Source organism: Semicossyphus pulcher, unplaced genomic scaffold (assembly GCF_022749685.1).
Source record: "Semicossyphus pulcher isolate SPU_LCO1_2020_fin unplaced genomic scaffold, fSemPul1.0.p SCAF_9, whole genome shotgun sequence".
Classification (NCBI taxonomy): domain Eukaryota; kingdom Metazoa; phylum Chordata; class Actinopteri; order Labriformes; family Labridae; genus Semicossyphus; species Semicossyphus pulcher.
In genome coordinates this window covers 21,082,850-21,360,417 of record NW_027211770.1, presented here as the reverse complement: position 1 = coordinate 21,360,417, position 277,568 = coordinate 21,082,850, and the positions used below count along the sequence as shown (strand labels likewise).

Sequence of the window (277,568 nt, the reverse complement as noted above, 5' to 3'; positions counted from 1 at the left end):
AAAAAAATAAAAAAATAAAAAAAAGGCTGATGCCGATATGCGTCAAAATGCCGAATATCGGCGTCGATAATCGGTCTATCCCTAATTTTGATTAAAACTATTTTTGTAGCAACTTATAAAAATACAATGCAACTAAACATGAGAATCACATTTAAAAAAAGTATTCAACTAAAGATGAAATGATTTTGCAGTACAGTTAAAAGAACATCACAAAAGTTAAGGCCTGTAAAGGCCAAAGCATGGATTCATTTCTCTGCATCGGAACTTGTTACTCATATTTGCAAGTGTTTGAACGCAAAATTTTGTCTTTTTCTACAAAGCCCCAACAACTATACGTTTTGTCTCATTTGATTACAGTAAATAGTTAGTTATCCAAGGTGTAATATTCTTAGAATACTCCAATGTTCAATAATTTAGACTGTGTGGCAGGTTGGGGCTGAAAATAGCTATAAAATTACACGCTAGATTGTAAAATTTGTCCGATTACAAGCATGTACAATGAGAAAATAAATGGGCCAAGGATGGAGTCCTGTGGAACACCATCAGCAGTTATATCATTAAAGACTTAAGTTTGGTAGTTTTTTCTATGACTATTTTGTAATTATTTTAGTATCACTAAGGAAGCTGTTTAACTTTTTTGCATCACACGTGTTTCTCTTAAATTTTACCCTTAGAAAAAAAACTCAATTCTTCATAATTGATGGTTTGAGATTGTTTTACATAAGGTCTTAAATGAATGCCCAAAGCTTATTAGATACACCAACACTGAACATATTCTCCCTTTGCGAATGTCAGTGTGTGATTTTTTTTTATTGACAAAGAGGTGTTAATTCAACTGAATTATTTCTTTGTGTATTTAGAGCCTGTTTAGTATTTATATTATGCTTGAATACATTATATCATATAGGTTTTTTTATCTTTAACACCCTAACTACAAACAAGAAAAAGACACATCTAGAATTACTGCGACGTAGAGCCAAATCAACACCTTGATGACTTGGCTCTCGAATTTAATTACAATAGATTGTACAGGTGTGCAAACAGAGAGTTCTTGTCAAAGTCAAATTATGCATTGGCGCACTGACTTTTAACACTCTTGAATATATTTTATGGATAAGTTCAGTTTTTTTTCAAAGTGGTATCTTAAGAAACATTACAGAGACGTGTATAATTGTCTATCAAATTCTGCTGCAGAGAGAAATCATTCAGCAGGAAGCAGAGAGGGGTTTGTGGTGGTCTTAGATTTGGAGAGATTTGAGTAGATAAAAGACGGAAGAGTTGAAAGAGTCGAGAGTAGGCGGCCTGTGGTGGGTTTTGAATGAGAAGAAAAAGACAAATGTTGGAGGGAAGAAGCACAAAGCGTATACGCTGAGTTGTGGTGGGCCTTGATTTAGTTAAGGTGCAGATTCTTATCCCAAGCCTCCCCCTGTGCCTCTCACACCCCCTCTCTTCCTCCCCTGTTCCACGAAAGACGGATCTCTCCACGCTTGAAAAGAGAAAAGAAAAGAGACCACAGCACCAGCAGCACACCTAGACTGTGGTTTAAGGTACATGTTTCTCTCTTCTCTCTCCCTGTCTCACTCCCTTATCTCTCTCTCTTTTCTCTCTTTCCTTTTTTTCCTCTAAAGTGTAAACAGTACGTCATGATTGAGCCCCTCAAAGACCCAAGTTATCAGATCTTTTTTTTTTATTATTTAAAAGATCAAAACCAAATATTCAAAATAAATGTAATTTCAAATCGGATTAAGTTGCTCAAGAAAACCTCCCATGATTCAGGTAAAAGTGTCTGGTCTTATAACCTTGAGACGCATTAAAGGCCAAAAGTGAGTGAAGAGAGGAAAATTGGGGCATTAACTGTCAAGTTTTTATGTAATATTTTTAAATAGGAATAAATCTTACATCAAAATCAGTGCAAATAACTGACATGTGATTTAAATATATATATTTTACCTTTAAACAAAAACATGATACTGTATAAATAGGAGAACAAACACGATGAGCGTTGACCCCCGGCTCTGTATAGTCTGCAGCATTCGTACTTGTTTGAGTCCAACAGGATGTACGCTTGCCACCTATTTAAATACTTTGTGGAGCTAATTGAATTCCATTGTATATTTAAAATTTGCAACATAGCATATGCATTAAGGCTTATGATTATTATTATTGTGGTATATAAATAGTCAGGTGGCACCCTTGTGACGAAGGTGTTATGGCACCAATCGTGACCGCAATGCACCCGGGTTAACGTCCGACACGGGACCTACATGCTACAGTTCATTCCTTATTCTCTCCTCTCCTTTTCTGTTATCTCTCTACTGTCATTTGTCCAATAATTTTAAAAAAAATGACCTTTAAAATTCTCCAAATGTAAAAGGTTTAAAAGTGCAGGAGAAACCAAGAAAAACCAAAGAGCTTCTGGTTTCCTACTTAACTCAACGTTTGCACTGAGAGAACAAAGACACAGTCACCAACATTAAACATAAGTGTTTGAGGTGACGTGTGTCAAAAATATGTTTATTAATGAAATGTATAAGAAATGTGTTCATACTGTATGTTTCATACACATGTATTTCAAACATGTGATCTGACATTTGACTGGATTTAAATTAGATAACGAAGAGGTTGTAAAAAAGAAAAAGTCAAAGTGAAGATCGAACACAGAGTGAACTCGGTGTTAAACAGACGTTCAAAGTAAACACACCTGTGGAGCTGTAACCCAGAAACCAAGGCGATCGTATCTGCAGTCAGGATGGAGCTTCAACAACAAGCAGAGATGGAGGGGGGGGGGGGGGGGGGGAGGAGGGTGAGGGTCAAACACACAGTGAGGAGGTGAATGTGGAAAAAGGGAAACACAGGAGGCGGGATGACAGTTAAACTTATTGACTGAAGGGAGGTTTCATTCTTTAAGTTCTTGTTTGCTGCTGCATCTGGACTGAATTTATTACAGTCTTAATACGTACTCTGAGTCCTTCGTGAAATACTCACAGATAGACTGAAGTTTTCACGGTTGAATCTCCAACTGAAAAAAACAGACACACACATTAATGTTTACTGTATGTTGCTTACATTTTCATGTTGTGTTCGAATGTCCTGGGGAAATCAATACAGAAATATAAGCATTGATAAAGTGTCTGTGTAAATGAACTTGTATTCATTTATAAGTAGTGAATGTGTGTGTGTGTGTAGCGGTGGTTTAATTTGTACTAGAGCGTCATGTCATGACTTGTACATTTCAAAAGAGCAAGAAGCAAGAAGGAAGAAACCTCATACAACCAGAAACTTCAGTACGGTTACGTTTATTAACAAAAAATTAATAAAAAAAAAAAACATTTTTAGTTGAGAATTATAATTTAAATGTTTTAGTATTTGTCTCAGTTATATTTCAAAGATGTGTGTTTTCATAAATACATTGTGTTTTGTATCTGTAATCAGATTCATGTAAAAACTCACTGAGACATTCCGGCTTAACTTGACCCGCTGATCTCACACAGGTTTATGCTTTAAAAATTATGTAATGCATAATAACAAATGTACACTATATACATAACATGTATACAGCTGTCGCATGTGTCTGTATTTTGAAGCATACATCGCCAAAAAACAGGCAGTTTACTTACAACTGTTGCTGAGTGCCGGGTGTCTTTCCGTGTTCAGAGATGTGGAGTCGGTGCCAATGTAGAATATTTATCAAACAAACCCTCCTTTAAAGTGCCGTTGCACCTCCCTCACTGCCGATTGGTCTGTGAACAAAGCAGAGAGCCGATGATCAAACCCAGAGTCAGGATAATGACCTCTGATTGGTTGTTTCACAGGAAGAGGGCACAAGGTCGCCTAAGACCTTAAAATCTGCTGATGTGTTCAGGATATTAAGAAATCATTTAAAAAGAAGCCATTTGGTCAGTGTAATGGTGCCATATTTTTATTGTTCTCATGATTTCCATTTGTAATTTTGGTGTTCGAGTCTGATCAACAGATAAACAAATAAACAACTGATCTTAATTGGCTGCAGTTATAAATTGAGTTGCTCCCTGATAACAGAGGAACCAAATTTTGTGAAGGTCTCACCGGGCTCATTATCTATCTTTGGCTCGTTCTAAATAGCACACGGGCGGCTTACGGCCTAATTCGTTATAATTGCTGGGTTAATTTTCCCCTGGTCATATAATTGTACTGATTTACATAATTAGTGTTTTTGAATTCAAACCCTGAACTGATGGACCGATCTTCAAAAAAACACACCAACATTATCTAAAAGAGAAATGCGCAGGTTAAGCGCTGAAAGCTGTGAGGGAGCACCGTACAGTGCTGGGGAAAGAGTCTCTAGTGTACGGAGAGAACTGATCATGTTCTTTTAACATACAGATGATGAAATATGTATATCAGTCGCTTTAAACTGTCAATACATTTTTTATCGTCCTCTATAAGGTCACATCTCCACAACAGTCCCGTTTTCCCCACACTGACGTACCCACACTGTAGACTTAACGGTTCATAAACATTGTTTAAACTCGTTAACAACAACATGGTAATTTTTGAGTTTTGACATGTAATCGTGTGAACATCAGGAGCTCTCACATCAGTGGACTTTGCAGTCTTGAAGTTCACAGATGAATAGACATAGAAGTTGTATCAAGCAGAGCAATTTGTCTCACGTCTGACAAAACAAAAAGACGAACAACTTCATTCTCGTCAAAAACGTACTATTCTTACTAGTGTAAATATTACGAACATCACCAACCAAAGAAATTTACATGGGAACTAAAACGTCCAAAATACTCTCCAAATTCTCCCTTGATAAACCTTCAACTTACGGCGCTCTATTGATGATATATCAAACTGCTATTTGTCAAACATTCAGGTGTACTACACAAGAAATATAGCGTACCATGTTTGAACCTTTTGTGGCAAAACTAGCTTGAATGAAATTTATTTAAAGGCCCAGTGGTTCAAACTAAATCCTCGTCCTCACGAGTTTGTGAATTAAAGCCATACGGTGCGTTCAGGTGAGAGAGATGAAAAGCTCTCACTAATGTTTTAATCTAATAATATTCTTGTTTTCACTTCTCATTTATGATGAATTTGTGTTCATCGATAATTCACAAGCTGATCAGAATATAATATATACACCGATACATTTTAGGGTGAAAATGATGACTGGAGTAACTGTTCTAAGACCGTATCGCAACAACGTGCTATATTTGCGTCCCACCAAAATAGGCAATCTTACAATACACTATCAACTCATTGTGAGTACAGAATTATTCAACGTTTTATGGTTTAGTTTAATACAAAAACTTTTGTTGCCTTAATCTAACCACAGACGGAGCGTGGACGCGAATCCTTGACCCGGGTGTGAAAGACCTGCAAATTAAATGTTCACCATCAACTACGACCAAGTTTCGTGAATCCAGCGTGCTATAAAAATGCAGTGTTTCATTCCAGAATTAAGACACTAAACCAGACAGCAAATTCTTTGTCACCTAAACTAAGTAAGTTTATACTTAACTATTATCTTAATTTCTATGAGGCCGTGTTGGAATTAAACAGGCAAACGAGGACTTTATCCAACAAATCCATCAATAGAAAGTGCAGCTTTCACATTTGTCCCTGACTGAGAAGTCATTTTAAACAAATCTGCGCAAACTTAGTCTTGCGTTGCTGATCCTGGTCTCCCCTTCACCTTGATCCTGCTGTATTTAAAACACTTCTTTGTGTGTGTGTCTGTTCTATGGTCTGTTGATATGAAGTAAATCAACTGCCAGTCCTTCAGTAATAAATTCAGACTGCAGCCTGCATGATAAAGTGACTTTTGTAATAAATATCGGGTACATGTACAGCTGTGCGGGAGGCAAACACCTGCTCGTGTTTATCTGCACTCCTAACCTGCAGTAGAGTCTCTTCTGCACTCAATACAACAGTAATACAACACCTGTGGCTCCCTGACTTTTCTTACTGTTGTCTGAGTTTGTGTCTAACAGCTTGTTGTGTTTCTTTCTGAAGTAATACACACAAGTTAAGATTTTGTTATAATGCTGCTGTACAGTTAGTACGGAAGTTAAACGATGACGAGAAATATCCGCCATAAATTGTACACTTTAATTTATCTGTACTAAAACTGATCGTCAGGTTTGAATGTCTGTCAAAGTAAAGGAACAAACGTAAAACTGGAGTCCGTGTGAGTTTACTTTTGTTTCTTATCACCAAAATTTGATCACCACTTAAGAATAACTCAGTCACTAATGAAGATGTGCAAAATTAACACAACATCTGTTACAGCGTGGGCTTCAGCGCATCAGACGTAGGAAGAACATGCTCTAAAATCCAGACAGCTCGAAGCTGTGAAGATTTTTTGGTAATTTTTATGGTACCTAATGGAAGCATTAAGTTTTAGGCATCAAAACAAAATAAAAGCCCGTCTTTATATAATATTAAGTTGATTTGCCCGAGGCCAGCCGGTCCCAAGCTAACTAATGACAGCTACATTGAGCAGGTGAGGGACTGGAGCTGCAGAAACACTCTACCAAGGTGGTTTAGAGACACGAACCACAACAAGGACAAAACAAACATCTCACACTCGTCTCATGTGTCGCTCTGAGGTTTGCCTGCCTGCGTCTGTACTGCCTTCATGAAGGGCTCGCACCTGCTTCTGTTCCCTCTGAGCGACGAATGAAACAACAATGAAACCTTCAGTTTAGAATCAAACTCTTTAAGTTACGGCAACAACACAGAAGCATTTACATCTCCGGCCTCGTGGTTCAGTGAAAGACATGCTGTACATTTGTTGCAAAAAATAGGACCAAATTTGACTCGTTTTCTCTCGCAGTTGTTTTTTTAACTGTGATTTTAGTGGAAAACACCTGAAAGTGAGGACTCCCTCATTAGTCACACACCTAAGGATGCCTTTTGACCACATCGTATCATTACTGAAAGAGAAAAAGACAAAAAGTGTGGGCCACAAGCAAAAACGAGAAGTGATTCACATGTTTCCCCAACCTCCATTCTCTCCTACAGAGGGTTTCCCTCGACATGCAGCCTCTATTTTACATCTCCGACTTGTTTTTGAGTGAGTTTTAAACCATTATCTACGAGACAAATGTTGCACTTTTGTACTAAAGTAAGAACACAGAACGATGGAGGAAGTGTGACGTCGTGCAGGGACTGAAAGGTGACATGTTTGTACTGTATGTGTCGGAGTGTGCGACGGCTCTGATGTTTCAGAAACAAACAAAATGTCAGTGGAAAAGAGGTTAAAATCAGAAACTATTGACATTCTGCTCAATGGGGAACTTCATTCAAGCTTCTTTGAAACCTCGCAGTTGTGAAACAGTCCATCCCACTCACATTTCTCCTCCATCATGTGTACACATCGATGATTAAGTTACTGTATGTTTTTGAGCTGCTGCATAATCGTTTCATCAGAATGGAAAATACAGACACTTCCTATATTTTTCCACTGAGCTCAGATGCAAAGACAAGCAGGATTGCATGTATTAATAGACTGTTAATGACAAGTCACAACATGTTATTTCCAAGAAATGCAAAGTGAGCTGAATTATTTTCTTCAGCGGAAAATTGCAACATGATTCAGAGCAGCGGATTTTAAGACGTTATTGTAAAGTTGTTTATACGATGGAAAAACTGCTGCACAGACCTACAGCGCCTACACACATGTACGCAGCAGTTACATTAGATTAGCTTATCGTACCCGAGGGGAAATTTGCCCCGGCGCAATACTACAAAAGAGACACACAGCCTTTTGTTTTTCGGCCATTTTTGCCTTTATTGATAGGAAGTGTTGGGAGAAGAGTGGGGGACGACATGCCGAGGACAGGAGTGCTCAACCCGCTGAGCTAAACCAGCACCCCATGAGAGGGGGTCTTAATGATCTTATGTGCTTCTCTAATCACTGTCCGATCATAGACCGCTGTTCCTTTGGCCTGATCACTTTTTACGAAGTTGTTCATTTTTAATTTGAGCTTATTTGTTCGGGTTACCAAGCTGCCTGTCAACGCTTTCTAATACAGAATGTAAACATGATCAGCACTCACACCAAACAGTCTGCGTAGAGAGTAAAGTCTCCGAGCCACACAGTTAACCAGTATGGGCTAACCATGCCCGGATATCTGCGAGAACACACCTGCTCCATAGCACAGTTGTTAATGATAACAGGGTCATGGGGTCAAATATGAGTTCTTTGGTCTTGTTGAAAATAAGGTGGTCCTCATAAGTGGTAACCTCCTGTAGCTGAAGCCACGACAATCCTCTAAATAATCCTTTCGACCATTATATCCATCCCGTCAGATGCAGACCTCTCTGCTGAGATATAAGCCGCCCGTGGAAGGCGGGGGTCGTTGAACACGGTCACTGAAACAAACACCGATTAAAAAACAAACCCTGCTGTCATCAACACATCCTGTCTTAATGAAATGTGACCCCCCTGCAGTAAAAATCAATTTTCAATTTCAAACCATCTTCAAATGTTTCCTGAATGATTCACTACAGAACACTCAGCCTGAGTTTATGTACATTTAACTCCGCATTATGCTTTATGGTCTGCGGTACGTCAAGGAAATGTTCAGCGACAGAACTCTTAAGGTAATGTATCGGCAAAAGATTGGACTTAATGACAGATTTATCTCAGTAGTTATTGGTTAAGATGCATCACAAAGATGTGATGTGCTAAGTTGAATTCAAGCTTGGGTAAGTATTAAATTAAACCAAAACATTTGTCTGATCAGACTTGTGTTTGTGTTACTCCTTTGTCTTAACATCGAACAGTGGTTGTTTGAGCTGCAGCTTACAGAAAAGATAGATCATATTGCTTTTATTTTACTGATATTAAGATTTGATTCATGATGAATGAGAATGATAAAGTTTGCCTGACGCTGTAATCCTTTTTTTTTTAACGGCAAAACTCAGTGATGTGACTTTTGTTGGAGCTAAACCAAACAGACGTGTTTCTCCACCTTATGAGCTCGCAGCCTTAGATCCCCAAGTCGTGCTTGTTTCTAAGTAGAGGCTTGAAACTAAAAGCGATCGTGCTTGTGCCGTCAGGGCCCCTCGACTTTGGAACGACCTGCCTGAGGAGATAAGGCTTGCAGAATCATCTTTTAAATCACTTCTTAAAACTCACTTTTATAGACTTGCTTTTATGTAATGACAAGTGTGATGTTTGTGTTTACTTGTTATGTTTTATTTCTTCCTATTTCATTTAATTTCCTTCACTGATTTTAATTCCTTTTACCCTTTGTGCTCTGGTTCCTCTCTGCTATGTTTTTAACATGTTAACATCTATTGCTTTACCTTCAGATGGACTCACTTTGTGTTATCTGTGCTCATGATTGCGCTTTTGTCAAAGCATGTTGTAAACTAAATGACATTATTATTATTATTTACATCTGGATAAAAAGAATTGAAGGCCAAAGTATCGCTGCAAGAGACATTTTATCTTTAACCCAAAAATTGCAGCACCTGTGATTTGTATATTGCGATTTTAACAACAGGGTTCAAACTTAGTTGTTGTCAAAATTGATAACAGTTATAGACGACTGCTTCTTTCGTGCTACACAAGGAGAGTAAGCTTCCCGTCAGCAGCCTATTAGTGACGATAGCTTGTTTTAAAATGCACCAGATTCTGTAACATAAAAACTGCGTCACTACATCAATCCAGTGCCTTTAACATTAAGTGATTAAGAGTTATACATGCCATTATACATGTGTGTGGTCAGCTTTCTTTAAAAAGAAATCGCCTTATATTACAAGCGCACCCTGTGGCGCATATACAGGACAAACACACATTATAAGAGCAGCAACACAGCTACAAACAGAACACCGTTCAGTGTCTGACATACACAGGTGCACACATCCACTACCATGTACCAGTTTAACCTGCTTCACTTCCTGGTTCAACAACCATGAACCTTCCTCTTGTTTAGCAGTTTAACTTTAAAGCTGCAAAGTTCACACACATTAGCATCACTGCAGGTGCATTAAAACCAGAGTCAAAATGCATCGTTGCAACGTCAACCAGCTCGGTGATCACAACGAACCACATGCTTAAACTCCAGTGATCACATGTAACTACAGGCAGCTGAAACCTGCGAGGAGCTGGAGTTATAAGAGGGGAGTTTACAGGACGGGAAATCACCTGGCAGCTGATGGACTTACACTTAAAGATTGTGGATGGTTGAGGTGCAGCTGGAGCTCAGGCGACTGTTTGGAGCTCTGTTCCCCTGCTGCTCTGAATACTCATTGATTCAGGTCTTTTGCAGCCAACAAATGCTGCAGATTTGTAGTTTACGTTACACATTTGGCTTATTATATTTCTATTCTGTACATCCTTACTCTCTGAAGTGCTGAAATGAAGTTCTCAGAGCTGAATGTTTTGCATTAATGGTGTTATAACCCGATGGAAATACAAGAGGGAGGACGCACGCTGTTGCATACATTTCAGTTTCACTTTGGAATGATTGTGTGTGTGTTTGTATGCATGTTCATTGGTATAAGACAGACACTGAGAAACAGGACTGAGTAATAGCCATGAAAAGGGAATCCTACTGTCTCATATGAAAACACCTCCAGTGCAACACAGGCATCACATTTTCATAACAGAGTCAGCCTGGTAGTCGCCTACAGAAAGACATAAAATACACATTGAGCCTCTTAATATGAATGTTGACTTGCTTCTTATCACTCTGAGCGGGAGAGAAGAACACATTAGTCTTTCTCATATGATCCATAAGTCTCTCTGTAATGCATGGTTCTTACTTTTTATATTTATATTCTGCACCCAACCAGACTGGAGTGTAAAGATGATGCTGGGCGACGTGTGCAGAACGCTTTGTCGTTAATATTATCCTAAATTTAAGCACAATGAAGCAGAACAGCAGCTTAAATGGGGAGTTTACTACGGCCAAAGATGGTTATGTGTTACTGACCAAGTCAGTCCGCTGAAGTCGATAAAGCTGCACGTCTGTTTAAGGACCAAGGTGACGGTAAAAGCCCCCAAAACAAGCAAGTCATGAGGATCACTGCTGTTCAAATCTGTTACCGCGTCACCAGGTAAGATTAGTCTGCTGATGTATGTTCAATCATTAACGACTGACCTGCAACTGAATACAGAATATGAACACTTTATATAGGTTGGTTATTAAAACGCAACACGACAAATGCATTTTGTCTTAGGCCAATGTGTAAGAGATATTACTAAGCAACACAGCTGATAATTATTTCAAAATTAAAATAGAGAATTTAAAATCTCTTGTTAAATTTCAAACCAAACATGTCGAACGACAAGCCAACACAATACAAATGTTTCCTTCAACTTAAACCTTACCATCTGATTGCAGGAAACCTTTACCAAAGTATTAAGTACAATTTTAAATAGCTACAAACACGATGTCCTCTGCACTGCCACAGCAATATTTTCTAATACAAACCTTCTTAGATGATTTCTTGTGAAGTGATTTATGTTAAACTATATCTAGAAGTAGTGGTTAGAACAAAGACGGAAGAGTAAACTGATCTCTCCTGTGACCATTAATATTGTAAAATGTACTTGGATTAGTTTAAAGCAAGTTTAAAGCAGATTAAGTTGAACTTTATCCAGTCAATTCAAAATACTTTAAGCGCCCCTCAAAATAACACAAAAACATAAAAGGCATCCAAACGTACAAACAACCTCAACGTAAAGAGAACAGTTCAAACACACATGGTTAACGGTCGTAACCAACCCATAGCTGACCAACACCGCAGAGGCAACGTTCAAGATGTGCAACTAAATAGACGTAAAGGTAGGTAGATAAACTGACCGTCTCTTGTTCTGTGTCTCTTCAAGACTCATCTGCGAGCTATATTACACGGGAGGGGGTATACCTGTAACTCTAACTTACACAGTGGGAGTATACTGTAATATGTAGCTCTGCAGCACCGCTCATTTAGCCATATTGTTGTGTCCTGAATATTGTTTGACATCATATTTATATTTACTGTTTATGGTCCTAAAGATGGAAAAATGATGTCACTCATATAGTACATTTATAAGACGCTTTTGTTCAACTGATTCTTGCACTAGTAGATAGTTGGGTTTGAGTTTCCACAGTGTGTGACGTTATTTTAAAAAAACATTTTATAATGCCTAATTATTTACAGGTTATATTTTAGATCGCCTCACTAACCAGTCGCAGTGTGTCACAGTAAACTCTGGAGCTGCAGCGTCTCTTTACTTTTTTTCAACTGTTTAAAAGAAGTTTTATGTTACAACAAATGAAGACACCTGAAAAAAGCGCCCACTGTCTACCAGCCCTTTGTGCGTTGTGGGATATTTGGGTGAAGAATGATCATTGCACTTAAAATATGTGGACTGCGACAGGCACGTATGCACTTATGTCACAGTATAAAACAGCAAATCTTGAGGCAGACTTGAGAGCACATCGAAGCTATTTGTATTGATGGTTAAACTGAACACATAACAAGCAAGACCGGGAGCCTTACCGTGACCGTAAAGGCTCCGTTTTGCTGTAGTGTAGATCTGCCTTATGTCACATAAAAATATGTTTTATAGACACTATTGGTGCCTCAAAATCCATGAAGAAAATAAGTCATGAGGATTGTTCTCTGCAAGTCGGCTCAAGTTAGAAACAAACCACATTTATGCACAGATATTTTACATTTCAATGATCGCTGTGTGCTCTGAATAATGCTCATGACAAACACTTAAAGTGGAATTCGTCCAAATAGAGAGATTTAGTGCGGCAGTGAGAGTCATGTTCACGTTTCTGAAAACCTGTTATTATTCTAAAAAGGGGTTTAAAATCTGAAACAACCATTTGTCATGTGAGGTCAGTTTGCAGGCCTCAAAGCTGCAACACTTCAGCCGCTAACAATTGTATCCCACTTGTGCAAAGGAAACAACCACTGCCAACAACATGTTGCGTCTCCATTGCACAACATTTGAGCTTATTTTATGTTACGCTTTAAGAAACTTGAGTAACGGAAGACTCTATTTAGGTCTTTCTGATTTTAGATGTTGAAATCGTAGTTGTCATCAGGTACGTCAGCGCAATGAGCACTAAAATAGAGACGGAGGGTCGAATCCAAAGATGAAGACAAAAGGTAAGATAAAAGACAAGACACAGCGTAAGTTATATACTAAAGCACAGTAAGAGTTGAGGGTTTAAAATGTAATATGATTGAGTTATAAGGAGGCAACTGTACCAGTGTCTCCAGAGCTGGGATTGGTACCGTGTCGGAATGCTTCTGATGTTTAACAAACCCAACATGATTTCATTCTTAGAGGCATCGAGCCGGCAAATATACTCATACATACGATTTCTTGGAAAGTATTGACTCGTTCAGCCACTAACATTTCACTTGCACTACACCGTCTAGGCCGCTTCAGTGGGTCAATGACATTATACAGTGTCGTTATTATTATCTAAGGTCAAGAAACAGATCAAATCATTCAGCATGTTTTGCTTTTTTTCTGTGTTAAATATCACAGAGCATTCAGCCAGAGCGTCGCATCATGTTCTGGCTGATCTTTTCCTTCATTTGAGATAACTGTTCTCAGTCACTGAAGCACAATCTGAACTGTGGACAGACGACAGCAGGCCAAGGCCAAGAGCGATCAGTGAGCTGAATTTTAAAAACATGGCCTCGGATGAGACCATGTTTTGAATACTCCAGCCTTGCCCCTCGATGCCCCTTTCATTCTGTCTACGAGAGAGGATCTCCGGCAGCGTCTGGGAGATCTGTCAGCTTTTGGAGACAAACATGTCGCTATGCTGAATTAAGTTACTTTCTTCTGAAAGAAAACCCCTTAAATCAGCTTTTAAATACAACAATACATACAGTGTGTTAGGAGTACTCACATGTGGTGTTTTCAGTGCTGCGAGGAGTACTTCTCTGACATTTGGTCGGCTGTAGGCACTGCAGGTGTCTCTGTCATACTCACTCACACACACACACACACACACACACACACACAGGAAGTCAGACATCTCTGTGATCCCATCCTTTCTGTTATGCACTAAGTGGATTAAAAAGAGGTTTACACACACACACACACACACACACACACACACACACACATTCATTTCATCATCACACACCATTTAGCAGTCTTTTAAAGAACACTTGTGTTATGAAATACGAGAATGTCTTAACCTTTAAAGACGCCCGACACGTTTTCACTATTACACAAATATAAATAAGATAGAAAGATCTATAGGTAGATTACTTTATTAATCCCTGAGGGGAAATTGGATTGTTACAGCAGATTATGACACTCAACATTACAATGAAAGACCAAGAGAAGACAGGACACAAGTACAAGACGACAAACTAAAACAAGAGCAGCAGGGAGCAGAGTCTAAGTATATTTAAGTATTTATGTATGACTGTAATTTGTATGTATGTATGTGTGTCACTGGTGGTCTTGTGTTGCTCTGTGTAACAGGTGTTTACTGTGCGTTTCACTGAACTGGTGTAAGCAGATGCGCTGTCCTGCACCAGTTGTGGGGAGTTGAGAGCTTCGGGACCGAAGCTGGCTCTTTATAAAGCATGAAGGATGATGTTCTGCTAAACAGGGTTAAAGTTACAACCTTTTATATTTACTTTGATACTACTAATGTTCACATTTTGACTTAAAATGGCACGTCAGAGTTATTTTGTTTTTGCAGGGTCCGTCTTCCCTGCTGTGTTTTAGACTCATCTTAACGCATCCAAGATTCACAGGAAACGACGCATAGTTAGCGTTTACCGTTTGTGATTTTTAGTCACTGACGGTCCTCCCACTTCTTTTATACGAGGGTGGATTAAGCGTTGCTTTATCTTTATTGTGTAGTGACTGAGGGGAAAAAAGACACAAGATTTCCACAGAGTATTTTAATCTTTTAATATACAAGCAACAGAAATAAAGACAAAGTGTACATAAATGTCGGTCAGATGCACAGAAAAACTAAATATAGGCAGATCAGTATAAAGCATAAAGCTGGACTGTATTACAGGCTGACAAAGCTGTATTCAACGATAGCCTTAACTTTTAATATGCTGCATTAATGTAAAAAAATAGGTACAGACTGTTGCAGGCCTCTATCTTATTTGCATTCAGTTCACTGGTTATATTTGGTAAAAAAGCTCAAAGTGCCCACATCATTACATTTGATTTCTATTTTCATCAAGAACATTCAAAAGCCCATTTAAATTCATACCATATTCACACTGGGGTTCTCTTTCACTCGATTCTCTCCTCCTTTATCTCTATCTACCCCTCTCTTTCCCGACGTCTCACGCCCCCTCTCTCTCTCTCTCGTCTTTCTTTTTGTCTATCTCTCCTTTCTTCGATCTGCCTTTCATGTCACTCCATTAGCAGGGGTTGCCGAGGGAGAGCCAATGGCTTCTCTTTCCGGCGTCCTTGCTGCGGTTTGGCTGCAGCTGTTGGGCTGTGATAAAGAGAGGAAAGAGGAGAAGTTTTCACACTAATTACGACACAATAATGAAGGACTCTGTAAAAGGCAGAGTGAAAAATGAAGGTCAAACAGTCATTAATATAAAGTGAATAGAGTCTTTTAGAAAGCATCTGTAAAGTGAGCAGAGATTACTGGAGAGCGGATGAAGTAATTTTTAGACTAGATAGAGGGAAGTTAAGAACGTTTACCGGTTACACTGGCAGTACTGTTGGGGCTTCATAGGCTGGTGGCCATTCTGCTTTCTCAGACGCATTCTCTAAAGCAGGAAGAAAATCACATTTTTCTCTACTTCAGTAACACGTCCTCCCTTATCCCGCTTAATAATTTGAATCATCAAACAAAGATGCCCTGGATAATTATCTTCACGTACCTTCCTTTTCTTGATCCTCTGGCACGAAACAATGATGATGACCAACAGGAGAATCACAACCAGGCTGCCCACTCCGACTGCAACCCACACCCACCAGCTGTGCCCGAACAGCAGTGGAACCTCAGATGAGGGGCTAGGAACACCTGATTGAGCCATAAAAACAGGCCGATGCAGAAAATTAGCATCACTTGAATACTGAAACATCCAGAAAAGAATAACTTCCTCCAACAGGTGCTTAAAGTCAGACGGTTTTCACAGAAGAACAGAAGCAGTACGCACAGTCGATGCAGGTTGGCTGAGTGACTTCCTTTGGTTTTTTAGTGGGCGCAGCTGCTACAGTAGCACGTTCTGAAAGCACAAACACAACATGTCTTGCTTTCACCAGTGGCCACACAAGTAGCTGTCCTGAAAACCATATGCACACAGTTTATTAGAAGTGTCCTACCTTCAACTCTGATGACTAGGCTCTCAGTGTAGGACACCGAGTCGTGCGTGAACAAACACTTCCAGGTCCCTTCATCTGAGAGGGCTACCGGTTCGAGCTTGACTGTCTCTAACCCTGTTTGACTTCCATCTGGTTTTTTCAACTGCACGGTGGAGCCGGTCTTCAGACCTGTTACCCGACACTGGAGCAAAGCCGTACTGCCCAGCTGGAGGACACCAGAGGGGCTGGCTGAGACTGACACACAGAGGGACAACAGATGGAGGAGGGAATACAGTGAGAATCATAAAGAGAGAGGAAGGTGGTTCTGGACAAAGACTATTAGGATGTTACACACGCTTATCACATGATAGAAAGCAAAATGAAAGAATATCATGGGGCTTATTGATTGACAAGACCGGAAAATCTGAAATTAGGGAAGTTTAAATGATGATGTTTATACATCTTTAATGTTTCTGAGAGGTACTGCTCATCTCCTATATAGTATTATATATAATATTGATATTTGTGAACTTAAAAAGGGATGGCTTAGACACCTTATATTTTAAACAGGAGGTTACAGTCATGTTCAAATTTGAGGTAAGGGTGTTTTAAAGATGTCTATCAAAATTATTAGAAATACAATCCAGTGCTTTTTGAGCATGAGCCATATTATGGACTGCAATCAGGATAATTCAGCGTTTGCTGTGTCTCTTGTCTCGAGTGAAATCCTTGATAAACCCTTTAAAACTTATTTTGTGTAGATTTATATTTAAAGAGGGGGTATTATGCTGTTTCACATTTTAAGACATATATATATAATGTTACAATGTTGGATGTCCAGACTAAACGTGGGTGAAGTTTCAAATCTGTAGGTAAAAGTATGTTGGAGTAATCCCTCAGCTCAGTCTGCAGTGAAGACCAGGTTTCACACAGGTTTTTCTACACGCTGCACTTTGTGATGTCACAAAGCTTCAGAAAGCTGGCCAATCAGAAGAAAGTGGACTTGTGGGGGCGGGGTTTCTTCAAGGGACAGAGCTGTCTGAGTCGTGTCAGGCAGAGGCTGCATGAGGGCCTGCACAGAGTTTTTTATTCTGTAAATTATGCTAAGCTACTCCACGGGTATCACAGAGTGAAATATGAAGCTTGAAATTAGCTATTTTTTTCCATTAAAAAAAGACAAAAGGTTGTTTTTTACTTTAACCATTAAAATAATGGCTGAAGAATGTTAAACTGTTAAAAGTTACATGTCTTCTTTAACTGTACTTCTCATTCCACATTTATTTTTTAAATACTTTCACTTTCATTGATCTCATGACTCTTTGTACATGTGCAACACAATAAAATGCATATCATCCAAACACGCACTTCCTTTCTCTCTGACTAATGATCCTTCTTTTTCATAATGATGTGAACCCCCCTCACTCACAACATGCATTTGAAAACACTTTTTGGGGGGGTTGTCTTCTTACCTGAGACAACAAGAAGTGTATATTGTTTGGTTTTCCTATCGGCCTCGCAAGTGAAAATTCCAGCATCTTCTTCCTTCACTCCAGACACCTGCAGATCCGCCCCGTCCACCCTTGACCTCTGCACAATGTCACCTTTACCTAATGCACAAAATATAAATACTGTAAACATCAAAAGGGAAGTTTGTAAAACAATGAATAATGCTTTTATACTTATTTCTTATACCTTTGCGATTCATCCCAGAGCTGGAGATGTGAATAATCATGTCATTTCCATGACGCCAGAGAACACTGGAAAAGGTGCCGGACTCAAACTTAAACGTGACGCTCCCCCCTGGTTTTGTCTGGATCACTTCACCTGCAGCAGAGACTGCACCGAACACTGAAGAGAGAGGATCACTTTACTAAGAAACATCCACAGGAGAATACAACAAACTCTGTGTTAAGACAAGGACAACACTGATGATACTGGAATAAACTCTGATTAGAAACTCATGAAGTGCAAATGGAGTAAAAAGTGCAATTTGTCAAGTTCAATATAGAGACATTATTAACATCAGGGATGAGTAACACAGCTACAGCTTTACTACCAGGTTATAGCAGTGTTGTAAACATAATGGTTATTCATTAACCATTTATTTTAAAAGACTTTTTACAATAGTTATTTAGACGTCTATTTACTCACCAAAACCAAACCACACGACAGTCTTCATTCTGAACGTTGGAGCTAAAGAAAGAAAATAATCACACACACAGAGATTAAAGAAAAACAGATTGAATGCAGTTGTTTATCATGTGAACATTTCTAGCTTGGATAACCACACACAGCTTCTGTTTGAGAAGAACATGTAATCCCTAACCACCGAGCTCGCTCTCAACTTCCTTCTTCTCTCTACGTCTTGTATCAAAAAGTTGCTTCGAAGACTTGCTTATAAAAAGTGAAGTGAATGTCACTGTGAACCTTCCAGCATATGGTCAGGCTCTTTCGGTTTTAATTAAAGCGCTTAATAATGTATGTTAGGTTGCCTTTCTGAACACATCTTCCAAATGATCTGATCGCACATCAGAAATAAGAAGCTTGAAAAAAAAAAAAAGCAATAATTTAGTTGTGCAACTAATTAAGAATCTTGTTCAGAAACTCCGCCAAGCTGTTCGTCACTCTTATTCTGTATGCTTTAATATATTTCATGATTTTAAAAGGTTCAAGAATTAACCTCAGCAAGCTAAAAATATTTGACTGAATATTTTACAAATGTAAGACAGACAGGACGGTAACAGCCTAACTACATCATAGTTAATACTTTAGATAACTGTATTAAACTTAATTTAAAAAGTCTAATTTGACACATACACATTTTTTCCCACATCACAGACTGCAATGAATAATAAATTAAGATCGCAGTGAATCATTCACCCTTAGAATTAGATCGAGCTTGACACAAGGGCCTTTAGACGCGGTGAAGCACATTGTTCTCCCTCAGGTCTGAGCCGTGATCTGGGCCTCCACCTTCAACTGCTTCTAAAGCAGTTTGTTATAATCGCAGCAAGAGAAAGAGGGATAATAGCACTACAAAAGTTTTAATATATGTATATTTAATGTTCAAAGTGCATTACCGAACAGAAATGTTTTCCGAATAGTCCTATTTTATCCAATCATGTGATTTTGCAATATAAAACTTGATTTCAGAATATAGATTGAGATTTTACCTGAATTACAAGCTTTGCAGCGTCGTTATTGAAGGCCGAAAAACGTCCTCGTCCTCTCCGTGCTTCACCTCATTGAAAACAACAGTGCAAAGGTGGTAAAAGTGTAGAAGGCGGAAGACTTCAATAAAAAAAAAAAAAAGCTGCACTTTGGAAAAATTGTAGGCCAATGCAAACCCAAGCTCTTTGTGGGTTTGCACGTCACGCCTGCACTCTTGCAGTGTAGGCCTGGGATTCTGTACACAGCGCAGTTCTTACGAGAACCTTAGAGAAGTGGCAAAGAGTCACGACTATTTTCTGTCATAATAAACCACTAATTTGCAGGATTGTGCAGACTAGGCACTTATTATTCATCATGATGTGGAAATCAAAAGACAAAAAGAAAGTAGTGATAGTGAGCTGAAAACTGACGACAGGCAGAATGACAGAAAGACAATTCTTTATTCGTCACAGCAGAAGTAACAAAGGATTTGTTTGCAAAATAAAAACAAATTGAAACAAAAGATCACCCAGATATCACCCTCACCAAACCTTTAAGAAGAAACAAGTGGATTTGGTGTTTTTACTCTTTTTTTATTTCCTTTTTGAAACACACATTGAGCTGTTTTTTATTTATTTGTTTGATTTACTGACATTTCCTCTCACCGGGGATGTTGAACTGTTATACTTCCTCACAGAAACGGGTAGAGGAGGAGGTGTTTTGCCGAGGTAAACAGGTGACACCCAAGTGCAACCATCCGATAAAAGAAGAGGGGGCAGGAAGCGAGATTTTGATGGGGAGAGGCAGTGACTACTGGCAGTGGAAATCAATAGTCAGGAAATGGATTAACAGTGGTAGTTAAGCAACGTTTTAATAAGGAGTGAGAGGACTAAGAAACCCTCTAATGTTTGAGGCCTGTTCTCTGGAGCAGGTAAACTGAGTTATCAGCTCCTATGAACAGGCCCTATGGTTGGTAATCATTCGATCAAAAGAAAGATCTCCCGCCACCCAAACACCGTATCTGTACATCTGCACCCATTTATTTAACTGTGTATGCTGTATGTGCAATTTGAAAGACTTATTTACACTTTCGTCTGTCGTGAAGCGTGCCAGAGCGTTTGTAAGAGCTTGGTGGAGTGCGACTATGAATGCTGTCATGTGTGTTTGTGTGAGCGTCCACATTTCTCCTCCATCACCCCGAGTGTGACGCTCCCGTGTCTCATTCAGCCACTCTCCGGTAGAAGTAGAGGTATCCCAGGTCTTTGGGAGGTTTCTCAGAAGCGCAGACCTTCTGATCGTTGAAGATGACCCACCTGTGAAACAGAGAGATCGATCAGTTCACAGAGAGCTGCTTGATAACAGACAACAGCTTTTCTTAATCACCAGATCTTATTTAGAATAGTTTATCCACTTGTGAAAAATGACACCTAGTTTTCCCAAATGTTGGAAACTATAATGGTCACATTTGAGCAATCTGAGGTGATGCAAGTTCCAAAATGGTACAAATTTATATTTTAAAATATGAAATAAATCAGACATTTTCTTCCTAAGAGGGTCTAAAACTATTTCAAAACTTATGTCTAAACAGGTTAAAACTTTTCACTGTGTTCACTCCAGCAACAATCATTGTTCAGAGCAGACCTGGTGTATGGTGCCCCCTGCTGAGGCTCCATGCAACCAGCTACCTCACCACATTAAAATAAGGTTTTTGATGACATGTCATGAATAAATTAACTACTGATTAGAGAACTTAAAGCATATGATTTTTCTGTATCATCTGTATGAAACTGCAGAGATATACATAAATAGTTATTTCTGACTCAATAAGATACGTTGAAGCTAAAAGTGCAAAAAGAGACACTCACTGCTGATCCTTCTTGATGTGGCAGACGTAGTGGCCGCACATTGTGCTCGTCCCCATGTGACTGATGAACGCAAACAGCTCATACTCTGAATAAAGGAGAAACCACAAGTTAGTTTAGAACTAAAACATATATGTAAATCATTCAATATGAATCATATTAGGGTGGCTCAAAGCACATTAGACTAAAAAAAAAGGATATTAAAGGGCCAGTTTGCTGATTTTCAACCTCAGTCCTATCATGCTATTACGGGGAGCTAATACCATTATGGTAGAAAAAATTCGCTATGTGCTTTTGGAGGACGCTATCCGCTTCTCCAATGGGCCCTGGAAAACCTCTGCCAGACTACGTAAAACGTGATATCTCGCGGATGAAAACGGTAAAACGGTAGTACACCAGCGTCTCTCGCTGGGCCATTCCTTTCAGAGGGAGGGGCGCAATGCACCCTGGGTGTTGTAGGAATGTAGAATGGGTGAAACCATGACCTGTTCATACAACTTTCTCCACAGCTATGGCGCCAATTTCAAATATTATAGCTTCTGTTGATTACAGAGAACATGAGCGTTGACTGACAGTGGCTTTTGTAAGGGGTGAATTGCATTTCATTTTTCTAATCACATCCCTGCATGTCATGTGTGGGGACAAACTCAGAGGGAGTAATCATTTTGAATGCCTCCTCCAGACTTACTGCCTGGTCCGTCTCTGACGCGGGGCCCCGGCGGAGGATCCCTGCCACCCTCGCTCTCTGCGGCTGAGCGACCGCCTTCAGACACATCCATTGACTCCAGGTCATCCAGGTGGGAGAAGATCCAGTCCACTGCCCGGTCCAGGACATTACTCTGCGAAAAAAACACCAGACTTTATCAGACAATATCAACAAATGGAGCTTTTTTCCAAATTCAAGACTACTTTTGTTTCTCAGTACAATATATTATTAAGCTCTAAGGCCAGACAGCTGGTGCCATTCTTCAGATGCAGGCTATCAGATTATAGGAGCATTGAAAAATCATTAGAAGGATGGCAATCATTTTTGACAAAGCATTAGTGACAGCTGTGTTTATTTTTAATTAGTTTATGAACTTCTGATAAATAATTTAAAACACTTTAAAGTTCACTTCTATAAAGAGACGTGTTTGATAATGTCACAACAATATAACTGCCAACAGCAGTCGTCACCAGGGTCTGTTTCTGCACATAAAAGAAGTGTTTTCTCTGCCTCAACATGAGACTGATGCTGTAGCTAATAATGAAACAACAGCGTAGATAAAAGCTTTGCCTACCTTGATCATCTGAGGTGGAAGTTTGAGGGTTCACCTGCAGCTCTTTGCCTAACTAGTTTAGTTTAGTTTATTGTTTAGTTTGTCAGGGACCATGTACAACATACATTCATCTCAGTTAAGAAAGGAGATGCATTGCACCAGATTTAGCTGACTGGCTAATTTCCATCTGCAGTCCCCGACATGTCAAGTGACCCGGCAACAAGTCGCAAAAAAAAAACAACCTAGATCTTACATCTGCTTTCATTCATCAGCAGTTCTTTCACCTGTGACACATACACGTACTCTTGGACATGTAGGTAAAACTGTGGTAGCTTATGTGAATGCTGAATTAATAACCACAAAAATCCTGCTGATACAGTAAATTAATTCTAAAACATCTCTTGCCCGAGCTTCTGAGACAGCTTGACTGAATAAAACTTCTCATTTTCTTTAAGGCACTAAGGCGCTAGCTGGTCTCCAAGAATCTCAAAAACTTGGCAACATTAGTGTCTGAATAAAAAAGGAGCAGCTGTGCCTGTGTTGGCACAGATCTACTTGAGGACAAGTGGCAAGTGAAATTAGTCATATTCCCATGTCTTACAGGACCGAAATTGATTCTCACCGTTGCTCGAAGTGCTTTGGTTGCCTGGTCTCGACTGAAGCCCATGGAGACGATGGTCGCAAGGTGCTCCTCAGAGAGGCTCTCCGTGGGCGTGGTCCCAGCGCCAGAGCTGCAGCCCGGCAACACCAGGGGGGCAGAGAAGTCTGCAGCCAATCAGAAAGAGAGGAGAAGATGAAGAGTGAGTAAAGCTGTTAGACTGATGAATGGTTTCGTATTCTGGTAAATTCCCACAGTTCTGCACACCTGGGTCATCCATATGGCTCATGATCCAATTCATGGCAGCATCGATTCCAGTGTTCCCAGTGTAGTACACCGCTTTCCTGCAGGCCTCTAGTGGGAATCCCATCTCACATAACTGGGACACCGTGGAGTCATCGAGGACTGGAGCTGAGAGAGAGGAGAAAGTGGAATTACTTTGTGGAATTTGCATTTCACTTTCGTTTCTTTAATATTAAGAAAAGTTTAAATAAAATAATAAAAGGGCAAAATAAAGAAAATAAAATATATAGCAACGTTAACGCATATGTCCCAAGTCACATATAATCCAAATCACTTCACGTGATGCACAAGTAAAAATAAACTGGCAACGGAAGGACGCGGGAAAACAGAAAAGGCAGAAAGAAAGAAAAGGAGGAAAAAAGTTTGGGCAAATAAGAGCGTCTCAGGGGAAGAAGGAAAAGAGCAGAAAGACAGACAGACTAACACAGCAGTGGGGAGTAGAGTGAGTCGTCCTCATCGTTGCCATGGGAACCCAGGATACCTTTAACCTCCACATCTGGGGTCATGAGTGGGGGCGGGGCCACCTCTGGTAGAAGCTCCTCCCCCGGCTGCTGGCCGGTTGCACGCAGCGCGCTCAGGTCCAGAGTGTCGGGAACGTCGATGCTCACGTCTGAAAAGAGGAAATTACACAGCGTTTAAAACCGCTTTTCATTAGGAGTCACCCACCAGCAACCATAGTGCAAGTGTTTGTTTATTACGACTTCTTTTGTTGACAGTAAAAATGTGGACATAGATGATACAAGCTGCAAATGTTTACATGTTTGTAGAGAAATGTTATTTCCCCTTTCCTCTTTACTTAACTATTTCTGTTTTCAATATGATGACATATGAGAATACACTATCGAAAATGACATACACATGAACCTCAGTAACTGAAGATGTGACAGCATAACTTCTATTGCGAGTTGGACCTTGAAAAAATAGTGGCACCATTGCTTAAAACATCAGAAGTCTACCAGCAGCTCCATGAGAGAAAATGTAAGTTAAACGCTACACAAATGTCCTCTGACGAGCTGTTAACTATTAAATGTGTTAATATGAGCAGTGTTAGTCCTCAGGCTGCGAGGGCCTCCCCAATGTTGCTGGCTGGTGAATCCTGCAGCCAATTACAGTCCATCTGGAGCAGCACTTCTCAGACTCTTGGCCACTTCTCGCTGTCTGATTACGCCCAGAATGTGTGTGCTTTGCGAGTCATTTTGTAAAGATTTTGTCCATTGCACTTTTGTATGATGCTGCTGGGTTAACGTTAGACAGGTAGTGATTCTACTGTACAGTTTTAGTAAATGACTTAATATACTTCTACCTTTAACTCCATGAAAGCCCCATAGATGGGATTTGTGCTGGTTGGGTTGTCATTAGGTTTACTTCATTACTCTCTTCTAAACAGAACCAACTTGGGTTTGTAGCAAATGCAAAAGCAACAGTCTGGAGACAAACAATGATTTGATTCTCCCTGGAAATGTGGAAATGTTCTCCTCTCCCACAAAATACCAAAAAGTATTCCAATAAAAAAAGTGGAGGAAAAGCAGATTGTCGCCATAAATGGTTTCCTGAACCTCTGCTTTTAACTTTCATGTGCCACTGGAAATAAATGTGATTCATCCTGCCCATTAGAAAATGATAACAGGAAGAAATTGCAGCAGAGTTTGTGAATTACTGTCTCGACATTCAACTTTAAGTGTGTACGTGTAAATTGGAAGAATACCCGTGCCACTTACCAAATTATTTTGCGTGAAAGATGCTCATTTTAATTTGACTATTAGAGGTTTAACAGTAGCGTTAGACGTCAGTACTGTTGCTTTGATTACCTGCAGTAACAGAAACTTTGCTTGCAGCAAAGGAATGAAAAAACTGCATAATTGACAGTGAGCTTCTACATAATGAATTGCTGTATCAGCAGTTTTAATACAAAATGCTTGACTATTCTATGGCCTACAGTCTCACAGGAAAACAAACTTTTGTGTACAGCAAAAAAGATATTTACGATTCATCACAAACATATAATAATATCTTTGCTCACCCAGTTTCTTGGGCACCCAGTCGAGGCCAAAGGTGAACTTCTTGATCTGGATGACCAGGTGGTCGGGGAAAGAGGCAAAGCGGGTCGTTCTGACAAATGAGACAGAAGCTGATATTAATAAACACAGACTTGTTTCAATAAAAAGTTTTCAGTATTTGCGTCTCTTCTTACTTGGTAGCAGTAGTCTTCGCCTGCACAGCTGAGCTCCAGAAGTCTGTGAGGATCTCTGGTTCACTGAGGGCCGCCATGCAAGCTGTGAAGGGGATTTGTGCACGCACTGTAGGGGTTGATGAGTCCCCCTCCTCACGCCGACGCTCTGCCTCCTGGAGCTCCTCTGTTGGTGAAATTAGCACAAAATTGAGAAACAAAAACTTGTTAACATATTTGCAACATAAAACCAAAAAACTGTTCTATAAGTATTATTACTGAAAGGGAATAAAAAAAAGGATGAAAGGAAATGCATTTATGTCTACAGGTTGAAAATCAAAGGATCATGTCTGGCACGAGATTGAATGTGACATTGTATCCCATCAGCCCTTCACCTGTGTTGGTCGCCTGGTCCATCGGCACAGGCAGCTGGACGATGTAATCCACCCGCTGTGTGTACTTGGCTTTCTGTGATTGCTGACACACGATCCTCTCCTCTACCAGGAACCTGAAGGCTTCAGATGGGTTTGTCCCAGAGCGACAGTTCCTCTGTGGATGAAAAGGAATATTTATAGAAAGAGAAAAGGTGGGGACCAGAAAACAAGAGCAGAGTGAGCGTGTAACATTACCTCCACCATGTTTATGAAGTGCAATAAAAACTCCTGAGCATCCTGTTGTCGATTGGTTGAGAACTCTGGGTGGCCCCGCCCAACAAGTGCTTTGAACATTCTTGGTGCTATGCCGACTTGGTCTCCCTGCAAACAAAGCACGAGCATGGATTGTCTGATTTGATCTGTTAAACCTAAGACTTGTAAGTCTGCTGTAACTGATGGTTTCTTCTTACCCTGGGTTCAGATGCTCCATTCTCATCTCCAGGGTCTGGCGCTGGTTTGGAATACTCTCCTGACAACAGACCATAGCCAAGCTTGGCTCTGAGATAAATAAACAAAGCTGACATCACTGCCCATCCAACAATAAACCAGAGTGTCACACAGGAGGAGGATTTGGAAAGAGTCCCCGATATATTTTTGGCTTTCAAATAACATGACAGAGAAGGATTTCCTATCTATAGTGGGAATGAAAAAGGTTTTTGTACAGCAACAAATGCAGAAACAGTTAAGAATAAGGCCACATGCACATAAAATCTAAAGTGGAAACATAAGATCATGGTGTAGAACAAAGAGTGTCCTGTTACTGCATAGGACTTACAAATGAGCATTGTAGAAGACACCAGACTAAGGTTTCCCTTTTGTTTTCCCCGGTTTTATAACACTAGAGCTCTTCGATCCGGGAAGAGAACACACATTAAATATAGAAATCACAATCAAACATGGAGCTACCTTGAGAGCAGTCCGTACTCTGCTTTATGGCTGAAAGCTTAGAATGCTTCTGTGTATTTATGTGTCTTTCATCTCTTGTGACTCATGCATGATGACTGCTTTTTGAATGCTTGTGTGTAGAATTTCAAGTATTTTAACACCAATCTTGCTTTCTTGCCGTATAAGTCAGGTATGTTTCCTGGCATCTAACAGTAATACAATAGGGTCATAGAATATAAACAGAGATTATGAGAGGGCACTTACACTTGGGTTTTGAAATCCTGGGTGGGGTCGCTTGGAGCGTCATCAATGATCTTGTCGATGTTAGACACGTACCTGAAAAGCATAAGACAATTATATCAAACAACAACAATTTTTAATCAAGAAACTTTTGGTAAATGTTGGACAATATGAAAAGCGTCACTTTCCCCTCTACTTTTTTATAATCACCTTGATAGCTAACCAGCTAATGAAGAATTAAACACTGTCTTTTATCACAGGAAGCAACACAATCAACATTGCAACAGGGAGGAGCAGGAGGATGAGAGCTATGAGTAAAAAAAGGCCACTGACTTGCTCTGGAAGTCCGGAACGGTGAAGAGCACTTGCATGACAGAGTTGAGGTAGCAGCTGTTGCCAAGGTTCTTCATGCCAGTCAGGCCAGAGCCAAACATGGGCCGGAGGGTGGTCCCCGACTCCTGGATCACCTCCCACTCCCCCACACGCTGGTTCACAGCAATCTCTAGTTCTGTCATCGTTCGCTCAGTCTGAGAGCAGGGAGGTGAAGGGGATAAGAGTAAGAAAATTAGATTCTATTGGGCTAGACTTCATAAATGGAGGCAAGTTTTGAGAACGATAAGAAATAATTTGCCTAAAGGACATAGTAATGACGGCAAGCAGACACAGACAAGACTAGAAAACATATCATCACAGCTCTAAGTGTTTCACTTAGTCTTCTGCTCCACTCTAGCACATTTCCTTCGCCCCCTGTCTGTGCAACATCATTATGTGAGTGCAGCAGTACATTAGCAATGCAAGAAACAACATTACTGTACGCAGCGAGAGGTACAGTGATCTGAGACTTTGACAACTGTTTAGTCTGCACTCAGCATTAGAGAAGACGCAGGTGGCAAAGAAATTAATGGCAGCAGGGAAGCAGAGGAGAAACAGGTGTTGAAGATAAAATCACAAACTGTTGAAAGTAGGTATATATAATGATATCCTGTATATATAGCTCACTTACAGAGATATATCTGCATTTTTATACTCAGTAATAATACTATAACAATCTTTAAAGAAAATACTGCATTAATATTGATTTAAACAAGGATTAAAAGTGTCCTGGTAAATACAAAAAAACATAACAAGAGGGAAATCCGGCTAACAAAATACATTTCCTGTTGTATTAGTTTTTAAGAATCACTGGTTCTAACACTGCAGCTGAATTTTAGACTCCTTTGAAATATCATGTAATCAATGACCGCTCTCTGAGGCAGAGGCCTCCATAACCGTCTGGATGTCTGCCAATAGGAACAAAAATCCAATATGTCTGACTAGATTTATAACACTTCAATCATAAAGCAGAGGGTTGAGAAATATCTCTGTCTACACGGATATGATCTTTAGAGGAACATCGTAAATCAGTAAGGAAAATGGGCAGGTTTGATATTAAACATTTTCAATGAGAGAAAAATGATACACATTGTGTTTCGACTAAAAACAATTTAAAGCAGAACTTGCCTTCTCCATGGTCATCATGTTGATTCCAAAGTGAGCTAGGTGCTCTGGTAACTTGGAATCCAGTACCATGTCATCCTCGTCGTAGGAATAGACATCTAGACAAACAACACAGTGAGAGCAGTTAAGGGCAATGAGGCAATGAGCTTCTGACAAATGCACATGCAGTATATTGACCAACTATTTTTAATATCTAAGATCCTTCATAGTGCACATATTATGCCCTCTGAGTCCAATCCAAGTCTTTTATATTAGTAGTAAGTTAACAAAAATAAAAACATGTTTGTTTTTTTATGAAAGCTGGAAAAAAGGTCTATAGGGAAATATCAGAAATGCTACTTCTGTCTTGGCCGATTGGAGCAGCGTTTGAGTGTTTGATTGACAACAGGCAGCAGGGGATTGAGAGACAAAATCAACAACTTTGCGCTGTGGCTAACAAGACATGGGCTGAAGAGAAAGGACTGGACCAGCATCTTAATGAAGCGAGGTGATATTTGCAGGTAATTTTAGACGCAGTTAATGTGATGCAACTGACGAGCTTATTAGCTGATGCAGCCTTCTAACTGGTGGTAGCAGTTTGTTTTTTCCTTATATTTGATTGGTGGCTCATTCAACAAACTAAGGCGCAGGACAACACATGTGCTTATATTTGTATGTTTGATGAAAAGGAGACTTTAGCATACAAGCTAATGACGGATGTTGAACAGAGTCCGTGGCTCTTATGTTATGTAGCAGGCTCATTCTGGCTCTTAGCCAATGTTACCATCTGCCCATGATAGAAATGTGACGTCACTGCTTTAAGACGGTTTTTAAAAAATATGCTCTTTGATTGCCTGTATGGAAAGTTCTCCTTCTACCCTGCCATGAAAGATACAATTTCAATTCAGACAATAGCAATTTTAACGTAGCAAACTCTTTGTGCCACCTGCTTACCTGCGCCATCAGGAGTGATGGTCCCGAGTTTGACAGCAAGTGGATATCCTGTCTCCTGGAAGTGGAGAAGGGCGTGGTTGTTCCCCCCAGAGCCATCAAAGTATCTGCGACCACACAGGACTTTGCCGTCTGTCAGGTTCATCCAAATGTTCTCTTGGAGGTCACACACGTCACATCGCCAGCCACTAGGATGAAAAAAAGACAAGAAACACAAAATATGAACAGCTGTTGATATATCTTTTATGAGTGGACACACAACTGAGTTAATTTGCCATGGACATTAGATTTGTGCACCTCTGCAACTTTTGTTTTATGTAGAAACAGTTATTATACTTGCAGTGTTGCAAATGATTTAATGAAAGGGACAGGTATCCGCATATGTCTCACCTTGGAGGGATCTTGACTCCGTTGTCAAGCTGTTTAAGATCAGCTGCATGCCTTGACTCCTGTCTCACTTCTCCATCCCACTGTTGAACTTGTAAGGTATGAGACACTGAGTCGGCTGACATGATACCCGCCATTGACAGGGACACCTTGATGGACAGCAAATTAATTAACAGCAACAAATTAGACCTGATTAACAGCTCATGACAAAACTTCTCAATGGCTTAATTACTGAAGGTAACAAAATCTATGATCCATAAATCTGTGAGAATCCCTATTTGCATTTGCTCTAATATCCAAGGAAAATATATTATACATATATATATACAATACATTTTATGAGGATTAACGTGTAAATGATCTGCAAAGATTTCCCATGTTTGCAGCAAGCATATTTGTTGAGTCTTTATTTTGCTATGTATGTACTAATGAGAGTAATCAATACATTTCTAAAGCTGTTTTTTATATTATGACATTGTGAAATTTGGTACTGTAAAACTGTACTGGCGTCTAACGTAGTTGAGAATTATATGTGAATTATAAAAAGCATGAAAACGTTTCTCTTAAATAAAAAAACAAAACACATTTAGATATCTCACCCGCTCTTTCACAACATCAGGCATGTCAGCGAGGTCATCTGATGTCACTTCCTGTCTGTCAGGTAAAATGACAACCTTGACGTCCTCCTCATACTGATCCTGCTCCACATCAAAACCTCCTTCAATCCCTGGATGAACCAAAAACAAGAGGGGGGGGGTAGACACAGGTCAGCTGAAAAAAAAAGGACACCATGGTCTGTTTTTAAATTAATACTTCCTCATGCACTCACCAATAGCCAATCTGGTGGGCTTCTTCTTGGGGGGGTGTCCAGATCCAGAGTTATTGTCATCTTCCTTTATAGAGAAAAACATAGGATATCAATAGGGGTTGAGATTAGTTCAAATGACATGTTCAGAGAGGGGGCTAATAGTGTCAAACAGAATTTAGATGTGAAAAGAACTATTAAGAATTAAGTGTCCACCTTGGCCTTACGAGTCCGGGTGATGTGAAAGTAAGCCCTCTGGCCACTCCGAGCATGATGCCTGTCCACATACTGACTCCCAAATCCCAGGAAACTGTTCATGCACACATACAGGCCTCCTTCGCTCTCCTGTGATGAAGCAAAGGCAATATTAAATATTACAACAAATCCTTTTCTCTCTTTCCATCTTCACACGCCATTGGGAAGTTTGAGGTAGAGGCAATGTGATGTCTAAACCATGTCACATCATCTGTTATGTTCTAGCCAACTAGCACTCCAGTCTTCCTGCTAACAGTTGCTATTCAGCTCAATGTTGTTTAATGTAGATAATATAAAAACAATGAACTTCAGCATCATAGAAGATGTATTGTGGGCTAAGTTGTGTAAAAAACATAAACAGCTCTGCCACAGTTTGACCAGAAAACGAATAAGTTAGCTTCCTTGTTAGTTTGACAGCATACCCAACATAGCTAGCTAACAGGCTAGAGCAGCTAAGTTTCCATTACAGTGCATTATTAGCCTAGCTTGAAGCTAGCTTGCTGGTTAGTTAAAACATTTAGGAAGCCGGTGTGTTAAAGTAGAGCAACCTGGCGAAACGTTTCATTAGACAACAGCAGAGACTGTAAGGGAATAAGAAAAGAAACAACACTGTTTGTTGGTTGACGTTTTGATTTGTAATAAAAAGATGGCTCACCGGCGAGGAAAATGACAAGGCGCATTCGTCTTTGTGGACTCGGTCCCCGGGCTTCGGAACCCGAATTGTGGACAAAACCGACATCAAAACCTCACCAACATCTGCCATGACAAGTTAGCTAGTTCCGCCTTTCAGTGGGACACTTGCTCAGCTGAGTTTGGACCCCCAGCCTCTTAATTCCCCGGCTCGGAAGAGTGTCTGTTGTCTAGCCCGTCTTCTGCTGTCTGTGTTTGGCTGAATGAATCATGAGATGCTGCCTTGTGTTGAGGGAAGGCCGAACGAACTCAGTCGCCCGCACGCCGAGGGGCTGCGGCTCGTTACCGTAATCTCCAGGATATCGGCACCTTCCCTAATTTTGTCATGCAGTAAATTTACATTAGTATCGCATCTACCCGAGATAAATTAGAGTTTAAAGAATGTCCTCATGTGGGGAATCAATTTACTGATATATTGGCATTTGCATGTTCACAACGCAATGGATAATGATCGATTTCAGTAGAACCTGTTTTATTTGGTACTTACGGTAAAGACCGTTGAAGTCAACCAACGGCTTCCTCTCGTGGCCGTGTAAATGTATTGCAACTTGACTGACTGAAAAACAATCCGTACAACATACTCTTACATTAATTAGCTTCAAAAGTCAACTAGTTCAAGTCACATTGTTTAAAATAAACGTAATTACCTGTCGTTTACGAGGAGCAATATATCATAGGAAATGAAAGCCCCTACCTCAAAAGGGAGGAAACTCTTTTTCGTTCCCCAAATATTTCCATAGTCCCTCCTCTTCTCCCAACTCCGTCTCCTCCGCTGAGTTTGTTTCTCGGACCATGGCGCTGCTCCCCAGCCATTTCACTGTATACGTGGCGTTTAATTTCCTTTTTGTAACATTACCTAATTTTACCCTTGCAGTCTCAGGTAGCGGTGGTTCTAACGTCTTGTCACTTCTGCAGCCGTATGATTTTTTGTATTACAGTGGAATACGTTCATATTTTGATGAGGAGTGGGTGAAGGCTGCGGAGCTGCTGGAGAAATCCCTCCTCACCAAGGAATCACTGTTAAGAGTCCGCAGGCAGTGTCATGAAGACTGTGTGTCAGCTGGGAAAGAGGCTCTCAATAAACTGGGTAAGTTATGATTGATCAAGTACAGTTTGAATTCTGGAAAATAGTGGGTGGTGTTACATTGACTTAAGTGTGTCACGTGTCTCATTTGGCCTTGTTCAGTAATTCCTTATATATATGAACAATAAATGAATTAAATTCACTTTTCAAAGATCAAACAGTTCACATACACTCATGCATGTTATTCCTTATACCCCACTATAGCCAATGCATGTGGTTCCTAACATGTTTCCATTGTGACCCCTTTAAATGAAGTCATGTTTACTAATGTACCCTTACATTGATGCATTATTGTGTGCATCACTTGTCAGCACATCAGTTCTACCAATGTGTGATATTTTCCTTTTCAAATTGAGGTGACAGAGGTGAAGTAATCTTGCTTTGTGTTTCCAAAGCAAAGAAAAGGGCAAAAACTACATTGTGTGCAATTAAAGGGGTCTATTTAGAAGTTTAAACCCCAATTTGTATACAGACACATGAAATATCTGTACATCTGTTACTAGCATTGGGACAGTCAGCCAAACTCACTCTGCTTTGGATCAGATATAATTGCTGGTTGGAAACTTGATTACTATGAAGTCACTGGCAGCTTCCTTAAATCTCAGCTTCTGAGTGTTGGGCTGAAATATGAGAATGACCTAACAAACAGTAGTAGAAAATCCCAAATATGAGTTAAGGATGTTAACTTTATACATTTTTACTGTATCTATAAACTCTTATTGTCTATGTACAGCTTGTACAGTAGATGTCAGACATTAAAGGCTCAGTATATACTCCATATGTTTATGATGCACAAGGAATATCTATTATTTAGACATTATGCTTATAATATATTTCACTCCTTAAAAGTTATTCATGATGTTTTTGGTGTTAGACTCTGAAAAGGGGAGTCTGTGGGACCTCTGGGCCTTGGATTGGTTGCAGCAGAGAGCTGAATGTTTGAGGTTCTGTATCGGACGCTCAGTATCACCTGCAGGACAGCTCCCTGTTTCTACCGACATTGAGTATGAATTCAGCAGCCGTAACCCTTACAACTTTCTGCAGGTCACATATTACAAGGTAAGCTATTCTTCGGGCATCCATTAAAATCTAAGAGACATTAATGATTTCTCATCTCTGCTGATAGTCTTACATATCATCTTATTTCAAAGAATTTAGGGGCGAACGCCTCTGACTGTCTATAACAAATTTCCCTCTCTTTACACGTCAGCTGGAAAAGTTGCAGAAGGCGGCATCGGCAGCTCATACCTACTTTGTGGCCAACCCCAGTCACCTGGAGATGAGGAACAACATCGAGAAGTACAGACGGATGGACGGAGTGACTGAGGAGGCCTTCCAGGACAGAGAGTTTGAGAATGAGAAACAATGGGTGAGGAGAGGGAGATGTAGTTAGAGATGGTATTTTTACAGTCGTTGCTGCAGGAGGTAACTGCAACCTTTAAATTTCCATACCTAGAAGTCTTGTTATTTAATCTCCAGAACCTGATCTAGTGGGCTTGTTCATATATATCACTAATACTAAATGTTCACTATGTTTTACACAATTGTAGCCATTTATTTGGGTAAACAGGAGCTCCTCCGCTTAAGGCCCAATATTATTTATTCACAACTTCATGTGAGGGCAGAGGAGAAATATTTTGGACATGTGTGTGGAAAGACAGCAACTGCCTGAGGGACTGAATTCCTCTCGCTCACCTTCACTTTCTCTTAACCCAACACATGATCAAAGCTTGATTTAACTCATTAACGGCCTCTGTCTGAGCCACTTATTTTAATCTATTTAGATACAAGTCATAACATGAGATGGTCTGTTTTAAATAGGCCTATGTACTGGCATGTGCTCTTTCAAGATAAGTTGTCTAAACCCACACTTCTGTTTCGTTTAGTAAAAGCCAGTCTAGCCGCATCTTCTTCTTAAAATGTCTTCTTTTTCTCTGTTTACACACGCAGGTCCTGTATGATTCTGCAATCCAGTATGAGGCCTCCTCTGACTGGGTGCAGGCAGCAGAGAAATGGAAAGTATGTGTAAATGAAACTCTGCGGCAGATGGAGGAGTGCAGGGTGCAGTGTGAGGCGGCCTCGCAGCGGCTGCCAGAGAACAGGGGAGTGGACAGTGCTGACGGTGCGTTTGAAAAGGCTGCAGGTAAGAAAAGAAAAGACTGAAGCTTGACTTTTCTGCAGAATAAAAAGCACCAGGTGTCACTATGTTTCTTTTCCTTCTAGCTCTCTCTCTCTCCCTGCTTTCATGCCGGCAGTCCTGCGTGACTCAGATAGCCACAAGACCCGGCAGGATTTCTGCTCAGGAGGACTTCCTGCCCTCACAGCTGGAGCATCTGCATATTGCACAGTTTAAAGGTAAGGTGGTCCAACTGAACATCAGTGTTATGATACAGTGTATTTGTATTTTCCACTTATTTTTCTTTAGCTCAGTAATATTCCACTTTAAATTTTACACGCTTAAGTGCCACTTGTCCATTTTCTTCATCTCTGTATCACCACAGCTGGTGATATTAGCGGAGCAGTGCAGACTCTTCGCTCTCTTCTCCTGTTCTACCCCTCTGACAAGGACTCCTTAGACAACCTGCAGCTCTACTTTGAGACACTAGGAGGAGACACAGAGTCACAGGGCACACAGCCTGCTCAGGTACCACTTTACAGCCATTTCATTTAAATCACAAATATGGTGGTTAAAGTCTCAGTTCCTTTTATGTTTATAACTTAATCCAGAAACAAAAGAAGGGAATCACTGTCTTCTGCTATAGCTGACAACATGTTTTTGTCTGTATTTGTCCCGCAGGAGATTTCCACGTACATCAGTCGCTCTTTGCAGGAGAAAAAGCTGCTGTATTTTGGTATGGAGAACCTTGACTTCAGTTACACAGACCCAGTAAGTACTGTAGCAAAAAAACACACAATCCACAAAATTTCATCCAGAAATGTAATGATTGCTCTGCACTCAGGATCTTTGGACTCCAGAAGATGTTGTGCCTGAATCATTAAGAGAAGTCTGGAGGTGAGAAAGATGAAAGAAACAAATTCTGTGGCAATAGTTTTAGCGAAAGTTAAAGTGAAGACAGCTCAGTTTTGTTTGTGTTTCACTTTCAGAGCTGAAAAAGAGAAAATAAATGAGAAAATAAAAGAGGGAGAGCAACAGGAGGAAGTGGATGACAGTGGATTTTTTGCAGGTAAGATCAGATCCCTCTATTGATGCAGTTAAGAATTCAAAGGTTTCCTCTCTTATCTTTTCTTATTTGTCCTCTCTCCAGGTGGTTCAGTGCCTCAGGTGGGCGTGACCATCACCATGGACGACCAGGTTCTGAACGGGACCAATCGTGTTGTACTCGATGGAGTCATGACTGAGAAAGAGTGTGACAAGATTCTGCAGTTAGCAGCAGTAAGTTTGGACTTTTTAGAGTCGGGGGGCTTTCTCAGTTAGATCCCCACTCTCATCTATAATGTCATCTTATCTCCCATAGTCTGCAGCATCGGCAGGAGATGGTTACCGTGGACGTCGGTCTCCGCACACGCCTCATGAGACGTTTGAGGGCCTGACTGTCCTCAGGGCTGTAAAGGTGGGTGAACAGGAGATGAAGGAAGCAGAAATAAGAGGATGTCTCAAGCTGCAACTACTAATTTAATTGCCAAATATTTTGTTAATTGGTCCATTGATCCTCTGATTACAGCCTCCTAAATGTGAATTGTTTCATTTTTTTCAAACCTCTCAATGACAGTGAAGTTATCTTGGGCTTTAGGAAACAGAGATTTACATTTTTTTTTACCATTTACTGACATTTTTGATCAAATAACAAATTGATTAATCAGAAAAATGTCAAACAAATTAATAGTAAAACAAAGTGTTAACCCTAGTTGTGCTAACCATTAACTTGTCATAATATTTTGCATGCAATTTTGATCTCCTGTTAAAAAAATAAATTTTGAAGTTAGGAATCAATGAAGGTTTTTTTTTTTACATAATCTTCTCGTCTTTGACAGTTGGCTCAGGATGGCCTGCTAAACCAATCAGATGCCAAGTTGTTACACGAGCTTGGCGAGAGAGCGAGAACGCTGCTTCACTCCTACTTCAGGAGCCCCTCGGGACTCTTCGTCTCGTTCACGCACCTGGTCTGCCGCAGTGCTGTCGCAGGTAATGCAATCATTATTCAAATGTCTCTTGAGGGAGATAATTACTACTTCATGTAAGAAATGCAAACGGGCTGATCAGGAGGAAAAACAACTACAGACTCCTATACTGGGAACTTTAAATGTGTCCTTCTGAGAAGTAGCGTTTGTTTGATTGTCTATGCCCTCAGGTGACCAGGAGGGCAGGCTGGACCTGTCTCATCCTGTCCATGTTGACAACTGTCTCCTCGAGCCAGAGACCAAGCATTGCTGGAGAGAGCCACCAGCATTCATACACAGAGACCTCAGGTACACAGTAATAAACAGAATTAGACAGGGAAAGCGGGGAAAACAAAGCACCCAAGCAGACAAGTTGTATGAGGAAGTCATGTTTATCAATATAAACAAATCAAATACTTAACTTTCTTTGTCTGAGCAGAAGAATTTAGATTTTTTTGCATTGATGTAGAAAATAATGGCTGTCCTTCCTCTCACAGTGGCCTTCTCTACCTGAATGACAACTTTGATGGTGGAGAGTTGTTCTTCACTAACAGGGATGCCAAGACAGTAACAGTGAGTAACTTTTAAGCCTTCGAGCCATGTGTTATCGAAGGTCACTTCATTTGAACCTATTTAAGAATATTTATTGGACCTAGTGACCTTTACCCTCCCTCTCTGTGTCTCCAGGCTCGAGTAAAACCCAGCTGCGGTCGACTGGTAGGCTTCTCCTCAGGTCCAGTGAATCCACACGGTGTTACTGCAGTGACCAGAGGCCGGCGGTGCGCCCTTGCTCTCTGGTTCACAAAGGAGAAGCTCTACAGGGACATGGTAGGTACTATGATGAGGCAAAATGCTAACCTCCTCTTTGGGTCTGACCTGCATCCTGTAATTGTTGATGTCGTGACACCGGTGTTGTATAACAAGGCCAGCTGGAGTGCAATGCAAATCTGGTGGTTGTTGTCAAGTTTAGGCATGACAGTGCTCGGCCTGATCGTGCCGTATTAGTTTCCTTACATTTAGCATATACCTGCTTGGAAAAAGATGAATCATTCAGCGTCATACGTATTTTTACTGCTGTGACCCCACTTGTAAAAAAAAAAAAAACAGGAGGTGCCAGAGGCTCCTCTCAAGAGTGGCTGTTTATTAGTTTAGCCAAAAATGTGTCTGAAAAGTTTAAAGAGCCTCCCCAGTTCGATGCTGGCTGCCGTTTAGCATCATGCATTACATCTCATCTTCACAGTGAGACAGTGTAGCCTTTAAAGGATGAAACACATTCTTCCTCCTGTTGACATTGTTTGCATATTTTGATTGTTTTACATTTAGTCAATTATGTATTGTTTTTAGTTAATGAAGACATAAGACATTTGATTCCTTTTGTGTTGTTAATATATTTGTGTATGTATTTAGGCTTTTATTTTGAATCGGTAGTTTGCACTGGATGACGTGTATATCTGGGCGGGTAGGATAGGATGGGCGGGCACCGGGATGGTGAATGTTTTTTTTACGAGGACAAGCAAGGACACGCGAGAGAAAGTATTGTTTGATTGGAAGTAAAAATTGTTCATGAAATATAAAAGAAAACATATCTTTGCATGGACCTGCGTAGATCCACTCTCCCCTTGCCACAGTGGCTGGTTTGATTTTGAGTTTGGTTGGTTGACAAGGCCAAATCGCCACTATACCATTAAACACACCCTATTGTAGTTCAGTAGAGGTTTTGCTGCCACAGTCTGTCTACAGGTGTTCTAGTACGATCACTTGCTAATGCTAGCTAATGTTGGTAAAGTTCACATGAATATTGTTACTAACAGACATTACTGAGACAGTTTGCTGACTTCATCTGGCTTGTACCTGTGCTACTGTGAACTATGTAACTAGAAGCTACATAGTCTCACTTTTATACAGGATTACCACTTTGTGTTGGCAGAGAAGCCTACCATAGTAAAAAGAAAATTAAAATAACTTGCTTCTAAATACTTGCCCAGAAAGTAAAAGGCTAGAAATTACAATGACTCTTAACAGAAACTAAATGTAACTGGTCACGTACAACCCTGCTTGTCATCTGCTTGTCATGTCTAAGTGGCCGCTGGAAATCAAAAGTTTAACCGTCGTCGCTATGATTTTGTTTCTGTCCCTCAGGAGCGAGAGGAGGCAGAGGCCATGTGGGCTGCGGACGGACAGAGCGTGGTGAAAAAGGACGAGGAGAAGACTGAGGGCAGGAACGCTCGCAGCCAAGCACCGAAGGAGAGAGGCAAAGGAGGGAGAGGCAGGGTGACGGGGGGGAGAGATGAGCTGTGAGAGAACAACTGACTGAAACAACCAAACTGGACTACATTCTCGTCTGTGTTGATCAGTACGCCATCCCATAACAGGACCATTACACCCACCAACCATGAACACTTCACTGTTGACTTTTCATTTTGTACCCACGCATTCATGTTGCTGCCTTTTTATGTAAAGCTGCTTGCACGTGTGTGTGTGTATATACGCTATTTATACTGTATATGATGAAGGTAAGTAAGGGAACACTGTCATTTCCTCTCTGATGTCAATCTGTACGCATGTTTGAGCAGCTTTACTGACAGATATCACTTCCTTTTAAAATGAAGAGATTAAAAGAAAAAAATAAATGTGGCTCTTTACGAATGCTGCACGAGTACTTTACACCCAACAAGTGAGGGAATAAAAGAGCATTAGAGATAAACTGAGGACAAAAAGAAGTGTAATCTATGAAGTGATCACCTCACACCCTTCGTGGCTGCCTGCTGATTAAAAAAATTGCGAGTTAATACTTTTCTTAGTCTATTCCTGTCTTTTAAGAGTAGAAGCATGTGATAAAGTATACGATTAGACGGCAACACAGCAGTAGGAAACCATTAAAGTAGTTACATTAGCACAGTACATGAGAAACTAGAGTTCAAGGCAAAAAAGGGAACAGAGAGAGAGAGAGAGAGAGAGAGGTGCACAGGGGGGAAAAAAGGGATAGAAATAGAGAGATTACTGTTAATCCCTCATAAATGAGTGCATTTGTTTATGAAGCTTAAAAAATCTCCCATTTAGAATATGGAATATTAATCCAGAGAGAGATCATTTAATCATTCACGTCGAGCACAGTGACACTCGTCCATCTTATCCTTCCCATTACAACCAGTGCCTCCTTTCCACCCCCCTTGCTCTGCTTCCGTGCAGTGCATTAGGTACCGAGTCAAGTACTGTTTATGGCCCATATTAACACTCTCACTCCCCCCTCTGTGTTATAATCCCCCTGCCGCCGCTGCAGAATTGGGTCGGCAGGCCCGTTTAATGGAGCCTCGGTTTTAACCTTTTCCCTCCCTCCCTCACACGCTGTGAAACCACGCTGCACCCTAAAAGTCTGCATTAATCTGCTCTAAAGTAGGTGTTATGTCTATATAATGCATCATAGATATGCTCGCACTAAGCACCCTGTCGTTCCAATTACACACTTGGGAGAAAAGTATGTAATTTATAGATGTGTGATGTCATCGGTCCATATTTTATATCATTAGCAGAAATTATGTAAGGCATAAAGCGTAGTTATAAAACTGAAATCACAGCATCCTGTTGTCATTACAGCTGAGTGCTGTGTGCAGAGAGTCGTCGACATGATCACGCATCCCTTTTGTTGCACTTCTACTCATTAATTATCCCATAATTTGTGGCCTAAACCATTCAGACAGTGTCTGCTGATGATTCCTGTATGATAACCTTTTGATGTAAGATTCAGCAGGAGGATCAGAATGTATTATCTATTCTACACGCATGTCACAAGAGTTGTTTTTGACATGGTTTATCATTTAATCCAGTCACCCGACCCCGTTCCACACTTCCCACTTACACCCACTTTACCCCGTTTATTCAGAACAAGGTTAAAGGCTCGGTGACCCCTGCCAGGCCTTATACACTACAAAACAATGAGTCTCCTTACAATGACAATAATATGCCAGAACTTCCTGTTATCATGTAAGCTACACATGGTGAGATAAAAGACTTTATACTTCATGTCTTCAGTACAGAAATATAACTCTTTCTCTCTCTGCCTTTATCCTGGACCGTTTCTGTTTGCCTGCCAGCAAATCCTTTCTCTCTCGTTTAGGTTTCCTCTCAGTTTTTACGCTCCATCTCCTCTCACAGCCTGCAGAATTCCATTTCTCCAAATCCAGGGTCAGTTCAGCCGGCTGTGTCTCTGTCGTCACCGTGCTTAAGTGAGCAAAGGTCAACACTTTTAAACTACAGGACTCAGTTTATCCACACTGAAGCAGAAAATAAACCCACGGAGTAGGCCACATGCACTAATACACAGCATGAACTTTTTGCAGTGTGTTTGAGTCCATACTGTAAGAGTCACAATTATATCCTGGTATCAGAAACCTCATATTATGTACCTGCCTGGATATGCTACCTAGAGCTCTCCGATAGAAACCAGGATACTGGAGCATGGAAACAGCTTATCCAGGCATGTATACAGGGATGAGATTAACCAGGTTCCTCAGCTTCAATGTAAACACATCCTGAATAGGTACTAATCAACATGTAAACACACTTAATGATGCTTTTAAATCTTCTTAATCTTTTTTTTTTAAAGGTTTTCACAAAAAGATTTAATTTGCACAGGGCGGTCAAAAGACAACACCAGCTACAGCAGCATCCTGGACTCGAGTGAGAAGTCAGATCCTGTTTAATCTCATTTAAATGTGTTTTCTTATCTTATCATAGCGTAATTTACTCCAACAAACCAAAGAACTACAAATATATCAACAAAATAATATATGCAACATGTATGAGTCTTATTGTAAACTGTATGTACTTTTAAGTACCCCTGGATCCACATTATGAACATATTTACAGCTTGCTCCAGCAGCTTCGTTCACAGCAAACTCTTATCATGTATTCTGGACACAATGCACATTATACAGACGGTAGTATATACTTAGATGCAGACTCCTCACTGTTAAAGGATCAAAGTGAACATTTTAAGGAGGAAAAGGATGGTTTCTTCTTTTAATAACTCTTGTGTTCCATTAAAGGCAACTAAAATGTCTACATCTTACTTAACACTGCAGTAGGTGATTAAAGTGGCCAGCATACAGAGATGTGGACTTGAGTCATGGTGACTTGGACTTGAGTCGACTCGAGTCGCTGTTCTGATGATTTGTGACTTGATTTGACAAAAAATAAATGACTTGAGACTCGACTTGGATAACTTGCGTGTGTTTATAAGTTTGAAAGTTAGCCGTTTAATATAAAATGATAAAATTGTCAAGTTTCCGTCTTACTATCAAGTATTTACGCGGTGCAAACTGGGAATCATGATTGGACGACTCAAAAAGCTCCCTGGTATGTGATTGTCATGACTGGATGACGTGTTTTCCCCAAAGAGAAGCCTCATCAGTCATACTCATTCCTACTCAATACCGTCTCAGACCAGACCATCATCAAGACTTGACTTGACATAACCTGTGACTTGACCTGACTTGACTTGACATAACCTGTGACTTGATTTGACTTGACATAACCTGTGACTTGACTTGACATAACCTGTGACCTGACTTGTCTTGACATAACCTGTGACCTGACTTGACATAACCTGTGACTTGATTTGACTTGACATAACCTGTGACTTGACTTGACATAACCTGTGACCTGACTTGTCTTGACATAACCTGTGACTTGACTTGACATGACATAACCTGTGACTTGACTTGTCTTGACATAACCTGTGACCTGACTTGTCTTGACATAACCTGTGACTTGACTTGACATGACATAACCTGTGACTTGATTTGACTTGACATAACCTGTGACTTGACTTGACATGACATAACCTGTGACCTGACTTGTCTTGACATAACCTGTGACTTGACTTGACATGACATAACCTGCGACTTGATTTAACTTGACATAACCTGTGACCTGACTTGTCTTGACATAACCTGTGACTTGACTTGACATGACATAACCTGTGACTTGACTTGTCTTGACATAACCTGTGACTTGATTTAACTTGACATAACCTGCGACTTGATTTAACTTGACATAACCTGTGACTTGACTTGACTTGACATAGCCTGTGACTTGACTTGACATAACCTGTGACTTGACTTGACATGACATAACCTGTGACTTGACTTGACTTGACATAACCTGTGACTTGACTTGACTTGACATAGCCTGTGACTTGACTTGACATAACCTGTGACTTGACTTGACATGACATAACCTGTGACTTGACTTGACTTGACATAACCTGTGACTTGACTTGACATGACATAACCTGTGACTTGACTTGACTTGACATAACCTGTGACTTGACTTGACTTGACATAGCCTGTGACTTGACTTGACATAACCTGTGACTTGACTGTGACTTGACTTGACTTGACATAACCTGTGACTTGACTTGACATGACATAACCTGTGACTTGACTTGACTTGACATAGCCTGTGACTTGACTTGACATAACCTGTGACTTGACTGTGACTTGACTTGACTTGACATAACCTGTGACTTGACTTGACTTGACATAACCTGTGACTTGATTTAACTTGACATAACCTGTGACCTGACTTGACTTGACATAGCCTGTGACTTGATTTAACTTGACATAACCTGTGACTTGACTTGACTTGACATAGCCTGTGACTTGACTTGACTTGACAAGAAAAAATTACTTGAGACTTACTTGTGACTTGGACCAAATGACTTGAGACTTACTTGAGACTTGGACCAAATGACTTGAGACTTACCTGTGACTTGAGCCAAAACGTCTTGGCCAGAACACTGCCAGTATACTAAAAGGGCCAGACATTAGCCTGAGAATGCTAACTCATGCTAGTAATGGCAGCTGTGCTGTCTCCTAACTACAGGTGATTGACTTTGTTTTGCAATGTGTAACAGCAGTGAGGTGACCACTGTGACGGGTCAACAGTTAAATGAGGAACCTTCTGTTTCAAAACAAACCCCCCTTTTGTACCAGGGAGGTATTTAGGCCAAACAGGGAGACCCTTTGGCATAAAAAGTCCAAAGAGAGAAAACATCAGAAAAAAAGAGGACAGATTAGCCCAATAGATACTTTAGTACACTGTGAAGATAAATCCATGCCCGTAGGTGTTTGTAAAGTAAGACTGAACCAGAAAGACCTCTCTCCTGTATCCTGCACTTACTCTTGTTATCACCACCGTACCCTGATCTCTGCTCTGCCATTCTCCCTCTCTGCCCATAAACCTTCTAATATTAGCCTCACCTCGGGTTTACAAAACACAAACCCTCCTGCCAGTCTGAGACCTTTTTAAGACCACCTCAGCACCATAAAAAGCCATGTTCCCAGGTCCTCTATTTATCTTCTTCCCCCTCCCCTCCATGATTTCCATCTCTTAGTTTTTGATTCGGATTCATCCCGGCTCATGTCTTGTGACCCCCCTATCCACGCTCTGCACCTTGTTTGGTTTCCCCTACAGTCTTCTCTCCCTATTTTGTCTCTTTTACCCCCACCGCGCACCACTTCCCCCCCATCCCTCTTCTGTCTGTCCATCCCAGGGTTTATCCCCTCATCACTGATCTCCCTTCATCCCTCCAATCCTCATCTGTTCCTCATAGGAGCAGCGGAGAGAGTGAGTGACGGAGGACTGGCCCGCTGTGTGTGATACCAAAAGTGAATGAGCGGGAGGAAGTGTAGTGACAGGCGGGCTGAACTTATGAGAACGAGCAGAGGGAGACCGCTGGTGGAAGACTGATTCAAGCTCTGCAAAACACCCTGAGAGAGAGAGAGACTCCTAGTTGGTGAGTGGATTGTTGTGTGTTGAATATTGCGTTTGTGGTGGTTGTAAAGTCACGCTGCTCAGATGATGAATCAGATTAGTCAGACAGAAACTGGGTTCGAGGCAACATCTTTTATAATTCAGCTAAATCCTGGAGCTTTAAAGATTCTGACTGTCATGATGACATTTCCTTAAACTTACAAACCTAAAAATGTTCATTACTAAACTATAAAGTTGCAGAGTTTTCATATATCATATACCTGCAATATTATAAATGTTTTGATGTTAAGGTTTAGGTCCCCATTAAAATAGAACTGACACACATTTAGAGCACACACACGCTTTTATCTTTTGTTCATGGCACACACGACAGAGGGATTTACATGGGATCAGCATACAGTGCTGGTTTTGTCATGTGGATTGATAATCTGACAAAAAACAATTCCTTTTGTTGTCTGATTCTTAATACTGTCAGACATAATCTGCATGAAAAAATACTATGTTAAGTTGCTTATGTGGATGTGTCATGCATGGTGCAAAATGTAGACATTTTATTTTGAAATTCCTGACTGACTGCACTTTAAAAAGGAAAACAATAGGGTTTGTTAGTTCACACTTGGCCCAGATGGACAAAATCCTCTATTACATTGTATGTAATTTTATAATAATACATGTTTTTATATAGTAAACTTCAGGAAAGTCTTTAATGTGGGATAAAATTACAAGAAGGTATATCTGTCTTTTACTAATAAAGGGCTTTAATAACCTTATAAAAGGTACAATATGCAAGAATCACAGAAATATTCAATATAACAATTAATCTATCTTTGTAACTTCTTCACGACACTTCCAGGACATCAACGTTTAATCTTTCAAATATAATCAATGTGTCAAAATCTGTTGGTAGACAAATGTATTCCCTCGCACGGTGTATCAGTCGTCATGTTGCCCAACTCTGAGCAAACACAGCATGTTGGTTTAAGTGTGTAAGTGTAACTAGCAAACAGGAAGTATAAGTAGCTACTAAACAAAAGGTGTCACTCTGCTGTCGTATCAATCGAATAAACAAGAGTCACATTTGAAGAGTTTAAGATGCAGCACAGGCGTGCGGCAGACTCAAGTTCACCTGCGAGGCCTCGTCCCACCAAAAACGCTTCATCGCCTCCCATCCTCACATCTCTCTGCGTCCCGTTCCACCTCCTCCTCCATTTGCCCCCCCCTCCCTCCTTCTCATCCCACTACCTGCCCCCCTGCTCTCTCCCTCCCTCCCCCCTCTCCCCATCCCCTTTCTCTCCATCTCTTATCCAGATGCAAAGAGCAGTCAGTAATCGGATGAGAGCAGATTTGATTCAAAAGGCTTCCCTTAAAATCTCAGCCAGTAGGATTTAAAACTCACTCTCCTGCCTCGCCTCTTACCCTCCACCATCCCTCCCCCCCTCCTCTCCCTCCCCTCCCTCTTCTCTCTCTCTCTCTCTCTCTTTGTGTTAATGCACTTCACCATCCAGCAAACCCCAAGCAGTCATTTAATCACATGGAACAATGGCAGGGTCGCAGGAACAGAATGGCAAAAGGGTAAAAGCATTCATTACAACACTCATTATCAAAGCAGTTTCCCATCTGGAACAAAGGCCTAAAATCCACCGTGAACAAATTCAGGGGGAGTGTAGACATCAGCTGTTTAAGGCAGGGCACTCGCACTGTAGCTGCTGAGGTGTTTACCTACTATAAAGGCCATAAATCTGCACTTTAATTTAATTTTTAAACACATATCTGCTCGTCTTGAAGCTTCACAAATGGATAAAGCAGAGAGCCCAGTGGAAAGCAATAAAGCAAATCTCTTTCTTTTTTAAAGAGTCACTCCTTCCTTCACTCCCTTCCTCTCCTTTTCACTAAAAACAAATTAGAGGCAAATCCATTTGGTCATGTGTTTTGACAGGGACGCTCATTCAAATAGTGGAAGAGAGAGAGGGCGAGAGATTGCTGCAGGGACACATGCGATAAGATCAGCGCACTTATTCCCCATCCATCGCTTTTTCAAGGTAAGATGAAGGAAATAGCATCATGACAATAGGAAAAACAGTGATATTTGCATGGGTGGGGGGTGTTGTTGTTGAAGTTTGCTCTGTTGTGCTGCTTTACTATGAAGTGTGTCGCTTTGAAGTACACTTTCACTGTAACACCAGCTTCAGATGGGGCCTTGATTACATTTGTCACACTGTATGAGTTTGTCCATTAGGTGATTGCTGCTAAACATTCCTCGTTTAATCACAATATTACCAAATTCAATAGCCATCAACGTTAAGTGAGGGCGCGCCGGAGTGTAAAAGGGCACAAGCAGTCTGACACTGTTGTGAATTTTGAGCGCTCATACACACTGATGACATTATGACAGGACTTACTGGTTTGTGTGTACATTCAGGGTGAGGATGTGTGTGCTGAACAAGTGTCACATCGTCTGAAGAGCAAATAGTTTTGCTGTTAATGTGATCCTTGAATATTCATACAGTCTTGTGTGTGTTTTTTTAGTGTGTATGTGTGCGCAAGCGGACATGGACGCATGTGTAGGTGTGTTCTGTGGGTTTCTGTGTTTGCTCCTGCCTGTTTATGAAAGTTTGCAAAGTAGACGGGGGCCAGGCGAGGTTTGACTTGCAAAATAGCACTTACTTGGAGGCTAGAGCCGGGGAGGGTTAAAAGTCGCTCAGGTAGGTTCAGGTAAAATTCCATCAGGGGAAGCTTTTACCGGGAAAAAGACAGAGGAATCACGTATTGTCTTTGATAACCAAATTCTGTTGTTGTCTTTGTCTTCTTCATTTCAGGATTATCATCGTTCCTTCCTCTCCCTGTCTCCATTGGTGACAGTGCCTAAGAACCATCGCCATGGGTGAAATGGAGCAATTGCGAAAGGAGGCGGACAGTCTCAAAGACCAGATCACTGTGAGTTGGCAATTAACCGAGAAAACTATTAATCTGTCAGCAGTATTTATCATTGACATCATTATGTGGCTTGTTTTTACTCTACCCAAATATCCCTATACGATTCATAACCGCATCTTAAATCAACACAGGCAGTAACCCCACTGACTCACCTGTGTTTGTGTTTCCTCTGCAGGCGGCTCGTAAGGCCGTGCAGGACACGACTCTGCAAGAAGCAGCAGCCGGGGTCACCGTGGTGGGCCGCGTCCAGATGAAGACCAGGAAAACACTGAGAGGTCACCTTGCCAAGATCTACGCGATGCACTGGGGCGCTGACTCCACGTAAATACACAGCATGTTATTGTGCACAAATTGATAGAACACCTGCTGTTTGATTTCGCAGCCTGCCAAGTTGTGTTTGTTTATATTAAATCAAGCTCAATTAGAGTAGAGAAAATGCAACAGGGAATTCTGCTTGGATTATGAAGATCAGGATGAATTTAAAGGAACATGGCTTAAGTTTGTGATGTTTATCTTTCAGCTTATATTGACAGCTCACATGTCTCCTTCTTCTCATTGTTTGACCACCAGGCTGTGTGTCAGCGCCTCACAAGATGGAAAACTCATAGTGTGGGACAGCATTACAACCAACAAGGTAGGAAGCTGCAAACTGTAATGCCCCAATTTCCCACCAGGGATTAATAAAGTATTTCTGATTCTGATTCTGAAAGGACAAAGGAGAGGTCGATACAGAAATGATAAATTAGGGCGAAATGTAAATCAGGTTAAGCCCTGAATTTGCTTCCTTAGCCGAAACTGAGCCGGGTGCTAACTGGACCAAAACTGCAGATTTCTCCAAAATATGAGTAAATAAGCCATAAAGTTTAAAAAGACATCTTTAACTGTTATTTTTTAATTTTAAGTTCTTAAACTGCTTTAATCTGCTTCTTCAGGAATGTGTGGGTTGATGAGATTAGATTGACCCAGTTTTGATTGATTGGTTTACAGCGTAAACTACAAACTAGACTAAAACATAAATCTCTGATGTTATATGATGATATTTCTAACTTTGGAAGAAAATCGTGTGCTCATGTATCAGGTCCCCATCGCTTACCTTATCTAAAAAAGATGATTAAGAAAACTACTTTTAAGGCCTTGAGGTTTTTTTGTGGCTTATTTTTAGTATAGTGATTAAACACAAAACATGTGTCTGCAGGTCAATGCCATCCCTCTCAAGTCCTCGTGGGTCATGACTTGTGCCTATGCACCTTCGGGGAACCTAGTGGCTTGCGGCGGTCTGGACAACATGTGCTCCATCTACAACCTCAAGGGCAAGGATGGGAACGTCAAGGTCATGCGTGAGCTGGCCGCACACACAGGTACGGACAACACAGCCTGGGAATAAAATCTCTTAAAGCCACTGATTCTCTTGTGTTGAGTCCTCCTCAGGGAAACTGTGTCTCGAGGTTCCCTTTCAGTCGATTCACTCGGTCCTCACCTTCAGGGAACAGAAGTTATAGTCATAACATTTAATTACTTACATGTTTTGTTTGGTTTGTTTGCCCAGGTTACCTGTCCTGCTGTCGTTTCCTCAGCGACAGTGAGATCATCACCAGCTCTGGAGACTGCACTTGGTAAGAATACCTGAACTGAATAGTAAAATCCATTTCTCCCTTCTGTAATTAAAACTTAAATATTGTCTTTTTTCCGTCTCTTTATAGCGTACTATGGGACATTGAGACCGGGACTCAAAAGACCGTCTTTGCAGGACACCAGGGAGACTGCATGTCCCTGGCTGTGGCCCCAGACTTCAAGTTTTTCATCTCAGGTGCGTGCGACTTCACGGCCAAGCTGTGGGACATCAGGGAGGGCACATGCAGACAGACCTTTGGAGGCCATGAGAGCGACATCAACGCAATCGGGGTGAGGATCAGGCCGACCTCTGAGAGCTCTGTCTTTTTTGACTCCTCGTTTCTAATCACTTCTCTTCCTTCCAGTTCTTCCCCAATGGTAACGCAGTGATAACCGGGTCGGACGACGCCACCTGCAAGCTGTACGACCTGAGAGCCGACCAGGAGCTCATCACCTACCAGGACTCCAGCATCATGTGCGGGGTGACCTCGCTGGCCCCGTCCCTGTCTGGGCGCCTGCTGCTTGCCGGCTATGACGACTTCAACGTCAACATCTGGGACGCACTTAAAGCTGAGAGAGTCGGTAAGAAAAAGGCAGAAAGACGGTTTTTTTTAGAATTTATTTAACCTTTATTTAACAAGGAAGTCCCTTGAGATCAAATCTCTTTTCCGAGGAAGACCTGGCCAAGACAGCATACCAGTTACAGTTCCAATAAAGATAAAAGAATAACAAACAGGAACTTCAATCATCAAATACTCAAGGAAAGGACTCCAAGTTCCAAGTCCTAGTGAATTAAGAAATTTAATTTAAGGGTCTAAAACCTCCTGAGAGTGCTTCCTCTTCTTTGTTCCGCTGACATCATGTCTTTTCCCTCTTTCCCGTGGTTCAGGTGTGCTGGCTGGTCACGACAACAGAGTGAGCTGTATCGGAGTGTCCTCAGACGGCATGGCGTGTTGCACTGGATCCTGGGACAGCTTCCTCAAGATATGGAATTGAGGCTGTTCCTCACCAGTGAGCAGAAAGAGAGCAGTTAACAACCGCAGGGGAGAAACATGTGGAGAAGATAAAAACAACAGAAATTGGAGTTTGAGGGAGGGATGAGGGATGAGGAGTCGCATAGGGTGAGAAGAGTGTTTTTTAATTGTGCCAAGTCCATTCAAATGTTGGAGAGGGGTTGTAATGTGAAGATTTTCTCCTCTCTCTGTCACATCGGCCTCTCACTTCATGGGGGAATTTGTGGGTGGGACAAAGGGTTGGGGGCTCGGAAATGATCATTCCTCTAAATAGTTTATTACATTGCGGTTCAGATAATATGCACATTATTGCAGCAATTCAGAGAGCACCCAATGAGAACAGTTGCCAAATGGAAATGGTAGCACACTGGATGAGATAGAATTGAATTTGTGTCAGCCTGTGTCGGCTCACAGTAGCTATACTAATATGCTGTGTTTTATATCAAAGCATAAGTTACGTCGTATGAAATAATGAGCATTTTTGTTTCAGACTGTTGTTTGTTCTTAGTTTTTGCTAGATTCCCTAGATGCTTACATTTACTTACTTTTCATTTTCTAATCTTAATTACAATGGAGTTATAGTTTGCAGATGTCTACAGTAGTGTTTGAGTTGTTTTGTATGTGATTGATGGACAATATTTATCAGGATTTGGGGTCTCATCATTTGGCCTAACCCCCCTCCTGCCAGTAGCTAGACCTGGAAAGTGCTTTGGGTAAACAGTTGAACTGACAGATGGGATAATAAAAAGGTTTTCACGGTTCACTAAGCACTTAGAAAAAAAAGATGACCCATTTGTCTCAGGACAGGAGGACCTTCTGTATGAGTGTTATACGGATGATTATGTCTATTGTGTGCATATGAGTGATACATCTGAATCTGTATAGGACCGCTTACCTTTTCCTCTGCTTGGTACAAGTTACACTTGAAGGACAGTTTATGTACATACACAAACACACACACACATATCTGAGTTCTGAATAGAATTTGGACTGCCTCTTTTCCATCACTGGATACACACTGTGCATAGTAAACAATACGACCTTTCTTAAAGACTGTCTAATAAACACAGGATTCTGCATAACAAGTCTTTAGTGTTCATTTCTAACATGCTGACTTCAGTTACACTTTTGTTTCGATACAATGCTGAATTCTCACTAGTAAAGGTGAGAATTGATACAGTTAACATTGCTTAAAGTCGAGCTGAAACGGCATTTCGAGAGTATCTAGCTTCCATATTGTGACGTATTTCCGAGTGAAACAGGACGTGCAGGCGGGACATATCATTGGAGGGATTTGATTTGATCGTTGAGAAGTGGGCGTAGACAGACGTTCTCCACAGCGCAGTAGCTAGCTAACTGACCGAGCGTTCTTGGGGCTCTGCGGCTAAATGTTGCAGATTGATTGGTTGAAATTGTTTGGTGCTAACTTACGTAAGCACGCGTGAAATTTGATTGGATTTTGATTTAATACAAAGAAATTGATTTTCTGTATTTTTTTTGGCCTATATTGTCAAATAGATGCACAATATTACCGGGGACGTGATCTAAAAGGATTAAAATGACATTTTTCATTTCACCTCGACTTTAAAGCTGCTGTGAAGAACTATCAGTTAGGGTTGATTTTGGCGCCCCCTGGGGACAAATCCGTACCTCTCATCTCTTTGCTGGTTTTGTCCTGTACATGCTTAAGTGGTTTTTAAAAAATCTCATCCTGCTTTCTTTAACAGTCATATGTATCACTCACTTTAAATGTTTGGCCTAGAAAATGTAAACAAAGGCAGCATGCAGTTAATCGCTTCATCTGACACCTAACCCCCGCCAGCAGTTCTTCCAGGCCCTAAAAATAAGTATACAGAAATCACCAATGTTGTCACTGATGGTCTGGTTTGCTTTTGTAGGTCATTTAGAGTAATCAGAATTAATTTCAGTCTGTAACCTCACCAGTGAAAAAAATCCTCACAGGAGCTTTAAGCACTATTTTTTCCATAAAATGTCATATTTCCAAATAAAGGTTTCAGTACTTTTGGTTTAAGAAGGAATTTTGGCATTTGGATAAAAGCATTCACACACGTGGCGTCTGTGGATTAATGTCATGCTTTATTTACAGGCTCCCTCTAGTGTTCAATACTGAAGCTTCAGGAACAAAGACGAGGTGTTAACAATAGTGTTAAAAACCAGGAATTGTGAAATTCAAAATGACCGTTGCATGAAATAAGATATTTTCATAAACAAATGTTTAGTGTTGAGCCTTTATTCTGTGCAGACATTACGTTTAGACATATTACAATATGTTTAAGAAAATTAAGTTATAAAAAGGGTGCCTCAGAAAAACAAACAAGGAAGGTACACGTACAGAAAAACTAGTTTACAACAGACACAAAAGGATTAAACGCTCAGGAATACATGTAAATAATTTTATTTATATTTACAAGCAGACAAAACAGGATAGAAAACTGCTTAAAGTGGAAGGTAAAGTCATATATACAGAACAAACTGATTAAGAAAGCTGTACACATAAAAGCCTGTTTTAAGAGATATAAAAAGAAAAAGAGGCCGGATTCTGTACACGCTGCTGCAGTGACTCATCTGTTCTCCTTATCCAGAGACACTGCCAGCACTCTGCGGTCCACCTGTCCAAGCCTCTGCTTATCTGGGGTGGACACCTTCAGCTTCATCTGGAAAGAGAAGAGAACAAATTACCTCAGCTGCTGATTTGCATTCAGTGTTGCAATTCCATTTTAGACAACAGAATTAATCAAAAGCACCCAAGAAAGAGACAATAAAGGTGTTAATTAAGCTGGAAGGTAGTTATCGCTTGTAGTGTGTGAATGCTATTATGCAGTACCTGTTGATCCCTGGGTGAGTTGGTCCCTTTAAGGATCTGCAGCGGGGAGCGCCCTTCAGTACCTTGAAAAGAAAAGAAATGTCAAGCAACAACATCTTATTACAGATGATGTGAGCCACAAACTTTCTACATACCGTTCTGCTTTAGTTTTCCAGACTGCCTCTTGTTCTCATTGGTGACTTTCTTCACAGCGACACGGACAGCAAGAGGAGAGGAGCCACCCTTTCCACCCTGCACTCCTCTAGGTCTTAGCCCAGTGGCGCCAAAGCCTTTTCCCAACCACTGCGGCTTGAACACGGCCTGACTCGGGCTCTTTGGGTCAAAGGTGGGGCAGCGGATGCCGGTGCTGGGCTGTGGCTGTTCGGGGGGGAGGACAGTTGGTGGCTCTGATGGAGAAGATGCAGGAGGCAAAGAGGATTCCTGAACAACTTCTTTTGTTTCCTCAGAAGATGGCTTTTGCTCTGCTGGCTGCTCGGTCTGTTCAGAGGACACCTGAGCTGGGGAATCTTCTGTACCAGTGGGTAGGGAAGGCTCAACAGGGGACTCTGGTTCAACAGTAATAGAAGGAAGGGCATAAGAATGATCCACACCATCCCCGAGTGGCTCCACTTCCTTGTTAGGCACTGGAGAAGAAGAACTGTCACGGTGCACCTCGGCGAAGATCTGGGATGAGGTTGCTCCCTCATGGCAGGTTATCAGGCTCATGCTCAGTCTCTTGTGAAGAGGAGACTCTTTTGCTTCTTCAGCCTCCTCCAGGCTAATGTCTGCCTCAGTTTCTACTTCCAACTCCACCTGGGGCTTGTCAAGGTGCACAAAGGGGCTGGAGACACCCTCACTTTGGAGAGGGGGCATTTCTGGGGTGGCCAGAAGGTTAGCGTGTTCAGCCAGGGAGCTGAAGATGAGGGAGGGCCTAGGAGTGAGGAGGGGCTCATTGGAAGCCAGCTCTTCACTCTCTACCTCATCCTCCTCCTCTTCGACAGAATCACTGAAGCATTTCTGAGGGGCTATGCCTTCAGTCTCATTCTGGAAAAGCATGCCCAGGCGGCGAGCAAGGGAACCAACTGTCACTGTAGGTGCAAATGGAAGAACATTATGTTACACTGCATTTTGCAGAAGAGAAAAGCAAAGCTGAAAAATATCCTTTAACAAATAGTTACCTCTCATGACTTCTCTGACAGGGGTGCGAGAAATGCCGACAGAAGGAGAGCGGGGATCAGTGAATGCCAGCGGGCACTCACTTTTCACCTCAGCAATAGCTTTGGACACAGGCCCACAGACCTAGGAAAAATATTCAGTGTGGTTAGCCTGTGTTTAAATGTTTACCTTCAACCGCTTACATAATGTAGGGTAATTTTTTAGCCAGGTAACCTACCTGAATGGGTGTACGGTCAAATCCTGTTGTAGGAGAGCGTGGATCCAGATGAAGGACTCTGTTTTTGATGGCTGGTTCTGGTTTTATTGGTGCAGACACCGCAAGCTTGCTCTCACCGGATCCCATGGTGCTAGTTTAATGTTAACGGACTTGCAGGAAAACAAAAAGTGAACAAGATGCAGTTTTCTATCAAAGAAAATAATAAATAAACAATAAAAGCAACACAGAACACAAACAGTATCCAGTAATATTGTCATTTAGACATAAAACGCCACACAAAACATTTCCACACAATGAAAAACGTGACCACCTGGTTGCTCTCCAGTTAGTTACTATCGCACAGCGTTATATAGCTACAATTACCTATAAACAAAGCATTAAAAAGCTATGAACTAAACACACTTTGGGGAATATTAGTGGATTTTTTTCATATCTTACTTATAACTGTATATGTGTATTTCTATTTGTAAATGTAATGAACTCGTACTACACTGATAAATAACATGATTTCAAAGTTGATTTCTAGTGTAACATGTTTACAATTAAATGTTGTAATTATGTGTAAACGTAGGTTGCTATCTAACGACTAAAAAAACTCTATATTAACAGCTAGATGAAAAGTAAGGAAGTGGCTAGCAAGGTAACAACAAGCTAGCTTAGCCAAGGTCAGTTAGCATGAGGTTTATATTGTTAAAATAAGGTGAAGTGGTAAGGTTGTGATAGTAACAGTTGACCGTACTGAGTTTGAAAGCGCCCACACGACTTCAACTAAATCGACTAAGGTTAACATATTCACATATTGTATCTGGCTTACCTTAAAGAAGACGAAGACACGGTCCGGCACGCTGCTAAATCTCTTTTCACTTATTCCACACTTGAGATAAACAGGGGAAACACACGACTTTTAATACATTTAAATGGCGGGGTTGCGTGCATGTTATTTTTGAATGAACCAATCAGCGTGCGCGTCTTCCCTGTCTCCTCAGCGCTGATTGGCTTACAGAAATGCCGTCTTGAACGGGGCGTGGCGTCCTGCTGATAACGCGTTTGAAAGTTTAAATACATGCTTTGTTTTGTCACGGGGAGAAAAATGAAACGTTACGTTTGCGCAATCCTCCTGAAATATGCCACTCCCAAAGCAAACAGACACATTTAAATGGGATTTCATGAAGTGACATTTTTTAGGGACATCAGGAGGAGCAAAGCAAGTGTGTCGTATGACATTATTTGTAAAGACGCAATTCTTTTGTTTGACAAAAATCGACATACATATGGACGCTAGTACGTGGTAATGTTATAACGTTCCGCTGCACTGCATTTATTTATGATCATGATAAACTTTAAAAAGCTGATAAACATTGGAACAGGTTATTTTTTAAGTCAAACTCTACAGCAGTAATTAAAACATAATTCTGTTTTCTCACATCACTGCCTAAAAACTAGATTATTTTTGATTTACATTCTAAGCGCAAGCGTTTCCAACTTCACACTGCCATCTGTTATTTGTCAAACTGTTTAGTTCTCCGTTGTTTTTTAATTCACTGGAGCCAATCCATTTTGTTCATTCATTCTGAAAAGAAAAACAAACAGATGTTTGGAATCAAAGCTTTATTGCTGAATATTATATTAAACATTGCAGTCAGGATTTAACTAGCCTGAAAACAATTATAGTGCAACAATTATGTTACAATACACAATATGGCATATAGCATTATTTTACAATGAAGCAAATTGTTTTACAAGGGCAATATGAAAAAGAGCAGGAGAGGGAGGAGCCCAGAGAAACCGTTCTCAATGATATTACAATTATATGATCTTATCGTCCAATTAATATCACCCACCCAAACCAAAAACACACATTCACACACACAGACTGTACATACACAACTTATCATAACAGTAACAGTCCCGCTGGTTGTCAGTTCATTATCCTGGCTGATAAATGATTACTAAAAAATTAAATAAAGTATATAAAAAAAAGAAAAACAAGCCGCTGTAGCACGTCTGATTAGCGTTTGTACTATGGAGTGGCCTGATCCTTCTCTTGGGGGCACTTTTGATACAAAGCAGTACTCTTTTTCAAAGCAACATTGTACCTTATATCTACACATTTGCAGTAAATATACAGTTCAACACATAACCTGCTGTTAAGCAAGACTGTGAGGGCATTGAGTGTCATGATAAAAATCATCGTCCACTGATAACAGAATGTATTTACTCTTCATCATTTACCTTCTTCATTTAGAACACATTAAAAATCAAAGTGGCATTTCATTTGCTCAGTTCTCCACATCAACAGAGTCGTAGGAAAGGTGAGAAAGGTCAAACATGTAGAATACAGGAACAGGATCACTGTATTACTGCTGGCTGCATCTCCCAGGTACAAACTAATACTGCAACATTTGATAGAGGTCTTTTGAGGGAACATAACCACAAGATGATGTCTCAAGGATGGTTGATAATTCACAGTGTCTTCCTCCTCCATTTCTCTGCAACACTCTGCTTCCTCTCCGCATCATTCAGTCACCTAAACATTTTCCTCCCAGCGAAACGCACTCACACTCAATGAGCTCCCCCCTGGCTGGCCCTCATTCAGTCCCACCTTCTACCTCTCTCTGGCAGAAGTGAGCAAGCAATGTGTCCAAGTCCCGGTGGTCAGCAGCAGTGTACAGAGAGCTCTCTCCCATCATGCTGAGAGCCATGCGCAGGGTGGACCAGATGTTGTCAGACATCATGGTGGCTGCGGCACCTCCGGGCCCCCTCGCAGCCCTCGCTCCGTCACCGGCCGCCTGACGCTGTAGAGATAGAGCCTCCAGGAAGTGCTCCACTGCCTCTCTGATGAAGGAGAAAGGGAGCAGAACAAGACAGATGAAGAAAAATGAATTTAAGCTAGAGTATCTGATATTAATCTAAATATTTTAATACATTCTGCTCTATTTCTTTGAATCCAATATGATGTTTGAGTATTATAATATACAAGAATCAAATCCAATAACCAAATAAAGAGATTTTTCTTTCTGGGAGGGGTTTACTACTAGATACCACACCTCTAAGTATAATGCAATACGATTAAAGAGCACCACATACTGCAGCCTCCAACAAGACCATACATTTAAATAATGACCTCTTAAAAATAGAATTCCATTTAAGAACATTGCTTTTAGGCAAGTGTATTAATTCAGCTGACAACTGAGTGTATTGTATAAAACTGCTGGTGCCACCTAGTGAAAGTGAAAGCAATAGCATTGCAAATCTGCATCATGATGTTGAAATTTCGGCAAAGGTAAGACCTGTTAAATAAAGTCAATCACAAAAAAAACGGTTTCTCTTTCTTTAACAATGCAGCACGCGGAAAAGGAAGTCTTGACGGGAAGTTGTTTATCACTTTCCGCCTGGCATGTTCCCCAGAGGCTATATCGTCTCAGACTAAAGCCGATGGGATCCGAGATAGATATGGTTCTAATCTCTATTTAGGTAGAGGTAGGTAGGTAGGGACGTGGATTTTAGGGATGGCAAGTGTTCTGGTTTCCGTTTGTACTACGCTTGTATCAGCAGCTATCTGACAACGATTTACCTTCGTATTAATCTCTATAAACAGACATCTGCATACTAACAGCTTACAATCCGTTCTAGATGTAAAATTCAGCTAGAGAGGTCTCGATCTGACCTCCGTTTAACAAACAAGCATTTTAAAAGTAGTTTTCTTCTCCTCTTGAGGACAGACCTGACAAAGCTTCATTTTTACTTTTTACAAATCTGCATCATGATGTTGAAATTTCGGCAAAGGTAAGACCCGTTAATAACAAGTCAATCACAAGAAAAGAGGTTTCTTTTTCTGTAAACAATGCAACACGCGGTACAGGAAGTCCTGACTGGAAGTAGTTTATTGCTAACCGCTGGCTACACGCCTGGCATGTTCACCGTTGTCCCCAGAGGCTATATCGTCGTCAGACTATAGCCGATGGGATCCGAGATTGGTATGGTTCTTATATTAGATACAAGCAAGAAAGAACAGTTTAGTCAAATTAAAGTTAAAAGAGTACAAATATAATATAGTGGTATTTAATAAGAAAATAATATAAGACAAATATAATAATTAAGTTGCATTGGGCACTGTTAATCATTTTTGAATAAATTCATGTTACATTTGTCTGGGACCATTCTGCAGTGTTTGCTGGTCCACAGTAATTCTTTAATCATTACACACACGTTTGTTCACAGTTAAATCATAGCAGATAAGTGTTATACTTTATCCAATGTTTATGTCTTGGCCTGTATAGAGTAAGCAGACTGTAAGCTGTTATGGTTGACATGGTAACTACAATCAAAAACATTGCCTTGAAAGCAAAAATCTGGGTTAAAATTACCCTATTTTATGAACAAATTGCCTATAAGCCAAAGGATTCCTCCCTTACCTGTGTGCTCCTAAATTGACACAGCTGATTCCCAAGTTGTAGCGGCTGCGGACGAAACCAGGCTGCAGTTCCAGCGCTCTCCTGTAGGCGGCCACTGCCTCCTCTGAGCGACTTCCATTGGCGAGTGTGGCACCCAACTTATTCCACAGCAGGTAGTCCTGATGGACAGCGAAACAGTGAAAAAAAGGACAACTCAGACACAGAGTATGCAGAGCGAAGACAGACTGTGGGATCTCAGCTCTTTGCTTCTACACCAACCTGTGGAGTGACAGAGAGAGCAGCGCTGAAGCAGTCGACCGCCTTGTCGTACTCCCCGCTGAGGTTGAAGAGAACTCCCAGACCACACTGCAGCTGGGGGTCCACCTGGGCGGGGTCAGAGTTGGCTGCATGCAGGAACAGGGACTGGACATCAGTAAACAAAGATCTGTGCAGACAAAAACGAGAGGGAAACAGAAAGAATCACAAAAATGCTGGATCGGTATGTTTTGTTCTAACAGCTGGAATCCTTCTGGATCCCACATGTATGTTAAACTCACTCTGGCAGCAGCGAGCCGAACCTCTCCCTCTCCTTGTCCCTCTCTCTGGCACCCTCCTTTTGGCGTTCGCTCTCATTCTGCTCCCACACAGAACGGTATTTTGGGTTGTGCTTCAGCCAATCACGGAGAGTCTCACAGGCCTGCCTGTGCAGCGATTCGTTCGTGAAACTGACAGCCAACGCCATCAGAGCTGTCAGGTTGTCATTCTTCAGCTCTATACATCTAATGAAAGAAGACAGGCGATGGGAAGAGGACAGAGTCAGCAGGCATAATGATTTCATGTCATTAAACAAGGACATGCTTTTAACTAAGAGAGCAAGTGTTGGAAATTTCTGATTCATGGTGACAGATTTTTTATAACATTCAGTTGTTATATCTTAAACTGAAGCCATAAGGAGAGGGGTCAAATGTGCATGGGTAAACCATAGACTGTATAAAAAGATGGACGACCTGTCAGCTCCCTAAAAGTGAAGCCAAAACACTTTGAGCGCCCCCTGCTGACTGGCTGCAGTATATGTCATAAAGCCCGCCTTCTCCATGTTATCAGACGGGACCTGAGTCAAACTATAAAATCAAAATACACGCCAAATAAATGTTTCTCAAACATTGTTTCTGTCATTATAGTTAGTTCTTAGCATGCTGATTTATGTCCAAGTGTTCACGTTTAGTTTTAATGAGGTATTTGATGCTATAAAAAGGATGATTGACAGCTCTGTTGACAAATACGGCTCCTGCAGCCGATCTGTTCCTGGAACGTCTGCTTCAGACCAACACAAGTAGCTGTTCTGTTGTTAAATACGCAGACATGCAAGATCCTTGCTGTTTTTTCGGTAATTTAAGTGTGTATTTTGGTTAGTGGAAGTGGATACGGCGACTCCACCCGCCAAAATCTACTGCGCAGAATCTGGCTACAAATTATCGCCCTTTCATTTTTTATTAATTTCATACAATGAGAGCAGGTGGAGACGCCTTGTCCATCTATATATTCAGTCATTAGGGTAAACACTCAAAAACCTGAGCAGCAGGATCGAATCAGTGAATCAGGATTAATTCCAAAACACAAAAATACAATATCAAAACATTACACATTCAAAACAGTGTCTATCTAGAAAACAGGTGAGTAAATAAAAAAATCCTCTAAAGAAACAGTAATTTCCCACCCAACTCAAATGCACCTCTTACATGTTTACTCCATATTTGTCTGCATGTGAAGTAAGGGTTTATCGAGCATTTTGCAATTGTGATAACCCACCTGCGGAGGGCGCTGATGGCAGCAAACTCTTGCTCGTTCTCTGCCTGACAGGTTCCAAGATACTGCCACGCCTGCAAATTAACACACAGCTTCAATAAAACTGCCTTCTGTGGAAACAAATATTAGAAAATTTGAAAAATGCACATTAAAACCACAAGCTGGGAGAGTCTCACCAGTTGGTTGTCTGGTTCTTTCTGTACGGCGCTTTCAAAGAAGCGTACGGCGCCCGGGATGTCCCCTGCCTCCATCCTCTTCACTCCCTCTGACAGAGGGTCGGGGTGTGATAAATAGGGGTTCTCCTCTTCAAACTGATAACCCTGGAGCAAACACAAGGAAACAAAGAGGCTTACTAACAGAAGATCATGCAGAATCAGCTACATTAAAAGCCTCAACGCAATGCATGTCGTGTACTTTTAGACTTCAAGAGGAGTTGTATGTGCAAAATTGCTGAAATCCTCAAACATGTAAAGAGATAGGATTTCTCAGCAGATGCCGGTGCCGAGCAGGTCGACAGATACCTTGTCATAAGAACTGCTGAGTAGCTGATCGAAGTCAGACAGCCAGGGGTGGCTCTCTGCGTCTCTCTTAGCCATCTCCTCCCACTCCTGCTGCAGCTTCTCCCAGAAATCCACATCACTCTGACAAATGGCAGACACACATCATTAGCTCACAGTCTCCTGACATTATGACTTTATACTTTCATTTCTTAGCCTCTTTATTACCACTGCTTTTAACTGATACGCAGTGCTTTAGCTGTGTCAATCGCTCATTGATTCTCACCTCCACTGCAGCTTTAGCTTCTTGGAAATCCGGTCCTGATGTAGCGAACTCGTCTACCCAGGCCTCAGCCGACTCCTCAGACACCTGAATCGAGCAATGACAGTGGTTTACTCGTGTCAACGCGCGCTGGCTATAAAAAATGTTGTTTAAGCTGAGGATGGTGACATTAAAAAAGGAAAAATATAGAGGAAAGTGAGTGGAAAGGAGGAAAAGATGAAACACCTAAAAAAGCTAGTTTTCACCTGCACCTTTCTTACATTTCTTCCTGAATAATCAGATAAAACAGGAACAAAAGATGCTAAATATATCTTACTGCCTATGCGTACCATACAGCACAACACTTTAAGCTAAACTGAAATATAGCAATACTGCACCTAAAAATAAAATCCCTATCGCTGCAGAGACCACAGAGGTCCTACCTGCCTGATGACCTTGGCCCACTGCTCTGCTTGTTTAGCTTTAACTTTCTCAGTCTTCTCATCCCTCTCTGGGGGTTCCAAGGGAAGACTCCCTCCCGCCGTCTCCGTCAGGAACTATGGCAGGAGGCGAGGAGGAGGTGGGGAATGGGGCAATGTTTTGAGGAGGAGCGGTTGGTGAGGAGGGGTTTTTTTTTTTTGGAGGGGTGGACGGAGTAGGAGTAATTTTAAGTAGTAGGAGGAGTAGATGAATGGCGGTTGTTATTTAAGGGAATGGTAAGCCAAGAGTTGGAAGGCAGGTCAAAAAATGGGAAGTATACATGTAAACGTTAAATGGAGCCATGGAGAACAGATTTATATATCATCAACAGTGCTGAGAGCTACACACACACACACACACAGTATAATAAGGAAGCCCACTTCCACCAGGATGAGAAAAAGAAAATAGATGTAAAGTAAAGCATGATGAAAGTACAATTGTAAAAATGATAACAATGAAGTAAAAATTTTAACCAAATAAAAGTTTGTGTTATTTTTAAAAGAAAAAAATTCAAGCACTTTTCAAACTTTCAGGGAACCTAAACCAAAAGTGTCCAGCTGACACTGGGTGAACACAGGAGGCAGATGAAAAAATGTCTTTGTTTCATGTACGCAGCCCTGTCAGTCATTGAGCTTTGCTCGTTGTTTGGGGTGAGGCAAGTAAAAACACAATCATGACGGGATTGTTTCATTTCAAATATTGCAAGAGTTTTGGTTGACATTAGTGACTGGGTAAATGATATCATGTTATAGTAAAAATCTCAAGGATTATGCTGCAGTCTAAGCATTATCATAACCTTGAAAACATAACTGTTAAAATAAACCACTTCACAAACTATTACGACTACAGAATTATGACTAATTATGAACCAATAATTTAATCATGAAAAAATGGGTCAATATACTGGCTGTAGACTTTGTATCATCATCATCATTTTGATTAGTATTTTAAAATTTAAAGTAATAAAAATAAACTAATTAAATGGCACTAATCAAACAAAAGTACGATGTCCATCAGAGCACATGAAGCGATGAAAACATAAAAGGCAAAATCTATAAAGTTAAATTATCAAAATTAAATTAAAATTAATAACATAAAGAAGCAAATTAAATCAGATTTAACATTTAGTTGACTCAATTATTATTCAATTTAGACCTATTGTACATTTTTGACACATAGACATAAGATATGTTTTTCTTCTCTTGGCAGAAATGGGCTTCCATAGAATTGATTTTAGGGTGAATTCCGGTTGAAGTCCAAAATCTGGCATCAGCCTTTTTCCGTTGCTACAACTGGAGTCAAAATTATCACTTACAACCCCAGTAAAAGCAAGAACTGATGGAAAACTGGAGAGATGGGAAAAACTGGAGCTTGACTGGACACATTACAAACTAAATGCATGTGAAGAGAAGCAGATAGTCGTTACAGTCTTCTCTTTGCTGAATAAATTCCATCTGTAATGCTGCGCAGCCTCCAGCTTCATATTACAGAGAGCGGAGAGGCTGCTTTTGGTTACATTTTTGGAAAATGTTGCATCAGAAACTGGGGTGATGAGACACAAAGGCAAAGCCTATACTGTGCGAAAGTGAACCAGTGTGCTTCCCCCAAGAAATCCCAGTTGCAACCATGACCCCGTCCTCAGTGGGCAGTGACTCGTACCTGGTTGAGGTTGGAGGCCCAGTTCTGAGCCTCCTGGGCCTGTGCTTTATCTGTGAGCTGTTTGTCTGTTCTGCTCTCCACTGTCACACTGCCCTCGCCAATCTGCCTAATGAATCGCAGGAACTACACAACAACGGAAAAAAAAATGACAGCATAAAACCATTTTTCAATATCACAACTAATTTGTCAGGTTTATACTGCGAGTCTCTTTCCAAATAAACAACTCTCTTTACAGACTACAAGAACACTTAACCCAAATAACTACTTAACAAAAATGTTAAAGAAGAGAAGAATAGAAAGATATGGTGATAGATATGTAAAAGAAATGACATGTGGTATATAAGAAGGATCCAGTAGCCGTCAGATACACATTAAACCGCCGCTCACCTCTGTGTTCTGTAACTTGGGGTCATCGACCTTTGCGACGAGCTCATTGGCTGTCTGCTGCAGCTCCTCTCCTTGTTGATACTCCTTTGTCCTGTTGGATTACCAAACAAAATCTGTTAATATCACACTTTAAGAAATAGATTCTGCATGTGTAAGCTGGAGCAAATGAATTCAGGCTGAAGGCTGTGCTTTGCATTGCTGTACAAGTGAGTTATAGACATAACCCCCATTTCATTTGCTTTCCAGCTTCTGTTAGAGCTTTTCTTTAAACAAGCTCATCAGCAGATGAGGCTGGACAAGGTGGTTATGAAAATACACAACATATCAACTCAACAAGAACATTTACAAGGTTCATATATGCAATAAAAGCTGCAACCTTTTGTCCACCTGGGCTCCTGTTCTCTTGTATGGGCTCACAAGTGTCATGCTTTGCAGTGTTACTGAAGGAGCCTTTATTCATCTGCATATTTTCAATGCTCTCTGTCCATGTGAAGGCACTATGATTTCCACAAGTAGATAGTAAATGGAATCCCCCGTGAAAAGTGCAACTTATAAAAGACAGCGCGTTTCCACAGCACGTAAGAAAATGGACAGAAAAATAACTACGGCACCATATTTCCACATCTAAACTTCAGATGGAATCATATGTTGCACACAGTTGGAGATTATCTGAGTGAGACGATTTTAGGCTAGAGGTGGCACCTCGAATGAGCTCTCAGGAGGACTCTTCTGTGAACTCCACTATAACATGTATAAAGATTTACCGCATTACAAACGCCAAGAGAAGGGAAAAATATCGAGGGAACTGAGGCAAGCAGAAAAGAGAAAGCGTGTAAAGCAGCGCAACTTTAACTGCATCATCAAACGTCCACTTGTTGCAATAAATGCAGAGCAAAATTACCTGCTACATTCACACTTCCGCTCACTTGGACAATAAAGTCAGTTTAACATCTGGGACAATGTATTCAGACATTTGTGGTCTCACATGCAGCCCCTCCAGGTAATGTTCAGAGATTTTCAGGAGTGTAGTGCATGTGTGAAAGGGGCTTATGTTTTGGTGTATTTTAAGGGTACACTGTTTTTATCCTTTGTTCTGTGTTGGTGTTTCCCTGTTGGTTGTGCTCAGCTCCTCAGCCACACACACACTCATGTCTAACACCCCACCTAAATTTAGCACGTTGACGCAGGTTTTTGAGACCCAGGAAGACCCGCTTATAAATGCCGATTGTCTCTGTTCCCATTGCCAGTGGAGTATACTCCTTTCGGCCTCTTTTCTGCTGTGTCACCGTGTGATGTTACAAATGCGCCAGAGACAGGGTTAGTAAACAGCAAAGATGTTACCGTGGTTAGGTCTTTATTGTATCTATTACTCATTCAGTCTGTTTATCAAAGTTGGCGTGACAAATTTGGAACGATATCTGAGCGCTGCTTGGACAGAGACGGGTGGAATTTGTAGCTGAGATGACAAGGAGTTGCAGAAGTTACGGACGGAGCATAGCATCGCGCAGGAAAGGAGTAGGAGAGGACACAGGTTTTGTGTTCCCTTCACTGCTGATCGGAGCCGAAGTGATAATTACCCGTGTCTACTGCAGAGTCATTTGACCCGGGTCTGAACGCCGATTGTGCCCTTTCCCATGAAGCAAAACAGCTGCGTGTTAGCGTTTTTTTTACCAGGGGGAAAGCGGCTTAAGAAACCCTATAACACAGCCAAAGCCGTGTGTGTTGAGTCTGTGTGTGGAGATGAACGTTACAGGAAACTATTCATCCAACACATGATAAAAAGTTGGGCAAAATAAAATGAAATCTGGAAAGAATTCCAACAGATTTCATGAGGTCCTTATTTTTTCTGTTCTAACCATTCATTTTCCTTGTCTCCCAGATCTCCCAGCCACAGCTTCTCCTCCGACTGCTCCAGATACTCCTCGGCCCAGCGCCCAGGATCTGGAGCAGAGAAAAAACACAGCCGGTAGGCACATTGTAAAAACAACATTCAACACATAAATTAAAGCACTTATCCAAAGCTTATCATCTCTTATGTCAAAGACTGATGATACATGACAGACAGATGATGACACCAGACAGATCAAATACACATCAAGTTAAGCGCGGGCTCCAAGAGTGAAAGGCAGCAAGAGAGAGAAATTATGACAAACTTCAGCTACCTGCAGCCTCAGCGATAAATTCTCTCGTCCAATCAGCATCTGCTGCATCTCCGAGAGCTGTGAGCCCCGGTGCGGCGGCAGAGTCAGGACCTGAGAGGAACTCAGCAGCCCAGTTACCAGAGAGAGCCAACGCCGCCACATCTGGAGCTGTGACATGAGAAGACGTGGGGCTTAAAGTGCTGCAGATTCAAACATTATAGATAATTCCTTTAACAATAACGTAATAAAGCAGTGTACCTCTCTGTGGAGCTTGTCTGTAGCTCTGCTGGTCAATCTGCTGCATTTCCTCCAACAGCTGACCCATGTCAAATGTGTGTGGAGGTCGTGGAGGCGCCTGGAGGAACTCATTCACCAGCTGGAGCAAATATAAAAACATCTTACTAAAGCTATCACAGATTATAGTACTGATTAGAGACTATTTTAAGAAGCTATAGCGCAGAATAGGGAACATTTCTTACACATTATACACTAAAAAAGTGAAAACAATATGCTGAACGTAGGCACTGACCTCTTCTTCAGTTGCAATTTCTATAGCAGCGGGGGGAATCTGAGGAAAAAGAAGGAATAAATGAGGTAACTGCAGTTTGAACTGAAAAACATTTAGCTGGTAATTTCAATTTCACTTGAACTACTGATGGATATCTACAAATTGCTCACTGTAGGCGTTGAGCGGTGCCGCCATGCCCCCCCTTCCTTGGTCATATGACCGGTCAGTTTCATGAGGGGATTGGCTCCCCCACATTCTGCCTCCACCAACTCCCGCATCGCCATGGCAACACAAGGATGAGGCAAACCCAATCAGAACACCTGAGACCTGAGGAGAGAATAAAGAGATGCATTACTACATTTCTGTGTTGGACAACATGCAGTCTGCAATTATGGATGGCATCAGAATTTATAAGTGTCATATTATTCACAGTCACTGAAGCAAAGTGTTGAATCACAGCGTTGAATCACTCAATGTGTAATCATTTTAAGTAAATCCAAAAAGTGAACCACACAGCATTGGATTTAATTGCAAATGAAAATGACTGCAGGACAGACCTCGGACTAAAATTGTGCAAAAAAAACAAACTGAAGCGTCACTCACAGATAAGTTCAATTACCTTGAGAACAGCAAAGAAAAGTTTTGTTTTTTTTATCATCAGAATGAGTCAAAAACAAATTACCAGATACAATATATATCTAGCTTCTTTTTCCTACTAAAAAAGCACAATAAAAATATAGAATTGTTTTAGGTCTGATCATTCACTGTGTAAATTTCTAATACCCCTTGACCATTTCTTAAATGTCTCTGACCTCTTTGAGGGCTGAAAAGCCAAACTTCTCTTGAGGGTGTCCAAAAAGTGCAGTTAGTCTCATGTCACGTAACCAAAATCAAGCTCCATCTGCTGTTTTCCGTGTCATTTCCTGGCTTAGGGTGAACTGTTAATAATGCGGATGTGATGGCCCAACGGGCCAAAGCATTCACTGCACATTTCACTCATTTAGTCTCTTATGAACAGAGGATTTTTAGCTTTTATCTGCACTGCAGCCTTTTCAAAGAGAAAAAAAAGAACATTACACATATATTACCGATTTGTTATCACTACCACCATGCAGGGCAGGACGTTGGGCCATAATACTGTTATGGTACAACCCACATTTTTTTTGTAGAATTATTGCTCAAATGACATTTCCTCAGTTTGATTTTTAAAAATGTCAATTTAGACTACAGTATGTATTGAGGCAAAATTCAGTATCAAAATACTCGGTATCATATAAGGACAAGAATTACAAATGATAAAATGATACCCAGATGTTGCATATCACAGCATCAATATTCTACTTTACATTATGACCTATTTGAAAGAAAAGGAAAAAAAAAATCACAAAATGTTTTGTTTATAACGATTAGGATTTAGTCCCCGGATATAAATACGAAAAAATAATTTTAAGTGGTCCATGAGGAACCCTGCTGCTCAGCTCACTGACCTATATCCATGCTGAGGGATGAACAGCTGACAAACTGCTGTACACGCTGGCCTACTCAACTTATCTAACCCCCCTGCAGAGACACGTACCATTAAAATTTCCATTATGAACTGTCAGGAATAGAACTTGAATTCCCTGTCTAAATTTACTCCACTCTACTGTAGCAGTGTTCACACGACAGACAATATTACACATAGAAGAGTCTATTCTACAGGTGGACTATCCATCACTCTTATAGTCCAACCTGGGCAGTAGATTTAATGTTTTATTCATACTTAATGAGCTTCTGTATGATTAGGCTTAATGTAAGAGGATTACTCAAAGATATTAATACACACTTTCACAGGTAGGGCACTGAGTCACCTCGCTCACATCACATTACATACCATAATTCTGACTGGATACATCACCTGTGGAGAAAGGTGTGTGTTTTGTCCTGCACATGCACATAAACTAAAATAGTTTTGAAAATGATTTTTGTCACAGAAAATGTTTAAACCAAGAACACCTGAATGCAACATACTGGCAGCGTTCAGGTGTTTACCGCCTGGTTTTTAACCCCTGTCATGTGTCAAATCAGAAACCTGGTAACTGATAGCTCTGTTTTGCACAAAGCTAACTATGGCTTCAAGCACAAACAGCAGCATTAGCTCGGTAAATATTTCTCAACGTACCGCCTCTTATGTAGCCAACATGCTTATTAAAATGCAAGTCGAAGGAAGAACATTTAAAGAGTTAACGACCCGTTTGGCTCCCAACAATAGCGGGTGTAGCTACCGTTAGCTTATGGTGCTAGCATTCTAGCTACAGTAGGGCCAGTGCAGAGATCATTCCTGTAGTATGAAGCGAGACATGGCATGAATAGACGGGTAGCATGATGTTCATCTTACCGCCGACAGCTGCTGCTGTTAGCCGAACCGACAGTCGCTCCTCTCCGGTCTTTCCTCTGATTTAACAGCCTTATCAGAAGAACAAAATCTGCCTCAGCATCAAACCTCCCGGTAACCGTCCAAAACCGGCAGCTGCGTGTTATTAACGCCTCTCTTTTATTTACCTTCCTCCTCCATGACCCACAAAACGCCTCTCCGCTCGCTTGGAGTGTCTCGTAACGTCACGATGGTTTCGTATTCTCAAATGGTTTCACGCAAGAAGATGGAAAACAAGCGTAGTAAAGCAGACGAACTCTGATTCATCAAGGTTGAAAGGCTTTACGTAAATAAGATATTGCGCAGGAGACCAAAGTCCAGCAAATCAGTGGTGTAGTTAGTTGCCAGGTGCAAATACACCATTATCGAAAAAAAAAAATGTATTTAAACTTTCTATACTTTACATATGTACATACATTGTTTGTGTATCTTTGTCTTATATGAGAAAGGTCACTTCACCAAGGCGAATATTCGGATGGATTTATTTAAAGCGACAATAAAACAAATAAAAGTCCTAACGGCAATTTTAAACATTTTTTAGAGCTTTAATTTAACCCAATACAATTATGGAAATAACATTAGAAAAAAGTATCCGGTATAGTTGGTATCTGGGCAAAAGTGTGAGTAGTTGTACTTCACTTAGCTTCTGAAGTTTATTTTACCTCATGTTTCTACTCTACTACATTTATTTAAGCGCTGTAAGAAGTGACTTTACAGATGAGGAAATTTAACCTGAAAACATATTATCACCTTTGTTATGAATTAAATTGGCTTTCAAAATACCGATAAAATGTCCTCCAACACTATCAGTTATTAGATCATAGTAGCTGCTGTTACTTCTACTTAAGTATCTGAATACCTCTAACATTGATTATATATTGTAATATTGGATCATTACTCAGGATGAAATGTGTAGTTTGTATGCAGCACTTTATTGTTGAAGCTGATGGGGTCTGACTTCAATCTAAAACAGTGCTTTATATTGTAAAAAAGAAAGAAAATAAAATAATATTGTTTTGTACCTTTAACCAAAATGACTTTTAGTCCAACTGTCAGATTATTGTAGTATAGTAAAAAGAACAATATTTCCTCTGAAGAGTAAGTAAGTAGGTAAGTTGGTAAGAGTAAATACACTGTGTGCTCCACCACTGTATGGTAGTTGGAACATGATACACTGTATACATACTGTTTGTTGTTATACATTAGCATAGACGTATGGATGTAATGTGGTTAGAAGTCCAATCATAAGAAAATAACATATTGTTCGCCTAAAAATGTGCTTAATTCTTTACATTACAGCATTAATTCAGTGAGTTCTCTCCTCTAACAAGAAAGCTCTCTCGTGGAGACGTCATATAGTGTTTTTATTATGAATTTTGTAATGTTTTCTGACAGTTCTCAATAACAATTAGTCAGCATAATCCATGTCATCATCGTATCAATAATTACAGGTAATGCTCCGATAGTAACATAGTAATAATATAAGTTATTAATCAATGCAATGTTTATTCCTTCTTAACATCACAGTCAAAAACGACAGGCTTTATTTACTGACAGGTTTAGCACTGCACATTGATAGGCTACACAGACAGACAGCAAGAGACACAGAGGGAGAGGTGTAGGAGAAAGGCGGAGGGGGGGAGGGGGGAGGTGAGGAGAAGCACACAGTTGTACATTCATTGAACCAAAGATATTGCATGGAGTGAAAAAAAGAATAAAAAAGTCTTGAAATGTGAAAAAAGTTACCTTGAAACGTGAAAGTTGAAACGAGTGAGACGTGTCTAAGTGTCACAACAATGTGCCCTCCCTTTTTCTGTGATTCAGATATTGACAAGTTCTTAAATTACAACAATTTTACACACAAATTAAGAGACACTCATCAAGCCAGGGATTATCATCCTTATCACTACTACTATTATTATCATTAATATACTGTTTTCTGATGCTGTAAAGGTGGTCACTCAAATAATGGGGCGGGGGGATAAAGTAAATCATAATCTGCTCCCTCTCAAAGTGTGCAGACAAAGAGTGGCTGCAATAATAATAGTAATAACAATAATATCATAATATTCATCACTGTATGTACAGAAAATTCATTACAATCAATACAATCAAAACTGCCCAAGCTGAGCGGACATTCTGGAAACAGCAGGGGTAGTAGCATTATGGAGTGTGTCGTGTGTGTGTGTGTGTGTGTGTGTTTTTTGCATGTGACGTCTTGCAGTTATTGTAAGAGCAGTGTGCAGTGAGTGGAAGAGTGCAGTGAGAGTCATTTAGAGACATTCCTGTGGTCACTGTGAGAGGTGGGTTAAAGGTGAAGTTGCACCAGGTTTAATGCAGATTTTTTTGTCATTTAGTGGCACAAGCTGGAACTTTGCAGAGACTCCAATTTGGACCTCTAATGACATAGCATGGACGCGAAACCTACAGGCTTTTATTTAGTATTTTTGGAGTATTGCAGAATTTGTGTAATGGATGAGGTGTATGGTTGATAGTCCTTAAATCGTGTCAGCTTATCAGCAGCCCCGCTCAAAATATAATCAGGAGCTGAAGCATTAAATTAGTCACAATACCAACTGAAAAATACCTGCAAGCATAGTGTTTTTTTTACGTTTTTTATGAGAGAATGTCTGACCTCAATGTCTTCACCTTGTTGGAGGAATGTGTCGAGAGAGAGGATGCAAAGAGGGAGGAAAGAGCTTGTGCACAGACTTCTCAAGTCAGTCTAATAAGAGATTGCAGAGATCAAGGCTTTGTGTCTTTGCCTACAGATCTACTCACGGCCTGCATGTTGTAAAGATTTCATTCTGTGTTCAATAACAAAAGATAAAATACAATCTTTTTTTTCTTTTTTAAACAAAAGCAGTCTCATTCAACCAGTAATACACTATACAGACACATTACCATCTTGTGATTTAGAACTGGTGCACCACAGACTATTTTGGTGGGGTTTGCTCAGGCGGTTAAATTACATTAACTGTATACATTGTGCCATTGAACATTTAGGTGGAGAACAACTGCCCGTCGTTGGCTATAGGTCACATATGGCGCTGAGTGTCGAGAGTATTACAGTGACTGTGTTGTGCGTCGTGTTTGTAAGCATACATTCCTTATACTAGTGTCAGCAGTCGTCGATATTAAAAGTGTTGGAGTGTGTGACAGGTGAGCCGGTTTGTGGTCTGTGGGCTCAGTAGCGGCGTGCGTTGCCGTCCCTCCCCTCCTTCTTGATGATGATTCGCTGGTCGTCGCTTGCGTCGTCGGGTGACTCTGCTACCTCCTCGTCCTCCTCCCCTTCCCCCTCCGCGTCGGCAGAGATGCCCATGCGGGACTCGTAGGACTGCGTGGTCAGAATCAAAACGTTAAAGCTGTGGTCACTTATTTTTATTCTCTATTTTACACCAATAATCTTTGCTGTTGCTTTTTTACCTCCATGGGGTTAACGATGATGGTTAGGGCAGAGTCGTCCCATTGGCCGCTCCCTTCCTTAGCCCCGCCCCTGGAACCTTCTCCACGGCGATGGATGGAGCGGATTCGGAACACGCCGAGGATCACCATGACAACCAGGAAACCCACACACACCATTATGATGACTGTGGCAGCTCCTGGCACGACTGCAAAGAAAATAAAACACACTGATGAGCTGTGTTGTAAAATCATCCAGATCTGAAGGGAGGAAAGTCTGGTGACTTTTTATATTGTTGTCACTGTTGACAAATGCCAAGAAAATACCATTAAAATACCAAAACCAACAATGAATAGCTTCGTCCTCTTTGTCAAAGAGCTCTGTTGATTGAGACAAATTGTAGGACTAGGTGATGTTTCCTTTCATTACATTGAACACAGGCACTGTAGCTTATTTGGGACAATTCTATCAACACCCTCCAAATGTGTATGCACCCACAGCTGAAAATAGTCCCCATAAATTGCACAATTTCACCTGCTTTTTTTTTTACTCAAAACAACCATAAATTTGTGATCAGTTTTTGTGACCAGATTTACTTCTGACACAGACACTGACAGAGTAGGAAAGTTCTTTCAAACAAATGTTTCCCCATGTTTCCTTCTTATCCACAGTGTACCAACTTATGGAGGCCTTTTTTTAATCTGTATGTTAAGTTTAAACATATGTTGACCCACTTAGTGAATGCCTTGGAGTAAACGAAAAGCTCTGCTCAAAAATCTGTCACACTCTGTTTAAATCAATCATTTGCTGGGGTATAAGACTGTGTGGGCAACAGCATTCAATCTAATAATCCAATCTTCTATGTAGCCGTAGGTATATGACAAATACAACAGCAGACCATTATATAATTGTTAGTTATACTGCCCTGCTATGTGCCCTGTTTTTTACACTGCCCTTAGGACGAATTTTAGAGCTCTGCTTGTTCAAACACCTGCTTGTATTAAAGTTTTGCTGCAGCCCTTCACCACCAGTTCGTCTCTGAGGTCTTTTGATTAGTTTTTGGTTGACTGTGGCTTTAGGGTTTTGGCTCCTAAACTTTGACATTCTCTCTCTTTAGACTTCAAGGAGTTTTCCTGCTAACAAACAAAACTTATGTTTCATTTTAGCAAACATGTGGAGATGGTTTCCTGCCTCAAAAAACATTCGTAAAGCAGATTTTCTTTTTGTATTTTGAATCCAGAATTGTTGACATGCGTGTTTAGCTTGCAGTCTTCTTTTTTCTTTGTCTAGGCTGACATATTGCCGCATATCTTGGGGTGTTAATAGTTATGGTGTCATAAAACATCAGCTCCATAGCGCCACCAGAGGTCTCAAACATTTTTTTTTTTTAAAAAGCTAAAGAGAATTTTTAAAAAAGCTAAAGAGAATTTGCTTTGTTGAGTCTTTTTTCTATTTATTTATTATTTAACACGTCCTCCACTCTCTGTTTTTAAAGATTTGTTGTGACATTTGCCCCTTTTTTCTCGTAAAGAGAGACAGGAAACAAGGTGGGAGAAACAGGCTCGACATGCAACAAAGGCCTCCAGATGGTAATCAAAGCGCAGACGCTGCAGCCAGGTGGAACGTGCCCCTGTTGTAAGGCTACCAGGCCTCCTCTTATCCATTTATCTTATATTCTAACACTGTTTCATTTCTTTCATCATGAGGCACTTTGTGACGTCTGTACAAGAAAGGCGCTGTGATAATAAATAGTACTCGTTTAACTTTGCAACAGCAGCAAGTATACAGGACAGAAAGGGCTGATAAGTGGGAAAAAGTCACCTGAGTTGCGGTGTGGGTTGGGCAGAGTGTGTCCACTCAGCTCTCCAGCGTGGTGGGACGGATGGAGGAACTGCTGCTGGGAGGCGAGCAGGTGGGACGGATGGTACAGACTGTCCAGAGAGTGGAGGAAGTTCACCTGAAGGAGGGAGGAGACACAGGATGACCTCGATAGCACCTTACACATTCGGTTAAATATTGTTTGGTAACAACAAGTACACACAATCTGTCATGGTTCTTTTAAGAGCAAGTAAGCAAGATTAAGTAACAATAACAATCTAAGGGATATGTTAATCTTCATGTCAGTATGAGAGGTTGATGTCACCTCCAGAGTCAGCTCATTGCTGGTGTATCTGCCGTTCATCTCAGAGCAGGACAGACGGAACCGTCTCTCAAAGCGGGCTGAGCCTTTGGCCAGTCGGTAGCGGACCGAGCGAAGGACGTCTTCGTACACAGAGATGGATTCAGCACCTGGAGGGAGCGCAGAACAAGAGGAGAGAACAAAAACAGAGACAGGGAGTCAATACCGAGAAGAGCAGTGGAGAGAAAAGGAGTCTGCAGCTTCTGGGCGTGTCTGTAAGGGATGGATGACTTTTAATTTTTAACTTTATTGAAAGTCATAGACCTGAAAGTAGAAATTTTAAAGCTGTAGAAAACTTATTTTCCAGATCAGTGCCTTACTGATACAGAGTCCTATAAGAACATAATGATTTCTTCCTAAGATTAAAACGTTTTGATTATTGTTTGTTGTGTTTTGTTTGTGCTTTTCTCAATGTTATACAGACAAAGGGGATGTCACATATTTATGTCCAACAAACAATATTAAGCAATAATTTAACCATGATGAAATGACAGTTGTTTCAATGTGTTAAAGCTAAATTGTGGAGTTGTTTAACTTTCTTACAAAACCATAAAATCCCCCTAAAAATATAACTGTCATTGAGGTATATTAAGTAAGGAATATCCAACAGTATAGAGAAATACTTCAGGTGCTTTAAAAAACAAGGCACAAATAGATACTAATACTAACTACAAATAGATCTCATTGTTATTGCTGATATTTTAAATGTCACTTATAATTCTTTGGTGAATATCAGACACATTTTTTTTGTCTCCAATGGTTTAAAATTTGCACAGTACCTGTGATTGCAATATAAGCAGTAGTATTGATGATTTCCAGTCCCCTCTCACGAACAACATCCATGTCCACCAGGAGCTCCTCCCTCTCTGGATTGAGCTCCTCCCCCAGCGGCTGGACCTCACAGCCGTCCAGAGTGTGAGCCACAGCGTCAGACATCAGAGCTAACACGCAGTGGAGAGGAATAATGAAGTCAATTACCTCACGTTGGGAAACAAAGGATGCAGACAACAGATTATCTCTTCAACTCATATACAGATGCAGATGCTAAACAAACATGAGAGTAAACGATTCCACAGAAATGAGGCACTACTTAACGTGTGACTCACCTCCTCCCTCCATCCCCTGTGCAGCTGTGTTGACAGCATGAGACAGGGAGCAGACGATCCTGAGCTCGGGGAAAAGAGGGACACCGCGGGGACCTTCAAACTCAGGGGCAGGACGGGCCAGATGAGGGCCGACCCCAGAGAGAGAGATCTGAGGAGCGTCTGGCTGCAGAACCACCAGGTATCCCTCCAGCTGCTTGAGGGACAGGCAGCTCTCCTCGTTGAAACATCTGGCAGCAAGAGGGACGTATGTGTTGTGAGAAAGTGACATTTTATCCCACACTAGGGACGTGACTTTAAGGATGGCAATGAGGTTGGTCAAGACTAAAGTATCTATGGTATTAGAGGTATTGCCATGATATACTGTACAAACATTCTTTGTACACAGAAAACAGCCATTCTGACTTTTTCTCAGGTGCAAACTTGAAGTTAACATTTTTCTTCAGGTAAAATGTCTCAAAAACTATCTGATGTAATCTGACATCTGGGTCTGACATGAAAGCTCTCTGTCATGGTGAATTTGAAGATGATCATATCGAAAAATACTGCACCGATTTACCGTCGAACATCTGTGACATTGTCAGACATGATGGACAGCTCAACAAATGTATGAAATGATGCAGCAGAACCTGAGATAACCTCGATTTTATCCTGCGTGTTCTTCTTCTGTGTCAGTAACTGCAGCCTGAATTACCCACAATGCAACCCAACTAGCCTATAGCTCCCTCTAAGATTTGGGTGTTTTGTGCTGGTAGCGGCTGATGTAGCCTTGAGATGCTAGCACCTAGGTGAGCTATTTCTCTCCATCGTCACACTCCTGGATTTGTTTTGTCCTCGCTGGCAATCTTCAGTTCCAACTTAAAGTGACATCACTTGAGGCAAATCCTCACACAGCTACAGAAGGCTTTTTACAACATGTTGCGTACAAACTAGTGGTGCTCTCCAGTGAATAAATCAGAGCTACTTCCTGTTTAACCTTTTATACAGCCCCATGATCTGGTCAAAACTTTAATTAGCTAACAACTAAGGTTTCTAGCTACAAACATGATTTTTAGCCATTAGCCTGAGCTGTACTTTGTGTTTAATGCTAGTTAGCGATGTTAGCGTGCTACACGTTGAACTAGAATAACTTAAAAGGAAACAATTGCACCTGCTAAACATCATCTTGAGAGCGTGTTAGCATGCTGTTGTAAGCATTTAACTCAAAGCGACACCAGCATGGCTGAACACTCTGAGTGCTGTTTAGAAAGTTGGCACAGTAATGATGTACAAAAAGGTCTAAATCCAGAGCAATTTTCTCTCAATCTAGTTCTGTAATTCCACCATGACTGTGGTTAACATTGGTCCGTTGTGACACTGAAAATAGCAAACATCAAAACACAGAAGCTCTGCTGTAACAAATTCTGTTTTACTGCCAGAAAATCAGATTTTTGACAGGCTGCTTACTTGTATTTATTCGTCTGCACTATAATTTAGCGTCATATTTGAAAGGGGATTAAGCAGAGCGAGTGTGTGTGTTACATTTTGACTATCAGAGTGAGCAGCTGCTTCTATCGGCCTCTTCCAGAAGGGCCTGCTGTTCAGCCATCTGGGAAACTCCTGGCCTCAAATCAGTCTAATCTTCACACACGCAATCAAACACGCCGGAGGAGGAAAAAAAACTCTAGCACACTTGAGCAGAGACCAACTCAGAAAAAATCTGTCCATGACCTTGAATCGTTGGGATCCTAATAACAGTGGAAATAAGCACCTCCAGCTCTGATTTGTGGCCTCGTAATCGTTTTAAACATGCTGAAAAACAACAGTCCCAAAAGACTTTAATAAGAAGATTTAGACAGTCTGACAGTTTGATGGGATCTGATTTGTCTGCAGGCAGCTGGTCTAAGAATAAATACACAATATAGCACACAGTATATGCGCTGAACTGTTCTATCCAAGGTGAATTAATAATTGATCAGCTGAAAGTGACTGCTAAAGCCAGAAAGCCCGTTCTCAGTTGTTAAGCATGGCTGAGCGCTGACCCGCAAACAGCCGGTGCGCTTTCTATTTTCACAGCCAGGTGATTCAGCGTGATGCATTCAGGATTCCCTGGATCATTCAGAGGCTGAACAGTGTGTAAAAAGTGTTCAAGGATATAAAAATAAAACATCTCAGTAGTATGAGTAGTTTCTTTCAGGGGAAAATAAGTGGGCAACGTAATAACAGAAATGATTGTTGTCACTAAAAAGGGAAAAAACAGTGATATAGAAGTTATCCTTGGACAACCTTAGTTACTACAAAACCAGGCAGAATGCAGCACCTGCACTTTAAGAGATAAGATATTCCTTCTTATCTTCTGCTTTGACATATACTCTATACAATCACCTCTTTCGTGCCTCCCTACTTCTTATCAGAGCCGAGGCAAGGTCCATGATGAGTTCAATGTCAAAGCAGCGGCAGAGTCCAGAGAGCAGCGCCTTGTCTGACTGCTTGACTCTCAGATACTTTATAAACTGTTAGCGACTGTTTGATGTGTCGCTTGTGTTGAGATCCATGGTGAAGATTTACATCTATTTCGTCACTTTCCTTAAGGCAGACGTGTCTTCTACTGCTTCAGTCTGAGTCCTGCATTTCACAGAATGACTTATAATCACAGGTGACTAAAGTTACTTATGTTCTGTGGATAGTGGGGTTAGATTTAGTTTGCATTTGCTTTACATGCTGCCAGTGGTAGAAAGTTAGTACATTTTATCTTCTGTCTATAAGTTGAGGTATTTTAAAAATTCATTCTTAGGGGCGCTGGTTTAGCTCAGTTGGTAGGTACATTTCCTGTCTCTATACGGCTGTCCCTAACAATAAAGGTATAACTATAATTATCAGACAGCTTTACTTACATATAAGATTTCTGCATGCAAACCATGTGAAGAGCTTTCTAAATTTGGTATTCAAATTGATTGTAAACTACCTTGATAATTAATGCGATAATTTTCAATGCACAAACATAGTTCCAGCTTCTGAAATGAGAAGAGTTTCTGCTAATTCCTTTAATGATGCAAATAACCTTTAGTAATTTTTAATATTTCTGATACAAAAACTGATTTTGAAATGCCGAATGATAGCATTTCCCCCTCTATTTTCTTATTTACAGCTGATTAAAGCTCCTATGAGGAGTTTTTTGCTGGTTAAGCATGTACAAGACAAAATCAGCAAAGAGATAAGAGGTACGGCTTTGTCCACAGGGGGCGCTACTATGTAATCTTAACTATGGATCTGAATACTACCTTGGCATTTATCGGCAATAGTGAGGAAATCCCTTACCCCGGTGTATATGTGTGTGTGTTTGTACCTGAGTGAGGTGGTCAGTTTGAGGGGGCGGACTCCAGGGGTGGCGAAGCGTAGAGAGTTCCTGTAGGTGACCTGCTGCACGGCGCGGTTAAAGCTCTCGATGTCGTCTCCCTCCAGCACCAACACTGACTGACTGGGGTTCACATGAACCTGCAGGATCAAAGAAGAAAATATCTACGTTTCTATCAACCTACATATGATCTCAACAAGGCTCGAGACACAACTGGACACTGCACAGCTTTTGTTGCGCCTACCTAGAAATAACCTGGAAAAGATAAACTTTGGACAGGGCAAATATTCCTGAATGTAACTTTTACGAACAAAAAAGTAGTATTAACAGATGTATTACTTTTGTTCCCCTTGACACACACAATTCTTGTACAGTATCTCCTGAGTAATCACATATAACAAAATGTACATATATGCTTCAAACACAACAAACCACCACTAGAGGAGGTCAGAAACACATCTGGCAGCATGTCAACAATTTGTGTTTGCATTTCAAGCATTAAGATGTTCCTGCCCGTCTGAAGATTGAAACAGGTTTGACTTGCTATGATAATCCTTCCTGGTTCGACTTGAAAAATTGTGAACATATTTTTCAATATGTAACCCTAAAACAGCAATAATAAATGTTAATACAGAGATTAGATCATGACTTCCTTTACTGCAAAGCTGCCTTGCTATAAATCAAACCGAAGAGTGTCTTTAAAAAACATAAAACCTCTTATATATGGTGGATTCATGTTGGGTCTCTCTCTCAGGGGCGGATCCAGAGGGGTGGCCAGGCCCCCCCTTGAAATCTGATTGGCCACCTAAAGTGCCACCCCATAATCCTAAAGAATGATTGGCTATTTGCCTTGTCAGAGGCGGGACTTAAATCAACTATTTGGGCTGTGATGCAACAGGCTGCTAGTAGCTGTCTTTGTGGCACGTTTCCTTTAGTGCTTTAAATCGTTACTCTGGTCAGACATCTTTTGGAGTCCTAAAGAATTAAGGGTAATTAAATGCTATTCATTTGCCACACTTGGTCTTTGCGATCACTCAAAGCTACTTTTACACTACATGTCACATTCACCCACTCACACACATTCATACACTGATGACAGAGGCTGCTGCGTAAAGTGCCCAACTGTCAATCTGTTATCACATTCATACACGTTGGCTATGCCACCGGGAGCCATTTGGGGGTGCAGTACCCAAGGACACTTAGACTGAGGGAGCTGGGGATCAAACATCCGACCTTCCGATTAAGAGACGACCGTCTCTACCACTGAGCCACAGCCGCGGCACTTCAGCCCCAGTGCCCCAGTTAAGCCACCCGAGTCAAAAAAGTCTGGATCCGCCCCTGCTCTCTCTAAATAACATAACAAAGAGTACGGCGCCTAGACCTGCTCTTTTTATAAAGTGTGTTGAGATAACTTATGATTTGGCGCTACACAAATAAAATTTGATTTGATTCTGATTTGATTATATCACATATTGAGATGGGTAGGTACATCTTAATTTCAAAATAATAGGACAAGATGAACTCTTTTTGTAGAAAACTGTGACTGTAAAGCTGCTTGCAGATATGAAACAAGTGTTGATGTTTGACTTAAATTTTAATCTTACACAGATCTAAACTCGGCACTTTAAGCCCGAGAGGGTTAATGAGGAATGAGGCGCTCAGAAGTCATTGATGTAGAGCTCAGAGGATTACATCTCATAAAACAGTTTATAGGACAATATGAATAATAGATTAATGAGGGGTAATTTATCTATAAATCAACAAAAGATTTACTTGGGTTGCGTCAGTTTTAAGAAATGAAAGAGTTTTGACAAAATGAGTTTGAAATTTTAGGTTATAAGAAAAAAGAAGAAAATGTAATTTTGCTGTCAAAAATGTAGATTAAACTTTTATCCATTAAGGGAAGTTAAGTCTGATATTTAAGGTTATTTATATTTATATTGTAAATGTTTTATGCACTGTGAGCTAATTTTGTATTTTGTTAATTTTATTCTAGAAAGATGGCGGCAATGTTGCTCTCAAGATGGCCGAAAACATCTGTTGAATAAAGCAGGGTGTACTGCAGAAGGATGCCATTGATTGACACGAAAGACAAACATTAAAGGGGACGATATTATTAAAAGTGTGTATTTGAGACATGGGACTCTCAGCGCCTGTCTCTCTTTAATGTCAGTGTCCAGTCCTCTGAGGGTTCACCTTCATGCCGGAGCCCAGAGTCTCCAGATCTCCAAAGTCCAGCCCCTCCCTGCAGGCGTACAGACACTCGACCACACTGTGAGGCTCCACGCTGCCCGGACGCACCGTCACCCCCGACAGCAGTCCATGGTACCCTCCCACATACTTCACTAAAAGACCAGAGACAGTACAGCTTTAAAACACTACATTTATATTCTAATAGGCGCATGAATAATAGAGAACAGACTGCAGAGCCTCATGCTGACAACAGTGTGAAAACAGGGAGGTCACCTGAGTCTTTACCCTCTGGGATGGTGTTGTTTAGAATCTCCTTCTGCTTCTCTTCAGGCTCTACGGGGGAAAAACAAAAACTGAGAAAGCTACTAGGTAGGAAAGGAAAGTGTGATGAAGAGACTGACAAGAAGAATGAGAAAAGAAATAAATAACACGAGCAGGCACGAGTGAGAAAACGCAAGCAAAAGAAAACCCGTTGATGATATTCAAAAATGCACCATCTCCTCATTATCTGGCAGCAGCTGTTGCCAAGCAGGCAGGAAAGCGACTTCCACCGTGGATGAGAGTGAAAGACCGTGAATATGTGTGTCTATGTGTGCGTGTAAGACTGTGAATATGTGTGTGTGTGTGTGTGTGCGTGTGTTTTTCACAGCTAATTGGCAGCCAGAGTTTCCCATTTTAACCAGCGTTTCGGGTTTAAGTGGTTGATAGCTGTCTGGCCCTCGTGTTGTTCTGCTGCCCTGAATAATTGATAAAGTCAGTTATATTATTAGCCCTCCAAGATAAAATGCATCAACCAAATTGAAAGTGAGTGAAATGAGGGAGTGAGTGGCGGGAGGGAAAACGTCTCGCGCAGAGTGTCCGCGACTTGCCGGTGCTTACTCCAGAATTGGCAGCCTGCTTTTTGCTGGTGATGTGTGATTTAATTTAAATGACATTTTAGTGACATAAGAATTCAAACTGCACATTTTTCTGCTCAGAGAATTTATGCAGAAAAAAAAAGGCAGCATTCGTCGCTCTCTGCCTGCATTCATTCCTGTCAGAATCCATCATGACGCTGGAATGAAATGTGTGTCAGCCGTGGATTCGCGGAGCATAAATTTTAGTGTCGTACCCCAGCAGGCGCCGATGAACATCCTCTGGCGGGGGGCAGGGTTGGGGATGGCTCCGTTGTCATGGATGAGGGCTGGGTCGAAGGTCACACCATCGACGTACAGGGTCACAGAGGGGAATTGGACGCTGAGGGAAAGATGATGCCACTCGCTGTCACACACCTGTTGGACAGAGATAACATGGAGTCGATATGAGCCTGAACAAAGGTCAGGGTTTAGAATCGGAGCTAAGCGGCTGCTTTTCCGGTCTCAGCAAGTAAACAGTAATCTGCTATGGCTGAACAAAGAAAGAAAAGATCGATGACTACAGATTCAACTTCTAAAATAAGTAAAAAATCCAAAGAGAAAGAAACAAATTCGACGCTCAGATGAAGGCAAACAGTCTGAAAAGGAAAGGGACCATTATGGCAATCAGGAGTTACAACCGTGACAAAGGGAGCCAGCTGTGGACGTCACACATGCAACACTGTTTGGATATCTGGGAAGTGTGCTCCCGCAATTACCGTTTATCATTTATCATCACTTTTATGCCGGTAACTGTCCCAACAACATAAAAATCGAATTGTTTTGTAGGTTTTCTTAATGGTATATTAGAGTTTATGATTTCCTGGAGAACAACTAAATGCACTTAAGCCTCCCTTTCTTTCTGTTTCTACAGGAAATAGTAAATATGGAGCATCAAATAGCACTCTGTGAGCTGGAGTTGTTGCTGGTTGAGGAGCTACTTTTTTTAATTATTTTTTGGCCATTTTGCTTTAACTGATAGGACAGGAAAGGAGAGAAGAGAGCGGGGGGGATGACATGCAGCAAAGGCCCGAGGGCAGGAGTCGAACCTGCGGCCCGGCCGTTGCGTTGAGGCCTCTGTATATGGGGCGTCTGCTCTACTTACTGAGCTAAACCAGCACCCTGAGGAGCTACTTTTAACTACTTTATATATTGTTAGGGAATGTTGGGTCTGGCCTTTCGCTAGGGTCACAAGAAGTGTGTTGAAAAGAAGAAATATAAAACTGTTACACATTATTTCACCCTTTTTTTGCCGTCTTCTCATCTTTTTGTGGATAATTGTAAAATGTAATCTCTTTAGACGTCGAACGGTTAGTTAAATGATAGCATCTTAGAAGAAGAAGCTTTGCAGCCACCGGTTTTATCTTTCACAATGTGTTTTAAAAGCTGATATATTGTATTTATAATCTTAAACTAGGAGGTAACATGCAACCAGAACTGTCAGTTAAAGAGCCAGTTTGCCGATTTTCAACCTCAGTCCTATCATGCTATTAGGGGGAGCTATGTTAGCTATGTTAGGAAAAAATGGTGGTAGACTGCAGACCTGAAGATTTTTTAGACGATCCACTGGTATATTCTTGTTGTATTTCAGATTCTGTACCACTCTGAGCCATTGCCTGCAGCGATCAATGTCCTTGACTGGAAAACGGTAGTATGTCACTTCAGCATCTCTCGCTGGGCCGTTCCTTTCAGAGGGAGGGGTGCAATGCATGCTGGGTGTTATGAGAATGTAGAATGGGCGAAACCACGAGCTGTTTGTACAACTTCCTCCACAGCTATGGCGCCAATTTCAAATATTACTGCTTCTATGACAGTGGCTTTTTCAAGGGGCCTTTAAATGTAGTGAGGTAAAATGTACTAGTTTCCTTTGAAATGTGGAGCAGTAGAAGTATAAAGCGTCATAAAAGTGCCTCTAAATTGTCCTCATCTGTGTAAGTCGCTGCTCACATTTGTTCGGTATTCTTTACAGGGATAAGTGAAGGAATGCAACAGGGAAAGACGAGAGGAATCGTAAAGACAGAGGGTCAGGAAAGAAAGACCCGGGTAATAAGATATGGTGGTTCAGACAGGAGGATTTGACAAATCTTCTCCGTATCAGCTCAGCATCCTTTAATCCACGCTGCCTCAATCTGTCTGGGACCGGGAGCTTCAGTCAAAACAAACCCCTCAGCCCCCCTTTAGCCCGCCTTAACCCCCACTTAACCACACTCACACACATGCATGCAGGGATGTAACTTTATCACGTAGTCTGATTTATGCCCCACTGTTAATGTTTATGATGATGATAATTATGATGCTTAGATGAGCGGCATAGACGATTTATATAAGAAGGAAAGAAGCAGAGGTGGAGACTATTTCACCGCTTAAGTCTGAAATTAAAAAAAGAAATGTTGTGTCTGAATGATATGGAAATTTGTTCTATTTTGTTTTCTGTTGTCGTTCAGACTTTGAGCTGCACTATACTTAAATTAATAAGATAAAATCATAAATTGATTTTGTGACTATAGACTGTTGCACACAGAATGAGCCGGCTTTTCACAATAAAACATCTCAAGTAGGCAACTTTTCAGAAAGCCTTCTAGTTCTTTCTCAGGATAAACTTTTGCAGTTGTTTTAAAGTTGTTCATCATTTTATTTAAGTACTTATAAAGTTGTTGTTCTTTCATTTTTGATGATGGATGTTTTTTTTTTAAATACATATGTCTTCTAATCGCACAGGGAATGAGTCAGTTTACAAAAACAAACTACTGCATTTCCTCTATTTCAGCTTAATTTCAAGGTATAAATACAGAAGAAACGTGTGAACATCAAAGCTGAGTGCTGTAGTTCCCAAAGTACCTGCTCCAATTTCCACAGGAACTTGACGGGCCGCGCGGCGGAGACGTCGGGCCAGTAGAAGAGGGAGAGGCGGCAGCCGTGGACGGAGAGGGAGTAGTGGGAGAAGGAGTCGTCTGCAGGAGGGAGACCTGATTAGTGGGTCAGTGTGGTCTTTAAAACAGTCTGAATGTCACCAGAGAATAAACACAGCAAGGAATAAAAATGTGTCTTTTGAACTGCTGTGTTAAAGAGGGAACAGCTGAACCTGCTGCTTTTCTGCACAGACACACAGGAAAACGTTCACATGATACACACATGAACATCCTCTGCGGCACAATGACAGTGTTTTACTCTCCACTTGGCTGCTGAAGTGGAGCAGCTGGGTCCAAGTGTCTCTCTCAAGAGCACCTTGATAGTAGCTGTTCAACCTATAAACTGTTTTTGTTTTTCGTTTCCCACCTGTGATTTTCCCTGCAGCCCTGGGGATTTGAATCACCTATAGGAGGGCTTAGATGTGCGTTCCTTACGAAAAACTACCTACTGTATTCTGCACACATTTAAAAACTTTCGAAACATTCCTTTAAATGTGATCACTCTTAGATTTAACGTACCATTTCTGACGGTGCTGCACACAATAGTCTCCTCCTCCTTGCGGCTTCCTCTGGTCTGAGTGGTTGTCGGCTGGATGTTGGCTCCGCCCCTTCTCATCCACAGCTGCAGGGTAAAGTGGTCGCCCGATAATGCAGAGACAACCGAATCCGGCACCACAGCTACATGGTTTGATCCATTGAAGGAGAAGACCAGCGATGAGTCAGAGGAGGGGAGGGTTGGCAGGGCGGAGGTCCAGTTGGCAGCAGGGGACGGAGGTGGGAGGAGGTCAACCTCGCCCCTCACAGCACCTGAGGAACCAAAGATAGATTGGATGTGTTAAATGAGTTTTGTCACCAAGAAGGTTGAAGTTTTAAAGGAGCAATTCGCCCCCTGGAAAAAGCTGGTATTCTCTGTAATCGATAGAAGCAATAATATTTGAAATTGGCGCCATAGCTGTGGAGAAAGTTGCTCAACCAGCTCGTGGTTTCGCACCATTCTACATTCCTACAACACCCAGCGTGCATTGCGCCCCTCCCTCTGAAAGGAACGGCCCAGCGAGAGACGCTGGAGTGAAATACTACCGTTTTCGCTGCAGGCGATGGCTCAGAGCGGCACAGAATCCGAAATACGAGAAGAATATACGTCTAAAAAATCTTTGGGACTTCAGTCTACATTTCGTAACTGACGACTTTGAATGAGACACGACTCAGTTATAAATGTGGAATGTCTGGGAGGGATACCAGGAGAGCAGGAAGCGTTTCACGGCACCTCACAGAACAAATGATTACATTTTATGGTATGTGGTTTTTCAGCTAAACACTGCAGACATCGGAGGTGGTCCTAGATTGAGGAAGTGTAGTTTAGCAAGCTTCCTGGCCTCCACCAGACGACGTAGAATGCGTCATCTGGCGGAGGTTTTCCAGGGCCCATTGGAGAAGCAGATAGCGTCCTCCAAAGGCACAGAGCGAAATTGCATTTTTTTCCTTCCATAATGGCATTAGCTGCCCATAATAGCATGATAGGACTGAGGTTGAAAATCAGCGAACTGGCCCTTTAAAGGGGGAGACAAGAACTCACCGCACAGCCGTCGCACAGATCTGTCAGAGTAGCTGTCCCTGTCGCAGCCTTTTCCAATGTGGCCGGTCTGGAGCTCTACGGTGGCTTGGATGTTCCACACGGTCTCCTCACAGGTCTCCAGGTGCAGGCTGGGGAAGAGGGGGATGCTGCCTGACCCGGGTGTGTACTCCACACGCTTCGTCCACCCTGGAAACAACAACAACAAGTCGTTATATGACAGGCGGATCGCAACCTGGCAATCTGTCATGCAACATTTTGGATTAAAAAAGGAACTTCAAGTAGATAAAAATGCATTGAGGAAGATAATAAAGAGGTGTACTTCAGTAATTGTCTTGTTGATGAAATATGGTTTTAAACTATTCACCTGCCACACATATATACTCTGTTAGTCCTTTTATCTGTTAAAATGTATGTTTTTAATGTACTGAATCACTGTCACAGCAGCTGACAATTCATATTTTAAAACAGGAAATTGAATTTAACTTGTCCTGAATGGTATTTTATTCTGAAATGTAAGTAATATTCCCGTATAAATGACTGCAACATGCCAGATCCATGAACTTGAAAGGCCGTCAATAAACAGTGCTGGCTTATCTCAGGGAGGAATCAAATGTCAGTAAAGTGTAGTAGTGATGTGTATGATTCTATAAACATAATTTCACACTTTATCTAATTGCCTTCCCTTGATACAACTTGGCTGCAGCACTACCTCTTTAAAACTCTGCTCTTGATATAAACATTCAAAGGTGATTCATCTGAGCGGCAGCCCACACACATTCCAGCTAAAACAGATAGTTTCAGTCAAACAGCAACAGATTAAATGCCTAAAACACGTCTCTAAAGGCTCACGAGGTTTATATTAAAGTGTGACAGAACGAGAACGATCTGCTGTTTACCCATCCAGCCGGGTTTGCAGGACGGCTTGACGGTGACGACAACCTGGGCGTCCGCCTGGGCCCGGTTCTTCCCGCAGTCGAAGGCGGTCACCCAGAAGGTGTGAACACGCTGACGCTTCGAATCCAACGGCTCCGTGTTTTTAATGTTACCTAGGAGACGGAGTGAGACAAAGAAAGAAAGGGCCGAGAAAAGAATGAATCAAAAAATAAAAAGGAAACAGAAATAGAAGGGTTAGTCATCAACAACAAGCTTGCATAATTGAAAGCCCAGCACAGATGAACAGCCATTGATAAAGCTTCTTTCTGCACATTAATAGAGCTGCCATCCTGTGGTGCTCGTTATATATGCAGGAATAGAAGCAGCAAAAAAAAAACATGGAGGGAGATAAATTGTAGAGAGCAGAATGAAAACTGAAGGTTTATTCCTGTTTTTGGAGATAAAGGCTGATAGGCTGACAGCGCTCAGCGTGCCAGCTGACAGACAATAGGTAAGACAGACGATTGCTGTGAGATGGCGAGAGGAGAAACAGAGGGATAAAAGAGATAGTAAAAGACAAACTAAGGAAAAAGAGGAAATAGACAATGACAAGCCCACAGCGTCGCAACAAGGTTGGAACAAAAGGTCTCTGTGCTTCTGCTGCTGCTGCCGCTGTACCAGCCTGACCCAAAAAAAGCAAGAAAGAAAGGAGCTGCTTCATCCTCTAAAAGCCCTCAAAGTGAGTCCAGGACGATTCTGCAGAGTCATCCTTAAACACGGCCCTCCTCAGCTGCTGTGTCACATTACAACTGATCCCTAAGCAGCCGGTCAAGGGATACAATAAGGAGAGTTTAGGGAAACTACAAGAGGAGGATGCTATATTAAACAGACAGCTGCTGCAGTGTTTATGCAGAGACAGAACAATCGTCCGCCCACACACAGTCTATTTTAGCATCTTTTGGTTTCTACCTGTGAGGGAATTAAGTAGCTGCTCCCACTCTGTCACCTCAGCAGTGTATTTTCATGTACAGAGGACATCCGGGCTTCAATATTGAACTGAATATTGAATTGAGTGCTTATTTCAACCAATGTTACACAGAGGAGACAGTGCAGACGGCGTAAAAGGAAAATTATACAGTTACTGAAGGAGATATTGTATTTCTGGAGCAGAGAAAGACAAACATTAAAAGTTATGTGACTCAATTGCTATGAGTGGAAACATGTCTCACCGTCGTTGTCAATAGCGAAGGGCACATTGGGAGTGATGATGTCATAGAAGCAGATCTGGCTGTACTGAGGGGAGCAGTCGGCATCCAGAGCCTCCACGCGCACGATTCGGTCAAACAGACGCCCCTCCGGGACCGAAGCCTCGTAGCGACGCTCGACAAACACGGGGGAGAACTCGTTGACGTCGTTAACACGAACATGCACGGTGGCCCTGAGGGAAGGAGGAGTGGGAGGCAAAACACGAGCAGAGAGAGACGGAATATATTAAACACAACAGGAGAGAGAAGCAGGCTGCATGGTCATTACAGTGCGCAGCCAGCGGAGCTGCAGATAGTGGCTGTAATTATTGTTTAAATCATTAAATCTCTGTTTGAGTTGGGAGGATATGGAAGCAAAATTCTGCCAGAAGAGCAAAAGAAAAGGAAAAGTTGTTGATAAAAAATTCCCATGGAAAATCAAAATTATGAGATAAGAATTGTAATTACGAGATAGGAAAATCATGGATAATCAAATCATGAGATAAAATGTCAAGTTTTTTATCTTTTAATTTTGACTTTAACCCATAATTTGAGCTTTTTATCTCATATTTTTGACATTTGACCTCATAAATATGACTTTTAAATCTACTACTTTCTACATTTTATCTCATAAATATGACTTTTTAACTCATAAATATACCTTTTTAATCTCATAGTCACTTTTTTCCACATAATTTTAACTTTTTACCTCATTAATATGACTTTTAAATCTACTAATTTCTAAATGTTATCTCATAAATATGAATTTTGAATCTTATAATTTAGACATTTTTATTTCATTATCGTGACTTTTTATTTTTTATTATGACTTTTAATCTCACAATTTCAACTTTTTATCACATAATTAAGACTTTTAATTTCATATTTGAGACTTTTTTCAACTCATTTTATATTTTTAACTCATAATTATTCATTTAAATGTCATTATTATTATAAAGACAGTTTCATCTGATATCTCAACATGACTTTTTAATCTTATAATTTTTTACTTTTCATCAAATTATTTGACTTTTTATCTCTTAATTTTGACCTCTGTCTCATAATTGTAACTTTTGTTCATTCATCATATATTTTTCTTTTCATGGCAGACATGGGCTTCCATAGAAAGAGGAGTAAGAGGAGCGAGTTGACTAACTTGTGTGATTTCTTGCTGTTGACTCCATCGGGTCCCTCTCCGCAGTCGTAGGCCTGGATGGTGAAGCTGTGCTCCCGCTGGCTCTCACAGTCCAGCGGCTCCTTGGACCGGACCAGACCCTCTCCAGTGGAGCGGTCCAGAACCACCGCTTCAAACTGGACCGATCCTGAACCCGAGGGGCCATTATGAACCCGGAAGCCACAGATTTCACCTGGAAGGGAGGAGGGAGGCGAGTGAGGGGTGGAAAACAACTCAAACACATAAAATTACAGGCTCAGTAAAAACAAAGTCAAATCACGTCGTCGTTATCTTTATTAAATTTGTCGGAAATGTTTGGTTTGATTATATATCTTTATCACTTTCTGGGGTTTAAAAAAAAATTCTGATGATTATAATTATTGTCTGACTTGAAAAAAGTTATTCATGCCTGATTTTCCTTTGAATTAATTTTTGCGGCTCTCTCACTTTTATCTGTCTGAGTGGCAGCTTCCACAAAAGGCTGCAGCCTTAACTAACAATAAGAGAGATTATACAGCCCCACATTTACCCTTTTTGCATCGGCTTCCTGTTGACTTTAGAATACATTTACAAAAGATTTTTTTCCCCTTTACTTTTAAAGCACTTATCTGTCTCCAGCATGCATTTGTAAGTTTTACACTTAACATTACATCCTGATGAAAAACTCTGCAGTCTAGACTAAAAGCTAAAGCAGATGAATAAGTCTTTATGTGGCCTGTCACTTCTTTTTATCGTCACTAACAATTGTTTTATTTTAACGTCCCTTTTCCCTAATTTCTCTTTTGAAGCAGTTTGTAATTTTGACTTAAAAAGTGCTTAATAATTAAAGGTTATTATCGTTATCATAACAGCAAAAACAACCAGCAACACATAGCTAGATATGTAATCAATCAGCCCAGAATCAGAGGCTCAACTAGGAGTCAGCTGATGAAGAGGGAAATATTAAATTATGTAGACATAAATATTGAACTGTGTAATTTATTATAATATTAATTACTTTTTAGGTAATTTCATGTCGTGTGCAGACAGACATCTTGCACTCGTCCTTTAAGTGGCACTTCCTTTAATACAATCACTTTATGAACAGAATAAAACAGACTGCAGCTGAGCGTCAAAATAAAAGCCTGCAGCTGATCTTTCCTCGCCTGACACCAGTTGAAAGTGGAGAAGGTTCTTGCTCAAACAGCTAATTTTCTCCTCCTTCTTGACACGAGCCCAATATAATTCCAGGGAGCGCTGGAGTAATACTGGTTGAACTATTATAATTTGAGTGAGCACGGTTATTTCCAGGAGTGCAAACATGACAACCTTATTTCATCAGGCTGCAGAAGCAGGGCGAGCGCTGCAGTCTGCCCCTGAGATGGAGGGTTGAATTACACTATGATGGGCTAAAAATAGTTGACTCTGTGACTGAATACATTGCCATTAATATTCAGACTGTCTGTAGGGAAATATGGCAGCAGTCTCTGCTGAAAAAAAAAAAAAAAGATGTTTACTATGAAAGTCAAAGCAAGGCCTGGTGAGATAATTTTCAATTTGGCCAGCGAGCGCTGGATTTGACCTATTTTTTACAGTAGCCAGTTTTGTGGATGTTCAAGCAAATTCATGGATTATTTTCTCTCTCGTCCTATCTTCTTCGTTGGTGTTACCAGCGTAGTGTAGAGGAGCGTCTTTGTCCAGGGCAAAGAGAGGGGGATTGAGCAGCACGGTGTTGTCGTTCTCCATGACAATCCCCTGGTACTCTGTCTCGATCCATGGCTTGTGCTTATTGGCTGAACGGCACAGAGAAGAAGAGAGACCAAGAGCGGCTTTGGGTTAAACGGAGTAATTAGAAAGAACCAACGTGTCTATTTTTAACTCTCCATTATGGGCGAGGATGTGGTGAGTGTGTGCATAAGTGGAAGAATACACAATGTATGCATGTGTGTGACCACAAAGACGCAGTTTAATCACCCTCACAGATTCCCCTTCTCTTTCTTCCTCTCTTCACACAGACCTCCTCCTCTTGCTCACTCTGCTCACCTCCCTCGCTGGCAGTATAATTAAAGCCAGTCAGATCTCACCTTATCACACACAGCGAGCTATATTGCTCATATCAATCAGCCAAACTGGCCAGCCACAGGCGCCGCGCAATAATGCACTGAAAAACAGCCAAATCAAATGCCTGAGGTTTACTGTGAGTTTAACCTTTAATTGCGAATTAATTATTCATCGTTGTGCTGAATGTTCAGTGCCGGATGATCAAAGGCCAAGTTAATGAGCCAGAAGGATGACAATTTTACACTCCAGCAAAGAGCAAGAAAAACAAAAGCCGGAGTGCCTCTCCTCTGTTGTCCTCGATCCGTGCACGCTGCAGCTGCAGAGTTTGAAATCAGACAGAGGCACAGGACTCGTGTTTAGCTGCTGCTTTGTTGTCGACACAGAACATTTTCCACAAAATCTGACTGGAACGAATTCTTGCCGTCTCGACTGAGAGAGGAGAGCCGACAGAGGAAAACGCTGCTGGTTCTGAATCTGATCAAACTTCTCTCCCTTCAAAGACAAGGATGGGCACTGCTTGAAAATTCAATTATAGTCAAAAGTGTTTTCACACCTGAGTTTGATAGCAGTATAAGCAATCTAGTGTTGTATTAAAGTACAATTTTGAGCTATTTTAAAGGGCTGGAATAAAAAATGACTGCCAATATTGATTCATCTGCAGATTACATTTTAATTAACAACAGGTGACAGTAAGTAACAACTGAAAAATACTGTGATCAGTCTCCAGAGCCAGCATAGGCAAACAGCTTTTCATGTTGGAGATGGTCCAAAACTCAAAGATATTCACTTTACTACACTGTTAGACAGCTGAGAAGATTACATTTCTCCATACATCTAGTCATAAACAGCTGACCAATTACAAAAATGGTTGCCAATTAACTTTCTGTCAGACTAATCAATTAATTAAATATAAAAGCTTTAATATTTTACTTAAGTTCTTCCATGTCTGCGACTTTAAACTTCTACTCCACTGCAATTCACGGGGAATAATCGTGCCACATTTATCTCTCAACTTCATCCAGCTGCAACATTAACATGCTGCTTCCACAGGAACACATCAGTAATATTAATCTAATAGTGTAATATACCACTTTGAAAGAGGCCATCATGCGGCCTGATGAACGACGAGCTGAAGCTAAACTTTCTCTGTAAGCAGATTTTCATGATAATTCTTCTAATAGAAATTTGAATGCAGCAGTATTGTGGAGGTATTTTGCATTGAGGTGTGGCAAATCTTACTGCAGACATGATAACTGATCTTAATTAGAGGATTTAGTGGTTTCTCTTGATTTACATTATAATAAATTGAACGTCTTTGAGTGTTGTACTGTTGGTCAACCAAAAAGGCAGTTTAAGGACATTAACTAAAAAGTATTTTTAATATTTTTCTGATGATTTAAAGACCATTCATGAAGAAAATAATCTGCATATTAATCAATAATGCAATTATTGCAAGTTGCGGCCCTTGCCTTATAGTAAAAAGCCTCAATACCTCCTTTAATATTTTTTTCATAAGTGACATTTTTAATTCAACTTAAGTGCTAAAATTTACAATGAATGTTAAATAACCATAAATGTCCAAACACCAGCAGCTAAGCAACAACTTAACCTGAATAAACAAGTCTGAAAGCCTGATTTCAACACAGGAACAAGTCACAAATCTGATCCATGGCAGACGGTTTCTGATGCTCTTTTTTTTCTATCAGTGCCAAATAGTGTCGAGGTTCAATACCCAGACCTAATCAAACCTATTCATCCTCTCAAGGTCCAGACAGACACATCTCCTCCTCCTCTACCTCCACAGTCCTCCGTCATGTCTCTTTTTCGGTCATTTATCTCGTGCCCTCTGTCCCCTCAGCTGATCTCCCCCCCTCCCCTCCCCTCCCTCCTTTCCCCCCGCTGCTATATAGCATTAATCTGAGCATCAGGCCCGTGGATTACACCCGGGATTACAGATTGAGAGGCATCCCGTTCCATCTCTCTCTGTCTCTGCTGGCACTCTTCCTCTCTCTGTCACTCTATCGGTCCACAACACTCCCCCCACCCCTCCTCGTCTGTCTCCCTCACACATGTACATATATAACGCGCACACACACAGGCGCTCTGGTATCTTTTCCCCTTTTTCCCCTCGTGTCACCTGATCTCACGTAGCACCTCTCTCTCCCTCCACCACCACCACCTCCTCCTCCTCCTCCTCTCTCCTCCCTGCGTCTTTCGGCCACGTCCTCTGCTCTCCTGTCACAGCTCCTTCTCCTCTGTCTCTCCTAACATCTCCCCTCTCTCTCTCTCTCTCTCTGCTTCTCCTGACATTCCATCTCCTCCTCGTCCTTCCCTGCACCGCTCTCTTCTCCTGACACTCTCCCTCCACGCTGTCTGTTTTGTTCTCCTTCCCCCGGCGTGACAATCATGAGAACAATGATGTTGAATCAGAATTGAGTCGTGGTTCTGCTGGATGATAAATCTGCTACAGAGGAGGAAACAGATTTATCATCTCAGAGTGACTGTATGGGCAACAAACGGGCACATGCACGCTGGGTCACGAGACACAAAATGTACAAACATGTATGTATGTCACGCTGAAACTGAATCTAATTAACATAGTAAAGTTATTAGGAGCGTACGGCCATGTATGTACTCCCATGGGGGAGTACTTCTGCTGTACGTGCTCCCATGGGGATCAACATCCATCATCGCAACACTTCACAATTAACAGTCGAAAGGATGAGGAACTGACCTTTGTTGCAATTGGCAACCGAAGTCAAGCAAAGGAGGAAGAAGGAGAGAAAATTCATTCTGTCCATCTGATGGAGGAAAGGAAAGGTAGAGGTAGAGGAAGAGGGGGCAACAGGGTGGGGTGAGGAAGGAACAGTACATGCATTAACAACTGGAAGAGACAGGTACAGTAGCAAGACAGAGAGCGAGACAGGTAGGGCCTATCAGATGCTGCACAGATTAGGTTTTTCTGTGTGCGGTTGAACTAATGTGTCATGTGTGTAACTACACAGGTACCAGAGCCCTGCATAATGAGCTATATGTGGAGCTGCATGAATAATTGTTTGCTGCTTTCCGGCTTTGCTCAAAAATCACAGCTTGCAGTTGCAGATCCTAGACTGGCCTGAGGAGAGTGCACACACCTGGACGTGAGTGTGACACTGTGGTAGTTATTGCAGTGTGGGTGTTTCCCTGTGGTTTCAGTGGTGGTTTTTAAGGTTAAAGAGGAAATGCAGCTGCTGTTTTCCTCTGGCCACAACTGAAAAATGAGTCCTTGGGGAAGGTTTTTTCTTCAAGCTCTCATTGACATTAACAGCCTGTAACGTTGCTGCAGTCCTCAAAAGGCAACAGGAAAATACATTACTTAAAAATAAATGGAAATATTAAACAGGAGAGTCCGTCCAGTGCACAGGTTGTTCAGGCTACACACAGAAACATGCTATGCGACAATAATCAGGCTGCTGCTGACACACATTAAAGCAGCCAGGGCTCCATGGCTGCCTGTAGCCATATTACAGAGCTTCTACTAGAGAGGAAGGAGAGAGAGAGGACAGAAATGAAGGTTAGCCGGAGCAGCTTTGACATTACCGTGGTGAGTGCGGTGATGCTCCTGGTTGGTGCCCAGCCTCTACGCTCGCAGCATCCGCCTCTCTCGGCTCGGTGATCCCCCCCTGCAAAACAAACCTTCCAGGTAGGGAGGAGGACACACACGCACACACACGGATGCTCTTTTACACACACACGCACACAGCAGCTCGAGAGGGGGGAAAAATGGCAGAGGTTTCAGTCTGACGGTGATGGGATGTGAGGAAGATGAAGAGAGCGATGGATGCCCTTGTTTTCTCGGCTCTACACGGAGGAGAGGAAGAGGAAAAAACGGTGGGAATATTACGCTGGCGTCCCCTCCCTCTCGGCGTTTCTTAACCCGCCCACACTGCGTCCTTCTCCGTCTCTCTCTCTCTCTCTCTCTCTGCTGCTCTGGCTGTTTTTTGCTGTTGAACGCACATTGAGAGTGACTCAGACCCCAGCACAGCAATTCATCTCATTGTCACGTTTCTTTTCAGCTCTTGGCTTCGTTTTAAAATGACACATTTCCCCCTCGTCCACCTGTTTTTTCTAATATTACTTTCATTCTCCCTCCACTGCCCAAAAGATCAGACTGCAAAATGACGTCATATCGCCCCCTTTTTGCCCTACAGTGCTCGTGTCAGACTCATGGGACGTCCACGCTTACACAATAACCACACACAGCACCTTCTTGCTTGAAATGCAGCATTTTAATGAACATTATAAAATTGTATTTGAAAATCACCCCCTCCCCACCCCACAAATATTCCCCTTCATCCAAAGTTCGCTTTTCCTTTGTACATTTGGTAAGAATAAGGCAAAAAGTAGTCTCTTGAAATAGCAATTCACATCAATTAATAATCACCATGTCATGTATAAATATTAGCAAAAATCTGGGCTGTTGCTACAGTGAGGTTCGTCCGCTCCATGTATGTGTGCTGGGCGGCCTTCCTCCTCCAGCACGCCATGGATCAGACAATCCAGCCTCCCGCCCCAGAAATAATTCATTTAAAGTAAAGAGGCATTCCCACGGTGGGATGGGATGCGTCTACTTCACGCTCTTGTAAATCACCGCCTGCTGTTAGAAACAGAAGAAACAGGCCGTAGGTGAAACACGAAAGTGGATTTTACCTCACTCGGTTGTTTGGTTTGTCTTGTTGCTTCCAGTTTCAAAATGAGAAAAATCCTCGATTCATAAACAGCCCAATATTAATGGAGATAAAAGTGAATAGGAGGAAAATTACTGAAGTGGCTGTATTGTTGGGCAGTGAGCAAGTCTCCTTATGAAATCATTCACTTTCACATTAGTGTATGTCAGAGCCGAGCAGAGGGAGAACAAGAGGGTACAAAAAACGGAAACGTCAAACGAGGAAAAGGCAGGAGAACAATGCAAAGTCATTCATGAAATCTTATCCAAAGCTACAAAATGTTCTTTTTCATAAAAGCTGTTAAAACTCTATAAAATCAAGTCTTTTTTTCATCACAAATCAAATTAAAACCAGAACAAAAGTACTACAAAAACATTCATTAATACAAGGCCATTTGGACTCGGGGGTTAGTGTTCAGTGTGTGATTTACAGTGCTTGTATAACCACCGGCAGCCATTTGCAAAAAACAACCCCTTTGATTACTATTATTATTGTTATCATTATTTTCTGTGTTCTGCAGAAAGCTGTATGCCTTTTTGTGTTATTACATTAGAAAGTGCCACATACGCGGGCGCTGTGCTTTAACCTCCTGTGGAAACTTGCTGCTCAAATGTGGGTGATGTGAGACAGAAATGAAACTAAGGAAGGAAAAAAAAAAACACATCTGAGCCAATGGCAGACTCTGAACCCGTGACTGGTGAGTGCAATTCTGTGTCGACAGCATGAAAGTCTCTCAAGTTCTCAAAGTCCAACATTTCTTTTTTAAAAAAAGAAGAAGAAAATAAAACAGACAGGAAATCACCCCTGATTGGCTCACAATTACCCCATGTGGCACGATGGTCATTTCCTGTAAACATTTCTCAAAATGTTTATAAAAACACCCTCCCATTTAAAACACAAAAATATATAGAAATTTATTTTTACATGGACATATATATATATATATATATATTACTAAAGGCCTTAAAATATTTTCCATTCTGCTCCTTGAAAGTCACAGTTCCCTTCAGTGGATATTCAGCCTTAGACGGACCTGTACGGAAACACAGAGATACTTTGAATCATTCACCTACAGCAGATTTGTCACATTGTTGTCGAAACAAAAAGATAAATACAGACAACAACTTACCATGCCGAGTCTTAGTACCAAGTTTTAATCCTGCTTCGTCTGGCTCCGCTCTTTCTTAGGCACCAGCGCCTGACGGAGGTATGGCATGCTTAAAAAGGCTACGAGGAAGAAAACGTGACCGCAGAAATAGATGGACGAATACACCTGAAAAACAAAAGGTGAGAACAATCCAATTAAAATCCTGGTATGCATCTGAATGTTATTAAAATACCTGTTCTGTCTCCACACCATCTGTACACTGAGGATGGGCCAAGCATTTTTTTTTGGTGAAGTGAATCATTAGAATCTGTTCATTAAAAGACTTTGTTTACTGAATTGTTCAGTGCTTAACTGAAACTACCACTAGTGCTTCTCACTGGTGACTGTATGGACACGCGTCTCCATCCGCTCTTATTGTATGGAATTGATGCCAAAACAGCCCCCATGATAGGCGCTGCCATCTTGCGATGGTGACGTCATTTGGGGCCAGAGACTGCGCAGTAGAGATCGGCGGGTGGGGAGGCCATAGCCACTTCCGCTAACCCAAACACACACTTAACTTACAGAAAATCCCGCACACTGTCGATTTAACAGCAGAACAGCTTCTGTGTGTTGGTCTGAGGTTAACGTTCACAGATATGTAAACTTCAATGACTGTAGTGATTGTTTTTGTTACGTTTACTCTCGCCGATCGTCCTCCACTCTGCCAATACGGACCAGATCGGCTGCAGGAGCCGTATTTGTCAACAGAGCTGTCAATCATCATTTTGACAGCATCAAATAACTAATAAAAATAAACTTGTCAGAAAAATGAACATAAGTCAGCATGATAAGAACTAGCTATAATGACAGAAACCATGTTTGAGAAAAATGTATTTGATGTTTATTTTGATTTTATAGTTTGACTCATGTCCTATCTGTTAACATGGATGATGATGATCTATACTGCAGCCAGTCAGCAGGGGGCGCTCGAAATGTTTTGGCTTCACTTTTAGGTCATGTCGTCCATCTTTTTATACAGCCTATGGTTCTGACACAAGGCCGAATGATGATTTTTTTCCGCAAATGTCGCACCAGACACCCAGTCCATAATAATACTATATGCTGCAAATGCAAAGGCTGCCAACAGTGGGCCATAGGCTCAGTCACCATTGTGTTGTGTGATAGATAGTGACTTAACAGACATTTATTTATAGATATAACCTTGAAGGTCTCGGTTTCGTTCTATTTGGCGGCACCTAATGGCAATAAAAGGCAATTCTGGGCGCATAAAGTTGGTCCCACATAACCAGACGTCTACGGTTGGCTCGCTTTGTTACGGTTGTAACTCTTGATTTTCCTGGCTGACGGTCGCTTTCCTTTTTAGACTGTTTGCCTTCATCTGATCATCGATCTTTTCTTTGTTTGTTCAGCCATAGTAGATTACTTTTTACTCGCAACACTTGCAGAGACCGGAAAAGCAGCCGCTTAGCACCAGCCACCCTCTCTGGCAGACCAACCACTGCTGGGTGATGGAAAACGTGTCACTAACTGGGCGCCGCTTGTGATTTTTTTCTGCGCATGTCACCACAGACACCCAGTCCATCATAATATTATAGACTGCAAATGCAAAGGCTTTCATCAGTGAGCCACAGACTCAATCACCATTGTGTTACCTCATTCAGCGATAGATAGTGACTTAACAGACATTTATTTAGATGAAAATCTTCAAGATTATCACTTTAACTTCCTTTGAATCAAAGCTAATTAAACTGATCGTTTCAGGAAGTGATTAAATTCAGTTTGTTCACCCAAAAGAATAATTCTTTTACCAAATAATTTGCAGAGTAAACAATCCTATCGTGCAGAGTTTCCCACCTCTGTCAGTCACCTGAACCTGCTGTCGGTTCTCACGTCCCTCACCGAGCCCCGGTGCATAAACCCCTCTCCCAGTCCCAGTGTCCAGACCATCTAAGTAACCCACCTGACACATTCAATCCATCACTATTCCACTTCCTGTTATCCTTTCCTCCATATTGAAAACTCCCTTGCTGTTGCTGGCTGTAAAGTGACTTTAGGGACATGTTCATAAAGACATTAAGAAAAAAACCACAATCCCCTCATTGTTCTCACTGACCCAACAGAGGCAACGCGATGTCTAGAAAGCACTGCACTGTCCGATCAAACGCAGGCAGGTGCACATTCCTGGTAGATCCTTTATAACATGAATATCATATTTCTCCTGATTACTGTGCCTGGTGAAATATTGCGCAATAATTCAGCAGTAAAAGTAGTAATTTTACTGTTGGGAGCTCAGTCTATTCTGAACACACAACATTACTGCATGTCTGGAGGAGCGTTGCCTCTTCTCTCCGGCGCCTGAAGAGGTTTCTTTAATCTTTTCCCCACTTTAAAGAGTCTTTTGGAGAGTGATTCTTCACATGAAACAAGAGTGTTGTATGCTTGTACGGATTGCAAAGCCTCTCGAGGCAAACTTGTATTTCCTGCTTTATAAATAAAGATATGATTTGACTTGATTGGACTTGATCCGTCATGACAAAATGAAAAATGATTGCCAGACTGATAACGGCAGAGGAGTGAAATCCTCTTTCACAGTATGATAAACAGCTGCTCAGTGTTTTGGTGTTTGATAAGCCATCTATAACTGGATTTTTTGGGCCTGTTTTAACTGAAGTGATTTGCAAACACCACTTACATCACAGATCATATATGGCGGTAACATCCTGTTTCAAACAGCAAATGTCGAATTAATCTAAAACATATCTTGTGTGCTCTTGTGTTTGTTTGGTTTAGTTAAATGTAGGAAAATGAAAGATTAAAATCTCACATTGCAAAGTACAGACTGCATGTTGACAATTTGGGGAAACAGGCCTGTGGATTGTATTTCAACACACCCAAACGGGTTGATATAATCTCAACACAGTGCTGTTTTGACTCTGAACGTTCTGTAATTAAAACTGTGCGGTCTATATTTGGGTCCTCTTCCCTGTTGCCTCAAACCTGGACTCTGATACCAAACGTTTAATGTTAATCAAACATATTTATCGTCTGACCAGTGCGGCCTCCGAGTGCTGCGAGTTACCTTGAGCCATTTGTCATAGGTGAAGAGGCAGAATGGCACGAGGGGGTAGCCCATGAAGAGCCAGTGGATAAACTGCTGGACTACGTAGATGAGAGGGTAGAGCGCGCTGTTGGCCAGCTTCGTCAGCAAGGGACTGTCCCTCACCAGTGCCAGGGCCTGTCTCACACACACACACACAGAGATACACACACACACAGTCAGACACATATTACACAATGGTTATAAATCAATAATACAATAAAAGATTGTGACTTTAGTCAATATTTAATTACAGGTTCATTCAGCGCTGAGGTGCATTTGATCAATAGTAATAAGAGGAGAATGTCTCTTGTTAAAAAGTAAACAACAGGTTCCTATGCTGCAGTCAAAGTGCATATTTAGCTTTTATTGAGAAGAATACAAGGAGATAAACTACATTTAATGAAATAAGTACCCATATGGTTTCAGCTTCCTGCACATAATTACCTCTAGTTTCTAAACCTCCACTTGCTGCCCTACGTCTGTAGCATACCTGTCTCTCTACTGTGATGATGAAGAACTCCATGGAGAAGCACAGGATGTATCCAGAGTGATGTCCGTGCCAGATCGTCAGAAAGAGGAGCGTGGTCACATGAGACAGGGTCTTGTTGCCGAGGAACTTCAGTCGTTTGAAAACATGTCTTTAAAAGAAGAGAAAAACCAGTGAAAATTATAAAAATCATCTCATGTTTTTACTACAAATCTAGACGAGGGCAGTCACAAGTGCTTAATGCATCAACTATCACTGCCTACATGGCAAGCACTCACATACCTGGAAGTTGTTGTTGCATAGCAACTGAGGTTATATTAAAACAGTGCAACAACTTTACATCTTCTACAAGGGTACTTGTCAATTCGATGCCGGCCCAGACTTTGTTTTTGTAATATCTTAGACGAGTGCACACACATTATGTTTTCAATCCCCAAACCTGTATTTGGTTTTGTGTCTCAGACCTCACAGCACACTCGTGAAAAGCTGCAGTATTAGCTTGGAGTCAGGGTCAGACAAATAAGTGCACGATGTTCTGGTGTTTCCAAAACCTTGCCCATGGCCTTTAAAACACAGATCATTAACAGCGTTTACCAGCTACGGAATTTGGGGTAAATTTCTAAAATCTGTCGAGCACGCTCTTTTAAAGCAGCGACTGCCCGCGTGCCAAGGTGAGAAAGTGTGCCGCATTTTAACTTCTCTCTTTCGCTCCTTTTTCATGCTTCAACAGCAGCGCTGCGGACGCCTTCGAGGAGAGACTGTAAATTGAACAAGTCATTGCCGGCGGCTGAGTTTGCATGCTGCCATTTGAAGCAGCTATAAACAGTACTTGATAGGACACTTTATACAAACTAGTTTGTTTGAAGCATACTGACCCCCTTAAGGAGCGTCTCCATACATCAAACATTGTCCTCCTCATACTAATTAGTCGAGCCTGCGGATTGAAAGTGCTACTGTATATTGTATGAACATAAAGGCCTCAGAGAGCTTGCATGTTTATTATTCTATACAGACACCAGTCTGCCAGAGGTAGAACGCTTAACAAGTACAATATCAAACTTAACCCATTTAATGCTAAACTGCTTAAATGTGTGCCAACCAAGAGAATCAAACGTGCTGCATGCGTGGCTATAAATAGACTTTTCTTTGTAGGTCAAACAATGAGAACATTTAAAGTGTCACATCTGGATTTTATCTACCAAGGGCATGAAAGCGCTCCATGGGCCAGCTTTATAGTACATTTCACCTATACGGGCAGCGCTGATAGTTTATTATTTCATTGTTTAAATATTACCGTCTTTGCCAACAAGGTCAAGTTTTCTGTTCTCACATACATGCACGCTTTATGGGAATGCTCCGTGCTCTTTATGGGAGTGTTTTGGATTATGTGGATAAATGGTTGGAATGTGACCTTCCCAGACCACCAAGGTTGTGTCTCCTTGGGGACACAACCTTGGTGCCACAGTAAAGTGAATGTGCATTTAGAGTATTAACAACTGGCTTAATATCCTGTACTAGAATGATTCTAAGAGCCTCAAACCCCTGCGCTGAACATGTGGAAGGAACAAATGAACTTAAGAAATGACGTGATTAAAGAACATCGTGATAGCTTTAGTGAGTTTATGTCTGGAGGGAGCAACCTAACCTTATCGTGAATCCGATGGTCCGGTACAATACATCTGAATTGTTTGTAGTGAACTAGTGCACACTGCATTGTTGTAACTACATTATTGCCCTTCTTATGCGAGTCTGCCAGGTTTCCTGCCGGTTCCTTTTGTTTGTTTGTTTTTCTTTGGTTTTGTTGTTGTTGGATATCTTTGTGATAAAACTCAATAAAACTCAATAAAACCTCAAATATATTATATATAGTAATGTTATTATAATATAATGTTTTCTGTTCTCTTTGTTTGTCTGCAGGATTATGGATTTTTCCAGTTTATAAGTACTTAATAAATGCAGAGCAGAGACGATGAAGCTTCAGCACTGCACGACCGCATTTGTCTTATAGTTTTGCTGTATATCGCAGTTGCACCTGCAGGTTTGAATATGGTAGAAGACTGGACTATTGGCCTTTGCAGAGCTCTCTACTTTCCACTTTAAAAGCTGTCTCTCCTCTCCTCCACCCTCTCTCCTCCACCCTCTGTGTCTCATGCAGTTTTGGATAATAGAAAGTCAAAATAGGCCCAGGAAGCTAATGCATTCAGCTGAAATGGACCATGTAATAAACTGTATGTTCAATAAATTGCTTTGCACACTGTGGTCATAATAAAATGATGTCACAGCCTACTGCTCCTCTAGAAACCACAAACTTCTTTTAAACCCCTCCCAGGAAGTCCAACCTTCTTCCTGTGAAGATTCCTCTGATGTTAGTACAAGCAGGCTGCTAGCTCTGTGTGAAGCAACGCCACAAACGCACGGATTGAACTGTAATCCCCTCTACTTCACTGTAATCATCTAAGTAAATATTTAACCTACACAACAACCCTTTGAGCACAAGCCAGAGGCCGTCACAGATTTCAGGCTGCACACTGACCTGGCAGCCCAGGCGTTTGTGTTGATGTTGAAGGAAGAGATGGTTCCTCCGAAGAGCGGCGTGGTCTCAAAGAGCCACACCTTCATGTTGGCGCAGGCATCCCACCGGTGCTCACCATCCACTACGCCGTTATAGCCCAGTCCAGATAGTATACACACGCCCTCCTGCAAGACACAAAACACACGTCACTTTAACCATGTGGTTATGCAAGATCACACCACGAAGCACAAGAACCTGATAAACTGGGACTGTACCTATGAACCTGGGCTGATCAGGGCGTGCCATCATGCATGTATGTGAACCCAGCTAGCAGGAAACGTTCCCATAACATTGTCAAAACGTTTTAACTGCAACATTCTGGAGATATTTTCAGGATGTTATTGAGGCCTGGGATGTCAGAACGCCTTTTATAAAACATTTGCTCAATATTACATAAAAACAAAGGTAGAACATGCTTTCTGGAACATTCTGAGGATCTTTTCATGATGTTAGTACGGCCTCAATTATCAGAACGTGATTTAAACGTTCCTGAAATGTGATTTGAACATTCTCACTGCAACTTTCTGAAAATGTTTTCAGAGAACATTCTCCTGCTATTAAAAGGAACAAACTTCCCGCTCAAAACATTACCAGAACATCACACGTAACATTCGCAGAACGTCATAGCTGGGAAGGTATCTAAAGGGCGGAGCTTCACTGTCAACGTGCTCTCACAGAAAGCTAGCGTGTCAATGTTCTGGTGTTTGGGAGGCAAATCAGGGAGCTGTTTACTCCACATGTTTGCAAATTAAGAGGTTACTCACCGCTATAACCCAACAGCTGACGTATTTATACAAGATGATTTTAGCCCAGAGGAGTATGAACACACAGCGATACCAGAAAGGCTGAGCCTGTAGGAAGGACAGAGTTTTACATTTCAGACCATAAAAAAAGACTTTTAGAAACATAACTTGATTATTTGTGTCCACATTGTCGTCCTCACCTCGTACTCATCTGTCAAGTAGTAGCTGTCGGGGTAATAGGGACTAAATATTGCATATATCGTCAGGCAGAGAAATCCAAGAGCAAACCTCTTTGTAGCCGGAATAACACTGGAGGAGCAAGACATAAGGGAAGGTAATAATGTCGACTGCGGGGCTTTGACACTTATTTCACAGAGATATAATAAAGATAGTGTTCAGCTCATTTATCTTTTCATTTTCTCGCCCTCTCACCTGTTCGGAGGTTTTCCGGGGCAGTCGGTGAGCTCCCCCGCCACCAGCCTCTGGTAGCTGCGGAGTGTAAACTGGGGGCCCACCAGGAAGCCGCCGTAGAAGTATGAGAAGCCGCACACCTCGAGCAGAGAGGGCACAGACGGCAGGGCGGCGGTCTTCTGCTCTGAACTCAGCTGGGACTGGGGTTTCAGAATAAGAGAGGAAAAAGACGACGAGAGAAGAAGAGCAAATGAAAGAGGGATGAAGGGAGTGAAGCAGAACAGAAAAGGTCAGAGAGGCTGTTTAAAAGCTTGCTGATGCGCTCGCTAACAAAGCGTTCTTTTAACAATTTGACCACAGACGCAATATGACGGACTAAGTACTGTGATATGACTGCAGGCTGTAAACTGTGTCCTGAACAGTGACCCTTAGCATTCATTTCAAACACAAACCACATGAGAGAAGATGTACACGTTTTTACGCAGAAAGATCAGGCAGAATGAAAAGCACAGCCTTATAACTCATTAGAATAAAAATGATATAAAGCCACAGAAGGGGAAGCGGTTACAAACATGCTAGCTGTAGCAGACAGGAACCAAGCTCAGTGTGGATGAGCCGAGCGAAAGGTGGAAAGAGGAAGCCAGAAACACAACGACTGACAAATGTCTTAATGGAGCAAAGTAAGGATTAAAGTTGGTCAACACTAAGAGATTAGTATCGTTTCTATCTCTTGAATAGCTTCACTTGTACTCTGTCACTGTGGGAAAGGCTACAAGTTTGTTTCAATGTAATGAAGTCACTCATGAAAAATCCTCCCTGCCCACTCCTACGTTAAACCTCACCCGGCGTGTCTTTGCCCTTTGTTGTGTCCTGATTAACCTCTGTTCAAGATTATCCTGTTTTTTAATATATATAGAGAGAGAGCGCCCAAACTGGCTGACATACATTTTACATATTAAAGGAAGAAGGAAGATCACATAGCCCTTTTGTTATGCGACTTGGTTTCACTCCCTCGGGTTGCTTGTCCTGTTGTTTTGGTAGTTTCGCAACATTTTAGTAGTTTAGCGGGAGGATTTGCATCCAGCTTGCCTGGTGTTTCAACCTACTTAATGCTAAGTTAAGTTACATGTTTGATTTCCAGTTTTAAACTCCAACTGAAACCGTTTTTGAAGACGGCTCAGTCGCATAGTCATGTTTGATTTTGTGCTTCCTGTTTTACAGCTGGTTTTACTGTCGGATATTTTGTATCCCATATATCCGTTTTATTGCTGTCGAGTCTGTTTTGTACCGTTTCTTGTGTATTTGCTGTTGATTTTGGCCCATCTAGGGACGGGCCATGCAAATTAGCCAAGGCTATACACTCACCGGCCACTTCATTAGGCACACCTGTACAATCTAATGCAGTTCAATACAACAGCCCTGCCCTGGATTCTGCTTTTATGAAGTTTAGTTTTTGTTGACTTTTGTTTTGTTGAGAGTCGGTGTGTAAATTCAATGATGTTTAATACTGAGGCCAAAGTTAAAGATGGTGTTGTACTGAACTAAATTATATTGAACTGTGTCTCTAATTTTTTGTTGCATAAATGAGGGGGCAGAGTATTATAAACACCTCTGAATATAAAGCAGCTCAGTGAAGCCCCACCACTAATTATGACCTTGACGCTGAAATATCATTGAATTAACACCTCTGTGACAGCTTACAAAAAGCCTGTACATTACAGGCAACATGAAAGCAAATCTTATTGGTGTATTGGATTACTTTAGATTTTTCAGGTGTACTGAAGTGGCCAGTGAGTGTAAATGCTGTAGTGTGTGGTTTACATGCTTCATACTTGTCCCTATACAAATAAACATTAACTAAATAAATAAATTAAGCTTGTTTCGAGTAACTTTATTTTGGCGTCTAACATGTTATGGTCGGTTATGAGTCAAAGTGACAAAAATGTACTCCCACACACCGCTCATTTATTGGACTAACTATGTTTCATCACCAACATAGTTATTCACTTATTCTCCGACACACCTGTTTGAATATCTGCGTGTGGAGCTGAAATCATCAGCCTATGTATCAAAAAGTAGATGGACAGGGAATTTATCATCAATCATTTTTATAGCTGAAATGAGAGATTCAAGCTTCTCTTATGAGAAAATTTGCTGCTTATATCAGTTATTAAAGATGGTAAACTTTATATATTTGTGCTCTTAATGAACATACAACAACCTGACGTATCTAATGGGCACCTTTCGCTGCCAATATACCGATCAATAATTGATCAATTGAGAGAATAATTGGCCGATCACTCAATGTCATCTTTACATACAGCCATGTTTAAGTCATTAGCCTGCGGTTCCGCCTCAGCGCCGTAACGAAGCTCCGTCCTCATGCCATGTTTGTCATTCTACACTGGACCCCGCAACGCCGGCGTAAAGCCGCCCCAGTGTGTGTTTTTAAATAGCGTTCCGGAAGCAAAACGTGCGCGAGGTGTAAAAAAAACAGCGCGTGCTTCAAATTCACACACAGCGCTGTTCCGCCCTGCCGGCTCTGCGGTTTACACAGACGCCGTTTCGGCTCTGTTACTACCTCCGATGCCGGCTCAGAGGCGGAACGACTTCGCCCGAACCACTCCACCTCCGTGCGTTTCACATAGAAGACGGAACGTAACATAATAATCCCGCCTTGAACTGGCAGTGTAAAAAGCCCTATTGTTGTGTTGTGGTACTCATTTAGTGAGGTGACTTCACTGAGTAACTGAATGTATGTGCTCCTTGCTGCACATTTTTTAAAAGTTATTTACTTGTTGGTGGTTAAAATGACCAGATATTCTTTAAATAAAAACCCTGATCTTAAACTCTTTCACTCATGACAGTATGAAAAAAGAACTGAGCACTGACAACTACAAGAGCCAACAGAGATAAACAACAAGCCAAACTCAAACAGAGAGCAGTCAAAGACAGAGGACATCAACATATTGACGAATGAGCAAGCAGGCGACAGCAAAAGAGATCAACCAACTTACTGCTTCCTTCCCGCCGTCATAGAAATCAAATGCCAACCCTGCAATCAGAAAAAGGTGTCACAAACTATGTTAGGCCGACTATTGCAGTCATGATCATTAGAATGAACAACTTAAAGCAAGCAAAGGATGAGTCCGCAGTTTATCAGTGGGTTAATGGTTCACTAGAGTTCAGAGGGAGACGTCAATAGTAAGAGGAAGATGTCAAATCAACCACAGGGAGAAGTCATCTGCTTTTATGACACAGTTGGAGAGAAGTGTGTCTGAAGATGACTCACCAACAAGTTTGAGAGTGAGGACACAATGAGGCATAGTCCATTTGATGTCATACTCCTCTGTCGCTGTGTAGTAATAACCTGCCAGCAGGTAAACCTACAGGAAGAGAGAGGACAGTTTTACGGGACAGAAACTTTAAGAGGGGAGAATAAAAATAAGGAAATTACAAAAACAAATAAAAGGAAGTTTTTAGGCATAACAGTTTTTAGGCATCAACACAACAAATAAAAGAAAGTGCAGATGTAGGACTCTGCAGACAAACTGGCAGGAAGTACCTGCACCACCGCAGTACAAGTCTAAAGGCAGCTAATTCTACAAAGTGAGCCTGGAGACATGGGGAAAAGAGAGAGAAGAGTGGGACACCTCACCATCTGAAAGGTAAAGCTGCTCAGGACAGTCGTTACCGTCCTTCCCATGAGCCTCAGCATCAGGAATTGGACAAGGATGCATACTGCGGAGTGACAGAGCTGAGCGCCTGGGAGAGAGATGGACAGAGAGAGATGGGGGGGGATGGTGAGTGCAGTCGAGTGTGACCTGTAGGAACTGGACATGACAGCAGCATTTTCCCTCCACACTTCAGTATTGGCAGAGATGGAGTGAGAACAACAAGGCAAATCCATGATACACGGCCCGCTTGGAAATGGGTTTTCAAAGAGGGTTGGAAGAGAAAGAATTCCACGAGGAGAAAGATAAAAGCAACAGACCTGCTGTAAAATCCGAGTGCAGCCACAACAGAATAAAGAGAAGAGAGAGATCAATGTTAGCAGTTAGTGTTTACTCCAGCGGGCAACACTCATCCGCTTCATCATTCATCCTTTCATCTTAATTATTAATACTAATGTCATCAATTTAGAGAAATACATTTGCCCTCTTGGTGAGCAATTAGTTGTGTTAATAAGTTGATTTACAGGAAAGTTTTTTGGTGAGAAATCAACATTATTTTTCAGCAACTTGTTTATTATAGATTGGGCGGGGCTAAATGTTTTGTCTAGAAAATATCACAAATATGCGTGTTATAATTTACCAAAGCACAACAAAATCTATTCTTTTATTACATAAGGTTTTAAACCATATGTGATAGAAAATATAACATTTACATTTGAGAAGCTGGAACAAGCAAATGTTTTATTTACTTTGGAAAATGAGCATTAATTAAGAGGGAGACCGATGCCAATTAACTTCTTGTTTATCAACTAAGAGATGAATCTTTGCAGCCTTTGGGTTTTGGACTGTTAGTGGGACAAAACAAGTCATCTGAAACGGGCTCCTGGTTCTCATTATATTCCATCGTGTTATAGAATCAACAACAAATGGAAAGCGAAAGTATCTGCAGATGAATCAATGATAATAATCGTTAAATGCAGCCTGTAAATTACTCAATGTACTGTTAATTAAGCCTCCCAGGAACAGAGTCTGGCCTACGTTTATACAAACAACCTTCAGATCCTTACTTGTTCAAACTGCTGCCAATGTCAGTTAAAAACCACATTTCCTTCCTGATGTACCCAGAAATGACTCAACAATAGTTGATGATTCATGCCCCTGAAAAGCCTTTCGGCCCTCTGCCACTCTGTTCCTGACTTAATGTGTCAAAGGTGCTTTCTGTTCAAAGCCGGCAGAGGTTACAGCTTTCATTAAATATGTGAGTCAAAGATTGATTACACCCGGCTGCTTCCAAGATCACATTTAGTTTCTAAGTATACGACAAATCCCTCATTTATCAGTACAAAGCAATCGATTCACAACAGAAATGTGTCTGTATTTATAGAAATAAGTTGTGGAGGGTTTTAAGTAGAATTTGAATGAGCAGTGACAGCGCAAGATGTGGACTCAAGACGAGTTTTAGACGTGACTCAGAGTGACTTTTGGCTCAAAGACTAAAACATAATTTCAACAGTGGGCACGTTTTTTTAGTATCCTGAACACAGATGTTCTTTTGTGCTCTGACAGCAGCAAATCACATTTTCCAAGCAGTAGAGAAAGGTGTATTTGGTGCAAGCAAAAAATGACTTACAGTATTTACTTAACTGATGCAAACATCTGATTCAGTAAACGTTTGGGCTAATAATGACTTCTTTGGGACTCCCATCACTCGGTTTAGCTCTTTAAACACTGACTTCTTTCTATTCCACCACTGCTGGTTAAACCAGCTGAACTTAGCTTGAAGCGACTCAGTTTGTCGGTGGTGCTCACAAACAATGTCAACACTGTGTGAGTGTAAACAATGTAAATAAAAAGATAATTTGGTTATCAGGTCCCCATTTAGTCTCATACACAAACACATAAGAAACACAGTAACACACCTCAATGCAGAATTCAAAAAGTGCCAGTACGAACTGAGAGACGATTATAAAAACAAACAATCATAATGGAACAAAGTTATACATGAAAAATGTCATATTTATGTCTATGCAGTCTTTTCATTCCCAACACAGGCCGCTTCATCCCCCCCGCTTCATCTCACCAAAGTTGAAAGCTGCTAGAGCGAGTCCGGAGAGCGCGTGGAACAAGTGTATAACTGTGGCAGGTTGGTAGAACAAGAAGCGCCGGTACACCAGAGCACAGGGATACCCTGCAGGAGAGACACACACAAACACAGAGAAAGTAAATGTTAAAGGCGCGCCAGAATGTGACTTCATATCAGCTTTGCCAGCCACTGTTGACAACTCTTTATATCAACACTGACCTTGTGGTATAAACCTACTGGCACACACAACAGCATATTAGTGCCTTTGGTGTGGCTGCAGGTCTGGCATCTCAAGGAGAAAGATAACGCTCCTTCGTGTGACTAAGCAAAGAACACTCATCAGTGGTCATGGTGAAAATCGTTTTCACATAGGGTAAGCCGGTTCAGTTTGACACTTTGACATATCAAACTGCTACTTTCTTGACATGCAAAATGATCCTTTAAATTCATTCAAAACATCATAGGTCCCATGGTGATCAAATGAAAGGCCAGGGACTTTGCCTCTATTTGACTTAACTCTTTTCAATGCATGAGATGCCCCTGCACCTTTGTCCTTCCTGGGGTTGGAAATAATCTTATAATTACTAGATTGTGGGGCGGGGCCAGCACACTCATATTTGATCATTAATGCAAAGTCTACTTCTACTGGGCTACTTAAGAGGGCAAAGGGAGTGATTTTTTATACTTAACTATGTCCTTTATACCGTCAACAAATCCAATGAACACCTAAAATAAACATTGACTTTTTCTATGTAGCAAGTATTGTTGGTGTAGCTATAGCTTATTCCATTGACCTCCAGTGTTGTACAAACACTAAACACACGCGCTGAGGCCAATCTGTCACACCGGGTGACATGTTCCTTCATAAAGATTAAAAGGGGCACAGTAGTTTATTTTGAGCCAGGCCGACATGCTCCATCCTGCTGCTGTGTATAGCCTATATTCATTTGCACATCTTAAAACTAGCACACTAAGTTTGTTCTGGTACTGTTGTTTTAAAAAACTGAAGCTATAATTTCCTCTTCTTTTCACTAAGTACAAAATTATTCAGAGACATGTTTAAGCCTTTTTTAAATGGGATTTTTGGGCAACAACCCCACTCTTGTTCTTTATAAAAAAACTTTTGCACTGCAATAAATCTCGCACATAGCTGTTCTGAACCAAACAGTATGTGGCCGTACTCTGGTAAAGCAGTTGGCTAACAAAAGCATAAATCACAGAAGGGGAAACCACCTGTTATTTCAGGCTCCAGTGTTGCAGGTGAAGGCAGTTACTATGCAATATTATGCAACGCACATTAAGCAACACTGTGACAAGGGGAGTACAACAGGCTGACTGGAGGGTTTCAGGCTTTAGCCAACCAAAGGCTGATTTTAGCGGCCACTTTATGACAATTGAATTGTTGGTGTGAGGCGACATGGAGAGAAAAACTGACGTGTCAGATCAAAGTTCAGAGAGGGCAGCGTGGAGGGCGTCCTCCCCCACACCGTACACACGCACACCCCTAACACCCCGACCCACTTCTCCTAACGTAATGCTACGTGTTGCAAGCTACTACAAGAAGATCTTAACTTAACTTATCTTCAATTTATTTAAAAGTCACATTGAACTGTGGCCTCGTTCCAACATTATTAACCAAGTTAGAGTCGGTTTGTCTCCCCTCTACTCAACTGAGTGGAAAATGGAGGGTTGGGGGACATATTTTGGCAGCCTGTGCCCTGTCTCCTTGTCAAAGCACATCCCTCCCCCAACAACATTGAGGCTATTATTTTCACCAACACACCAGTCTCATACTATTATGCTAATCCTACAGATCACAGACAATTTTAGCTAACTGGAGAAGGGCGTATTTAGATGTTTTGCTCAGCTCACTTGCCCTAAATGTCTACTTTGTTAGTTTGTCCGCCAATTAGCAAGGACATGAATTAAATAAGGGTGACAGCATACAAGACCCCCTTCATGTCAGCAATAAGTGAGCCTTGTGATGATGTTTTGCAGGGAACACAGGTTTAAATGTGTGTGCCTTTAAATCACAAGCTGTCTGGAAATAAATCTGTAGGTCCGGGGAAGCCCGTGATTGATTTATTAGGATAAATATTCGGCTTAGCTAACAACACAGTAGTAGACCAAAACAACCGGTTTGCAGCCTGTAGCTATGTGTCACAGTTGGTGCCTGACTGAGCGTCATGTTAGCAGTGAGTGGAAGTTAACAGTTACACAGAGCTATGAGAGCAGTTCAGCGTTCAAACCTGTCACTGGGGCGGCTGCCATTACGGCTAGCTACTAGAATACCTTGTAACTTATTCGTAAAGCGAAACTCACCGATTAAAATAGATAAAATAAGTCGAACCGCTGGCTCCGGGGAACCTAAGGACTCCGACAGATTCTCCAGCAAGGGAGCCGCCATCTTTCTTGTGGGCGGAAACGTCTCCTCGCGACGGTTCAGTGAACTCCACTGACTGACTCACGGCAGACATCCACACATGTACTCTCCGCTTTTTAAAGGCCCTTCGCGGATCAACCTCCTTCAAAGTTAGACGGTGTAATTCTCCTCCCACCTCCCCTCCCCTCCCCTCCTGCCTACCTCGTCTCTGTTCCCCACACTTTTTTGCTGTTGTTTTCGCAGGAATGCGCAAAATATTGGATTTTTGGCCTGACAGGTAGGCCTACTGTACCAGAGCGATACAAGTGTAGCAAACCAGTTTACTAGCGCATGATAGTTTTCAGAGATTAACCCTTTAATAGAAACAAATGTGACAGCGGTGTAGCAGTGCCCCCATGTGGTGACCTGCTGGAATAACAACAATTATTGGTCCAGTCATGTTTCAAACTAATCTCTTTTCTACAGCCTATTATACCTTTTATTATTTGCCAAAAGTTCCTATGTATTAAATATTATCAAAATATATGAATATTTCTCCCTCTTATAAAAAAACAACAAATTGTTTGTTCATATTTTTCATTCCAAAAATAACTTCTGTACACAAGATGTCTCCAACCTTATTGAACAGTCTATTCCCAGTGTATGAGCATTTGAGAATTCAGTTCCAGTAATGCACATTTGTATTGTTCTTTCATATTTATTATAGATATAAGTTTTTATAATGTAAATCTCGTTTAAGATTTTAAGCCTTTGAATTTGTCTTATTTTTACAGTTGATTGCCTCTGTGTAGCCTGCTTGCTTGTTTTATCCTATGCAGATGTTTGCTCTCGTTTAATGTGTTTTGTAGAAATGTTTGGCGTTGATGCAAGGGTTTTCTTTAACCCATGCCAATGTTCTCCTGTAATAGACAATCAAAGAACTTACGTTCAATAAACGTTCAACATTTTAGCTTTAATCAAACAGAAGTATATTAACATACGAAACAAACAATAAAGATATTCTGCGGTGTAATATTTTACTATAACATTTTCACCTTCACGGTAAAATTATATCTCTAAACTATATCTGCAAGTGAAACACATTAACTCACATCCACGAAATTTTTAAGAGATTTCGTTTGAACATCATTGTGGGGCTTCTCATTAAGAGAAACCTACTAGACAAATAACTAAAGAGCAAATTATTCCTGACGCGCTGCAGGGTGATAGGCAATATTAGTACGCTACGTGTGTACCCTGTCATTGTGGTGTCATTTTGTTAGATAGTTCTGAATACAAAATATCACTGATTTTGAAGAAATTAATTACATATTTACGATAAATTTCACTTCAAATTTCTCATAAAACAGCTGTATCAGTGCAAGAACGGCATTTGTTCGGCCGCAGTGCATGCTGGGTATGCAAACCCTGATGAATATTCTCCAATCAGAAAGCTCCAGTTTAGACCTGAATCAAGAGGGGTGGGTCATGCATCATGTCTGCCAATCAAGCGGTCTGTCGTCATAGCTTCGGCCTCTCTGCCACAAATCACATGGATAAAACCAAAGACTGTATATATATATATATATATATATATATCTTTTTATATAGTCTATGGATCTAACCAGTGACTGCGTACTCTGTCCGTACTGCGCAAAGACTGTATATTGGCACTGCGTAACAAATCAGTGATACTTCGATAAAGTGTTTTGTGTAAAGTTTTTGGCACTACAAATACCTACTGCTGAAGTTATTGCTATGTATCAAAGATTAGGGTCACTGTTATTAGTAGGTCAAACAGTTTTATATTATTTTTGTATTTTAGCATATATTAATCACGATAAAATAATGATGATCACATATTTAAATTTTTGTTGCAGGGTGAAGCCCAGCAAAAAATATTATATAATATATATAATTTTTATATTTTGCACTTGATAGATATAATTAATTGTAGTGGCTTTTGTATGAAATGATCACAAAAGAGGCTTACAACAAGAAGAATGGTAATTTAATCTGAGCAAAAACCTGAACAAGCAGGAAACAGTTTTATTGCAGTGATCTGACTGGTAAATTGACAATTGAAAAAATGGAGTCGTTGAAGCTGGAAAGATCATGGTCCCTGGTGTTTGTCCTGTCTTTGTCTTTTCCCTGCTCCCAGAAACCTGAGATTCATTTAAAGCATTAACAAGCAAAAACAAGTCACTAGATTCATTTTTCAAGCACAAGAACTTGCTTCAATGCTGCCTTCAGCAGCTATTAAATATATATTCAAAATCAACAGGGCACAGGACTGGGGTACTTAAACAAATGTATTTTGATTGGAAAAATTTGATTTTAAACTGGTAACAAAGAAGTTGCTTTAGCAGCAATCTGTGGCCATGTCAACAACTGATCATAAAGTCAAAACATTGGGGATTTGGCTTACAAATCTTTCAAAAAAGAAAAGTATTTCGCAACATTTTTCCAATTTTTATCTGAATGGGTTTTCAAGAAGCTAAAATGTGCGGGCAGAACAAGAACCCAAGTCCGAAATGTATTAACCTTATTAGGCTCAAACATCCTATTAATATATGTTGTTTTCTTCTATTTGTGTCATCATTTACTGTGCTATAGAGCCACAATGTACAGAATAGCATCTGTAAGAACCACTAGAAGCACTAGTGAAGAAGAAGAAGAAGAAGCCGCCTACATTTACCCAAATACTGTACTTAAGTACAATTTGTAAGTACTCTAAGTATTGTTTTTTTTTTCGACTTCAGTTTAACTACACTTTAGTGGGATTGATTTTATTTTTGTATTCTATTTGATCAATTTAGTTACTTTGCAGATTCAGATTAATCCTAAAATGGAATACACAAATGAATGTATTTGTATAGGTTAAGTTAAAATAAGACAAATCCCAGGGGAGACATTTCATTAGCTACCCAGAATTATACAAAATAATCAAAATCAGCTCCACCTTCACCAGCTGCAATATTAACATAATTGACAATTTTAATAAATTAATAATTCATTATTCTGATACAGCCCATACTCCAAGATGAATTTCCAACTTTTACCTTAGTACTTTAAGGTAACTTGGAAACTGATTCTTTTGAACTTTCACTGACAATTTGAATGTCTGACTTTGACTTGTTAAGAAGTGTTTCTACATTGTGGTAATTCTACTTTAATTTCAGCTGAAGGTTTTTGCCTCAAGGCCCTGCTCTAACAGGTAACCCTTGTTTGTGACAAAGTTTCACACAGTGCACCTGAACGCATCATGACATTTGCTCTGCCCCTTCCTCAAATGAAACGGGAAGACGCGTTTGCGGGCGTGCCGCCATAAACCAATGAAGCCGAGAGAGAGGAGGGGTTAAATTTCTATGTTAATAAATAGTCTGAGCTGCTTCTTCACGTCCGCTCTCTTACCCTAGACAAGGTGGACCCTGGTGGGCTGTCGGTACCGTTTTAATTCCTAGCTGAAATAATAAGAAAAAAAAACCGCAATCATGAGCAGGAAATTCTTCGTCGGTGGAAACTGGAAGATGAACGGCGACAAGAAAAGCCTCGGGGAGCTCATCCAGACCATGAACGGAGCCACGGTGGACTCCAATGTCGGTATGAGAATTTTCAACCGTTACACCAAACCTCCTTTTGAGAATGTGAATTTGTCGTTTGTTTAACCGTTATCATGCACCAGTGTGAGTGACTGTAACTCCTAGTCTTTGTTTCCTCTTTTCATGTCACAGCCGTCATTCAATAAATCAATGGCATCAAAAGCATCAACCAACTACATCTACTTTTTTTTATCCTCCATTAACGTTACATTTAGAGCGAGCTCTTGGTTTTCCATTGTTTTAGCTCGCTAACACCCAGATGCAGCCGGACACAAGTGCATGAATACGGGTGACAGGTTTTCCGTAATGTCGGTTATGGTGGTGGGTGTGCGTTTGCAGCGGCACGTAGTCCAGGAGCCAGCTCTGCCTCTGCTGTCTGTGAAAGTACACGATGCATTCACTGATGCTCGTTAATAACTCCTCTTTCATCTGCTAACTAATGAGGAGTACAGTAGCCTTTTGTTAGCTTCCTTTGCAAGTTATTATTAGAGATGCAGTGGGACAACTAGGCCAAAGAAAACACTGTTTAATGGGGGTTCCAGTTGTTGTTTTTTGTTGTACTCTCTTCTACGATTTTCCAGGATGACATGAATGCAGCAGCAGTAGACGTTTGTCCTGTTGCTGCCTGCTTCCCGCAGAGAAACTTGCTACGGCTGCTGCTTCTTTATAAGGAAGTCGTTTTTCATTCAGTGCATTTTATTCTGCTGGAAATTTACACAAACAGGGCGATGTTGAATGTGTCTAGGCCTGCTTTTGCTGTCATCAAGCCAGTTGTTCTTCTCCGTGCTGCAAGTGTTATGCAACTGTTGTGTGTGAGTATATCCTTCAAAGGTCTGAACTGTCACTGTTCACACTAGCCTTGGACCTTGCTCCATTAATGGATCCACCCTCTTACAGTGTTTTCAGACTGTTCCCACTGGCGTTTCCCCCTGGAGCTTTAAAGTCAAAGTTCAGCTGTTTTACTTCCCAGACGGATTTCCTTCACATCTTGGCTATTTAAACTTTTTTATTTGACCTTTTGAACTCCAAGTCCCTTGACTTTTCTCTGACCCCTGCAGAATGCAGCCATGTAGGTGCCCTTTAGGAGGCTGAACTCAGACCTTTAATGCAGGGAGGCTTGACTGTGGCCGGGAAGAAATGACCTTTACCAAACCAATAATAACAGGAGGTGTTTAATATAGACTCTGGTAACCCCAAGATATAGTTACATTTTGAATGTCAGTGTCTTCTACTGTACTCTGCTTGAACCAGGCAGACTGTACTGTGCTGCTGACTTCATGTTTACATCCATTTCAAAGAAGTACACCATGACAAGCGAGTTTCTTAACACAAGTTATTAATTGTGTAGAAGTACAGAAGTATATTGATATATTAGTTAAGGAGTAAGAATCAGGTGCTTACGCTCTTGATTTTACTGCTGCTATGACTTTATGTGATGTGGACTCCTGTTTAAAAGCATCAGAAAACACAAGATGCCTACCTTTCATTGTTACTTTTTACTAAACTGAAGACCTGTCAGCAAATTTAAGATCGATGCCAGTTTCCACTCCTGTGTTTTGAATTTTGTAGAGGTTGATCTGTGCGTTTACTTTTGGATTTGTTTTGTTAGAGGCATTAAGCATTATATTTTAACAGGCCCGGCTGATTCTGTATGTCTTTTTAATCCTCAAGGAGCTGAAATGCTGCGGGCTAGTTGTCCAGGCAGATATAGACACGCCACATATTAAAGTTTAATTTTTTTCTGAGTTAGATCATCTAGAAATTGTTGGTACCGTTTTGGTTGTCTCTTTTTATCATAAAGGCTACATTACTGTTAGTGATGCAGTTGTTTCATATCATCCATTATGAAGAAGGAATACATCTTGTTTACTAATTAATATAAATGTAAAACTATTGCCACATCACTGATATTAAGTCCATTGGTGAAAATTATCTTGATTTATTAATATCTCTTAGTCTGAATACACAAATAGCATAATCTTTTTTTCTCCATCTCTGCTCACAGAGGTCGTGTGCGGTGCCCCAGCCATCTACCTGGACTTTGCCAGGACCAAGCTGGACGCCAAGTTCGGCGTGGCAGCTCAGAACTGCTACAAAGTTCCCAAGGGTGCCTTCACTGGGGAGATCAGGTGCGTCATGTGACCCTTTGACTAAAGTAACATCAGTTTCTTTTAAGAGCAAATAAAAATGGATAAATGGTACTGGAAGAATCCTGGTTATTAGGTTGTAAAATCTTGCTAATACTGCACATCTCTCTCTTTAAAAGGAGCAGATGAGATTATTTAGTGTTTATTGTTTGAATATTATCTGCCTTCAGCCCTGCGATGATCAAGGACTGCGGTGTGAACTGGGTGATCCTGGGACACTCTGAGAGGCGCCACGTCTTCGGAGAGAGCGATGAGGTAATTATTAAAGGTTTTATCATTGTTGTTATCATGCTAAGTGCTAAATGTTAAGAGCTGTCCTTTATAGAAAACACAAAAAGGAGACTTCATCCCTGTGTGTACTCTGTGATTACATGCTTGTGTTGTGTTTGTGTTAGCTCATCGGCCAGAAGACTGCCCACGCTCTGGAGAGTGGTCTTGGTGTCATCGCCTGCATCGGTGAGAAGCTGGACGAGAGAGAGGGCGGCATCACCGAGAAGGTCGTCTATGCTCAGACCAAGGTCATCGCAGGTACATGACTCTGTGGTTTTATATGGGCAGGAGAGAGAGTAGATGTTGACACATTTCAGGAACAGTTTGTGCAACCAGAGTGTGTGACAATCAGAAAACTTGTGCAACTAAAGTCTTATCACACGTCTTTGTCTCTTTCTCAGACAATGTAAAGGACTGGAGCAAGGTCGTGCTTGCTTACGAGCCTGTGTGGGCCATTGGCACCGGCAAGACTGCTTCCCCACTGCAGGTAAACACGAGAAACCGCTGAAAATGATTGCTACAATCTCTTTTTTAAAACTAATCTTAATGCAAATGTTTCCTCTCTGAAATCCAGGCTCAGGAAGTTCATGAAAAACTGAGGAAGTGGCTGAAGACTAACGTGTCTGAGGCTGTAGCTAACTCTGTCAGGATCATCTACGGAGGTCAGTCAGTTGGAGGAGACAAAGTTTGAGTGTAACATTTAGTTTTCTCACTTGACCGTTTCCTCATGAACCTGTTCTTCCTCTCAGGCTCTGTGACCGGTGGTACCTGCAAAGAGCTCGCCTCCCAGAATGACGTTGACGGTTTCCTCGTGGGCGGAGCCTCCCTCAAGCCCGAGTTTATCGAGATCATCAACGCCAAGGCATAAAAAGGAAACCTGGGAAGCTGCAGTGAAACCAAGTCCAGATTAGAGGCCAGCTCCATTCAGACGATCCAGTTCCATCATCCATAACTCTCAGCACTTAGTCCTCTTCCCCTTATTATTCAAAGTATTCGTGTAATGACGTCATTCCCTCCTCTTCCTTTATTTTTTTGTGGTATATTTGACATGAAAAGAAAGGGACAGGTTGACACATGCACTGTACTGCACTGAAAAAAAAAGAGTCAAGTCAAGTCAACTGAGAATAGCCCGTGTACGTACTAACTTCCACACCAAGTGCTCAAGCTGTAAAGACTGATAACTACACCTTGAGGTGGACGGCCAGTCCACGCCTTTACTTGAAAAGTTTACGAACTTTTTTCTGTAAACAGTGTCACAGCTCTTGTCAATCAGATTTATTTGTCTTTTTAATATTTGTGTCTCTTTTGTGCAATTATGATGTTCTGTGGCTTTTCCCTCCCTGTAGACGTGCATAATCCGCTCTCTCTCTCATTGGCTGTTTGGCTGAGAGGGGAGTGTCCACTACATGCTAATCATATTGTGTCATGGCCGATGTAGGTAGCAGGTTGGGAAGGCTGTAAGGTAACATTATAATAAACGGTTTAGAGGCTGTTTGAGTGTGTTGACTCTTGTTTGTTATTATTATTATTATTATTATTATTGTTATCCCATGAATATCAAAATAAACGTCCATAATGCATATATATATTACAGGATAATTGGGTGTATATCATTACTCTTCGGGCTGCTGTGAGATCGTAATCCCAGTGGTATTCTCAGGATGGCAGGGAGAGAGTGTCTCATTACAGGAGTGAACTCCTGTTAAGACAATGCCATGCAGAGAAGCATACAGCAGCTATTTTTATCCCAGACTAAAACAGACACAGCAGAGAGAGATTCGTGTATCAGGGGAAAACTGTAGCTTTGCCAAGACAAATTTGCATAGTGACAAACTTACTCTAGTACATGTTAATACGTGTTCTTTATATTTCAAATAATCATTTAACTAGACAAAGGCTGGTAGCAGTCATTTCTTGTGTGAATGGGCCTAAAGTTGCAGAGGAGATTTTGAATCATGAATTTTATATTTCTGTTGCAATCTGCATGCTAGCTTTAGCAAACAGTTGGTTTTAACCAAATATTTGCCTGCCTCAGAGTCTTTTCTTTCTTTATATTCTCTCTTTGTTGCAACAGCCACATGACTGAACCACACACAGTGACCACAGTGCTGTAGGTATGTGCAGGAGGAGGACAAAATGTCAAGAATACTGTTATAATATGGTGTAATTCAATAAAATGTTCCTTTTAGAATGTAAACAGCATTAATCTGATATAATATTGTACAGAGTAAACACAGGTGCATAGTCCTAAAAAGACTTAAATATTTTTTCTAAAGCATGTTGTATATTTCCACATCATTGCCCTCCTCATTCTTGCACTATTGTCTTTGGCAGGGTTATAGATACTAGTTTAATGTTTAGTGTAGGCGTGTACATATAAGTTACAATTTTAACTTTAAATGTTAAAGTGTACAAAGAGAGTAAAGTTAAACCAGAGTCAAATTCCTTGTATGTGTACATACCTGGCCAATAAAGCTGATTCTGATTCTGACTTGTGCAGGCCCAGGATTGCAAGGTTAGGCAGAGACATAAGTACGAATACACACTAGATTTAATCATACTAGGTCCCTCTACGGACAAAAAATGTGAGAACCACCCTGGGGCAGTCACCATTTCAGTTTGGTAAATGTGATTTTTCTGGCACAAAATGCCAAAAACAGATCTTAAAAACTTAAATTAATTACCATCCTGACAACCTGGGGACTTCAGGCATGAGATGTTCCCTGACCTGTTTGCCCAGATTGTATTCTTGCATTTAAGTGATTTAGTTTGTAAACTGGAATCTCACTGGACTGGACTGTTTTACCCCGAAGTATATAAACCTAAAATTTTGAGTTAAGACTGGTTGCAACCAAATAAAAATTAAACTTTGGACTTGAGGATCCTCATTTATTTACATTGGCCCATTAATGAATGAATTAATCGTTTTTGAGGCTTATCATGTTATTCTTTGAGAGTAAACTCATAATTTGTAAGTGCATGCACTGTATGATTACTGTTGTATTATTTCGCCCCCTTCCTCTGCAGCCTCGATAGCATAGCCTAAGTATAGCGGTCTTGCATTTCCACTCCGCTCCAGCAGGGGGCGGTAGTTCTTCACATCGAACCCATAGCGTGGCCCTCTCGCTCATGTCCGTGTTTACAAGCGAAGCGTGACGTTCAGGGACTCGTATGAATACGTTTCCTAACGTAAGGTCAACTAAAAGCAATTAATTTTACTGAAAAACGTCCAAAATGCTGTCACTGAAAGCTTTTCTCACCGACAGACTTTCGGCAGCGGCGGGGGAGATATTTGAAGCTGTTGAAAGGACAATAGCCGAGTACAAAGAGGAGATTTTTCGGTCTAAAGATTTAGAAATCAGTCGTCTGAGGATGCAGCTGAAGCTTCTCAAGTCAGGTTTGTTTGATGGAATCTGCTTGAAACCAAACCTTGCAACCAACTTTGCATTATCTTTTAGGTAAATTGCATGATTTTGATGTTATGATTTGTGTTATACCTGCAGAGCCCAGGCTGGAGAGATGCCTCGGAGCACAGCTGCAGCAGCACACCCAACACCACCACCACCATCCTCCTCCTCCCCCTCCACAGCACAATCAGTCAGTCTCTGCAGTGGAGGCTCCCGAGTCCCAGCCCTGTGAGGACGACGATGAGGGCAGCAGCATGGAGCAGGAGCACCCAGAGCTCTCACAGGTGAAGAAGGAGTATCAGAAAAGCCACAGGGATTTCTGGATGGGCCAAGACGCAGCAGAGCAGCTTGAAAGCCTCGAATCAGACATTAAAGACTTCATTTCATCTCCTTCCAGTCTGAGAAATAGTCTGCAGGACCCCATTTTACCTTTCCACTCCAACCACCACCACAACAACAACAGCAGTAGCAGTGGAGAGGAGGGCAAAGACAAGCCCTATTGCTGCTCTGTCTGTGAGAAGCGCTTCAGTAACTGCTCCCACCTCGCAGCTCACATCAGGACACACACAGGAGAGAGGCCGTACATATGTGAAATATGCAGAAAGACTTTTATCACAACAAGCGCTCTGAACAGACACCAGACGATCCACACTGAGGGGAAACACTTTGTCTGTAATTATTGTGGGAAGTCTTTTAAATGGATGGAGTCTCTGGGCAGGCACATGCGAAGTGTGCACAAGAGAGAGAATGTGCCTGAATGAATGTTAAAAGTACACTGACTTCCCAAAGATTCTTGTTTTTACTGTATGTTGTTTGTTATTTAAGAATAAATAGGTGCAAACAAAGTATTTAATGTATGTTTTCTGTGGGCGGTTTTTGTTGGCAACTGAGCATGGACCTCATTAAGCCTTGTGTACATAGAAATTAGCTCAATAAATATGTGTAAAAATAAATTCTCAGATGTAGAATTTTATCTGGAAAATGTATTCTCACAAAATTAAATCTTTTTACCCTTAATACTGAGTGTTTATTTTTGTGGAATTTATTCTACTCTGCTGCAGGAACGTATAAAAGTTGTAAAGTCCTCCAGTAGGTGGCAGTACCAGCATCTCATTCATAATTTCCCATCTATCAGTATTTGGCAGTGTTCAGATTGTAGTGTGTATTGTCCTGGGCATGTTCTACTTTCTGGAAGACACAGCAGATCTCAGCGTTTTTACAGTCAAAATATTAAAAGACAACAATGAGGGTAACTAATAATCCCTTTGGTGGTAAGTAACACTTGAGCACTCAGCTTATAAATAGGTTTTTTAGTCCAGTAGTTTTCTGCTGCGTATACTTACACTTACATTACTAGCTACGATAAGGATTCACATTATTAAAAAATATGAGCCTTGCCTGAACCCCATCGCTCACCTTTCAAATGATCTTGAACGCTGCCTTTTCACCCAGCAGTGTCCAACGTAATGATGCAGCTGTGGCAGAATGGGAGCAAATCCCTGCAGCCAGGTTAAAAACGTATTGTGGGAAGCATTTATTAGCATTAGCATATTAAAGGGATATGTTCATGAAACGTGGGCCTATTTTTAAAATGTCCCCATGCATTCTGCTTAACAGGCAGAAGACATATACGATTTTGCTCTGTCTCACACAAGAAATTACAAACATTTTAAAGACAAAGGAATTGGCCCTTTCATTTTGTTGTCATTATGAAGCCATTAATTAGATTAAGATGGGATCTTTAATGCAAGGAACTGTGAGTCACCTGTTGGCCAGGGCGTTTGTATGCAGCAGCAGAAGTGGCAGAGATTAATGTTTTTTGTTCTAAATGGTGAATACAACCCTTACAAGGTCTCATTTACAGTTGAACGTATAAAAGCTTGGTTTATATCTACATTAGAAACCCTTTTTAATCTACACGATACAAGGTTCAATGTGGTTGTAAGTTCAAGGAGCCAATTCACCAATTCAATAATCTTTTTCAGTTCAAACATTTCTTCAGGGGGTTAGCCAGCTTGGTTAAAAAGGTTCTTGAGATACTGATAATTACTGCGATGTATGGCCAGTGCCTGACACTTCATTCATGTCTCATAATGAAGAATATCTTATTGAAATGGATTATTATTGCAGGGTGCACTCACTTATTGGAGAGAGATTTCCTGAGAGCTCTCATGTACCTGCAGCTGCTCTGTGCAGTAAACCACTTACAACAAGTGTGCAGAGTGGACAATTAAAATGATGACACAATATCTCTTCGAAAATGAAAATCTGGATTAAAATCAAGCTGAATTATGTTGCTTGAAATCGCGTGGGGAAAGGGGAGGCCTGGAGCGTTGCTCTGTACACAGGTTTAAAAGGAGAGGTTATGTAGGGAGGGGGGTTATAGGCAACAATAATTATTTAAGTGTCCCCACAGTTGAGATGACCTTATAGTCAAATTTAACAACCCAGTCTGCATCTTCTCTGTAGAAAGCCTCTGAGATGGGTTTGACACTGATTCTACAAGAGAGCAATGTGCACCCCATTAACTCAGTGGCCAGAGAGCTCCCTCCTTCTTTGTGTCCAATAAAGGGGAAAACAATGTTTCAGGTATGCAAGGAACTAAATGTATTTGCAGAAACACCCAACAATCTTGTGAAAAAATGAATGCTTTCCATAAATAATGGCACAGAGGATGTATTCCTGCATTTTCGAACAGTGTGAAGCACACTTTAGGGTTTTTGTTATTACTTTTGTTATACTATACCAATTGCTTTTGCAGTTTTGAATAGCATGTTGAAAATAATGCAGTACTTGTGCATGTTTATTTGGGTAAACGCCATCTTTGGCCAACAATTTAGATTTGATGTTGCTTGCGTGACTTTAGCATCAACTCTTGAACACTGACATTTTTACAACACAGATTAAACAGGCCTTGATTAAATGAGAGCGTGTGCTACTTTTATCATGATATAATAAAAGCAGGGTGTTGATCTGTGGCCTTGTTTATTTAATTCATACTAATTGGAATCACATGTAGGACTAAAAGTGTCAGCAAAAGCTTAGTATTTCAGTGCCAGATTGTCTGTCACCAATTACTATACAATTAGTCACAGATAATTTCAGAGATGCACTTACAGTATGTAAGACCTGTGATTTACAATAAATCTGACACTACGTGTTATCATGATGCACTAAACAGTTCAAATTTGGTGTTAAAGTAGGTCAGTGTGAAAGTAAGAATTATTTGCACGTATTTGTCCTAGATTTGAAAACAGAAGCTGCTAATAATAACCTTTATTTTACATCCTAAAGAGGCTGTTGTAATAATACCAGGCCTACGTGAAATGCATTGTTCGAACTACGTCTTTCATCCTTCATCCACACCTTTCACAACATCCTTCTGCACCCTGATAGAGGACTGATGAGGAGGACTGATGAGGTGCTAAGAATATCCCCCAGATGTGATGTCATCAGAAGGGAAAATCACATTTGTCCTGCCAAAGATACTTAACATTATGTTGACACACTTATTCAAGGTGACTTTTAATGACACAACCTACATAACCGTGCTCTATACAGTGTACATCTAATATCAGTGTCCTGACTGAGAGGCTTCTTACAGACAGGGCTATCAGTCAGAGTCACATCAGGAAGAGGAGATTTAAAAATACTTTGACCATCTGAAGAACTCAGATATTTTAAAAAATACTATGGCATCATTAAAACAAGAAATAAAAGCTGCAGTATTGTGAAGTTTGTTTGGACAGATCTACATGTCCTCAAATCTGCAGACCAGCAGAGATTCTGTCTCGCAACGTGGAGGCTGCAGTCACTGATCCGTGTCCGTTTGAAGGAGATTCCTCCAGCCGGACACGGTGAGAACACACACACACACACACACACACACAGAGCCCTGAGCCTTCAGCAGCACCCGTAAATCACACTCTCCCAGCTCCTCCTTTCTTTCTCCTTTTCATTTCTCTCTCTTCATATATTTTTTTTCTTCTCTTTTCATTTTTACAGTGCAGTAAGGAATGCTCGCTCTACAGGGTGGCTGCTGTTCACTGGAGCGACTCAACTCCCATGTCTCACACTCATCCCATGTGTCTCCTATTAGCTACACTCACCAAGAGGAGAAGGAGGAGGAGGAGGAGGAGGAGGAGGGACAGACTGTCGAGGAGGAAAAGAGGGGGAGTCAGGGAGAGAGAGAGAGAAAGAAAAAAAGGGGGGGAGGGGGAGGAGAGTGAGGAATTTGATATGCTTTGTGCATGAGTGACTTGTATAAAACAAAGACGGGGCAAATAGTCTGAATGTATGTGAGAGGGGGAGAAAATAGTGCACGCATGAATACGCAAGAGACTAGCAAAAAAAGATTATAATTTATTTCCAGATTTTTTTCCTTCATTTGCATCTTGTTTCACAAGGGAAATTGAAAATAAAAAATAAAAATAAAAACCGACTGCCATACCATGAAAATGTAAAAAAATAATACAAATAATATGTACTGTATATATAATTATATCATTATCAACAAACAGACGACATTAATCATAATAACAATACTATTGATCATGAACGTAACACTAAATTGCTGGTCTCATGCATATTGGACCCCCCCTCGGATACAAAAGAGGGGGCGATTACTAAAAATAGAACAAAAAAGTTCCACCAGTTCAGAATAAGCGCCTAGCTACATGCAATGACATAAAAGAGACTCATGTACACATTCCTTCTGGCATCGAGTATTTTACACATACTGTACTTCACTATTGCCGCCCCCATCTAATATACTGTACAGAGCACGATACAAAACAGGACTGGAGTTTGAGAACATTATGCAGGGAAGCGCTGAAGTCTGGACCCTCAACGTGGTGCAGTTAGCAGGGACTGTGTGCAACATTTTCACGCCCTCCTCCCTCTTTTGTTAATCCTTCAAAGTCTTGTTTTCTTCAGCGAAGTCCCGTCCATTAGTCCAGCTTTCATTTTGAGTCTTTGTTCCTTCATTGTTTTTCAGTGCCTAAGTTTTGCGTGTATCTTGCACACATTCTCCCTCAGTTTTCTCCATGCTGCTCTTTGTCGTGCCCCTCCCTCACAGGGTCTTGTCGCTTTCCTTCTTCAGGTGACTAAAAAGTGAAAAATAAATCATGTTAGAGTACAATATGAAGTATAGACAGAGATCACAACTAAGGTTGGAGTTTGATTTCATGTCAGACAATTGCAGGGTAATGATTTCTTTTTTTTGGAAACATTTTTAAAAGCTTAATTTGAATCCACTGATTGCATTATACAGGACGGTTTTATGCATTTTTCAAAAACTTAGACCTAAAGATAACGCCCCCCTGTTCCACAAAGCTGGGCTACATTTTACCTCTCAGATGCATAACAATTATGCTAGTTAGCTAACTACTCCTTGGTAGGCATAATAGTCGCATGGCGGCCATGTTCCTCTGACGTCACGCTCAGAATGGGAAGCTCAAATACATTTCAGAGTCGTACTAGTGTGTGTTTAAAAAAGTCTAAATGCACGTAATCTGACAAAACCTTATCCTAGCTCAGCCTCTGGATTGATCAGCAACAGAAAAGACAACGGATAGTGAAAATACAATGGGACATATTTCAAGTTAAGACAGCATATTTGATCACTTCAGACAGCAACTCATGTTAGCATTCAGCACTTGTTAGCCAACACCGTAAGCTAGGAATCTATGCCTTTTCTATTGTAATGTGTAAAAGAGAGTTAGCATTCAGCCACCTCCTAGCTATTGTTAATATTAGCTTGTTAGGGGCTGAATGCTGTATTAGCTAGTATTAGCTGTTGTCTGATGGTAGCCAAAGATTTATCAAATATGTTGCTTTAACTTGTCCGTCTAGTTTTTCAGATCATATCTTTAGTTTGTGATCAATAAAAAGGTAGTAAAATAACAATTTGTTGGATTACCTCAATTTATATGGTTTACGAACCTGGATCAGATAAGTATGACATTGTAACAGCATTTGTACTTTCCACCCAGAGTGTGATGTTAAAGGAAAATGGCCGCCATGTGCATATGGTCAGTTGTAACCCAACAAAGGACAGTTTGTAAAATGTCAAGCTTTTACGCTTTTAGTACCTGTAATACTCATCCTGGGTGAGGGAGTGGTGGTGATGGTGATGGATCCACTGTTGTTCCAGGGCCAGTCTCTGGATCTGCAGCTCTGCACTCTGGGCCTGCTGCATGGCCTGGAGCTGATGGGCTGCTGACATCGGACCAGTGAGGGAGGACGGCTGGGGCAGGTCACGGAAAGGAGCACCTGTTAGAAAACAGAAAGGAGGAGAAGAAGGGGAAAAAAGGGCACCACGGTCAGTTATCATCGACATATTCAAAAAGCTTCTTCTTAAACTTTAAGCACAGTGGAGTTTTTAGAGAAAAAAACTGAACAAGTACATGGACGAGGAGCCTTCTCCTCACCGAACAGCTGTTGGCGGAGCACCTCGCTGTCAGTGAGGGGGTGAGCCAGGATGGGGGTGCCTAGTGTGGCTCCTGGGTAAGGGAGACGTGCCAAAGGAGACCCCGACGCCAACGGGTCCATCAGGGGGTGAACCCCGCCCGTCGCTGGATGCCAGTGATGTAATAGGAAATACAGGATACATTCAATAAGAGTCAAACTATTGAATTTAAAACCAAGATAATACTTACATAATAGATTAAAGAGAACAATGGAGGTCTATGATCTGCAGAATACTGCTAGTCTTTTCTTTATTTTCTCAATAGACAAATCTAAGATAAGATCATTCTTTTTTGATAAAAATCTTAAATGCTTCAAGCTCTAAAACGGAATTACTGTCTGCAAAATGTTTTCCTTTTAGCACATTTGTGTAGCCACAAAACAGTTCATTCTGACAATTACAGAAATGTTAGTAGCAATGGGTACCTGTGTCTTGCTGGTGCAGGTGAAGATGTGAGTGGATGTGCGAATGCTGGTGATGATGGGGTGTCACGTTTAACATTTGAAGACGCCCCAGATTCTCTCCTCCACCTCCTCCTCCACCTGTTCCTCCTCCATTTCCCCCTCCTCCTCCGCCTCCACCACTTCCTCCCCTTTCTCTCTCCCTCTCTCTTTCTCGTTCTCTTTCCCCAAAAGCCGGCAAAGGTGCTCTGTCTCTCTCCCTCTCCCGCTCTCTTTCCCCACTCCTCTCTCGCTCAAAGGAGGCAGGAGAGCGAGTGGGAGTGGGGTAGGTCTCGGGGGGAGCAGCTGGGGCAGGGGCTGGCGGCAGATGAGAGGACAGGGAGCTGGGAAAAGAAGAATGAGGGACCGGGTGATGAAGTGAGGCTGCGTTGGAGGTCGGTGGAGCAGGTTGAGGAGGAGGAGCTGGTGGTGGAGCAGTAGGGCCTGGTGGGGCTGGTGGGGCTGATGATGGGTGAGAGGGGAGAGAGGGTGGGAGGAGAGATGTGGGAGGTGGATTGGACAGCGACTGAGGGGCAGGAGGGTTGGGAGGTCGAGATACTTGGGCCAGAGTTGGGTTCTGGAGGTGTGGGGGGCCAGGGGGTGCTGGGGGAGGGGGAGTGCCATAGAGTGCCACTTCATTAGCTCCTGCGGCACCTCCTCCAAGGAGCAGGGAGTGTGCGTGCGCATGAGCATTGGCATGGGCGTGAGAATGAGAGTGAACGAGGGCAAGAGCTGCAGGATCAGGTATGGACCCTGGAGGGTAACCTCGATCATCACTCTTAAATTCAAATCCCGGCTTTATTCTGTCTCGATGTGCAGCCATCGCATGAGGGAAGCCAACTCCTCCTAAACCGGCACCTCCAATCCCTCCAGGTATTGGGCCTCCCGCTATCCCAGCATGGCCTCCAACACCTGGGCCCCCTTCAAGACTGCCACCATACAAAAAGCCCAAAATGGCTGCTGCTGTAGCTGCATCAGTTGGCAGGTGATGCTGGTGGCCTAAAGCATGATTCTGGAACTGAGGAAGGAAAAATGAGGGGTGGACGTGGGGATGGCCATGGTGAACTTGAGCATGGTGCGCCTGGACACGACTTGCTGCCCCAAGTGGGGACATAGCATGAGGGCGAGCATACTCGCTGAGGGTTCTCAGTGCTGGGGTGTCAGGGCCCAGGTATGGCCCTCCTAAACCTATCCCCAGGGCTCCTTGAGGGCCTCCAACCACTGCTGAGGCCCCACCCATAGATGGCAGGAGGAGGGAGTGTGGAATAGAGTGAGCAAGGCTGGGGTGGAGGTGGTGTGCTTGAGCAAGGTGAGCATGTGGGTGTGAGGGATGATGCTGAGCATGAGGGTGAGGGTGGGAGACGGAGTTGCCCGCCGAAGAGGAAGAAGAAGACGAAGGATCGAGGATGATGGAAGCTGAGGAGGGGAAGAAGAGAGAGGAACCCTGGCGACCCGCTCCGGCGGCATTGATGTCTTTCTGCTGCTGCAGAGAAAAACAGTAAAAGATAGTAAATCACATCAGCCCTGATCTGCTTTACACCTCTCCCATTAAAGTGATTAATTCAATCTACATTAGATCCATTAAATCTGGCATAATTATCACACTCAAATGTCCACACCTGTAGATGTCGATCCAGTTCCCTCTCACGCTCGCGCTCCCTCTCTCGTTCTCTCTCTTTTTCTCTCAGGTCTCTGGCCCGCTGCTCGACCTCCCTACGTGCCCTTTCGATCACCTCATTTCTCTTCTTCCACAGTTTGGAACCGTCCAATGGCACAAAAAGGACGTCACTGCGGGCACAGGAGTTCCCGCTGCCACGGTCAAGGACCTTATGAAACCTAGACATACGTGACACAGCAGTGAAGCACATCATTACTTAAAACATAAGGAGTCAGAATCACCATCATAACAATTACCATTACTCTTAATTACATCTTATCAATCTCAAACAGGATGATGATGCCATTTCGTTACCTTGCGGATTGACTGGCGTGGATAGGAATGTCCACAGGTTTGGGTTCAGGTGATGGGCTTCTTAACAATGGAGGTGGGCTTTCACTCTCTTCCCTTTCTTCTATTGGCTCCTCTTTGATAACAGGTGTGGGAGGCGGGGCTGAATCTGAATGTCCGTCTCCACCAGGGACTGAAGAACTGGAGGCCGGTGTTGAGATGCTGTTGTTGTTGTTAGTTGAGTTACTAAGAGGTGGGGGTCCTTTTGAAACATTTTGAGGCGAGAGTGATTGCGAGTTGGTATTGCTGTTGTTGGGTGCGCTACTGGTGCTATTGCTGTTGGCCATGTTACCGCTGCTGTTCCCATTGGAGTGGTACGTTCCACTAAATGGAGGGTGGCTGTTCAAAGTGCCATGGAAAGGAGTGGGGCGACAACCAGGTGAGCAGCTGGATGACACACCTGGCCCAGGAAGTGGCCCAGAAGAAGAGCCCGGGGGAAAAGATGAGAAGGCTCCCATCTGATTTGTAGATGGGCTTGGTAATGGAGATAGGGGTGTTGGAGGAGTCTGGGCGGAGGACTGATAGTGTGGAGGACGTACATTGGGGGCCATACTTGATGGGGGTGGCTGGGCATGGGAGGTTTGAGGTGGGGGCAGAGGAGGGGGTGGAGGGGGATAAGGGGCATTTGTAGGGTGTCCATGATGGCTGGAAGTAGAGGAAGGAGACAGCGCAGGAGGTTGATTTGAGCCTCCACGGTTTTGGTACAGCGCAGACTCTCGCAGGTTGGAGTCTCTTTCTCTGTCTCTTGACCCAGCCTGGAAGTGAGGGTGAGTTGTGTGGGGATGATGGGCTCCTCCAGGACCTGAATACTCTCGTCCTAGGTTTGGAGTCACCCCAGGGGAGCTGATGTACTCTCGATTTGTGCCAGTGGAAGGTGGAGCCCCAGAAGGAAAGTCTTTTCCTCCAGTGGGAGGGTAGTCTCTGTGAAAGTGGTCTGATCCAGAGGAGGGGGTTTGTGCCTGGTCCATGGGAGGAGGGAACTCTCGGTTGGATGAGTTTGGGGGATGTGGGTGGGAGGCATGGGAAGTGTGACTGGGGTTGTTTTGGGGTGATGCAGGTGGGTCTCGGTTCAGCATAGGGGTGACAGGTAGCCCGCTGGTTGAACTTGGGGGGATTGAGTTGTTGTTTGGGTTACTAGTGCTAACTACCTCCCTAGTCTGGCCACCGAACTCGCCCCATCTGCCTCCATCTTTGTCTCTTGGATGCCCCCCTCCAGTTCCATTGGGGCCAAAGTCTCTATTCTGGTTTTGGTTTGGTAGAGGAAAGTCCCTTCCTGTATCCCGTTCCCTTTCTCTCTCTCGCTCTCTGTCTCTGAAAGCAGGACCAAAGTCTCTTCTTTCTGGTCCCAAGTTAGATCCGTCTCTGCCAGAACCTTGGAAGTCCCGGTTCTGACCTACTGGCAGCCCCCCGAAATCCCTGCCTTGGATGCTGTTGGGCCCACCCATCCCACCACAGGCACTATTACTATTTCCCCCGCTATTACTATTGTTGCTGCTGTTGCCAATGGGAGCAGAGAACTCCCTGTTGATCTCCCTCCCCCCACACTCCCCTCTCACTCCCCTCTCCCTCTCTCCTGCGGCCCCCCTCTCTCTGTCACCTCCCCCTCCAGCGTACCTGGGAAGGTACTCCCTGTGGGGGTGGGGGTGGGGATGGGGGAGGTAAGAGGGGTGGGAGGAGGAGTGGCGAGAGGATGGAGGGTTGTAAACGGAGGGAAGTTGTTGCTGCTGCACAGGGGGCTGATGCTGCGGTTGGTGCGGGTGGTGATTGCCAGGGTAACGGCTGTAACCCCAATTCCCCTGGCAACCGGTTGCGGTGCCACCCTGCCAGCTAGTGGAGCTGTAGTGGTGAGGGTGGGTGGAGGGTTGGGTCTGGGACTGTGGAAGCGGGCTGGTTTGAGGCAACAGAGAAGGAGGATTGGACTGAGCCTTATCAAGAAGTTTTTCTGCCTTTTCGATTTTGTCTCTTTCCGTCTTAACCTCAGCAGGCAGGTTTTGTCCCCCAAGCTCCAGGGGCTTTAGGGCAGGTGGAGGAGGGAGAGGAGGGGGCAAAGGGTGGGGAATGTTTGGGCTGTTATGGGAAAAATCTCCACCTGAGATAGCTGTCTTGGTTACACACTGCGAACTGGCTTTGGAATTCATTCTGTTTCCACTAAGTGCTCCGTCAACGCCCGTCGGTCCACCATACTCAACTTTACACATCAATTTGGAGTCCAGGGAAAAATACGACTTTCTTCCACTATTGCTGTCGTTTGATGAATCCCCTGCTCCTCTGAGAGAGGGAGTCAGACCAGAGGAAGAGCACGGAGTGGAGGGGGGCTTAAGAGATGGACAGTCCTCAATACGGGGATCCAACTCCCGCTTTTCTCCATCTCCACAGGACTCCTCCCCTCCTCTTCCCTCTCTTAGCGCTCTCCTATCCTCTCCTGCCACCTTGCCTGCTCCTCCCTCCTTTCCCTTCTCTCGCTCCCTCTCTCCTTGCTTTGGTGAGTCGGGGCCATCGGAATCAGAGTCCAGGCTACCCAAAGGGGAAGCGGAGAGACTTGGGGATGAGGAACGATTGTCCTGGTCTATATCTCGCCCACTGCTCAGACTACTGCTGCTATTGGCCAGGCTCCCTACAACTGAACTCCTACTGCCCTGGGATTGGCCGTCTTCATTGTCACTCTCACGGGATTGGCTGGTGACTGATGTTGGAGGTGGGACATTGGAAGGAGCAGAGCTGTCAGTCGAGTGTGTTGATGTTGGAGGGTTTGGGGTAGAGACCGAATCCTGACGGGAAAAGATAATTTGTCGATGAAATATAAATTTAGATTTTATGACTGTGGAAATATTGGCTGACTACAGAGCAAAAAATGTGACTCTGAATAGCTTAGACAGTGCCTTTTGGATGATTTAGCTGAATCAAAGCTTTATAATTAGTCTTTATATAACAGGTTGATGAAATGTAACACAAACCTGAACTTTCTGCCTCTTTGGAGGAGACACAAGTTCCTCCCCCTCACTCTCTGATGAATCATGCCCTTGTGATCTGCGACTGAAGCGATTTCCAGCCAATTCCTCACCAGCACCTCTTTGCTAAAACAACACAAGACTTTTAATTCTGTAGTGATGTCTTTGAATACCTAACAGGCCTATGACTGTTTTTAGAACAAAGCCATACTTGCATTCACAGACACAGCAGCTATGTCAAACACGAAACATCAAAGATTTCAAAGTGCAAAGCTGTAAAACACACTATTGAACAATACTGACACTGCAAGGGTATGTCTGTGGCAATCATACTGATGACTCATACACAGACAGCACACACACACACACACACACAAAATCCAATACACAGAGACAGTTCTTTATTCTTCATGACTTGTACTTGCATGCACACACATAAACCTATGGCCAAAACAAGGAAAGGAAAGAAATCGAGGCAAAAAGGGGTGGGCTCTAACCGTCTGTCTATCGTTGCGTTCAGGGCGAGTGGGGCTGGTGTGCGGGCGTCTACCCCTTCTCTCCTCACTCGCCCCCCGCCGTCGCCCACTGCGCATGGGCATCTGCAAAACCAGAAGTCCAGCAGAAGAGGAAAATATTGAGAGGAGGGCGAAAATATAATGTTAAATAAAGCAGTTGTAGTAATAAGGAAGAGTGGGGATTAATAAAATGTCATTCAATTCAAGGTGGAATGTAACAAGGGTAAATATTAGTATAGAGAAAAAGAAGAGCAAGGGCATAAGAGAGAAAGGGCAGAAGGACATGGAGAAGAGGGGGAAATTTTAAGCTGTGGTAAAATCTAAAAGTAAAATATAAACATGGAATCTCACAAGCAAATAAATAATTAACATCTTAGTCATTGTGGTTATTTTGAAATACTATCACATATTGAACTAATTATGATCTGGGCATATTGCAGAGTGAGCTACAAGAAAGGGCAGGTATACAATCCTGACATGTGAAAAACAGAAGCAGGCCTTGTTCATACCGATTCTTTGTGTGTCCGTGTTTTCATTATTTCTTCTTTAAAATGTCCATTTTACAACACAAGCCATTGCAGGCACTGAACTGGTTCCTGTTGCTTTCTGACTGGGCTGTGTATTACACCATGAGAGCTACCAAAACCTGTTAAAGAGGAACAAACAAAGAAGGCATTATTCATTCTGTATCTGCATGTAAGCCCTGCTGAGAATCAGCATTTTGCAAAAGAACGTTAGTTAATGTAAGGATGCAGAATTCTATTTATTTATTTATTCATATTATATTATAGGGACGATGATATTTAACATATTTCCTTATCAGAGTATGATACTAATGTGCTGCACAGAGAGTTTATAGCTTAAGCTAATTTTCAACTCTTGTCCCTAGTTGGGCCTTTACATACACACACACATATATTAAATGCAAATACACATAGCATACACAACCATACCCAAATTTTATACGCTAATACAAATGAGTTATTTAAAACACAATAAGCTAAAACTGAGTACAGCTATGGTTTGTTTTTGGCCTGCAACTATTTTATATCTGGGATTAGTTCCAGTTGGTAGTGCAAGCATTTTTTTTGCTATCTGCACCAATTGTAGAGGACAAGAATTTGCAAATGCATTGATGCAATATATAAATTCCCAGCATGCTTTACTCTATTTTGGAACAACTATTTTTTAAGGCCTTTAAACAGTTTCCTCTCTGCCTTCTGTTTTAACCACAGCAGCAAAAAACCCACAAGCACAATAGGTTAACCAACTCACACTAACACAACACATTGGTTTGGGTATTGTAGAATTAGTTTCTGTAACATTAAAACAACAGATAATAAGACCAGGGCAGAAAAGGTGATTTTGGCACACTGCGCTTTGGAAGGCAGTCTGCAGAAAGCAAACATCTTGGCAATATGGGGCCACACCCCCCTCTTTCCACCTTCACCACAACAGCCCAAACCCACAGCCACTTGTGGTTAACCCAGATGACCTGGTTATGGCCAGCTGAATCCCATGCTTATTTATCCTTCCAGCCAGCCATTAGGGAAATGTACAATGTCAAGATTTTTTTATCCATTTGGGTGTGCCTGACAACACATTTTTAGACTATTTCGAAAGTGTTTGTCTAATCCATTCATTCATGTACCTCTACGATGAAAAAATAGCTCATGAATATTGAATGAGGATATAAATAGTGCACACCACAGGATGAAAAAAGGATATATTTGGCAGAAAAGCTAGCAGAGCCACACTTTCATATGCAGCCATTAAATGTAGCTACACAGATTTTTGTGTATGTGTGTGTTTGATTCAAAGTCGACAAGCTCCTTTAAATCCTGTAGCAGCTCCTGTACACATGGCTATGCATTAATTATTAGTGCATGCTGCAGTGACTGACTCAATCAGTCTAAAGAGTAAAATCTACACTGTCACTGTTCACACTTAAAATGCATGAAAGAAAAAGATGACACGTGTATTAAGAGGCAATACATGTCAGCCTAATTAACACAGCTAACTAAGTTTATCACACATGAATAGAAAACATGAAGTGCACAGTGGGTTACTGTATACATAATGCATCTCAGTTACAGGTGGCAGCCACTGGCCTGTCTGTGGTCCACTGGCAGTTCCTCAGACATGGTCAGTAAACAACTAGCACGCAAACACACCACCATTAACACCATCAGCCCCTCTGCACGCACAAACAAGCATACAGGCACATGCATTATCAACAAATTGTCCCCTGCATGTGATGCAAAGCAGCAGCATGCAGTTGCTCTGCTTACATCACCAGCGAGCGGGCACTGCAACGACTCTTTCTTCTTCTTTCTTCCTGCGAATGTTATTGATACACATGCAGAGGAGACCGGCCAAAGCTGCTCTCTATTAGCCTGCCTCAGACTTACCCCGGCGGCACACAGGGAGTCGTGTTCAGCAGCACATACATGTTTCACAATCAGAATGGATGCCTGTGCAGCGGCAGCAGTGCTGTTTCTAGACGCTGCACATCTTAAAAAAGAAAGATGATATGGAATGGCGAATCATGGCATTTCTCACCGGCTCTGCCTTCCCCCTTTGCTTCCCTTGCTGGAATGTGGTTGCGCGTCGTTTACACTCTGCTAACATTAATTCACCGGGACATAATCAGCCATAACGCAGGAGTAAAATGATAATTAACGCACAAAGGAAAAAATGGGAGGGAGAGCACAAACGTGGCCAGCAGGAATACCTCCAAACACAGAGCATAAGCATCCATTTTTTCCTTCTCCTTACCTATAATATCCAGCGATGCGTGCTCTCACTCTCCCTTTCCTTTCCTTTCTCTCCCTCTGTTTTGTCGTTTTATGTTGCACGCTGACACGCACACCTCACAGCCCAGGCGTCTGTCAACAGAGGCTCGTGCTGGCTCATATTGCAACGAGCTCCGATCATAACAATAATGCAGAAGAAAATCTCTTTCTATTCGTTGCAGGAAAGAAAAAACAGGGGTGCCAACTGAAGACTACAAATTGATGCGTATACCCTCGCCTCTTCCCCACCCCCTTTCGCCCCTTTTCTTTTTTTTTTTTTGCCCCCCCTCCCTCTCCCACCCTACCTACTCCCCCTCTTCCTCTAAGACGACTTGCACTTTTTTTTTTACCCCCTCTCCGGTCTTACAGTCACAATTTTTTAGCGGAGGGGTGAGCCGGAGAGAGGGATGCACGTCGGGTGCGAGAAAGGGAGAGAGGAGAGGGCGTGATTTGCATGAGGAGAGAGGGGGAGGCTAGAGAAGGAGGAGGAGGAGGAGAAGGAGGAAGAGAGGCGCAGAGAGAGGGCCAAAACTCTGAAGAGGGAGGGGATCAAGAGGGAGGGTCTCTCTCTGTCTCTGTTGCCTAGTCCCTCCAGAGTCACCTTTACTGTATGGAGAGGCTCTGCTTCAGACTAAATCACGAGCTCTTTGGTTTTTATCTCGCGATGAAGTGGAGGAAATGTCCTAAAGGTCTTTGTTCACAAAGGCCTCTCTTAGTTCAACGCCAAATAAGCTGAAAGGTGGACAAAAAACAAAATACATAAATACATACCCAAATGTGTGAGAATTTTAGTGACAATGTTAGCCACTTAACAAAGCAAGCTCTAACTCGTGTGGAACAATTAAACAATTAACAAATGAACAATTAAACGTTGCCCTCTGTTAGGTGTCTGTCTGACTGTCTGTCTGTCTGTCTGTCTGTGAAAAGCTTGCAGCGGTGTGTCCAGTCAAGCGGCTCTGCAGACCTCCTCCTCCTCCCCTTCGCTCCGCTGCTGTCGTTCTCCCTTTCCCTCTCTCTCTCCCCTTCACGCAGCCCCCTGTCCCGTCTCCTATTGTGTGGTAACCATGGAAACCGGGCCGGAGACTGTACCCAATGCGCCTGCGCGGCTCCAGCCTTCCTTCATCATCATCAGCAGCAGCCCGGCACGACAGGAACCCAGGAACCGAGGCCGGCCTCGTCGCGCTCGCGCTCCCTCTGCTGCTCAGCTTGTGCAACGACGACCAGCGCGTGCAGCTGATTACTGACCTGCAGCCGTGCAACGTTATAATGTAGACGGCTGACGATTTGTAATCATGAACAGGTGTGAGCTCAAGGTTCTTCGATTACATGGATATGAAAACAATACATTATATATATATATATAGTAATAATAATATAATAATATATTCCGAACTAATATAACCAAATAGAAAATGAATAAATATGTTGTATATTTAATATTTTTATTATATATAATATTTGCATTTATTTATATACCTTTTCACTCTTCTGCCGTTATAGCTACTAGAAACATGTATTTATTTTATGTAGGTAACACTCCTCTTCCCTTTTTACAGCTAAAATGTCCAATTTCCTGTTTTGTTTTATTAAAAAAAAGTATCTATGAACACAGTTTGGAAACATAATTTTGATGTTATATAAAAAAGTAACTCAGAATGCTCATTATTAAACATATAGATGGACTAGATCCTGTGGTGTATCCTTAACATTTTGGAAAATTAACTGACAAGTATAATCCTTATTCGGGACATTTTCTACTCTTGTCATCTTGCGGACACAGGAGAGAGTTGGACAAATTATTGCTTTAGTTTCTTTTGCCTGGCATCTCGCAGGATGTATCAAAGCAAATTCCAGGATACAATAAATCTTCTAAATTCCTAAAGATTCCTTCATGATCCTTTAAAGATCCTGTAGGAAATGATCACCAAAAGCCTGTGGTATAATATTCTGGCAGAATATTACCAGCAGGAGTGACCTTTAGTTTTTTTCTGCTGGAATTCTGTAGGATGTTTTCATAATCTTTGTCAAAATACCTGCTGTGACATCAGTATTTACTGTGGCCTAAAGAAAAACATGCTTCAATGCATCTGCTTTTTAGGGCACAATACAGGGGTGGTTTTCTTGTTCAAGCCATTTTGTTTCACTGATGACTCGCCCTTTAAAGAAGAGAACACACAATCGAAACAGCAGAGCTTCCCCTTTAAAAATATACACAGAAATCTATAGTTCAAGTTAACATGTATCCATTTCTTTATTAAGCATTACCTTAGACAGACAAAGTAACAGACACACAATGTTGTTGCAAGCTGCTGCTATGTGTTCACATCAAAAACAACATAAGGAAAAGGAGGAAGAGGAAACAACAGGGCACAGAAGATCAAAACACTTGTTCAGTGAGACAGTCAGAGGGATCCGGGAAGAGAAACAAACTAACGAGTGCATCAGGGAAAGTGCTCGTCTGCTTAGAGGTGAAACACTAATTTTTCCTCCAGGCTGTGTTCAGGATTCGCTGCAGCCGGCTGTAGTCAATTAAGTCAATCACTTGCTGAAGCGTCAGGTCAATATATTGCTGTTAGAGTGCTTTTTAGTTATGTGAAAACTAATTAGTCTTAATTACTTTAAGTGTGCCTTATTTTGTTAAGAGCTCTGCTGAAACAGGTGTTGGTATTTAAGTACTATGTATCTGTCAGGGAAATATAACATGATTTGTATGTATATATGCTTTCTATTCTGCTAAGGGCTTTCAAATGGCACTTGGGTTGCGGAAGTTGTGCCCAGCAAAGCGGGCCTGGTCCCCCAACTCCTCCTCAATCCTGAGAGGGAGAGGAGATGAGGAAGAAAATAGAGAGAAATGTGGAGCAGGCAGATGAATTTGAAAGTGGAAAATAGAGAGATGAAACAAAGAAGGAAAGAAGAAGAGAAATATAAAGGTCACAAGAGGGGGTGTTTAAGACTTTCTATATGTACTTCTATACATCCATACCTATGTGCAAAATACCCACCTCATGAGCTGATTGTATTTTGCCAGACGTTCTGATCGACAGGGAGCTCCAGTCTTGATCTGAAAGGACACACATACACTGTTTTAGTCACAGGTAAAAACACATTATTGCTAATAATTCTTTGCAGTTTTTTCCCCTAATTTTCATAAATCATGTAAAAAAATAAAGGCAAATACTTCTATAGTTGTATGTTAAGAATTTGTAGAGTGATCAGCAGCGACTAAAGCAGAAGTATTCACATTTTAAGAGCAAGATTCTGAATAAATAACAATATATATATATTTAAATATATGGCTTAAAGTGCCAGTACAGTTGTAGAATTGTGAGTAGTAGGTTAGCCTGTCAATTACTTCAGACATAGAGTTATTTTGTAATAAAGTTCATATTCTAAAATTGCAATGATTACCTTCCTTTTCCTCATAACCTAATATTTGAGCTACTATTGCACGGTTGTATGATGTGGTATTGTTTTCAATTGTAGTTATATTTTGGCTGCAGTGTTTAGGTTTGTGTTATCACAGTGGGGAGAACATATGTAAATTGCAATGACACAAATATAAAATACCTGTCCAGTGCAGAGACCGACCACCAGGTCAGCTATAAAAGTGTCCTCTGTCTCTCCTGAGCGGTGGCTCACCATCACACCCCAGCCGTTCTCCTGGGCCAGCTTACACCTAAGAGCCAAGGTGAGTACAAATATGACGCACGCATGTACACACAGACATTGTGCCTGTGTCAATTCATCAGCTTAATCAACTCACGCCTTGATGGCCTCTGTAACAGAGCCAATCTGGTTGACTTTGAGCAGCAGGCAGTTGCAGGCCTTGTCCTCCACAGCTCGTTGTATCCTGCGCGGGTTAGTGACCGTCAGATCATCTCCAACCACCTGCGCAATTTTTAGACCAAAGTTACAGACCAACGTTCTTTTTGTTGCTCATGGTAATAAGATCAGATCTACTCAGCCCCGGAGTGTATGTTTGTTGTTGCCCTACATACAGATATGTAAATCTATTGAACTTTAATCACATATACCACTGATATTGAAGTACAACTCCACTGATTTTGTGCTGAAAGTTTATCCTGTATTACAAATTCTGAGCACGGATTTTAATGATTTTGTTATTTACCAGATAAGGAGTGTTACTTAAATAGGCTACAGAGTTTCATTATTGACCAGGACAGCATTTTGTCATTCAAAGCACTAAAAGTCAGGATTTCTTGACCTCTGTCGCAACAATTTTCATGGATGAAAGCGCAGGAGTGAGGAGCAGCTGAACTAATTCAATTCCAGATAAAAAGGAAAGTTGTGTCATCTTACCTGGATGCCCACTGAGGCTGTGAACTGTGACCAAGCAGGCCAGTCATCCTGGTCAAAAGGATCTTCAATAGACACCACTGAAGGAAATACAGACAGGACGATCTTTTTAAATGCAAAAGTCTAACATTACATCCTGCTCCGAGAACGGCTAATTTTTTTCCATTACTCACCTGTAAGTCAATGGGACAAGAGCACCATTGACATTGCCAATAAAGGGTCTAATGGGAGTAATGTCTTAAAAGGCACTCACATTACACACAGATGCAAACACGCACTTGCCCACACAAGCAGGAAGCACACCATTGACAGGGTAAAGAGCCACATCAGAGTAGGTCCCTGCTTGCCAAATGTGCACTGTAGCACATAATTAAAACCTCTTTAACAGGCACAAGTGTCAGGAGGAGGGAGCAGGCTGCGGAGACATCAAGCTCTCTTGTTCTCTCAGTTTCTCTGTTGAACGGGTGATGGAAGAAATATGGCACTTGTAGAAATGTGAAACGCTGGTGTGTCCATTTAATCAATTAGATATTAACACTGATGCTGTCTCTCTATGAGCAATGTGCTTGGAGGAGTGTGTTCAACACATTCTCTTTAATTAGGCAATATCACACAAGAGGGAGTGCTGTTGTACTGAATATCAGAACAGTTGTGATTCGGCCATAGGATAGCCGTGCTGATATTCAATATTAAGGCACGACCTGAAGTGTGATATTGCTTTTATACAACAGTTCTACAAGCAACATAGAGTAGTAAGAAGTAGTAAGCAAGAACAGATTATTATTTTAGTTTACTAACTAAATAATTTCCTGCACACTTGCTTAAATGTGTGCGAGTTGCAGTGGGCCAGCTACTTTGTAACATATAGATTTATTCGTGTGTATTTGTATCGTGTAAGCAGTGGAATAAGCGACTGCTCTGCGTGATTCTGAGGTACCAGCTTGTTCAATCTAGAAGACCATCTGCTGTAATGGTAATTAACTGTATTCAGAACACCTGAGGCAGTTATGCATATACAGTAGTTAAAAGTCCCAGTGCTGTTATACTTTATATCAGCACTCATATAAGTCCCAGTGCTGTTATACTTTATATCAGCACTCATATAAGTCCCAGTGCTGTTATACTTTATATCAGCACTCATATAAGTCCCAGTGCTGTTATACTTTATATCAGCACTCATAAAAGTCCCAGTGCTGTTATACTTTATATCAGCGCTCATAAAGTCCCAGTGCTGTTATACTTTATATCAGCGCTCATAAAAGTCCCAGTGCTGTTATACTTTATATCAGCACTCATATAAGTCCCAGTGCTGTTATACTTTATATCAGCACTCATATAAGTCCCAGTGCTGTTATACCCTATTTCAGTGCTCATGGAATGCCTCTTGTCCAGTTAGGTTACTTGGTCAGGACTAACAGTCAGTTATATCTGACGTGTGTTTGACCTATTTCAGGGCAGAAATCTGTCAAACAAATACCTCAAAATACACACCTGGGTAGTTGTTAATGAAGCCCTGGTAGATGCTGGCCAGCTCATCACCACTGATGTTGCGGGCCGCGTTGGGCGGAGACTTAAAATCCAGGTCGTACTTGCCCTCGATGAAAAACTCTGAAGCCGCAACATCCATCCCTATCACCACTTTGTCTGTGAAGCCGGCTTTCTCTATGGCAGTCTTTATCAGCTCCAAGGCTGAAGGTGAGAAGCAGAAGGATGTAAGGTAATGTAACAGGAAGTCAAGGAAAAGAGGGATTATTTTATACTTGGCTGTGCTTACCTTCACTGTTCTCTTGAATGTTAGGGGCGAACCCTCCCTCATCTCCCACATTTGTAGCATCCTGACCATATTTCTCCTTGATGACCCCTCTCAGTGTCTGGTAGAGCTCCGCCCCCACACGCAGAGCATCCCGGAAAGACTCCGCCCCAACAGGAAGTACCATGAACTCCTGCATTGCCAGCCTGTTACCAGCATGGGAGCCGCCGTTGATGACGTTAAAAGCCTGAGTATGGCACAGAAAAAGAAGATGATATTGTATTCTGGCTTTTGCGATAGGAAGAATTACTTTTTTTTGCACAAGGCACAGGGACTCACAGGAACTGGGAGGACCAACTCTCTATTTCCTGCCAGATCAGCAATGTGACGGTACAAGGGGACACCTTTCTCTGCTGCGCCTGCTTTGCATATGGCCAGTGAGACTCCAAGAATAGAATTGGCCCCAAACTTAGCTGTGGGAAACACAGATGCAGCAACAACACACGGACGCAGTCAGTGGCCACTGGTGCAGAAAACATGTCATTACACATATATGTCATCAGCGTACATGAGATTTGAACGAGGCTTACATTTGTTGTCGGTGCCGTCCATTTCTATCATCACGTTGTCCAGTTTCCCCTGCTCCAACACATTGATTCCCTGAAAAGAAAATGAGCTATTCTTCACTACATCCTTCAGACATTTCTGTGTGAAATGGTCAAAGTCTTCTTTGCTACTTACAGACTGGATGAGGGCAGGTCCAAGTGTGTCATTAATGTGACTAACAGCTTTGGTTACACCTTAGACAGCAGGACAGAAGGAGATAAGTGAGGCCATTGAAAATAATGCTTTCACATTTATGTCGCATGAGAAAAAGCAAAGAAAGAGAGCAAGAACAAGGCGATGTTCACCTTTGCCCTTGTAGCGAGTCTTGTCTCCATCTCGGAGCTCAAGAGCCTCGTAGATGCCAGTGGATGCACCGCTGGGCACAGCAGCCCTGAACAGACCTGGCACGGAGAAAAGAGGGTTGGTGGTTAGAAAGGGAGGTGCGTCTGTGTGGAGGGGGGTGAAAGGTTGAGGAGGCAGGGAGAGGAATGGAAAGGGTAAAGGCAAGCTTTTGTGAATCCAACCGGGATTTAGATTAGACAGGTACACCATTAAGACAAAAACACAACAGACAGTTTTATTAATGCTTTTTAATGGATTTATTCATTAACCTTTTCCAGTGTGCAGATCCACTTCCACAGTTGGGTTTCCCCTGGAGTCCAGGATCTCCCTGGCAACAATATTCACTATGGACATCCTGTAAAAAAACAAAAACACACGAAAACAGGAGCTTGATTTCACGATTTTGAATGCACATCACACTTTGGCATTCATACACAAATTCTGCAATCGTTTCATCTCGTTTTGATGAAAAATAACGACTAGCATGGGAAAGGGGATGGCATGAAGAGAGACGGATGCGTATGAAAACATAAAACATCAAATACCCATTTCAGCACAGTTAACAGGGATGTTGAGGTGCTTTATTTTTTCATTAGTCATAAGGACTTCACACTCAATCCCTCTTCCTTAAACGCACACACATTGTGATGATAGTGACGCAGCCTTAGTCGTGTAAAAGATGCTCCCAGGAAGATGCTGGCACACACAGACACACATATACACAGAGGATAGCACATAAATCAAAAGCTTATAATGCATACCTATATGAGTCTACTGTCAACCTGTTCCAGACCACAAGCCAGCACAATTTTCTGTTTCAGTCACTGACAGAGAACACAGACCAATGGAGAGATGACACGGTGAGAAAACACACGAGCAGGAGGAGAAGGAGGGTAGGAAAAATGGAGGAGGCTTGGAGGGACGGAGGGCGAATGAAGAAAGAGATCAATCTTTTTAAACGTTACCTGCAGCGTGTTTGAAGCCTGCTGGAGAAAGTGAGCGATTGTAGGCGAATGAGAGGCAGAGATAGAGGGACTGGGGAGGTGGGAGGAGAAGGGGGTGAAAACATATGACACACAGGGGGGAGGGGGAGCGTGTGAGTCATTGGAAGATGCAGAGAGGAGGGGAGGGAACGTCACAGGGAGAGGAGAAAAAAAGGAAGGTGGAAAGGAGGATGGAGCAGAATAGCAGGGGTTACATGTGTATTATCATGTTTCATGAAAGATGCAGGAAGATAAAAGGTCGGAGGAAAAGCTGTGCAAGAAATGTTGTGATTTGCACTTTGACCTTTAAATTCTGACTGTTTTCAACATTTGAATTTAACATTGTCATCCTGACTTCCTATAATCCTGTCATTTGCTTGGCACTGCTCGCTGTGTGTACATCTGCTAATTTGCTAACTAACAACCGAATCAATCATGACGTGTGCAAATATTGTCCCAGCAAACTGCATACATGAAAAGCTAATTTGTGGCTGCTGCTAAACACAAGCAGTGCTGTTATCCTGCAGGGAGTGACATAACTGGCTGAAAGGTAAGGGGGGGAAAAATGGAGATGAACACATGTACACTTCAGATCTTGATGACAGGCAGAAAAAATCCAAACAAAGAGACGATGAGGAGGAAACATCTAAGCAGAGACAGATGCACAAAGTGAGCTGCCGCTGCGGAGATCTTCAGAGATCGTGTGATGGGGATTAAAGCAGACAAGAAGACAGGTAGACAGGTGAAGGAGCGGTGCATGCTGCAGGGAGGACGTGCATTTAAAAATAGTCGTGGATGTAATTAAAGATACAGCTTGTGAGAACAGAAAGAGGCAGGATAAGGGAATGATTTGTCAAAAAAAGAACAGATTTCATTGGCTGCTTCACTCGTGTGCTCCATCTGGATGTCACATGACCTGCAGATATGGTGGCACAGGGAAGAGGGAGCACAAAAATATGCACTGGGGGGAAAATTCAACGACAGTAGCAGATTAGAGATCTGCATGCTCTACATCTGCAGGGAACAATGGACTCTTAATACAATCACGGAGGTTATAAAACAAACCCTAGATTGACAGATTTAATTGCACATATTAACGGCTTTGAAGCTTCAAGTTAATGAGTTATTCGATTCAGTTTTAAAAAACACACATTTAAAACATGCAGTTTAAAACACAGCCACAACAGAGACACCTTTTGTAATTATCTAACAATGTTTAATGAACTTTTATTTAGTTAGATTAATTAGTTAACAGTATACAATTCAATTCACTGACACACTAGTGTCTTCACAAACATAAAATGGACTGTACAGCAGATGTACTGTATACTGGAGCACTTTAGTGCAGTGGGCAAAAACACATGTCAAGTTTTCAGAATGAGTATATATAAAGTGAGTGTAGTTAGACCCATGTTTGCACAAGGGTTCCACTGTTTGTGTGTGTGTGTGTGAGTGTGTGTGTGTGTTGGGTGGAGAAGTACAACTGTAAATGTAACAACCACATGTGTGGGATATTGTTCTGTGTGTGTCTGTGTGTGTGTGTGTGTATGTTATTTATGTAAAGACAGTCCAGTCATATCAAACATTTACGACGGGCAGTTGTGAGGATCATCAACTTCCGTCTCAAGCGTGGTTCACAGCATTGGGGAGATCTTCCCTCAACTCCTTCCATCTGGTCGATTAAGAGTGACACCTGCAGGGAGAGGCGACCAAGACACAACGTGATTATTATGACGGGAGGAAAAAAGATGGAGTCAGCAGAGCTTCCAGTCAACGAGTGAGGATTCTGTTTGATCACAACATGAATGAACACTGGTTGTCAATCCAGAATAGAGGTCCTAGGTATCACTGTGGAACAATGACGGGAGAGGAAGGCTTGTATTAAAGCCCCTGTGAGGAGTTATGAAACAGACTGAAATTAATTCTGATTACTCTATATCAGTGGTTCTCAACTGGTGGGTCGGGACCCAAAAGTGGGTCGCGGAGCTGTGCTTGAAAAAGGAAAAAACATTTGTGGTGAAAAGTCTATGCTGCGCTTTTATTTTGAAGGACATAGCTTTAATGTACGTGCAGTAGTAGTGTAGTTTACTTATACTCCATGTATCCACTGATTGGGTAATCCCAGCTACAGTTACATTATTGAAACTTGATGAGCCCAACAGTGGTTACATTTATGTTTCAGTTTTTGTCATATATAAGTACAGGGAATATTTTCCCCTTATGCGCTGCCAACATCACAACAGACAACACCATACTGTGATGTTACGTTCCGTCTCAGGTCCAAGCTGCACTATTTTCCATTGAATATATTGGAGTGGTTGAAAAAATCTGAAATTTGGGTCGCGATTTGTCAGTAAGGAGGTGGTGGTCGGTCCTGAGGCTAGACCAGTTGAGAACCACTGCTCTATATGACCTACAAAAGCAAACCAGACCATCAGCGACATGATTGATTATTTCTACATATTTATTTTTAATGCCTGAAACTGCTGGCGGGGGGTAGGTGTCAGACGAAGCGATTAACTGCACGCTGCCTTTGTTTATATTTTACAGGGCAAAAATCTAAAGTTAGTGATACATATGACCGTTAAAAGAAAATAGAGTGAGTTTTGTCTTGTTAAAAAACACCACTTAAGCATGTACAGGACATAATCAGCAAAGAGATGAGAGGTACGTATTTGTCCGCAGGGGGCGCCAAAGTCAACACAAACCGAAAGTTCCTCACAGCAGCTTTAAAGTTCTAACCATGTCTATAATTTAGGACCATGTTTTCATAATGTGACTGCTGTTACGACCCATGACTACTCATTTTCTTAACGTTACGAGTTGCTCAGACGGATTACATGCATGTCCTCTGGTCTAACATTTACATCATAGTGCTAATTTTTCAACAGACATGCCTCAAAATGGACAAAGTTCATAAAACCCATCTAATACAGTGCATGCAAGATACTTTTTATACCGAAGTGTACAGGGGCCTCAAAGTGCTTTTTTTCCCTCCACAGTGTAAAAGCATGACATCATTTTAAAAGGGTTGGTAACCTTGACTTGGAGGTTTTATGCTCATTCAAACCAGAATAAATGCCTTAGGCTCTGTTTAAGTTCTAACAATAAAACAACATCCACATCTAAATTTGCAACCACCTCTTGCTTCAATTAAAACCTTAAAATACAACATAAATAACAACCAGCTGAATACTTTCTGTAGCTGCTTCAAAGAAAAAGATATAATCACCTCATCTTCACTGGAAAGCTTTTATTGCATTGCATCAGGACAAAGTGTTTCCAACTGCCTCGATTGTCTCAGAGCGTTGAAGTGTTTTCAGGGTGTTTTTTATTATTTCCAGAAGGTAAGAAATAAACTGAAGCTGCATGTTGTTATGTTCAGATGCGTAGAGAATCCTTGACATAGTTAAATGTACTACAGTGTGACTTATTAAGAATTTGTTTCAAAGACATGAATAAAGCAGGATAATCAAAGAAACGTTCACTGCTTAATATGTAATGGTAAAAAATGTTGTGAACCCTGAAATTGTTGGCTTATTGGTCTGCATGTATGCCTGAACATATGTACAAGATACTGGCAGATGAAAGCCATGCCAATGTATTTGTTTATTCAAAACTGAGAGCAAGATCCACCGGTAAACCTTTCACGTCCGTCCTGGCCTGAGAATCAAAGCTGTACAGACTTTATCCTGTCCTTCTCTCTTACCTCTCACCAGTCGTAACGTGGGCGGGGTTGGGGCTGACGGTGTCTGGGGGACTCGTGCCGATGGCCTGGTGGGGGTGAGGAGCTGGGAGGGGCAGTTAGGGCCAGCTGCTGGCCTCCTGCACGTCGATCTCGGCCGTACTCCAGCGCCCGGGCGTTCGGGGGAACGTATCTTCCTGCCTGACCCCTCCACTCCTCGTCAAACGCTGCTGCGTCATCTGGTGGAAACAGTAACATATCTCATCTCACTGCAGGATTATCAACTTCGAGGTAAATAAATAACATTACCTCTTTTTTTTTTTTTTTTTTTTTTTAAAGGCACACAAACTGTGTAATTTTTTTGGAGATAGCCTTCAAAAATATGAAATAAAATTCTCGTCGATATTCAAAGTTAAGCAGAGAATAGAGATTAACAATCATCATATTTCTTGCTCGTAACTCACTCTCATCAAGATTAATGAAGTCTTGTCGTTCTTCGCGGTCTCCAGTGCGGCGATTTCGTGAACGCTCCATTATGTGTGCACGATCCCCGATGTGGTGGCCGATAGCAAGACGCTCGAGGCCGCTCTCACTGTCTCTCATAGACTGCCGCGTCTCTCGGATCTGAGGCGAAACAAGACTCAGTTTACTTACACAAGTAAGATGTTCTGCACTCTGAATGAACTCAGGCTGAAATGTTTGTATGAAAACTATGATGTTTATACTGCACATGATCTATTTATTGTCACTACATTTACATAGGGTGTCACGTGTTAATGAGGCCAGAACGCCACAGTCATGCCTGGACGAACAAAGCAGGAAGGCAACATGTGCAGTCAGGCTTGCTTCTAAGGTCTACTTATGTGGAAGTAACCAAAACACTCCCAGCATGCACTGTAATCACTTGAACAGCTGTTGGTTAATCTCACCCCTCCAGGGCCTGTTCTTGTTGCACTGGTCTGCTGATAAACTTCAGGAGCCCCTAAGTCCGATGACGAGTAGGAGATCACTGTTGAAGAAGAAAACGTCTGACAGTTTGGGGAACCGGACATTCTCTCCTAGAAGACGAAAATAATAGAAAGTACATAGATGGTGAGATGGTGAGTACTGTCAAGACACGGGTTTCATTCATAGTTTTTGTTTATTTGAAATTGATTGACAGAACTACTCACCATGTTTCCCATCATTTCTCCCATCATGCCAAACATATCCATGAACCCTCCACCCTGCAAAAAAATAAATAAAAGGAGATATTAATTCTCTTTTAATGAAAGACCAAGTGGTACAGACAGTCAGTTCGAGGCCTCTATGGCCTTATTTCCTTACTTCTCATCACTTATTTCCAAAGCAAAAAGTTGCATAAAACATACTTTTGTCTGCCAAACAAATAACTTGTGCAAACATATTCTTAAATGTGCAAAAATAGCTGGTCTTTAGTCTTTTGATCGTTGGAAATTCTATCCAGTACATGTAAAAAGCCCAAGCACAGATCATACAGTACATAATGTGTGCTCATCTTTAGTCAGCTCATTTTCCATATACTTTTGACAAAAGAGTGTGTATGTACATTTTTCCCAACCTAATTTGAAATCTAATGTAGACAATATTTGAATGTAATTTTAATCCCTCATTTTATCCTAAATCTGTTAACTGTTTTTTGTGCATATTGAGAGAGGCCATATAGGCAGATATTTACCATTCCCATCATGCCAAAGGGGGCTAGTGGACCAGCCTAGAAGAAAAAGTACACCATAAGAACTTCAAAAATACAACAGATAACCTTTGCAGATACCAAACTAAATTAATTGCACAAGAAGCATCAACAACAACAACAACAACACATGAGTACAATCACTAAACATAGTGGTCAGTTACCTGTCTGCGTGGTGCACGTGGCTGTATTTGGGGTGCAAGAGCAAAGGGGTCCATGCCAAATGGTCCAAACAGAACCCTCATCTGCTGCCTGTGAGCCGCAAATGGATCCCTGGAACGCATCACATCTTACATTGAATATTTTTTACATATGAGCTTCTTTGAATTCATTGGGTTAACCTGGTGGATTAGAGTAGAGTGGACTGACATATAGTATGTGAGTGCTGGCTGAAAATTATGGGAGGGGGGGAAGCGTATCAAATGTAAGTACAGGATGTGACTGATAACAACAGAGTGGATAAAAATCATCAATACTGTTTGTTTCCAAGTGAAATATGTCAATAGAACTTACTTGATAATATATTTACCACCTATTTACTATTTAGTTACTATATTATCAAAACTATTGCCAATTAATTTTCGGTCAATTAACTGGTAGATTAAATTACTAATGTTTTTTTAACAGAAATGAATTTGAGTTATTAAAACTACGGAAGAGCTCAAAGAATACTTCTTTAGAGCTGCAAGGATCACACTGTTATTCAACTGACAGACAATTAATAGTCAACCCTTTTGACAATCAAATGAGCAATATAAAGACAAAAATATTTGCTTTTCCATTTTTCCAAAATGAGAGAATTTTCTTTGTCATTTATGATCGTAAATTAAAATCTTTAAGTTTTGGACTTTACTTTTAGTACAAAATAAGACAATAGTGAGAAATGATGAGAAAATTTACATTTAACAGACAAACAGTTGAATCCAGAAAATAAAAGGGTACATTAAAACTATTGAAAATAAGCATAACTTGCAGCTCTAGACTTTGTAAAAAGTGGCAATATGATACTGACCCTGAATGGCTTTTTATCTTTGACATTATGAGCAGTGTTGTTGGTAATAGTGTGACAGGTGGTGAATACACAAACCTGTAAGAGTGCCACCAAAGTTTTAATGCCACTGCATTATTTACAACTAATAATTGACTTGTTGTTGGTGCATTAGGTCAGTAAAAGCTATCCAGACCTCTAAGTATACACAACTCCTTCTAATAGGTTTGTAATGAAAGCCAATTAAAGTGCGTTTATTTAGCAGTAAGTTGGTCAACAAATTTCAATGTATGCATTTGTCATTTGTGAGGAATACTCTGCAGCTAACGTTATGCAAAGATGTCCCGGTGGGTAAACTATAAAATCAATTACCACCTGCCATCGATTAGCTTATTCGCAATTTCAAAGTTAATTGAAAGAACAATGGAAAGTTATACGGGTAGTGATAATTTGTCATTTTCGCGACTGATTGTTAAACCAAGTCTTGTTGAGCTCTGACAGCTTTTTTTTGTTATTGTCTATCCAATATGGTGGACCCTTGTAGGCCCCCACAGCTGGCTAGAGTAACGTTAGGTACCTGTTTAAGGCACAGTGGACAAATATGACTTTACAAGCCATTCGGTCCATTTTCCACCTCTTTTAGAACTCAGAGAGATAACAGTGTCTAAAAAAATGGAATTAATATCAATACTTACATCATGTAGGGGTCGTCATCAACGTCATTCAAGTACCGAAACATGCTAGGTGATTTAACTCAGCTGGCTGATGCTAGCCAGCTAGCTAGGTAAACAGTCGTGTTTTTCAAGGATAAAACAGAATGACGGACTTAAACTCTGGTGAGGCCGAAATAGGCGACCTTTTACTGACTCCCTCACCAAAACACGAAATCAATACTATTGTTTATCAATGCGACAGACAGCAGAGAGTCTCACTAGATAGTAAATTCCAGAAACCTGGACCAAACATGAAAACGGAAGTCGGTCCTCTGACAAAGAGAAGCAACACTACAATCAATTTAGCATCAGTGCTAAAAGCAATGACTTCCGGCCTATTTATTTTTCAAAATAAAGTATTTCCCTAGAGGTTTTCAAAGCAATCTCCTAACATGTCGTTATTAATAATGTAAAGTATTGTTTTATCAAAATATAACAACATAAGCAAAAAAGGAAACGAAAGACTGGATATAAATAATAAAGCAAACCATAATCAACTTGTGTTTTTTTTATTTTGGCATTTATCTATTCCTATTTTGTCAGTAATGCCAATACTGCATTAAAAATAATAATGCATTACGTATTCTGTTTTATTAATGGATTGTGTTGTTGTTGTTTTTTATCTGGCTGTTATTTTGTTGTGCCTCTTTATCTTCATTGTATATATACTGTACATACTTGACTTATTTTTTTACTTCTGTTTATATTTCCTGTATTTCTTCATGCTTCTCTCTCTGTGTCAGAGCTACTGTAACGTCCGAATTCCCCCCCTGGGATAAAGAAAGTATTTGTGATTCTGATTCTGAGATTTCATGCTGTGTGCGCGTTTTTCCAGCAGGCGGCGGTGTTTCTACTCTACTAGTTGTGAGGGTGGCTCGTCTCTTCTGCGGCTGCGCGTAAAGTAATTCGACCCTCAAACCCGGATGTAACCAACGCCTAACCTGTGTGAGGAAAAACGGTGAGTAGAGTTAGAAAAACAGACTGAAATAACTATTTGTGGTTAATTACTTTATGGGACACATGAATAAAAGTCCCATTAACAATAGGAAGTTTCTAACTAAAGTAAACGCTGGTGTATTGGTTTTTATAATTCAGCGGAATGTTAAAGTTTCCTAGCCATCAAGCTCAGTCTAAGGTTGGCTAAGACCAATCTGGTTCATGAAGCTACAGTTGTCAGTTATCACCACTGGCTGTGCGATTGGTTTTTGTGTTTTCTCGTTATATCTTGAGCTGTTGTTAGTTTAGTAAGTAGACCAACCGAGGGAACAATTTAATAGTTGACAGACGCTGAAACGTTTTCATTTTCTCACTTTATCAATCTGGGCTGATACAATCACTCAAACAGCTACAATCAGCCTCAGCTTAAACTGCTCATTGGATGGAGGTTATAGCCTCTCGTTTTCAGATGATTTCACTAGTTTTCAGCCCTCAGTTTATTCGATGAACTGGTAATTTAGCGGAAGTGTTGGGCAGTATCCGCTTCTAAATTACATTCTGCTAATAGGCCGTCGGTCTCTGGTATGTAGCCGATGCGGAAGTTGACTCACTGTCATCAATAATCTTGTACATGCACATGTAATAACAGGCATTATACCACTGACGTAAGGGTTGTTTTTATTTCTTCTTATGTTATTGTAAATCAGTCTGTGCTAACAGCCAGAGCACCTTTAACTGTATAATGTAGGGTGCTAATTGATACTTTATATGACAGGTATTACTTTGACTTTGTTCCTCCATTTATGTAAGCGAAAGCAAACTAAATCACATAAAGACCTCTTTGTATAATGCATTACAGTTTAGCAACACCACAAACTATAACCTCTAAAATGACCATAAAGCTGAATCAACACCATGCTCTAACCATTAATCAAATACCTAACATTAAGTTAGCATTAGGTCACATTGAAGTAATGGATTCAAACATTTTGATATTAAACATGTAAGAAGCACTGTAATGTTTTGGCAGGTTAAGCAATACTTCATATATACAACCCTGTAAAAATGTGTACACAAAGTAAAACGTTTTAAGTAATTGTCATCATTAGTCCATGCATTTTATTAGCAAAATCATGCAGCATGTGTTCACAACATTAAATGTTATTGCAGGATACGATGGAGCTAAGTTTGACTTGTAAACACCTATTCACTAAATCTGTCAAATAAATGTGGAGAAGTAAAAATATGGACCATATTTGTCTCTTGTTGTGGAGAGAAATTGTGAAGCAACAGAAAGGAAATACTCAAATTAAAAATATCTCAAAAACTGCTCCATACAAAATGGTTAGAATTAGTATTTAGATTTATTAGTGTGTGTTGCTTTCTTCATCTTTGTCTGGATTAATGGATTAATAACTGTTGTAGTTTACTTTTCCAACACTCTTGTGATGCTTCCTATTTTCTCTTCATCCCTGTAGATGCAGACTATAAAATGTGTAGTGGTAGGGGACGGTGCAGTAGGAAAGACCTGCTTACTGATCTCCTACACAACCAACAAGTTCCCCTCAGAATATGTGCCTACGGTAAGTACATTTAATATTGAGACCGAGTTCTGTATGTCCTTAACACATTGACGGATTATTTCCTAATGACTGAAGCACAATGTAATCAAAATATGCTTCCCTTTGTCTTGGTCTCATTATGTGCCTTTTTTTGTGTGTGCTGAAAGGTTTTTGACAATTATGCAGTGACGGTGATGATTGGGGGAGAGCCCTACACACTCGGCTTATTTGACACAGCAGGTAACATTAATTTTTTTCTTTTTTAAAGTCTCTTCTTTTTGTTAATCTAAAACATCTTTATAATGTAAAACATCAATCTTCACATTTCACTTGTGGTTGTTGTTCTCAGGTCAGGAGGATTATGACAGGCTGCGTCCTCTCAGCTATCCACAGACAGATGTGTTCCTCGTATGTTTCTCTGTCGTCTCTCCCTCATCGTTTGAAAACGTCAAAGAGAAGGTCAGTTTTTAAAATCAGCCAGGACCTTGGTTTTTGTTGAAATGTATTTAAGTGCTGATTTGTAGAATTCCGGTGACAGACATGTAGGTTTAATTCCATCACCCTTAATCAGTATATCATTTTCTTAATTGATTTATTGATTGTTAGGTATATCAAATATCAGAAAGTTAATTAAAATAAATTTTCTTTTTACTTAAAGATGACATCCTCTAATGTCTTGTTTTTTTGGGCAAGCAGTACAAAACCCAAAGATTGTATAATTACTGTAGCTTGGCACAATAAAGCAACAAATCCTGACATTTGAGAAGCTCAAACAAGGGAAAGTTTGGCATTTTTGCTTAGCATTTTTTTTAAACCATTTATCCATTATCATTATAGTAGTAGATATATTTTTGGTTGATAGATTACTTCGTTAAACTACCATAATTTCAGTTCTTAAGTCCTGACCAGGGCTGACGATTGTGTTATTTTTTATTCTAGAGCAAAAAGGACACTAAAAAAACATCACTTTAATCATTCCAGACAATGAGAAATATACTCTTTTTTTTGCAATTTCATTAACAAATGCTAAATTTCTCTATATTCAACACTGTCTAAGCACAGAGAATTGTGAAAGAATGTTAGATAAATGAATGCATCTCTCAATGATTTAAATCAGTAATTAAAGCATACGTTTGGAAGACTATGACTCTGACATTCAACACCAGCTTTTAGTACAAAAAAGATATTGTGTAACACATTCCTGGACATGACAAATACGACGGAGAATCTGGATTTTCTTGATTTAAACTTTATTCCCTTTCCCCCCCACCAGTGGGTTCCTGAGATCACTCACCACTGCCCACACACACCTTTCCTGTTAGTGGGCACACAGGTGGACCTGAGGGAAGACCCCAACACAATCGATAAGCTGGCAAAGAACAAACAGCGCCCCCAAGTACCTGAGAGCGGAGAGAAGCTGGCCCGCGAGCTCAGGGCTGTCAAATACGTGGAGTGCTCTGCTCTAACACAGGTATGGGGAAATGTTTCGTTTCATCACGCTGTCAAACTAAAAGCAACATCATATAGTTTTGGCTAAATCAGGCACTAAAAAAGACAGTAATCTAGATTTTGACCTCTATCTTGTTTCCTGTTCTCTTCAACCAGCGAGGGCTTAAGAATGTGTTTGACGAGGCCATCCTGGCCGCCTTGGAGCCTCCTGAGACCAAAACCAAGAGAAAGTGTGTGCTGCTATAGATGAACAACAACACGGGGTGTAAGAAAGAGGCTGGGTGAATCAAAACATCAGAAAGATCAATGACCATTATGGAAAGAAAGGACAAACTAAAGGGGGAAGGGAGGTACAATGGCATTGAGACTTATTCTAGTACACTTGTACACTGATTGTGCCTTCAAAATAAACTTTGAGTGAGGCTGAGGGAGCGAGCGAAACTTCAGCATGCAGTAAATGCAGCAAGTGTCACCTATCTCCCTTTCTGAAAGCTTTTAAATTGCAGTGTTCTCTCTACAAACCTTCAGGTGGGGCGGGCCCCCCCTGCCTGTCACTGTTGCTTGGTTTTTAAAAAAGGAAATATAGTTTTATTGAGACGCCTTTGGCCTCTTCTGCGTTTCACTTATTCCTGCCTGTGTGGGGAATGTGAATAGGGAAATTTGGTTAGTATATTTAAAGGGGCAACTTAATGTTAAGTGGTTCTCTATTTGCTTCCCTTAGGGATTGAATAATGAAAGCACAGAGATTGATTGGCACTCCAAAACAAAGGTAGACGTCTGTAATGGTTACTTTCTTCCCATTCCCAGAGACTTCTGAGGAGGCCAAGTGCATTTTTGCCAATTTCCCCTCTTTAGTCGACTCTAGAATTTGTATTTTATTCCTCTTTTGTGTATATTGTGTTAATTCTGTGACTCTGTTTGGGGACATTTTTAGCAGTTATTCATTTTGAAACTTGAGTTTTATTTTATCAAGATATTTTTTTTTATTGCTAGAATACCAACTTTGAGCGATGGATAATATAACAAATGGAGTTGTAATATTTTGAATATATCTTAATCTTGATAGAGATTTGCTAGTAAATTTCTGGGTGTTTGTAATCACAGGATATTTTTAATAAAATGGTTTAATGAATTGAAAAGTAGTGACGTTTTTTATGTTTTTTACAGTAATGTTTTCTTTCATGTTTTTATGTTTTTCTATGTTTCTGGTTGATCACTACAAATGTGTCGTGGAGCTTTTAAATAGCTATATTTACATTCTGTGTTTCTCACTTAAACACATTAGATTACCTACCAATCCCCTTGTACTTGTCCATTTATAGTGGATCCTTATGCATGTAAGTACAGCACCAAGAACCAGTAAGGTTCTATCTGCGCCGTAGTGTTACCTGGGGACCTCGAGTGATTTGTTATCCGGGGGTCGTCTTTGATCTTAATCCTGTCAGAAACCACCACGTCCGACATTTGCAAAGTACAATTTCCACTGCAAACAACAAACCATCATATTTTCAAAGGAAAAGCCCATGAAAGTCTCTCAACTACAACACTAGATGTACACTAATGCACAGCCTGGCCTGTGCCTTAAAACAATGACCCCACATAAAAACATTGCTCAATAGTGCCTCTAGTGGTCAGAACATGTCCATGGGTCCTTTAACTTTGCAGCTACTCTATTTGACTTTCAGGAATTTCACATGCGTCAATATCTTAGACATGTCTGCTCAGTGAGAAAATCATTCACACATTTTGGCATTTTGGACAAAACTACTGTATTTATTAGATTTCTTGAAAAGGCATAAAAGCGCTGCTGGAGCAGCAACATACAGAAGAGTTTCATATGGAGATGAGGGACAAAACACGAGACAGACACTGATGTAAGTAAAGTTATTCTTGCTATTAAAGATCTGGCTGCTGGAGGCTTAAGTGACGCAAAAACTTTAACAATAAATAAACCAGAATAGAGAAGGAAACATAAATACAGTAAATGTTCAAAGACCTGCTAGACACGACACAAATAGTTTGCATAAGATAAAAGTAGTGCTGTAATGTTTCCCTGTTAGTTATGGTTAAGTTCAGCCTTAAAAGCTTTGTCAGTTCAATGTGAGATTAACTGTCGACTGTGCTGGGTATATTTGTGTGCATGCGCCTGTGAACCCTCCATCTCTGAAGGTGATTTATGTTTGTACCTTACCTACTGTTGATGCTTTGTCATTGTACTTTATTTTTAGACATGCTCTAACTCTGCAGCTTTTCCAACAGAACCCTCAAACTCCTCGCTGCTTCTGTCAAGAATGAATAAAGCTCAGACTGCGTTCGGACCAAGATTTAAGGTAATGCTCTGCTAAAGGTGTGAGTTAAGAACTGTAATCCCATCGGGTGTTCACGAGTGTCTGTCTAGTGGTTTGTTCTGGTCTTTCTGCTCGGGCTGTTTGGGTCCTCTTACACTCTGCAGGTGTGGATGGTGACCGTGTTCTTGCACTGCTGGCAGCGGACCGAGCAGCACCAGGAAAACTTGCAGGAGCAGCGCTGCACCACCTCAGCCCGGCCCGCTCTGTACCCCGGCCCGCAGCACACCAGCTCGCAGCCATCTGGTGCCAGCCGAGAGGTTCCTGGGTGTGTTACAGTAGATAGCATCATCATTTTTCTGCAACTGTTTGGGTAATAAGATGGATCATCTGTAGTGTGAGATCTTGCTTGTTGGTCTTACCGTTACATCTCCTACCAGCAGTTCCAGGGATTCCATTATCAGGGTCAAGATGGCAGAAATCTGGAGATGGCGAAAGGTACAAAAGGTCTCTGGCAGCAGGGGGTTTGACCTGCGGGTCACGGGGGAGCAGGGCAGTCCTGGATCCTATGCGAGTCAGGCGAACCTAAGAGGAAGATGATGTTGAGAGAGGTACACAGACTGGGATCTTTCAAGGTTTCACAGGAGGTCGTGGCGTCTTCTGATACCTCTGTGGCTCCATCAAAGCGTTCCTTGAGCACAACGCCGACGCGCCTGAATGGAGGCATAACCTTCCAGCAGGTCCTCAGCTCACAGGAGCCAGAGACACCATGACACTTACACTCTACCTGCATGTTATGAAGGATGGCCTGAGGACGAAAAGAGGATAGATCTGTCACTGAATCTAAAGGTGACAAATTACCTGAGACATCTTCAATCTTAGAACGCCACCACCAACCTTTCGACCGGCCTCGTTGTTGTGGAGGTTCATGAGTGGTCGCCCTGCTGACAGCCCCTTGGCTCGCTCTGGTTCGTCCACAAATGTTTGGGAGAAAGCCACGCCATAGGACAGGTTGTCGCTGCACCCTGACCACTGGAAACCTGTGGTTGTTGGAGAGACAGAGCAACCTTACAACGATTGAATGTAAAGCTGAGAATTACATGGTTTTTATTGCTTTCATTTTGAAGTACAAACATCACTGCTTGGGATCTGGACTTTACTCCTTCGTAATTGAAAGTTCTCACCCACAGACAACAGCTGTTTTGATGTGTATGACTTTTATTAAATTTCATTTTCATGCAATAGAATCAGAGCTCACCCTCGGGGCTGACCCCCCTGACCTTCCTGTCACAGCCACACCGCTCCAGCTCCCCACGGGTGCAGGCTCGGGTCACAGCCACCGCCACGGCTGCTGAGGACAAAGCATGCACGAAGGCCGCCTCACGAGTCCCTGAATCCAGAATGAAGGACACAGAAATTCTTAGTTTGAAGTGCATATAAGAGCTGCCAGATGTGTGAGCTTCGAGATGAAGATACCTTGGTTCATGACTCTGCCAAACACATTGATCCCACGTGCGGTGGTGGAACAGTTCCAGCGGCGATTCCTGAACTGGTGCTGGCACTGAGTGACATACATAGCAGTAAGATAAGGCTCTCGCATACATTTTCTCAGGTCCAACACACACAGCGATAATGACAGCATTAGAAATGAGTGTTTTTTTGTTGTGTTTTTTGTTGCCCTCTGACCATACCTCTTCTATGACCATCTCTGCTGCCTTGCGTACGGACTCCATGACCTCCCCTCGCGCCCTGCACACCCCCACCTGCCCCGGGGTCAGCCCCCTTAGCCGCGCACATGGGGCAGCACCGGACACGGGCCTGGAGCGAGGCAGCCTCGCCAGGGAGCTGCGACACAAAAGACTGGGAGTGATATAGTGACTCAGAGCAGGTTCTGGAAAGGGAAATTAATGGGAAAGAGGGCGAAAAGAGAGGATGCATAATGAAGAAAAGGGAGGGAGTAAAAGAGGAAGAGCACACGAAGAAGAGAAAAGAGGGTAGAAAAAAGGATGAAGAGGTAACGAGGGGGAGAACAAGGGGAAGACGAGGGAAAGAGGACAGAGAAGGCACATTGAAGGCAGAGAGAAAGAAAAGAGAAAAGGTCACCAGGAGGAAGACAAAGACAGAGAGGGGAGCGACTGAAAGAGATTTAGAGACATGTCACCATCTTTTAAAAGTTATAGCATGACAAACAAACTCCCTCTTTCTCTTCCTTCCTCGCACGCTAGACTTACAGCCAGTTGGTTGCCATGGTGGGGTGGGTTGCCCATAGCAGCAGGAGGAGGAGTGGTGCCGTGAGATTGACAGTGGAGACAGTTGGCATCAGACTGTCCGTCTGTCTGTCCGTCTCCGTGCGTCAGGCTGGGTCTGTGGACAGCACGCTGCCCGTCTCCACAGTTGAAGTGCTCCGTCTGTTTGTTTGTCGTGCTGTTTGTTTATGTTTGTGGACCAGAGTCTGGGGATGATCCCCGCATATCTGTTCAAATGACAAGTCAGACACAGAAACGCTGCAGGAGTGAGTGTTCATCCTTTTAACAGATCTATTTTTTAAAAGCAACCTTTGATTAAACACACATTTAATGACCAATAATACTGACTGCTATGTTCAGGCTTATGCAGCTATGGAAGAAAACATTTATTCAGACTGTACATAAAGTTAATTTTTGCAAATATTACACAGATTCTTACCAGTCTATAGTCCTGTTATATCCAGTTTGGCTTCTTTCTTGATATTGAGTTTATCAAATTGAAATTTAATCCCAATTTAAACCATCAGTCGTTCATCTGCTTCTTCACTTGTGCCGTCACTGACAGCAAAAGCATGCTCACAGTGATGTCTCTTTACAAACGGCAACCAAATCTCATCCTTTTTGCACAAAAATGAATCCACATGTCCAATTCAATTAAACGTAAAAGTAGAATCTACTTCCAGATAACAAAATTCTGAATCCAGACTTGCTAGTAACATTTACAAAAAAAGCGGACAAACATGGTGCCAGCAGTCTCTCAGTTTCGTTCCCATGAAAACAAATGTCCATTCCAGTTTGAAACAGCGAGAATGAGTGAGAGCAGAGAGATGGGAGTGATGGGTTATAAAGGAGGTAGAGAATGAGGGTGGGAGAGAAAGAGAGAGAGAAGACAGACGTGATCCAGGGTGTGGAGTGATGCCGAGGGAAGGGAGGAGGAGGCTTTGGGAAGGGTAATAGTTGCACTACTGAATTATTTAGAGTGTAAGTTTACTTTCTATTGTGTTTGTTTGGCACAAGGCCTCAAATCTGAACCTGCACTGGAGATAATCTTTCAATCATTTTTAAAACTTTTTTTTTTCATCCATGTTAACATATGTGCCTTTGTGCATTTGCAGCTAACAAACACTTAATGGCAACCTCAAGTAAACCCTTTTGTTTCCTCTAAATAGAAACACTCATGCATGATTCAATGCATCAAATGTACAACACAGCATATCTGTTTCCACCTATTTGTACATATATGCATGCGAAAAAGTGTCTTACCTAATGTTTAATTTTCCCAAACTTTGTTGCTCATTTTACGAGTCCCCCCCCTCCTACCCTTCCTCAATCTCCCCCGCATTTGCCCTCTCGTTCTCCCTCTCTCCCACTCCCTATATTGTCTTAGAAGAAGGGGTGACATTTAGACAAGGGGGAGAAAACACACTGCCGACAAATATTGGAACTGAGGCAAATAAATCACCAGTTAGGAGGGAAAGGAGGGCATGAGGAGAGAGCGGATGGGTGTTACACTGGGGTTAGGAGAGAGTAGTAAAGCAGGTTTGTGACACATGAGAAAAAAATGTAATGACATTAGTAGGGAACTCAAAATACTGTAGACACTGTTTTGTAACTGAATTAATACACAGCATAAAATGTATTGTATGATTGATCTCCATTTAAAATGTTTTCTTTTATCGCCTTTTGATGTAAAGATGACAGTTACAAAGAGTCTCACACTTCCAGGAAAAAGTAACCTGTAACTATAAGGACAATGCTGGAACTTCGTGAAACATGACATTTTTGTCGATTTAAGTAATTTTGCAGTTTTACTTTAAATTTTAGCAAATTTATATTTCCTTTTGCATCAGGATTTTTTAAAAGAGCATTATTTTTATTTTATTATCCAAAGGAGATTTACTTAGGCTGCTAGGCTAGACTGCCTCACTTCAGCTAGTACTTATCTATTTATTCATACCTAGCACAACTTTATTTATTTCTTTATGCATGTAGCCTCAGGTAAAGATAAATATATATTGTACAGATTTTGTATTGCTGCTGCACAAGGTTGCAGCTAAACACCGTTTTGGTTGTATTCTTTTATGAATGACAATTAAGCGCCTATCCGATGTTACATTAGAAGCTTGTGAGGAGAAAATAATTTTAATTTTTATTATAATAATAGTCATTTTATTTACTTATTTATTATAATTCCTTATTTTTAAGCTGTAGTTTGATTTTTTTCATAGGCATAAAATACCTCTGATTTGCTACCAAGGCAAATTGTTTAACCGGCCTTTTGGGGCTGTGATCCCCGCTTTCCCTTCAAGTGAGACAAAATCCTTGTCAGTCCTTGCACATAATAATCTACAGAACACAGTAAATGAATCAATAATTTAAAACATTTCAGTTTGAGATTCAAATGTAGCTTAATCACACCACAACACTGTCATTTGCCCACCTACAGTAGCTAAATAGCAGTTTTGCTAAACTTAGCTACTTAGCTATTAGCAAGCTAGTTCATCTGATTTTACTCTTTTTCTATTATGATTACATTTAGCCTTTGCCTATTTATGGGAGATATATCAAAAATACTTACTTACTCAATACAGACTCAATTAATTATATGAGTCAGAGATGAAAGAAAACTGGTAAATTGGCTGTAGCTTTGCCATTAGCTGTGCTTATCTTAGCAGCAAGTTTTAGCTAGCAGGAGGGAAGTCACTGCAATACAAAACCACACATTTTACATGCATTTTACATTTTTGGCAAAACAATACTTATTTGTGTGGCATAACTGAAATAGAAACATGTAACTGGCATCTGTAACATTCTGGTCCTTGCTCAAATTTGACCAAATTGTTGCTGATGTTGGTATGCATGGTTTTATTTTATTGGTATTTATTTTGTACATTCTGTGTCAGCGTTGGCTGATTACATGGGTGCACTGTCATTTCTTTATTTTATGGTAGGATATTTTCAATTAAAACCTAGGAGGCAAATGAAGTAAATATGTTGCACTACAGCCTTGTCCCACCTGATTGAACTTATTTACTGCTCTGAAGGCCCCATTTGTTTTATCAGATGAGTCAGGACTGAGACCAAGACTCTGTCGCAGTCCCTGCCTGGGATATTGTGGCCAATTTACCTGAACCCTCTGACACCCAGTTCCTGAGTAAATGGTCACCCCATCCACACATCCTCTTTCTCTCTCTTTCTCAAACAGACACACACATACACCAACATTTCTCTGTCTATATCTGCAAAGACAGGTTTCTTGCAGGCCCCCCTTCCCTCCTTTTTTCGTCCTCCTTGTGTCGTATTCCTCCTTTGTGTCCCCTGTTTCTCCAAGTGACGTCTTCCGCTGTCTCCCACAGCAACACCATGGTGATGAGCTGTCCACTGTCATGTCCGGCGCCTCTGTTGTGCTCATCCCTTCACCCCTCTCTCGTAAATAACTTGCCCTTTTTTTTTTTTTTTTATCTTTATCTTTCCCCCGTTTTGTGGACATTTTATCATGCTGAAATGGTCCAGTACTGATTGACTGTAGCCAGGTTGCGGAGCCCAAAGAGATGCTTGTTAAAGCTTCAGCATGACATATATGTTGAGATGACTTACGTTCCCTCTGTTATAGTGAGAGACTGCAGCAGACTTTGAGAGACTCTGCTGGGAGGTGTGGAAACTCTAAACTGGTCTTACTTTGTCCCCCAGTGCTTACCATGGGATGATGGGCCTCCTTCAGAGGTGATGCCTCAGGGTGACTCTGGACTTCATGCATGTATTTCCACCCCAGGTCATTAAGAGATAGACACGTGACCCATCACCTTTGATCTCTTTGCTTTGTTACCTCTCTACACTTGAGGTACCTGCCTGAGCAGCCGGTGGTGCCGGTGGAATAGTCATATCAGCCTGAAAAATGACTGCTGTGCATGTGCGCGCTCACATTGCTCAGGCATCTCTGCCAACAAAGAGCTGAATGCACTGCTGTGTATGAATGTGCGTGGAGCGTGTGCATGAATATTATGGGATGGCGAGCAGCAGTGTTGTCAGGCAGGGAAGTGGGGGTGGCAGAGTGGGCGGTGAGCTGTGTGCACATGGGGGGAGGGGGCAGAGGGAATGGACGACCCATGAATATTATGGAATGATGGTGGTGTTGGGTGGTGCTGCGGGGGGGGGTTTGCAGTGCGTGTGAGGTGCAGAGATAGCTGTGCATATGGGATAGAGGGAGTAGGAGGAGGTGTTGGTGACGGCGTTGCACGTGAGTGTGTGTGCACGAGCATACATGCATGTGTAAGGGGCATTCAAGCGATAGGAACAGACAACGGCCAGACATAGGCCTTTGTTGCTATGCAATCTGCATTTACTGCACGATGGGGAATATTGCAGAGTGGCCGTACTACTGGAAGAAGTAATGAAAGGCCTTTGGGCTCAAATTATGACAGTTCCTTCCCCATTCTCTTACCATATTGACTGAACCCAACGAGCACAAAATGCAGTCTCTTATACAAATTAAGTCATTGATACCATGACCCACAGAAGACCAAAATTAGTTCAACTTATATATGAAATATTGTTTTCACTTCTCACAGTCCATAAATACATTTCTGGCCTTCAGGGAGCAGAGAATAAAACAATCTAACTGTATCATTTAAAATGACATTCTGTCTACTGAATAAATGCATGAAACTTAATTAAAATGAAATGTTGACTCACAGTAAAGTAATCCATGGTTGTGTTGGACTAACAACTAATAATAACTTATCTTGCTTATGCTTGAGCAGCAGTTTGCCAGTGGGTCACTTAGCTTTTACAATACTCCTGATGAGCAGCCAAAAAATGTCAAACCAACAGAATCCTGGTAGAATCTCAAAATGTATTCACCATAAATGTCAAACTGAATCTTTGGATTTTAGATGTTTCTAATGGAGTATAATTGGATGATTTAACAACCTAAATGTACTTAATGTTTTTTTTTATCTAGTAGCATGTTGACATACATTTTATGTGCACATGTGTGTTTGTGTGTGTGTGTGTGTGTGTGTGTGTGTGTGTGTGTGCGAAATTAAGAAAAGACAGAGAGAGCGAGAAAAGAACATTGTGCTTCTACTACATTATTTTACAAAACAAAATCAGTGTGACTCAAAGATGTAGAAATGACAGTTTGAATGAATTCCTTTCAGTGTATCAATAAGGCAAGTGCAGCACGATGAGACTCAACGTGTTCCTCCAAATGCTCCTTCTAAGCTCAGTTCAAACATTTCAATAAAGTGTTTTATAATGACCTAAATATGTCTAATATTGTTTGGTGGCCATTCTTGGTAGGGTTTTCTACCTCAAGCATCATTATGCAGCATTTTGCTGCAGCAGGCCTATAATGGGTGTGTTTATTTGACACTTTTTCTTTTGCACAGTTTTTTACATTTGCATCTGTAGTTTACCTGGCTTCTATGTCACAACCTATATATTCTAATACCCCATAAAACTATTTAATCACAGTTATATCAACTATGTTTTCCTCTTTAAATCCATATTTACTATTATGATAGTTCTTGTTTGCTTAACTTGAAGGCAAATTTTGTGTTCATTTTGCTTTGACCTGCACCCCATAGCACATTATTAGCAGGATTTCAAGCATCAGTATTGAACATAACCAAAAATGACTGTGGTGTAGAAAAAGTGAAATTGATTTAGAAGCAAATGACTGTGCCGTTCACAGAATTAATAGTGTTGCTTCAAAGTGCTCCTTCTGCACTCTTAATTTTGACTTGTTGCACATTCAGGTGCTTTTACTTTGAAATCGTGGTGTGAACAAAACAAACCCTGCTGAGTCAAACAGACCATTAACAAAGTGCTGCAGCACCAAACCCCAGCAGAAAAATGTGCAGCTGATGCAGACCTCTAATGGATGTTTTAGTTAATTTATTTTAAACTGTTTTTCTTTTGTACAGTATAATTGCCATCTGTAGTTGAAGTGGTGGCTTTGTGCTAATAACCTTTATAGTCACATCTTGGAAATTCTGTGACTTTCACTGTCATATTCATTTTGATGGGTCTCTGATGTGCAGCAGCTCAAGTCTTATTTATTCCTCATAAACCGAACTTGAAGGCAACATTTTGTTTGTTATTAATCAATATTGACCTTTCACCTGCATCCTACATCAGACCAAGAAAATAGTACAATACACTGCAATAACTATTGTGTCTTCACACACCTGTTGGCCTTTGTTGCAGCTGGAGGATTTGACCAAACATACAAATTCAGATCCTAATCTTTTCAGTCAGTGTGACAGATGTGTTGTTGTTGTTTCTAGCAGTGATGACACCACTGTGACAGGAGGCCTCAGACTACTTCAGGGAAGCGGATGAACATTGTTGGCATCATCATAGCAGCCTGTTTGACACACATCCAGTTCTTACCTGTACGCAGAGCTGTGGCCATGTAGTCCACCTGTGTGAGGAGAATCATACAGGAACAAAATGGAAGAGTCTTTGACTTCTCATACTCATGCTGACTCCCAGGTGGATGATGGGGAGTATTATGGTCTGTCACCAGTGGACTTGAGCGCCCTTGGAGAGCATGTGACTGGTATTTTTTTTCCCTTTCTTGTCTTTTTAGGAGTTGTATATTATGGGATGTATGCTGCTACTGCTGGAGTATTATGGTCTGTCGGGAAAGAAAAGGGAGGGGGTGTCGCCATGACAACGGGGTTGCTAAGGGGGCTGGGACTACTAGTGGAAAGGGGAAGGAGTGTGCATGCTATGAGCCTGGTGCATGCATGTCTAGCAGTGGTAGTGTACGTGCGTACGCGCGCGCGCGTGGTGGAGGGGGGTGGGGGCAGGCTGAGTATTATGGTCTGTCCGTTGCGAGGTAACTATGCAGAGTCCTGTGTGAGTGTGGGAGGGGGGGATTATTATGGGATGTCTGCCCCCTTTGTGTGTTTGTGAGGATGTTAGCTAAGCTCTGCCTGTGAGGTTGGGGGAGAGAGACGAGGGGGACGGAGCAACGTGTTTTGGGTCATTGACGGCTCATTTTTGTAATTTCGCCGATCATTGGTCCAGCTGGCTTAATGAGTCAACACTTAATGACAACAACCGCCGCACAAACAGCGTGACTTGGGTTAATTTTTGCAACGAGACGGAGAGCACACCTCGACCCGGGACCACACTGTACAGTAAGTTTCTAATGTGTCAAGGTGTCAATGCTTAAACTTTTCTTTGATGTATTGTTTTCACTCGACTGTGTGAATTTGCCGCTCATAGTTGAACTGCTAATGGATGTCACTTCTTCATTCACTCCTGAGTAGAAATATAGTCTACCTGCAAGTCAACAACTCAGAATGTCAAAGCACTGATAATGTAGTTATTCAACTTGTTTGAGGTCGCAGGTGTTTAATTAGATGCCATTTTAATAATAAACGAGCAAGGATAGTTACCAACCAGTGACATTTATTATTATTTATTTTCCTCAGCACCCACCACCACCCCCTCCCTTCCTGGACACCCCCGGTCCATTCTCCAACAGTCCCACGTCATTTTCCCTCCCTCGCCGACCGAGGAGCAGCGAGGTTTAGGGGGGGATTAATTCGACCAGCAAGAAATAAAATTAAAACGCTGGGAAAATGTCGGGCAGCGAGGATGAGAGGGAAGACTTTGGAGCCGCGGACGAGCTCTCACTTCTTCACGGTAAGCTCGTTTTTTTTTTTAATCTTCTCCTCCGAAGAAGGTCCATCTCTCCCTGTCACTTGAGCTCGCGGAGGCTAACGTTAGCTTCTAAGCTAGCCAGGAGTAGTCGGCTCGGGCCGCCCGTCACTCGCCGGAATAGATTAGTTAGCTAACTTGGCAAGCAAGTGTTTATTGTTTTATTACTTGTGTTTTCACCCCCTCTCACTCATCAAACCTCACACGTGCTTTCTTGAGTGCGAGAGTGAACTGTCAAAGTTTCAAAGACGGAGAACTGGCAAGTTTCAACCTGTGCTGTTGTGGCATTCGCGGTGGACTGTGTGCGTGTGTGTGCGCGCGTGCATTTACTGACATGTGCCAAGTCGTGCCAGTGCGCGCGCGGTCTGCATTTTTTCTCCCTCTGGCCTGCAGCAGTGCTCCTCCTGTCTCTATGAACAACACTGTATTCTATCGCTAATTTAAAACACGTCATCCGCAGGTGAAGACGAGCCGGAGGATGCTGTGTCTGACGTAGAAGAGGTACCCAAGTCGAAGAAGAAGAAAAAAGCTAAGAAGAGCAGCCGAGAGAGCAGGAGCAGCAAGAGGCAGAGACCCATCCGGGAGGTTGGTTTTCTGTTTTTGCTAAACTTTTAACTCTAACTGATTAAAACTAAAATGTTATGACTGGGACTGATATTTCTGGGGGGGGGGGGGGGGGGGGGTTTAGCTGGTAAACAATAATGCAACTCTCAACTCACTACATGAGGTCACATCTAGGTGAGAGAAATGTTGCTGATATGGATTTTGTACCTGTGCACCTGATATTACACCTGCAAAGATGAATGGGTTTATTGTTTGATTGTAAACTATTAAATATTTAATCTGAATATTTGGGTTTTGGACAGAATAAGATATTTGAGAATGCTGAGTGCCTTATTTTTTACTCAGTTGAGATGTTGGATTCATAGATCTTGACCCAGGCAACAAACCATCTCAAAGTGTTTAGATATAGGCTAGTTTCAGCCATATGGTATGCTAATATCCAAGTGCTGTCCTGTTCATTTATCATAATTTCTGTGTATATATGATGTACCATAATCAGCTTAAAGAGTTACTATTAAAGTCAGACAGATTTCCTGATATCAGGTGTACAACTAATAATTATTGTCGTCATTAATCTATCTGCAGATTAGTAATAGTTCTTAGTCTTAAATATATTTAAGATATAATTTTCCAAAGCCGAAGATGAAGCATTTGAACATCTTGTTTTATCTAACTGTCCAAAATCCAAAGTGAGCCAAAAGCTCAGTTAACTATGATTTGATACAACTTAGACAGCTGTGTGATTAGTTGATCAACAGAAAATGTATCGTTTACTATTTTTAATCAATCCATCGTTATAGGATGTTATAAAAGGAAACATGCCAAACTTCTCTGGTTCCAGCTTCTCAAATGTGTATTTTTCTTGTTCCCTTAGCCTTGCATGACAGTAGAAAGTGTAAATCTGTTGCTTTAATAATGATTTTAAAGATTAATTTATTAGTTGTCAATCAACCAACAGATAAACTGACCAATGTAGCTTCATGGATCTTCACTGTGCAGATCTGTGTGACTTTCCATGCGAACTTTGTCACTCAAGGGGAATGTCATAATATCAATATAATAATAATATATAACCACATAATAATATTATAGGGACTGCACTTTAATTAATACTTAATATGATATATAAAAGTATATAAGCACTTGTGTTTGTACTATTTGCAAAGTGGCTCTTTGCCTTGCAGGAGTTGCCAGTCAGCTCCCCAGAGCACCTGATTGGAGTAGAAGCAGCAGAGAGAGATGCAGACGAGGGAGGTGTGCGGTCAGAGAGTGAAGGCAGTGATTATGCCCCTGGGAGGAAAAAGAAGAAGCGCTCCAGCTCTGCCAAAGACAAAAAGAAAGGAGGCGCAGCAACAGAGAAAGGAGGCTCATCCAGCTCAAAGAGCAAACGTAAAGAACCACTACCAGAAGATGACGAGGATGATGACGATGATTGCCAGGTAAAGGTTCATTCCGACTTAAATGATGAGTTAATTTCCCAAAGGACAAAACAACGAACTAACTTCCCCTGATTGTTCTCTTCAACCCCTCTCCTCTCACCTCAGCCTAAAAGCTCTACCCAGCTGCTGGAGGCCTGGGGCATGAAAGACATTGACCACGTCTTTACTCAGGAAGACTACAGCTCGCTCACTAACTACAAGGCCTTTAGCCAGTTTGTCAGGTGAGGATACCTCCTTTTATACCAACAGTAGATATTAAGATTTGCCAACACAGATATGTGTTTATGAAATATAAACAAACCCTATATTTCATGTAAATGCTCTGTCTTTAGGCCTTTAATTGCAGCTAAGAACCCCAAAATTGCTGTGTCCAAGATGATGACTTTAATGATGGCAAAGTGGAGAGAATTCAGCACCAACAACCCACTGAAGGTATTTCAGTTCTGACCAATATTAGGAGTCTGATTTCTTCTAAATGAGACCTGTCATCACATATTGCTGTCTTCCTGTGTGTTGGACATTAGTGAGGAGTTTTTCACTCTGTGCGCTTTCCTCCTGCAGGGTTGTGCCTCTGCCAATGCAGCCCTGGCAGCTGCCAATGTGGCTGCAGCTGTTGAGAACATGGTGGTGGCAGGGACAGACGGAGGGGCAGAGACCGGGGCTGCCCCTTCACCAACACCTGCTTCTGCTCCGGCCGCTGCTCCGACACCTGCTGCAATCCCAGCAGCCCCCGCACCTCCACTCCGCAAGGCCAAGACCAAAGAGGGCAAAGGTAAAGTCGGATAAATGTGGAACAAGATTATTAACAATTGGATTAATATTTATCTAACTTTTTAAGCTGCTTTCTTGATTAAACTTTAATCTCTGCGTTCTGTCAGGCCCCAATGCTCGCAAGAAGTCAAAGCCCACACCTAAACCTCAGTCGAAGCCCAAACCTAAGAAGGTGGCTCCACTCAAGATCAAACTAGGCGGACTGAACAGCAAGAGAAAGCGCTCCTCTGTAAGACTCTTTGTGCCACTCTCTTTAACTTGAATCAGAATATTGATAATGTGCATAAAAAACATTCAGGCATTACTCTCATTCTCAATGTCCCCTCTCTGACTGTTTATGTCAGAGTGATGAAGAGGAACCTGATGTTGACAGCGACTTTGACGATGGGAGTTTTTCCGTGTCAGATGGCTCCAACCGCAGCAACCGCCCTAAGAAGAAACCCAAGAGTGTGAAGAAAAAGAAGAAAGGTTGGCATGAAAATACGTCAAAAATAAAAAGTCCGCCCAATTCCTCTGTGCTTCAGTGCTAGTTAAAGATTTAAGAACAGACAGCAGATTAACACAGGAGGTTTTGCATCGTGGAATTAGATAAAAATCAAGGCCAAAATTAAGGCCATCGCGCCTCATGTGTCCTGGTCTCTGTGTCTAATTTTCTCTCATTTCAGTGGAGACGGAGGACGGCGACGGCTATGAGACAGACCACCAGGACTACTGCGAGGTGTGCCAGCAGGGCGGAGAGATCATTTTGTGCGACACCTGTCCCAGAGCTTATCACATGGTCTGTCTGGACCCTGACATGGAGAAAGCACCTGAGGGCAAGTGGAGCTGCCCACACTGTGTGAGTACCCTCAGCTCACGTGTTACTGCTGTGCAGAGGAGGCCAGGGTGTTGCATGTTGCACAGGAAAATTGGGCTTGAGCAAAAATTACACCTGTGTGCAAAATACTGTTGTGTGGAAATGTGGTACTGGGAATTTACATCGACTGGTTTGGAAGTTGACTTTAATTTAATAGTGATTTTAAAACATTTTTTTTGTCTGCGATTCTCTTTGTTCTCTGCTACCCCCCCCAACCCATTGCTCATGTTCCTGTATATCCTCTCCTGTTCCCCACCACACGTCTCACTGCCCCCCCACCCCCCATTTCCTTTCCTTGTCCCTCCCCTCTCTTCTAACCCTACCCCCCCTCCCTCTCTCCCTCCCTCCCTCCCTCCCTCAACTATGGCTCCACACGCAAACATGCACACGCACGCAATGCACACCCCCCCGGCCCCGGTGCTCTTGAAAATCACCCCACACCCCTCCCTTTTTTTCCCTTTCACTCCGTTCCGCATACCTTCCCTGCCTGTCGGGCCCCCCCCCCCTTCCCGCTCCCACACTCACACCACCTCCCTCCCTCTGTCTGTAATTCTGCCACCAGGAGAAGGAGGGGATCCAGTGGGAGGCCAGGGATGAACTCTCTGAGGCCGAAGGAGAAGATGAGGAAGACAGGAGGGACGAAGGGGTGGAGGAGGAAGACGACCACCACATTGAGTTCTGCCGGGTGTGCAAGGACGGAGGGGAGCTGCTTTGCTGTGACACCTGCCCCTCCTCCTACCACATCCACTGCCTCAACCCTCCTCTGCCGGAAATCCCCAATGGAGAATGGATCTGCCCCCGGTGCAAGGTGAGCGCGGTGCACTGGTGCGTGTGAGTCTGCGTGTGCGTGTGCTCACGTGGGCGAGCATTGGAATGCAGATGCAATCTTGTGCACTCCTACAGGATTTGAGATAAACCATTGCAGCGTTTTATGCAGTTCATATTTTGCTGCTTTCTCATGTCATAAAAATTTGCCATTCATATGCTGAAAATATTATATATATGCTTTCCTGACAGTGTCCCCAGATGAAGGGCAAAGTCCAGAAGCTTTTAACGTGGCGATGGGGGGAGCCGCCAGCCCCCACGCCTGTCCCTCGGCCTGCTGACCTTCCTGCTGATTCTCCTGATCCCCCGCCGCTGGCAGGCCGCAGGGAGAGGGAGTTCTTTGTCAAATGGTGCAATATGTCCTACTGGCACTGTTCTTGGGTCCTGGAGCTACAGGTATCACACGCTCTGAAGGTGTATCCACCTTTAGTTAAGAATGTGGATTTTTCCATTCACTTCCCTTACATAAACACAGGACAAATCATCAAGCATGTTCAAAGAGCCCTTTCTGTCCCTCCCTAAAATTCATCCCCAGTTGGAGCTGAACTGCCAGGTGATGTTCCGTAACTACCAGAGGAAGACCGATATGGACGAACCGCCACCTGTGGATTTTGGAGGTGAGGGCGACGATGACAAAAGCACCAAGAGGAAGAACAAGGATCCTCTCTTTGTCCACATGGAGGAGGAGTTTTACCGCTATGGAGTCAAGATGGAGTGGCTGATGATCCACCGTGTCCTTAACCACAGGTAAGACACGTGAAATACAAAGTTACCCTTTAAAAAAGATCAAAGAGAAGTTTAATGCATGTTTTTGTTTCACGTCAGTGTTGATAAAAAGAACAACGTACATTACTTGATCAAGTGGAGGGATCTAGCCTATGACCAGTCAACCTGGGAGAGCGAGGACATGGACATCCCAGAGTTTGACACCTACAAACAGACATACTGGAATCACAGGTATGCAGGGACTTAAATGTGAGATTATATGGTAAATGCAGTTGAAGGTACACAGTTTAATGTGTTTTATCTCACAATCTGTCGTTTTCTTAAAGAGAGTTGATGATGGGTGAAGAAGGCAGACCCGGTAAGAAGCTGAAGAAGACGGTCAAAGTGAAGAAAGCTGAGCGACCGCCTGCTAATCCTGTTGTAGATGTAAGTAGAGGTTATTGTGAAACTTATCCTGCAATGTTTACAACAGCCTGATGAATTATAAATAACAAAATGAAGCATTGCTGTCGAGTGTATTTCCCTGGATCAGGACCTATGTGGAGTTGATGTACTTTTTGGTTTCTTCCTTCCAGCCCACCATCAAGTTTGATCGGCAGCCCGACTACCTGGACAGCACAGGAGGGACTCTGCATCCCTACCAGCTGGAGGGGTTGAACTGGCTGAGGTTTTCCTGGGCTCAGGCCACCGACACCATCCTGGCCGATGAGATGGGTTTAGGCAAGACTGTGCAGACTGCTGTCTTCCTCTACTCGCTGTACAAGGAGGTGAGAACTATTGTATTTGAATCATTTCTAGCATTGGTTTTTTGTTATGTTCTTCTTGGTAAACAGCTAAAGCTTTATTACGTTTAATCTAAAATAAGCACTGATGCTATAATATTAACATAACATAAAAAAGCTAAAATGTATTTACTTCAAGATACCCGGAGGCTTGTTTGTCCCGTCTGCCCACCCCTGTCATTCAGTGTTAGAGGATGGGGTTCAGACATGTGACGCAGATTAACTCTGTCCATTATAGGGGATGAGTTCTAAGTAAGGAACTCTATCCTAAAGGCAGGGCAGGACAAATTAAGTTGTTTAAACATCTTGTAGTTTACCTGATGTCTTTTTGTGCAAGACACCACACTCCAAGTTGTTCCCAATAATTTGGATAAAAGTGCTATATAACTGCAGCCCATTTGATAATAAATCAATAACATCTGCACATGTTATTGTTGTCTTTGTCTTGCACTTTTATAGGGTCACTCCAAAGGCCCCTTCCTTGTTAGCGCTCCCCTGTCCACCATCATTAACTGGGAGAGAGAGTTTGAGATGTGGGCGCCTGACATGTACGTGGTGACCTATGTAGGGGACAAAGACAGCAGGGCTGTCATCAGAGAGAACGAGTTCTCCTTTGAGGGAAACGCCATCCGAGGCGGGAAAAAAGCATCCAAGATGAAGGTAAGGAAGTTAAAACAATATGAACAATAACTAAAGTATCTTTGATCGGAAACTTTGAGTAGGGGGTGTAGTCTTTTTTAATTGATGCCCTACATACCAAGACTTTCTGTCCTGCATTGAAATATTAGTTAATATGAATGTTGTCAGATTCTATAAACCAGCATCCTAAACCCCGTAAACCCTAATAGTGTGTTCCTACTTAGTGACCTGTTTAATGTCCCTCCCTCTCTGTCCTTCACAGAAAGACTCAACAGTTAAGTTCCACGTCCTGCTGACATCCTATGAGCTGATCACCATAGATCAGGCTGTGCTGGGATCCATTGAATGGGCCTGTCTGGTTGTGGACGAGGCTCACAGACTCAAAAACAACCAGTCCAAGGTAATAACAAAGAGATCTTTGTAGAAGTGATCGTTTATCCCAGGTTTGAAATGTATCTGATAACTTTTCCCTTCTTGTTATCAGTTCTTCCGAGTGTTGAACAACTACCCGCTGCAACACAAGCTGCTTCTGACTGGCACTCCTCTTCAGAACAACCTGGAGGAGCTCTTCCACCTGCTGAACTTCCTGACCCCAGAGAGATTCAAGTCAGTAGCTCCTTATGCAGCCACAGCATATTTGTCTGTTTAGTGTTGCAGATACAATAAGGACACCCACACTAATCCTGAATGTTTTTTCTCTGCAGCAACCTGGAAGGGTTCCTGGAGGAGTTTGCAGACATTGCTAAGGAGGACCAGATCAAGAAGCTTCATGACATGCTGGGACCACACATGCTCAGGAGGCTGAAGGCTGATGTATTCAAACACATGCCTTCAAAGACTGAGCTCATTGTCAGAGTGGAGCTGAGCCCCATGCAGAAGTAAATATACAGAAGATGATCATATGATGTCTGATCTCTGCAGTCTCTTTAGTCTATAGTCTCTCATTATATTTATTTACTTGGTTCATTGTCATCAACCAGGAAATACTACAAGTTTATCCTCACACGCAACTTTGAGGCCCTGAACACTCGTGGCGGAGGAAACCAAGTGTCTTTGCTCAACGTGGTGATGGACCTGAAAAAGTGCTGCAATCACCCCTACCTCTTTCCTGCAGCTGCCACAGTAAGATCCATGTCTTTTCAACCAGTTGAATGGGGAACAAATGCTTTCTTTTAGGGGTGGAAGTTGAACTATATCGCCGTGTTTTGAAACATGTTTAATGCAGAAAGTTTTATTCTCTGCTTGCAGGAGGCACCAAAACTTCCAAACGGCATGTATGAAGGCAACGCTCTCACCAAGTCTTCAGGAAAACTGACGCTGCTGCAGAAGATGATGAGGAAGCTGAAAGATGGAGGCCACAGGGTTCTGGTCTTCTCCCAGATGACCAAAATGTTGGACCTGCTGGAGGACTTCCTGGAGAACGAGGGATACAAATATGAGAGAATTGACGGAGGAGTCACTGGGAACTTGAGACAGGAGGCCATCGACCGCTTTAATGGTGAGTCAGATACATACGCTTTGGCCTAAAAACAGCTGCTGTGGCTCTTTGTCTGTGTTCATTTTTCTCATGGTTTCTTTTTCTGTTCATCCCAACAGCTCCTGGTGCCCCGCAGTTTGCTTTCCTCCTCTCTACCAGAGCTGGAGGTTTGGGCATTAATCTTGCCTCTGCTGACACTGTCATCATCTACGACTCTGACTGGAACCCCCACAATGACATCCAGGTATGCAGCCCTCCAGCAGTAACCTCACATCCATATCAGTTTGTTTGTTTATACTGAAGATATGCGATTGCTGTTTGTTTCATGTGTGTGATTCGTAGGCCTTCAGCAGAGCTCATCGTATTGGGCAGAACAGGAAAGTGATGATTTATCGCTTCGTTACAAAAGCCTCTGTGGAGGAGAGGATCACCCAGGTCTGTGAAACTGAAGAAACAAGACATACCTCATGAAATTGTATCAAATATGTCAGGATTTCTTGATCATCTGCTCCCCGCTCGTTTGTCTTCCATCTACGTCCCTCCACCAGGTGGCAAAGAAGAAGATGATGCTCACCCATCTGGTGGTACGACCGGGTCTCGGCTCAAAGACGGGCTCCATGTCCAAGCAGGAGCTCGATGACATCCTCAAGTTTGGAACTGAAGAGTTGTTTAAGGATGAACTTGGTGAAGGTGAGTCGACTGTAAGCAGAGAATGTGAGCAGAATGGAGCAGTAAAAACATTCACCTCCTCATTAGTGGAGCTGTTTATTCCCTCTGAAAAAAGGCTATGTGCAATACACAGATGCATTCTGGGTTTGGCAAGCTTCAAACTCTTGGAGCACAATTTGAGTGGGACATAAGGCAACCCGAACTCTTTTATAAAATCAGCTCTGTGCTCCATCCAAATCTCCTGCTCATGCTCCCCACTCTGCTGACTTGCTCTGACTGTATCCACACTCGTCTGCATGTATTTTTAAGACCCTGTATGATTTTTGTCATTAATTTATAATAATCTGTATTGTAGTGGAAGGTTTCTTCAGGCATTAGTGGGTTGCTGAATTATGTAATAATAGTGTTCTTGATTAGTCATATAAGAAAATAAAGCCATTTATATAAATATGTTATGCACACTGATTTGGATTATGGTCTTAACCGCCTTAAATTTACTGCACTGCACATTGTTAAGGGGCCAGTTCGCCGATTTTCAACCTCAGTCCTATCAGCCTATTATGGGGAGCTAATGCCATTTTGGTAAATTATGAGAAAACCTGCCAGACTATGTTAGACTCGTCATCTGGCGGAGGCCAGGGAGCTCGCTAAACTACACTTCCTCCATCTAGGACGCCCGCCTCCGATGTCATGTCTCCTTCAAAATCGTCAGGTTTGAAATGTAGACTGCAGACCCCAAGATGTTTTAGACGAGCCACCGGTATATTCTCGTCGTATTTCAGATTCTGTACCGCTCTGAGCCGTTGCCTGCAGCTATCAATGTCCTTGACTACAAAACGGTAGTATTTCACTCCAGCGTCTCTCGCTGGGCCGTTCCTTTCAGAGGGATGAGGCGCAACCACGAGCTGTTTGGACAACTTTCTTCACAGCTATGGCGTCAATTTCAAATATTATTGCTTCTATCGATTACAGAGAACACCAGCTTTGACTGACAGTGGCTTTTTGCAGGGGTGAACTGCTCCTTTAAGTTTGGGAGATATGCAGGAGGCTAACACTGGTATAGACATAAAGTATGGATAGATGTAAAAATTTGTGTGAGACTGAAGTGGAAACAACGCTCCACCATCACAGAGATGTTGCAAGGAGTAAATGTACTTTCTGCTTCCCCCTTTTTTTACATTTCTCCTGCTTTTAGGTGACAACAAGGAGGACGACAGCAGCGTGATCCACTATGATGACCAGGCAATTGACCGTTTGCTAGACAGGAACCAAGACGCCACAGATGACACTGAGCTACAGAGCATGAACGAATACCTCAGCTCCTTTAAAGTGGCCCAGTATGTGGTCAAAGATGAGGACGATGAGGTATGAGTGTGTATGGATGTATATCTTAATAATGTTGTTTCAGCTTTTTGACACTAGGGAATAAGATGTCTGCAGTCGTTTTAAATGCCCTGAAATTGTTACATTTCATTTTTAGTGCTGCTTCAGAGACAGTTGATTTTATTTTGAATGGCATTAAGGGGGTTTAATTCCAGAAACTTTCACATTTCACAAGCTTCTTGTGCGTTCTCAACATACACTGTATATGTCATAAAACTGTCATAATAATCATTTCCCCTTTGCCTGAGAAGGAGGAGGTGGAAAGAGAGGTAATCAAGCAGGAGGAAAGTGTTGATCCTGATTACTGGGAGAAGCTGCTGCGTCACCACTATGAGCAGCAGCAGGAGGACCTCGCCCGAAATCTGGGCAAAGGCAAAAGAACTCGAAAACCAGTCAACTACAATGACGGTTCCCAGGAGGACCGAGGTATAAGACAGGGTACAGAACAATATATAATGAACCCTTTTTTTGTATGTGTTTGCTGTGCAGTGCTGTGGACTTGTGTTTGTGTGGTGTTGGTGTAAAAAAAAAAAACAGTGAGTGCATGGCATGAAGTTTGAGGTTAGATATAGGAACGTTAGTTTTGTGTATGTGTGTTGTTTTAATCTTAGTATTTTAGTTTTTTCTTAGAGTATCTTTTTTAAATAATGAATCCAGAGTTTATTTAGCTGTTTAACTTTTAAAAATATCTGTGACAGAATTTAAGAAAGTTAAGAATTACTTTTGTTTTATGGTCAGTGTTGGTAAGTTACAGTTAAATAACAAAACAACTACTGATGTTAGTTGGGGAATATTATGAAAATGTTGTTCCAAAACAGCAGCTCCCCCTGCTGGCCAAAAGCGAGGTTGTCCCTTATTTAAAGCTGCTGCAGCTCCACCAGGAGATTGGATGCACGTTATCTTGTCTGCTAATGGGAAGAGTGAAGAGTTTCGCCCTTTCTCATTTTCTCCCCCCTCAACATTTCTCTCTGTGTGCTTTCTTTAGACTGGCAGGAGGATCAGTCCGATAACCAGTCTGATTACTCGGTGGCGTCGGAGGAGGGAGACGAGGACTTTGATGAACGGAGTGAAGGTAAGGTTCACTGTTTTCATCGCTGCTGTGAGAGAGGAGGCATGTGTGCCTGCTCTGGTGGTAAGATGGACTGTGAACAGATCCACACTTTATGTAAAGGTATATAGCAGACGTTCCTTTGGTCCCAGCAATGCCTGACACATCGATGTAAACATTCCTATAAACTAGGAAAGTCAACTGTTTGAGGCCCAGTTTATTCATCCACTAACATCCTTCAAACCACCTCTACAGATTTTAATTCTGATTCAGACGACAGCTACGATATCCTCATTGACAAGCTCAACATCTTCTCAGGAAGCAGCACTTGTCGCTGCATCATCTGCATTCAGCGTAGAGAGGCAAGACAAGACAGAAAGAGAAGGAAAAAGGAAGAAAGGAGAAGGCGAAAAGCTAAGAAGCAGGGAAAGAAAAATAAAATGAATGGCCTCGTGGCCAGCTGAACTATCTACCTGCACTTTAAAGAGGTTGTTTGTGTTCATATCAACTGTTAATTAAATTGTTTAGAAATCGGCTAAGGTTTCTTTCCTAAAAGCACTTTCAGTCTCGTTTCAGATCAAACTGTTCGGTGATATTTAAACATTTCTCTAAGTTAATATCTGTATTTATTTGACAATTTATTTAAAGTGCAAACGTATGTATATATTTTCCATTGATTGTATTTTGGTTTTATTTAATAATGGCTCTGTACTTCATCAATTCATTAAATGAAGTATACAAAAACACTGCTTTCAGTTATAAATGTCCTGAAAGCTCTGAGAAGGAGAGTTTATTGTAGGAGTGCAGAAAGATTGTGAGGAGGGACAGCTGCAGCAGGATCAAAGTTTTCTGTGATGAACCGTAAGTGGAGCCTCTTCACAGAGCGACGTTAGGATGTTAAGTGCACACATGAAGAAAAAATCAGTTTTTTACTTTTGATAATCATTGCTGAAGTGCCATGTTATTCTCAGCCCTTGGTAGAGTTGCTGTTTCATTTTGTTTTAGCTAACGCCCGCAGGCCGAACCGCAAAGGGCTGAGGAACGATCGGGACAAACCTCTGCCTCCGCTGTTAGCCAGAGTCGGCGGGAACATCGAGGTGAGTTCCTACAAATACAAGTAACTTCCTAATGATTTTTCTTCGTATTAATGTTCTTATATCTCTTTTAAGCATTAAATCTGCAAACGTATTGACCTTTTTATCACCTGTCAGGTTTTGGGCTTCAACTCACGGCAGAGGAAGGCTTTCCTGAATGCAGTGATGCGTTATGGGATGCCTCCTCAGGATGCTTTCACAAACCAGTGGCTGGTCAGGGACCTCAGAGGGAAGTCTGAGAAAGAATTCAAGTGAGTTCCTGCAACATTTTTTCAGCTTGTCCCATTTTTTTGGTATTGAACAAAATGCTCCGTCAGATTCACAAACTTTTCTACTAAATCTTGATCAAGACCTCTAAAAGTTCCTGTTTGTCTTTTTAGCTTCAGACACTTTGTTACATTTGAGAACTGCAGCTTTGTATGTATAAATGTTTATGATGCCATCCCTCCACCTTCTCTGTCACAAACAATGTTTGCAGGGCCTACGTGTCTCTGTTCATGCGTCACCTTTGTGAGCCCGGGGCCGATGGAGCTGAGACGTTTGCGGACGGCGTCCCACGTGAGGGTCTGTCCAGGCAGCACGTGCTTACTCGCATTGGTGTGATGTCACTTATAAGGAAAAAGGTATACCAGAAAAAAACAATACAACGTTCACATGCACATTGTTTTTCCCGTTTATGTGCAGCCATGCGTACTTCATTTAGCGCAGTTGTTCTCAAACTCTTTCATGCCCCCCTTTGGAGAAAGAAACATTTCCAGGCCCCCCCGCCCCAACAAAATTGTCACAAATGGGTCAAGTTTAACTTTTATTGAAATACAGTCAAGGTCGTGACAATTTTTTTCTCTGAGTAATTTGCTCTGCAAAAAAACCAAAAAACTATTTCAATTGCTCCATCAGACTTTTTCAAATGGAAATATAATAAAATGTGCAATAACTTTTTCAGAACAATAACAATAAAGTTTAATCTGTGCTAAGAAAAACAAACTGATTTTTGCTGCATCTGCCAGACTTTTCAGATCTCAGGTCTCTCTTCATCTCCTACCATATTCGCTGTAAATCCAAGAGCAAGATAAGCGTCGTCATATATTCTTGACTTCTTGGATTTTGGCGGTTGGTCAGCATTAACGTCAGCCGGCGTCGTCTTGTTGGTATCTTGACGCGACAGCTGTATTTGTTTTCGCCCCTGTAGTATATTTGTCCACTGGCAATGCTAGACTTTTTCTCTGTGTGTGTCTGAATGTGAAATCTGTCATGGATATCACCAGGGCAACGTGTTTGTGTACTGTGCCACCCGAAAATGAGTCCAGGGTTGTCCGACGTCAAAACATAGTTCCGCCTGCTACATTTTCCACATGAAAAAAAAAACACAGGAGCGGTGACGCGCCCCCCCTGTCATGTCGCCGTGCCCCCCGGGGGGGCATGCCCCACAGTTTGAGAATCACTGATTAAGCGTTATGATGTATGTCCTAGAATGACATGATAATCTAGACATGTCCCAGATTCCTTAAATGCAAAATGTCTCGGTGGGAGTAAGGCCTAAATTAGAACATCCAAAAGGAAGATGCAGTGGTGTTGATGTACACATATTGGGCGAGTGAAGGGTTAACTGAGCCACATGTTGATTAACAGGTGCAGGAGTTCGAGCATGTGAACGGTCAGTGGTCGATGCCCTGGATGGCCGAGCTGGAGGAGAACAAAAGGGCTGCAGCTTTGGCCGCAGGTGAAGACCCAAAGACTCCGTCTACTGGGACCCCTGCAGACACACAGCCCAACACTCCTGTGCCAGGTACACACACACACACACACACACGTACAGTTTATGCTCAGTTTACATTAATTTGATTTCTTGCAATGCGGAAATGATCATGTGATGCTCGTTCCATACCTGCCGTTGACTCGTGTGTTATGTTCTGTCAGAAGATTTGTCTAAATCGGAGGACAAAGAGGACATGAAGAAGGAGAGCGAGGATGTCAAAGGAGCCAAGAAGACCGATGATCCAGAGGTAAATTCTCCTTTTATTTCCATATCACACATCTATGTTTTCAGTCTAAAAACAGCATTTATTCCATGAATATTTAGACTTTCTCATTTTAAACTGAGCACCCTTCTCCCCTCTAGATTATTGAAATCCCAGATGAGTCTGAAAAATCCCCTGTCGTTGAAAAGAAAGAAGAGGGAGACTCCGCTACAGGGACGGAGGATAAAGAGGAGACAGGAAACGGAGACGATGGAAAGGATAAAGATGCTGAAGACGTGGGGAAGGAGAAAGAAGAGAAAGACAAGAGTTCAGAAACGGAGAAGGACAGTCCCGCTGAGGTCAAGGGTGAAGGTTTAGAGGGCAAGACGGATTCAGTGGAGGACAAGTCTAAAGGTAAGGCAGGTGTTTAAACTGCTTTATTCTTTGTGTTGTTTCCTTTACTGTTGTTCTTACAGCTCTCCTCTTGTTTCAGCTGAGGAGGGAAAAGATGAGAAGATGGACACAAGTTCGCCAACAGAGGAGAAGAAAGGTGCATGCATGTCAATATACAGACACTCTTTGCCTCAGAAGGAGATATCCTCTCTAGAAAAGTTTATTCTCTAAATGTAAATATACAATTTCAAAGAGACCATTAGCATCAGATTTTAGGATGTCACAGATTGCTGCAACTAATGATTATTTTAATTCTTCAGCTATTGTTTTCTCTTTTAATCAATCAGCTGTTTTGTCTGTGAAATGGTGAAGACAGTAATCAGTGTTTCCCATGATGACATCTTAAAATGTCTTGTTTTCTCCACAACTGTTCAAACTGTCCAAAACTACTCAAACAATTTATTAAACATCAACAGAAGTGGTGATTTACTTCTCAGTTGACACCTCATTTCATTATTGTTTCAGGTCGAGTCTGAGCTGAAAGTCTCGAGTTTTCGTTGCTGACATGTTTCTGTTGTTTTCTCTCAGAGCAAAAAGAGGAGAAGGAAGGTTTGAAAACAGACGAGTCTGGCAAACTGCAGAACGGCGAGAACACCAAAGAGGGAGGAACAGCTGCGCCAGTGGTTAACATCAGTGAAGAGAAGAAGAAAGCCACCAGGCAGAGGTTCATGTTCAACATCGCTGACGGAGGATTCACAGGTGGACACGCACACACACACACACAGGAACCCATTTTTTTCCTTCTTTTTTTTTCAGTCTTTTAACTTTTCTGCCCTCCTTTCCAGAGCTTCACTCTCTGTGGCAGAATGAAGAGCGGGCAGCCACCGTCACCAAGAAGACCTTTGAGATTTGGCACCGTCGCCATGACTACTGGCTGCTGGCTGGAATCATACAGTATCCTTTCATGTTTAGGTCTCGTTTTTTGTTCACATACTTCTCTAAATAAATTGATTATTTAATACATTAATCATTAGCTACCGCCCAATATGACATTGCTGTGTTTAAGAGTGTAAAAAAGATCAGTCTGCCCTTTGTTTCTTCTTTTATGGTTCAGAGAGAGTGATGGACTAAGTATTCAGACCAGGTTGTTTTACTTTTATGTTTGTGTTGCCTTCTTTCAAGTTATTTATGCAAGGTAGTCAGCATTTATTGTCCTTAAAGAAAAAGGGGGCACATGATAATATAACTCTTACTAGGTAATGAAGTGGTAGCACTTAACCTCATTGTCTCTCAGACACGGCTACGCTCGGTGGCAGGATGTGCAGAACGATGTGAGGTTTGCCATCCTCAATGAGCCCTTCAAAGGGGAGATGAGCAGAGGAAACTTCCTGGAGATCAAGAACAAGTTTCTGGCCCGCAGGTTCAAGGTGAAATGAGCATGCTCATGTGTTCCCCCTGTGTGTGTGTGTGTGTGTGTGTGTGTGTGTGTGTGTGTGTTTCTGTGTGTGTGTGTTTCTGATATATCTCACTGGGCATGTTGTCTTTCGTTGTTTCCTGTTTAGCTATTGGAGCAGGCTCTGGTGATTGAGGAGCAGTTGCGCAGAGCGGCTTACCTAAACATGACAGAGGACCCGGCCCACCCCTCCATGGCCCTCAACACTCGCTTCAGTGAGGTGGAGTGTCTCGCTGAGTCCCACCAGCACCTCAGCAAGGAGTCCATGTCCGGAAACAAGCCTGCAAACGCTGTTCTGCACAAAGGTAAAACACGAAGGACCAGAAAAGATCTGATTGCTGTCACTAATTTAGTCCATAAAAAAGAGGTCCACCATTCTACCACATCAGAAAGACACACTTTGTAAACAATAATATGTTCCATTCCAGAAATGGATGTGATAGTTTAGAAGTAGGGATAGGACGCTGTTGTCCAAACACACATATTTAAATACCTGTATCAGCTAACATAAGCAGCGATAAGTATCCTGTGTGTGTGTGTGACAGTTTGTCGTTGCCACTTCAGGAAGTAAGCAGTGCAACAACCTACTAGCCCACCTGTGAGGTTGTAGAAATGACTGCTTGCACAGCAGAATGGTTTCTGTTTCCGCTGCAGATATTAATAGTTCTGCTGCTGATTGTTTTCTCTGCATTACATCTACAGTTAATCCTGTCACCTATAGACTGTCAAACAATTATAAAAAAAAAAAGGCCTTGATTGTCAAAACAGTGTCAATAACTGCTTACCATAAGAGATATGATGCTTGGCTGTTGTGAGTTTAAGGACAATGAAGAAGGTCATTAACATTATAATATATGATGAAATTCAAGTTATTAGTAGTTGTATAACTACGTTTTCATAAACTTCTGTCATAAGCCTGCGAGTCATGCTTGCTCCAGCCGATCATGTTAACAACCTTACCCACAATATTTCCTGTGCCCGGCTCTTCGTGCCCACCACGAGGGCACATTTTTACAAAGGGGTATCTGGTCTGGATTTAGCCTGACTGGGAATCTACACCGACACTGTAGCGTCAGGCGAACGTGCGTGACACGTAAGCGCCACGGCAGCATCTATTTTGCAATCCACACCGGCTGCGACTACAGCAAAGATTAGTCTAAAGTTAGTTGCAATTCCTGCTCATGAATAGGGATGGCAGCGATGCCAAAGAGTGTGCAGTCTGCCAGAAACAGTCGAAGAAGACAACTCTGCAATCGACTTTTAGACTCATTTCTTAATTGTGCATACATTCTGTATTTCTGTAGGATGTAGAAGTCAAATGAGAATGAACTAATAGGATTGGTATACCCAGATGTTGAGGAAATGTACAAATTCATCTTTCAAATAAATCTCGACTGCTCATCTAGCCTGTCAATAACTTCAATAGTAAACTGAAATCAAAGTTGGCCAAAATGAAGAGATCACATCGTCTAACATGGATTCCCTGGTCGTGGGCATGTATTTACGTAGCAGTCAATGGCTTTCTACGCTTCACTGATGCGCAGCAGAGAGGAAAAATAGACTTGACACGTAAAAATGGACGGAGCAGCAGAAAATGACTCATGTATTATGCTCGCCTCCCGCGCAGCATACGCTGCTGCTGGAGTTTGCAGCATTGAATTACATTAGTCAAAAACAGTGTCAAAAATATGCTTCAAACATGTTGCCAGTGTAGATTCCCCGTTATGCTAAACTATGGTAATTTTGAATCACTGAATTTACCCCGAGACAAAACTGACTAAAAAACTAAAACAGTACTTAATTTGTATATTTATATCATCCAGTTCTCAAACAGCTCGAGGAGCTGCTGAGCGACATGAAGGCTGACGTCACACGTCTCCCTGCAACCATCGCCAGGATACCCCCTGTGGCTGTGAGGCTGCAAATGTCAGAGAGGAACATCCTCAGCCGATTGGCCAGCCGGGGTCCTGAGGCTCAGAACCAATCACAGACCTCACAGCAGATGCAGGTGCCGCGCTGACCAATCACCTCGCATGTTTTTCTCCCTCAGAGGCCAGTCGCCCTCACCTCATCGCCATGTAGCAGACGTCCTCCCTTTCAAACACCGTGTACAGCACAGTCAGGTTAGTCCTCCTCGTTCTGCACCCACAACCCATCTCCGGACTCAGACGAGCATCAGCTGCGCTGCTGGACTTTGACTTCACAAGACTGGAACTGTAGTCGTAGGACGGGAGTGAAGGGAAAACTCACTTCCTTTTGTGGGCAGACCAGAGACAAGTCTTTCTCCTCCACTGGGATTCAGATTTAACTCCTGTAACCTGAACACTGTCGAACTGTGGGACGCTCCGCACACCTGGCCTGTTCTCTCTTCACAGTGGGGTCAAACTTGTAAATGTAACTTAATGTAACATGAAGCTGAAGAAGCTAGACAGGAGCAAAAGCAGCATGTTTGGAGTATACTGGTGCTTTGTAGTGACTTTTTGGATTATTCAAGAATTCAAGGGATTTTAATGTGCTCATTTTCACTTTTAGAAAATTGTGAAGCTTTTTTTTTCAGTCATTCAGCTCTCATGTCTTCACCTGTATGTGTGTGTTTAAAAAGAGAGTGTGTGCGTGTGTCCTGTTTGTAACATAGTGCACCTCTACTGCAGAAAGACCCTGAAACGGAGAGACTGTGACTGTCACTTTTCTACCGTCAGTTAGATCTGTTGCCTCCTCCTGCGTCCTTTCCATCCCAGACTTCCATCTCTCTCGTCAGTGGTCTGATCCAGGATCGGCTCTCTGTGCTCCCCAAGCAGCACCTCAACATTCCTAACAGACTGCTCCACAGATTTTCTCCCTGGAAACTTTTGCCCGAAATATGGACATGTGATAGCTCCACAGCTTTGAGGTACCGGGATGGTTTTGTGAATGATGGAAAGCTTATTAAGTTAATTTAAGTTCTTATTGTCGATTGTTATGTTGTTTTACATAATTGAATATTATTATTATGGTTGCCACCTTTTATCATCGCTGTTTGTTTTTATGGACAACAATAAAAAGTCAACTGTTTTTTAGGTCTTGTCAATTTTCAAGAAATTCTGAATGTATGTGTCGTTTCCTCTGGGATGATCTTAAAGGTCTAATAAGCAGGACTTTTCCCTGCATTTTGTCAACAACACATTCAAACTGGGCCCCTCCTCCTCCTGGGCTCTTAGTCGCCAGAAGCTCACTCTCACTCTCTCGTGCGAGAACACGCCCACCCCGCCGAGCTAACACCAACAACATCACGGTTACCTTTGCGCTAGCATGCTAACCGCCAGTTACCGTTAGCTAACACTAAGTTATCAGTCATTGCTAGCACTAGCATGGCTAGCTAGATGCATCCATGATTCACAATCACTGTTATATTATTTGGCATGCTCATCTTAATTAGTAAATAATAGGCTTCAATCCAAATCTGAAGGTGTCATTCAGTACAACAAAATGCTGCACAAGCTTTTCATGTCTCTTTTGTAGCAGCTTATGTATCACAGGGTAAGCATAACCTGCTTTATTGTCAATTTGACTAGTGATTTACATCATTTAACGAAGAGTTGAAACTAGCAATTGAGACCATAGACTCCTTAGAAAAATGTTAAAGTAATAAATCATGTTAGAAGTAGGGTCATTTGTTCATAGAATTATATATAATATGACTTCTTATTTGCTGTCAGCCGTCGCCTGTGCTGGCTATTGCAAAGTGCATTTTTAAGGCAATTTCATATAATATTCACTTTTCCAGAGGCTACCTTAACATCTTATAAACATTCAATTAGAGATAGACCGATATGGTTTTTTCAGGGCTGACACCGATACCGATTATTAGTAGTCAAGGAGGCCGATAACCAATATTTGGAGCCGATATTCATTTGCAGTAAAAGTGAAAATATTGGCGTCCAAATTATGAATAATACAAACTCCAACACTTAACTTTGTTTAAATGCCTTTTAGCATATGTTTATTAAACAAACAAACAAAAAGTGCAGGGAGTTCCCAGGGTCAGCAGCATCTCTTATAAAGTTAACTGAAAATTTGAATAAATAAATAAATAACTTCCTGAAGTTTTATTAAGTAAATAAAACAAAGTTAAATAAAATTTGCAAAGAAAATAACTTTTTCTCCTCTCCGCCGTGTGTGTGATCACTCTGCATGCACAGCTTTCACTGCTGATTGGCTGTTACCTGTGCCATGGTTCTGCGTGTAACCAATCAGTGCTGTGGGTGGGACAATGCTGGAGACAGAGTAGTGACTGCAGACAGAGAGGCGCGGCTGCATCAGAGCCAAAATAACCCAGTTTTAAATTGATCTCTTATCGGCCGTCGGATTAAAAAAAAAGGCCGATGCCGATATGCGTCAAAATGCAGAATATCGGCGCCGATAATCGTATCCCTACATTCAATGGTGTAGTGCAAATTAGCAAATGTAAGCATGCTAACATGTTACACTAAGATTGTGGGCATTGCTAAACATGATGATGATGATGATGTTAACATGCAATTATTAGCATTTACTTAAAGGGCCTCACAAGTACAACCTCACAGAAGCAATGCCAGCATTTATGCAATTTTTGTGGTTAAAGTTTGTACAACTGAGTGACTAATAAAAGGACCAAAAGTTTCCCAACAGGTAGCTGGTTCACCACACCTTGGCACTGGTTATTTATGTATTTTGAGCTCTACTTGAGGGACTTCTCCGTTGACCAAAAGTATCTTCCCTCATTTGATGTGTTAACGATGGTAAAGAAGAGCACTGTTAAATTTGTCACCTGTACTGGAAACTGTAACTGTTCAAATGACAAACAGCGTGACACACTTTGCATGTGAGCCTTGAAAGACGAGGTGTAATTTACATGGATGCAAATGTTGATTTTGCAGGTCAGATGGAAACTCTGTCAGTCTTTGCACATGGAAAAAGTCGTGAGAGGAGGAGCAGCAGGGGAAGAAGAAGAAGAAGAAGGAAGGAACAGGCACATTTCTGTAGATAGTTGGATAATTAAGAAAATTGGAGTAAATTACAGGGCGGGAGGATTGGCCGGGCTGGTAATGAAGCCTGATATCTTATCAAGAGAGAGTAATCAGGAGTGAGGCTGAGCACAAGTAGATGTAATGTAAGCTGACTATTTGTGTTAGTTTTGCTGTTTGGAAGGAGAGATGCACCGAACATCCTCGTAAACGTCAGAAAAGCGGAGATATTGGATTGGATTCTGTTCGTCGCTTCCTGGCGCAAAAAAACCCTGACTGCCAGTGAGTCCGTGCTGCAGGAGGCCCAAGCATGACTCGTAGGTGAGTGTTTCCATTCTTGTTTATGTTTTTGTGTTGTTTAATTTTGCACCAACTCAGGAGATTGGTGCTTCTATAGATGCAATTTCAGACTGGTATATTGCCTGACATTTTTTTATAAAGCCCCTTTTCCACTGGGCAAAGAACCCACAAACACCCGGTTTTTTGCTTGGTGATAAAGGTTACAGTCGGCCGGGGGCAAATGACTCTGCAGTAGACTTGGGTAATTATCGCCTTGGCTCCCATCGGCATTGATGGGAACACAAAACCCGTGTCTACACGCTAATCTCCTACCTCTTTCCGGCGCGATGCTATGCTCCATTGGTATCTTCTGCGACTCCTTGTCATCTCAGCTACAAATTCCACCTGTCTCCGTCCGAGCAGTTCTCGAACATCCTTCCAAGTTTGTCTCAACGAGTTTGATCAACAGACTGAATGAGTAATAGATACAATAAAGACCTAACCACCGTAACATCTTCACTGTTTACTAACCCTTTTTCAGTAGCGTTTGTGACGTCAGACGGTGTCGCAGCAGAAAATAGACCGAAAGGAGTATACTTCACTGGCAATGGGAAAAGAGAGAATCGGCATTAAATAGCTGGTCTTCCCGGGTCTGAAAAACCTGTGTGCTAACTTAAATGGGAAAGGAGTATAAAATTCATTTTTCTGTGAGAAAATTAACAAAATGGGGATGTTTGTTCCTGTCTTAAAATATACCTTAAAGCCAAAATATCCACTAATGCAATCAAGTCATAACAAGCCAAGTTAATGTTGTTTTATAGCCCAATGTCACAAATCACGTATCTGCTTCAATCATTGCATTGCAGTGCATTGACTTGTTGCTCACAGCAGTTTTATACACCTAAAAAGGCCTAATATAATATGATTTGATTGAAGGGAAATGCTACCAGGAAGCAGAAGATAGTACAAAAATTCAAATACTCTCGCTGTCATATTGGCAACATGTAAAAAGGCCAGGCTGTGCTCAGAATAGAAATTTAGAGAAGTGCAACTGAAACAGTTTCCCAGACTTTAAGCACCCTCGAATCGCTGTTAGCTATTCGCAACGATTTAAAAAAGGCAGGAGAAAGAGATTCTCGTTTTTAAAAAGCAGGAAGTAGTACATTTGATAATCAACTGACTGATTCCTTGTCCGGTTATATGCCTCTGTCAGCACTATTAATATCGCTGTAAGCTTTTAGAGGTTTAGACATAGGAAGGACATAAAAAAGAACAGCATGTACAGTAAACCGATGTGAACAGACTCAGTTCAATGCATTGCAACAGTGAGATACGTTGCAACATTCAAAAGCGTGTCAAAATCTAGGAAACATCTTTGTTGTCACTTTAAGGCTGCGAGAGAAAAAAAAAGTGCTCTGCGGCCTGAGAAACGGAGCTGTGTGCGAAGGGAAGAGAAGCAAAACCAGACGCAACTGTTAAACATGTCAGTCTATGGGTATAATGCAATCTGCAATAGCTTGTGTTAACCACGACAAACGACACCTGCAGTACTGCGTGAGTGCGCGTGCGTGTGTGTGCCTGAGAGAGTGAGGGGTGGAGCTAGTGGAGCCATAGTATGCTGTATATATTTAGGGCTTTCCACTGATTGTAAGCTTTTTGTGTTAAGTTCAACCACTGCGTCCTTGTAACCATGACACACTTTTAGTTCCCTTTTTACCCTCATTATGCCACAGTTACAGCTCACAGTCCAATGAGGAAATGTAATTAAACACAGGTAGGTAAACATACTTTGCAGGTTATATGAAGCTTTAAATAAAAGAAGCTAAGTATGCCTTTGTTATGGTGCAGTGCATTTGTGTTGCATTGTGGGTAAACAAGTGTCTCTTACAAACCTCTTCATGCTGTTTTTTTATATCAACGGGAAACAATGAAACAACATGATTCAAGATTAACTATCCACCCGGCAGCACTCACACTCACGTACACACATGCTATATAGAGTGTGGGGAAGGCAAATAAGGAAGTGACTTTGACCTTTTTGTGTTGGTCTCACACACACACTCGTACACACCTGGAAGTAAAGAGCAAACAGACAATGGTAGTCGCAGACAGGTGGGCAGGCAGAGGGGAAAAGCTTTGCATGTAGCTGACTCAGAGGCACGGTGTGGGCTTGACCTTGAAGAAGCTCAAACTTTTAACTTTCTGTTGATTATTTGTTCCTTTTAACCAGGGTGGAATAACAGGACAGGCACTCTCGCTCATGATTCACCTCTAAATGGAACCGTTTCCGTGTCAACTGCTTTAGTCTTTGAGGATTTGCATAGAAAACTGTGATGTAGTTTCCACAGTTTAAACGCACTTTGCATCTAAATATGACAAGTCTTTATTTGAGTCGCCTTTATAAAAAAAAGGAAACTGTCTCGATCTGTTGGAGGAATTCCGGCCCTGTCAGCTATTTTGGTTCCTGTCTCGCTTTCACTATTTTGTGAAAGGAGACGTAAAAAGGAAGGAAGGGGAGAGCGAGAGAGGGAGGAGGAGACAGACGTATACAGTCGGAGCACCTCGGCGAGTGTCAGTTGTTTTCAGAGGCAGCTGCGAAGAGTAAGTGTTTGCCTGCTTTCCTATTGGGACGGAGAAGGGGTTGGATAGGAGGAGGGTTGGGTGGAGGGAAGTGTAGAGGAAGAAGAGGAGGAGAGGGCGGGTAGTTTGAGGGTTGTTTTGTGCATGTGGAGCAGAGACAGAGCTGACAGTTTTCATGTAAGGTGGATTCATGTGAGGGTCAGACGTAGAGTAAGTAAGCCTGAGAATAAAAGTGAGGTATCTTCTATTTTAGCGAGAATCTTGCAGTAAAGTGAGGAAGTATTGAGGAACTGGCTGCTTCTGTGTAGAATTAGACATCACAAACACTGTGCTTATGCTTCTGAGTGTGAACGTGCGCAGGTAGAAGCGACTCTCACCGTTTGCTTTCCTTCTCTTTGGTCCCAGAAGACGTTAAAGAGACATCATGGTTCGGTGAGTCAACCCCCCGTCGGACACCATCATGCTCCGTTAGTCAACTCTTGTTGTGTACTCGGTGTTTTGTGCAAGGCGTGATGACAACTTCTCTGTTTCCATTCCTCCTTCTGCGTCTTTCCTCAGCTGTCGACTCGTCCTGCTCTCTTCCTTTTATCATGTGATTTCTGGTCTGCTCCTCTCTGTCACTGTTTGCGTAAAGAAAATGTGTCACAAATGATGTTTTAGGCTGAGTGAGAAACACTTTTCGAGAATCCTCACGTCAAAGGTTTCTTACAAGGTTCCTTTTCTTTCAGTTTTTTCCTCCTTCTTTTGACTCCTTGAACTTTCATTGTTTGAAATCTCTCCTGTGGCAACATAGGAACATGTTTCCAAATACGAACTTCAGTAGTAGCACAGTATTACCTGCCCTTAAAAGTTGTATTAGTAACAGTATCAGTGCTTTGTTGTGCTTTTGAACCCAGAAACTGAACCAAAAATGTAAATTATCGTTTACAAGCTGATTAGTAAAACACATTTTTTTTAACAACTAGATTTGAAGGCAGCAAGCTTGATTGCAGGGAAGCTATCGTAAAGAGAAATAGCCTTTGGTTTATTAAGTCTTTGGGGATGTTTTTTTAATTATATGACAAACTGTTTTTTTTAGGTCAGGTCAGACGCTTTGATTCGAGCCTGACTATGGCACTCTTTTTCCATCTTCAAAGCGCTCCAGGAAATGATAAAATAGTAGACATTCAGTCTGAAGCGACTGACGTTTTCGCTGAAAGAGGTTTATATCACATATGTATTTTTAGTTATAAAGATTTACAGTATGATGTGCTGTTACAGTAGTATTTTAGGTGGCCTTCATGTGGCCGGTGGTAATGGTGTCGGTCAGTGTGTTAAACAGTAGTACAGGTTATTAGTGATTAAAAGTGAAATGTCTTCTGCTACAGCACGAGCACGTAAAGGACGCTTATTTTAATGCTTTTTAAAGAATAATAAAGACTGTAAGACTTTGTGCTTCATTATCAGTTTTGCTTTCCATTAACAGAAAAAACGACAAATGCTCAAGACAAGTTACAAAACGCTGCAGTGTAGTCACAGTGTGTTCAAACGGGCATTTTAAGGTTCTCAAAGTAATTTTGCAATTTGCTGTATTTGGTCAGACATAAGAAGTTTAACATTTCCTGTCAGGTGACGATGGATTGAAAAGAGGGTTACCTGCATCTCCTGAGGTGACATTTATTTTGCTGTGTGGAGAATTTTATTAGCTAACTACAGTTAGAGTTTCAAAAATAAAAATCATTACATATTTTTTCCATCAAACAGCTCATTGTATTAAGTACGCTCATCCTTGTGTGTTGTAATCATCCTGGGTGTGTTTAAGGGCGTATATGCTTTACGTCTCTTCTATTTGCAAACTGAGTTTGTGATGTGTGGGTTTTATTCACATTGTGTATGTTTTTACAGTGTGAACATGTGTGTTGCTGCAGGTGGTTCCACAGAGACATCACAGGCCTGCAGGCCGAGGAGATGCTGAAGAATCGAGGCATTCATGGCAGCTTTTTGGCTCGACCCAGCAAGAAAAACGTTGGAGATTTCTCCCTGTCTGTCAGGTAATGATGTCTGCAAAAACACAACAAACTATCCTTTACTTTTTAAACCCGTTTATCATCAAATCAGAATAAATTATACTTTATTTTCCTTTCAAATTGTGCAGTAACCCGACCACGTGGCTTCTCTGCTTTGCAAACCTTAAAAAAAGATCATAAATGACCAAAAACTGAGATAGACGGTCGAAGATCAAGCTTTCTTCGCTCAGCAATCTTCTATTTTGTACCATTTTGTACCAACTGTTATTTATCTTTTAACTTAATCTCCTGCTTTCAAAGTTAAACGTAGCTGATTATAACAGTGCTCAGCAACTTTAGTAGAATGTGTGAACATTCACTCTGTAAAGACGGAAATCAAACTTTCCACTGCAGCTTGTGGCTATGTCGTCGCATGTCTGTCTTATTGCTGCATACAATTGTACAGACTCATTTTAATGCATTTTTTTCATCTATCTCTTGTATTCACAACAATGAGAAAAAGACTTCAATTCAAAGGACTGACATTCAAAGGATTTATGAATAAATGGATTTGGAAACTACAAAAAAAGTGATCAAAATAAAGCTTATGATAATTAAAGATGACATCATATCAAATTGAATCAAACACAGTAAAATGGGATCAATGAAATGCCGTGCGGCGCTCACTGAGTCGTCATTTTCAAGGCATTAAACATGTTTTCATGTTTGTCCACCAGAAGTAATTGATTTTAATCTTTTTATAAACCCTGTTAATCAGTTACCAAATGATCCCTCTATTGTTCAATGAGTTTAAAGGTTAGACATGTAAATGTAGAGCACCTGTACGTATGCAAACCTGAATACGTCTCAGTATGTATTAATAGATTAATATTAGATAGATTTGTATTAATATCTTGTGCTGACATATCTGTATGAAGCTTCACAGAGATGTTTGTGTGCAGTTGCTCTATTTGTGTATCTATTCCTGTGTTAATATTTCTGCTCAGGCTTCAGTGTATTTGTTTGAATGCATGAGATCAGTTGGTTAATAATCAGTAGTTGTAAGATAATAAACCCTGCAGTGAATAGATACCAAGCAGCATTTACATGTTGTCACTTTCACAACACATCATGTGGACTGGAGCTTTTAAACTGCATTAAATATAAGTGTTATCTTTGTGACAGACGTGTGTGTGTCATGCTGACTTGTTTCTAAAGAGCTTCAAACCCAGAAAATAATTGCGCATCTCCAGGTTTTCATATTTTATTAGGCTTCATATATTCTTTATTTTCTCTTTATTATTACTGTGTGATTGATTATAATAATAATATTACTGTATAATGACTGTACTATTTTCTGAGCAGAAAAATAGGCACTATATCTTTCGACAAGAAAAAATGCATAGTGTGAATAGTTTTTGAATAAAAGTGTTACTGTTATTATTTATATTGTCAATTTAATCTTTTTATAGCTGCTTTTTTTATTACTCGAGTACTTTATTTAACTTGCCCGTTATGTGAGCTGCTGGAACGAGTAAATCTCCCCTGTGGGGGATCAATACAGCTCATCTCATCTTATTACAGTTTTTTCCAGACCACATTTACGTACATTAAATCTGCCTGGTCCTCTGTAATAAGAGGAAACAGAATCTATTAAGAAAGCTCTTTTTATAACGGATAAAACGAGGCAGAAAGCGTCTGTATCGACTGCAGTCTTTGCCTGGCAGAGAACACAGAGTGCAGGTACTGAAAGTTCACATGTCTGTGTCATAGACAAATAGAGCCTCTATATACAGAACATACAGTTTATCTTACGTAGCCGCAGTAATAAAGAAATCATGCTCAGTGAGGATCTGATTTATGTCAAAAACTTTTCTTTCTCTGCCTTTAAGGCGAAAAAGGAAACATTCTTTTATAAACCCCTGAGATGAAGACGGTCTCTTTACTGTCATCAGGAAGTATTTGTCAGGGAAAATCTGACGGTTTGTGACCTTGCTGTTTCATCCGCTCAGGGTGGGCGAGCTGGTGACCCACATCCGTATCCAGAACACCGGAGACTTCTACGACCTGTATGGCGGGGAGAAGTTTGCCACCCTGTCAGAGCTGGTGGAGTACTACACGGCGGAGAACGGCATCCTGCAGGACAAGGACGGCACCGTCATCGAGCTCAAATACCCCCTCAACTGCTCCGACCCCACCACAGAGAGGTCTGTGCACTCTCACCTCCACCCTCACTGTTAAACTCCCCACTGGCCTTCTTTAAGCTGCCTCCACTGTCTCTTTTAGTGTAATGGTGTTCTATTAGGCGGTGCATGACGAGCATTATTTCCTCTTACACTTGGCTTCCCCGGGTTCATTAGTCTCATTTGTAGGTTTTATATTCCATGAGGTTTAAACATTTTCCTCTGGGGGGGAAAAGTGTTTTCATTCGAAGCTGCTTTTGAATAATTCTGATGTTACAGCATCTTTGTCAGAATGTGAGTCAGTGAATACAAACACCCACACTCGAGACAGAAAGAGCCACAGCTGTCGAGGCTTCAGTCCTACATCTGCCACAATGATGCAGCTTGTTGATTACATGTGATCAGGAGGCGACTTTATTATTAGCAAAGCGTATCACGGACTTGACTAAAGTATAACTGTGGTTAATTGATTATTCCATTCTTATGAGACTAAGATAAAATAAGATTCTTTATTTATCCGCAGAGGGGAAATTCAGTTGTTGCAAAAAACAAGTAGCAAGAAGGCAAATACAAATATAAAATGAAATAAATTGAGAAGTGACATAAGTGACAACCTAAAGTCACATGGTGTGGGATAAAGTGACATGTATGGGTAATAGCAGCAACATATAGCAGACTCTTACTGCTGCATTACAGGCTGTTTTAAATAATGATCTTCAGACGTGTGTTTAACATACTCAGTATATTATATTACACTATACTTTATTATACTATAATTGCAATTTTTACTGTTATATTATTTACGCACTTTTATACTGCACCTTATATTGTGCCATATTGTAAACCTTAGACCTCACACCAAACTATATTATCTCATCCTGCATGTCATGTCACTTTATCCCATAACTGTCTCTTTAATTTGTCACTTACTCCTATATTTATAACAGTTGTATATACCTCGTATTTATTTATTTATTTCTTATCTATTCTTATTTTCATACTGTATTTACTGACTTGCTATTTTGTCTTCGTACTGCTGCAACACCCGAATTGTCCCCCATAGGGATCAATAAAGGATTATCTTATCTTATCTTAACATACTCAGTTAATTAACCCAAAACTTCTTTTTCCACCGAATTGAAAAATCCAAAATCCATAAATATTCAAATATTTCAGAGGTTTAGCCACTTATAGCGTACCTGGAACAGATTACTCTCAGCATTTGTGCACTGAAGATCTTAAGTTTCCAGGTCACACTTTTGTATGTTGGGCGTTAGACACAACACTCACATGACGTCACAAATTCAAGCTTGTACATGCACTTTTCCCCTCAGCAGATTCATGTGAAAAATCTATTGCAGTTAAAGTTGTGCACATGAATGCATCATTCTGCAAAGTGAAGGTCAAACTGCCAGAATGTTTCATAACTCGTTTACATAAAGGAAAGAAGCTGGTCACAGTGGAGAGAAAGATTTTACATTTAAAATAATGAAAACTTTGTGGCTGCTTTCTGACATTATGTTACAGGTGTTACCAACCTTTTCTTTTAAAGTCATTACAATTTCCACCTCACCATATTGTTTATGAAATGTATTGAATGAGGACATTGCACATTAATCAACTTCTCAGCAATACGCTTCACAGCAAATATGCCAGAATGAGCACAATAGCTAAATTCATGTGCATAGAGTAAAGTGCATTTTAAATGTTTGACAATGTGTCTTCGCTGTGCCTCCTTTTAGACTCAAATATCTACTAGCTTTACTGATAATAGCTTTCAGTATCTTGCAGCATCTCTGTCACTAAATATAGTTGCTTGATAATTTATAAATGTTTCCTAACCTCTATGTTCGCATGCAGTGCCCTCCACATCAAAGACCTCCCCGACTGATGCTGGAAATAAGATAAAAATCTATTTTTTGTTTGTGTAATGAAAATTCAAAATAGTTCATGTTGGTGTTTCTTTTCTATGTTTCCCACGGCGTACATGTGACTCTGCAGCCAAAATGTTCAACTGTAGGCTGCTAAAAGTAGGTTAATGTCCAACTAGTGATAAATACACTCTTATGGTTACACTCTTTTTATGAGTCAAGGAGGACACTGCTTTCTATTGTGTGTGTGTGTGCGTGTGTGAGCACTTCACCCGAGCTGGAAGCTCTACCCTCTGCCCCCCCTCGTCCTTCTCTCTCTGTCAGTTGTCTAACTTCCCTTTTGTTGCTGCGGTTGGAAACTTTAAGTTTTGACACTTTTGAAAGCAATGGCCAGACCCGACTTGTCTTCCTCTATTGCACACTCCATCATGTTCTTGCTCACTCGCTGTCTTCCTCATCTGACCCTTCTAATCTCACTCTCATCTCACACCACGATTACTGACACCTCAGCAGGTCAGCCTGTAGTGTGGCGCTCTTTGTGTTTGTTCTCATGTTTCTGGCTGATATCTCTTCTCAGAAAAGAGGACGAGCATGCTCAGGCCATCAGTTTGTTGGCATTCTAGCATGTTGTGCATCAGATTTAACCTCACAGACTTACGTGATTACATGCTAGTCAGGGATGCATGCTGCATGATTAAACTGTAGTAAGTGTCCACTTACTGTGCAGAACCTCAGTCACTATTCCTCTGCACAGGCTGTTTTTTAACGTCTGGAAACCTGCACAGAAAGTATTTTTTGTTTTGTGTTTAGGTGCAGGTGCTTTGTGCATTTCTAAAAGTATTATTGATAAGCATGTGGTTGCTAAAAAAGTAAAAACTGTGATTTGAAAAGTAAGTTAAAAAAAGCTCTGAATCTTTAAAAGTTTGTGCAAAAGGCTAAATGAGAGCAGTGGCAGAGGGAGGGGAGGCGTTGGTGGTGAGGGGTATCTGTAAGTGTTGCATATAGAAGGGGGATGGGGGGGTGAAGGCTATAAATACTTTGTCCTCTTCAGCCACGAAATCTGTCATCAGAAATTTTCCAACCGCAAAGCAGGAAGTTCAGCAGAAGAAATCGAGAACTGTGCCTAAAATTAAGTCACAACCCAACCCCAGCTGAGGAGGCATTCACTAACTCACACACACACACACACACACACACACGGCCACAAACAACACAAACATAGACTATGGCACTGGACAGAAATATAATCTTAGTGTAACAGCAACATCTGCACTCGCTGTTTTTAATACGTCTGATTCTGTTGTGGCTTTCTATTTCTGCTCACTGTGTAGTGCGCACGACCGTCCAGTGCACCGCATCAGTGAGTATCTGATAACCACTCGCGCTTGAATAGAGCGATCCGTTCGCACTGCACACGGAGTTTAGTCATTTAAACTAACATGTAGAGATAAAGAATTATAAGTATGTTATTGAGAGAAGCTCGGGTTATTCATCTTCACTATAAAAAGTTTTGTCATATTCTGTAGCATGTTAAGACATGCTTGTTGTAGACAATGAATGCTTCACATCCGCACGCAGACTGATTATATACTAGGTCGCAAAAAAACAGAATGATACTTACATAATAAACAAAGATGTAATAAGAATTTTCTTATGTGTCCATGGGGTTCATAAAGTTCAAACATTTCCAGGTCTCAACATCAGCTCAAGACGTGACTCTCTTGTGTTGCTGCATCATGAACCCTCAGTGCTTTTGTGCCTCAGGTGGTACCACGGTCACCTGTCCGGGGCGAACGCAGAGAAGCTGCTCAGTGCTCGAGACGAGCCGGGGACCTTCCTGGTCAGAGAGTCGCTGTCCAAACCCGGAGACTTCGTTCTGTCGGCTCTGACGGATGAGAAAAACAAAAGTGGAGGAAAGAGGGTCTCACACATCAAGATCATGTGTCAGGTGGGAGCTTCTACTTTCATGTGTGTGACCACGTGTGTGTGTGTGTGGAATGAAAGCTAATGTGTGCACGACACTAAGGGTTGTTTTGATTTTAATGTTTAGAAGCAGGTTTCCAAAACTGATTTATGTAACAGATACTGAGGGGTATTCCCAAAGTTGTGATGTGCACTTTGAAAGAGGTTTAAAGTCTCATTTCCCGTCTTGTGCAATAAAAAACTGACACTCACATGTCAGCACTGCTATTGTTCATAAATGTCACGCTCAGTTTTCAGATGATCATTAGGTACAAAACACAGTTTGATATCAGATTCAGAATCGGCCTCCTGACGTAAGGAGGTGTTCAAACACACCCTGTAAACCGCTGATGATGATGTTCACAGGAGAGTAGCAGCCGTCTCTCATTTTCATAGACAACAGCGCGGCCTTTGCATTTTATTTTTAGCAGCAGTTTACCTCACAGAAAACACGGCTCGGGCCTCATTTAAATGGAGCCATTGTTTTTGTGCATGAGATTAATGTGAGATTACTGGAGGGGTCACAAAGGGCTTTTCATTGACACGTGGCAGAGATCAGGTGAGTTTCCGTATGCGGCTGAGGCCGACTACTGCCGCCAGTTTATATTTATTCCTTTTACATGCAGGAAATTAATGTTGTGGAATGTTTACTGTCCTCAAAAATAATGATTTACTATAAACTACCCTTTGGGAGCTATGCTATTGTTTTATGTAACAAGACCAACTATTTTTTCCATTTAGATTGAAGGAGATTCACATGTTAATATGCTAATACTGTTTCTTATCTAAGTACCCTCGTTTGAATGTTGTGCGTGGCTGCTTGGTCAGTGCCTTTTTTTGATACTTATTTTTACACCAGATAGAAAAGCTTGTTCCTCTTCATAATGATATGTTGCATTTCTTTTCTGTGTGATCAGAACGACAGGTACACAGTGGGATGTTCAGATATGTTCGACACGCTGACAGACTTGGTGGAGTTCTACAAACGCAAAGGCATCGAGGAGATGTCAGGGAACTGGGTGTATTTAAAGCAGGTGAACTGGACTTTTTTTGTAGCTCTGACGTATCTGATGTAGTTTTGTAGCAGAAGTTTAACAAAGTGAGTTTCAGTGAGCTAAATGGTCTTCATAGATTATTTTAAAAGACGAGCAGCGCAGCCCACAGAGAGCAAATATTACTCACATCTTTGAGTTTATGAGGCTGTGATGCCGCTGTGTTCATTAGCTCGTCTTACTCTTTTATCTCTTGTATCATACGTTTTTTCCATTCTCTCTCTTTTCATCTCCGTCCCTGCAGCCGTACTACTCCACCAGAGTGAATGCAGGCGACATCGACAGCAGGGTGAAACTGCTCGATCAGACCACGCAGCAGCAGCAGCAGGAGGGCGAGGCAGAGAAGAGCAAGGCCGGCTTCTGGGAGGAGTTTGACGTAAGTTGTGACCCTCAGCCTCAGTTCTGTTTACCACGACTGTTTGTTACTATGTTTTATCTGTGCTGTTAGAACCGCAGCTTTGTCCTACATCAAACATCAGTCATCTTATTACAGATGAAAATGTCCTTTAACCTTTAACTTCCTCACTGTGGTGAAAAGCAGAGTAAGAATACTACCATCTTGTGGTGGAGGGGTTCATTAAATGTCACAAGCTGTCAAGTATGTTTGACTGAAGATGTAACTTTCCTTCATATGCAAACTGAAAAACACTTGAATAATCTATTAGAAGAAATTGCAGGTTGTTGATTTTTAAAATGGCAATGGATTTTTTGGGGGGGGGGTTATGCCTTTATTGAGAGAGAGAGGACAGTGGATTGTGTCAGAAACGGCATGAGAGAGTGGGGATAACATGCGGTAAAGGGTCATGGGTGGGAGTCAAAGCTGGGGCCGACGCATCGAGGACTGTAGCCTCTGTATGTGGGACGTGCAGTTTAACAGCTGAGCTAAATCGGCGCTTTAAATTTTTAATTTTTTTTATTACAGCCCACAAACTCAAACTCACGCACTAAAAGTACAAAACTAAAGTAAGCAGTGTCTACTCTTCATTTCTGTGCTGATAACAGTCATTTATTATTTTGCACCTACAAGCACAAGCATTTGCACATCTTCAGCATGCACCTGATGGACTACATGAGCAGCTTTGTCACCTGCAACTTGATATAAATGAAGACATAACAAATGTCCTTTACCACTTTTAAGATCAGCATTGTCTGAGGAAACCGTTACCAGAAATGATCAATAAATTTAGTTGGTATCTACTGTTCCTTTAAATACCTATGGTTTTAAATTAAGACCACTTTAACGCGTTTATCTAGTAGGGTTAGCCTACTTATAGTGATTTATTTCACATGTATACCTCTGCTAATTGGCCTCACGTGCTGAACAGACTGTAACATGGTGCACTTTAATTACAAACTGTTATATTCAGAGGTGATTTGTCCTGCTTTAAGTACACACCACCTCAGCCATTGGTATGGTTTTGCTAACAAAGCCATCCTTTGAAAATTCCCACATACTAATCCTTTCTCTTAATCTTGAAGGAAATCACAACCTTTGCTCTCTGGACATTTTGCAGTTTGTTGTTTCCAAAGTCTGACCCGAATTGGGACAGAAAGATTTTTAGGTTTTCTGCACCTACTGCATGAAAAAAAATTCTAAAAATGAAAACCTAGATACTCAGAGCTTTAATGGTTCTGTGAAATCATCAAGTTCAGGCTGCGTTCAAGGATGTATTGTTGCTGTTCTTGGCCAGGCCTCTCTTGTACATATCAGACCTGGTTACATAAAGGTGTAAAGAAAATGACTAAATAAAAATGACCATGATGCTTACAGACATACACAACACTACACCAGACTACATAAAGAGCATAAAGTCAAGTGTGCAGCCATGTGGAAACAATGCAATGTATTGTTCCGGTGCTCTATCAGTGTCGCTTCAATATCAGTGCTGAATAACTCCAAACAGCAGCTTTTATGACGTGAGAGCAGCCGTTGCATGCAACTGCAGTGCCATTGTCTAATACGTGTTAGCTGGAGCTGGGGAAGACTTTGAATCATGCTTAAATAATTACTTAAATGATTTATCCATCCATTATCTATACCACTTTCCGTGTTCAGGGTCGCGGAGGGGCTGGAGCCTACCCCAGCTGTCATTGGGCGAGAGGCGGGGGTATACCCTGGACTGATCGCCAGTCAGTCACGGGGCTGACACATAGAGAATTTTTAATTCTCACATTCACATCTACGGGCAATTTAGATTATTCAGTTAACTTAAAAAGTATGACTGTGGGAGGAAGCCAGAACCCACGCATGCACGGGAAGAACATGCAAACTCACACAGAAAGGCCTTTGTCCGAACCTGGATTCAAACCAGGAACCTACTAGCTGTGAGGCAGCAATGCTAACCCCTGCACCACAGTGCAGCCCTAAACAATCAGTTTTCAAAAAGTTTTACAGGTTGTTTGACGTATACACCTCTAGTGTATAATATAAGTACAAAGAATGATATTGGGACACATTAAGGATCCAGTCGTCCCTCTCTCTCCTGCCAGGCTCTTCAAAAATTGGAGGCAAAGGTGAAGAAAAGCCGAGAGGAGGGCCAGAGGCCTGAAAATAAGAGCAAAAACAGATACAAGAACATCCTTCCCTGTGAGTTTATAACATCTCACTATCATTATTATGTAATTAACACAATCTTATAAACAAATCCTCATTTTAATACTACTGCCATTCTCCCTCTTTCCCACGGTCTCTTCCCTCCTTCCTCTTGTCTCCCCAAGTCAATGACACTAGAGTCATCCTGCAGGACACTGATGCTGATGTTGTGGGTTCAGATTACATCAACGGCAACTACGTGAGAGTAAGTTTCCGAAGCTTCATCGCAGCAAAGAACGACTGAAACCATTAAACATTCAGCAAAAATTGTCAGATGTTCTCTTCTTCATCGTCGCTATGTGTTTGCAGAATAACCTGCGTGAGTCCGGAGATCAGAAAGTTTACATCGCCACCCAGGGGTGCCTCGCAACAACTGTCAACGATTTCTGGCAGATGGTGTGGCAGGAGAACACGAGGGTGATCGTCATGACAACAAGAGAGGTCGAGAAAGGGCGGGTCAGTATCAAAACAACAATTATGACTTGGACAGATTGGCAGATTTGGATCGTAATCTCTCATAAATCCCCCAGAAAAAGGTCAAAATATCTTTATTACTATGAACCTTTGATGACATTTCCACCTGTGAGCACTTCCTTCTTTAAAGAATCACACAGGTTCTGTCACCGTCAACCTGGGGATCTTTTACTACAAATATCAGTCCACTGTAGTTCCCTGTAGTTTTGTATTCAGATGTTCTGTAAATATCACAGCATATGTCACCGCGCTGGCCTCAACTGGGCATCAGAGGTGACATTAGGATTCTTCTTCTTTCCTGAAAAGCTTCAAAGGGCTCACGCCCACGGTGTATCTACATAATTAAATTTAGAATCAGCACGGCCCTGACCTTTTACCCTTTAATGTGTCGAGGATGAGGACGGCAAAACGCTGATCGAGTTGCTTTTAGCTTTATACCTTTCAGGTGTTGTAGTTCATGTTGAACTTATTTTCATTTAATGCAACTTTATACTTCGACTCCTTGTTACTTCATCTCAGAAGTACTTTTTACTCCACTACATTTGTATCCCAGCTTCAGTTACTTTACAGATTACATTTTTTCAGACCTTTCAAGTCCATTGAAAAACAACTTATCCCCATTGTGGTGAAGTTTAATGTGAATTATTTGGATAAATTGGAAGATTAAGTGTTTTGAAGAGTCTCCTACCTCTTAATCTAAATACATTAATAAAAGCTCTCCTTGGATTAGCTGTAAAATCCATATCGCAAAGCTGAAAACACAAAGCTGTATTTCTTATCTCATGGAAAGACATTTTAGAGACCTGTGATGAGGACAGTAACCACACACACATATGAAGATCTACCAGAATATGATGTATCACTGTTAATCAAACCACCCAACAGTATATAAAGTGGTTTAGATAAGAGCTAACTACAGCTCTATTGATACAAAAACAAATATTTATTTATAATAGTAAAATGCTTACAGGGATTATTGCGCCCCAGCTCATGAGGGGAAAATGGAAGCAACATAAAAACCAGTTGCTTACGGTTATAGGCAAAGTTATTTATTTACAAAAGAGGAAAATTGGTAACAGTAACGGGCCTGTGGGTGCCGATCGAATCAATAAATAGATACGCCAAAAGGAGGACTCTAAACTAGAGTTGAAAACGCTAAAGAAGAAACGAATGAATGAAAATAAACTTGCTATTTTGACAACCCAAACCGAACAAGTGAACAGCACCCCTAAACCTAAAGTGTCTAAGAAAATGATTTATTCTAAGCGAGTGTTAGTGTGGTGCTAAAACTCATCTAATCTAATCCCTGGCCCAGTCCAGGAACCAAAACGAGTGCCTCAGAGCAATACACAAATTCTAACAATGGACGAGTACACAAAGTGAGAGGCACGATGGCGAGTTGAATTCATTCATCAACCCAAAGTGGAATGGCTACACAAAGCTAAACAAGTTCTTTCCTTGCACTTATTGTGACAATGTTTTGTTTAGAAGCATCATCTAGTTGTTACTTAAGCAAGAAACATGCATAAAATAAGTATATAAGTCTATTGAGCTTTTAAAACTAAAATAGGCTTACAAAAAGGAAAGGAACCAAAATATAAAGATATTAAAAAAAACTGTTTTTTAATATTGGAATTGGCTGTGATTAATGGCAGTTTAATACCAACAGCTGCTCAGCTGCTGCCGATCAGGCGAACTCTTTAGGAATAAGGCACTCGGAGCTCATCACTGGTGACTGGTGCGACGGTCTGGGTTGTTTACCAGTCAGTCATCTTCAGGTGGGCGGGACATCTGACTGAAGGGACACACGATCCACTAGTGCACACGCACATACACAGTAAACACTCAAAAACAGTAAAGCACACACGGAGGGGAGGCGGCAGCCGTAACAGGGATGATTTAAATGCACAATGAGGTTCTGAATGCAGGAGTTTGACTTGTAATTGAGATGAATTGTTTCTAACATTAGTTAAGAAATTAAAAGAATAACACAAATACTAATACCTCTATCACAGGTGATGTAACCTGGAAGAGGACCTGAGATGCGCCCTTAAAGAGTTTCCCTTCTAACCTTTGTAGTTTACATAGCTGTGAAGTTAGTTGGAGTTGAGTAAACTCACTGTATTCCCATTACAATAAGCGGTGTTAGGACTTTGCCTAAATACTGCAGGACAGAAGTGCAAGAGGTTGCAATTAAGAGGTCAAACAAAAAAAAACATACGTACGTACGTACACAAAAAAAGTTTTGTGTACGTACGTAAAGTGGACCCTGCCGATAAAGAAAGAATTTAATATAAGTATTCTTTGTTTTTGCAGAATAAATGTGTGCCTTACTGGCCCGACCCTCAGAGCTCCAAAGAGTATGGCCCGTACGTGGTGACGTCTCAGTCCGATTGGGAAGCTGCTGATTACAAAGTCCGAGTTCTGGATATCGCTCCTTTGAACAAGGTAACCTACAAACTATTTCTGACCTCCCTGCACTCACTCACATAAAACTTTCACCAGGGTTTTTTTTAATAATCTGTTATTCATTTTTACCTGTCACAGCCCAAACAAACTCGCACCATCTGGCACTACCAGTACATGAGCTGGCCCGACCACGGCGTCCCTCAGGAGCCGGGTGGTGTCCTCAGCTTCCTCACTCAGGTGAACACCAAACAGGCTGAATTTCCTGATGCTGGACCCATGATCATCCACTGCAGGTAAGAGACAGCTGTAGCCCGTGTGCGTCATGGGACAAGGGGTGGAAACCCAATGTAATGATTGTGAGGCCACGTAATAAAACGCGGCAGGGATTGTGCTGAGAGCTTTTCTAGATGCATTTTTAAGAGGCCCCTGCATGGAGCCTTTATACAATTTGTATTGCAGTTTTTCGAATTCTTATTAATCAATCAAATTCCATAGAAAAGCAAAAACTATGCCCTTTTAAGGAGCATGTTTTCTCTGACGTGTCAAGGATTGGGAATCCTCATGGTACACGTGTGATCTGCTCGTGGAAGAAGTCTGTTCAAGTGATGTTGTTCACAATAACAACAAGCCCAGGTTTCACAATCCTAACTTAGGTGATTATATTTGCAGGATTAAGATTAGTAATAGCTGAACAAAAGGTTTAAAGTCAACTGATGGTTTATCCTTTTTGGAATTTTGCCCGTGTGACGTGAGGGACACTGAGGCCGCTTGTGCTCTTTGAAAACTTGTTGGTTTATGTTTACATCACTGTTGTGCAAGTATATTGGTATGTAAGCATGTTCACAAAGCCACACGGCAATAAAATGGTCTCCCAGGGGTTCCTTTAACACAACTGTTAGTAAGACTTTTGACATGTGACCCTTTAAATCGAGCAGATATTTACTTAGGACCTCTGGTCACAGGTTGCACATGAATAAACTGTAAGCTAGGAAATTTTCCCTTCTCATATTTTGCTTATTTAATTTTTTTACTTGCTTGATAAATTCTAAGTATTTTCCAATAAAAAAAGTCAGGGATTCAAAAATTAATATATTTATGTTTTTCCTATCATTTAATCATCTAATGATCCCTTTAGAATTTTAATGCCGTGCAAGCTGCAGAATGAAACGTTTGTTGGTGAGCCGGGGAGCCCATCAAAACATTTCCATTATTATTCATTACATGCCATAAAACAGTGGAGAGAAATCTCACAGCTCCCTAGAAAAAGAACCATAATTAAGTTGCTGGTAGTCGGACTTTTCCTCGAGCCTCACCATAAGATTCACTTTTTTGTTTGTCAGTGAAATGTCTCATCTGTTGGAGGGGTTGCCATAAATTTGTTGCCCCACTATAATTTGTCCAGTACTAAATATCTTTAAAACTACTGGCATCAACCCAAGCTGTGTGTTTTGTGCTAATTAGCCAATATTAGCATGTTATACTTCTCATTTAAGAGAGTTAACATGGCACCTGAAACCAGTAGCATGTTAGCATTCTCACTGCTACCCTGTTAGCATGCTAGACTTAGAATAAAGCATTTACTACAGCCTCACAGAGCTGCCGGCCTGCTGTAGTCTTAAAGGTAAAAGTTGATGATGCTGTGTTTTTGTTCAACAAGTCTTGTTTTATATGAATGACAAAGTTTAACTTTGCTTTGTGAATTTGTGCAGTGCTGGAATTGGTCGAACAGGCACCATCGTGGTGATTGACATGATCATCGAGACCATTGACACAATCGGTAAAACATTTTTTTAAGTTTTGTAATGACTAAAACAAAACCAGTCAAAATCCACAGTTACACAATTTCCCTTATTCTCATGCTGCCTCCATCCAATGTGTCTGATCTCACTTCCCCCTGCAGGTCTCGACTGTGATATCGACATCCCCAAATACATCCAGATGGTGCGAGAGCAGCGCTCTGGCATGGTGCAGACAGAGGCCCAGTACAAGTTCATCTATCTGTCTGTGTCTCAGTACATTCAGACCACCAAGGCCAAAGACTGCGCCTACCTGGTGAGCAGCAGGGACAGGAAGAAGACCAAGACGCACTCTTAAAAACACACCACCAATGAGACTCTTCTTGTGGCTGAGATATACACTGAATGCAACACTTTTGTTTTTGCTCCCATTTTTCATGAGCTGAACTCAAAGATCTAAGACTCTTTCTATGTACACAAAAGGCCTTTTTCTCTCAAATATTGTTCACAAATTTGTCTAAATCTGCATTAGTGAACACTTCTCCTTTGCCGAGATAATCCATCCACCTCACAGGTGTTGGATATTAAGATGCTGATTAGACAGTATGATCATTGCACAGGTGTGCCTTAGGCTGGCCACAATTAAAGGCCACTATAAAAAATAGGAAAAGTCTTCGATCTTTGAGTTCAGCTCATAAAAAATGGGAGCAAAAACAAAAGTATTGCGTTTATATTTTTGTTCAGTGTAGATTGATACAACAGAAAAACACACAGAGATATGTATGTCAATAGGCCTTTGCACTTTTAACTGCTGATTTGAACACCACAGACGTCTAGTTCAGAACGATACGTTATCAGCAAGCGGCTTGTAAAAGATGAACGTTGACCCTGAAACAAAAAAACAACAATCACTGACGTAGACTAAACCAGCCGTGTGACCTCGCTCTGTGTTTGAGTAATCCTCCAGCCATCTCTGAAATCTCTCTGCTCCTCTCTTCCTCAGGAAACCGACACAGAGTATGGAAATCTGCAGCTCAAGCACCAACCAGCCAGCAGGAAGGTCTCAAAGTGAGTGTGTAGACGCATGTGACCCAGCGTGTATGTGAATTAGATGTCCCTAAAACATTCACGTCACTCCTCTAAACCTCACACTGCCGCCCTATTTTCTTTTAAAAAATATGACTGAGTCAGCGTCTTTCCCCTCGTGTCAGCAGAGGTTTTGTGGAGAGGAGGAGGTGTGGGCGGAGGGAGGATGCACTGTAGTTACAGCTGGACTACACTGCAAAAAAATTGTCTTAACATGATTATATAACATTATTTTAAGTCCTAAATTACATGCATACAATCTGATTAATGTAAGAACCCCAGAGCTTTTCCACACTTAATGAAGGTACCAGTTTGTACCAGCACCTTGTTAGTAACAGGGAGCCCTCACACCGGTCGAGCATGATGCAATCAGCAGATGATTTAAATTCTCAGGGGCACCTCTCTGGTCCAGACTGAAATACCTCAACATCTACTGGAAGAGTTGCCTGGATCCCTTGATTTATATGTTTCCCATCAGGACATCAAAGTTTTTATTGATCAACATATTGTTTATAGATTGGTGAAAACTTTTAAATATATAAAGATCCTAGTTGTCACACAGATTAGCTGCTTCTGCAAAGGTTGGGCATTTAAATCTAAAAGCTGATAGTTAACCGTGAATCCTAATGTATTATTTGTAATGGCATTACACTGTAGTGATCATTTCTGTAAATATGCCAGAGTTACCCAGCTGGCTAATTTTCCCCTGCAGACCTTTGTCCTAATGTTTTGAAACCAACAAGGTTCAGGCTTGCAGGGCATCTGAGGCAATCTGAGTGTTTATCTTTCTAAAGCGACTCTCGGCTCCAGGGAAGAGTTTTCACGCCACCTGAGGCTCAGAGGAGAACATGTATCAATTTGCAATAGAGTGGAACTCCATGAATTAGTATTGCACTTCCATAAATAATGATGAATCATTCATAAGAAACAGATTTAAAACAGAGTGATCAAAGCAACAGAAGCTGTAGTTTGGGTCAAGGTCCTGATAAATGCTGGATTCTACAGTTTCCATAATGAGTTTCTATAAGAGAGTCCTTGTTGAGTATTGTTCAGACTGCCAGGTCAAATCCAAATCCATTCTTTTTTATGGGCAAATCCATAAAGATCCATCTTAGATTGATTTTAAAAAGTCTGGCCAGCAAGAAGAAAAAGCACATGATATGCAGTCTTTGCAAATTGGATCCAAGCTGCTTTTGGAGGTTGTGCGAAATGTGATTCCAGCCGTATTTCTACAGAATAGGACAGACGGATGCTTGAACCGGATTTCTTTTTTTGAAATTTGAAAAGTTTGCTTTTGCTTTTAGAACAAAATCTCGGGGGGGATAAATTGTTTAGAGAAATTAAAAACATATTAGAGAGAAAGTAGAACAAAAATTAACAAGGTTTGCTAAGATAAGAGCATCACAGACGTCTTAAACCTGGATTATGAAATGTCTTTTGTATTATTCACAACAAGACTCACAACAAAGATTTCAGATATATATGATACATATACATATGATAAACAAAAAAACTACACCAGCTTTCTTGCCCGTGTCTTGAGGGTGTGATAGCTTTGAGGGCGAGATGATGGATCCCCAGTCCTCATGTTTCTACATTGTAAAGCTGAATCAGTAGTGTACAAAGATGCAGATAGGTCTGTGATTTCTTCACCCACAAATACGATCTGATCACTTGCAAATAACATTGTTAGAGTCTATTTTACTATTTCAAACTCCATATTAGAAATCTGTTGAGTGCTCCTTAAATGGAAGAACAAAAGGATAGTCATTTTTTGTGATGAATAGACAAGACACCCCGCTTGTCTCTGTTCTTTTGTTTGAGTAATGTTTTTGTGACCTTTGAGTCAGGACAATGTATGAACAGAGCAAATTCAAATTAACTAGTTAGTGTAGATAAAGCAGAAGACAACACTGGACGATTCAGCCCCAAACACTGTGCACTTTGACCCAGTAGCAGGCCTGAATAGCTTTGAGTGATTGATTCACGCTTGGTTGGTCTGTTTAAATCGTTCTCATGCAGATGGCCCGTTCATTAACCTCGACAGTGTGTGTGAATCACTTCTAACAAAACCGTCTCTAATCAATGATGACTGGTTTATTAAAAAGTACAGGACTGATGAAAGAACTAATCAGCTTTCTTCTGTTTCCAGAAACAAGGAGGACGTTTACGAGAATCTGTCCAAAGGAAAAAAAGATGTGAAGAAGCAAAAGTCAGACAAGAAAAGCGGCTCTGTGAGGAAAAAATAGAAGAGACTGAGAAGTATAATCAAAGTACGTCATGTTGTTATATTTATGCAGCCAGAGTTTTTATTTTAGGGCGGAAAAAAATAATTATGGTGTAAAACCAGAGACATGATTGCCATGATAACCATGAAATGTCGAATGGATGCTTGGATGATGCGTTTGTTGAAAATAAAACCAGAACATGTGTGACACTTGTTGAGTAATTCTTTATTTTTATCACTTTAAGTTGATTTGGTCCTCAAGCTTAAGTCTAAATTCTGTATCTTGTACGTCCATATAAAACAGCATCAGCATCAAATCTTAGCTCTGTTGAAGATTGGATGATTGATGCATGTTAGGATACGATTGGTAGAAACTGATTGTTTCAAGCTTACTGGACATGTTTTGTTTTATCAGCTGTGATGATATTCAGCACAACATCACAACCTCGAGTGTGTTATTGCTTTTATACAACAGTTATACAAGCAGCAAATTGTAGTTAAAAGTATTAATCAACAGCAAATCATTTTTTGCTCCTCCAACTCAACTATTTCCACAACTCAACTGTAACTGAACTTTTGTTGCCAAGCAACCCAAACATTCTCCTACACTCTGTGTCTACAGGTTACCATAGAGCAGCTGTTTTTTTATCATGTACACTTATCTGTTTGTTTTAATGTATCATCAACCAGTGAAATACCAGGATAAAGCTCGGTAGCAAAACCAACATTCATCCTATAGCATCTTTGTGCGTAGTAATCTCCTCCTGCTTCTTTGTAACTAGGTAACGTGCTGCTCACTAACTTCCCCTGGAAAATGTAAACAAAGACTCTCCTGTTTGTTTGCAGTAAATCACTTCATCTGGATTAGACCTGGTTAAAACGGTCACGGCCATCAACTATTATTTGCCGTATAGAGGCATCAGTATTAAACTGATTCTGTTTCATAACCAGTTAAAAACGTCCCATAGTGGGTTTGAATGCATTTAAAGCTGGTGATAAACAACAGGTGAGCTCTACCTTTTCACCAATCCTTATTCTCTCTCTTACCTGAACTGCTCCTACTTTTCTTATGGAAATGTGTGCCTGTCTTAAATGTCAGCACCTCCTAAGGAACAGACTGGACTGTTACAAGCTCTAACTAGTCTTTTTTTAACACCAACACCACACAGTCTGGGGTTGTTAAAGGCTTGTACCAAACATCAATATTTTAAACAGTCATTTAGTCCTATCAGTGTTTTGTCAATGGATGTTTTCAAAGGCATGAATGGACTTTAAGTCCTGGAGGAGATGTAGAACCAAAGTGAATTTTAACTCCTACGTTCAATTTTAAATTTCCCTGTTTTTTATCTCCAACATATACAGAATAATTATTTAACCTGCATATGAAGTACTGGTAACAATATATTTTCTCAAGTACTATATAGCCTAACATAAATCCTCACAGGCTTGAAGTAAGTCTGCTACATCTCTCCCCACCTACCACATGTTTCATTGCCCCGAAGCCCCGCCCCTCCTGAAACTGATCCCTGTGAGTAAAGCATTAGAGGAGATGCACGTTCCTCCCCCTGCATGTACTTCTGCAGAAAAATTGTGAGCCCGACTGACTCACAGCTGACTGGAAACACTTTCACAATCCGCGTCTCCACCAGAGAAGAGCCTCACAGGTCCTCTGTGGAGCTGCAAACACATACCCTCAGACAACAGCAACAAGAGGCTCATTTTTACGCGCATTCCTCTGCAATCCGCGCTTTGTCTGAGTAAGTTGCGTAAGTGCAACTGATATCAAAGCCAGCGGCAGGCGGATCTTTGGCATTCAGACTGGACTCGAAGAAAAAGTTTAGATTTCAGCCCGCTTGGAGTTTTGAAAGGAACAAAATGTCGAAACCGAATTACACAGGCACGTTTCATATGGTGGAGCAAGAGAACATGGACGAATACCTGGGAGCTTTAGGTAAGACTCAGCTGTGTAACTCATTACCAATTAAGTTTAACCTCTTTGAACAGAATCAGAGGGGTTCATTTACAAAAATGAGTCTGGGGGGTTTTGGTGCTTAGCAGTAAACAAAGCAATGTTCCTCCTTCCCTGAAACCTAATTATATTAAACAAACAGCATACATATTATATAAAATGTGTTTAATATATATATCTGTGTCTGAAAGAGCGCCTTCAAACATTTCTTCATCCTTACTTTGAGCAACTTTGTACATCTTTATTGCTTTTTTGCTTTGAGGTAATAATTATGTCTTTTCAGCAGATAACATAAGGGGTATCTTCCTACATTTTTGCATGATGTAGGTCATCCTCTTCTGCAGCTGCACATCAGTGTGAATGAAATCACCACCTTGTCCTTTACATGACCCCAGATCCGTCTCGCACACACACCCACACTCAGGGGACATACTCATTCTGTCTGCTCTGTGTGAGCCCTTTTATGTGAGGAAAAAACAAACTATATGTCATGTTTAATTGATCTCCTTGTCTTTTCTCAGATATTAACTTTGCTCTGAGGAAGATTGTGTGTCTGTTGAAGCCCACCAAAGAGATCACGCACGACCCGGCCACAGGAGCAATGAGGATCCGCACCCTCACCACCTTTAAGAACTTCAACATGGATTTCACCATCGGAAAAGAGTTCACTGAGGACCTGGGGCCTGTGGACGGACGTACCTGCCAGGTGCGTGTTATTTTGTTGTGTCTGAATGTGTGGTTTAACGTGTTTGGGCTCATGATGAAGGGAATATAAGGTATCATAACTTGCTGTACAAGTTCGCTCTTTGTGTTAACGTTGGAACGTCTGGGGAAAGTCGAGCCACCTACCGCTGTGATTCTGTGTTTGTAGTTGGCCTCCTGCTGCTTAAATCCCAGCTTGTGGCTACAATGAGGGATGTGTGTAATAAAGAGAAAGCAATAAACAAAAGAGAAATCCTACTTACTTAGTGCTTGAATAAGAAATTGCAGCATTTTAAAGTGGATCCTAAACAAAAAACTGAGCAAAAGGAAGCAAAAGAAAAGAGATGTCCGGCCTTTTTCACAGCACAAAGACTGATTGAACGCTTTAGCTACTTTACATACTAATTGCACGCGGTGACACAACATCCCTGTTTTCCTGCAGACTACAGTGAGCTGGGACGGAGCGAACCTGGTTTGTGTACAGCGAGGAGAGAAAGAAGGACGAGGCTGGACTCACTGGCTGGAGGGCAACAAGCTGCATTTGGTAAGGACGTGTGCGGATGGAGTGAAAAGACGGAGGAGGGAGGGGATAAGGAAGAAGGAAAAGGGGAAAAAGATGCTGAAATTGATATGCTAAGTGAGGGAAATCATGCAAATAAGGCAAATGAGAGGGTTTTAAATGTTTTCACTGCCTTGTTCGGCCTCACTTTGCTGTAGCTATGTGAAGAAGTTCTTTATGAAAAGGCTTCCGGAGCCTCGAGGGACACAAAAAGATGCTCAAACAAAAGAGACAGAAGACTCTTGTGTTTCAAGAACTCAGGACCAAGGAAACGGATTTGTTCTCCTCATTTTTAAGCTTATAGATTAGCTTGTCAATGCCGATTAAGATTTGAAACAATCAGTATTGTTCCACTAAAACGCTCCCGCAGGATTTTGTAATTCCTCCGCTGCGTTCAGGACAAAGAGACGTGTTGTTGATGTCCACATTCAGGAGAGTATTGGGAAAGAAATGCCAGCGAGGATCAGCCTCCAACATGGTGGATTTTTTAAAGGTTACACAAAGCAGAGAGAGGCTAATGAAGAGTGAGTGAGGGGGGAGTTGGAGGAGGAGGAGGAGGAGGAGGAGGAGAGGGGAGCTGAAAGGAGATAAGTAGTGTTGAAAGAGGGGGAGACGAATAACGAGGAGGGGGGGAATTGAATTATGTTTTGGATACAATCTGAGGTTTGTGTATCGCTCATTTCCCTCTCCTTTGATGTGACAGACTGCATTATTGATTCTCACCATTCATCCCCACCCCCACCCCCACCCCCACCCCACCCCCCCGCCCTGCTTTTCCTCGCCCCTCCTCCCCTCGTGGTCTCTTTCTCTCTCTGCAGGAGATGAGAGTTCAAGGCATTGTCGCCAAGCAAGTCTTCAAGAAGGCTGATTGAAGCAGCTGAAAGTACGTTTTAGTAACATTTATTCTAAATAGAAAAAAGGAGTTGGTACAAGGTTTGATTCATGTGTATCTTTTTTTTTTGTATTATAATCATCTTTATTTTGGACTGAATTTCTCTACACTGTTAATTGTTCCCATCTGATGGTACTAACTGAGACCAGACCACAAAGACTTGTAAACATTCCCAGCATACTTCCTCATATTGCACTATCTCTCTCTTCTGTTATAAACAAATCATACATCTATGGGCCGTCTCTGCAGCTTCATTAATACATCACATCATTGTCTGAGATTTGTTGCACGTGCGTGGTACCGCTGCTGCAAATCACAAGTTTTATATAGTTTGTAAATAAAAGTTCTGTGGTCAGAATTTGCACTAAAATGTACTCAAAGATATAATCTTGAAGATTTTCATAATAATAATAATAATAATAATATAATAATATATGTCACTATCAATCACTGAATGAGGTAACACAATGGTGATCGAGCCTATGGCCCGCTGATGAAAGACTTTGCATTTGCAGTACTACAGACTGAGTGTCTGGTGCGATTTTGGGGAAAAAAATCAAAAAAGAGGCGCCCAGTTAGTGACGCGTTTTCCATCACCCAGCAGTGGTTGGTCTGCCAGAGAGGGTAGGCGGAGCTAACTGAACAAACACAAGTATAAAGCGGCTCTTTTTCTGGTTTCTGTAAATGTAAAAACAAAGAAAACATCAATGACTACAGATACAACTTCAAGTGAAAACCCAAAGAAAAGGAAACATTCGACGCGCCGATGAAGGCAAACAGTCTAAAAAGGAAAGCGACCATCGGCGAGGAAAATCAAGAGTTACATCCTTGACAAAGCGAGCCAACCGTAGGCGCCATGAGGTGCCACCAAATAGAACAAAACTGAGATCTACAAGAATATCACTTAAAAAACTAAAAATTTCCGACCAAGTAATCTGATTGGATAAGAGGCATTCCATGAGTGCTAATATAGAGTACAACATCACCGGGTCTTTTCACTCTGTGTATCACTCCGCCTCAGCCAGGTGTAAATTAACATTACAGCAGACTGTGTATATCCACATTGATTAAGCTGGTACCTCTGAATCACACAACAGACTCTTATTTCACTGGTTGATGATACATTAAAACAGATAAATGTACATGATAAAAATAGCTGATCTATGGTAACCTGTAGACACAGAGTGCAGGAGAATGTTTGGGTTGCTGGGCAACAAAAGTCCAGTTTCAGTTGAGTTGTGGAACAAGTTGAGTTGGAGGAGCAAAAAATGATTTGTTGTTGATTAAAAGCAATGACACACTCGAGGTTGTGATGTTGTACTGAATATCATCACAGCTGTGATTCAGCCGTAGACGCGGGGATAATCACAGCTGTGATGATATTCAGAGCAACATCACGACCTTGAGGGTGTGATATTGCTTAAATATAAGTTCATTTAAATATCCTTTAAAGGTATAACTACCAATGCATTTAACAGTATACTGAACATTAAAGAATTAGCCAGTCACTCTACTATACTTTTCTTTTTGTCAACAAATAGACCAACAGTGGTCAGTATTTACATTTTCTTAGCCTGCACACTGCAGGTTGAAGCACTCGATCAGGATTAAATAGACATTTGTGGGGACTATTTTCTGCTGTGGATGAAGATGCATTTACAATACAAATTTCTGTTTGCTGAACGAGGGATGCACTAAAGTAAAATGTTCAAGTTCGTGGTAATGAGGTAACTCAGTGCAACAGTGTGACTCAGTCATGTTTTTAATAGTTTTTGCACAGTTGAGCAACAATAGCTACATCATGCTACACAGTCATTCATCGTTAGCTTTGGCTTTTATGTTTTAAATATTAAAAGTCGACATTTACAACAGACTTCTTTTTAAATTAGCATGCTGCCTTAACTTGTGAAGCTCCTTTTGCAAGACTAATTCACATTTAAAGGAATGAGTCTCGAGTACAGAGCTGGTTTCATTGTAAATATTACATCACTTGAGATGAAATTTTCATTAACATCCTACAGGGGGCAGCAAACCATCAGCCACCTTTAACTCTACTGAAACAGAGAAACCCTATTCCAAAAAAAAAAAAGGTATAAAAAGAAGACTAGTTTCAGTTTAGAAAGAGTTGATGAGGAGGGACTCTGAGCTCCGTCAGAATGCGGTTACGCAGTCTCTGTCCCGCACCACTCATCCTCCTGAGGCTCTGAGTAAGTCCTGAGGAAGTTTCCGGTGCCGTATCCAGCATTTCCGTTGCCTTGGTTAGATTCAGCGAATGAGACCGTGACCTTCAGCGGAGTTATGGGAAGGCTGCTGTTCATGCTGTCCTCTGTGCAGAAACTCACCACGTTATCATCTGAGGAGGATGAAATCAATGTTCAGTGTGACCATCCTTCAAAGTAATGTAAAACCCCACATGCTTTGCACTTAGTGAGGCCTGATTCATGGCCTATTTAATGGGACTGGAAGCTTTTATGAGCATTGAAAATTAATATAGACCATAAAAGGGATTCATTTTTTACACTCAATATACAGATAGTTCATCATTTAAAGGAAAATCCGATACAAAGTGTCTTAGCCACCACAATCTGCTAGAACAGCTTCAGAGCTTTTTGGCGTAGACTCTTAGAAATACTGAAACTTTACTGGAGGAAAATAAATCCCCAAGTTTATCCACTTTCCCTTTAATTTATCCTCAATCTGGACATTTATCATCTCAATTATCTGTAAGAATCAATTTGATAGAAGCAGAAATCCACAAAGAGTGACAACTGCAAGGAACACAAGTAACATCAGGGTCGTTCTGAGACCTCACAAGGCTGCAGGACATTAAAGATATTCGATCATAGCATAAAAAACTACTTAAAACAGCAACACAGAAACTGAAGTAGTCTAAAACTGGTGTGAGTCTGCATGCAGCAGTGTACAGGATTTTCTCACCTGGGGTAAAAAGCTGTAACTTGCAGTCGTCCTCTATGCAGCTCTCTGTGCAGTGACCGTTCTGCTCTTTGAACGGTAAAGGCAGCTCAGGCGGACTGACCAGCTCTGCTGGAACCATTTCTATCAATGTGACAGGAACACTGTGGATGCCTGTCACACACAGAGGATAATACATACATTACTTAAACAGTTAGGCCTGTTATGATCATGATGAGTCGTTTGATTTGTGTCAAATTCAACAAGTTTTTGAGTTTAATCGGGGTGGCTGTGGCTTGGTGGTAGAATCGGTTGTCTCCAAGTTGGAAGGTTGGGGGTTCAATCCCTGACTGCTACAGGCAAGACACTCAACCCCAGCTGCAGAAGGTATATCCTTTGACGCATTACTATTGTTAATTCCTGATTGAAGATTGGCACTTTGCATAGTAGCCTTTACCATCAGTGTGTGAAAGGGTGAATGTGACATGAGCTCATAACCTGCAGTGACATGTATCGGCCTGTAGGTGGCAGTGAAATCTCTCCAAACTGACAGGTTCAGCTCCACCAGTCAATCACATGTGGAGTGTTTTGCTAATTAGGACGTGCTGAAGGTGCTTTGTTTGGAGAAAAAGTTTGTCACACCTCTTAAAAGATTCAATATAACAAAGTGAAACTCCTCCTTTAATTACGTATCAAACACTTGCCTCCTGTAAACTATAACTGCGGATGTTAAACAGTTTATTTCCCTTTTCACATAGAGATAGGTTGTGGTTAGATTACAATGATATTGGGCGGCGGCCCCAGGTTCAACTCCCACCCTTGGCCCTTTGCCGCGTGGCGTCCCTCATTCTCTCCTCCCCTGTTTCCAACACTATCTACTGTCCTCTCTATAGAAAAGGCCGAAAAATAATTTAAAAGATTCCAATGGTGTAAATATTAAGGACAGAAAATAGTATAGTACTTTCAAAATAACCTTATCAATCCGCCCCTGCAGCATAAAACACCTCTCCACTTTCTGTATGTCTGATCAGTATCCTCCAAACAGCCATTTATTACCTTTGTCTGACGTAATGCACATTTGTATGATGGCAACAAAGGAATCGAAAGAAACAATCATGAAACAAAGATGACTCAAACTTCTTCCTCTATGACACTTTGAATGTTTTACACACCGTCAGCGACTGCAGTTCCTCAGAGACTGTAGGTGGAATGACAAAAGCCTTAATGTGCGGCATGCGTCATTATCTGTCCTGTCCTGCAGTTTTGTCGAGGCCTTGTTGGGCCTCATTACAGCACACAGAGACGTAAAGCGAATCACATTTTAAAAACTCAACTGCAACTAGTTTTTCCTTGTTTGTCTATTTTATCCACAGACTTTCATTAGAACTGATATGTCATTAGAAAAAGAGCTTTGAGCTGCACTAACCAGCGTCGTGTTGTGTTAAGCTGATTGTAAAAATTGAGATTGATCAAAACCTCAGCAGAGAAAACCAAAACCGAAAAATCTTCATGGCACGAAACTACACATGCACGAGTGAGAAAATACGTAACTGAATAACTTTGGTTGCATCAACGCTTTGAAGCTGAATGAAATACAGACACATTGGGATAAGAAGACTTTCATACTGTCATAATGAACATGATCGACTGCTGCAAACGAAACCAAAGGGACCAATAATTCTACTCAAACCCTGTTGCAATGTTTTAAAACTGCCACCTTGCTCTTCAGATTGTCAGAACAACACAGCTTCTCTTTCATATTTTGTAAATTCCAGTATGGACTCACTGCTTCACTGGAAACAGTGAACTACAATACGTCAAACAAAACAATCATTTATGGGACTGAAGCTCATACGTAAGAAGTGTTTCTCAGTATGAGTGCGCTGCCTGTGAGGTGTGCGTCACTTTGTACCAAATAACTGTGTCAGTCTGAATATGCACAGGATGTGGTTTCCCCCATTCGCTCTGTCACTGAGCGAGTTAGCTCCCTATTAAACCTGCAGGGGGGGTTACACTGACGCTTTGACATTCTGTTTACGGGAAAAAATGATAGACTTGACGTTTCTTTTCTACTAAAATGAAGTGCAGGAGACTGTAAATTCTAGTTAATCTCATAAAATCAGCTACAAGAACTAAGACTGTCACTGTAAAGGAAAGAGTGGGAGGAAGCTATTGAAGGAGATGATCTCTGATCTTAAACTGTACAACTTCAAAGCCTTGTATCTCACTTGTGGCTAACAACATGCGTAATTACCAGTGAGTAGGCATGCTGGCACACCGCTCTATCGCCTCTTCAGAAAGACTTTTTTTTAAAAGTGTGAGAACAAGAGTTTGAAAAACAGTGATGAAACACACCTACACATGCAAAACGTCACACACACACACACACACACACACACCTGCTCTGCGTGACTTGCGTTTTGTCCTCCAGCAGATGAGAGCCAGCAGCAGGAGTGCAGTCAACACGAGTCCTGACCACAGGCCCGCCGGTAACATCCAGTGACAATCTGATGAACAGACAGACAGAAAGACGGAGGGGATTTCAGAGAGACCCAGATACATTAGAATTACACTTTCACACGTGTTGCTTCTGGGAAATACAGTGGGAGTGTTTGTGATTACTGGAGCTCTTGTTTCCTCCTTGATAGTATTTTAAAAGGAAATTAATTCTCCTTTTATGAATGAATACTGTTTGCATCACGGTAAAATGTGGTCGCACAAAAATGAAACTATAATGTGATAATACACATAATGATAGTGTATTTGCAAGGTGAGATTATTTTAACGTACAATTTAAGTTTTTATTAATGTAATTTATAACAATATAACTAAAATATACAATATATAAAGTAGCTGTACGATTTCACAAATGAAGAAATCCTTACAGTGTGTTATAAAGCTTTAACTTACTATTTCTACATATACAAAATATTCACATCTTGTTTATAAACATATAAATATGAACACATATAGTCAAATATTACTTTATTAAGTGTTTATACACAATAATGTACACTTCTGCACATCTTTCTGGTGAGTTATAAATGTATAATAAGCAGGTTTAAAACAGTGTTGCTGCTGTTTCCTCAGAACCTTTCGGGTGGAATAACTTTTTCCTCTTACCTTGTGAAAACGTTTTGCTTTCAGATCAAAAAAATGCGTCACATATAAATTTCCCACCTGTTTCAGTGGTAATGAGCATTTAGATCTATGTCACGTAAGCTCACTTGATGTGTTTATAGTTTCATACACTGACCTCACAGAAATGATACACTGATAACTTCAATGTTGGGTTTAAAACTGTGGACAAACTTTAAACAAAAAGTGTGACATCTGATTAAATTGAATTGCTGTGTTCATCTGTTTTCTTACGATCATATTTATATAAAATGTGGTTAAAATGAAGAGTGGCTACCTTCAGTAAGTTTGCCCCTCTTCACTCCTCAGTGGACACTGGTTAAAAAAAAACTCAACCTCTGATAGCTAATGGTAATTATAACTACAACTATTGAATAATTGGTGATTATCAGATCAGTATCTGTAGGTACTGTGGTTTTGCCAATTAGCCTTAGCCTCAGTTAGCATATGAAGCTAAAATGGTGAACATGGTAAACATTATACCTGCTTGGCTAAAATCAGAGGTATGTTAGCATGCAGACGTTAGCATCTAGCTTTAAGCACCACTGTGGATAAATACAGCCTGCTTGCTACAACTACAGATATCACTCTGCCAGCATGTTGACATAATCCCCTGATCTTCTCATGTGGTCACCATTGTTCTCTTAAACCTCATGACATCAGAGGCGGGCGTCATAGATTGAGGAAGTGTAGTTTAGCAAGTTCCCTGGCCTCCGCCAGATGACACGTTTTAAGTAGTCTGGCGGAGGTTTTCCAGGGCCCATTGAAGAAGCGGATAGCATCCTCCAAAGGCACAGAGCCAAATTGCTTTTTTCCACCCTACCATAATGGCATTAGCTCCCCATAATAGCATGACGGGACTGAGGTTGAAAATCGACAAACTGGCCTTTTAATTTTCTGATTACTAGTGGGAAAAAAAGTTCTATCCTCTTGCTGTTTTGGTTGCATAATTGTTGATGCAATTTGTGCAGTAAATTGTGCATTCCTGATCCTGCGAGAGCTTTCCCTGGTAGCAGACAGAAGCCCACAGTGAAAGTGTCTACAGCTATTATTCAGTGTATGGAACATTCCTGCCTAATGAAAAGTCAAAGGAATACATTGGTATATTGTCACTTGTGTGCAATAGCAAAAATTGCCACTGTGAGAATATATCATAACAGTAAGGAAAACAGGGTTCAGTCGCACAGCTACACAAACTTGCTAATAAGCACAGGGAGCTGCAGCCATGAGTCTCCTCAATTGACCTGTTTTAACATTGTCATTTGATATATTGTTATTACAATATAGACTACTGCAGCTTTAATCAGTATTCTCTAAAGGTGAAATTACCCGTTGCAGCCAGTCACAAAGACAGACCTAAACACCTCCTGTCAGTGCAGCATTACGCCCCGCTTTTGGAATGATTTCCCATCTACACTCCCTCTGCTTCCTCTGTCTCATAACCTGGTCATGTGACATACAGAAACTGAAGGTCAACAGGAACTCAGTGGGTCACTCAGGAAGAAAGCCTCCGCTATGTTGTACGCGTTAATGTCTTTTACAGACTTTATTATCGTAAGAGATGAAACAAATTCAAACAACAGACTTACGAGATTTGAAGTCACCACAGATTGCGTCAGCCGTCGAGGTTCCTGCAGTTTTCAACACTCGTCCTATGTCCTCACATCTGAAGATGACAAACAAGGAGGGGAAAAGATCCACCAAATTAATATCCAAATACTGTGCCGTGCATCTACAACCAATTTTTTTTGTTTTAGCTACTGAATTGGATGTATTTAATGTACTCTTTACATAGTTTCTACAGTGTGGATGAAATATGAGACGTAGGTGGTTTTGGGTTTTCAAAAAGGAAACATGTAACGAACGAAATGTATTTTATGCTGCGTGTAGACGGATGACTAATAAATGATTCAGTCACAATTGATTACATGCCACACCACATCCTTCCTCTGCCATTGTAGTAATAATAGTAACAGTAATATTGGAGAAGCAGTCAGACCTGGTGTGTGTTTTACAGGTTGACTGGTAATCTGTCACGTTGCTGTAGGTCCCCTCTCCACACAGAGCACAGACAGTGTCATTGGAGCGAGTGGCTGCAGGAAGGAATGAGACGTCTTTTTAGATTACAGTTTCTGTGTTTATTTTTGATCATTTATTTGTGCATTTTACTACTGAAGCCTACCTCGAACTCTGACCCCTTCACCCAGAGGGCAGTGCTTCACTCTCATGCAGTGGTCGCAGTGATCATTATTGCAGTAGAAGCCCGACACACACTCGCACACTGTGTCCTCCTGAGCCGTGCAGTCCCTCACCTTCCTCTGGTTCTTATCTGCAAGAGTCACACAGAGATACAGTTTGCACCATCCGAAGTTGTTCACACAAAGTCACATTTTCATTTGACACAAATGTTTTACAGCTGTCTCAGCTGATGTTGAAGCCACTTGGACAGATACACTTTATTAATTACCCAAAGAGAAATGAAAACATCATAGCACACACATTGAAGTGCAATTGCAACAAGCACGAACACACAACAGTTACAATAACACAACTAATATGTGTAAGACAGAGCTTAAAAACAGTTGTGTTGCAATGTAAGTTATTCCTTTTGTGCTAAGGCTAAATTAAGCGCACAAATATAAAAGGTGTAAGTAAGTGTCGGCAGGTTGAGTTTGGAGCAGTTTAAACAGCCTTGAAAAAGGGAGAATAATAATAGAGTCTGATAATACCGGCAGGAACGGCCTCCTGTATCACTCTGTTACACACTGAGCTTTAATGTGTCTGCTGCTACACGTTAGCTTTAGCCTGGTTGACACTACAGTACCAGTGAGGCTGCAAAGTGTAGATAAGGTTATTGTTACAATCAAGATTGTTGAAATCACGTTATTCCACTTTGACTAACTGTTTTTATCCATATGACACTTTATGATATTTACATTCAAAGTCAAGATTTTACATTTTGTAATGGTTGCACTCTTACATCTAATGGAGATATGTCAGGTATCGAGTGCATCACTTTTTACACATTTCCTCAAAACTCAGCCAGACATACTTTGCATCCTTTGAGACTTTGGGGTTTCCACATACATTTAACACTAAGTTTGTTAGTTGTGACTTAAGTTTGGTTACACATTTGTAGTTTGTATTGACTGACCCCAGCCACAGGTTAGTGAGTTATAATGTTTTAAAAATGAATAAGAGGAAGACGTTAAAGGTTTGTGATACTGTCTGAACGAAGAACTGTTGCAAACGCGTCTATAAAAAGGCAGCAGAGCGTAGAAGAAGAAGGAACTGTGTTTGTGTTTGCTGTATAGAAAAAGGACAATGTGTGACTCACAGGAGCTGCAGTCTTTGCAGGCTCGACATTTAGTCAAGAAGTTCTTGGTGGCTGTGAAGAAACCACGCAGACATTCGCCACACTCCGTTTTCTTTGTGGTGTCACATTCGGCTCGAATGTACGAACCTGAGAGAGAGATACAGAGAAATATACAGTAAATACTTTGTCATAGTTTTTACAGGCCTACAGAGAAGTTTGTTATCCAATACAGAAAAGTCAATTTGGTAATGAAAAGTTATGACTGACCTGCAGCACACTGATCACAGCATCTCCCATCATTAGTCTTGTACAAATCCTCACTTGAGCAGGTCATCTTTGTGGCCCATTCGATTACAGTCCTGAAGGAACGCACTTTCTCTTTTCCGGTCCTCTTTCTGACGACCTCAAATTTCTCTTTTTGTCTGATCCGTCTGTGACTGTCGAAATGTTTCCCCTGCTCACTCCGTCTTACCTACATCTCATGCCTTTTCTAATCCTACACAGTGGAAAACCCCGGGTGACCCTTTTCTGCTGTTTTCCCCTCCGTCTCTCTCTCTGGCTCTCTCTCTCTCTGTCTTTGTCTCTCCTCGTTTCCTTCCTGTGCTAACCCTCTCGCTGCGAGGCAACCTGCATGTATTTCTCTGTACTTCTCTAGAACCAAAGGCTGACTGTGCAGCACAATAGGACATTTCCTCTCCCCTCTACACCCTTTCCTTTCCCTCCATCTCCATTGTTTTCTCTGAACCTTTGGCCTGGTGGTGCAGGGATAATGCGGAGCAAAACCTGCAGAAATAATTTGATCTGAAAAGACTTCCTGTCAATCTGTTACCCCCAAGCACTCTCTTCTTCCTGTCGCCATATAAAAAAAACAATCTACAAATAGATTTATAAAATGCCTACGTTCGCATAATTCAAGCAAGGGAACAGGGAAGAGGGAGGAATAGAATTAAATTATTAAGAAAAGAGGAAGGAGAGATGTCGATGCAGTTTAGTTCTGAAGAGATTTGATCGGATCATGATGTTACGATCAAGGTGGGTTTGAATTTTGGCATTTAAGTACTTTCATCAACTCATCTCTAAACTAATAGAAAGTCATGTGCTTGTTAGATTAAAGGACAGTTTTGTGATTCATTTATTGTTGTTACTGCCGACTGCTGACTCTGGACTTTCTCCAGTTTTTACACGAAAGCAATATCACACAAGAGGGAGTGCTGTTACTCCAAATATTGTACTCCGTGCTGTTATACTCCTGAGGCCTTTTGCCTACGACTGAATCACGGCCGTGCTAATATTCAGTACAACAGCACAACCTCGATTGTGAGGTACCAGCTTGATCAAGTAAGACAGACGCTGTTTGCTGTATGTAATGTTAACCTGTTGTATTCAAAACCCCTGAAGCAGAGTGATGCATGTAACAAGTCCCGGTGCTGTTATACTCAAAATCAGTGCCCATTTAATGCCTCTTGAGCAACTAACGAACTAACTTTTTCCTCGTATTTTATCCACCTTTTCCTTCTCTTCTTCACAGTGTATCACCCCTTCCATTGATTTTTTTTAATGTTCCTTATTTTCCCTCAGTCTCCTGCTCCTCCTGCTCTCACACTCAGCCCTCTCCTCGCTGCTGGGATGGGTGGAGTCCCCGGGGTATCCTCGTGGATACCTGCCCCATGCCAGTCTAAACTGGAGCAGGTGTGCCCACAAAGGTCACACGCTCTCCATCAGACTCATCCACCTGGACCTGGAGGACAGCCAGGACTGTGAAAACGATGCCGTGAAGGTCAGAGGTCAAAATACTAGTCAAAAGCTTCGATGTTACTTACTTTTTTGGTGGTTTCAGTTGTTGTAGCTTCTAAATCATAATTTCCTGGTTTTGTCTCATTCCAGGTTTATTCAAATGGAAACCTTATTTCCGTTCTGTGTGGCAAAAAGGAGTTTGAGGAGCTGCAGCGGTCTGTTAACCCCTCGCTCATCTCCTCTGCTGGTGGATGCCTCTCTCTTTCTTTCTACTCAGACTACTCAAACACAAAGAGGCACACCGGCTTCAGAGGCTTTTATTCTGATCAAGGTGTGAGACACACACACACACACACACAAAAAAAACGAGTGAAATACTGAGTTGAATGAGTCCCAACCAAGGTCATTTGTGACCTTGTAATTGTTTCACTTTCCCCCACAGAGCTCAGTTTTTACTTGCATGTATTTCAACATTGTGAAAAATTTTGTAGTAGTGGATTTTTTAGAAACACATGAGATGGTTTTCTTTTCATGTTAGAATGGAACCGCTAAAATAGTCAGTGTGCAGGGTTTTTCTTTGATGTCAATGTGCTGCATGAATTAAAAAAGGCTAAATAAATGACTAAAGCACAAGCTTTTAAATGTTTTTTAGCATTGAGTTTTTTCAAATTCAGTTTTTTGCTGACAGGGCTGCTCTGACTAATGTCTTGTTACATCGATAACCTATAGCAGAACATGTAGCCATTTACGGAAATGGATTTACATAAGTCATTGCTGACCTGTGACTAAGAGTTACATTAGGTCACACGATGGCTAAAAGTCAGTTGATTGGCAGTATTGTAGAATCCCTGAAAGAAATAGTTCGACGTTTTTGGAAATAAACTATTAAGCTGTCTAGCCCAGAATAAGCTGACAAGATCTATCCCGCTATCATGTCTGAAGTAAATGGAAAGTTACAGTCAGAAAATGGTTAGCTCAGCTTAGCTTAGCTCAAAGAATAGAAACAAGGGTAAGAAACAACTACCCAGCTCTGTCTTAGAGTAATGTGAGCTTAGAGGGGCGGGTGTGTACATTTTGACAGCGCTTAGCTAGCTGTTTCCCCTTGTTTTAAGTCTTTATGCTACGCTAAGCTAACTAGCTGCTGTGTCCAGCCATTTCTTAACTTTAAATAAGTGTTGTGTGAATCTAAGAAATATCTGATCTTGTGGATACTCAATATGACGACGTACATTGACTTTCCAAATCTGACCTTGAATATTTTCTCCCAGACTTTGACGAATGTGAGGACGACCCAAACAACGGGTGCACGCAGTTCTGTCACAACTTCATCGGAGGGTACTACTGCTCCTGTCGCCATGGTTTCAACCTGGCCGTGGACAACCAAACTTGCAGTGGTATGAGAAGTTCATTTACAAGATAAAAAGTGTTTACAGAGTGATGATTATAGTTCAAATTTAGAGGAAGACGAAACAAAACCGAAACATGAAGTGAAAATAAGAGGAAAAAAAAAAGGAAGCAGAAGTGAGGAAAAGAGGAGGGGGGAGAGGGGGGTTAGATGAGAAAAAGGAGGCTGATTGTGAAATACTCATGATTATTTTTCATTGAACTGATCACAGTTATGAAAACCTATCTTCCACACAGTGAGCTGCTCTGAGGATCTGTCAGGGCAGAGCAGAGGGAAAGTATCCAGCCCATCCTGGCCCACTTCATATGCAGAGAACTCAAACTGTCAGTACACGCTGTCTGTGGAGGAACACCTGCAGCTGGAGCTCACCTTTTCTGAGGACTTCGATGTGGAGCAAAGCCCTGATGGTCAATGCATAGACACACTAAAGGTAGGTATGTAGTCAGTAAATAGCATATAGAGGTGTGTCTTTCTAAAACGCTTACCGTCATAGAGCAGGAAACAAAGAAAGTTCTAAAAAATGTCTTGAAACCATGGATTCAACACTGTTGTCCGAACTAGTACCACACCCTGTTGTGGTCATTTTACATGTCTAAGTTGCTCTTTTTGGATTTTGTTCCCTCTTTTCATTTGGTAAAAAGGCCTACTTTTTCTGTTACGCAGTACACTGTCCATTGATATTTATACAGTCTCAGTATGAGTTACACAACGTTTGTGGTTTTTATATCCAGAAAGTTTTATTGTGAAAGGATTTTTCGGAGCAGGAACAGAAAGCACAACTGCAGAATTAGCATATTTGACTTTACATGACTACTTGGATTTTTATTACATCCCAAAAATATCTAAATATTTATCAATTCATCAAAAAACACTTAAGATTAGAGAAGATCAGTAGGTTCTGTGTAGCACCAATGCAGTAGTAATGCTAGTTTCCTTTAGCCATGATGCTACAATTACATTAGCTTGCTAACATTATCTCATTCACGTCACCTCTTTTAGCTCATTAGCTACACAAGTTCAGAGTGTTGGAAATAAAAAAGCTTTAAACAACCACTATTATTATGAGTGAAAATTAGCTCACTTGCTAGCTGTTGGTAGAGCTTCAAAGCTATAACTTAGTTTCTACATTGTGAACATTATTTTCGGGAACCATTCAGACACTTCCTCAAGGATAGCTGCTAACAACAACTGAAGTTTAGCTAGCTATGTTAGCTTGTCTTCGTTAAATCACAGAAACTGTGAAACGACAGCAGTAGTTCACAGTGAAATGATTAGTCAATTAATAAATTAATAAGAAAATATGTCTGAAACTATTTTGATTCTTGATTAAGTATATTTCAAGCTAAATACATAAAATACGTATACACAACTGTTATTGTCCTTCAGTCGCTCCAGTCTCAGCCTCTGTGGCCTGGAAGTATTTAAGAGTTTCCAAATGTCTCTTGGTGACCTCCCTTACTGTTCTCCTTCTTGCACAGTCAATTACGATGGCCTGCCCCCTGTCTTCCCTTTTTTTAATAATTAAATTGACTAATAGTCAAAGGGATTATCAGAGACTTGTGAGTTTCCTTGTATTGAATCCTGTTTTTCCTGCTTTTTAGCGAGTTGTTTCGATTCTTTCTTTGTCTTCATGGTGAAGGTTTTGCCACAAGAAAGGACTAACCAAAAGTTGGAATCCCTTAAATCCCCAGTAAAAACAAATCTCCATTTAACTTATTATGTTTCAAACATATATTTTGTTTTTCAAATTTAGAGAGAATCATCTTATAGTCACTGTACATACCAGAGGACACACATACATCTGCATGTATCACCAGAGGGGATACATCAAAGAGGGAGAAAGGAAATTGTACATGTGTTTCTGTTTGCAGATCGAGACTCCTTCAGGGACTCTGGGGCCGTTCTGTGGCAGCACGCCTCCACCCTCTCCCTTCTTCACTCACTCGCATCACGTCAAAATCCTCTTCGCCTCTGATGGCTCTGGCACCAACAAAGGCTTCTCTCTCAGCTTCAAAACCAATGGTACTGCAGCCGCCTCACTTTTGACACAACGGGAAAAGAATATTTGAGATGAAGTTTGGTTTAAACTTATAAACAAATAATGTTTTTTTGTATGTTAATCGCAGACAAGGTCTGTCCTGCAGAGGTAACGCCACACTCCACCGCGTCTCCTCCAAAACCAGAATATTCTCAGGGTGACACAGTAAAAGTAACCTGTGATATTGGCTATGCCCTGAGCACTGTGAGTGAACTGAGCAACAAAACCTTTGATACATGTATATTTTATGAATTTGAGCCACCATCAATTAAACTTTGTTCTATTTGTTCCAAATAGCTTGAGACCCTGTCAATATATTATGAGACAGTATGTCAGACAAAAGGCACATGGGCTCCCAATTACATCTGTGAACGTAAGTCTTACAAATTTCAGTTTTTATCTGAACATCCTTTTAGTGTTCTTACATTTCTTTTTTTAACAATGTCTTTTCTTTTCTCATAATTTCTCATGTGTAGCTGTGGATTGCGGTCCTCCTGCTATCCCAGAAGACAGCATCCTTCAGTTGGTGGGCTCAGATAGCCGAGAAACTCAGTACAGCAAGCAGATCCAGTTTAACTGCAGCTCGAAGTATTACACACTGGAAGGAGATGGTGAGTAGAAGAAGCTCGGGCATTTCAATTTCAATTTCTTCTGATTCCTTTCCATAATTTTCATCATTTCTTCACCAATGTGCTTTCTTTCATCTATCAGACACATACACCTGCAGTGCCAACGGTGAATGGGTATCGAGCGGTGGCACGACAGTGATGCCAAGATGTGTTGAAGGTAAGATTTTAAATTGACTTACTCTCATATTACCCATCATGCCTTTGGAGATGTTTCCTTTTTTTTTATGAGTCTTTGGATTCATTGTGTGTATTTCAGTGTGCGGGAAGCCTGACAAACGAATTGCAAGTGTGGGCAGGATCTTGGGAGGTCAGGATGCAAACCTAAGAGAAATACCGTGGCATCTTCTGATAAGGGGGCCGAGAAAAGCAGGAGCGTCACTGATCGGAGACCGCTGGGCCATTACAGCAGCTCATGTTGTGGATGGTGTAAAAGAAGACGCTCTCCGCATGGTTGGTGGACTGGTAAATGCAGAAGAAATGTCAGGCAGGCAGTCTAACGTACTTGAGATGGGCATTGAGAAGATCATAATTCATCCCGGCTACGTCAAAGGCATCAAAGATCGCACCAACTTTGACAATGATATTGCTCTTATCAGATTAGCTTCCAGGGTGAATTTAGGCCCAAACCTTCTCCCACTTTGTCTGCCAGAGTCAAACAGAGGCGTGGTGGAAAATGTGCAAGGTACAGTGTCGGGTTGGGGGATGACAGAGGACGAGAACCAATTTCACACGTCCACCACATTGAAATACGCTCATATTGCGGTCTACCCTCTTAGAACGTGTCAGGAAACACCTTTAACAAATTCAAGGAAACGCACAATTTTCACTAATAACATGTTCTGTGCCGGAGCGCAAGGAAAGGACAGCTGTAAGCAAGACAGTGGAGGTCCGTTTGTTCTGCCCGTGTTGAGTGAAGTGGGGCCGTATTATCTGAGCGGCATCGTGTCCTGGGGAGCCGCATGTCGTGACAAGAAGTTCAAGGGTTACTACACCAAGGTGGAGAATTACGTAGACTGGATTAGGGAGACTATGGATGCGACAGAAAATTCTTAGACAGATGGAGAAAATACTCTGCTACGCACCGATGTATGTAATCCATTTTAGATCTGATTCACATCTTAAAGATAAAAATGTTAATGAAAAAAAATGACTATAATCATGTAGTAATCAAATGCAGCTATAACATTCAGCTCTGATCACAACATAACTTCATACTTTGAATTAAAGGAATTGGCAAATCAATAGCAGAGAATTTATGTTTTAACCAACTTAATAATATCATGTCGTATCATAACTATGTTATTGATGACTAAGAGAATAAGAGAATTTGTGTGTTTTAAAAAGGGCGGGGAAATATGGTTGAAATCTGTATCATGTTACTCAGAGGAAACTTTTTTTCTACTATTGATTTAGATAACAATATAACAAATGTATTAAAAAGGAACACAAATGAAATAATCAAAATGATTTTAAGGGCAGTTTGTTTCACTGGTTGTGCGTACAGTAACTTCAGTCATTAATATGTCCTGTTCATTCATGTTTATCTCGTGTACTCATTGATTTATGAAATAAAAAAATTATAAAATCTAACTTTATATGATTTGTGGACTTATTACAACACGTGGTCATCTTTACACCAACTGCTTTCATCATCATAGAGCATTACACACGTTACTCCTTTGATTTCCTCTCATGCAATCTTTTCAACCATTTCTATTCCCACCTATAAAACAGCTACAATTTCTATGGTTTTCTCATCTTCAAACATAATTCTAGTGGTCTCTTTAAAAAACACGGCTCTGATGTGATGTCACTTCCTCGTGAGAAGCTGCAGCAAGAAGCAATGGTCTACTACCACTTGGTGATGATAGAAATGGATTGAAGCATTATTGCGCTGCATTTTTTAATAACAGGATTCCTGTTTGTGTTTATGAATGTTTTTCTTTGACTGTAGTTTGATGTAGAAGCCGGACTTTGCTTTTTAAATTCCTCTGTTATCACATTGACATGGTTGTGATGGTTTTGATTTGATGTTCAGTTAGTGAAATTTTTGTTTGAGGAAGCTGAAAGTCTGATAGCTCCCTCTGGTGGCAGAATGGATATCATGCAGGTGTTTTGCAGTAGTGGGATATACTGTATATATAAGTCTGGAAGCAGTTTAAAACAAATTAGCATGGTAATAATCTAAGAATGAATCATTTAAGTTTGTATGTTAATGGAGTTTAGTTCACAAGATATTCCTCATTCTCTCAGAGAAATAATTTCCACCATCGACCCTGTTTCTCTAAAACTGAAAGTCAAAGTCAAAGTCAGTGTTAACTTGATTTTGCCAAAGCAAACAAGACATATTCCTGGCATTAACGCAGTGAGTTGCTAAACACCGGAGAAACCAAACTTTGTGGCATTAATGTTTCACTTGAATGTGAGACATTTGCTCCTACAGCAGCAGGATCGGCTCACTGAAGGATTCAGCGTTTAATGCAGAGATGGAGCGGACGTCTTTTATCATCTTGTAAGTCTAGATGGAATTTAAACTCATTTGTATAATGCACTTATATCGTGTGTTAGGAATTTATAGTTTGATTCTGAAATTGAGTATGTGTATCTGCTACCATTCTAAAACTGTGTGTTGTTTTCTCTACAACCTATATTACAGAAGAGTGTTTTATAGGTGTACAGAGAAATCAATCTCTGAGTTTGTCACATATAAAGCCTCAATAATATTATATGGTTGTGAAATCTGTGCTGTTTGTGTCACTGTGTTTGTTCTTCTTCTGTTTGCATCAACTTTGGACCAGCTGCTCACGTAACCGCAAACTGACAAACAGGTCAAACTCTCTCTGTTTCCAGGTTTCTGTTTGTGTCATTGAGTGAGTGCTGGCGGCTGCCCGAGAAAGAGCCTCAAATGCACGGGGAGGTCCAGTCCCCCCAGTACCCCAAGCCTTACCCGCCCAACCTGCTGGAGCGGTGGGACCTGAGTGTGCCCGAGGGCTACCAGATCAGACTCACCTTCTCGTACCTGGACATTGAAGCTTCGGCAGAATGCCACTATGACGCTCTTACAGTCAGAGCCACAATTTATCTCAAAAATAAGAGTTGTAGCGTGTGATTGCGAAATATGACTTGAGTGCAAATTTTGTCAATTTAACCGAGACTAGACAACTTGAACTTTACCTAGAAGACTTTTCCTTGCAACTACACACATTAATATAGTTGTGTGCATCCTAGTAAGTTAATGCATGATGGGTGTTGCAAAACACCTCTGTTTTGCCCTTGCAGTGGTCTCTCATTGGTGATGATCTCACAAGAAAGCAGCTCACTGAAATGTTTTTTTAGTGCCTTTTTGGAGGTTTTGTCTTGCTTGGCTGCCATGGACAAAGTGCAAATGTGCTGCAACCGTCCAAATGATTTCCATGAGGAGACAAAGGCTGCAAATTCAGAAAGTAGTGTTAAACAAATGCAATGACAGAAACATTCTGCAGATGAAAAAAAAGGGCCAAAAGAAAAAGAAAGCCAAAACAAATGCATTAACAACAAACACACTTTAAATTCATGAAGATGCAAAGTAATCGTTGTTACATTTATTTTGGACTATTGCATGTGTTTTTTAATTGACATTGTTTCTGAATTTGCAGCCTGTTTGTCCTGATGAAAATCGTTCTGGCCCTGGTCGGTTACCGTGCAGAAGAGTTCCCCTCCATGTCGTAGCAATACAACATGTGCCCAGTTTTATTGGTCAACATAGCTAATTGTACATAACATGTCATATAGGTAATTTAACCACTTTTTTGTGAGGTCCAATTGGAGAATTTCTCATTGAAAGACCTTAACAGGGACTGCAAGCTCCTTGAACCTTCTAAATGTAGTATAACTGCTATTCCGCATAGCGCCACAAGGTGGTGCCTCTCTTTGTTTGGCTGTGATGTGATAGAGCTGAGAGCGACGCAGTGTTGACGTGCTTCTCTGACAATCATCCACGACACAGACTTCTACTCAGTAAGAAGTTGTTGCAGGTTATACTGTTTGTGTCTTACTGCTCATGAATGAATAGTGAACATATCAAAAATAGTGAATACATGTCTACTCCCTTGTCTCTTAACTCTCCAAGCTAGTCGGCTAACCTGGAGCTAAGCTAACTCCATGCAGAGCTCTCTCCAGCTCCATAGCCTCTTGCAAGATATACATTTGAATGTGGTATATTTGCAGAAATACACTTCAACAGTTTCCCAGACCAGTTCAACAGAACTACATGTGTGGAGGAGAACAGTTAGGGACCTACATCATCATTTATTTGGATTCTTGCCTCTGACCAAATATAAATCTTTTTGGGTCTGCTTATGAGATGAGAGCAGGGGAAAGGAACCATTACAGTAAAGTTGTGGTCTGTTAAACTAAAACGACAAAAGATGCTAAAAAGCTCCAGGTAGAGGAACTGCAGACACAATTGTAAATACAGGAAACAACTTTCATATTATTCTTGGTCTTTTAATCCGTTGTGAATAGGAATTATATTGACTATAGCAGCTTTAATTAATGACATTTTGTACGATGAATAACTTTCACAATATTTCCTTCAGGTTCTGTCTGATGAAAAGGTGTTGGGGAAGTTTTGTGGCCAATACAATTCTGCTGACGGGTATCACCCCGGCCAACAGCCCATATTGTTTCCTGGAAACAGACTCACCCTCATTTTCCAGACAGACAACAGCAACCCAGAGCGCCACCAGAGCGTGGGCTTCTCTGCTCAGTACCAGGCCATAGGTAGCATTTATCCATCTTCTGTCTGCTTCTATGTCACTTGACTCTTCCCCTGCTTAACCCCAATGACATAATCTCTTCCTCATGATCAGACATAGACGAGTGTTCTGCTCCAGAACCTGCAGACGGCTCTGGTCCACTCTGCTCTCAGATCTGCCTCAACACCCTGGGCTCATACCTCTGCTCCTGTCACCATGGCTACGACCTGCGCTCAGACCAGCGCACTTGTGTGTGTGAGTAATTGTGCAGACACACACACTTGCTTTGTATATAAGCACATAAACAACCAGGAAGAAGCTGTGACAACATGAAGATCTTATCACCTTTTAAGTTTTGATTGATAGAGCTCAGAAGATCAACACTGAACACAGATCTTCCTTTATGGCTCAAACTAACTGATGTCCTCCTTTTCTGTTTGCACAGTATCCTGCAGCGGTGGTACATACGATGAGCCGGAGGGGCATCTGTTCAGTCCAGGATACCCTGACCCCCCACCTCATGCTGTGTCCTGTCAGTACATTATTTCAGTCGAATCTGGCTTCACCGTGTCTCTTAACTTCTCTGACAACTTCCAAATCGAGAGCATGGACACTGAGCAAGGCCCAATCTGTCTCCATCACTGGTTGCAGGTAATCACAACTCCCAAACACAAAATATGTATCAATGGGAATAAAAGAAAGCACTAAACAGATATGTTATACAATAAATGAGCTGCGTGAACCACTTCTCTTTTTACAGATGTCTATTCCAGACACAGAGCCCGTGAAGCTGTGTGGCGGAACGAGTCCAGGTGTGATCATGATAAACTCCAACACTGTGAAGCTGGACTACCACACTGATGCTGACGGCCTGAGCAGAGGCTGGAGCCTGGACTACAGCACACACAGTGAGGAGAGGGATAAGCCAATTTTCACACAATGAATATGTCTGATTTGAACTAACAGTATTTTTAATCCCTTTATTAAAAAATACGCACATAAATACAGCGGTGGTCAGTAAATTATTACAGCTACTGTGAGGAACTTTCATTATGTGTTGGCCTTGTTGTGCCATGTGTCATCTCTTTGCTGATCCTGTCCTGTTCATGCATACGTAAATCATTTATTTTAAATGTCTAACATGCAACTCACCATGTGTCGTTACCGTCGAGTCTGTTTCTGTCTGTTTCATAACCATATAAAAAATACTAAAATAAACTATATATACAATATTTGCAAGATTTTCCACATCCTCTTGTCTATGTTGTCTCCAGGAGTAAATTGCCCGATTCCCGGTACTGTACAAAAGGGCAGGGTCACTCCTATCTTGACCCAATATTTCTACAGAGACCACATCTATGTGCGCTGTGACCAAGGATACAAGCTCATGGTGGTGAGATGAAACTCCTTTTATAGACCTACAACCTACAACCTACAACTGTCTACAACCGAGCAATATAAAAACAAACTTTTGGGCTTTTTTCTCTCTCAGGATGGTTTGGAGATTGAGAGTTTCTCCACTATTTGCCAAAGCAGTGGACAGTGGCACCTCCCTCTTCCAGAATGCCACAGTATGTTACAGATGAGCTCAGACCAATTCAATATAAATGGAAACGGTGTCTTCTTTATCTGTTCCTGTGTCTTAATGATAAATATATGAACATGTTCTTGTTTTTCCCCTTGCAGTAATTGATTGTGGAGAACCCGAACCTTTGCTGAATGGAGGAGTGACCTTCATGTCCGGCTTTCAGAATCAGTACCAGTCTATGGTTCAGTATCACTGTAATGAACCATTTTACTCCCTCTTTGGGGGTTTAACAGGTGCGATTGCCTGAGGATTTTGATTATTCCTACCATTCCTACCAGCCATTGTTTTCCATTAATATGCTCTTGAAACTTGTTTAAAAGGCCCGTTTTCAACCTCAGTCCTATCATGCTATTATGGGGAGCTAATGCCATTACAGTAGAAAACAAATACAATTTGGTTCTGTGCCTTTGGAGGACACTATCCGCTTCTCCAACAGGCCCTGGAAAACCAGACTACTTAAAACGTGTTATATGGCGGAGGCCAGGGAGGTTGCTAAACTACACTTCCTCAATCTAGGACGCATGCCTCCGATGTCACGTCTCGTTCAAAATCGTCAGGTTTGAAATGTGGACTGCAGACCCGAAGAGTTTTTAGACAATCCACCGGTATCTTCTCGTCGTATTTCAGATTCTGAACCGCTCTGAGCCATTGCCTGCAGCGATCAATGTCCTTGACTGGAAAACGGTACTATTTCACTCCAGCGTCTCTCGCTGGGCCGTTCCTTTCAGAGGGAGGGGAGCAATGCACGCTGGGTTTTGTAGGACTGTAGAATGGGCGAAACCACAAGCTGTTTGTACAACTTTCTCCACAGCTATGGCGCCGATTTCAAATATTATTGCTTCTATTGATTACAGACAACACCAGCTTTGACTGACAGTGCCTTTTTTCATGGGCGAGCTGCTCCTTTAAGATCGTTTAGGGTTATTAGAGACCCACAACTTAACAACAGAGATTCTTAGTTTCCTTTGAATTCAAATTTAAGTGGAAACCAAATGAATCCTGGAAATATACCAATGGTGATGCCACAGTGTACTGACCCTTCCTGAAATACATTTCTACATCACCTAAGCTAAAAATGAATATCTAACTATCTTTGTGTTTTGTCTTCTCTCTGCTCCACCAGCTACCTTCACCTGTGAAGCAGACAGGAAATGGAGATCCAACAACGAAATAATTATCAACCCAACATGCATACCAGGTATTGCTTTACATTCAGCGAAATACTTAGAAGAATAGAAAACGTTACATTACTGTGCGAACCTAAATTATGTCCGTGTGATCCAGTGTGTGGCAAGCCCACTCAACTCAACGCGGGCTTTCAGAGGGTCTTTGGAGGCAGTGACGCTGGAGAGAATACAATCCCCTGGCAAGCGTTAGTTGATGTGGGAGCACAGGGAGGAGGCATGGTGATTGGAGACCGCTGGATTTTGACTGCAGCTCATGTTGTACAAAATCAAGGACAAACAGTATCAAAGGACACTATAAAGGTAAGTGGTGTATTGTACACTAGTGCTGTCAAAATTGGCCAAAAATGACGTTCGATTATTGCTTCAAAAAACCCCACAAATTTTCTAACTATTCGCATATCTATTTTTGCATAATATGTCCGAAAAAGGACATACCAACACAACGAGAGACAAACTTACTTGCAAAGATATATTGATTTAAACAGAAGCGTGCCTTTTAAAAGATCCTACGCCTTGCAAAATAAACAAATTAAGTAATTAGGTTATGGTAAAACGGACATTCAGCGTTCCAAGCGAGCTGTGCTGTGACAGGTATATTTATTCATACATAGCCTTTAAAAAATCAACATACTAACACCTGTCTGTTATGCTGGGGGTGAGTCTCTCTGTCTGGCCGGGATTTAAATTCTCCGCCATCATAGTTGTTTTAGCTCGTTTCAGTGAGACTAAAGTTAATTATTCATGTATCATAGTGACGTTGTGATGCATTCAAGGATACTCCGTAACCAAGAGTGCGCGTGAGGACATACGAGAATTTGCGACCTCGCAAACAGCCGCGGTAGTGCAGATTTTTTGTCACAACGAATATTAATTTTAATATCCGAATATCCGTTTTTTATCACAACTCGGTTATATATATTCAAATTTAGAATATTCGTTGACAGCCCTGTTGTACACTGCATGCCCATTGCGTCCATGCCTCTGAATTTACTTTTTTTCTTCCTTTTTGTAGATTTACATGGGAGGTGTTAATGTTCATGCCATGATGGCCTCTCCGGTGTCTACTGCCTCGGTCCATGTTCACCCTAATTACGACAACCCCAGACATTTAAACTACAACAATGACATTGCCTTGATCAAACTGGTAGACCCCATCACATTCAGCTCATCGATTATGCCAATATGTTTGCCAGCAGAGGAAGACACTTACACTACTGGCGTTATAGGGTAAAGGAACATTTTTAAGCTTTTTTTTTATTTTACAAGCTTTTTTTTGTTTGTAAAGTTAATCATTTTGTCTGACTTTTAAAATGTATTTTTGCTTTATTCTTTGTTTTGCCATCATATGTGTCTTTGAGACAGGACTCTGCATGGCTCTTCTGTCTGAGTCCACCATAACAGTTTGTTCTACTTTTTTCAGAATGGTTTCAGGCTTTGGCCAAATAAAAGTTAACAATACACGGATGTTGACAAATAAGCTGAAATATGTGGATCTCCCATTGGTGGACCAGGGGATATGCCATACTTCGATCAACAACATTAAGCAGCAGAGGAACGGTGTGCCAGATCTAACGAATAACATGTTTTGTGCTGGAACCCCCCTGGGTGGGAAGGACTCCTGCCAAGGTGACAGTGGAGGCCCCTTCGCCCTAAAAAATAATGGGCGCTTCTGGGCAGCTGGGATTGTCAGCTGGGGCATTGACTGTGGACTGGAGGGAACGTATGGAGTCTATACCAAAGTCACCAACTACATGGAGTGGATCAACAAGACTATGCACGAGAACTGATAGTAACAGTAATCTGTTCCTCTGTGTGAAGATTGATGAAAGAAGAATAAACACAGAGATATTTACAATAATACAAAATAAAAGATAAACTTCCTGTTGTCTAAAAATTATAATGTGCTGGTTTTTACTTATCACGATTAGCATGCTTTCAAAACCTTTTAATTACTTAGTGTATGTCATACTGATTGTAAGGTCGGCATACTCAACTTAAATAACCCACAAACAAATATTGCTTCTAATTCTAGGTAAGTAGGTACTTCAGTTCAGCCGCGACAAACGAATCCCAGTGGTTTAATGGTTAGAAACCTAGATGACTATTAGACCATAAAGGTAATTCAGGCTGTTTGACGTTAATGAGTATTTTGTCCCAAACTTCAGCCACGGAGATGACGTTTTTGCAGAAATGAGGCAAACCGCATGAGTTATATGGTAAGTTATCAATTATTTGTACCCTCATGTTGCATGTTTAAGAACACTTTTCACGACTAGTCTCAAGGACAGAGTCCTTCTGAATACTTATTTAAGGCCGGGTCATGGTGGCAGTAGACTAAGCAATTAAATCCAGGTCGCTTTCCCATGCAACGTTTGCCAGCTCCTTGTAGGGGATCCCAAGGCGGCTCCATGTCGAATGAGATGTAATCCCTCCAGCATGTTCTGGGTCTACCCCGGGGTCTCCTACCAGTTTCACGTGCCCAGAAAACCTCCAGGGAGGTGCTGGTTTCCATAGTAACCCATGACCCGCTCCTTTCTACTGCGCCATTGGACGTGCCTGCATGTTTACTTTCACTTTCGCTACTTCACTGCAACACCACCGCGCGTGCTGCGGACAGCGAGACAGGTTTATTGATACCGTGTGGTAAAACGTAAAGAGTTAACCTGTTGATGAGATTTTATTCATTTTTATACAGCTTAAGAACATTATCGTTGTACTTAGGACAGTTTTCTGAAATGATCAAAAGTGTAGCAACACAATGAGATGTTCTTTCTTGTTGAAATCAAAAGTGAAAGTTCGGTGATGCCTTTGTGTTCTCGGCAGTTATTTCACCTTTCCTTATTTAACTAAGGTAACACTTTTTCGCTGCTTTTATAAACCACACAAACGAGACTTCAGGATGGTGATTGCCGTAATTTTATTTGGATTCTTCCTGACGTGCGTTTGTGGTAAGAGCAACAATCTTCACATATCAATGCAGGACGGAAAAGTATAGCCAGTCAATTGATTTTAAGCAGATTGTCAAGCATTTTATACATGAACATATTCATTACAATTTACAACATGTCTGAGCTTATTTCTGCCTCTGAATGTCTGAGATGTTTCCTAGAAAGAACCATCTTATGTGTTTGTGACCATGTTATGTGTTTTGTTGACAGCGTTCATTTTGTATCACAATTAATTGAATCAGAATAACTTCTGATCTAGTTTAATCTAGAATGTTTTAGTCAGTCCTAATGAAGGATACATGTATATTTACTGAGGGTTAAATGAAGCAGATTGTTGAATTAAATTCCTCTCTTTAAACCCAATAGATATGAGAACTCTGCCTTTGTTTTCCTATCATTCTGAAATAATCATAATAGTAATAATAACAATTGCCTACTGAAAGTCCATCTATTGAAGTCTTAATAGATTTCCCATAATTGTGAGTTTAGAAGATAGAGTGCTGGAGTTCTTTGATTCTTGTAATCGGACCAAAAGACACATTTGTTCCAGGATACTTTCAATACATAAAAAAATAAAGGGCCTGTAAAAATCTTCTGGCAATTTCTTTACCTACTAAATGTAAACTTTTTGTAAGTTCACTTCTAGAATTTTACTCTGTATCGTTATAATTTAATTCTGAGTAAGACTTTAGCGTTTCTATAATCTCTTCCTTGTTTCTCAGCAAATGGTGTCACAGACGTGGTGCTCTCCTGCAACTTGGTGGAGGAGGGAACCGGCATGGGTGGAATGGGCGGTGGCTCTCTTTTCAAACGGACTCCAGCCACTCTTGTCTTAAGAGAAGTTGCGGTGGCATCTGAAGAATCATCCGAAATACTCACCTCGTTTGTACCACCTACGATCCCTGATTCAGACGCCATCCTGTTCGAAGCTAAAGGTTCTCCCCACTTTCTCTATAGATAAAGTTTGGTTTATATGAACACAACCCGTGTTTAACTTCTCTTATCCCTCTGCTTCAGTCTCATCACCTGAGATTCCAAACACAGATGTGTTGCTCCATGCAGACTGCAATGAGCAGGAAGTCATGTGTGAAATAAGTCTCTACTCTCCTGGTGGATCTCAGGAAGGTTCAGATGCAACGCTTTTTATGGTGTCTGTTGGTGTGGATGGAGCTGAGTTCAGCACTGCGTTTATCCTGCAGACTTTGTCGGTGGAGAAGGACGAGTCGACCCTCATACAAAACAAGCTGGGTCTGCCTCTGAGCCAGACAGGGACTCTTCTGACTGAGGGTGGGATCCTACTCATCTATCATTGAGATGTTCCGATCCTGTTTCGTAACGCCATTCTCACTTCTTCCTCTCTGCTGTTGTCTTTGTTCCTGTCCCTCAGTGGTATTCCTGGTGTTCTCCCACATAAAGTCTGTATCTGCCCTTCTGAGAGGTGATGTTCTCCTCAACTGTGGCTTCAGGCAGCAGGAGATCCCCTCAGCGCAGGAGGTGGCCGTCGAATGGCGACTGCAGCACCGGGGAAAGGGGCGGAGAGTGCTTGACATGAAGACGAGGCTGGATGATGCAGAAGGGAGCGCAGTGGGTGAGGAGAAGGCTAGGAGAATTTAAACTCTGAGGAAGACTTGTGGTGGCTCTGAGAGTGCTGATGATGGTACATTAGTGACTCTTGGCTTAAGTGGCTTGAAAATGGACTCTAGTGAGCTCCAGAACAATCGTGAAAGTGGACCCTGAGCTTGGTGAACGTGATAATTTCGTCAGATTATCTTGATCGTGATTTAAGATTGAATTTTCCGTCCCTCAGTGCATACAGACAGGAGTGGCTCCAGCGTGGACATAGCCCAGGTTGTTGGTGAGGGAAACACCTCTGTGACTCTAAACAAGCTGAAGGTTGTGGACGAGGGGACGTACATCTGTACTGTCAGTGTCGGCCTTTTCCACGCCCAGCAGGTCATTCACCTCCACGTTATCCGTAAGTTTCACCCTGATCGCTCCGTTCAGATATATTTGTGGGAAAAGTCTTTTAATCATTCCTGTGCTTTTTGTTTTAGAGCCACCTCATGTTTCACTCTCAGAGGAGAAGTTGGTTTTGAAGTCGACTTCACCAACAATGCTGAGCTGCCACTGCGCTAAATACTACCCACTGGATGCTCAGGTCTGTGACTAGCAGTGTCTTAGATGTAGCTGTTAACCAGTAACGTTTTCTGAAACCTTATACTTTACCTGCCACTGAAGAAATTGGCTACGCATACAATCTTGAAATTATTGTTTATTGATAACATCGCATGGCCTGAGTAGATCTTACAAGTGGAAAAGTCATAAACGTGCTTAACAATTTCCACCAGGCTAATCAAACTTGAATTTTTGAAGTGCAATGATGCACCACAGAAAATCAATGTACATGGGTCACAGAAGATTATTGTCCAATCAAAGGGTTTGCGTTTTCTTCAGGTTTTATTTCATCCATTGGAAGCAGGCAAACAAAAGAAAAAAGGCGTCATGGCTGCTTTCTGCCTCTCTTGCTCTCCTGAAATAGTCCGACCGTCCCAGCTGCAACAGACCCAAAATAAAAACAGATAAACTGTTGTCTAAATTAAGCAAATATTCTCCTAATTACTCATAAATCAAATGTATAACGAGCATCTTCATGTAGGATCAGTCCAGTATTGGCTCTCATTTATTTTGCTAGATTTTAAATCTATGACTGTGTTTAACTGTCAGCACTGCAGCACTTTGCATGTCACCTGTATAAAAGATACAGTAAGTTGGATTGATTCTTGATTCTCTTCTTTCCTCTGCAGATGGACTGGTTCTCCCTCTCTCCGACAGACACAGAGCCTACAGTGTTTCCAGTTCAGGGCTCTCTGTCCAGCCACCGGCAGCACGGCGATGGGACTTTCTCCCTGTCCTCCCACCTCGCTGTCCCCTCTGATGTCCTCCCTGGAACTAAAATCATCTGCAGGGTGTCCCACCCAGCGCTGGACGCCCCTCTGTCCGTCAGTGTGGAGGTAGAAGGTCCACAACCAGGTATCCACATAAGGCTGGTGTTTGTTGTTTACATCTGCAGTTTTAAAGGAATACTTGAATATTTTAGGGTAAAAACACTTTTTCTCCAGTAGTTACACCTGAAGATCAATGCTGCTCTCATGTCTGTACAGTACAAATGAAGCTAAGTTTGGTGGCTGATTAGCTTAGCTTAGCATAAAGACTTGAAGCAGAGGGAAACAGCTAGCCTGGTTCTGTCCAAATGTAACAAAACCTACCCACCAGCATCTCTTAATATCATTCAGAAATATTATTTATATCTTGTTCGTTTAATTCATAAAAACACTGTCTGAACACTTTTTCCATAAGAGTGGAGTGTGTTACCTGTTTGGTTTAAAACTATAGTTTTAGTCAAATTATAAACTGTTTTTGAGTTTTAGAGCAGAGGGGAGTTTTTTTCATCAATGGAAACGGAACCATAATCAGTATTTTTAGACACGTGGAAATAAAAAACATGTTTATTTAACACCCTAAACTGAAACTTCTAATAGGTCGAGGTTGTTCATTTGCATTACATTCTGTGTCGCGTATTTAGTTTCTTAACCCTGTTTTCTGTGTGTCTTTCACCTTTTAGATTCCTATTGGTGGGTTCTGGGTTTCCTGATCATCACTGTGATTTTCTTCTACCAGGTCATGAAATAAGTCAGTCAGAGATCTTCTCCTGATCATCCGGACTTGAAACTGAGCCTATAAGGACTCTTTTGTGTCATTTGTGAGTCTGTAAGTTTTTATTTATTTTATTAGAAGCAACTGCTGATTCCTTGACCTCTTTTAGGCTACTGTATTTGAACATTTAGCTGGATGATTTATTTGTAGTTGAGTACTGATGATGGGAATTTGCTTATGTAAAGTTGCAGTAAGACAGTTTGGAGCTTGTTTTTCTCTTTTTCTTTTCATTTAAGATTCAAGGAATTTGGCATAAAACCCGACATCTCAGTGTCATCATCTTAATCAAATGTGCTGTTATTAAAAGATAAGCCTAAGTCATGTTCTAAGACGCATAAAAGGTCTGATATGTTTTTTCTACAAAATACGTTTAATTACCTTGTAAAAATCCTCCTTCTCCCTCATTAAAAATTCAAGAATCTGCATGGTCCCCGCCCACTCTGCACATTTCTCCCTCTGTTCTGAAAACAAAACACGTCTCTGCCATCGTTTAGTGGCAACTTGTTGAAACATAGTTGGCTTGAAATGTAGTAATTAGTAGTAGTAACGTTAACGTTTGCAAAAATTACGATGACGGTTACAGCTAGCTTGCGCATCGCTGAAGTGGTTGCCATAGGTTACACATAATGATATGCATAGTGTCACCCCGTCCATTAACGGGATTGGCTCCTTAGGTTTGTGACGTCTCAAACCTGCCAATCTGAAGGCCTGTCCTTGGTGCACTGCAGTTTAAAAGCAGACAGGCCCAGCCATGGAGATGAGTGCTCATGTTGTCCCTGATATGTCTTGTAGCACATGAACAACACCACATGGAGAAGTTTACAAGGTTAAACACTTGATTTTCACTGGAGGGAGGGGGGCTTTAAAGAGTCTATAAACCTTGCCTTCATCTGCTCCAATATTAAGGGTGATCAATGCTGCTGCCAATCATGTATGTAAAGTTGCATAAATCCTGCACAAGAAGAGCAGCTCAGAGGGAATACAGCTGAAGTGAGCAGTTATACAGTAAGGAATAACAGAATGAGCAATAACATGTTTGATTGACCTTGAATGATCTGTAATCCTACTTGTACACACTGTAGGGTTTTTGGTGTCTCGGTCATAAGTGGGAAATATGACCATGGACTCTTGGTGTTTCTGCTGTAAACTGTATTTTTAAAAGGCATGTTAGAACCTCTTTAATCCCACTGATGTGTGGATGTTAAGCGGTCATAAGACTTCTTTTGTTGTACTTTTTTATTTGGTATGATTTGAAATGTTTTACGCTATTTTTGCTTTTTTGTGTGTGATTTTATTTTTATTGTTCCTCTTTAATAATCTATTTTTCACATGAAGGATTGAAGGATATTTTAAGGTATTAAGGTATCATATTTTTTTCAGTTAAGTGATTTCAATCAGAATCTTTGTGAGAAAGCCGGCATCACGTGAAGTGAAGTGGATTGCAGGAACACATTTTCTAACGTGGTCTAAATTCCCTCAGAGAATAAAATAAAGTCAGCACTCAGCTCTGTTGGTGATTTATTTATTTGCATCAGCAAAAGTGGTAAGCATGCATTTGTTTTCGCAAATCCGGTTGCATCTATCTCTGCGTTTCCAGGTAAATCACAAGTTCTCATATCTCTTGTGTTAATTACCTCATAATATTGATGCACAGTATCATCAGGTAATTGGAGTTAACTGCTACAGTTATGCATCAATGCATTTTGCACATGAGGTTCATATTTTCTTATCAACTCAAAATCAGATCTAAGAGAAGAAAATCTTTTCTTAAAGTCCAACTCATCCCTCAAAAGTCTTAAAGAATGTATGAACACTTTCAGGAGCATAACCTGACAGATGTAACTATTGATCTATCCATACAATACTACATGATTTAACAGTTCACTATAGGAGCAGTTGTTTGCAGTCTCTGAGTATTATTTTTCTTTCCAAAGCAAGTGAATTGAACAAAAAACTGGCAAACTCTTGAGCATCATTGCATTGCATAAGCAGAATAATCAGATCAGAAACATTATACACAGGTCCTTTAGACCACTAACAAAACAAAATGTACAATCGGCAGTTAGATTCAGACATGGCAGATACACAGGTCACACAAAGAGGCAAAACTATGGACACCGTTTGCCATGCAAGTTAGAAACAAACACCTCAGTTTGCAGGTGACAGGTGAGTCTGTTTGGATGTGAGTGAGGGGGGGAAACTCATGTCCTTTCTCCCGTACTCCCTGGTCAACTTAAAGAACGATCAAACAAACGCTTTTCCTTTTGGCGTTTGAACCTGTTTGAAATGTGACGCTACACATTCATCTGTCTATGGCTGTGACTCTGTGCAAGACAGAGCGTAGAGGCCTTCCTCTGGATCGCAGCAGTCAGCTCATGTATACAGGAGATTGTCTGTTAGTGGCTGCATGTGCATATTACTATGACAACACCTGTGGTAGGAAAACCAAGGTGAAATGACACATAGTTATACATCTACATAACTAGTAATTGTTATCAGTCCAGAGTAAGTTTGTCTTATTTATACAGGAATAAAATGCTGCAGTACCGTTACTACCTTTACCAGAATCACCTCCTCCTTTCCTTAAACTCTCACACCGTCTTTACACCATCTTTCTTCTCTTATTGTCCTTAACGAACGTTGCAGAAACAAGAGACTAAGAACAAGAGATTTAGGCAGGGACAGAAACAAAAAAAGTCATAAATAAAGCCTATCAGCTATGATGATCGGATCACAAATACACACACAACAAAAATGATCATAATCTTAATCTAACATGACTTTGTGGTAGTATTTAGCAATGACGCTAGCAGTTGTGACAGAAGGAGTGTGTTAGTTAGGCATGTCAGTAACAATTTACAAATGTAGGACTCTCAAAAAAGGTCATGTGGACAAGCTTTGGCGTATCTGGGGTAAAAAGGACTGCAAACTCTTGTTCAATCTCCCTGCGCACATTCACCATCTGTACATTGTACATTTCCCCTCGTAGCTCGTCCTGCAGGATTTGCCCCGTTTGTTCCCGTGTCACAAGACTTTCCTCTCTCCCTCCTTCCCCCCTCTTTCTTCCCCTTTCACTCGGCCTGCTGCGTCCTTCAATAATACATGAGGTGCAGAGGCAGGAGAGAGTGAGCGAGACCAAAACAGTGGAAGAAAGCAACGAGGAGGGAGGGAAGGAGGGGCGAAGAGAGCCCGAGACACCTAGAAACACTACCGTCATGTTTAAGTGCAGGATGGTTTGATGGAAGACTGTGTGAAGAGAGGAAGGAGAGGACGGATAAAAGGGGGAGCTGGGGTTTCTTTTTTTTTTCTCTTCCCTCTCATATCATTCTCAAGTCCATATCCATCCACACTGATGGGCTGAGCTCAGTAGAAGAAGTACACTGCAATGAAGGAGAGAGGGAGTCATTAGTCTAATGGATCAGGCAATATATCACTGCAGGCAAAACAAGGAGCGTCAGCTGAGCTCGCGTTCTTCTGTGACGGTCACAGGTTTGTTTTTTTTAGTTAAAAACTGGTCAAACTGGTTTTATATCAATAATTTACTGTAATAAGGAGGCATGAATTATTGACACTCAGAGCAGAAGTGCAAAGACCAGACGTGGGGCTGTTAGAGCAGAAATATAAATAACAAGCTGGTGCTGGAGTACACCTTCCAGCATCATTAAGCAAAGGTGTTAATTTCCTATAAAATAACAGCACTAACACATAAACACTACTGTATACTGGCAGAATGACTCCACATGGAAAATTGGCCTTTACATCTCTTTATATATTGATAAACCTACTCTCTGCTGCTCTCTGGAAAACCATAGAAAGCACTTAAAATCATCTGCTTTTTACATAATTGAAGCTGCTTTTAAACACTTATATATCGACCTCTCTGTCAGTCAATCATTAGAGAGATCAATCTTTGTATTAGCATCAAGACGTAACCGTCTTCTACTTACAGAATATGATTCCAACCACAATGACTCCGATGATCCCCATCATGATCATCATCTGGAAGGAGGAAACAAAAACATTTAGTATAGATGCAGCTTTATAAAGGAATTTAAGACAAACTGGAACTGATTGTAAAAAAAAAAAACATGCAAAACACATTTTAGTTCTGCAACGTCTTGAGTAAAATCACTACTATAACATTCACCATAGCATCTGTTCATTCTTCCTCAGCAGCTCATTAACACATCAGTGTGTGTAAAGCTCTGAACAGACAGCGCGTGTTCGCCTCAGCGCACTTTACCATGAGCTGTGTTATGTGCTTTAAAAGAAGAGCTGAGTATCCCCATATACATATTAAATCACTATGCAACAATGCACATGCTAATAGGCGGACTCTTCATTCAGACTGCATTATGAGTTTCTTTCAGTAACAACAATCTGTCTAATGGAGCCTTGCTAATGTGCTCACCTTGCAGTTCTTCCACCAGTACTTGTTCTTTAGCTTGGCTGCGCAGCTTTCGAACTGGGAGGCTCCGGCCTGGAGAGCGTCCGCTCTGTCATCCAGCTCTGAGAGCTTCTGGTCCCTTTCCAAAACCTTGTCCACATTCACCCGCATGATGTCTACCACCTACACCACAGCGGGCAGGATGAGAGAGCATTTGGCAGAGGAGGGGAGACAAAGAGGATGACAGGCTCGGTTAAAGGGAGGCAACTCAGGGGACAGAGGGGTTTTATGAAGCTGTGTATCATACATTAGAGTTAATACATATTTACAAACTGCAGAAGAGACCATTTAATATATAAAACACAACAACAAAGCATTTTTACAAGCTACAAGTATAATTACTGTCCTTTTAAGTCCAGATGTTTCGTTATTAATATTGCATGCCTGTAACATAAATCTCAGGCCCACAGTCTCAGTCTGGCCCGATGCAGCTCACCTCCTCGACTTGGGCCTGTGTCTGCTGTAGCCTGCGGTTGCTGGAGGTATTAGGTGGGCCTGGAGGGGCGCCTCCAGGGGCTCCATCTGCACCGGGGGCTCCTGGAGCGCCTGGAGCTCCGGCTGGGGCAGCATCGGGGGCAGACCTTAGACGAGGCAGGGGGAGGAGGAGGAGGATTAATTGACATCAGAGTAAAGGAGACCATGAGCACTTTACTAACAGATAAAGTCACCACATAGCAAAAGAAGAAAGCTGTGTGTCTCTGCAGGGTACAGTGGAAATATAGGGTGATGAATGCAGGATGTAAATGGGAAAGAAAGGAGGAATAAAAGGAGCAGGTGGTGGTGAAGAATGGGGTCGGAGAGAAAGAAAATGCAGTCAGAAGAAAGAGAATCTAGGCCACAGATGTGAAGCAAGAAAGAGAAAGTTCTGCCCAGGAAGAACGCTGGGAGAAAAGGTGAGGCGAGACTGAGCTGAAAATGTAAGGCCGGGAAGTGATGTGCGTAAAAAGGGAGTAAAGGGTTAAATCAGGAGGGGGGAGAGGAATGAGAACAGGAGGTTTCAAACTGAGCGAACACGCTCCTCTGGGGGAGCAGTGACTGGCTCAGTCTGTGGGGCAGATCACTGTTACTGCAGGAGGACAGCATTTAGCAGATAAGATACATAATGTCTTATGTAGCATCAATCATTTCACATGAATGATCCTTAACATTAAGCAGGTGATGATGATGACCTCAAACTCTGACCGGACAAACCAATTAACCACCAACAAATTAATTTCAATATCTAGTATAAATATATGTAAAATAACTCAGTTTAACTCTAAATAAGGCTTCTGTTTAACTCTGTCTAACGCTGTGGAGAGGCAGCAGTCAACCTCTGAATACATTATTTAGTGATGCTCTGACGGAATTTTTTACTTGCGTCAGCAGAAATCCATCAAGCTGAAACAAACCAGTTCAAGCCCCCTACCACCGGAAAAACATATGGTAAATAACTTGGTTCGGATGTAAAGTTGTGCAGAGCAGTTTAAGATATATTATATATAAGGTTATAGGGAAAATAGCGCAGCAGAAAAGCCGCATAAATACTCACATCTTCTATGCAGCTGTTTGAAGTGACTCACGGACAGCGGAGGAGGTGGAGGAGGGGCAGGAGAGGGAGGGTCTGAAGTACAATAAAGAGGAGGAAAAAAACAGCAAGATAGATGAGGGGTAAAAGGCGAGACCGTTCAAGCTCTGGTCCGAGCGAAAGTCCAGATTTTAGAGATTAAAGTGGTTAAAGTGGCGTGCTAACAGTAAACAGAGGCGGGGGGTCTTGGCGCAGTGGAGCCAATCTTCTAGCGGTGCATTTATAGGCTGCTGCAAGTCGTCAGCAAAGTACCGCAATACCGGTGCACGTAAACGACTCGGGCGATAATTCACTGGAGAACAGGAAGTGAAGGAGAGCAGCGCGAGCTCAAGAGAAAAGTACTTCTGAATTATAATCCATCCGGGAGACAATCCACGGATGCTGCTCCTCCAAGAGACGCTGAGTCCTCACAGAGCTGCTCCTGGACGCTGAGACGCAGCACTGACTGGCCGGTTTGTTTTAGTTGCTTCTTCTAAAAGCTGCTGCCAAATGCGTGCAATTTCAAAATAAAGGTGGGGTAAAGAAAAAAAAGTCCAGTCATGAGAAATCAGCTGTCTCTCTCTTTGATTTCTGTCACCCCCTCCTCTCTTTCTCTCTGATGTGCGTCTTGTGGCACTGTAGGCTACTGCAATAATGCGTCTCTCCTCCTGCCTCCTCCACTTGGACTCGTAACGACAGTGCGGTACCCCCCCTCCCTCCTCTACCCTACCCTCCCCCCTCCTCTCTCTCCCCTCACACTTTGCAGTACTGCAGCTCTGTGTCGGATAGGGCGGCAGGAAGACACTGCGGTACAGTGGATGCTGTACAGAGTGTTGACTCGACCGTTTCCTCGCTGCCAGCCTGGGATTCTCCACATACACTCCTCCTCCTGCTGCTGCTGCTGCTACTGTAACGTTTCCCTTTGCAATTGCTCTAGTTTTTATTCCTATTTGAGCACACCACCTCTCCTGCTTTCATTCTTTAGTCTCTGTGCATATTAAAGAGAGTGATCTCAGTCATTAAAAATAGGGGAAAGTCTCAGGACAAAAGAGCCACTGGAGGAAATGAAACAGTAAATATGATCCTGCTCAGAGAATAAAAACATTACACTCACCAGATGGCCACACTTGTCTGCATATTAAAAAATCCATATGCTTTACACACAACGAAAATTTTAACTAGTGTTTCCGACCCATTTTGTGACCCTTAAAATCCAGCTATGTTTTAAAAAAAACCCAACTTATTTGGGGTTTTTTATGTCGATGTCTTCCACCCACTTTTTAGAAGACACTAAGGAGCTATAACTCGAGACTTTCACGGCTAAAAAAGCAAACAATTGAAAAAATAAGGACATTTTTTCTCCTTTGTTCTTTTATCATCTCATAGCTCTCCAGGTTTATCTTTGGGCGCCTGATTGATAACCCCCTACAACTTAAAGCTACTGTAAAGAACCTTAATTTTGTGTCCATCTTGGCGACCCCTGTGGATAAAGCGGTAGGCCTACCTCATATCTCTTTGCTGATCTAACATATCGCTCACTGTGAATCTTTGCTGTGGAAAATGTAAACAAAGCCTGCTTAGGCTGCATGCTGTTAATGGTTTCGTCTGACACGAGGCCAGCCGTAACAGGCATTAAAAACGACAGTTAAGAAATAGTCAGTCTTCCCTCTGATGGTCTGGTTTGCTGCCGAGATCAGTATACATTTCAGTCTGTTTTATAACCAGTTAAACTCTCCTCACAGGAGCTTTAAGGAAGACCCTTCAGAATGACAGTTCCTCTGTGCACAAAGCAATGTTAGAGAAGCAATAGCTTCACCAGTTTTGTATCAAACAACCTGACTGGCCTGTGTAAAGCCCATCCAATGCCATTGGGGTGAATTGGACCACCAACTGGGTGAAAGGACTTCATTGATGCTCCTGTGGCTGAATGGTAGAAACGCACTGCAGAAGGGTTTAAAATAGAGTGCAAAGTCCTCCTGTTAAGCAGAGTGGACGCTGTTACACTGTGAAAATTGTGTCATGCAGCTTAGAGCAAATCCAAGCCTTAGAACATTTTTTGTTTTTATGACAAATAAGCAAAATCACCATTTATTCATTCATTGTGTTGTGTTAGTGGTTCTTCTCATTCAGAGCTTTATTGATGACCTTTGAACTCTGTGGGTCAGAGATTGTCTCTATTCTGAGATATTTCATTTGTCAACAATAACAGGGAAATGTCTGTGTCCATCTTTACATAGTATTTTCTCTTATATCATGAATGTCGTGTTTTTCAGGAAGTGTATCTGTGATTAGGACCAATCAAACAGGAATACAGGATATTTGAATTTAATATATGAATAAGATAAGCTTACAAAAATTGGCAATATACAGCAATTTGACAGCATGAAATCACACAGCAAGACTTCAGCAGTCCTTCTTTGCTGGTCAAAGGCATGTGCCAGTACTGTCTGTTCAATGTTAGCGATGTTTGCCGTAGCGGTTAAAGCGTCTGTAGAGGAAGCGGAGCCTCTTCTCCAGGCTGTGTCTGTCCGCGGTCATCATTCTGTCTCCCACCATCCTCTTCTTTCTTATCAGACGCTGCAGTTCGTTGCCTTTGAAAGCCTTCAGCCAGCTGGGAGCAATGATGAGGTCTTTGGGATGTGCCTTGAAGTCCCCTGAAGACACAAAGTGAAGAGATCAAAACTATTGGAGCCATGTTGTTAAACTGGTTTAACATTAATTCACCAATCCTCATCTATGATTTATCTTTCCAAAATAAAACTACAAACTGCTGGTTATATATGCAAGTGGCTTCAGACCGAAAAAAATATTTACAATTGAGTGGCTGGCTAATTTGAACAGTTCAGTTCAAATGTAATACCTTTATTTCTCCACCCGAGTAGAAAATTAATTCCACTGAACTTTCTTGGATTAAAATGTCATAATTATAAAAAACTTAAACAGAGAAATCTTGGAAGGATTGCAATTCATAACTAACAATACGTCCCCTGCTAGCACCGGACTAGCGTTGTTCACTATCCCCACCTAATAAATATAACCTGCAATCAGTTCTTTTTTACTGCTCTATAACAGTAGCTGCCATTGGCATCCATACTGGCAGCCCAACCTGCTTGCTTTTGGAGAGGTGCAGAAGTATTTTAGGGGCTAGCAAATGATGGTCTCAGATATGTACATAGACTGCTGTACTCAGCTATAAATTATTTCACATTTTCAATACTTTGAGCTTCATCAAATTAAATGAACACAAATGAATACATAATAAAGTTGTTAACCTGTTGAAGAGACTTACCTAAGATGCCTATGTTATCATAAACTCCAAACATGCTTCTCTTTTCAGTCCACCTGTCCACCGTCTTCAGCTGAGGGATGGCATGCATCCTGATCTGGCAGCACGTACCTGCAGAAAACAGTGTTTCATGTAAGTATTCAGTGTATCAGGATCTTTTGCACAAGAACTATATTTACCGATGCTACAATCATAAAAGAACTAACTATCTTTTAAAATGGATCAATTGTTAAAGTCATCTATCAAGCAAAAAGCATTTTTTTAGCTCCTCAAATGTGAGTATTTTGCTGCTTTACTGTTAGTATAAATGTGAATATGAGGTATTTGGATTTTAGACTATTCAGAGAACTGTATTAAGCATTTAATATCAATCAATTGATTAGCCTATTTCAAAAGAAAATCAACAAATTAAACACAAATGAAAATAATCTCACGTACAGACCTAGCTAACTGATTACTGCACATCTATATGGAAACTAATTTAACGAAGGACGGATTATTAATATAGTTTTGTCTGATTTTATCTAATCCGGTGGTCATGAATGTCATTAAAAGAACAAAAAGAAAAGGTATAAAATGTAATGATGTTCTTGCAGTAATACAGACAAGTCTAGGTTACACATTCAAACCAGAAACAGTACTCACCAGTAGTAATAGTCCTGGCTGTGTGGAGCAGAGTCCCAGCAGACTGACAGAAGGACGCTCCAGCTTTCAGAAACCCTCCCAGGGCAAACATGTTCGAGGTTTTCTACAGTTAGAAGATGACTATCAATTTCACATGAACGGTGTTCGGTTTATTTAGTTAAAGTAGTTATTTGACGCTAACTAACTATGCTTTCAATGTGTTGTTTAATCGGGTATTCTTCTGATCAAACACAATGTTAGCTTTTCACATATCTTTACATTGACCCCTAGCTTTAGCTTTAGCTTGCACGTTAGCTACATTCAATGCTGTATTTTGAACATTACCAGTGTCCGCGTCCAGAAGTGATTTTGTGCCGAAATAATATCTTCTATTTACTCCGACAAAGTATAAATTGTGGTCTTCTGCGTAGATACAACATTTAAATGATGTTATTGGGGCTTCAACATGCTCTAAGTGGCCGCTTCCATCTTACTCTGTGTCCCACAATGCACGGCGCTGGTACCGTGTTGTCGGTAGAGTGGCGCAAAAACAATCGTTTGACTGTCTTTAGACCTGTTCACAACCCTTTTTCTAACCAGCAGAGGGGGGTGGCGGTATCGGAAGGCACAATGCATCAAACGAACGGCAATAGTAACAAGAAGGAATGGTTATTTTTTAAAGTCAGTTTGGCCTGACAGAAAAATTCTGGAAAATGATTGTCCATTGATATGTCAAATTGACCCTGACAAAGTCCAAAGGTCCGGACCGCCAACATTAAGCGTGTTCTGCAACAAAAACGAATGTTTTATAACAGTAAAACTAGTGAAACAACAAATGCAAACATTATTTGAGGAGGAAACAAAGAAAATGAGGTAAGTAATCCTTTACAAAGACAGTCCTAGACACATGTTGTGCACGTGTGCCGTACTTATAGCCTACTTCAAGGATGATGTAATACGTCTTTTATTAGGTCTCTTGAATCAGTGTCATCTTTTCAATTAGATCTTAGGCTACTATAATACAATTTGGTACACTGTTGTTGCATTTGAGTGAGTTTTAATATACACTTTCTTGTTGGAAAGTTTTAAGGATTTAATTCCAACAAATCCATTTAAATGACTGTCAGCTGAAATCCTACTTTTAGCTGCCGTGAAACTCTGCAGACCTAGAAGCTGCTATGCGTGTCTCTCTCTCTTTCTCTTCTCTCTCTCTCACATTCTCACACACACACACACACACACACACACACCACAGATACCGATACTTTCAGTCTTACTGTTCTTAAGGGTTGGATGGAATATTAAGTTATTTTCAAAGAAACAAGTGCTCAAACTGATCTTTGTCTTTATTTCATTCTTGCTAAGAAGACGTCAGCGAGGGTGTGGAAATTTAGACCAGACAAAACATTATTAAACATTAGATTCCATTCGACTTTAACATAACCACACTGCAAAAGCTTGTGCAGAGAAGAGTAACTGACTTACTGTAAGTGTTCAGTGTGTGTGCAAAAACTCTGCACAGTTCAAATGTTATGTTACATATTAAAATATATGTGCAGAAGAAGCAACAGAGCATTTGTTTTCCATCATGTACCATCTTTTCCATAATAAGCATTTACAATGCATTTTGTTTTCTTATAAATACACAGTCATGTTTCCATGCAGCTCTAAAGTTCACAGCACTGGACAAAATGCTGACTTCACTAAATTTCAAAAATTCTCAGCAGAGCAACGTTTTTTCTATCTGTGGTCTGCTTCCTCTGCCAGTAAAACTCACCTACACATATAGATCAGAATGCAGTGATATAATCGTATCAGTTATTGAAATAAAACCACAGCAGGTTTTACAATAACTCAGTCTGAAGTCTGGATATTTAACGGTGTATTGCCTATTAAGAGTTAATGCTGAAAACCTGTGTCGTGACAAGATGCAGGGAGAGCTTCACAAAGGAACAAACTGCTCATTCTCTGCTGAACTTCTAAAGAAGCAGCCTGATTTGACTATTTTCCAAGCTCATCCTTATTAACATAGTCATCTGCATCCTCTCAAGCTCAAAGCTCAATAGTTTCCATGTGAGGGGCAATTTCCTTTACAGTCTTTTAGCCTCATATTCAGATACAGTGGAGGTGGCTAAACATGAGGTCGAGGAAAGACCACCTCACACTGAGTGACACACTCATGCCCCCAGCACAGAGCTTCACACACACAGTTTGACATTGATTTACATTAACAGCTTACAGCATTTGGTGTGAGGAGGAAGTTGTGTGTGGATGACATGAAAAGATTTAAAGCTTACAGTATCACTCCCACAGCAGTCACGTGGCTCTTTCCAAGGAAAATGTCTCTACAAGCTGAAGAATAACGGCTCTTTGGTTTCAGCCACACATACTCAGGGGTAGGCCCATCTATCAATTTGTGTATTCATTTGATATCCATCTGTGTACCTCTCTAGCTTTGCTTTTAATTTATTGTAAGTTCAAGTTTTCTCAAAAAGTGATAAAACTTTTGAAAAACTGAGCTGTAATATAACATTAAATCTAATGTAATGTTCACTAGGGCTGGGCGATATGGCCAATATCCTATATCACAATATATCAAGTTTTCTGGTAATTTAACAAATAATTAGTCCATATGAAATAACCACATGAAGCCTATTTGTGGATAATCCTGTGTGAATTAAATACTTGACAAATAAAAAGTACTGCGTTTCCGTTTTCACTTGGGCTGAGCCTGAGTCCTTTTCTGGTTGTTACTGTCCATGTTAATAAACAGCGCCTCCCTCTATGGTTCACTCCAGGTTCTCTCTCGCATGCAAGAATTAGAATGTAAAGCATTGTCAAAATGACATATAAATTGACGTAAAGCAGTTTAGCCGCTGGTTTAGTGACGCCACAACAGTGACGATATAAAAAACCACACCTGATAGACATTTTCATATTGTTTTAACCATATATATTGTTGCCCAGCCCTCATGTTCACTTTCACAATTATATTGTTTCATCAAAAATCCAACATTTTCCTAATTGAGTGCTGCTGAGGTGCTGAGGTGTGCTCAAAGGTCCAGCTAGCAAGCTAGATAGCATGCTAGCTAGATAAATATCAAGCTAGATAGCATGACAAATATCCAGAGCGCATGCTAGCTAGCGCTCTAGGTAGCTAGCAAGGGATCTAGCAATCTATCTGCTAGCTTACTAGCTACATCAATATCTAGCTTGCAAGGTAGCAGATAGATAGATAGCTTGCTGGATGGATTTGACTATCTATCTATCTATCTATCTATCTATCTATCTATCTGTCTGCTAGCTTATCAATATCTAGCTTGCAAGGCAGCAGATAGATAGATATATAGATAGATGGATAGATATTCAAATCCATCCATCAAGCTATCTGTCTGCTAGCTTGATGCAGTATAGTTAATTATTGTACATTTTAACCTATATTTTCCACTATTACACAATAAACTACAAAGCCTTTGTTTGACATTTGATGAGATACACTAAAACATTGACTGGCAGTGAAGGCCAGTTTCTCCTGTAGTGACAGTGGTGGGTCATAAGAGCTGACGAAAAAGAAACCAAAGAAGCGAGAATGGAGGTGATGATTCACTTTCATGAATATCCATGAGAACAACTTGCCATACTAAATCATCCTGGTGATGATGATGTTTTTAATGAGAGCTGGGAGTTAACCATAGGCTGCAAACGTCAGTGACTGGCAGTGACGGAGGAGTGACGGAGTGGTTTTGCTTTTTGCCTTTCACCATCTCGGTTTCAAAGCAACAACTAGAGCTTCCTTGAATGATAGTATAGTTATTGGTAAACACAGATCTTTACAAATACTGATGCTGAAATCGCTGTGCGTGGAGAGTAAGTTTAATGTTGCTTACTGCTTATTCTGAATAGAACCATATCTTAAAAGGAACTCTATCTTGAGGAACAAATACATTATGTTTCTATCGATGTAACGGTGCTTGGATCTTTTGTGAGCTGTGGCTTGCAAATTCAAAAATGTTACGTACTGTTAGAAAAATGAATTCAAGGTGAAGAAGGAACAGGGGAGAGAATCCGTGGGAGGGAGTGGGTCCCCTTGTTTACATCTCATTCTTACAGTTTCCAGGCTGACACGAACAGACCGCATCAAAGCTCGGCTTGTTGCTGAAGTCACATGATCAGCAGAGGAACTACCTCACACTCTCCACCCCCATGAGCACCCACGGGCTCATATATACTTCATCAACCCCAAAAACATCAGAGAACACATCAAGAAAAGAGAAAGGAAGGTTTTAGTAAGTGGAAAACAGCACAAAGACGTTCACGCAGGGGAAGACGTCAAAGTGATATCTGTGGATCGTTTCAGCAGCGGCGCAGCGAACAAACTCATTTTTGATTAGAAACAAAAACAAATGAAGATGCTGTTGGAGTATTCCCTCCTTTGTGCGCTTACTTTTTTCATGACAGGTAAATTTTGGATTTTTTTTACCACTTTATTTTCTATCTTGGTGATTCAATGTATACCAGTTCTATTTTCTTACCAAAGTGATTTTTTATGTGTCTTCCACAGGGGCTCAGTGTGAGGTCACTGAGGTGTTTGCTGAGGAAGGCTCTCAGGCTGTACTACCCTGTAAATGCAACGCTTTATCCAACTTTCCCCACGGCATCATATGGAGTCAAGACAACAAAGGGTAAGACTTTTTTTGCTGCCTCTGCTTCTTAATTCCACTTTCTCGCTGTTCTTTAGTTGTCAAGCCAATTTCCTGATTCATTTGCTGCCCTCCTTCAAATTCAAACACAAGACTTGCATCTGTAAGCCGATGACACTGTATTGTTTGTGACTCCTCTGTCCGCAGCACTGTTTGGAGAAAGCAAAGGAGCGGTCTGCAGTACTGGGGCTCCACCTGGACACGGAAAGAATCCCAGCGTGTACGATGCCCCCACACCCAGTTTGAAAGAGGGGACTACAGCCTGCAAATCCTCAGGGTGAGGGAGGAGGACGCAGGACTGTACAAATGCAGGGTGGAAGATGGAAGCCGGGTCACTGACAACCTTGTCATGCTCAGAATCATTAAGGGTAAGTCACCTATAAGCAACCTTAAAACTCATATCCACTCCTTTAATTAGTTTAATTCATGCAGGAAATCCAACTAAATAAAAGCAGCAAATGAGCATGTTAAGACTCCACCAATTGTGTATCAATAGGACTCAGTCAATCAAACTTTATTTTGAAATTAGCAGTAATATATGTTAACAATCTTGTCCTTTACAGTGTCCTTCTCTCCATCGGTTTCCACATTGGGGGACAATGTTTTGATCACCTGTACCGTGACTCCTTGGCCTATCGGAGCCACTGTGCGTTGGACTCTGAACAACAGCCCGTATGTGCCTCCGACTGAAATGCCCTCCACCGCAGAAACTGGTGCCATTGTTGTGAAGGAAGTGGCAACATTGAGACTAGCGGGAAACTGGACCTGTGCCGTGGGCGACGAGGGAGCAGAAGGTCGAGCTTCGGCAACTCTGACTGTGAACGGTACGATTATAAAAAAATGACTTATCTAAAAAAAAAGAAGCTGTTTAGTTCATCTTTTTTAATAGCAGATGCTCTAATACTCTCCTCTTCCACTCCCTTTCTCTCGCAGGAATCCTCAAACCATCCACAGACAATACTAAAGTGTACGCTGCTGTTGGATCTGCTGTCATGCTCCCCTGCGTGTTCTCCACGGGTGTAATCCCCTCCAGCCCAGTGTGGGAAAAACTGAAACCTGGGTCTCTGTTCAAACCGGCTGCCGGTCCCCTTCCCGCTTCTTTCTCTCTGTCCTCGCCGTCGTCCAAACCCAGCTGGGATAAATCTGCCTCTTTGAAAGAGGTTACACTGGAGGATGAAGGCATGTATAGATGCTCAGCGACCGTAGAAGGACAAAAGTTGACCCGGATTATGCGGCTTGTTGTCGCCAAAAGTAAGCCTCCGTTGATTACATTAAAATTCAACTGAATGTATTTTTTGCCATCAACAATGCAATTAATGGTCCTGTTGTTCTTTCAGTTGACAGCAGCGTTGTGTCAAAGAAAGAGGCCTCCGTGACTCTGACCTGCCAACTGACAGACGCGAGCGAAGTCACCGCCTATGAGTGGGTTCATGTGGTCGATGACCTTAACGGCACGCAGTCAATAGGGTCCATCCAGAAGGGGAAGACTCAGCAGGTGTCTGAGGAGGACCAGGGCGAATGGGCCTGTCGTTTCTACGGGAAAGAGGGCATCTTGGGAAATGTAACATACCACATTCAACGGATGAGTAAGTTCTCCTCTTGATTTTTGTGTTTATATGCTTTATATGTCGTAATGTGCGTTTGTCTGACTGGCTTTATATTATTTTCCCCCTCAGGTGGCCTGACTGGACAAAAAGCATCAGGTGTGTCACAAAACACAGCTGCCATAGTCGGGCTCAGCCTCCTCCTCCTTGTTCTGCTGCTGATTTTGGCCCAGATGTACAAGAACCACCAAAGGGTAAAGACCTGTACTTCAAATTAATGTGGAAAAAATGAATGAATGTCATTTCACTTTAACTGGAAAATTGATCAGTTTTATTGTAGTGTACAAACCTTACAGACTATTTGATTTAGTTAAATTTTAGTTTTTCTCATTTCTCATTTACTAATTTACTAATAAATAACTATAAAAAATAAATACATTAGCCTAAATAAATTCCTACATGAAAACAAGATTCATGTACATGTGAATTCATACATCAGATCATGACGTAGACGCAGTGTTGCTCATTCTAAGTATTTTTCTCCCACAGAGGAAACGGATCCTTCAGTACCCCGCACTGGAGACGATCGTTCATTCTGCCTCCAATGAGCGGGAGGAGAGAGAGAGGAACCGTGAGAAAAATTAAAGACACGACAAAGCCTCGCGGGAGAGTGACACTCTTACTGAGATCGGTCTTTTTCATGCCTGCGATATGTTGGGAGACTTTTGTTTGCACAAGTTTTGTAAATACATTATTTCAGAGCAGACGTTGTAGCAGTACTGTTGTTGAATTTAAAGTGTTGTATATTATATATTTTATCATGTTATTTGAGTTGTAATTATTTTCAAATATTCTACTGTATGTGAATAAAAAAATAAAGGACATTTAACGGAAATAAATCTTGTTTTATTTCTTCCATTTTATACAATCAAATATCTCAGGTCAAAGAGAGGGGGGAAGTTATTTAAGATATAAATAATATACAGTTTTTTATAAAAATATTTTTAATATATTTACACAAAATATTGACTACTTTTTTTTAGAATAAAAAAATATTTATCATTAAATAACACATATATTTGTTTGGGCCCATAAATCCATATGAAAGACTTTTCCACAACAACCTCTGTGTTAAAGAGGTTTTTCTTTTTTTGCATGCTCCAGATTTTCACCCCAAAAAAACCAACTGTCCTTGTTCACGAGTCCCTCTGTGCTTCACATTCATAGCCTGAATTCTAAGTGGCAGTCTAGTTTTTGATCCGCTCGGCAGGTGGCTACACCTGGCTGATCTCCCCGTCATCGTGCTCTGGAGGTCCGTGGAGATCCCAAAAGCTCAAAGATCTGCTGATGCCCTCCAGAAGCCCCTCAGCTCCTGGTTGTAAATGATCCATGACTTCATCGTCATCAAAGCACCAACCCGTCCAGTCCACATTAACACCGTCCAAAAAGACAACGCTAAAGAAGGAGAGAGATGGAAAGAGGAGATCATAATGAATTATTCTGTAACATGTATTGTGCAAGTACTTTCATAACCACAGTCAATACTGAATTATTTTAAAGGACTAACTATAACATACCAGGCATGCACAACAGTTATTCTTAAGTTATGCATGGTGTTCAAAGATATGGAACTTATATAATGCTATGATGAATATATTGTCTTGTCGAAATAATTGGACTGGCATAACTTTATAAGATTGGCAATTTAAAAAACAAGTTTAAATTTGTATTTTTAGCAATTATGTTATGCAAGACAAAATGTTTACACTTTAAGCTTTGCTGTTAGAGACATGACAGGCGGGGTAATTTTAAGTTTCCATTCTCAGAACAGTCTGTCCATCCCCAGCCTACTCAACCAGAAAACTCATTTCAATAGTAGAGATTTGACAGTTCAAAAAAATACATTTCCACATTAAAGGGAAAAATAATACATTTAACAAGCCCACAACAAAGCACGCTTACTGTGTCTATGATTTAAAGCTAGAGAGGCAGAACCTCCGACATATGGTGCCGATGAGAAGATCTGCAATATAGACTGCAGATGGAGACAGTCATGTCGACTAGTTAAGTAAATGTGTGAACTTTGTCATACCAACCTGTCCCTCTTGTCATCCACATCTCCATCCACCAGTTGCTCCTTCCATCCTTGACTCACTGTGAGGGCTCTGTGTCTCGTCACCTCCACCACCTCCACCCACTCCGTGTCTCGGTCTCCATCACTGGGCGGAGGTGATGGTGTGGTGGAAAATGAAGGGGAAGGAGGAGGATACCTTGACCTCAAATGAGACACTTTTCTGTTTCTTTTCAAGCCGTCTCTGTCCCTCCCTTTGGATCTTTCCAGAAGACCCAACAGAGGTGATGGGTGTCTGTTTGGATCATGTCCCGAAGTGGGGACTTGTGTATCCTCTGCTAGAGGTGATGTGTACAGACTACTGGAGTGCAGACGACGTCCATGGCTTCCTTCAATGACGATGTTAGGAATGGAAGCACTCCTTTTGGTTTTAATTATGGGACTTTTGTTGTGGAAGTTCTGATCAGGCAGCTCAGACTCAGACAGTGTTTGGGGGTCTGGAGAGGCTCGATCATGCATGTTCCAAAACATCCCCTGGTTCGGTTTCAGGGAGCCCAGCTTTAGCACCCGCAGTGAATCCGAGCTGTTGCCAGGAGGAAGAGAGTTTCTCTTCATATTTTTGTTGTACTCGGTGTCAGAGTTGGAAGAAGAGTAGTTGTTTGAATCAGAATAAGCCTGTCCTGATTCCTGGAGGAACTGCCTAGACATCTGAGCATAGGAGCCCTGATTGGTACTGACTGGCCTCCTCCTCCGTAACCCGGGTGACTTCAAATCTTTGGGGAAACCGCAAACTTCTGGAGGTGTTTCCAAATCTCCAGACTGGCTGCAGATGGAATTTCTCCTAATGTCCTGCGTTACAGACTGGTAACCTGAGTCTCTCTTTGTTGATATTCCTACTTCTAATGTTTGTCTTGAAAACTCCAGCCCCTCCCTGGTTATTGTTGGTTGGTGAGGAAGTTGTGAAGAAGTACCTTCATCCATTGGGTAGTCAATATCTGGATATCCACCTAGTAAGAGAGCATGTGGTCCAGTTGTGTTGTACCGCAATGGGTCGGCTGCGATACTATGAGGGAAATGATCCAGATTTGGGGCTGATTGCACCCTGTGGTTCCAGCCCGCCACTCTTCCCTCTTTTGTCATAACAGATTCAACCATTTTCCGTTCTTCTTCTTGATTGATCCCAACTTGTTCCCCTCTTACTCCCATTTCTATCCATTCATACCCCATGACGGGTTGTTGCGGACCAACAAAGCTCTTACGAGATGTTTTGGGTATGTTTTCGTAGTGATGGGATTGCCAAAAAGGTACACGGATATTGTTAGTGGTCACATCATCTGAAGGTTCACACTGAACCTCTGCTTCTTTATAAGCGAGAATCCCATTTATTGATTGGGGTACAATAAGTTCCTCTGCAAGTTCATCCACAAAAGTCTCTCGTGATCGTGGAAGACGTTGTTCATCTGTCTCCAGGTAATCCATCTTGGGATCTGCAACTGGTTTGGCGTCAAGCTGCTGGATTTTCCATTTTTGCAGTTGTCTGATGCGCTCGATCTCTCTCAGGTTCCTCAGTGCTTCCTGAAAATGTAACATTAAGAAAAATAAGTAAAGCTCTCAACAGTAAATGCGTTTATAGCTATTTAAATTCTGTTTCATATTACAAGACCACAAGTCTACAGTCATGCTAACATGCTCACAATGGCAATGTTCCCATGCTGATGTTTAGTAGATAAAATCTTAGTTTAGCGTGTTAGCATGCTAACATTTGCTAGGTAGGACTTAACACAAAGTACAGCTGAGGTTGATGGAAATGTCATGAGTTTAGCAGGTTCAACGTGTTGGAAAGACTGAAATATTGACTTGAAGGTGGTGCTAGACAAAATGTCAGAGGATCAACAACATCTTAAGGTAAAATCCTTCAGGCATCATCAATGTTCAGGCCATATTTTGGGGCAATCCGTGCAGTAGAGATCAAGACATTTCACTGAATAAGTGAAACATTCGACAAGGTAGTATCACTAAGAGTAGTCTATATAGTTTATTCTCTGGGGAACATTAATTAATTAAAGTCTGTTCATGGGTCTCCATCTAATAGCAGACATATGTCAGTCTGGACCAAAGTGTTGGACAGACAATCAACCAACAGATGGACAGAGCTATAGCCACGCTTCTAGCATGACAACAAGTAAAAACTAGACTACTCTCATTTCAAAGGATTTGGTCGGAAATTCACATTTTTACCTTTGCCTGGTGGATGGTGGAGACCCATTTGGAGCAGTTCTCTGATGAGCTGGCAGCAAATATGTAAACATTCATCGCGCTCCGAAGCTCTCCTACCTCCACCAGAACAAATGAACCTGAGAGAAGAGGTAGAATGATTATGGGATCTATAATATACACAGAATCTAAATGTCTTGCATCATTTCCATAAGAGTTACTCACAGCCATCTTTCAGCGGTATACAAAACGTTCTGTCAAGGGCCAGAGGAGGACGCACTACCTTTAGCCGCTCTCCTTTCTTCTGGACTTTGGTCATTAAAAGCACGTCTGAGAAAAGCAGAGCCACCACCTCCAGCTGCTAGATAACATATGCGAGGAAACATGAGAAAGTCAAAAAGAATTATCAGTGATTTTCCAAAGAGACAGATATAAATATAAAGTAACTAAGTGCACTGGCTCTGCTCACCTTGCTCTCTTTTCTCCCCCGAATCTTCAAGTTTTCCTCCAGCAGCAGTTTACGTACAACTTCAGGACCGACTCCTTTGATGGGGCAGGTTAGGTCAAACTTGGAGATCTCACGGACTAGCTGTCAAAGAAATCCATCAAAAGTATTCATTAGTGGCAAAATATATTAGACTGAATAATTATATTTTCTCGCTGAAATCGAGAAAATTGTAGGTCATAACGACCTAATGATTGGAATGGTATCTTATCATATGGTATGGTATAGGATAGTGTGGTATAGTATGGTATGGTTTGGTATGGTATGGTTTGGTATTATATGGTATGGTATGGTATAGTATGGTGTGGTACGGTACAACGTGTTATGCTGTGTTATGGTATGGTATGGTATGGTATTGTATGGTACGGCGTGTTATGGTGTGTTATGGTATGGTGTGTTATGTTATGGTATGGTGTGTTATGTTATGTTATGGTATGGTATGGTATGGTATGGTATTGTATGGTACGGCGTGTTATGGTGTGTTATGGTATGGTATGGTGTGTTATGGTATGCTATGGTATGATATAATATGATATAATATGGTATGGTATGGTATGGTGTGGTATGGTATGGTGTGTTATGGTATGGTATGGTATGGTATGGTATGATATAATATGATATAATATAGTTTGCTATGGTGTGTTATGGTTTGGTATAGTATGGTGTGTCATGGTTTGGTATAGTATGGTGTGTTATGGTTTGGTATGGCATTGTTCCGTAAGAATTAATCACAGCAGAACTAACGCACTATTTAGCCTACCAAACCCAAAGGATAAAAGAGTCCATGAAGACACTGAAGACTCACTGAATGACTACAAAAAATACAAAAAATAAAAAAGGCAAGGGCCACAAAACAACAAAAAGAAGTTATAAAGCAGCACAAAGTAACAACAAAAGTTAGAAAGCAACTAAAAAAGATTTAAAAAATGACCCTGAAAAGGCACCAAACAACGACAAAGAGACACAAAGCAACTTTATAGAAACTCCAAACAAGTGTGGCTCAGAGGAAGAGCGGGTTGTCAACTAATAAGAACATTGCAAGATGGGTGAGATATGAAAAAAGGTCCTGAAGTCATAGTCTTTGGTGTGTGAATATATTCTTTCAAAAAAACAGTCATATTTTACCTTGTCTATTTCTTCATTTATTCCCTCCACCTCGTATCCCTCCACCCTCTGAGCAGAGATGGCGAGAGCGAGTTCCTCATCTTTTAGCCTCAGGTGGTCGTTGATGCACTCCAGAAAGCTGTTTACACTGGATAACTGCAGAGGAGCAGGAGGAAGAAGGTTAGTGGGAGTCAGTCAGAGGTTTGTTGCTTCTTCCTGATTCAAGATTTCTCACCATGCCTCTGAGTGTGTTCTGCACATGAGGGTCCTGGGTGGTTTTCAGCACGGCCTTGAGCAGCAGAGGGTACTTTGTTATCCTCTGATGGGGTTTGGCCTGCATGTCCCCAAGCCGCATCCGCTCACACTGAGGGTGAGTCTCCACCCACTGGACGGGACAGAAACACAGGAACATATTAAATGTGTGATTTAATGCAACAGTCAAAAAGTCTGATTTTAAAGGGTCAATTCGCCCAAATTAGAGCACAACAGCGTCCTACAGTAAGCTAAATAGCCATGAATCCAGTTTAGCTTTTATTTTACAATGTTTTGCACTTCATATAAAATACATGAGATTACATTTTAGACAATTAATATCAACATATCTCTCTTGTGGAGAACTTTCATTATTCTTTATTTGACATACATCCACATCTGCATGGCAGGAAACTGATCTCAAAGTCTAGACAAAAATATCATCTCTAGCGAAGCAGAAAAAACCACATAGGCACTGTAAAATGTTTTGTTTTGATTGATTTGGATGAGCAGACCCACCTACCATGCACCATTTCCTGGTAGAATGGTCCCTGAGGGGCTTTGAAGTGTTGTGAAAACAATATTTCACCTCCCACACAGGGTGACAAGATGTGATGGTATGACATAAATGAAACACAAGTGTTGAATAAACACATTGAATGGTGATAGCTAGTCTTTACACAAGATGAAGGTAGTGTTGTTGTAGGGTGACATGTTTCTATCATAATGCAGTCAAAATTCCTGCTGAGGTCTTGCAGGCTTTGTTGTGCTGCAGGACGCACTTGTTGTGCATTCACTACTCACATAAAAGTGCTCTCCTCTTGTTTGCTTTAAATTGCTTTTAAATCTGAAAGATGTTGCTGAGACAAGCGGTTGCCAGTCAGAAAGTTATGACAGGTCGCCCACATGGTTATGAAGGAATCACAAACCACACAGAGCACTCACTAAGAAAACAAAGCATTCATTTGTATTTAGGTGCCCTCGTTGGTTATGGTACTGGTTTTTCAGTATGTGTCAGCTTTCCTCCTCACAGTCCTGAGTGTATGTGTTCATGCAGAGAGCAGGTTGTATGGATGCATGTGGATGTCTGCTGCTTAAAGACCAGCTCCAGTCATGTTTTAAGACATGTAAAATGCTAATTTATTTAGTAGTACTAACGCTAACGTTAGTAGTCAGTAGTGAGTTTGCAAAAATCACGATGACGATTACAGCTGGCTTGCGCAGCGCCGAAGTGGTTGCCGTAGGCTGCACATAATGATATGCATAGCGTCACCCCGTCCATTAACGGGTAATTGTGACGTCTCAAACCTGCCAATCTGAAAACGTGTTGTTCAGCCTGTCCTTGGTACACTGCAGTTTAAAAGCAGACAGGCCTTCAACCAAGGCAGACATGTTGCCCCTGATATGTCTTGTGCCACATGGAGATGTTTACAAGGTTAAACAGAGGATTTCACTGGAGGGGGTCTTTAATGTACCTGGACGTAGGTGAGGAAATGAGGGTTACTCTCCATCTGCCTGCGTGTGAACTCGAGGTTGTTTTCTTCCTCCCAGCAGTAATGCTGATAGGAGGAGAAGCGCTCAGGAAACTGAGGACAAAAACAAAAAGATGATTATTGACAAGGTTAAAAAACACCACTGAGTATCTTCTACTGCATATGTGCATAAGGAAGGGGGCTGTGGGAAATCTGATAAATTTCCCTCAAGTGAAGTGCTTACTTTAAATTTATTAAATCATTCATTTTAAAATTAAATCAAAAGAGACATGCACAAAACATGCAGATAAATAAGAAGTTATACCTCTCGCTATGCAGTAGAATGGCTCCTGTAAGAGTTACATTATTATATATAATATTTTGCATACAGATTTTATTGCTGGAACTGGTTGAGTTGTAGCTATTTTTTAACGTTTTATATGCTGTTAGGTAGTTTATTTTACTCTATTCCAATTAATTGTATTTTACTCTTAGAAATAGGTGGATATTTAATTTGCAAACTAACTGGAAAAATATCCCTAAATTAAATGTTGCATAAGTACACTGCAATTGCTCCAAATACTTTGATACATAATGTGTGTAAGAAAAGGACTTAAAAAATGAAGTTAATTTCCACGTCTGACAGACAGAAACAACCTCTGATTGTGTTGTGATGTATCTTGCAGACTGTGCGTTTATACCTGCAGGCAGCCGGCCTCTAACCTCATGGGGTCAAAGGGTTTGCCCGTCCTCCGCCCTTCCTGTAACATGGGGTAGATCACCTCCTGCCAGAACATCTGATGTGCGCTGATGATGGAGGGGAGGTTTGAGAAAAGCAGCTTGGGGGTCACCTGTCACAGGAGGACGTCGACACAAAGTAAAAATAATAGTGTTAAAAGCTGAACTAAGCTGCTTTCTGTTATTTTCCGTCTTCTCAATGGAAATCACTTGTTGTGCTACATTTTCCACTTGTGTGTTGTTTTCTGTATGAGCCAGAGCGGATGTTCTCTTCGTGTCAATGTGTGTCAGTCGTATGCAGAACAGCGGAAAATAGGCCTCAGATTTAGTGTGTGCAGCAGGTTTGTGTTTCCAATCTAGATGAGGCTGCGTGCTCTGCAGACTGACCTCCAGGAGAAATCCATGCTGGTGCAGGTTGACAAGAGCTGCAACAACCAGCTGTGGAAGCAGACGCACATCTGTTAAACATCCTGCAAAACCTCGTTCAGCTCTGACATATAGAAGAAATACTGTGTTTTAATGAGAGCAGGTAGAGAAGGACATATTACGTCTTTGACGATAATGAGCTTGTTGATGTAGGTGAGCTCAGTGTGGACAAACTCCCACAGCGCCTCCTGCTGGTGTCTCTGCATCTTAGACATCGTCTGTTAATTCAAACAAGGCAAAAGAAGAGAAAGAAGACAAAATTAGAGATGTAAAAATGTATTCTGAGCAGATATTTAAGAAGCGTTTAAAGAACCATATTTCCAGTGAAAACAACAAAATGGCCTTTGTTGTTTGGTCTCTCAATTCCCCAGTTTGGAGCCGTTAGACATCCTACAGTGGCATAAAATCTTTAAACAACAAAACAAAAAGATGTATATATGCAAAATAATTTCTTAAAACAGCTGAACCATGCATGTTTTAGCAAAAGTTTTTAAAACAAGAGTAAAACGTGCATCTGCTGGGGACTATTTTCTGCGGTTCTTCTAGGTTATGAGGGAACAAGTCACCCAGTGTAACACAGTTTTTTTTTTTTATAGGTTTAGACAACAATGGAGGTCTTTGGAACAGAGGAATAAAGGACAACATATCAAGCATTCAGAGACGCAGAGAAATGCCAGAGGTATCCTGTAAGGTCCCGTACCGAATGGGAGTGCACTATATCCGTCCAGCTCTTCTCCAGCGTCGTTCCCTGACTCTCCTCCTCCCACCTCCACTTCAGACTGACTGGCACAGCGTAGGCCTCCAGATCCTGCTTCAACACATCCAGCTGACCTCGCTCCTGAGGTAAGGACAGGGAGGAGCATCAGAAATAAAAACAGACAGGTAAGAGGGGAACATCTGATTTCATAATGAATCATAGGTTATATTTAAAAGTGCCCCTATGGAGCAGAACAAGTAGTGTGTGGGTAAGTGATTAGAGCAAGTCTGTATCTGTTTCTGAGTCTGTCAGCATGTAGCGTGATGAGCAGGAGACAACATAATACCTCAGACGCCGGGTTCTTGTCAGACACACCCTGACTGAACAGGACCTGTCTCAGTGCAGCTCGGGGTTTGGCTCCTGCAGATGTTCCCTTACTCACTGTGGCAAAGTCAGTCACCACCTTCTGCTTTGTCCTCCTCTGGAGAGTCATGGGAAAAGTAGAATCATTCTCAGCTTTTTGTATTTAACATGAAAGCACCAGAGGATTAATCACAGATCCAAGTTTATATCAAAACACACATATAACAGTGACTAAGCAAGATATGAACCTACACTATTTTTATGCTGAAGGATTGTGTTTTACAGATCTCTGAAGCAGAACTCAGTGCAGCTGTCAGTGTCACCAATCCTTGCATATCATTTAAGTTTTAAACCAATGCTTCAACACGAAATGCTCAAAATAAAAGTCCTGCGTTACAATAAATGTACAAAAGTGCAAAAGCTTCATGAGCAAAATGTTGTTGAAGGACCAAAAGAAACGGCCTGGCATCATAAATTGAATATAAATTAATACATTTGTAAGCAGCAATTTTAGTCAACTATTAATAAGGTATTTGTGTCTGCAATGTTATGAAGCCATTAACATCAATAACTGAGTACTAAAACTTTATTTAGTTGTGCAATTAAAATACTCCTTACTCTGACTTATTAATTGTAATTTTTTTTTACAAAAAAAACATTTTTGCTGCAATTAAATTATGAAAAAAAGTTGACAGAATTTTATTAAAAACATTTTTTGTGTCAAATTTTTCACATTTATTTTTTTAAACTTTTATTTTAAAAAAACAACAACAAAAAAACGAAACACTTTAAGCATTTAAATCCAGACTAAAAATGTATTTATAAAGATTTATTTTCTATAACATGCATCAGTTTTAAAAGATTTAATCTGCAAAATAACTCCAAACAGATGTCAGATAAAAGTAGCGGGTTAAAAGTGCAACATTTTCCTGGCACATGCATTAGAGTCTCATTCCACTTGCCTGATAGCCTGTCGAGTTGAACTTGCTTTTGTCTGCTGCCCCCCGGTGGTGTTGGTTTGTCTCTGCAGCTGCCGTCGTCCCGTTCACCACATCTGTGTCTCTGTTGTCTGTGTCCCTCTGCCTCTCCCCGTCCACGCCGTCTCCCCACTGCAGCGCTGCTTCTTCCATCACTGATTCATTTCCTCCACCGTTGTTTACATGCGGTGCTTTTGAGGAAAGGCTGGGGATAAGCACAGGGTTACTCATTACTCAAAGGAAGGTGGGTGACGGCATAGTTTGATGAAAAGGCTTCACAAGAGAGGCAGAAGTGCAGCGACAATGTGTGCTTTGTAAAGGCCTCACTTAGACTTTCATTGCAGGACTAAAGCTTTATAAACAACAAACACAGGTAGCTAAAAGAGAAAAGGCTGATTTATGCTACACAATGGGATTCATTCATCGTTTAAGACCGTGGTGGCAAATCTTTTTTGGCTTCTACCATCAAAATAAAACATGTCTGCTTGTCACCAGCTTCACATGTCTGTTGGCTTTAACAACTCAACCAAAGATTCCCCAGCTTTATTTATAACTTGATATTTGTTTAAAGAAACGAGTATAGCATGAACCAGGGACACATACCACAGCACTAATAGACTAAGACAGTTTGCATGCCTCTAGATCAGCTGTAAAACATTTAAAACTCAAAAAGAGGATACATTAAGTTCTGCAAAAAACACAAATAACTAATACCATAAAACTTTATAGCAAGCACCCGATATCCCTCTTTAAAATGTTCCCAATTAAGATCCGGTTACATATCCGTGGGTAATAGTTTCTACATGTTGTTCCCAAGCAGAAAAATGTCTGAATAAAGATTTAACTGAGGACACTGTAGTATAGTTTTCAGTTACTGAGACAGAAACCATGAGAGGAACTACCAGCGGCATGGTCGTTTAGGCAACGTCATGAAACCATCAAAACTTCACACGTTCCCTTTCCTCAGCACGAAGCACTCATCAGACTACCTGATTTCTACCTGAAGTTCTTCACTGAACAATTATACAGCTCAGGCCCACTCCAAATGTTCCTTAAATCAGCATCTCTTTCTTCATGTCATGGCCAACCCAATCCAGATCTGAACCCCACTGAGAACCTCCTGAACGTGATCAAGAGGAAGATTGCAAAGCTGAGCGGCTTGAATCTTTGCATCAAAAGTGGCAAAATAGCCAAAACAGCAACGTGAAAAACTGGCGGAGAGCATACCAAGATGCATGAACGCTGGGATTAAAAACCAGGTGATTCTACCCAATATTGATTTCCGAACTTAATACATGTTGTTGTTTGTATTCTGTTGTTTAAACATGAACATAAAGATGCAAATAAAAGACCTACATGAGAATATTTTATGTCGAAGTAGGGATAAATGTTGTAAACAATAAAACAAAAGTTAAAATAGTAAAACCAGAGAAAACATATTGTTGCAGTGGTCTCTTAATTTTTCCCAGAGCTGTATATGATCAACAGAGGCCTGAAGAGCTCAAATCATCTGGTGATCATTTAAAACTCAGTCAATGAAAACATCATGATGTTTAGCAGCAGGAATCTGTTCTTCTGCTTGTTTGATGTAAAATTTCATAATCAAGACAATAAATAAGAACATTTATCTCTCTACTTTTCAAAACAAAAGTTTGAACGTAATTCACGATAAAGGCATTAAAAAGCCTACCAAGCCAGATGGATAGTAACAAAAACAACAACATAAGAGCAGCAAAAGAATATTCACATAAACAAAACAAGGTAAACACCTACAGGAAGAACCAACTTCAACTACTAAAAAGACACAAGGTTCACTTTTTAAAGACTTTTTAAAGAGCCAGCCACTCTTTACCTGGCTGACAGAGAAGCACAAATCATTACTGTTGCCTCTCACAGACACTAACGCTGATTTAACAGGACACCAGCTGTCTCACATAGCTACAGCTCCTGTTTCACAGTCGAGCGGCTCGCAGTGTTACTCCAGGACTCATCTGACTTTAGTTCACACAAATCCAGCATGGTCTCAACCTGCAGGACGTCCTGCTGCAGGTTTAAGTTACAGCCAAAAATGTGGAAGCTGCTTTATCTCAATGAAACATTAAACCATTAGAGAAGTGCCTTTTGTACACACGGCCGGGTGACTGCTGTTATATAATGCTGCATACTGTAAGAGCAGAGTGGCGTTGTGGCTTGTAAAGGTACTCCTGACCGTATTTAAACAGTTTTAGAAGTTACTCTTAAAGCAAACACACTGCAGACATGTACACTTCACTAATCTGCTCATGCTTTCCTGTCAAACATCAAAGCTTTTCTCGCAAGTGCTTTCATCACGGTGTCATACCTGTTTACAATCACTGTCTGTTTCCCACAAAGAGGTCTGGAATTACATTATATTGCAAGTTTAACACTTTAACTTGTTAAAGGTCTGATAATGAGTCCATAAACAGGCCGTCTTGTAGATATATAACCTCAGTAAATCATAAACAGAAATGCCACAGAGCAGCTCGTGGATCCAAAACAGCAGCTTTAACATGAAGGTGAATCAAAGTGAAGACGAGCAGTAAAAAGTCCCTCTAAAGCAGCGTACAGCTTCACCTTCACACACTTTATCTCTGCTTTTTAAAAGATCAAATTATACACTTTACCTGGGCTTGGTTGGATCCATTTTGTTTCACCCAGTCATCTTTGGTTTCTGTTAGCTTTCTCCTCCTCTTTCTCTCTGCTGGGATCCGTCCCTCCCTCTCGCTTCCTTTCACCTGCACCCCCTGCTCTCTGCAACCTGCCCGACGGGAACGACCAGATTCTGCAGCCAACAAATCAGTGCTCAGGGCTGGTTAATGTGTCGCAGTAAGAGGTGTTTAGTAGAGGCGGAGGTGGTGACTGTTTTGCTTTGAGGATGATCTATTGTTGTTTCATGTCAATCAGAACCATTGATCAGCCTGAGCAAACAGGGGGAAAGCATTTTAAAGGAGGAAAGAGAGGTCTTATGAGGTCTTTGTACAGAGACATAGCATAACGAGAGACATAGATGTGAGATCAAGAATGAAAGTCTGCTCTTTGATCAGCTGAGTAAACTTGAAAACGGCCCAAGGTAAGAAGAGCTTCAGGCATGTGGACAGATCAAAAGAATGTAGCTACAGGAAAGGAAAAAAAGATCATGTGAGGTCATAATAGGAGTTTTAAAAACCATATGAGAGAAGATGTCAAAGAAAATGTGATGAAATGTTTAAGGCAGCATGATGGAATGCAGACTGGCAGCGTGCCGGAAGTTTAATACGCTTTTACATCCTCATTAACTCAAATATTTGTACTATTAAACACAACATTAAGACCACACTTCAGATTTACACTTCAATATATATTTATTCAAAGTTCTGATTATAATACAATCTTTTGTACATGTGGCTCGACGTCGTTCAGCATCAATTGTTCGTTCAGTAAATGATCCTGTTTGAATAATTCAGATCTATAATAAAGGGTAAAAGTGCTTATTGAAGACACGTCCTCAGGCTGCTGATTCATATTAGAATCTGCAGGCTGAGACTGGTATGATAAAAGCTGTTTTGGCTGAGGCATACTGAGACAAGGTGTGTCCTATTTCCTCTAACAGTTGTGAATAATGCTTGTATGATGGGGCTGAAAAGAATGCTAATGTGGCTGTGAAAAGCAGCCCACGTGAAGTGGGAACTACAGACTTCCCTAGCTTTGTTATTGTTCCCATAAGACAACGACCTTTCCACTGTTTCAACAGGAACTACTTTACAAACATTACTAGTTAACGTTCTGGCTGATAAGCATTTCATTCTGCACTTCCCTATGAGAAAATAAAAAAAACAGTTTGTAATACTTTAACCTGTCTTTCAGTGACTATTGAAATTGTCAGAGTTTTATGAACCTATTTCATAAAGTGGGCACCATGGATTAAAGGTTTGTTTCAATAAAAAGCCTTATGTTTACAATAAAGTACAGTCATAACATCATGTTACATAATAAAAAGTGATCAGCCCAGTATGTAATCACAAAAACTGCCCGTGTCCTCAAAGGTATTCTTTACAGTAAAGTGATACTAAACAAACAGCGCATCTTAGGGAAATATAGTTTCATATTCTTTGTGAAATTCACTTACTTGCTTTCTAGCAGAAAAAACACTCTCTTATTTGTGTTGTAAATACAAAGCTGAAGCCTGTTAGCTTGGCTAGCTTAGCTTAAAGACTCAGACCTGGCAATAGCTAGCCTTGCTCTGTCATAGTTTGGGCCACCTTCATCTCTAAAGATCAGGGCCTGTATTTACAAACATTCTGGGAATACTCTCAGAGAGCTCCTTACTTAGCTTAAAAACTTCTAGCAAGGAGTCCTAGCTTAGGAGTGATTTAGGAACTCTCGCAGAGCAAGGGACAGAAACTTTTATCTTAGTGAAGAGGCGTGGTTGACCCCGTCGCTAGGTATGACACATTATTTTAAAAGCTGTGATTGGTTGATCCAAAAAAAAGCTCTCTTAGTGATAATGGGCATAGAAGGACAATGAAATCGATCGGCCTAATCAGAGAATCTAGTCACACATTGTGTCAACATGTTGAAAACACATGCTCA

General features: G+C 41.4%; 26 protein-coding genes and 1 non-coding gene across 42 annotated transcripts in view; 11 read left to right on the top strand and 16 right to left on the bottom strand.

The window, feature by feature from the left end:
* Positions 1-13,942, bottom strand: part of cd4-1 (CD4-1 molecule) — a 19,002-nt gene extending 5,060 nt beyond the window's left edge. The window contains exons 1-4 of one of the 2 annotated variants that reach the window (XM_069655929.1): positions 13,872-13,942; positions 3,618-3,740; positions 2,961-3,019; positions 2,702-2,755 (exon numbers count right to left, since the gene is read on the bottom strand). The gene's annotated coding sequence lies outside the window, so the exon portion shown is untranslated. The remainder of the gene's footprint in view (positions 1-2,701; positions 2,756-2,960; positions 3,020-3,617; positions 3,741-13,871) is intronic. The other variant, XM_069655930.1, reaches the window with a different exon arrangement.
* Positions 13,943-14,889: 947 nt separating this feature from the next.
* On the bottom strand, positions 14,890-19,520 carry LOC138583770 (uncharacterized). 3 transcript variants are annotated; one of them, XM_069655754.1, is made up of 10 exons: positions 19,438-19,519; positions 19,145-19,249; positions 18,416-18,457; positions 17,957-18,112; positions 17,734-17,871; positions 16,286-16,519; positions 16,120-16,188; positions 15,841-15,983; positions 15,659-15,726; positions 14,890-15,443 (listed from the first exon to the last, which is right to left on the bottom strand). In XM_069655754.1, exons 3-10 carry the CDS (start codon positions 18,441-18,443, stop codon positions 15,359-15,361), a joined length of 921 nt encoding a protein of 306 aa, XP_069511855.1. In that variant the 5' UTR covers positions 18,444-18,457; positions 19,145-19,249; positions 19,438-19,519; the 3' UTR covers positions 14,890-15,358. The 3 variants fall into 3 exon arrangements, with proteins under 3 accessions (XP_069511855.1, XP_069511857.1, XP_069511854.1); XM_069655756.1 differs by having other exon boundaries at positions 19,145-19,246; positions 19,438-19,497; XM_069655753.1 differs by lacking the exon at positions 19,145-19,249 and having other exon boundaries at positions 19,438-19,520.
* A 336-nt stretch (positions 19,521-19,856) lies between these two features.
* Positions 19,857-31,965, bottom strand: usp5 (ubiquitin specific peptidase 5 (isopeptidase T)). Of its 2 annotated transcripts, none has more exons than XM_069655751.1 (20): positions 31,692-31,965; positions 30,998-31,126; positions 30,806-30,869; positions 30,576-30,703; positions 29,980-30,125; positions 29,593-29,777; positions 28,663-28,757; positions 27,496-27,689; positions 27,187-27,258; positions 26,448-26,535; positions 26,233-26,358; positions 25,999-26,152; positions 25,628-25,790; positions 25,457-25,545; positions 23,861-24,046; positions 23,401-23,544; positions 23,158-23,300; positions 21,965-22,115; positions 21,280-21,364; positions 19,857-20,727 (listed from the first exon to the last, which is right to left on the bottom strand). In XM_069655751.1, exons 1-20 carry the CDS (start codon positions 31,797-31,799, stop codon positions 20,634-20,636), a joined length of 2,544 nt encoding a protein of 847 aa, XP_069511852.1. In that variant the 5' UTR covers positions 31,800-31,965; the 3' UTR covers positions 19,857-20,633. The 2 variants fall into 2 exon arrangements, with proteins under 2 accessions (XP_069511852.1, XP_069511853.1); XM_069655752.1 differs by having other exon boundaries at positions 23,918-24,046.
* A 550-nt stretch (positions 31,966-32,515) lies between these two features.
* p3h3 (prolyl 3-hydroxylase 3) lies at positions 32,516-39,896 on the top strand. Its single transcript, XM_069656471.1, has 16 exons — positions 32,516-32,813; positions 33,685-33,869; positions 34,021-34,179; positions 34,761-34,953; positions 35,034-35,165; positions 35,312-35,454; positions 35,608-35,697; positions 35,771-35,823; positions 35,916-35,995; positions 36,077-36,204; positions 36,287-36,382; positions 36,804-36,954; positions 37,121-37,238; positions 37,427-37,502; positions 37,617-37,757; positions 39,069-39,896. The coding sequence occupies exons 1-16, from the start codon at positions 32,519-32,521 to the stop codon at positions 39,225-39,227; spliced, it is 2,199 nt and encodes a 732-aa protein (XP_069512572.1). The 5' UTR covers positions 32,516-32,518; the 3' UTR covers positions 39,228-39,896.
* A 7,673-nt stretch (positions 39,897-47,569) lies between these two features.
* Positions 47,570-50,484, top strand: gnb3a (guanine nucleotide binding protein (G protein), beta polypeptide 3a). The gene is made up of 8 exons (XM_069655922.1): positions 47,570-47,639; positions 47,815-47,960; positions 48,210-48,273; positions 48,835-48,997; positions 49,186-49,252; positions 49,340-49,541; positions 49,616-49,832; positions 50,140-50,484. Exons 1-8 carry the CDS (start codon positions 47,583-47,585, stop codon positions 50,244-50,246), a joined length of 1,023 nt encoding a protein of 340 aa, XP_069512023.1. The 5' UTR covers positions 47,570-47,582; the 3' UTR covers positions 50,247-50,484.
* A 2,033-nt stretch (positions 50,485-52,517) lies between these two features.
* Positions 52,518-55,349, bottom strand: cdca3 (cell division cycle associated 3). Its single transcript, XM_069656947.1, has 6 exons — positions 55,295-55,349; positions 54,481-54,629; positions 54,266-54,386; positions 53,243-54,175; positions 53,109-53,170; positions 52,518-52,938 (listed from the first exon to the last, which is right to left on the bottom strand). Exons 2-6 carry the CDS (start codon positions 54,604-54,606, stop codon positions 52,846-52,848), a joined length of 1,335 nt encoding a protein of 444 aa, XP_069513048.1. The 5' UTR covers positions 54,607-54,629; positions 55,295-55,349; the 3' UTR covers positions 52,518-52,845.
* A 730-nt stretch (positions 55,350-56,079) lies between these two features.
* On the bottom strand, positions 56,080-69,200 carry pex5 (peroxisomal biogenesis factor 5). Of its 3 annotated transcripts, XM_069655823.1 has the most exons (17): positions 68,992-69,200; positions 66,785-66,941; positions 66,636-66,674; positions 66,365-66,482; positions 66,128-66,274; positions 65,822-65,906; positions 63,966-64,056; positions 63,579-63,701; positions 61,883-61,996; positions 61,464-61,547; positions 61,202-61,321; positions 60,857-61,000; positions 60,684-60,754; positions 59,432-59,653; positions 59,154-59,319; positions 58,896-59,053; positions 56,080-57,315 (listed from the first exon to the last, which is right to left on the bottom strand). In XM_069655823.1, exons 2-17 carry the CDS (start codon positions 66,896-66,898, stop codon positions 57,069-57,071), a joined length of 2,043 nt encoding a protein of 680 aa, XP_069511924.1. In that variant the 5' UTR covers positions 66,899-66,941; positions 68,992-69,200; the 3' UTR covers positions 56,080-57,068. The 3 variants fall into 3 exon arrangements, with proteins under 3 accessions (XP_069511924.1, XP_069511925.1, XP_069511927.1); XM_069655824.1 differs by lacking the exon at positions 61,883-61,996; XM_069655826.1 differs by lacking the exons at positions 61,883-61,996; positions 63,579-63,701.
* A 1,174-nt stretch (positions 69,201-70,374) lies between these two features.
* clstn3 (calsyntenin 3) lies at positions 70,375-95,849 on the bottom strand. Of its 2 annotated transcripts, none has more exons than XM_069655784.1 (19): positions 95,528-95,849; positions 94,683-94,749; positions 91,558-91,680; positions 89,891-90,101; positions 88,720-88,928; positions 87,514-87,663; positions 86,618-86,803; positions 85,561-85,848; positions 84,971-85,098; positions 82,351-82,510; positions 81,513-81,572; positions 81,243-81,391; positions 79,038-79,186; positions 75,716-75,942; positions 75,389-75,550; positions 74,574-74,719; positions 74,252-74,387; positions 72,454-72,638; positions 70,375-72,364 (listed from the first exon to the last, which is right to left on the bottom strand). In XM_069655784.1, exons 2-19 carry the CDS (start codon positions 94,747-94,749, stop codon positions 72,215-72,217), a joined length of 2,886 nt encoding a protein of 961 aa, XP_069511885.1. In that variant the 5' UTR covers positions 95,528-95,849; the 3' UTR covers positions 70,375-72,214. The 2 variants fall into 2 exon arrangements, with proteins under 2 accessions (XP_069511885.1, XP_069511886.1); XM_069655785.1 differs by having other exon boundaries at positions 84,971-85,083.
* Positions 95,850-96,263: 414 nt separating this feature from the next.
* Positions 96,264-113,367, bottom strand: lpcat3 (lysophosphatidylcholine acyltransferase 3). Of its 2 annotated transcripts, XM_069656104.1 has the most exons (13): positions 113,158-113,367; positions 110,833-110,940; positions 108,737-108,843; positions 108,371-108,464; positions 108,096-108,133; positions 105,100-105,278; positions 104,868-104,976; positions 104,689-104,775; positions 103,886-104,049; positions 101,356-101,503; positions 100,845-101,000; positions 97,784-97,927; positions 96,264-97,687 (listed from the first exon to the last, which is right to left on the bottom strand). In XM_069656104.1, exons 1-12 carry the CDS (start codon positions 113,240-113,242, stop codon positions 97,808-97,810), a joined length of 1,395 nt encoding a protein of 464 aa, XP_069512205.1. In that variant the 5' UTR covers positions 113,243-113,367; the 3' UTR covers positions 96,264-97,687; positions 97,784-97,807. The 2 variants fall into 2 exon arrangements, with proteins under 2 accessions (XP_069512205.1, XP_069512206.1); XM_069656105.1 differs by lacking the exons at positions 110,833-110,940; positions 113,158-113,367 and adding an exon at positions 109,073-109,161.
* Positions 113,368-114,349: 982 nt separating this feature from the next.
* LOC138584821 (U7 small nuclear RNA) lies at positions 114,350-114,405 on the bottom strand. The gene has a single exon (XR_011305469.1). It is a non-coding gene; the product is annotated as a U7 small nuclear RNA (small nuclear RNA).
* A 2,187-nt stretch (positions 114,406-116,592) lies between these two features.
* Positions 116,593-120,708, top strand: tpi1b (triosephosphate isomerase 1b). The gene is made up of 7 exons (XM_069656226.1): positions 116,593-116,800; positions 118,805-118,928; positions 119,117-119,201; positions 119,342-119,474; positions 119,618-119,703; positions 119,791-119,878; positions 119,966-120,708. The coding sequence occupies exons 1-7, from the start codon at positions 116,692-116,694 to the stop codon at positions 120,082-120,084; spliced, it is 744 nt and encodes a 247-aa protein (XP_069512327.1). The 5' UTR covers positions 116,593-116,691; the 3' UTR covers positions 120,085-120,708.
* Positions 120,709-122,386: 1,678 nt separating this feature from the next.
* Positions 122,387-123,611, top strand: LOC138584727 (adult enhancer factor 1-like). The gene is made up of 2 exons (XM_069657028.1): positions 122,387-122,613; positions 122,720-123,611. Exons 1-2 carry the CDS (start codon positions 122,451-122,453, stop codon positions 123,382-123,384), a joined length of 828 nt encoding a protein of 275 aa, XP_069513129.1. The 5' UTR covers positions 122,387-122,450; the 3' UTR covers positions 123,385-123,611.
* Positions 123,612-126,972: 3,361 nt separating this feature from the next.
* On the bottom strand, positions 126,973-138,053 carry atn1 (atrophin 1). Of its 3 annotated transcripts, none has more exons than XM_069656032.1 (10): positions 137,782-138,053; positions 135,513-135,649; positions 134,986-135,087; positions 134,495-134,614; positions 131,505-134,308; positions 131,152-131,368; positions 129,518-131,015; positions 129,031-129,198; positions 128,716-128,896; positions 126,973-127,728 (listed from the first exon to the last, which is right to left on the bottom strand). In XM_069656032.1, the coding sequence occupies exons 2-10, from the start codon at positions 135,537-135,539 to the stop codon at positions 127,695-127,697; spliced, it is 5,151 nt and encodes a 1,716-aa protein (XP_069512133.1). In that variant the 5' UTR covers positions 135,540-135,649; positions 137,782-138,053; the 3' UTR covers positions 126,973-127,694. The 3 variants fall into 3 exon arrangements, with proteins under 3 accessions (XP_069512133.1, XP_069512134.1, XP_069512136.1); XM_069656033.1 differs by having other exon boundaries at positions 129,055-129,198; XM_069656035.1 differs by having other exon boundaries at positions 129,055-129,198; positions 129,518-131,012.
* A 1,971-nt stretch (positions 138,054-140,024) lies between these two features.
* Positions 140,025-146,069, bottom strand: LOC138583814 (gamma-enolase-like). Of its 2 annotated transcripts, none has more exons than XM_069655818.1 (13): positions 145,779-146,069; positions 145,083-145,168; positions 144,777-144,872; positions 144,607-144,665; positions 144,456-144,525; positions 144,205-144,338; positions 143,890-144,112; positions 143,607-143,804; positions 142,119-142,195; positions 141,562-141,686; positions 141,366-141,474; positions 140,801-140,859; positions 140,025-140,611 (listed from the first exon to the last, which is right to left on the bottom strand). In XM_069655818.1, exons 1-13 carry the CDS (start codon positions 145,916-145,918, stop codon positions 140,542-140,544), a joined length of 1,446 nt encoding a protein of 481 aa, XP_069511919.1. In that variant the 5' UTR covers positions 145,919-146,069; the 3' UTR covers positions 140,025-140,541. The 2 variants fall into 2 exon arrangements, with proteins under 2 accessions (XP_069511919.1, XP_069511920.1); XM_069655819.1 differs by lacking the exon at positions 145,779-146,069 and adding an exon at positions 145,575-145,590.
* Positions 146,070-146,998: 929 nt separating this feature from the next.
* On the bottom strand, positions 146,999-153,157 carry mlf2 (myeloid leukemia factor 2). Its single transcript, XM_069656197.1, has 8 exons — positions 152,876-153,157; positions 151,357-151,465; positions 151,178-151,213; positions 150,654-150,707; positions 150,411-150,539; positions 149,946-150,105; positions 149,506-149,720; positions 146,999-147,489 (listed from the first exon to the last, which is right to left on the bottom strand). Exons 1-7 carry the CDS (start codon positions 152,917-152,919, stop codon positions 149,509-149,511), a joined length of 744 nt encoding a protein of 247 aa, XP_069512298.1. The 5' UTR covers positions 152,920-153,157; the 3' UTR covers positions 146,999-147,489; positions 149,506-149,508.
* A 652-nt stretch (positions 153,158-153,809) lies between these two features.
* On the top strand, positions 153,810-157,973 carry cdc42l (cell division cycle 42, like). Its single transcript, XM_069655486.1, has 6 exons — positions 153,810-153,851; positions 155,308-155,412; positions 155,559-155,631; positions 155,741-155,850; positions 156,665-156,862; positions 156,997-157,973. Exons 2-6 carry the CDS (start codon positions 155,308-155,310, stop codon positions 157,084-157,086), a joined length of 576 nt encoding a protein of 191 aa, XP_069511587.1. The 5' UTR covers positions 153,810-153,851; the 3' UTR covers positions 157,087-157,973.
* A 1,306-nt stretch (positions 157,974-159,279) lies between these two features.
* wnt4b (wingless-type MMTV integration site family, member 4b) lies at positions 159,280-161,825 on the bottom strand. The gene is made up of 9 exons (XM_069656603.1): positions 161,811-161,825; positions 161,357-161,598; positions 160,817-160,970; positions 160,602-160,686; positions 160,384-160,515; positions 160,023-160,165; positions 159,793-159,933; positions 159,548-159,710; positions 159,280-159,449 (listed from the first exon to the last, which is right to left on the bottom strand). The coding sequence occupies exons 2-9, from the start codon at positions 161,443-161,445 to the stop codon at positions 159,280-159,282; spliced, it is 1,077 nt and encodes a 358-aa protein (XP_069512704.1). The 5' UTR covers positions 161,446-161,598; positions 161,811-161,825.
* A 6,476-nt stretch (positions 161,826-168,301) lies between these two features.
* Positions 168,302-188,159, top strand: chd4b (chromodomain helicase DNA binding protein 4b). 3 transcript variants are annotated; one of them, XM_069656602.1, is made up of 40 exons: positions 168,302-168,522; positions 168,820-169,033; positions 169,509-169,633; positions 170,797-171,051; positions 171,157-171,272; positions 171,384-171,483; positions 171,613-171,823; positions 171,930-172,051; positions 172,167-172,290; positions 172,488-172,660; positions 173,241-173,486; positions 173,696-173,899; positions 174,039-174,250; positions 174,329-174,460; positions 174,556-174,655; positions 174,805-174,996; positions 175,471-175,671; positions 175,913-176,050; positions 176,135-176,256; positions 176,355-176,528; positions 176,631-176,772; positions 176,899-177,148; positions 177,247-177,371; positions 177,470-177,562; positions 177,676-177,817; positions 178,992-179,161; positions 179,431-179,605; positions 180,165-180,251; positions 181,233-181,324; positions 181,439-181,572; positions 181,800-181,944; positions 182,951-183,107; positions 183,239-183,324; positions 183,441-183,693; positions 183,773-183,829; positions 184,261-184,431; positions 184,518-184,626; positions 184,967-185,099; positions 185,235-185,430; positions 186,949-188,159. In XM_069656602.1, exons 2-40 carry the CDS (start codon positions 168,970-168,972, stop codon positions 187,143-187,145), a joined length of 5,925 nt encoding a protein of 1,974 aa, XP_069512703.1. In that variant the 5' UTR covers positions 168,302-168,522; positions 168,820-168,969; the 3' UTR covers positions 187,146-188,159. The 3 variants fall into 3 exon arrangements, with proteins under 3 accessions (XP_069512703.1, XP_069512702.1, XP_069512701.1); XM_069656601.1 differs by having other exon boundaries at positions 179,431-179,617; positions 183,242-183,324; XM_069656600.1 differs by having other exon boundaries at positions 168,303-168,522; positions 179,431-179,617.
* A 1,908-nt stretch (positions 188,160-190,067) lies between these two features.
* ptpn6 (protein tyrosine phosphatase non-receptor type 6) lies at positions 190,068-212,754 on the top strand. Of its 2 annotated transcripts, XM_069656168.1 has the most exons (16): positions 192,930-192,987; positions 193,372-193,398; positions 194,874-194,996; positions 196,964-197,158; positions 200,770-200,953; positions 201,885-202,001; positions 202,264-202,395; positions 204,510-204,606; positions 204,738-204,817; positions 204,922-205,068; positions 207,403-207,534; positions 207,634-207,788; positions 209,205-209,272; positions 209,396-209,547; positions 210,235-210,299; positions 212,470-212,754. In XM_069656168.1, the coding sequence occupies exons 2-16, from the start codon at positions 193,391-193,393 to the stop codon at positions 212,564-212,566; spliced, it is 1,752 nt and encodes a 583-aa protein (XP_069512269.1). In that variant the 5' UTR covers positions 192,930-192,987; positions 193,372-193,390; the 3' UTR covers positions 212,567-212,754. The 2 variants fall into 2 exon arrangements, with proteins under 2 accessions (XP_069512268.1, XP_069512269.1); XM_069656167.1 differs by lacking the exons at positions 192,930-192,987; positions 193,372-193,398 and adding an exon at positions 190,068-190,428.
* Positions 212,755-214,129: 1,375 nt separating this feature from the next.
* On the top strand, positions 214,130-216,897 carry rbp5 (retinol binding protein 1a, cellular). Its single transcript, XM_069656473.1, has 4 exons — positions 214,130-214,495; positions 215,035-215,219; positions 215,658-215,759; positions 216,593-216,897. The coding sequence occupies exons 1-4, from the start codon at positions 214,420-214,422 to the stop codon at positions 216,644-216,646; spliced, it is 417 nt and encodes a 138-aa protein (XP_069512574.1). The 5' UTR covers positions 214,130-214,419; the 3' UTR covers positions 216,647-216,897.
* Positions 216,898-218,412: 1,515 nt separating this feature from the next.
* Positions 218,413-226,851, bottom strand: LOC138583568 (tumor necrosis factor receptor superfamily member 5). Its single transcript, XM_069655432.1, has 8 exons — positions 226,301-226,851; positions 226,055-226,180; positions 224,900-225,046; positions 224,717-224,810; positions 224,307-224,383; positions 221,979-222,086; positions 219,604-219,753; positions 218,413-219,019 (listed from the first exon to the last, which is right to left on the bottom strand). Exons 1-8 carry the CDS (start codon positions 226,365-226,367, stop codon positions 218,829-218,831), a joined length of 960 nt encoding a protein of 319 aa, XP_069511533.1. The 5' UTR covers positions 226,368-226,851; the 3' UTR covers positions 218,413-218,828.
* A 109-nt stretch (positions 226,852-226,960) lies between these two features.
* On the top strand, positions 226,961-241,210 carry c1s.2 (complement component 1, s subcomponent .2). The gene is made up of 24 exons (XM_069656365.1): positions 226,961-227,065; positions 227,612-227,810; positions 227,918-228,098; positions 229,036-229,161; positions 229,409-229,602; positions 231,044-231,194; positions 231,299-231,414; positions 231,508-231,583; positions 231,687-231,821; positions 231,922-231,996; positions 232,096-232,885; positions 234,283-234,351; positions 234,690-234,903; positions 236,417-236,600; positions 236,690-236,830; positions 237,021-237,226; positions 237,336-237,483; positions 237,850-237,968; positions 238,068-238,146; positions 238,262-238,396; positions 239,287-239,361; positions 239,448-239,650; positions 240,363-240,577; positions 240,771-241,210. The coding sequence occupies exons 1-24, from the start codon at positions 227,049-227,051 to the stop codon at positions 241,135-241,137; spliced, it is 4,215 nt and encodes a 1,404-aa protein (XP_069512466.1). The 5' UTR covers positions 226,961-227,048; the 3' UTR covers positions 241,138-241,210.
* Positions 241,211-241,938: 728 nt separating this feature from the next.
* Positions 241,939-247,516, top strand: tapbpl (TAP binding protein like). The gene is made up of 8 exons (XM_069657100.1): positions 241,939-242,298; positions 243,021-243,233; positions 243,316-243,585; positions 243,686-243,886; positions 244,106-244,273; positions 244,353-244,456; positions 245,103-245,328; positions 245,921-247,516. The coding sequence occupies exons 1-8, from the start codon at positions 242,250-242,252 to the stop codon at positions 245,986-245,988; spliced, it is 1,299 nt and encodes a 432-aa protein (XP_069513201.1). The 5' UTR covers positions 241,939-242,249; the 3' UTR covers positions 245,989-247,516.
* Positions 247,517-247,520: 4 nt separating this feature from the next.
* LOC138584789 (vesicle-associated membrane protein 1-like) lies at positions 247,521-252,675 on the bottom strand. Its single transcript, XM_069657101.1, has 5 exons — positions 251,991-252,675; positions 250,896-251,040; positions 250,424-250,582; positions 249,960-250,011; positions 247,521-249,392 (listed from the first exon to the last, which is right to left on the bottom strand). Coding segments are annotated over exons 1-5 (375 nt in total). The 5' UTR covers positions 251,993-252,675; the 3' UTR covers positions 247,521-249,375.
* A 1,639-nt stretch (positions 252,676-254,314) lies between these two features.
* On the bottom strand, positions 254,315-256,421 carry mrpl51 (mitochondrial ribosomal protein L51). The gene is made up of 4 exons (XM_069656837.1): positions 256,261-256,421; positions 255,937-256,039; positions 255,295-255,402; positions 254,315-254,659 (listed from the first exon to the last, which is right to left on the bottom strand). The coding sequence occupies exons 2-4, from the start codon at positions 256,025-256,027 to the stop codon at positions 254,463-254,465; spliced, it is 396 nt and encodes a 131-aa protein (XP_069512938.1). The 5' UTR covers positions 256,028-256,039; positions 256,261-256,421; the 3' UTR covers positions 254,315-254,462.
* A 3,905-nt stretch (positions 256,422-260,326) lies between these two features.
* Positions 260,327-263,015, top strand: LOC138584644 (lymphocyte activation gene 3 protein-like). The gene is made up of 8 exons (XM_069656928.1): positions 260,327-260,373; positions 260,477-260,597; positions 260,763-260,983; positions 261,179-261,439; positions 261,549-261,866; positions 261,953-262,201; positions 262,292-262,413; positions 262,709-263,015. Exons 1-8 carry the CDS (start codon positions 260,367-260,369, stop codon positions 262,802-262,804), a joined length of 1,395 nt encoding a protein of 464 aa, XP_069513029.1. The 5' UTR covers positions 260,327-260,366; the 3' UTR covers positions 262,805-263,015.
* Positions 263,016-263,101: 86 nt separating this feature from the next.
* plekhg6 (pleckstrin homology domain containing, family G (with RhoGef domain) member 6) lies at positions 263,102-275,694 on the bottom strand. 2 transcript variants are annotated; one of them, XM_069656311.1, is made up of 15 exons: positions 275,624-275,694; positions 272,964-273,183; positions 271,985-272,119; positions 271,642-271,779; positions 271,064-271,159; positions 270,903-270,953; positions 270,479-270,628; positions 269,781-269,891; positions 268,289-268,438; positions 268,075-268,209; positions 266,914-267,033; positions 266,670-266,805; positions 266,469-266,584; positions 264,256-265,805; positions 263,102-263,614 (listed from the first exon to the last, which is right to left on the bottom strand). In XM_069656311.1, exons 1-15 carry the CDS (start codon positions 275,641-275,643, stop codon positions 263,434-263,436), a joined length of 3,309 nt encoding a protein of 1,102 aa, XP_069512412.1. In that variant the 5' UTR covers positions 275,644-275,694; the 3' UTR covers positions 263,102-263,433. The 2 variants fall into 2 exon arrangements, with proteins under 2 accessions (XP_069512412.1, XP_069512413.1); XM_069656312.1 differs by having other exon boundaries at positions 266,670-266,802.
* Positions 275,695-277,568: the final 1,874 nt, after the last annotated feature.

Coding starts and splice junctions, on each gene's coding strand:
- LOC138583770 (XM_069655753.1), bottom strand. CDS start 18,443: ATGAAGACTGTCGTGTGGTTTGGTTTTG. Junction 18,113..18,415: donor TGTCGTGTGGTTTGGTTTTG/GTGAGTAAATAG, acceptor CTCTCTCTTCAG/TGTTCGGTGCAGTCTCTGCT. Junction 15,444..15,658: donor CAGTACTGCCAGTGTAACCG/GTAAACGTTCTT, acceptor TCTTTATCACAG/CCCAACAGCTGCAGCCAAAC.
- usp5 (XM_069655751.1), bottom strand. CDS start 31,799: ATGGCAGATGTTGGTGAGGTTTTGATGTCGGTTTTGTCCACAATTCGG. Junction 27,259..27,495: donor GTTCCGGACTTCCAGAGCAA/GTCAGTGGCCTT, acceptor TATGCTTTTCAG/GTACGTGTCTAACATCGACA. Junction 26,536..27,186: donor CAGGATTTCAAAACCCAAGT/GTAAGTGCCCTC, acceptor TATTTATCTCAG/AGCCAAGCTTGGCTATGGTC.
- p3h3 (XM_069656471.1), top strand. CDS start 32,519: ATGGCGCTGCTCCCCAGCCATTTCACTGTATACGTGGCGTTTAATTTC. Junction 35,166..35,311: donor GCATATTGCACAGTTTAAAG/GTAAGGTGGTCC, acceptor GTATCACCACAG/CTGGTGATATTAGCGGAGCA. Junction 35,824..35,915: donor TCATTAAGAGAAGTCTGGAG/GTGAGAAAGATG, acceptor TTTCACTTTCAG/AGCTGAAAAAGAGAAAATAA.
- gnb3a (XM_069655922.1), top strand. CDS start 47,583: ATGGGTGAAATGGAGCAATTGCGAAAGGAGGCGGACAGTCTCAAAGAC. Junction 47,961..48,209: donor CACTGGGGCGCTGACTCCAC/GTAAATACACAG, acceptor TTTGACCACCAG/GCTGTGTGTCAGCGCCTCAC. Junction 49,833..50,139: donor ACTTAAAGCTGAGAGAGTCG/GTAAGAAAAAGG, acceptor CCCGTGGTTCAG/GTGTGCTGGCTGGTCACGAC.
- cdca3 (XM_069656947.1), bottom strand. CDS start 54,606: ATGGGATCCGGTGAGAGCAAGCTTGCGGTGTCTGCACCAATAAAACCA. Junction 53,171..53,242: donor TGGAAAACTAAAGCAGAACG/GTATGTAGAAAG, acceptor TTTCTTTTCAAG/GTACTGAAGGGCGCTCCCCG. Junction 52,939..53,108: donor ACTCACCCAGGGATCAACAG/GTACTGCATAAT, acceptor TTCTCTTTCCAG/ATGAAGCTGAAGGTGTCCAC.
- pex5 (XM_069655823.1), bottom strand. CDS start 66,898: ATGGCGATGCGGGAGTTGGTGGAGGCAGAATGTGGGGGAGCCAATCCC. Junction 66,675..66,784: donor GGCACCGCTCAACGCCTACA/GTGAGCAATTTG, acceptor CTTTTTCCTCAG/ATTCCCCCCGCTGCTATAGA. Junction 64,057..65,821: donor GGAGACAAGGAAAATGAATG/GTTAGAACAGAA, acceptor GTAATCCAACAG/GACAAAGGAGTATCAACAAG.
- clstn3 (XM_069655784.1), bottom strand. CDS start 94,749: ATGGACAGAATGAATTTTCTCTCCTTCTTCCTCCTTTGCTTGACTTCG. Junction 91,681..94,682: donor GGTTGCCAATTGCAACAAAG/GTCAGTTCCTCA, acceptor TGTGCCGTTCAG/CCAATAAGCACAAGCCATGG. Junction 74,388..74,573: donor GCAATGAGCTGACTCTGGAG/GTGACATCAACC, acceptor TCCCTCCTTCAG/GTGAACTTCCTCCACTCTCT.
- lpcat3 (XM_069656104.1), bottom strand. CDS start 113,242: ATGGCGGCTCCCTTGCTGGAGAATCTGTCGGAGTCCTTAGGTTCCCCG. Junction 110,941..113,157: donor TATTTTATCTATTTTAATCG/GTGAGTTTCGCT, acceptor TCTCTCCTGCAG/GGTATCCCTGTGCTCTGGTG. Junction 101,001..101,355: donor TCATCACAGTAGAGAGACAG/GTATGCTACAGA, acceptor TGTGTGAGACAG/GCCCTGGCACTGGTGAGGGA.
- tpi1b (XM_069656226.1), top strand. CDS start 116,692: ATGAGCAGGAAATTCTTCGTCGGTGGAAACTGGAAGATGAACGGCGAC. Junction 119,704..119,790: donor AGACTGCTTCCCCACTGCAG/GTAAACACGAGA, acceptor TCTGAAATCCAG/GCTCAGGAAGTTCATGAAAA. Junction 119,879..119,965: donor TGTCAGGATCATCTACGGAG/GTCAGTCAGTTG, acceptor TCTTCCTCTCAG/GCTCTGTGACCGGTGGTACC.
- LOC138584727 (XM_069657028.1), top strand. CDS start 122,451: ATGCTGTCACTGAAAGCTTTTCTCACCGACAGACTTTCGGCAGCGGCG. Junction 122,614..122,719: donor GCTGAAGCTTCTCAAGTCAG/GTTTGTTTGATG, acceptor TTATACCTGCAG/AGCCCAGGCTGGAGAGATGC.
- atn1 (XM_069656032.1), bottom strand. CDS start 135,539: ATGAAAACACGGACACACAAAGAATCG. Junction 131,369..131,504: donor CACGCCAGTCAATCCGCAAG/GTAACGAAATGG, acceptor ACGTATGTCTAG/GTTTCATAAGGTCCTTGACC. Junction 128,897..129,030: donor GGAGAAGGCTCCTCGTCCAT/GTACTTGTTCAG, acceptor GTTTTCTAACAG/GTGCTCCTTTCCGTGACCTG.
- LOC138583814 (XM_069655818.1), bottom strand. CDS start 145,918: ATGACTCACACGCTCCCCCTCCCCCCTGTGTGTCATATGTTTTCACCC. Junction 144,873..145,082: donor GGATCTGCACACTGGAAAAG/GTTAATGAATAA, acceptor TCTCCGTGCCAG/GTCTGTTCAGGGCTGCTGTG. Junction 140,860..141,365: donor TCGGTCTCTGCACTGGACAG/GTATTTTATATT, acceptor GTGTCCTTTCAG/ATCAAGACTGGAGCTCCCTG.
- mlf2 (XM_069656197.1), bottom strand. CDS start 152,919: ATGTTTCGGTACTTGAATGACGTTGATGACGACCCCTACATGAT. Junction 151,214..151,356: donor CACGTGCACCACGCAGACAG/GTAACTGACCAC, acceptor TTTTTCTTCTAG/GCTGGTCCACTAGCCCCCTT. Junction 150,708..151,177: donor CCTTTGGCATGATGGGAATG/GTAAATATCTGC, acceptor ATTTTTTTGCAG/GGTGGAGGGTTCATGGATAT.
- cdc42l (XM_069655486.1), top strand. CDS start 155,308: ATGCAGACTATAAAATGTGTAGTGGTAGGGGACGGTGCAGTAGGAAAG. Junction 155,413..155,558: donor CCTCAGAATATGTGCCTACG/GTAAGTACATTT, acceptor GTGTGCTGAAAG/GTTTTTGACAATTATGCAGT. Junction 156,863..156,996: donor AGTGCTCTGCTCTAACACAG/GTATGGGGAAAT, acceptor CTCTTCAACCAG/CGAGGGCTTAAGAATGTGTT.
- wnt4b (XM_069656603.1), bottom strand. CDS start 161,445: ATGCCAACTGTCTCCACTGTCAATCTCACGGCACCACTCCTCCTCCTG. Junction 160,971..161,356: donor ACCATGGCAACCAACTGGCT/GTAAGTCTAGCG, acceptor TTTGTGTCGCAG/CTCCCTGGCGAGGCTGCCTC. Junction 159,711..159,792: donor GCTTTGATGGAGCCACAGAG/GTATCAGAAGAC, acceptor TCTTCCTCTTAG/GTTCGCCTGACTCGCATAGG.
- chd4b (XM_069656600.1), top strand. CDS start 168,970: ATGTCGGGCAGCGAGGATGAGAGGGAAGACTTTGGAGCCGCGGACGAG. Junction 172,291..172,487: donor TGTGAAGAAAAAGAAGAAAG/GTTGGCATGAAA, acceptor CTCTCATTTCAG/TGGAGACGGAGGACGGCGAC. Junction 184,627..184,966: donor CTGCTGGCTGGAATCATACA/GTATCCTTTCAT, acceptor ATTGTCTCTCAG/ACACGGCTACGCTCGGTGGC.
- ptpn6 (XM_069656167.1), top strand. Junction 194,997..196,963: donor GATTTCTCCCTGTCTGTCAG/GTAATGATGTCT, acceptor TCATCCGCTCAG/GGTGGGCGAGCTGGTGACCC. Junction 209,273..209,395: donor CGAGACCATTGACACAATCG/GTAAAACATTTT, acceptor TTCCCCCTGCAG/GTCTCGACTGTGATATCGAC.
- rbp5 (XM_069656473.1), top strand. CDS start 214,420: ATGTCGAAACCGAATTACACAGGCACGTTTCATATGGTGGAGCAAGAG. Junction 214,496..215,034: donor CGAATACCTGGGAGCTTTAG/GTAAGACTCAGC, acceptor GTCTTTTCTCAG/ATATTAACTTTGCTCTGAGG. Junction 215,760..216,592: donor AGGGCAACAAGCTGCATTTG/GTAAGGACGTGT, acceptor CTCTCTCTGCAG/GAGATGAGAGTTCAAGGCAT.
- LOC138583568 (XM_069655432.1), bottom strand. CDS start 226,367: ATGACCTGCTCAAGTGAGGATTTGTACAAGACTAATGATGGGAGATGC. Junction 225,047..226,054: donor CTGCAAAGACTGCAGCTCCT/GTGAGTCACACA, acceptor TGACTCTTGCAG/ATAAGAACCAGAGGAAGGTG. Junction 219,020..219,603: donor GTTACAGCTTTTTACCCCAG/GTGAGAAAATCC, acceptor CATCCTCCTCAG/ATGATAACGTGGTGAGTTTC.
- c1s.2 (XM_069656365.1), top strand. Junction 236,831..237,020: donor AGACCAGCGCACTTGTGTGT/GTGAGTAATTGT, acceptor CTGTTTGCACAG/TATCCTGCAGCGGTGGTACA. Junction 239,651..240,362: donor TATCAAAGGACACTATAAAG/GTAAGTGGTGTA, acceptor TCCTTTTTGTAG/ATTTACATGGGAGGTGTTAA.
- tapbpl (XM_069657100.1), top strand. CDS start 242,250: ATGGTGATTGCCGTAATTTTATTTGGATTCTTCCTGACGTGCGTTTGT. Junction 243,234..243,315: donor CATCCTGTTCGAAGCTAAAG/GTTCTCCCCACT, acceptor CCTCTGCTTCAG/TCTCATCACCTGAGATTCCA. Junction 243,586..243,685: donor AGGGACTCTTCTGACTGAGG/GTGGGATCCTAC, acceptor CCTGTCCCTCAG/TGGTATTCCTGGTGTTCTCC.
- LOC138584789 (XM_069657101.1), bottom strand. Junction 250,583..250,895: donor CACAGGCCCAAGTCGAGGAG/GTGAGCTGCATC, acceptor GCTGTGGTGTAG/GTGGTAGACATCATGCGGGT. Junction 250,012..250,423: donor ACTGGTGGAAGAACTGCAAG/GTGAGCACATTA, acceptor TCCTCCTTCCAG/ATGATGATCATGATGGGGAT.
- mrpl51 (XM_069656837.1), bottom strand. CDS start 256,027: ATGTTTGCCCTGGGAGGGTTTCTGAAAGCTGGAGCGTCCTTCTGTCAG. Junction 255,403..255,936: donor AGCCAGGACTATTACTACTG/GTGAGTACTGTT, acceptor TGTTTTCTGCAG/GTACGTGCTGCCAGATCAGG. Junction 254,660..255,294: donor TGATAACATAGGCATCTTAG/GTAAGTCTCTTC, acceptor TTGTGTCTTCAG/GGGACTTCAAGGCACATCCC.
- LOC138584644 (XM_069656928.1), top strand. Junction 260,598..260,762: donor TGGAGTCAAGACAACAAAGG/GTAAGACTTTTT, acceptor CTCTGTCCGCAG/CACTGTTTGGAGAAAGCAAA. Junction 260,984..261,178: donor CATGCTCAGAATCATTAAGG/GTAAGTCACCTA, acceptor TGTCCTTTACAG/TGTCCTTCTCTCCATCGGTT.
- plekhg6 (XM_069656311.1), bottom strand. CDS start 275,643: ATGGATCCAACCAAGCCCAG. Junction 270,629..270,902: donor AGCATGGATTTCTCCTGGAG/GTCAGTCTGCAG, acceptor CTCCTGTGACAG/GTGACCCCCAAGCTGCTTTT. Junction 268,210..268,288: donor AGAACACACTCAGAGGCATG/GTGAGAAATCTT, acceptor GCTCCTCTGCAG/TTATCCAGTGTAAACAGCTT.